Consider the following 288358-nt stretch of genomic DNA (forward strand, 5'->3'; position numbering starts at 1 on the left):
ATGACACAACAATAATTGGTCTTATCACCAACAATAACGAACATCACTATCGTGAACAGGTTGCCCAAGCAGTCACTTGGTGCCAAAATAACAATTTACAGCTTAACATATTAAAAACTCAGGAACTCATAGTTGATTTTTCTCGCACACCTACAAAATACCCATCTCTATTTTTTCGCAACCCATTATCATCACTGATTCATTCAAATTTCTGGGAACCCATATCAGCAACACACTTAAATGGAAACTACACTCACACCAACTCTACAAAAAAGCCAACAAAAGGCTATTCTTTCTCAGACAACTAAAAAAATTCAGAGTTAGGAAAAATATCCTTCTTCAGTTTTACACTGCCATCATTCAAAGCATACTCACCTCATCCATAACAGTGTGGTATGGGAATTTGGATACCCATTCACGCAAAAAACTGCAAAGTATAGTAGATAAATCATCAAAAATCACAGGGCACATCCTCCCATCCATTGACACTTTATATTACAGACGCATCACACAACGAGCAATAAAAATCACCTCAGACCCCTCCCATCCTGCATATCATCTATTTACACTTATGCCTTCTGGAAGACGTTACAGGTCACTGTCAACCAAATCTGTCAGATTTAAAAATAGTTTTTTCCCAACTGCTGTACGTTTACTAAACCAGGTTTAACTGTTTATGTATGTATTTGTCTATTCACTGTTATGTGTTGTTTGTTGTTTTGATACAGACAGAGATGTGAGCATGTTATGTTATGCTGTACCGTAAGTAAATTCCACCAACTTGTTGTGTGGTCATTAATAATAAATGAATGAAATGAATGAATGAATGAATGAATTAACACAGAGTACTGATTGTTACGGTAATGATAATTAGCATACAGAACTGTGTGGAATGTTACAGTAATTATAATTAACGTAGAGAGTACAGTATGGATTGTTACGGTAATGATCATTAGCATACAGAACTGTGTGGAATGTTACAGTAATTATAATTAACGTAGAGAGTTCTGTACAGATTGTTACGGTAATGATCATTAGCATACAGAACTGTGTGGAATGTTACAGTAGTGATAATTAACGTATAGGATAACCCACATATTGTTACAGTAATGACAGTAATGGTCTCTTCAGATGAGCAGGTTCTTACCCTGTGCTGTAGCAGCGACTGTCTGGTTGGTTACGGTGGTCACTGTGGTAGTGTTGGTGGTAGCCGTGGTTGTAGAGACGGCGAGGTCTTTTCCTCCGATCAGTCCGATATTCAGCGTCTCCAGATCCACCTTGTACTGCTGATCCACCCAGAACTGAACCTCTGTAGAATTCTCAAACAGCTTCAGATCAGGCAGATTCACCCCCAGGAGATCACGTACCGTCCCCACGCTCAGAGCCTGAAACACAGGGGTACACAGAGTTACTGCAAGTGTGGAACTGCAGCCGGAGGAACGCAGCTAACACAGGAACACAGGAACACAGAGACAAGTCCTGACTGTGCTTCAGCTGTAGTGCGGAACTGTGGGACTGTCTCGTACCGGGAGAACCGCAGGACTCAGGCTCCTGAAGGTGGCGATGTCCATGCTGATGTTCAGAGCGGAAAGAGCTCGTATATCCTCCACCGGAGCGCCACCTACAGACAGGTGCAGAAATACAGGTGTTCATATTTTTATTCAGGAACTTGTAAAACCCAGCCCTGATCATGTGAGAGAGGAGAATCAGGAGGGTCCAAACAGAAATATGAGGAGGGAGAGGGAGAGAGAAGAGGGGGCGTGCATGAGTCTGTGTGTGTGTGTGCGCGTGAGTGTAAGTCTGTGACATCATAAGCCCTTTCCGGACAGAATTAGTTTCTCAGGGGGTTCTGGGTAATTTTCTCTTTTATGGGGGTTTTTATCCTCTGTGATTTTATTCCCGTCCAGAACGATCATGTAGGTGTTTTTATCAGACGTCCTCTGAGAAAATTATAGGCTGAATTATCTACTGTTTTTCTCTGAACTCCGTGCTCCTCCGGTAATTTTAGTCCCGTCCGGACGCACATCTCTGAGTTTCGTCTCCTCACCTTTAATAAAATAGCTATTTGTCCACTGCCGCACACCGTAATTACACTTTGGGCGCGCCACGGTTTCCACGGAGATTCACGTTAAAAAAAACACAACAGAGAGTGGAAATGGAGGAGCTACTGCTAAAACCCTGCCTCCTGCTGCCAGCTGCTATGCTATTCAAAGTCTATGTGTATACTGTATATGTTTATGTTATTATCAGTACAGTGATGGCGGCACTCAGAGCTGAAGCTAATAGTGTTATAGGATGTAAACAGTGTTTTTAATAAGCTTCTTCTGCACTTTTTAAGTTATTAATGCCTGGTTTTAAATGTCAGGGCTCTCCAGATTCTAGTAAGGAGGTGTGGAGCTACTTTGAGCTGGATAACGGTGTAAAAAGTGATTTATCAGGGTAAATTATGCTCCGTATCTCCCAGTCTGAAGGGTGTTTGGGGATAAACTGTTAAAATTTCTGTATCTCTGAACGCTGTGGGAGAACGGAGGTGTGCTATTCATCAAAGATAAGAACTTTTTATCATGTTTTACTACAACAAAAGTCCATTTTACACCAGAGTTCAGTAAATCTGAAGTCCTGAGGTGTTCGTGAGTAAGAGGTATTTAATCAGCTGAAACCTGATGAGCTGTCGATGGGTGGATCTGTTTCTGAGTGAGGACGTTTGTACTGTGTAAAGAAAGCGTGAAGGGAGGGTGTTTACCCAGATAAGAGCTGCTGAGTTGATGTTTGGTGAAGGTTAGCTGAGGTGAGGGTGTACGTTACCTAGGTAAGGGCTGATGAGCAGGTAGAAGGTTGTGGGGACGCTGCGTTGGCTGCTGAAGGAGGAGTTGGCGATGCTGTACAGAGCTGATTTCTGATCTGCTGTACAGGAGGATACGGTCATAGAATTTGCTTTCCTGCATAAAGAAAAGAGAAAAGAAAAGCAGAAACTGAGTGGATAAATCTGAACAGATCAAGGGAAGCAACCTTCATCAAGATCCCAACACTGGCAACTTGTTAAAACTGAGCGTTAATAAAGAAAAAGCTTAATTTTAATTATAATAAGATTAGATATAAGAAGATTTCTCTGCGAAAACATCTACAAAACTGCCTGAGTTCAGCTGAAAACCGTAGATTATCGCTACTAAATCTCAATCAATCAATGAGTAATAAAAATATTGTCATTTAGAGCATTTATTTGCAGAAAATGAGAAATGGCTAAAATAACAACAAAAAAAAAAACGCAGAGTAATGCAAAGAAAATAAGTTTATATTCATAGAGTTCAGAAATCAATATTTGGTGGAATAATCCTGGTTGGTTTTTAATCACAGTTTTTTTCATGCATCTTGGCATCATGTTCTCCTCCACCAGTCTTACACACTGCTTTTGGATAACTTTATGCTGCTTTACTCCTGGTGTAAAAATTCAAGCAGTTCAGTTTGGTGGTTTGATGGTTTGTGATCATCCATCTTCCTCTTGATTATATTCCAGAGGTTTTTAATTTGGGAAAATAAAAGAAACTCATTATTTTTAAGTGCTCTCTTATTTTTTAGGACTAGAAATGCTGTAATTTGTGTGAATACGTTTGCTCTTATATATCCACTGTTAGAGGTGTATTGTTAATTGCTGGTTTTAAATTGAAAGTCTGGTGAAAATAAGGCTGCGGTAGAAATACCTTTTACTTTCAATTCCTGCGGAGTTGTTTATCATAGTTTAGTAAATGTCAAGAATGTAGTCCAGCGATTCGTGAGTATTCTGTCTGGCTGTCTGTATGTGAGAATTTGTTTTAAAACTGGAATGGTGAGTAGTGAGTGCCAGACTATCTGCTGGATTCATCTTGTCACCAGTGTTTTGTTTTTTTGCAGAGTAAGACTGAGAAAGTGTCTCATGCTGCCTGAGATCAGGTCTAAAATATATGGCTTGATTTTTTACTAACGCTCTTCCCAGGCAGGATTAGTATCTCAGGGGGTTCTGGGTAATTTTCTCTTTTATGTTTTTTTTTTATCCTCTGTGATTTTATTCCCGTCCAGAACGATCATGTAGGTGTTTTTCTCAGACGTCCTCTGAGAAAATTACAGGCTGAATTATCTACTGTTTTTCTCTGAACTCCGTGCTCCTCCGGTAATTTTAGTCCCGTCCGGACGCACATCTCTGAGTTTCATCTCCTCGCCTTTAATAAAATAGATATTTGTCCACTGCCGTGCACCGTAGTTACGCTTTGGACATGCCACGGTTTCAAAACATCAAATCAAATCTAATTTATTTGTATAGCGCTTTTTACAACTGGTGTTGGCACAAAGCAGCTTTACAGAAACATCCACGGAGATCTGCGTTAAAAACAAAACAGCGAGTGGAAATGGAGGAGCTACTGAACTCCGCAATGATGTCATGTGGCCGAGAAAAAAAAGCCTAAAAACGCACTGGTCCTCCTGTTTTTACAATTGCAGTCCGGATGCAGGAGTTTTATCACTAAAGAGTAGAAGTGTGAAATATTTCACACAGATATTTTTCTCAGTCCCCCTGAGAAAATAATAGGGCTAAAGTTGTACAGGTCGAGTCAAAATTCAAAGGACAACCTTTTATTTCAGAAATGAAAGGGATAATGACATATCTATTTTTTTTTACTTTGCAAGATGGCGGCGCGCAGTAGTGCAGGGGCTTCTCACGCTCCTAGTGAACACCCTATTTTGAGCTGTTTTTACGTCGGTTCTGAACCCAACTTTACGCGCCCCACGCATGTGAGTTACAGCAGAACCGAACTTCTGAGGATTAAGGACAGTTTGGTCAGTAAAACAGCAACTATGGACAACAATATCCGAGCTACGCTGGGCGAGCTGCAGCCCCTCCGCGCTCCGGCGTGGGGGAGCGGATCGCTGCAGACAAAGGGCAAGAGGAGGAGGCGGTGCGAGCGGCGTCAGAAGAGAGGAAAACGCACTGGGGTGCTAGCCAGGCTAAAGGCTAATGCTAACCGACCCCCGATTCCGTCGCTTTTCCTCTCTAACGTCCGCTCTTTGGATAACAAGCTGGACCTGCTGCGGCTGAGGATGAATGTTTCTGAGGAGATGAGGAACTGCGCTGTGATTTGTCTCACGGAAACCTGGCTGAACCAGACCATGCCTTCCAGCTCGCCGGCCGGCAGCTCTTCCGAGCGGACCGCAGCCAGCTATCCGGGAAAGCCCGGGGGGGGGGGCGGCTTGTGCGTCTACATAAACAAAGGTTGGTGCACAAACTGCGTGTTGGTTAACAGCCACTGCTCCGAGGCGACAGAACAGCTGACTGTGAAGTGTCGTCCTCACTATCTGCCTCGTGAGTTTTCGGCGGTGTTCGTGATTGCTGTTTACATAGCACCGGATGCTAATGCTAACAACGCGCTGAAGGAGCTTTATGACAACATCAGCTCGCTTCAGAACAAGCATCCGGACGCGTTCTACGTGGTAGCGGGGGATTTTAACCACGTAGAACTGAAGAACACGCTGCCGAGGTTTTACCAACACGTGAACATTCCAACGCGAGATAATAACACGCTGGACCGTGTTTACTCCTCTGTGAAAGACGCTTACAAAGCCTTCCCCCGCCCCACCTTGGGCTATCGGACCACATCTCTATCATGCTGGTCCCCGCATACCACCCCCCGCTGCGACGCTCAAAACCCACACAGAAAACCATCACGGTGTGGCCCAGTGACGGCGCCGCTGTGCTGCAGGACTGCTTCGGCTGCACAGACTGGCAGGTCTTCAGGGAGGCTGCTGAGTGTGAGGGGGAGCTGGATCTGGAGGAATACACATCTGCTGTTCTCGGGTACATCAGCAAGTGTGTGGAGGATGTCACTACTACCAAGACTGTGACTTGCTACCCGAACCAGAAGCCCTGGCTGAACGCAGAGGTGCGTTCCCTGCTGAAAGCCAGGGATGCTGCCTTCAGATCTGGAGACTCGGATGAACTCAGGAGGGCTAGAAGAGAGCTGACTGCTGGAGTTAAGAGGGCAAAAGCTGCATATGCTCAGAAAATCCAGGGACACTTTTCCTCCCAGGATCCACAGAGCATGTGGAGGGGCATCAAGTGCATCACGGACTACAAATCTAACGTTGCACAAAGCTCCAAAGACCCATCCCTGCCTGAGGCTCTCAACACGTTCTACGCCCGCTTTGAGAACCCTGACACACCCCCCAGCACCAGACTCCCACACTCACCAGGAGAGGAGCCCCTCAGCGTGACACCAGCAGAAGTAAGGAGGACGCTGAGGAGGATTAACCCCCGGAAAGCTGCCGGCCCGGACAACATCCCCGGACAGGTGCTAAAAGACCGCGCAGACCAGCTCTCGGACGTCCTGGCCGACATTTTCAACGCGTCCCTCATCCAGGCAGCTGTCCCCACTTGCCTGAAGACTGCCACCATCATCCCGGTCCCCAAGAGCTCCACAGTGACAGGTCTGAATGCCTACCGGCCAGTAGCCCTCACTCCGATAGTCACAAAGTGCTTTGAAAGACTGGTTCAGACCCACATCAAAGCCACCATCAACATCACTGTGGATCCACACCAGTACGCATACAGGAAGAACCAATCCACAGAGGATGCCATTTCCTCCGTGGTCCACACTGCCCTCACCCACCTGGAGCAGAAGGATTCCTACGTTCGGATGCTCTTTGTGGACTTCACATCTGCTTTCAACACCATGATTCCTCAGACACTGATAACCAAACTCTCCTCACTTGGACTGAGCTCTTCCCTGTGCAACTGGGTCCTAGACTTCCTGACCAACAGGCCGCAGTCTGTGAGGATTCACAACATCTCCTCCCCCTCCATAATCCTCAGCACTGGCTCCCCTCAGGGCTGTGTGCTGAGCCCCCTCCTGTTCACACTGCTCACATATGACTGCTCACCTCTCCATCCAGGCTGTCATATTGTGAAGTTTGCGGACGACACGGCAGTGGTTGGATGCATCACAAACAGAGATGAGTCCAGCTACAGGCAGGAGGTGGAACACCTGGAGGATTGATGCAGAGAAAACAACCTCTGCATCAATGTAAAAAAGACGAAGGAGATGATTGTGGACTTCAGAAGGGGCAAGCATGCCCACCTCCCCCTGCACATTGGAGGATCTGCGGTGGAAGTGGTCGACAGCTACAGGTACTTGGGTGTGCACCTGACCAGCAACCTCACCTGGAGCAACAACACTTCCACTCTGGTCAGGAAGGCACATCAGCGGCTCTACTTCCTCAGGAGGCTGAGACGAGCTGGACTCGGGAGCGCAGTCCTCACCTCCTTCTACAGATGTGTGGTGGAGAGCGTCGTGTGCTCCAGCATCAACGTGTGGCATGGAAGCTGCTCTGCTGCAGACAGGAAAGCACTGCAGAGGGTGGTGAAGGCTGCACAGAGGATTGTTGGAGTCAGCTTCCCCAGCACCACAGACATTTACACCTCCAGATGCAGGAAAAGGGCCACCTGCATCAGGAAGGATCCCACCCACCCAGCACACGCACTTTTTGTCCCACTCCCCTCAGGCCGGAGGCTGCGGAGCATTAAGTGCAAAACAACCAGACTCAGAAACAGCTTAATTCCGGAAGCTGTAAGACTCTTAAACTCCACTTAACAACACACTGCACTGACACCAAGGACAAATTACTGTTTACTGTTTACCAACATGGTCACTTTACTTGCACTGAGACACTTTATCTCCACTGCTCTAATTCACATTATCATGCTGCTATAGCACACTTGCACTCTGGACTTCATGTTGCTGAACCTTCTACTCTCTATTTATATTTTTTTTATTCTTGGGATATTTATCTATCTATTTTGTATATTCTATTTCTTTTATTGTATTCTTTTTTTATCTATATATCTATTAATAACAGCTCTTTGGGTGTAAAACTGGATCGTGAAATCACAATTTCGTTCCACCTCATGTACCACATGTGATGCGAATGACAATAAAATCTCCTTGAATCCTTGAATCCTAATCTAATATTTAGCTCTGTATGTAACAGAGACATCAGACCAAATATTTATGAGGTCTTTTAATTAGCTGTCCTTCATTTCACCTTGTTTTTTACATATATTCTTACGTACCACGTTAAAATAAGGCTCCTATATAAAGCATTTATAAATACAGTAGTTTATAAAGAGATTATTAATCGTTCTAATTAAGTTGTAAATACTTACAATTATACTTAATACATAAACAACAGTGACAATGGCTTTTTTAATGTATGCAATAAAATAATATACATATAGTTAAATGAATAAAGTCATTAACAGAAATCGACAGGTTACAAACCACAGACACCAGACAAGTTACAAACCACAGATACCATCGACAGGTTACAAACCACAGACACCATCGACAGGTTACAAACCACAGACACCATCGACAGGTTACAAACCACAGACACCATCGACAAGTTACAAACCACAGACACCATCGACAGGTTACAAACCACAGACACCATCGACAGGTTACAAACCACAGACACCATCGACAGGTTACAAACCATAGACACCATCGACAGGTTACAAACCACAGATACCATCGACAGGTTACAAACCACAGATACCATCGACAGGTTACAAACCACAGATACCATCGACAGGTTACAAACCACAGATACCATCGACAGGTTACAAACCACAAATACCAACGCAGGTTGCAAACCACAGATACCATCGACAGGTTACAAACCACAGACACCATCGACAGGTTACAAACCACAGACACCATCGACAGTTTACAAACCACAGACACCATCGACAGGTTACAAACCACAGATACCATCGACAAGTTACAAACCACAGATACCATCGATAGGTTACAAACCACAGACACCATCGACAGGTTACAAACCACAAATACCAACGCAGGTTACAAACCACAGACACCATCGACAGGTTACAAACCACAGACACCATCGACAGGTTACAAACCACAGACACCATCGACAGGTTACAAACCACAGATACCAACGACAGGTTACAAACCACAGATACCATCGACAGGTTACAAACCACAGATACCATCGACAGGTTACAAACCACAAATACCAACGCAGGTTGCAAACCACAGACACCATCGACAGGTTACAAACCACAGACACCATCGACAGGTTACAAACCACAGACACCATCGACAGGTTACAAACCACAGATACCATCGATAGGTTACAAACCACAGACACCATCGACAGGTTACAAACCACAGATACCATCGACAAGTTACAAACCACAGATACCATCGATAGGTTACAAACCACAGACACCATCGACAGGTTACAAACCACAAATACCAACGCAGGTTACAAACCACAGACACCATCGACAGGTTACAAACCACAGATACCATCGATAGGTTACAAACCACAGACACCATCGACAGGTTACAAACCACAGACACCATCGACAGGTTACAAACCACAGATACCATCGACAGGTTACAAACCACAGACACCATCGACAGGTTACAAACCACAGACACCATCGAAAGGTTACAAACCACAGACACCATCGACAGGTTACAAACCACAGACACCATCGACAGGTTACAAACCACAGACACCATCGACAAGTTACAAACCACAGATACCATCGACAGGTTACAAACCATAGACACCATCGACAGGTTACAAACCACAGACACAGACAAATACCAACGCAGGTTACAAACCACAGACACCATCGACAGGTTACAAACCACAGACACCATCGACAGGTTACAAACCACAGATACCATCGACAGGTTACAAACCACAGATACCATCGACAGGTTACAAACCACAGATACCAACGCAGGTTACAAACCACAGATACCATCGACAGGTTACAAACCACAGACACCATCGACAGGTTACAAACCACAAATACCATCGACAGGTTACAAACCACAGACACCATCGACAGGTTACAAACCACAGATACCATCGACAGGTTACAAACCACAAATACCAACGCAGGTTACAAACCACAGATACCATCGACAGGTTACAAACCACAGACACCATCGACAGGTTACAAACCACAGATACCATCGACAGGTTACAAACCACAGACACCATCGACAGGTTACAAACCACAAATACCAACGCAGGTTACAAACCACAAATACCAACGCAGGTTACAAACCACAGACACCATCGACAGGTTACAAACCACAGATACCATCGACAGGTTACAAACCACAAATACCAACGCAGGTTACAAACCACAGATACCATCGACAGGTTACAAACCACAGACACCATCGACAGGTTACAAACCACAGACACCATCGACAGGTTACAAACCACAGACACCATCGACAGGTTACAAACCACAGATACCATCGACAGGTTACAAACCACAGATACCATCGACAGGTTACAAACCACAGATACCAACGCAGGTTGCAAACCACAGACACCATCGACAGGTTACAAACCACAGACACCATCGACAGGTTACAAACCACAGACACCATCGACAGGTTACAAACCACAGATACCAACGCAGGTTGCAAACCACAGACACCATCGACAGGTTACAAACCACAGACACCATCGACAGGTTACAAACCACAGACACCATCGACAGGTTACAAACCACAGATACCATCGATAGGTTACAAACCACAGACACCATCGACAGGTTACAAACCACAGACACCATCGACAGGTTACAAACCACAGATACCATCGATAGGTTACAAACCATAGACACCATCGACAGGTTACAAACCACAGATACCATCGACAGGTTACAAACCACAGATACCATCGACAGGTTACAAACCACAGATACCATCGACAGGTTACAAACCACAGATACCATCGACAAGTTACAAACCACAGATACCATCGACAGTTTACAAACCACAGATACCATCGACAGGTTACAAACCACAAATACCAACGCAGGTTACAAACCACAAATACCAACGCAGGTTACAAACCACAGATACCATCGACAAGTTACAAACCACAGATACCATCGACAGTTTACAAACCACAGATACCATCGACAGGTTACAAACCACAAATACCAACGCAGGTTACAAACCACAAATACCAACGCAGGTTACAAACCACAGATACCATCGACAGGTTACAAACCACAGATACCATCGACAGGTTACAAACCACAAATACCAACGCAGGTTACAAACCACAAATACCAACGCAGGTTACAAACCATAGACACCATCGACAGGTTACAAACCACAGACACCATCGACAGGTTACAAACCACAGATACCATCGACAGGTTACAAACCACAGACACCATCGACAGGTTACAAACCACAGACACCATCGACAGGTTACAAACCACAGACACCTTACTACACAATTACTACTGAAAGAAGTCCTGAGACACGTCTTAATCTGTGGATCCAGGTATAAAGTTCATTTTGTGGAGGGAAGACTCTAATTCTGAAGCTGCAGTGGACGAGTCTGTCGGGTAAGACGTTAGCCTAAATGCTAACCCAAGAGTCTCGCTAACACTCGACACGTCCGTCTCACCGGAGCTTCAGAATCAAGACGTTACTCTGGGTCACATCTGTAACACTCTGTTATTTTTGTATCACTCCGATATGCTTGTCTTGTGTTCGTAACTCTCTGATCTTTTTGCGTTTTGTTCTTAACACTCTATTTTTGTTTTGTGTTTGTAACACTAAAATCTTTTGCGTTATGTTCTTAACAGTCAGATTTTTTGAGTTGTTTTTTTAAAAGACTTTCTGCATTATTTTCCGAACAGTCTGACTTTTTTGTGTTTTTTTCATAACACTCTGTTGTTTTTGTCTTATTGTTGGTAACACTGATATGTTTGTTTTGTTTTTGCAACACTCAAATCGTTTGTATGCTCGTTACAGTCAGATTAGTGTTGTTTTTTTGTAACACTGATCTTTTTGTGTTGTGTTTGCTACACTCTGTTATTTTTGTTTTTATTGTTGTAACACTGTGATCTTTTTTGTTTGTACTTCAATATTTAGTGTTATGCTCATAACAATGTGATATTTTTTGTTTTGTGTTTGTAACACTGATCTGTTTGTGTTACATTTGTAACACTGTTAATTAACTGTATGTTCGTAACACTCTCATCTTTTTGCGTTGTTTTCATAACACTTCAATTTTAGTGTTGTTTTTTGTAACACTGACCTTTTTGTGTTGCATTTGCAACACTGTTATTTTTGTTTTTACTGTTGGTAACAATCTCATCTTTTTGTTTTATGTTCGTAACACTGATCTTTTTTGTGTTGTTTTTGTAACTGTTATTTTAACTTTATGTTTGTAACACTTTGATATTTTGCGTTATGCTGGTAACACTGTGATCTTTTTGTTTTGTGTTTGTAACACTTATCTGTTTGTGTTACATTTGTAACACTGTATTATTTGAACTTTAGGTTCGTAACACTCTGATCTTTTATGTTGGTAACACGCCGATATTTAGTGTGATGTTCGTAACAATCTTGTTTTGAGTAACAAATTTGTTTTTTGTGTGAGTTTGTACCACTCTTGTAACACTCTTTTTGTGATATGTTTATAACACTTCAATATGTTATGCTCAGTACCCTCTGTGTTACACTGTGTTATTTTTACTGTGTTTGTAATACTCCGATATGTGTAAGGTGTAATTTGTAGGTGTCCCAAAACCTTCGTTTGTATGAACCATCGTAACGCGTCACTAATGTCAGTGCACTTAAAACAGACGCCTTCACGACCACTCAAGAAACCTTATTAACCACATTGAGTTAAAATGACTGGTGTTCAGTAACACAGACCTGGTTTAACTTGTTCAGGATGATGGTCTGGAAGCTGGTGTCCACCACTTTATCAGTGATGGACGCCAGGTTGTCCCTCAGGACAGCGATGTCCAGACATGCAGCAAACTGAGTGTAGTCGTAGCCGAAAGTAAATGATGGATCTGCAATCGTCGCCTCTGTGATGTTTCCTGTAGTGCAAACTGTCAGATAAAAAGAGGGAAAGAATTCAGTTACAACATTAACATATATAACTCCATTCATACGCTGGACACAAACTACCGTGATGTGGGACATTTGGGAAATAAACCCAAGCGCAGAGACAAAAACCTGTGAGAACGAGCCTGAAAATATATGTGACTCTATGCCAAAAAGAAATGAATATATATTTATATAGAAAATAATAATGTATATTGTAGCAGTAAGAGAAAAGGTGAAGAGTATCTGATAGAAAGGGGATTTCCTGAAGTGATTTTGAACCCTTAATAGTGCTAGTAGGAAAAAAGGCGGGAAATCAAACAAAGGAGACACAACATGTGGTGTGTCTCAAACTCAAAAGCTTTTCCCAAAAACTCAAACAACTGAAATAAACGTTTTCTTCTCACTATACAGGACACTATTCGAACCTCACCTGAATTATTGTAATATTATTTGGAGTAATACATTTCCCTATCACCTGAGGAAAACTGGTCATTTTACAGAAAAAAATGATCCTTGCTTTCTCATGGTCCAGTTTCGATGCCCCTTCTAATCCACTTTTTTGGCGATTGGATTTACTGAAAATAACTGAACTCAATATTCTGCAAAATGCTTGTACCTTTCATTCTGTTGTAAACAAGCTTAATGATAGACTTTGTTATCTAATTCAAGTCTATTTCCCCTCAGATGCTTATCAGACCAGGAAAAAGCATTATATCACAGGGAAATGTGCCAGTTTTAGTAGAGTTTGTAAAGGGTCACAGGTGTGGAATGATATTGATATTCACAGATTTACAAATGTCTCTAAATGTGCATGTTTTAGAAAGAGGTTAAAGAGGCATTTGCTGCTGAATTATGCTCAAACATGAATTAATGCTGTATTTAGTTGCATATTGTATTTGATTGGATGAGCTCCTGAAACATTTAACCCTCCTCTGTTCTGGGTCAATTTGACTTGCTTGAAAGTCTAAAGATCTGGCAAAAATAGTATTTAAAAAAAAAGTATTTTTAGAGTATAAAACTTCTTCTGCTTGCCTTAATTACTGTAATTAACATATAATATGAAAAATGGTTCATCTCACATATTTGCAACAACCACCCCCTGCAAAAATTACAAATAAAACTTGCAATGTTATGTTTCATCTATGTTAAGTAGAACTATTGTTTATATGTTGGTCTTTCAAAAGTAATAAAGTAGTAAAACATTAAAAAAGTTTGAACATGTATTTTTTTATTATGTAAAACGAGTGAATTATCCTAATTGAATTGTTACCTGTTAGAGGGGAGGAACACTATTGCACTAAATATTGATAGAATAATTAGTAATGGAGTTATCAAATAAAATATTTACACTGCTTGTAAGGATTTTCTTGGTTTTAAACGTCTTTTGGATAATTAATTAACCCGGGAACACCATTGCTGCTCCTGAAAAATGAACATAACAGGAGGGTTAAGCTCTAAGTAGCCTTTCTTTTCTTGCTGACTTGTGCAACCTGATCAGTCACCTCTCGAAAAAAAAGGTGTGACAAAGTTAAACAGGAAACTCAGCCTTAAAATACAGGAACCTGCAGGTGAAGCTGGTTGGCACTAATAACCCTTTTGCTAGTATTTACCCACGCCCTTGACTGGGCAGAGAAGGAGAGAGAGGGGGAGCGAACTCAGAGTATTTGGGATGGAGTTCGGGGCAGCTTCGCTGTAAAGCGTGAAGCCGAAGCCCCCCCTCTCATGAAGAGAAACATGAGAAGAGAATAAAATTAAAGAAGGAGGAAGATGGGGAGGAGGTGGGTGCGAGGTTTGTTCAATGAGTAGGTAGAGAGGAAGTGATGGTTTAAATAGAGATGGAAGTGGGAGGAGTGAGGGCGTGGATCACTCCCAAAACTTAGTTATGACACATAACTCCACTTTGCTAGTATTGACCCACGCCCTTGACTGGGCAGAGAAGGAGAAAGAGGGGGAGCGAACTCAGAGTATTTGGGATGGAGTTCGGGGCAGCTTCGCTGTAAAGCGTGAAGCCGAAGCCCCAAAAATTAAATCAGAACTTTCGACCACTGCTCGGATTTAAGAAGCAACTGAGTGTTGGAAGTCTGACCTTGTAGTCTTTGAGAAAGCCAGAGGATGAACCGATGCATGGGGAAGGCAGTGTGGAAGTCAAAGGAAAGAAAGGTAGGGAATAATTAAGTAAGGTATTTGAAGGTGCTGCCAGCCTATTCGAGTATAGGAATGTATGAGGTCCTTGGTGGCAGAAATCGGTTGAAGTGGAAAGGTAGTGTTGAGCGACTTAATGGAATGATGCACGTGTTGTACATATAGTTTAAAGGCCCCAAAAGCAGCCACCGACCCGCATGCGCAGCAGGAGCGACCTGGTAAGGTAGAAGGGGTGCTCCTGATGGTCCAACAGAAGCGAGTGGCGATGGAGTGGGAAGACGGTGTGGGAAGACGGGGCGATGGAGTGGGAACACGGAGTGGGAAGATGAGGCGATGGAGTGGGAACACGGTGTGGGAAGACGGGGCGATGGAGTGGGAACACGGAGTGGGAAGATGAGGCGATGGAGTGGGAACACGGAGTGGGAAGATGAGGCGATGGAGTGGAAGACGGGGCAATGTAGTTGGAAGACTGTGTGGGAAGACGGGGCGATTGAGTGGAAGACGGGGCGATGTAGTGGGAAGATGGAGTGGGAAGACGGAGTGGGAAGACGGGGCGATGGAGTGGGAAGACGGAGAGGGAAGACGGGGCGATGGCGTGGGAAGACGGAGTGGGAAGACCGAGGCGATGGAATGGGAAGAAGGAGTGGGAAGATGGCAGCAACGGGAGATGGAAAAAGAGTAGGGAGGACAGACAGAATGAGGACAGTTGGAATGGCAGTGGGAAGATGGAGGATGGGAAGGGAGGACAGATGGACTGGTGTTGGGATGATGGAGGATGGCAGGGAGGACAGACAGACTGGTGTAGCGAAGATGGGTAGGGAGGCGAAGACGAGGGTGGCGGTGACAAAGGTTAGTATGGTAAGGGTGATTGTTACAACGGCAACGAAAGATTGGAATGAAGAGGGCGAGATTATGTCCCAGATGGTGGCGATTATGCGGGCGGTGAAGGTGCAAGCTATGAAGTTGCGGCGATGATGGCGATGACATAGGAAGAGATGGTGGCAATGATGCCGATGGTGGTGAAGATGGCCAAAGTGAGGGCAAGATGATGCCCAAGACGATGGCGGCGAAGGCAAAGAAGATGAAGACGAAGGCGGGATGATTGCAGCGAAGATGGCGATGACAGACAGAGATGGAGACAATGAGGATGGCCATGAAAACTGTGGCAGAGGTGATGAAGGTGATGCAGGTAGAGATGGTGGCGATGATGACCATGGTGATGAAGATGGCCATAGCGAGGGCAAGGTGATGCCCAAGACGATGGCGACAAAGACGAGGAAGATGAAGACGAAGGCGAGAAGATCGCAGCGACGATGATGTCGATGACAGACAGAGACGACGACAATGAGGATGGCCATGACAACTGTGGCAGAGATGATGAAGGTGATGCAGGCAGAGATGGTGGCGATGGTGACCATGGTGGCGAAGATGGCCAAAGCGAGGGCAAGGTGATGCCCAAGACGATGGCGATGAAGATGAGGAAGATGAAGACGAAGGCGAGAAGATCACAGCGATGATAGAGATAAGGACAATGAGGATGGCCATGACAACAGTGGCAGAGACGAAGGTGATGCAGGCAGAGATGGTGGCGATGGTGACCATGGTGGCGAAGATGGCCATGGCGAGGGCAAGGTGATGCCCAAGACGATGGCAATGAAGACGAGGAAGATGAAGACGTAGGTGAGAAGATCGCGCTGATGGTGATGTAGGCAGAGATTGCAGCAATGATGAGGATGAAGATGGCTACTACAAGGACGATGATAGCCACGACGAAAACTATGGCAGCGACGATGAAGGCGATGCAGACAAATAAGGAGGCGGAGACGATTAAGGTGAAAATGGCCATGATAAGGATGAGACGATGCTCAGCATGGCGTTGATGAGAGCGAAGAAGGTGAAAGCAACGAATATGCAGGCCAGAAGATGGCGGCAACGGAGATGAAGGCGGTGATGTAGGCAGAGACAATAGCAATGGTGATGAAGACTATGGTGGCGATGAAGGCGATGCAGGCGGAGATGGTGGTGATGACGACGATGGCGGTAAAGAGGGCAATGACGAGAGCGAGATTACGCTCAAGACCATGGCGATGACGAAGGCAATGATGCAGGCGAAGCAGGTGAAAGTGATGAAGATGCCGGCGAGAAGATTGCGGCGATGATGGTGATGTGGGCAAAGATGGAGGTGATTATGACGGTGAAGACCGCCACGAAGATGATGACTACAGTGGTGATGATGGTGATGCAAAGATGGTGGTGATGATGACGATGGTGAAGATGGCCATGCGATGGTGATGGAGGTGAGTATGATGAGGGTGCCAAGGATCATGGTGACGACAATGGCACAATACAATAGACAGAGCAGCGATGGTGGCAGAGATATGGAGGCAACGACTACAAGGGTGAAGATGCTGATGGCAAAGATGAATACGATGGGAAGATAATTATAATGATGGCGAAAATGATTACGACCATGGTGAGGAGGGTTATGATGGAAGCAGGGAGCATATGCGACCCACGCACTCTGTCCAGCTCAAAGGATAGACACCACGTTGGATAATTGTCTTCAATCCCGAAATGAGGTCAGCATTCAAAGGAACGCCAGTTCCGGGCCGCCAGCAAGCCGGCCCACGGCAAGGATAGCACAGGCAGCTGGGGGTCTCCCGACATGCAGCCGTCTACACTGAAATTAGCAGCATGTGACCAGCAGGCCGCGCCAAATTAGCAGCAGGAATGTCACAGTGGCCATGCTCGAGTACCGCCCAGTGAGGCTGCAGGGAGGCGGAGCCACACCAAGCCAGCGGGTCAGGCGGAAAAGCATGTTGGAAGGGGAAACAGGAAAGGGCGGGCCACGGGAGCGGCACGGGCGCCGGCAGCGGCAGTGGTAACGGTGTGGGCGCCGGTAGAGGCAGAGAGAGAAAGAAGATGCTGAGAGAGAGAGAGAGAGAGAGAGAGGGGCGCTGAACTCATATGCAGGAATGTCACTGAACTGTTTTTTTTTTTTTTTTTTTGAAGCGACAACTACACACGCTCAGGAGAGAGAGAGAGGAGGCGTGGCTACGCTCTAGAACGGCCCAGTGAGGCTGTAGGAAGGCGGAGCCACACCCAGCCAGCAGGTCGGGCGGAAAAGAAACACGGGCCGGAAGGGGAAAAAGGAAGAGCGGGCCGCGGTAGCGGCACGGCATGGCCGCCGGTAGCGGCAGAGAGAGAGAGAGAGAGAGAGAGAGAGAGAGATAGAGAGAGAGAAGGGCGCTGAACACATCTGCAGAAATACCGCTGATCCATGGATATGAAGGCACTCCGACACTCGCTTAGGAGAGAGAGAGAGAAAGGAGGCGTGGCTACGCTCAAGAACGGCCCAGTGAGGCTGTAGGAAGGCGGAGCCATACCCGGCCAGCGGGTCGGGTGGAAAAGAAACGCAGGTCAGAGCGGGCCGCAGTAGCGGCAGAGAGAGAAAGAGAGGGCGCTAAACACATGTGCAGAAATACCGCCGGTCCATGGATATGAAGGCACGCCGACACTCGCACGGGAGAGAGAGAGAGAGAGGAGGCGTGTCCACGCTCGAAGCTCGAGTATCGCCCAGAGAGGCAGTAGTAGGAGGAAATGCAAAACAGACGGCTCCAAACAGTGCAGCGAGCCGCCGGAGGGGCGCGTGCAGCGCCGAAAAGGGTTGAAGAGGAGTCCAGCGAAGACGCGAGGAAGCCCTGCGAGTGTAGCAGGAGTGGTTCAGCGGAAGCGCTGAGAGAGAGAGAGAGAGAGAGAGAGAGAGAGAGACCGCCGCGGATCACAGGGTCGCGGGGAGGCCTCATGAAGGAAGCAGCAGCGGCGAAGAGAGAGGGAGAGAGACCGCCGAGGACGCGGAGATCGCGTGGAGGCCCCGCAGTGGCAGCAGGAGAGGATAAACAGCGGCAGCGTCGCTGGAGAGATGGCGGAAAAAGAGAGAACGCGGAGAACGCGCGGAGGCCCCGCAGGGGCAGGAGGAAGGGTTTAGCAGCAGCGGCAAGAGAGACCGCTCAAGGACCGAGGAGACCATACGGGAGCTGCCGGACCAGGTAGAGGAGACGACAGCCACAGCAGCCGAGACAAGATAAAACCACTACCAGGGAAGGCAGCCTGGAGCAGTGGCAGTGGAGGAGTCAGGGTGGACGGTAGCAGCTGGTCGCAGGAGACAGACAGGTGCAGAACCATCGTGTACCAGGTAAGGAGCGGTCGGCAACACCACATGCGAGGTTTGTTCAATGAGTAGGTAGAGAGGAAGTGACGGTTTAAATAGAGATGGAAGTGGGAGGAGTGAGGGCGTGGATCACTCCCAAAACTTAGTTATGACACATAACTCCACTTTGGAACTCTGGGGAACAGTGCCTCGCTGCTGCCGCCCTCTGCTGGCAGGTGGCGGTACAGGCTGAACCCTTTATCTACCAATATACAGTAAAATTAAACCCTAAATGACTTTAGGCCTGATTTTCCACTTGCAGAATGTTTTAGGAAATCACTGATAAAAGCCTGAAATCAGAAGCAAATCCTTGGTTGCTTTGTTTGATCTGCTGAAGGACACAATTTCAAAGCTCAAATACTAAATATCTATCAGATTTACTACCTGAACCGTTTTGTAACTATATCCTGTTGTGTGGAAATTGTTGTGACTAGAAGTTAGAGCATCAACCAGCGACAGCCAATTAGAGCGCAAGAAAAAGTCAAGTTCTCATGTGTGTTGCTAGGGTGTTGTTATTTTGTAGCTGTTTGTTGCCAAGGTGTTTCCAGGTGGCTGCTTAAGTTTAACTGATGGAGAAGAACAGTGTCGATATCTTTTAAACTTTGGGACTTTTGTTTCAATCTGCTAGACACTGGAACTCATTGCAAAAAATATTTAAAATGACTGCTTTTATTCCAAGGTATGCTTTTAAGAATGCTCTCACTGAAATTTGTAACTGCCGTAATTTAGACACCCAATAAATGTTTTTTTTCCCTCTCTCTCTCTCTCTCCCATGTTGTGTTGTATGTTTTTCAAGAGACAATAATAATTAATAAAGGTAAAATAAAGGTGAAATAAAGGTAAAATAAATAAATAAATAAAGAGTCATACGGCAAACATTCTTTATAAAACTTAGAAAAGGAGAAAAATACATTATATATATATATTATGTACTGATACCTGCTGCTGCGCGTCCGGTGATTTTTAAATTATAGCTGAACTCTGTGAAGAATTTCCTGAGCTTCACGATCGAGATCTTCTGCTTCTTCAACACTTGAATGAATGACTTCAGATACGTTCTCTTTGTGGTCTAAACAAAAAAAAAACACAATATTTTAAACAATTACAGAACACAGCCTGAATGATGAACCTTCACATCAAATATGCAGAGAAAACCTAAAAATAGGCAGAGGAGAAGCTCTGGACAGATTACAAATAAAGAACAACAGATAAGTAACTAATCAGATTTACATACAGAGCTAAAGATTTCCCAGAAGTCTCGTTTGAAGTAGAGGGGAAGGCTGCCCAGAGATTCCAGAGTCATGTTCAGAATGGTCTTTGACACCACTGGAGGAATGCTAGTCACGTTCATCTGGTAAATTGAATGAATGTTTTTAGTGAAGAACAAAATGTAATTCTACGATTCACATGTTTCAAAATTTTAACTGTTGCAAATCACAGTGATCCTCACCTGTCCTGCAATCTGGTTGAAGGTAGTAAAGAAGATATCCAGTTGACTCTGATCTGAAGACATGAGCACACTGTTGAAGACCTCTCTAACCACAGACTCATTTCCCATCAGTCCTGAACCCGACTGCAGGATCAGCTCTGCCTTCTGTTCACCACTTAGGAAGTTTAACACTGCCACCTACAGGATTTTTCCTCTACAAACTTTCCAGTTCTAGAAGTTGGGGACTGTCCCCAAACAGACGAAGAAGAAGCAGAAAATGTTAGGGAAATTATCAACACGCTTGTGCTGCCAAACTACCAAACCCTTCATATTTTACAATAAGTAACAACATGATTTATCAAGCAGCACAGATTCAGAGTAAGAAGGTTAAACAGCTATTTGTTCTCTTATAGAAACTTGCTGTGACTGAAATGGCTCCCTACTCCCTCATTAGTGTTGTGCTATATAGGGAGACACTGTTTAGTAAGTAATGGTGAAAACAGGAGTAAATTTGGACTCTACCTTTTTATTCACACGTGTGAGTGGTGAATGTGAATTAAAGTTGTTAGTGAAGCTCTGAGCTGATCTTGGAGTAATCTCTCTCTCTGACTGATACATTTACACTGATCACAAACCTAATCCTCACATTAATAATGAGCTACATGGAGAAACACCTGAAATTAACAGCGTACACCGGCTCGCACTTTTGCCAGATTGGGTGGATTGTTGAGTGGCACCCAAAATTGTCTTGAGGAAAAGCTGTGTCTTGACGGTTGGACAAAGCTACCAAGTGTTAAGACTTTTAACTCATCAGAGTTGTAGTTAGATAGATCACCTTGCAGAGACAGAGCTTTTAGTCCTGCTGATGGAAATTTGAATAAGCTGTGTTTATGTTCGTTATTATATATGAGTATTTATTTATTTTAATTGCTTGCAAGCTTATTTTTTTGTACTGTATTTACTTTTCTTTGGTTCATGTGTCCTTTCATACAATGCACAAATATGATAAAAAATATTTCAATATTGTTCTTTTTTTTGTAATTGGTGATATTTAAGATATTTAGAGTATTTTATTTAAGCTGTTTGGGTGGGTTTCTCTGCATTTTGGCGGATTTTAAACACGTTTTACCCAGTGACTTGGCTTTATCGGAACCCTGATGGCTCGCTGTCTGCTCCATTTGTTTGGCTGTCTGTTGCTGAGTAGCGACACTACCAAAGCATTCTGGGACATATTTAGCTCACATAGTAAACTGCGGTGTTTATTATAAATCATGATGCATTATGGGAGTTTATAGTGCCATCAAAAGCATGTTCCAATTCCCCTTATGATTTGGACACTGGAGAAAAATGGCCTACGCACTCAATAGTTCGCTAAATAGTATGTAGGGAACCATTTTGTTCACAGCCCTCTTCAGGGGGATAACAGTGTTGTTGTACTTTCCTGCAGTGACCTTCACTCGTTATCTGGGGGCCCCAGGCCAACTCTAGGCAAATGATTGGTTTGTTTGCCTTGTTGCAGCAGGCCTGGAGCCAGCCAAATGGCCTGCACTGTTACCAGCACATGGCTGACTTTCGAACCCGTTTGTAATTTCTGTTAGAAAGTCCTAGAAGTTCATTCTAGCATTGTTTGGGTGTTATATGTCAATGTGCAGTGTGTGCAGAGGTACAGTAATTACAGTAGTAAAGTGTAACAAATATCTACAGCAATAAAGCGACAGAACAGTGAAAACAATAGCATGTAGACTATAATATATGAATATGTGTTCCTCACCTCTCTTGCATTCTGGATGAAGACAAAATAGAAGCTGTCTAATTCCTTCTGATCTGAAGACATGAGCACACTGTTGAAGACCTCTCTAATCACTGACTCATTTCCCATCAGTCCCGACTGCAGGATCAGCTCTGCCTTCTGTTCACCACTTAGGACGTTTAACACTGCAATCTACTGAGGTGTATTTCTGTGCTATGGATGGCCACCACTTCTGGTTTGAGAGGCCTTTAGCCTAGAGAAGTTCATGTGTCCAGCTAAACTATTTTGAGAAGTCCATTTCTATACATGATTGGCATGTCACAAGTGGTTGCAGGTAAACAACATGCCGCTTCTCAAAAGGCCATATTTACATATATGGTAAAGCTGTAAATAGGGTGGTTGAAATCCTTAAGGCATGAGAGCTATTGGAGTGACTGTAAGGGACTATTTAAACGGGTTAGCCTGCAAGACTGGGGGAGAGAGAGAACACCTGGGACACCGAGAATTGACAAGCTCTCTCCCACACTTTGCTTCTGACTGAAATAAATATTTATTCCGGTTAAGAAGACAGTGTGTACTGAGTTTTATTTCAAGAAACAACAGCCTTCCAAGAACACCCAAAGAGGAGTCCACAAGAAACAAGAAGACACAACAAAAATGGCGCCCAACGTGGGGCTTGATTAAGACTTGATTGAGCCTTGATTGAGACATCAGTTGAGACTTCGGTTGGGACTTCAGCAGGACCTTGAGAACAGGGACTTCAGTTGCGGCTCCAGGCAAGAAAAAGATCCGGGGACCCCGAAGGGATCCAGTTGTGGCTCCGAGTGGTTTGACGTGGCAAGCTTTCGCTCTCACGCCGGCAAATAAAGGGTGAGCATTTTTCTCACAATATATTTGAGCGGGGGTTTACATGTAAAGCTGGGGAGTGTGCTATGGGGCTGCACTAAGAGAAAACTTGGGTGTGAGGTTGTGCTGTGTTCTTGAGATGAGATTCAGTTCTAAATTAGGGGCATATGTGGGTTGTGTCACCACTATGGGGGTAATAGGAGAAATAGAATAAATGGATGAGAATAGCTGGATAAATGGCCAAAGTGTGCAGCATGCAGATTTTCGGGGGCAGGGCCCGTTCTCCCGTTAGATCATAAGACATGAGCCTTTTGGGGTAATCCAGGTAGATGTTAGACAAAGAAGAATAGATAAATAAAAGAAAAGAAGAAAAGGAATTAAAGAGAAATAGGGGTATCAAGAAAAGAAACAAGAGAAAAGAGATAACAAAGAGATAAGGACAGCAATGAATAACTAGATATTGTATGGCGCGCATGAAATGTAAGTTACAAAATGAGGTAGGATTACAAAGGTTTTCTGTAAGACGTGTCCTTAACTGAGGCTTTAGCATGCATTATCTATGTGAAAGTTGGCTGAAAAATAGGTATTTATGTGGTTTAATAAAAAGAGGTTATAAAGCATGCAAAAGAGGAAAAAGTGTGAAAAGGCCTTAAAAGAGAATAGAGAAAAATAGGATTAAAAGTAGAAACAAAGAGTAAGGAAAAGAGAATAATGCGCAGAAGAAAATATGTTAAGAAAGAAATAGGAAACCTGCAGGAGAAAAGGGGGGTAAAAATAGTGACGGCCAGTGTGTGTGTGTGAGTGTGACAGGCCTGTATGAGAGAGTGTGTGTAAGGGGGGTCTGCCCTTTCTATGTTAGTTCTGTCTGAGGAAAAAACTTTGTGGGGAAGAGAAAAGGAAAGTAATTTGTACCTTTGTGGGGAGGTTAGTAATGATATAGAAATAAGGAGTACATGGTTTTTGATTGTTGTGTGTCTAGTTTGTACATTGGGAATAATAATAATAATGTATAACTGTATTCTTACACTACCTATGAGTAACTGTAAGCTTACACTAAATATAAGTAAATATTAATGGTCATAAAAAGTAGTTTTAAACTAATAGGGGTTTCTCGGGTATGAGTCGGAAATGAGGTATAGACAATATATGAGCCCTTTCGGATGTCTGAGTGGAGTTGTTTTAGCTCATAAGACATCAGAAAGGGAGATAGTTTAAGGTTAAAATTTATAAACCACAAAATCTGTCCATGAGCGGACCAGGTCATGTATGCAGCACTAGAATGCTGTTAAATAAGTCCTGAAGACCCTATGGATAGTGGAATGTGGGTTTTGTTTAAGGTGTAATTTCCGACATAATGCCAGAGAATTTCTAATATGGGGACGTATACGATTATGCATAACTCTATATAGGGAAAAAGAAACTTGAGAAATGGAGGGAGTGACGAAGGCTATGTTTAGGCATAGGAAAGTGGCTATAGGGTTGTAACCTGTTATGGGAAGAAGAAAAAAAAAAAAAACAGAGGTATATGAAGAGTATTTAATATTAATCTATTATCTATCTACTTATAATATTTTGTCTGTTTCTCAATCTGGTTTTCGGAAAAACATAGTACTATTACAGCTACCACCAAAGTACTTCATGGTGTAATTTGTGCTCTTGATTGTAGGGAATCTTGTGCTGCCCTATTCGTAGATCTATCAAAAGCATTTGATACAGTGAATCATGATGTACTCTTGTTCCGTCTATCTAGTATTGGATTGGCCGATAGTGCGGTTGGTTGGTTTAATAATTACTTAAGTAATAGATGTCAGCAGGTACTCTTTGAGGGGTTTCTTTCTGATAGAATGAATATCAGTGTTGGAGTGCCACAGGGTTCTATTTTAGGCCCCTTGTTGTTACTATATGGATAAATAATCTAAGTAGTAATATTTCTAATGCCAATATGCATTTTTATGCAGATGATACTATTATTTATAGTTGTACTTCATCACCAGTACAAGCATTTAAAAGTTACAGGAAGTATTAGTGACATTTCAGCATAATCTTAACGATTTACGATTAATCCTTAATGATCAGAAAAACAAAATATATGTTGTTTTCCAAAAATCTGATATATGACCTACATGTCCCTCAAATATGTACACTGTCTGGAAAGTCAATATAGTTAGTTTCATGATGCTAGATGATAAGCTCTCTTTTAAATCACATATTGAGTATATCACTAAAAAGCTAAAGTTGAAACTTGGATTTTATTTTAGGAACCGTTCTTGCTTCACTCAACAAGGCTAAGGAAAAATTAGTTGAAGCAACCTTTTTACATGTTTTAGATTATGGGGATATAAAATACAGATTTGCCCCAAAGACGACACTGCAATTGCTGGACTCTGTTTAATATTCTGCATTGAGATTTATAACCAGTGCCAATTTCTTAATGCATTATTGTAAACTGTATGTAATGACAGGTTGGGCTCCACTATCAGTAAGACGCCAAATACACTGGGCAGTTTTTGTGTATAAAGGAATTATTGGTCAGCTTCCCTCATACTTGTCTGAATTTTTGATAAGAAATGGTTCCTTGTATAATTTACGCTCTAGTAATTATATAACGCTGGATATTCCTGCTGTTCGGTCTGAATTTGGAAAGAAGTCTTTCAGTTAGGATGCGCCTTTAACCTGGAATGATCTTCAGACATATGTTAGATTAGATCAGTGTATTTCACTGAAGGAATTTAAATCATCTGTCTCAAATCTTTATACATATGCTCATTCTTGTTAAAGTATTCTGTTTGTATGCGTGTATTTACTTCTCTATGCTATGAGGGTGTAGATTAATTGATTTGTGGTTTTTGTGCTGCTGTCTTGGTCAGGGCACTTGTAAAAGAGATTGTTAATCTAAATGTGACTACCCTGGTTAAATAAAGGTAAATAATAAATAATAAATAAAAAATTAATTAATCTCATATGGGGTAAAGTTTATTAACCTTTGCTTTTCCTTCTTCTTTTCTCTTCCTGGGCTGAGATTGGAGACAGGAGACAGAGAGGAAGGAAAAGAGAGGGGTGGCTGACAAGCAACAGGGACAGAGTGTCACATGTACTGGCTGCTGTGTTGACGTCAACCATATCAGGCTAGTGATCATCCATACATTTCTTCCTTATAAACACCTGCATATACACATAGTGGCATTTACATTTATAACTATCGTAAATTAGGAATATTACTTTACTCTCATTGGTGATTTATACAGGGGTGTATGAGAATTGGAAAATAGATTAAGCAGGAAGTATTCTGGCCATAAGGAAATATACCAAGGGGGGTTAGAAGTTAAAATAAAAACACATAACTAAACAGATTGATTGATTGACTGGTTGGTTGATTGATTGACTGGTTGGTTGATAGATTGATTGGTTGGTTGATTAAGTGATTGATCGGTTTGAATGATCGATTACAGATGTTGATTAGCTCATTAGTTAAAGGTGTGAGAATCACAAATAGTGGTAAATTAAGTAAAAGTTTAGGACTGTAATTGGGAAGACATATTAACAGAGAATCTTTTGAAACTTTGGTTGGAAACTTTAGACTTTAGACTTGGGAATTGTTTTTCAGTGTTTAAGTTTTCTGGAGTTGGCAACCATTCAAGCTGAGTCATGTGGATAGCAATTAAAAAAATAAATAAATAAATAAATAAAAATAAATAAATACATAAAATTTTATTAATTTCTCTGTAATATTAAAGTAATCTTGGCAATTGGTATTTCTTCACATTAGAGGAACATAGAAAGGGTAGGAATATGTCAAATATGGGATTAAGTGGATCAAAAGGAATAACCCCAGTTGATGTGGTCAAGAAAAATAATCCTTTAATTAAAGGCATTAAAAAAATATCAGGGAAATGGAATAAAAGATGGCCTGATATTGAAAAGCCATGGCCAGTTGAAGGGACTCTTAACCCAGATGTGATTAAAGTGATACAGGTGCTGGTGACCACATACAAAGCAAATGAGAAGAAAGGGAAGAAAGGGGAAAAAAGGAAGGAAAAGAGAGAGATGGAGCTTGGTGTTCTTCAACTGTTTGAACAAGAAGGACAGAAGTTGCTCAAAGCCACCAAGGAAAGAAGAGAGAAGGGCCAAGAAGAAATGGAGAGGAATGCAAGAAAAATAGAAAAGCAGATGGCAGAAATTAATGCACCATTTTCACATGTAACTCCAGTAAAGGAACCTCCACCATATGAGAAAGAAGTGAAGTTTGAAGACATTTACCCCCAAGTCCCAGTGATAAGTCAAGAGGGAGAATATCAAATTACGGATGATGATAATCAAATAATGGAAGCAGGGAAAGCAGAGACAATCATAAAAATGATCCCACATACTAAAAGTAAAAGGACATCAAGATGGCTGCAAACCAAGGGGATCCTAAAGATTAGAAAGACAAAAAGAGGAGAAGATGAAGATCACAGTGATTGGGAAGAGGCTGCAGGAGGATATGATCCAGCTGTCAGGCGGTTGCTGGCAAAGGCAGAAAGGAAAGGAGATAAAACAAGGAAACTTGAAGACTTTGATGACAGAAGCTCTACCAGTGAAAACGAAGACAGTGATGATGAATGGGACAGCAGAAAGTCAGTGTCTTCAAGAGGATTTGTCCCTGCAACATCAAGCACAAGAACTGAAGAGGACTTGCAGAGGGATATGAAAGAAGTAGAAAGAAGCATAGACCGATGCATTTCATTCTTGGAAAAGACCACAAGTCAAGGAAGCCAAAGAGCTTTGGAGAAACAACTTAAGGAGTTGAAGACACAAAAGAAAGACTTAAAGAAAGAAGTGGAAAACAGATATTCGCTGCGTTCAAGAACTAGGATGCCACATGATAAAATGTGTCCAGTAATCGTCAGAGGACAAAATTTGGAATACAAGCCTTGGCAGAACACGGACATGTCAGATGTGCTGGAAAAGCTGCCAACTATTCAAGATGGAGCATATCCTTGGATCTCAAAGTTGGAGGAAATCATGGTGGGAACACAACCTGCCATGGGAGATATTAAACGACTGTTGGCTAATCTTCTGGGAGTTCCAGCCATGGAAGAAATACTACAAAAAGCAGGATTAGACCGCTATGTGGGAACAGCTGTGAATGATCCAGAATTATTTTCTGCAGTAAGAGGTCGAATGTGGAGAGCAGTGAGAGATACATTTCCAACAAATGTACATCCAGATAACATTCTTATTGATCCGTTGGGAGAAGAAGAGAATCCAAGGTCGTATGTGTCTAGGGCTCATCACGTGTGGAGGAATGTTACAGGAAATGATCCGGAGGTAAATCAAATGGAACAATCCATCCTGAGAGCCAAGATACAGAAGGGACTTCCTCTGTCTGTAAGAAACAAGCTGGCAGAAGTGGTTGGTCTAGGAAGTATGGCAACAGGGCTTTACACAGATCACATTGCCCATCAAGTGGAGCTGTACAGGAAGAAAGCAAGAGACCAGAAAGAGAATGACCAAGAGACCATCAGAAAGCTCACTCACATAAAATTGCTGGACAATACAAAGAAAGAAAAGAAGCAAGCAGTGGTAATGCAAGGTCAGATGCCACAAACTGAGCAAAACCAACCTTCACAACAAATACAACCAATTCAGGCTCAAGCTCAATTGACCCAACCATCATCTGTGAATCCAGTTGTTTCATGGTCACAGCCGCTTCTAGGTCAGACGCAGATTTGGAGAGGAAGAGATCAAGGGGCTATAGGAAGAGGACGTGGAGGAAGGTTTGATCCAACCTTTCAACAGTCCACTGAAGTATGCTACAACTGTGGATTAATAGGTCACTTTGCTCGAGAGTGTACCAGACCAGCAGGAAACTTCAGAGGAAACTTCAGAGGAGGATTCAGAGGCCACTTCAAGCCCTTTAGGGGACCGGTAAACCCGTTCAGGGGCCCGGAAAGAGGATTTTAGAGGTGCCCAGAGAACTCGAAAGGGGGGTGTCAGCTGGTAGCATCAGGGCCAGAACAAGAACCAACTATACAGGTGCAGGTAAATAAGCAACCATTAAATATGTTAGCTGATAGCGGAGCAGCCTTTACCTGTATCCAGCCTAAAGATGCTATACACCTCCCCATGTCTGATCAGTGGATTCGGACAGTCGGGTTTGAGGGAGTGAAACAGCTGATTCCTCTTACAAAACCAGTAGAGCTCTGCTACAAGAATATGAAGACAAAAATACCAATTCTGGTATCGGAACATACACCAGTAGCCTTAATGGGAAGAGATGCTTTGTGTAGGTTGAACTGCACAATAAAATGTACACCAGATGGATGCTTAGTGGAAGTGCCAACTGATGCGGCCCATCAATTATCAATGACGACAGAAGCAGAAGCTTCATTAGTTTTCTGGATTGGAAATCTCACTACAGACTTTTTGAAGTCAGCCAAGCTATGGGAGAAGTTTATTGAGGCTAACCTGCCTGATGCAAAACCTCCAGAGTATCTGCTGCATTGTACACTCAAGTACTTTAAAGATGCTTCCAAAGCAAATGCTGAAGAGTGGTTAAGTCACCAACCAAAGCAAGTTCAACTTTGTTCAAGTTGTATAATTGTGGGACAACAAGGAGCAGCTATGAGGGTGGATAGCAATGACTATTTGCTTAAGGAGTTTGCCATCCAAAAGAGTGTGCCACATGTGACACTGCTAGTGTCTGAGGATTATGAACAAAAACATGTAGGAGAAATGATGGCAGAAGCAGAGGAAGCTGTCTTTGTACCACTGAAAGAAAATAAAGGAATCTGGAGGAGCAAGGATCAGCGATTCATCAAGATCATGGTCTCTTCTCAAGGACATGGACAGCCACAAGCTATTCGGATGACACATGAGTCACTCATAAATCCAATGAGGAATTCTTTGAAAGAAGAAATGCTACAACAAGTGCCAGAATGTCTATGGTCAAGGCATAGCACGGACATTGGACTTGTGAAATCAGCTCAACCAGTGATAGTTGAACTTCAACCAGGAATTAAACTTCCATGGAAGAAACAGTATCCATTGACAGAAGAAGCCATTCGAGGGATAGAACCAGAAATTGAAGGACTATTAAAAGCAGATGTATTAAAGTTGACAAACACTCCTCAAAGCAATACACCTTTGTTGCCAGTAAAAAAGCCGGATAATTCTTATCGTCTGGTGCATGATTTAAGAGCAGTTAATGAGGTAGTAGCAGATTTCCCAGCAGAAGTACCAGATCCTCATACGTTATTGGCTCAAATTCCTCCTGAAGCATCACACTTCACAGTGTTAGATTTGTGTGGGGCTTATTTTAGTGTTCCACTTAATGTACAAAGCCAGGGCTTATTTGGGTTTACATACAAGGGACAGTCCTATGAGTACAAGAGACTTCCGCAAGGGTACAAACATAGTCCGCACATTTTTAATAAAATATTAAAAGAGGATTTGGATGGATTGGGGCAATTAGTGCAGAGTAAAGTGATACATTATGTCGATGATATAATTCTTTGTGCACCAGATGAGGAAACATGCCATAAGGACTCCATTAAATTACTACAAATATTGGCACATAAGGGGCATAAAGTTTCTCAGAAAAAGCTGCAGTATTGTCAGAAAAAGGTAGTTTATTTGGGACAGACAATAACAGAGGGACACAGAAGTATTTCAGAAAAGCAATTAGAAGCTATTCGGAAAGCTCCAAAACCTAGAACAGTTAGAGAAATGATGACATTTTTGGGCATAGTGGGGTACTCTTCTGCATGGATAGAGGACTATACTAGTCTGATGGGGCCTTTGAGGGCTATGGTTAAAGACACGGGGTGTACTCAACTCCACTGTAACCTTTCCTGGACACAAGATGGTCTGTTAGCTTTTGAAACCATTAAACAGAGATTGCAGGAGGCTCCAGCATTAGCGTTACCTGATTACTCTAAAGATTTCCTATTGTATGTGTCTACTTCTACGGGAGGTAAATATGCATGTGCAGTCCTCTGTCAACCTACAGGTACAGGACCAGGCCCGCAACCTATTGCTTATTATTCTATTGCATATTCAGAAGTAGAGTTGGGATTGCCATTATGTTACAGAGCAATGGTAGGGGTCTACTTAATGTATGAAAAGGCTTCAGCAATTACAATGGGGTATCCAGTAACAATTCTAACTCACCATAGCCTTAGAAATCTACTTAATCATGGCAAATATACTTTGACTATGTCTAGGCTTAGAGACTATTATAGGCTTCTGGAACAGGAAGATGTAACTCTAGTAAGGTGTGCCACAGTAAATCCAGCGGAAACCTTGCCAACTCCAGAAGATGGTGAACCACATGACTGTGTTCATGAAGCAGAAAAATATTCTAGACTTAGAGCGGATTTGCTAGCCATTCCCTTAAAGGAAGTGGACATTGAGTTTTGGACTGATGGGTCCTGTTATCGGATAGGTGACAAATTGAAAGCAGGCTACGCAGTGGTAAAAGCCCAAGGGGATGACTTTGTTGTTGAAAAAGCTGAACTAGTACCACAGCCAGCATCAGCCCAATTAGCAGAGCTTGTAGGCCTGACAGAAGCATGTTTATTGGCAGAAGGCAAGCGAGTAAACATTTATACTGATTCCTCTTACGCCCATAGCGTTTGTCATTTGTTCGGAGCAGTGTGGAAGAATCGAGGGTTTAAGAAAACAGATGGTTCTCCGATACAGCATCATGCCCAAATTATGAAGTTATTGTTGGCTATGATGAAACCTAAGGCGATAGCCATAACAAAATGTGCAGCACATAAAGTAGATATGTCTAGGGTCACGCAGGGGAATAAAGCAGCTGATGAAGCAGCAAAAGCAGTCATAGGTGCAAACAAAGTAGGGGAGGTTTTCTTAGTTACTCATGAAGTAGACATAGAAGATAACATTACACTTAGGGATGTCATTTTAATGCAGGCAGCTGTTCATGATGTGGAAAAACAGTTATGGCGAGACCGTGGGGCATCTCAAGATTCGGCTGGCCTCTGGAGAAATCATGAGGGGTTGATGGTAGCACCTCCTGACCTGTTGGGTCTGATGATACATGAGGCACATGGACTAGCCCATGTTGCAAGGGGGGAGGTAAGAAGGAAAATTACTAAGGAATATGGGTTTTGGGCACCATATTTACTTGAGCAGATTGATCATGTCATTGGTAGATGTACCATTTGCCTGAAAAACAATGTTCGAAGGGGGGTTATGGTTCCACCTGGATATATTCCAACTCCAAGGGGTCCTATGCGTGAGTTGGTTGTGGACTTTGTTGATATGATAAAACCAATTAATGGTAAAAGATATCTGCTAGTGGTGGTAGATAGGTTTTCAAGATGGCCTGAGGCCTGTCCAACTAAGAAAAAGGATGCTCAGTCGGTTGCAAAGTTTTTGTGTAGAGAAGTCGTTAGCAGGTGGGGACTTCCAGATCGAATATCCTCGGACAACGGTAAAGAATTTGTGGATAGGACAGTAAAATTGATTTTGCAAAAATTAGGAATTAAACAGCGACTTGGTAGTGTGTACCATCCTCAAAGTCAAGGCATCTGTGAGAAAATGAATGGGGTATTAAAGAACCGCATTGTGAAAATCTGTCAGCACACGGGGTTGAATTGGGTTGCAGCGCTTCCATTAGCACTGATGGTGTGTCGCTCAAGTGAACAGCGTGATTTGCACATGACACCACATGAGATGGTAACAGGCAGACAAAGGCCTACACCATGTTTGCGCACAAGTGGGAAAGGTCCAAGTTTGGCCATTCTAGAGGATGATATGAGAGCATATGTGACCTACATGGCTAATCTACATAAGAAAATATCTACATACGTTTCTGACAGGCAAAAGAAAGAAGAGGTGCAGGAGAGGCTGGAGGAGCAAAAGAGGAGTACAGTTCAACCAGGAGACAAGGTGTTCGTGAAGGTGTTTAGAAGAAAGTGGTATAACGAACGCCGTGAAGGACCTTTTGAGGTTGTGCGCTGTACAGGAACTGCAGTTCAGGTTAAAGGATCCCCAACGTGGTATCATTTGTCACATTGTGTTAAAGCACCTAGAGAAGAGACACCACAAGTGCAGAGAGATTTGGGAAATACACAGGGGGCAGAAGAAGATGGAAAAGAACAGGCAGAAGGAGAAAGGGAGAGAGGTTCCCAGGGTCAAACGCTGGACGAGGAGAATGGTCATGTGGGGGATGATGTTGTGCATTCTGTGGATATTGCAGGTACTACCAGAAATAGTGAACAAGGTAGAAGGTTTGAAGTCATTGAGTATGAAAATATTCCAGAGACAACAAAGCCAAGTTCAGGGGAGTGTGAAGGGACAAAGGGTACAAAGGGAACTGATTCCACTAGTAGGGAAGTCAGACACCCAGATAGACAGAGACGTCCTAGACCAGTTCGAAAAAAGGTTAAACCAAAGCGCTATGAGGATTAAAGAAGAAGGTCTTAAGGGTAATTTTACTTCAGAAGTAGCAAATGTTACAGATTTTGTAAATGTATCAAAAATATCAACACCATTGCCACAGATGAGTCTGACAACTGCGACCCCTGACATGGTACTTACTGTTAGTCTAGGTAAAACAGTTCATCTTCCTTGTAAATGTGGGAGGTATAACACAGGGAGTAATCATCCACCTCAGTGGAAAAACAGTCGTGGTGAAGAATTAATATGGGCAGGACCTGCTGTTGATGGGATACCATATGATCAGAGAAAGTATATTTTATATAATGATGTAAGGTGGTTTAAACTCCAACAAGATTGTTCACTAATTATGCGTAATGTTACATGGGAAGATCAAGGGGTGTACCAGTGTGTCTATTTTGAGCCAGAGTTCAAATTTGTGCCTAGAACAAATGTATGGAGAGAGGGGTACATAACACGTAAAATGATGGTTAAAATAAAAACTTCAAATCCAAAGAGAATCTTAGAGGCTACTACAAGGAACCAAGGGAAAATGTTTATAGCAACCACAATAGGGGTAAATAATACAGTTAAGCAGCTTAATACTGTAGCTACGACAGTAACTAAAAGTTTGACAGTGATAACTCAGGCTACTACTGTAGTCTCTAATTTGCAGGAAAGTGAGATGAGCACCATGAAATGGACAACCCCTGCGCTTGTCACTAAGGAAAATGGGGCTGGTAAACAGGAAAAAAACGTAACAGTAGTAAATGCTACAACGATACCAATAGCAGTAACAGAAGAAGAAAAAGCAGCTAATGTGACAGACATAATAATGAATAGGGAAGATGTAAATAGTGACTGGACACCAGATGACATGGATGACCATTATCGTGCACTACAGAAAAGAGAAACGAAATGGAAGGCATTTGGGTTTGATTCATCTGTATTACAAATCACTGACCAGTGGGCAGCCAGAAACTTATGGTTTCAACAGATAACTCATTCAGTAAGAGCTAGTATGAAATTGAAGGGACCTTGTGTGGTGAAAGTGCCAACGCCTGGCACTTGGCCATCTATTTTGGAAGCAGTACCGGAACCATTAATGGTTAAATGTCAGTCTTATGCATTATCATGGTTGCTATATAATCAGCAAGCATCAAAGGATGTGTGGATGGCACTCTCGGTATATTTGTTTAGACCAAAGTTCAATTGCACATGGTTGAAAGACTTACCCTATGTAAATATACTCGATAAATTTGAAAGTCAGGAACCTGTGATCCCCGATGCTTTGGATGTAACACCTGTACAGGCAGATGAGTGTTTTTGTTCAAATCAGACTCATAATGGGCCGGGAATGTTTATGGGTATATCAAAGTGTGATAAGTATATGCTAAATCTGAAGGAGGGAGCCTCGAAGACGTCGGATGACTTGTTCAAGGTAACTTTTAGGGGGATGAACCATAAGCATAGTACTGTGATGGCAAAACATCAAACATTGCCTGGAAATGTAACAATAGGAAATTTTAAAGATATTTGGTGGATTTGTGGAGAAAAAGCTTATATATTTTTACCAAATGGCTGGACAGGATGTTGTTACATGGCAAAATTGAAGCTACCATATGAGATTTATGCAGTACAAAAAGTTGGGTCACCGACTGAAACCAGTTCAGAAGATATATCAAGACATAGGCAGAAGAGAGAAATGGCACAGTTCCATAATTTGGAGGCGTACCATTGGAGGATTAGTATAGGAGAAAAATGGGGTATAGGTTTACTTCCGTGGTATGGGGTCACTTTCCTAGCAGACCATATTGATAACATTACCTACACATTACAAGGATTTGCTAACGAGACAATTAAAGGCTTTGACTATTTAACAAACACACAAAAAAGTCATAGACTTACGTTGTTAAAACATGATATGGCTCTTGATTATATTTTAGCGAAACAAGGTGGCCTATGTGTGGCTTTGAACTTAACTGGAGATGCCTGTTATACGCTGATTCCTGATAATACAGATAATATGACAAATGTCATAGAAGCTTTGAAACATATTAGGGAGGCTTTTGGTCCATCAAAAGGAGCTGGGTGGTCTGTGAATGCATGGTTATTGGACAAATTGGGTCCGATGGGAGCAATGTTGGCTCAGCTTTTTGGAGCAGCGATTCTATCGTTGTGTGTGATGCTTTGCTTTTGCACACTATTGCTAACTTGTGCAAAGGCTATGATTTTGAAATGGATAGGAGTTGTGATGCCTGGAAGTGAGGTTCAAATGCCATTACTATCAAGACGAGATTCAGACATTGATGAGGGTTTAATGGTAGAAAGCGCGTTGGTAGATACATACCCACTTTAGGACTCTTCAATAAATAACCCTATTTACCAAAGCTATGTAGAATATCCAATCATGTATCAGTATATTCATAAAGGTTATGTGTTAGTATTAACCTGATATTTAGAGGTGATTTAAGAATACTATTGTAGGATCAAGAGTGATAGCATGAAAAAAATAATAATAATAATAATAATAATAATAATAATAACAATAATAAGATAAAATGTTTGCTTGGTAATATTAATATAAAATATACCATTTGCTTAATTTGAGTGTACTGTTTGTTTGAAGAAAAGATACTGGGTGTGTCTTATCTTTTTCCTCCAGGACAATAGTGGGGATACCACAAGGGGGTGATTGATGTCCAGAGGTCCCAGTCTGTTGAGAAGTTTGGACACTGAAAGATATGAAAGTCTGGAGGCCTGGGGGACACTGAACAGGAATATAGGAAGCAACATCTGGGAACTCGCCACTTGTCATCAATACATCAGAGGACAATGTGCTAAGGAGTTACATCTTCACACTTTCTATGCTCAACATATATTCATATATATTGTAACAACCTTTTGTTTGTTGATTTTTATATTGTAACCTTTAAGTTTTGCTGTTTAATTACAAAATGATGTATGTTACTTGGGAGTAAGTACAGTGTGACCTCAGGGGTTTTGTTCTTTTCTCGAGGCTAGGGAAGTAATGTTAGGCAGGGCAAGGTGGACTGGAGGGTCCGATGGGTCGACCAGCCTGAAAGTACACATTTTGTTTGGTTTATGAGGTTTCATCTGTATGATACTCACTTGTACATATCCAGAAGTGTTATTCTCAATGGTAAGACATTTCTTCTTTATTGGTATTGGAGTACTGTTTTCAGTGATCGTCTAAGGCCAAGAGATCGTGAGAGAGTTTTTCCTGTCTTGAAGGATTGCTGGATATTATTGGTAAGATAGTGGCCTGGCAGGTTTTCGCTCTCACACTCCACTAAATTGGTAGTGAAATAACACTCATTGGAGGAATGGTTGTAAAACTGTACATGTAACAATGATAATGTACTTCTTTTAGTTCTTCGAGCCTCTAGGAAGCCTCGAAAGGGGGGCAATGAGGTGTATTTCTGTGCTATGGATGGCCACCACTTCTGGTTTGAGAGGCCTTTAGCCTAGAGAAGTTCATGTGTCCAGCTAAACTATTTTGAGAAGTCCATTTCTATACATGATTGGCATGTCACAAGTGGTTGCAGGTAAACAACATGCCGCTTCTCAAAAGGCCATATTTACATATATGGTAAAGCTGTAAATAGGGCGGTTGAAATCCTTAAGGCATGAGAGCTATTGGAGTGACTGTAAGGGACTATTTAAACGGGTTAGCCTGCAAGACTGGGGGAGAGAGAGAACACCTGGGACACCGAGAATTGACAAGCTCTCTCCCACACTTTGCTTCTGACTGAAATAAATATTTATTCCGGTTAAGAAGACAGTGTGTACTGAGTTTTATTTCAAGAAACAACAGCCTTCCAAGAACACCCAAAGAGGAGTCCACAAGAAACAAGAAGACACAACACTACAAGATAAAGAATGGAAATGACAGGTAGATCTGGGTTCTACACACAAATATCTGTCCATAAATCTGGACATATTACTGTTTCATACAATTATTTATCTTACACTGAATATGAAACAGGTCATGCCATGTTAGTACTAAAAGTCTAAATCTGTAATCAATTTATTTTACTTTCACTTTCACTCTGAATTTGTCAGTGAATCTCTAATACAAACGATTATCCTCTGTGAGGACAAACGGAGGACAAGACATCAGAAGGTGCTGAGGTAAATCTAGAGTAACTCACTCCATTGAAGTCCTTCTTCAGACTGATGAAATCAGAGAACGAGGCAAAACTCCTGAATCTCCTGAAGTTCTTCACCAGCCAATCAGAGTCACTGCTTACTGGTTAACAGGTGTGAGTGGATGTAGATCAGGAACCTACATTTCTCTGTAGGAGTCACAGCTGATGGTCCTGGGGATGACTGACAGGGTGTTTGAACCAATCCCAGGAAGGAAGAGGCAGAGATAGGTCTGGAACCACAGGGTAAAGTTCTGTGGACTGAAGGTCTGGAAGCGGGACACCAGAGATTCCAGGGTCATGTTCAGAATGGTCTCTGACACCACTGGAGGAACGCTAGTCACGTTCATCTGGAACAGAAAGGATTAGGAATTAACTTCTGGGAAAGACTTGGAATCTTGATACAGTCAAGAACATGATCACAGTGATCCTCACCTGTCCTGCAGTCTGGTTGAAGGTAGTAAAGAAGATACTCAGTTGGTTCTGTCCTGAAGACATGAGCACACTGTTGAAGACCTCTCTAACCACAGACTCATTTCCCATCAGTCCTGAACCCGACTGCAGGATCAGCTCCGCCTTCTGTTCACCGGTCAGTAAGTTTAACACTGCCACCTACAGGACAAAATAAGCACATCAGACAAGATTTTCAAAGGTGAGGCATTCAACCATGGTTTCTCACCAATAACTGAATTGAATATTAAACATGGTGGTGGTAGACACAGGCATTGGGACTGTTGTGCTGTGCAGAACATCCTGAAGACACATGTGTTGCTGTCCTACACAGTGCCCAGATTAATGACCAATCCTGCATTTATGGAACAGCTGGGACTTAGCTACCAGTGGTGAAATAAAAACCCAAAACCACCATAGGTTCCACAGAGTGAGGTTGTCATCATACTCGTTTTCATATATATATATATAAAGAGAGACAGATCGAAAAAGACAGAGATCTTACCCTTAAGCTAGTAGGTGTTATATTGCCAAAACTGCAGGTAACTTGAATTGTGGAATTGTTGGTGGTGGAATTGGTGGTTCTGTTTTAGTTAGGGAGAAAATTATAAATTATAAATTATATACAGTGGTGTGAAAAAGTCTTTGCCCTTTCATGATTTCTTTTTTTTTGTCATGAATGCAAGACACGGGTGAGACACAGGGCTACAGGACAAACCAAGCACAGGTGTAGCAAACAACAGTAAGGCATCATAAAATAACAACATACCAGAGTGTTTGAAGCAGAAGGTCATACACAGAGGATTAACAACATGGGAACAAAACCATGGGAAAGGCAGAGAGCAAGGTCCAAAAACAGGCAAGGGTCAAACCAGAACACAATCTGAAACAAAGTGGCTAAGCTAAAGCAGTAGTCAGTAAAGAAGCAAGCAGAGGTCTTACACGAAAGGTAGAGAAGATAAAGAGAACGTGAGGTAGAAGAGCTAGAGACTATGTTCAATACTGGGCACAAATAACAGAAAATGAGGGGTATTTATACAGGGAAGCACAGATGAGAACAATCAGATTAATTAATATGACGGAGAGTTTATGAGACACAGTGGCATGTGACAGGGAGATTCCGAGGGAGACAGCACAGGGGAATTCTCGGAAATGTAGTTTTTGTCCAGGGAAACAGAGTTTGTGGCAGGCAGACAGGAAGTGAATGAGCTAACATTTTTGCATGTTGCAGGTTCATGCTGGAATATCCTCCAATGTGTCTAAATTACAACAATTGTGTAAATAAGAGTGTTTCCACAGTGCTGTGAAAGACTCACTGCAAGTTACTGCAAACTGTTGATTACAACTGTTGCTGCTAAGAGTGAAATAACCAGTTATTAGGTTTAGGAGGGAAACACTTTTTCACACAGGGTAATGTAGGTTTAGATTTTTTCTCCCTTATTAATAAAAATCTTAAATTAAAATCTGCATTTTGTGTTTACGTCTGTCGTCTTTGACTAATATTTAAATTTGTTTAATGATCTGAAACATTTAAGAGACAAACATGCAAAAAGGGTGGCAATCACTTTTTTTACACCACTGTAAATATATAGTAACAGTCAAATGTTTGGACACCTATTCTCATTCAATGTTTTCTTTGCTTAATTTATTTTCTACTTTGTAGATTACTATTAATATACAATATAATATAATATATAATATCTAATATTAAAGAGAGGAAAATGACTAAGAGACACATATGGAATTACGTATTTTCCTTCAAGATGCTGAGAAAACTATTTCAGGTGACTCCCTCATGAAGACACTGAGATTAAAATACCAAGAGTCTGCAGATCTGAACTCAAACATACATCTGATACTTCAAGAATCTAAAGTATAAAACAGATTTTGGTTTATTATGAAAAATAATTCTGCATGTGTTCCTGTAGAGCTTTAATACAGTCTTCAATATTAAATTTACAATGTAAAAAATCATAAAAAGGGGTATCCAAACTTTTGACTGGTACTGTATATATGTATATGTATACAGCATTTGTTAATATTTCACATTTTTGTGAAAATTAAAAGGGTAAAGAATGTATACCCATTGTTCAGATTGCAAGGTTCTGTTGTTCCTGGGGGAGGGGAATAAGGGGTCATATTTCATTGATATTTTATTTATATATTATTTCTTACTAAATTCATTGGCTCATCATCAGCATAACACAGTGATGAACTACTCTTATCGTTGAGTTGAGTTGAATTGCACTGAAAGAAAATCAGCAGTAAAATGTGGTACATTTAATTATTCATAATTTGTACACTAGGTTGTTAAAAAAAGACATTGAAATTATATTTTATATGGTGTTCTTACCTGTGCACTGACCAAAGCTGTGCAGCATCCTAATCAGAACGATGACATCATCATTAGAAAGCTCTTTACAGGTAAGATCTCTTTAAATGACTTTAACCTGAATATGTGTTATGTGATGGAGTGTTGAGATATCTCACCTGCCCAGAGAACTGACAGGATGAGCGCTCTGTAGATCATGATGATTCCTCTCGTGATTTGGGTTTGTTTAGCAGATCGTTGTTCACGAATCCTGAAGGAAACAAATGTGTAAATCCTCAAGATTTAGTGGTGTAATGTCAGGCAGAAAATGGACAAAAATCCTGGCCTCTTAAGGAGTCAAATTATTAACAGTTAAATGGTTTAAGTTGACTTGCTTTACATTTAAATTGCATTAATGCAAACTTTTCATTTAAAAAAGATAATTATTCGTAATTAGATAATTCAGTTCCAGCAGTGACTGAGAAATTGAAGGTCAGTCTAAGCTGTAGACCTTTTTGTAGTACATCAGATTATTTCCGATGTTCTTACCCTGCAGGCACATAACAGTAACAGTTGCCTTGAGTCTTGTACATCAATGACACCAGCAGTTTACAGTGTGAACTCTTTAGTCCACGTCAAATGCAGGACTGGCTAAGCTCTAATACATAACATCCAAAGTTACACAACACACTGTTTTAAACTAATGATCTACTGCAAACACCAGGCTGTAAATGGTGCTTAACTACATTTTTCAGATTATCAAACAGACTTTAATAGCAAATAAATATAACCTGAGTAAATAATAAAAAGCACTTTTTTTAAATGATGATTTAATTTATTTAGCCAATCTTGCCCTGTGTGAAATAATATTTACTCCCATAAATTAACTGTTCAATTTCACTACTAACCACAACCAGGCCTGATTACTGCCAGACCTGTAGACTCAAGAAATCACTTAAATAGAACCTGTCTGAAAACATGAAGCAGATAAAAGATCTCAAAAAGCAGCACATTATTATTATTAAACCCCCATCTGAAGAAACTCAACAAAGTCACTGTTCATCTATCAGTCTGGAAAAGGTTATAAAGTCATTTCTAAAGCTTTGAGACTCCAGAGAACCACAGTGATTCACTATTATTCACTAATGGAGAAAAAACATGGAACACTGGTGAACCTTCCCAGGAGTGACCGGCCAACTGAAATTACTCCTAAAGGGCATGAAGAACTCATCCAGGAGATCCCAAAAGAACCCAGAACAACATTTAAAGAACTGCAGGATTTCACTAAAGCCTCAGATAAGATCAGTGTTAATGATTCAATAATAAGAAAGAGATAAAAAAAACACTGCTGACCAAAAACATCACATTTACCCACTAACATCCTGATGATCTCCAGAACTTAAAATATAAATATTCTTTGGACTGACGAGAAAAAGTAGAACTTCTTGGCATCTAGGCATCAGTGCATTGTATGACTCACTACATTCACAAGTGTTGGGGAAGTTGTCAGAACCTGTGATGCCAGTTTTATAGGTTTTCTATTTGCCAGATTTTAGTTAAGGAGTTCATTAGATCATGCTCTCATCACAAACACCTGCCAAAACAAACCACATCAAGAGTGAAAACTGAGACTCTTTCAGTAAAGATTTCCTGAAGTGATGATGAGCTCGCAGGTGACTCAGTTTTATACTTAATTATGTATGCAGCCAGTTTTCTAAAATAAAAGCATTGTATGAAAACGTCTATTGTAACAGAATGTTACATTTTCTCACAGTTGAAGTATTAGGATCCATAGCAGCTCATGTTTTTTTTTTATTTTACTTTATATAAATATTATTTTAGGGCTGTCAATGCTTAAGGGTGCTTAAGCAAATTCAGAAATCCTCACAAGCAAGCTAAGATGTTTACAATAAAGTAAAAAACGTTTCCTCTATACAATTTATTATGCATTCTTTATCCCACACTGGCCTTTTTGACACTTGAACATACAAGTACATGCCAATCCGTATCTGGACATATAGTAATGCACTGGTTCACCCACCAGGGCCAATTAGGGCAATTTAGAGTAAAAAAAGACCTAATGTTTTAAATTAGACACTGTACATAAACTCACACTTCAGTTCTTCACTCTCAAAACTGCTTTAACTGTTTAATATAACTGAAAATAGAACCTTCGCAAGATATTCTATACACTATATACGATAAAGTAAAAGTATTTGGATTCCTGCTCATTGAAGGTTATTAGAAAGAGTTGATCCTGCTTTTGTTGGAGTTACTGTCTCTATGGTCCAGGGAATTAAAGCTTCCTACTTGACTTTGAACTCTTACATTGTTGTGAGGATTTTATTGCGTTCAGCAACAAGTGTTCTCTTATACTGCCCAACAAACTAATAACAGCCAACACCTCATGACCAACAACTCTACCATAGCAACACCTTAACAAGCAATGTATGTTCCATTGCAACACCATAGCAACACCTTTTCTACCAAACAGCAACACCCCAGCAACCAAAAACTATACTGAACAAAAATTAAAATGCAACACTTTTGTTTGCTGAAATTTAAGATCTATGACTTTTCCAATAAATACAAAAGGCTTTTTTTCTCAAATTTTGTTTACAATTAGGTTTAGATCTGTGTAAGTGAGCACTTCACCTTTGCTGATATAAACCATCCACCAGTCACAGGTGTTGAATTTCCAGATTCTGATTAGACACAGTGATTATTATTATACAGGCGAACCCTGGGCCACAACTAAAGATCACTCTAAAATCTGCTTGCCACTGTGAAATTGTCTCATGCAATCTTTAATTATCAGCGATGCCTTAATGTACTCTCAGCCTGCACTATTGATGCACCATTGGCCTCGAAGCCCACACTATATGCCATGCATCATTGGGCTCGGAGCACATGCTATTTTTGATGCATTATTGGACTTGTATCTCGTGGTGCACTCTACAATGCTTTTATTGGCTCTAAGACCATGGGCTCTGCTATCAAAGTATGTACACTAAAAAACACTTACTTAATAGATGCATTTAATCATTGCACTGATGAAGCATGTATTTATGTAGCATGTCTTTCTGTGTCTTTTCAGAAAAAGGTAAAAGATTTCCTGGTGGTTAATTATTTCATATTTTTGGGGTTGCCTCTCAGCACCTGCCTTCTACATCTGGTAGGATCTGACAGGGTCCAGATGCTGCAGGCCTGGGCCAACGATAGAGCCTACGCCAAATAACTTTACATTATTTATTATCTAACATATTGTTAATCCTATCAAGCTGTTATTTTGCATGCTTGCTTCTAGAGTTTTCCTGATATAATTGAAAGACTTTCTATATCAAAAGTGTTTAAGTTGTAATTTCTGACAAAGCTGCTGTTAAAGACACTTTTAATTAAGATTGTTTATTGTAATGAAACCAGCTCACATGATTCTGCACTGACTCATCTTTACTGTCTCTACATTTGCCCTCTTTGACAGGAGTTTTTGGAATTAATGCTGCCAGGCAGAAACATACCTACTAAATTACAGTACCAGTCAAATATTTGGACACACCTACTCATTCAGTGTTTTTCTTTATTTCCTTATTTAATTAATTTCGACATTGTAGATTAATATTAAAGAGCTGAAAACGATTGCGGGACACATATAGAATTCTGGAGTAAAAAAGTGTTATTCCTCCACATTAATCTCCTGATCTAAAGCTGATGAACTGAGATTAAGGTGATTTGAGGTGATTTAATTGGGATGAGCTGGAGCTTCACAGCATGAAGGAAAAGCAGCAGCTGTTGTTCAGCACCTCCAGAAACTCCTTCCTTCAAGACGCTGAGAAGACTATTCCAGGAGACTCTCCCTCATGAAGATACTGAGATTAAAATCTTACCAAGAGTCTGCAGATCTGAACTCAAACATACATCTGATACTTATTTAAAAGAATCTGAAGAAGAAAACAGATTCTAGTTTGTTTGATACTTTTTCTTTACAGAATAATAATTCAGCATGTGTTCCTTTAAGGCTTTAATATAGTCTTCAACACTAAATTTACAATGAAAAAATCATAAAATGAAAATAAAAAGCACACTGAATGAGAGAGAAGAGCTACAAACTTTTGACTGTATGGTTTTATTTCATTTGAATTACAAAGCCTGAAAAAATACAGATTATCTATTAACACTAATTTATGAATTAAGGTAGCAATATGGTTCTGAGTGAAAACCTAATAAATTATATAAATAAACAGGTGGAATGTTTCTGATTGCATGCAACCTGAGACACCTGTACAGGAATGGCCCCCCCCAGTCCTGGAGTGTGTTCAGTCAGCTGTCATAGCAAAAAACAGCAGAGTGAGGACCTGACAGAACCTGTTCAGTTCCATTAATAATGCATAAACTCCACCCGTTTATTACAGCAGAACAGCAGCAGAAACCCTGCTGTTTTCAGAAACAAGGAGCTCAGTTTCATAAGGGTGTTTCACCACCTGCCGTTAGTTAAGAAGTTTGTTAATTTGGAATGTTTCCTTCCCTTGGTTTGGTTTGGTTTCACACAAGAAAAACTGCAAGTGCAACAAAATGCATTACAACAAACCACGTGACTAGCTAGACAGTAAATACAGGAAGAGGCAACACCACTGCAAATGAAGGTAATGGTGGCTGGCTGACAGGCAGCATAGATGGTGGGTAATCTGTCAAAACGGCCATCTTGCTTCTTGCTTAGTCCCATTATACTCCTGCTCTTAAAGTCTCTTAACTGGACAAAATATGTTCAAGTGCATTGTAGAGGCGTGTCTAGCAGGCGATTAATGCCCTCTTGTAGTAAGACCCAGTATCTAATCACACCATACCTGTAATCATTTATATATCTGCCTGAGACATAATTAAATGCCAATAAAAATTATTATCCACACTATTTAAATAGTTCATTGTTAGGTTTATGCTGACCAGGGATACTGAATATTTCTTGACTAGGCTCGTAGCCCAGCAAATGTGACTAACAGCAACACAAACTTTGGGGACAATTCCCGTACATAATCGGATTTGTAGCTCAGCGAATGTCTTCATGTGGGCGTGACCCGTTCTAACAGCAACGCATGTTTTGAGAGCGATCCTTACTGTTGCTCATTGTTGCACATCCACATTTAAATGTACCCTATTGTTACAGACCAAACCAGAGGAATAGAGAATCCAAGTGCAGGTTTATTGAAAAGCCGCAGGCAAAAATAACAGGCAAACAAGTCAGAAACAGGATAATCCAAAAATCGTATATATAAAAAATCAGGCAAGAGTTCAGTAACCAAATCAGAAGGTAAATAAAGAAATAACGCTCGGAAAGTTAGCAACAACAAGACCTCGCATAGATTTAACAGACCAGGTGGTTTAAATACACTAGACAATGAGCAGATCAACAACAGGTGTGCCTCAAAACTGAGGCGAGTGCGACCTCTTAAGACGGGGAGGGGTATTGCTCGGGTCGCTCCTGACACCTATACTGCTACCAGTGTTGGGAGTAACGGCGTTGAAATAAACGTTGCTAACGCTGTTACTTTTTTTCAGTAACGAGTAATCTAACTAATTACTATGGCTGTAACTATAACGCCGTTACCATTTCCGACACCCCGTTACTGCACGTTACTTTAGCTGCTCTATGAACTTTTTTTGTTTTACTTCGCTTGGCCCTGGTTAACCCCTCCTCTTTCCGGTGAACTTGAGCTTCTGGTCGCTGTGCCTGTAGGTTTACGTGGGTTGGCGTGGTGAAGTGAGGCACAGTTGTGACGATTTGCTGCTCTAATCAATTCAGTGATTGCCGTGGACAGCCCAAGTTCCGAATTAAGGATGTTAAGCTCTTTTTAGCTGCTCCGTTTTTTGTGGTGCTGCTGTTTTCTCTTTTGGGAAAGCTGTTTGATCCAGCTGTTAAACTGTTATATTAGTACCATTTTAATTAGTATCATTAGATTGTTGTTTTTGTCCATTCTTTTGTTTTGTTTATATATACATATTTCCTTGTGTGTGGCTTGGTTTCTTTGATTTCATCCCTAGATGCGTATTTCCATTTTTTTCCCATTTTTTTCAGTATTACAAGTTTTAGTAATTTTCTTTGGTTGTGTGGAGCATTTTTATATATTTTTTTAATCCGTTAGATTATATTTTTGTCAACATTTTGGGTTTATTTTTGTTTGTTATTGTTCTAGTAATAGTAGTAAATACATCATTGATTTTCTTTCTTTTTTTTTAGGGGGTGAATAACATAAGTGACATGATAGTTATTTTTACTGGTAACTAATTACTTTTATAGTGCAGTAACTCCATTAGTAACTCAGTTACTTTATTGGAGAAGTAATGAGTAACTATAACTAATTACTTTTTTCAAAGTAACGTGTCCAACACTGACTGCTACGCAAGCTGTTTAATCAGCTCATGACCAGCATAGTGTATGATGCCTTGACCATGTTTGGTCATGCTTGTCAACCTGATTAGTCACACTTGACTAATCTTGTCGATGTTGACAAGATGTTATGAAAGCTGTCCGAGATCCTGGAAGGTTGCAGACTCAGATGAAGGCAAATAAGAATGGCCTATCAATCCTCCAACCAAAAATAATCAGGAAAGAAACAGAGGGAACAAAGGTGCAGCACGCCACCTGAGAGGGTGTTCCATCCTGACATCCAGAGGCGAGTGGAAAATGAGGGCTGACTTGTACCAGTAGCTCCAGTTTCCTCATGTGGTCACCTGTGGTCAACCTAAAACAAATCATTTCTAATTGGAAGAAGAGGAGGAAGTGGCCTACAAGAGGAAAAAAGGAAGTTATTGTGATCTGGTTGCTGCACGTAATGAATCTGGGTGGATGATTTCCATCGGCTGATGTCTCTCCTATAGATCACTAAATTAGGTCCCACTGGCTCTTCAGATGCTGACTGAAGAAGGACTTTTGATTAGAAGTAAAGACCTGAGATGCTCCACCACCAGAAGATGAAGAAACATTTAAAAGGAGTGGCTGAAGATCCTGTAGATGGTCGAGGGCACCGGCGGATGTGCTACAGTTAAAAAAAGCCTTGTAAACAGAGATGTGATGATTGAAAAATAATTTCATGGGACTTTTTATGATGCATGTTAATTTTTATTGAGATGTAATAATCAATGATAAAGTGCATTACAATCAGAAATAAAAGTTTTTTTTAAAACATATTTTTAATATTAGCAATTAAATGAATTGAAGAATTAGTAGAGCTTTTATGGTCATCAAACATTGAAAAAAAACATAATGATTAAATAAATACACATATAACAAATTACAGATTATAAGTGTGTAAGTATTAGTAGCCAGTGTTGATTGTACAATTATTAACAGAGAACAGGGTAGTTCATTAAATTATGTAATGAGTAGAATTTATTTTAATTTTAATTACAGTGCATTTAAATCTGTATTAATACTTAAAGAACAGATACATTATGAGTTATTAAAATAATTATCCAGTATGAGTAATCATACTCGCACACTGTTTTTGTTTGTGTGTGTGTATAGTGTGTGTATAGTGTGTGTGTGTATAGTGTGTGTGTGTATAGTGTGTGTGTGTGTGTGTATGTGTGTGTGTGTATAGTGTGTGTGTGTGTATAGTGTGTGTGTATAGTGTGTGTGTATAGTGTGTGTGTGTGTATAGTGTGTGTGTGTATAGTGTGTGTGTGTGTGTATAGTGTGTGTGTGTGTGTGTGTGTGTGTGTGTGTGTGTGTGTGTGTGATGATTATGGTAGTATCTGCAGTGTGATGGTCAGCAGTGCTACACACAGAGTGATGAACCACGGTCCTGAACCACGATGAACAACAGCTGATCCTGAAACAGAGAAAAGTTACAGTGATGATAATTAACACAGAGTACGGATTGTTACGGTAATGATAATTAGCATACAGAACTGTGTAGAAAGTTACAGTAATGATAATTAACGTAGAGTACTGTACGGATTGTTACGGTAATGATCATTAGCATACAGAACTGTGTGGAATGTTACAGTAATGATAATTAACGTAGAGAGTACAGTACGGATTGTTACAGTAATGGTAATTAGCATACAGAACTGTGTGGAATGTTACAGTAATGATAATTAACGTAGAGTACTGTACGGATTGTTACGGTAATGATCATTAGCATACAGAACTGTGAAGAATGTTACAGTAATGATAATTAACGTAGAGAGTACTGTACGGATTGTTACGGTAATGATCATTAGCACAGAACTGTGTAGAATGTTACAGTAATGATAATTAACGTAGAGAGTACTGTACGGATTGTTACGGTAATGATCATTAGCATACACAACTGTGTGGAATGTTACAGTAATGATAATTAACGTAGAGAGTACAGTACGGATTGTTACAGTAATGGTAATTAGCATACAGAACTGTGTGGAATGTTACAGTAATGATAATTAACGTAGAGTACTGTACGGATTGTTACGGTAATGATCATTAGCATACAGAACTGTGAAGAATGTTACAGTAATGATAATTAACGTAGAGAGTACTGTACGGATTGTTACGGTAATGATCATTAGCACAGAACTGTGTAGAATGTTACAGTAATGATAATTAACGTAGAGAGTACTGTACGGATTGTTACGGTAATGATCATTAGCATACAGAACTGTATAGAATGTAACAGTAATGGTCTCTTCAGATGAGCAGGTTCTTACCCTGTGCTGTAGCAGCGACTGTCTGGTTGGTTACGGTGGTCACTGTGGTAGTGTTGGTGGTAGCCGTGGTTGTAGAGACGGCGAGGTCTTTTCCTCCGATCAGTCCGATATTCAGCGTCTCCAGATCCACCTTGTACTGCTGATCCACCCAGAACTGAACCTCTGTAGAATTCTCAAACAGCTTCAGATCAGGCAGATTCACCCCCAGGAGATCACGTACCGTCCCCACGCTCAGAGCCTGAAACACAGGGGTACACAGAGTTACTGCAAGTGTGGAACTGCAGGCGGAGGAACGCAGCTAACACAGGAACACAGGAACACAGAGACAAGTCCTGACTGTGCTTCAGCTGTAGTGCGGAACTGTGGGACTGTCTCGTACCGGGAGAACCGCAGGACTCAGGCTCTTGAAGGTGGCGATGTCCATGCTGATGTTCAGAGCGGAAAGAGCTCGTATATCCTCCACCGGAGCGCCACCTACAGACAGGTGCAGAAATATGACATATAACATTGCAAAGACTGTTATTATTGTAAAAATGACTTTATTTTCTATCTAGTTTCTAGTTTCTAACTGTTGTCCATCTCGCTGGTGTCTTATCAGTTCTCCCTGCCCACTCCTCCACTAGACTAACTAGATATTTTACCCAGATAAGAGCTGCTGAGTTGATGTTTGGTGAAGGTTAGCTGAGGTGAGGGTGTACGTTACCTAGGTAAGGGCTGATGAGCAGGTAGAAGGTTGTGGGGACGCTGCGTTGGCTGCTGAAGGAGGAGTTGGCGATGCTGTACAGAGCTGATTTCTGATCTGCTGTACAGGAGGATACTGTCATAGAATTTGCTTTCCTGCATAAAGAAAAGAGAAAAGAAAAGCAGAAACTGAGTGGATAAATCTGAACAGATCAAGGGAAGCAACCTTCATCAAGGCCCAAAAAAGATAAGAAGATTTCTATGTGAAAACGTCTACAAAACTGCCTGAGTTTAGCTGAAAACCATAGTTTATCATTGCTAAATCTCTATAAATCTCTTTGCAGAAGCCGATGTACGATATTTCAGTATATGTGTACTTATAAGTCTGTTGAATCTTGTAAAAGAGACCAAACAGGCCCGCTGCAACAAGGCAAGCAAACCAATCAAAAGCCTAGGGTCCAGAGCTGACCTGGGACCCCCAGACAACAACTGGTTATAAATTGAATGCTTCGACAAACTGTGTGAGCGCATCTTTAAATTCTATGATGGTCAATGCAGGAAAATACAACCACACTGTTATCAGACAGTAGTCTGACCGTTACTGTCTGACACTAGTTACTGACAGTAGCGCCAGCCTGGTTAATCATTCCTGCAGCGGCAAAATATGAACCTTCAGCAAAAGATAATTTACACTGGACAAATTTATATAAAAAATAAATTTAGCAGCATGTTGTTTAAACAGTCCTGCTTATGAATACCTTTGCTCTTATAACATTGTTACAAGTATTTTGTTACTTGTTGGTTTTGAGTTGAAGGTACAACAAAAACAAGGCTGTGGTAAGAATACCTTCGACTTTTTAATTCTTGTGGTTTAGTAAAGGTCAAGACTGTTCTCCAGTGAGTAATTTCTATTTAGTCTGGCTGTGTGTATAACAAGAATTTGCATAGTTATTAAATTAGCACTGTCAAACACTGGAAAGATGAGTAGTAAATGTCAGACTCTGCATTCTGCTCATATCGTCTGGTCTCCAGTTTTTTGCAGTGGATTAGTGGGAAAGTGGGGCATGCTGTCTGAGATCAGGTCTGAAAACTAAATTCAACCTTTAATTTGAGAAACGAAAGGGAAACAAAAGAAGTAATGAAATATCTAAATAAGTATTGAGTGAGGGGCCTTTCTTTAAGTCTATGTCGGGATCTTGGACACTTTCTTGGAAACTATTTTTCATTTCCTAAATAAAAGGGTGTCATGTGACTTTTGACTCAAACTGTTGTTCTTTCATTGTGACATCAGCTATACCCCCAGCCATGCCTGACCATGGCTACTGAGTTACAACACATGGTTCACCACCATCAAACTCTTTCTTTTAGTAGGGTACCCCTCTACATTCCCACAAAAACCAACAGAGATACGAGGCCACCTAAAGTTCAGCGACCTTGGACATTATAGTCTATTGAAACCTTATCAACACATTGGAACCAGTCTTTGTCGTCTTGTGGCACATGCCTGAACATAAGGTGATTTGAAAGTTTTAATTTTCAAAAATAAGGTATTAGGTAAAAGTGGCCCAACTCTATATCCGGCATTCATCTCAACAGTTCACGCTCCTAAACTGAAGCTTGCGCGCTAAAGGGCTGCGCTTTTCGTGAAGTTTAGTTTCATCTTCTACGGCATCACAGGAGCTATCTAGGAGTTTCATTTTTTGCAGCTGGGCTTATCACTATTTAACCCCATTTTTTGGCTGTGCTCACTTCTTCGGTTTGCATGCTTGTTTTATAATCTTCGCTAAAAAGCTTTTTATTTACCTTAGATGCTGTAGCATCGCCGCTTTAGAAACAGGACCTCTAATTTAGTTTAAACAGAGAAATCAGACCAAATATTTATGAGGTTTGTTATCTTGTTATCCCTCCCTCACTGCTTTCTTCCATTTTCCCCTCTTTTCACGTATATTTTTAATTCTGATCTTGATGTTCAGATGCATAGCCAAGTGTGTATACATTTCCTGCAGCTAGTAAATAGTGATGAGTGTGAGTTATGTAGAATTGTGTGAACTTACCTCAGACTATCAGCACTGATGGTTTTGAGGACTCCAGCATCCAGGGAACAGAGGTTACTTCCAATCGCATTTAGTTCAGCAGTTCCCAGAGTGTTATTAACCACACTGAGATACCTCATAATCACCGCTTTACTCTACAACACAAATACACAGAATTAATGCTCAGAACTAACTTTTCTTTGTCCCTAGTGCCAACTGGTGGCCGTCTTTCAGATCAGACACAGAGAGGTTAAGATATATTAACAACACACCCTCGTTATCCTCGTTAGAGACATTCCTACCTGTTCTGAAGTCCAGCCTCCGTTAACGGTGTTCATCAGTGAGGACAGCGTGTCGATCGTGGAGACGTTCCACTTGCTGATGTCGGAAACAGTGGCTGCGCGGGACGTGGAACCCAGAACCTGCACCACACTGTCTGAAAGACCTGATGGGTACAGCTGCAACACACAGATACCATCGACAGGTTACAAACCACAGACACCATCGACAGGTTACAAACCACAGACACCTTACTACACAATTACTACTGAAAGAAGTCCTGAGACACGTCTTAATCTGTGGATTCAGGTATAAAGTTCATTTTGTGGAGGGAAGACTCTAATTCTGAAGCTGCAGTAAAGTGGACGAGTCTGTCGGGTAAGACGTTAGCCTAAACGCTAACCCAAGAGTCTCGCTAACACTTGACAAGTCCGTCTCGTCGGAGCTACAGAATCAAGACGTTACTCTGGGTCAGGAGGTTCTGGTGTGATTCTGGCTTATTTCTCCTACACAGAATGGTAAGAGCAGACTTTGGATGTTTGGATGGGACATGGTGAAAGCTTCCATAGGCGCAAATGTATAGGTGTCCCAAAACTTTTGCTTGTACAAAAAATCGTAAATCACGACGAGTTAAAATGACTGGTGTTCAGTAACACAGACCTGGTTTAACTTGTTCAAGATGATGGCCTGGAAGCTGGTGTCCACCACTTTATCAGTGATGGACGCCAGGTTGTCCCTCAGGACAGTGATGTCCAGACATGCAGCAAACTGAGTGGAGTCGTAGCCAAAAGGAAATGATGGATCTGCAATCGTCGCCTCTGTGATGTTTCCTGTAGTGCAAACTGTCAGATAAAAAGAGGGACAGAATTCAGTTTCGACATTAACACATATAACTCCATTCATATGCTGGACACAAACTATTGTGATATGGTGAAAGCAAAGAGTAAATTGATATAAATTGGATAACAACATTCCACATTATGTACTGATACCTGCTGCTGCGCGTCCGGTGATTTTTAAATTATAGCTGAACTCTGTGAAGAATTTCCTGAGCTTCACGATCGAGATCTTCTGCTTCTTCAACACTTGAATGAATGACTTCAGATACGTTCTCTTTGTGGTCTAAACAAAAAAAAAAACACAATATTTTAAACAATTACAGAACACAGCCTGAATGATGAACCTTCACATCAAATATGCAGAGAAAACAACAGATAAGTAACTAATCATATTTACATACAGAGCTAAAGATTTCCCAGAAGTCTCGTTTGAAGTAGAGGGGAAGGCTGCCCAACTGGTTCAGAGTGTCCAGAGTCCATGTTGAGTGATTCCTAAAGAAGAACACCACATTAATGAGGTCATAGCTGGTCTGTTAATATCCTTCAACAAGTCCGTCACACGTCCAACGTCAAGTTCTACCTAAGCTTATAACCACATGTCCAATATCCATAAGATTTAATGTCTTTCTCACCCGTATGAAGTGTTTCCAGAGAATAGCAGTGTCTGTATGGCGGTGACCTGAGAGTCAGAAAGATCTCCACAGTTCTTCAGATTCTCCAGGATGAGTGGATCAGAGTTCTGGATGTAGGATGGGTTCAGTGTGCAGATCATATTACCCAGAACCCCCACCTGATCCCTGCTCAGCCTACCTCCAGATATACCCTACAGAAATACAGATCATATGAGAGTGAGACCGTTGGTTTGGATGTTTGCTGTTGCTGTTTGCTATTCAAGAGTCAAAAACAATGACCGATATCTAGCAGGTTTGATATCTGGACCAGTCGTCAACTCTAAATCCAGTAACATGAAAACTGCTGCCAAAAATAGTCCAAGAGTGGAAAATCGAGAGTTGTACAAAATCAAAAGGCCATATTCTTTAAATGGTATCTCTGGTGTGATTTCCTGATGATTTTGTGGTATGTTCCTCATGGTGAGAGATCATTTGTCGCTGAAAATACGCAAAGTTTGCTAACCATACTCTATTAATATATTCACGATTACAAGAACTACAATTGCATGGTGTGAAGAGTACAACCATCTGACCACTCCTGTAGTCCTGTAATATAAACCTGTCATCATTTAAAGGCTTGTCAGTGTGAGTGAATGTGTAAATGTGTCTGGTTTACCAGGCAGTTCTGAGCGTTGCTGAATAAGACGGATGGTTTGTTGAGAACGCTGGAAAGAACTGAGAAATCTGCTGAACCCAGAGCACTGAAGTACGACCTGCAGTTCACCGACTGAACCTTATCGTAGCTAAAACACACAGAAATATACATTACTGCATCTTCTTTACATGCTTATTTGTGAAGAATAACATTGTGCTTTAATTGATAGTAAAAAATTTCCTAATTTGTCTGTTGTTACACACCTGTAGTAGAGCAGCAGGTCAGAAGGTAGGTCAGTGAAGTTCAGAGTTATGTCCTCTTTCACATAGTTGTACATGCAGGTTAGCTACAACACACAACAGACTAAGTTAAAACATGTACAAAAGTTTTAAAACATCTCAAAAAGTATTAGTTCTTTTGAAATTACATCCATCCATCATCTACCACATATCCGGGGACCAGGTCGCAGGGGCAGCAGCCTAAGCAAAGAGGCCCAGAACTCTCTCTCCCCAGCTACATTTTTAGCCTTTCTAGGGACACCAAGGCATTCCCAGGCCAGCCCAGATATAATATCTCTAGTGTGTCCTGGGTCTCCTCCCAGTCAAACGTGCCCGCAACACCTTACCAAGAAAGCATTTAGGAAGCATCCTGACCAGATATCCGAACCGCCTCAGCTGGTTCCTCTTGACGTGGAGGAGCAGCAGGTCCTAGCATCTCCTGGGTAACTAAACTCCTCACCCTATCTCTAAAGGAGAATCCGGACACTCTGCAGAGGAAACTCATTTCCGTCGCTTGTATTCACATCTAATTTTTTCTGTCACTGCTCAAAGCTTGTGCCCGTAGGTAAGGGTTGGAACATAGATCGACCAGTAAACAGAGAGCCTTTTGGCTCAGCTCTCTCTGGAACACAGCAGATCAGATGATTAGCCTGTTGACCTTGCGTTCCATCCTTCCCGTACTAGTAAACAAGATCCCGAGATACTTGAACTTCTCTGCTTGGGGCAACAACTCATTCCCAACCCGGAAAAGGCACTAATTTTTCATCCTGGCTGCATCACACTCAGCTGCAAACTGGTCCAAGAAGAGCTGAAGGTCTTGGCTAGATAAAGCCAACAGGAATACATCATCTGCAAAAAGCAAATGTGAAATCCTGAGGTCACCAAACCGGACTCCGTCCACCACTTGGCTATGCCAAGGAATTCTGTCCATAAAGATTATGAACCAAATCGGTGACAAAGGGCAGCCCTGGTGGAGTCAAACCCCACTGAAAACCAATCTGACTTTTTGCTGGCCATGGAAACCAAGCTCCTACTCCATTTATACAGGGATTGAATGGCTCATAGCAACAAGCCTTGTAACCCATACTCCTGTATCACCCCCCACAGAATACCCCAAGGGACATGGTCGAATGCCTTCCCAAATCCACAAAACATGTGAACCAGTTGAGCAATCTTCCATGCCCCCTCCAGAACCCTTGCAAGGGTAAAGCGCTAGTCCAGTTTTTTTTTCACGACCAGGACAGAACCCGTATTGTTCCTCCTGTACCTGTCAGACTCTTATCTCCAGTACCCCTGCCTAGACCTTACCAGGGAGGCTGAGAAGTGTGCACCCCCTAAAGTTTTCTTAAAAAGAGGAAACCACCAAGAGCCCCCGATGTCTGCGCGTTGCAAAAATGTTGCAAAGATGTGTTAGCCAAGACAATCCTACAACATCCAGAGCCCTGAGAAATCAGTCCGGACCTCATCCACCTCCAGAGCTCAGACACCAAGGAGTTTTCTGACTACCTCAGTTATGTCAAGTGAAGTGAAGTGAAGGATGAGTCCTTGAGTGAAGTGAAGGATGAGTCTGTGGAAGATGTGCTGGCAGGGTTAAGAAGATTCTCAAAGCATTGCTTCCACCATACCCGGTCAAGGTCAACAGCTTCCCCCCTCCACCATATATAGTGTTAGTTGGGAACTGCTTTACCTTCCCTAATCGCCTGACAGTTTGTCAAAATCATTTTGGAGCTGACTAATAATAATTTGGCCGTACCAAACGAATCCCACACCCAAATTTTTGCGTCAACAATGACCAATGCTGCAACCTGCTTGGCTCTTCGAGACCCATCTGCCGCCTCCAGAGTCCCACAAGCCAACCAGGCCTTAAAGGACTCTTTCTTTAGCCTGACGGTCTCTCTTACCTGGGGTGTCCACCACCAGGTTCGAGGATTGTCACTACGACAGGCACCAACAAACTTGCCGCTTCAACAATGTCGTGCTTTCTACAGAGAAGACTTTCTACTAGATTTTTTGAAATCACATCATTGCTGTGAGAATTCGGTTGTATTCAGTCAGAAGAAACTCTTGGCCATCCTTGCTAACCTCAGAACCACTTTCAATACTAGCTTACCATTCATCAGGTAAAATGATGAGGATCTGTAGTAACTCCATGTAATCTTTCCTCTGGTGCTCCACAAGGCTCTGTTCTTGGCCCTCTTTTTTACCCATTGCCCTTGATCGAAATCCTTACAACCAAGCTAAGACATTTACAGTAAGTAAAAAAATGTTTCTTTAATCCAATTTATCATGCATTCTTTAGTCCAGCGCCCCACGTTGACTTTATCTCCCCTCAAACATACATGCATAATTATCCACTATAACAACTTTTAAAAGTTTAAACGTTTTAAAAAGAACATTTTAATCGATTGACACCACTAATAAAAACCTGACTGTCAGGTCTCTACAGGTTGGACCTATCAAATTAGAATGTTTGATATCTAATAATTACTTAGCTCATCCATAAAGGAACATTGGTAGTAAAACAACCCTTTCCTGGGTGTCCAAAAAAAGTCCTCAAGTCTGTAGAGTAAAGTTTGTAAAGTTTTATCTCTGCACTGAATAGACAGCAGAGCTCTTCTGTCCATCATTCTCAATCAGATCATACCATCAGTCGAGTAGGAGAGTGAATCTACCTGAGACTCTTTCAGGACGACCTTGTTCCTGCCTGTTCGTGGTCTACAGGCTTTCACCAGCTGTCTGATCTTCTTCTGTGATAAAGTCTGTACTGAGCTCCCGGTGAATCCCTGCAGTACTGACTCTGACAGCCTGCAGGGGGAGACAAAAACACACATTTATCACCAGGAATCTGTATTTCCAGCAGTAATTATGTAATAACATGCTTTAGATATATCAGTATATTAAATTAACTCACTCTTCTGTATTGTCACTGGCACTGGCGACCGGACCGAACAACACCAAAGCCTAATAAAACAAGCAAAGAAACAAAAAGGAGTCAAAGCATTTATTGGAATATTAAATTCTACCACTAAATCATGTTATACTCAGAAAGTAGAGCATGAGCGTAAGTTCTCTGTTACCTGCTCTTGTTTCCAGCTCTTCTTGTTGATGAGCGTCACGTTAACAGAGGTTGGAGACGACAGAAGCACAGGTGGGATAAATGATGCCAGAGCATCCGGAACATTCTCCACCACTTTGGTCTGATCTACAGAAATGATCTGGAAGGAAAAAGAGAAAATATCTGACTGAAGTTGGGTTCCCTTTAAGTAATCCTAAGGTAATCCTGTAACTGTTTCTGCTGTTACCTGCTGGACGTAGGTCTCCTGTAGAATCACTGGTGCTGACAGAATGTTGGTAATGAATGTTGGATTCTGGGATACAGTCAGAAGCTGAGTGGGTGGGATGCTGGAGATGGTTGTTGAGGGAACGCCTCCAATGAGGGTGCCCAGAGTCACCAGAGAGGAACCAGTGTCAATCTGTCAATCAGAATATCAAATCAGATTTAGAATCCGAAATATCAGCTTTAATGTATCGTCTTTAAGCACATGTGAGCAGCTGTGATGCTGATTGACTTTTATTCAAAGATCTGGTTAGGTGATGGTAGACCATGCTTAAGCAACAGTATTGTATTTTTTCAAAAGCCTTTGCTTCTTTTAATCCGATGCTCCTTATGTATGAATTGTACCAGTCAAGTATTAAGGAGCAGTAAAACTGAGTTATACAGGAGTTTCAGTTTAGTTTCTTTTTCAGCACCAAGGCTGGAGCAGTATTAGCATTAGCAACTGACCAGGCTATGCGCTATCTCTTTCGCCATTCAGAGGTGAGTATATCAGACTGTAGCCTGCACGTTTACCATGTTAAAACAAGCTACATGGGACAAAACTCTAGTTAAAATCGCCTTGGATTACAAGAACACTCAGGGTTCTTGTCGCTGTGGGGCAGCATTTACTAGTGCTGCTAAAGTAGTGGAAATTTAACCTTACTGGAACTTAATGGAAGGGCAGTTTTCAGGAGAGAAATCTGTGTAGATTAACATGCAGTGCTTGTTTGACATTTGACTTGAAGGATTACAGTTTTGTTTACTTGGGCCCCCAGCAGTGAGTTCTGCTGAATTAGGAGGGAAACGTTGCGACACCCCTGTTCCTTACTAGTGTCGCTTTAAATGCACCTTATAATTTTGTGCACCTTATAGTCCATAAAAAATTGGTAACTTACGTGTTTAGATAGATAAATAGATATAGTTTCATAGTTTAATTTGTTGGAGTTTCTCTTTTAAGCCATGTATCATGTTTGCATTTAAAATGGTTAACTACAATAATTTTGATATACTTGTCGTCACTTACTTTGTATCCTGCACCAGTGATGCTCTGGATGAGGGCATTGGCCTGACCCTGGTTCCAGCCAGGGACGATGCTGAGAGTGGGCAGAGTGCTGTTAATGATACTGGGGGAAACACTGGATATCTGACCCTGTGTCAGACCAACGCTCTGGTTTCCAAGTGTCTGGATGGTGGTTGTGGAAATAGTGGGGAAGTTTGCCACCAAAGCTGCTGTGACCTGAGAAAAGAAGAGGATTATGGGTATCTCACACTGTTACATTATGATAGCTGACTTGGTATGAGACTGGGCCAAGTGGTTGATTACCTCTGGATCAATTTCACTGCAGAATTCTGTGATCATGGACAGGATGTTCTGGCTATCTGAAGCTCCAAGAGAAACAAACGCAGATCCAGGAGCTCCACACAAGAGCACATCTTGCAAACTACTCACACAAAAAGAGCAATCAAACATATGAAGTGCAAAAATATAGATAAAAAATATATGCAGTACATAAATATGATCTGATGGGTCAATGGATGGATTGAAAATGTGTGTATAGTGTGTTACCTGAGTGGGTTGTAGGCAGGGTTCTGGGTGAATAACTGGGAGCTGTAGTATTGCGTCACATTGGCTGGAATTTTTGAATTGTTGAACAGCTGGATGTTCTCAGAGTTTTCCAGGAACACACCGATCTACAGAACACAATAAAACCTCAGTGTGTACAAATTACCCTGATCACGAACACATTTAAAGATAAGAGGGTGTGTGTTTGTTACCTTGCTGTCTGATACAAAGGACTGGAGGTCAGTGAGGGTGATGAAGGTGATGAAGAATCCAATGTTGTTAGAAAACCAGGCAGTGGAGTTCAGAAGGGGATCAGAGGAGTTATAACAGCGTGGAGATCCATCTACAAGATACAGATATGCTCACATACATAAACCACAGACACTCATTTATATATAAACTTAATAAATGTGTAGAGACTCCAGAGTACAGATGAACATACAGAGGGAGAGATAGAAAGAGATAAATGTAGCTGTGCTTACCACTGCTGTTCAGATAAGACTTTATAGAGCTGTAGACATCAGCTGGGGTGAAATCAGTGCCTGAGAAATTATAGTTGTTCCCCAGAAATGAAACCCTGATCAGAATAATAATAATATGTTATTTTTAGATCACAGAAAGATGTAATTCTTAACGATGATAGAATGATTTAACACCACACCAAACACAGACTCACAGTTTCCTGTAGGACAGGCAGGAGGCGCCGCTGAGCTGAGTGGAGTTGATGAGCTGAGAGGTGAGGAAGGGCAGGTACCGACCCAGTCTGACATTAAACCACTGATCCACCTCATCCTGAGACGACGCACTGAGAGCACGAGACCAAACACATGCCAACGTCTGCCTGCCCACAGCTGCAGATACAACCGGCTCCTGCACAGAGATCCAGAGGGAGGAAAGAAGAGATAGAGAGAGGAATGGAGAGAACAGAGAGCTTTAAATATGGATTACTGCATTAAATACATCTGAAAGAGTCAAACTGAGGGAGAAACAGCAGGACTGAATGAATGAAGAAGACTGAGAGTAAAGGTAGAGGGAGAAAGAGGGGATGAACACAGGTGTACCTTCTCCAGGTACTGGTCGATACTGTTGTAGTTGTTGAGGAACGTGCAGAGATCTGACACGTTACCGACTGTGTTCGTCCCATTCAGAAACTGGCTCAGTTCTCCTGGAGAGATGGAGTCCAACAGCTACAGAACAGAGAGAAGAAACACAGTTACTATAGAGAGAGAGATAAACCAGCACTACTGGACTGACTGGGTTACTCATGGACTGGTCAGTAACAGTGCTACTGGTCTGACTGGGTTACTCATGGACTGGTTAGTAACAGTGCTACTGGTCTGACTGGGTTACTCATGGACTGGTTAGTAACAGTGCTACTGGTCTGACTGGGTTACTCATGGACTGGCTGGCTGTTGGCTGTATTAAAGACTGGATCATTCACTGTGGTTCTGGCTGAATCTGAAACTTGCTTTTTCCTCTCAGGTTTAAAGTCAGCAGTACCTCTTTCTGTCGGTTGGCCGGGATGATGGACAGAACTCCACTCAGGTCAGGAAACCCAAAACTGAGGAAGAAGCTCTTGAGGAAGACAAAGAAGCTCCCGCCACTATAGCAACGCAGACCATTCGGACCTGTAGAAAAATAAGAGCAAATTACAGTTCGCAACTTGAATGGTTAACTGATTAATTGATGTATTAATTTTGAGTGTTGTACCAGTGAGAAGCTGCTGGATGCTGTTGAAGATCTGAACCTGTGTGTTGTCGTTGAAAGCTGATTTCAGAGAGTTTAACTTGCTGACTCTGTTAGAGGATAGGAAACAGGTTATCACAACTTAATTCAGATCAGTTTACACCTAAGAAATCTCTATTAGGAACACTAGTGTCTCTTACGCTGTCTGGCTGGTGTTGCAGGACCGGTTTCTGATAATGTTGAAGTACGGTGTCACATCTGCAGAGGAGAGGCTGGAGAGGAAGGGACTGAGCAGAACATTTACCCACTGCAGAACTTCTGAATCAGGCACTGCTGCAGAGGACAGTCCCCCTCTCTGCAGGATGTTCTGGAGGAATGCTTTCTTCACATCACTGGAGTACCGGGATTCATTTAGCTAAGAAAAAAGAAGATTTACGGTTTACCAAGGGATTTCGCAGCCTCTTCTAATTTTCTTGCCATGCTGTGGCACTCAATTTGATTGGTAATCCTGGATTACCGCTGGCAACTGAAGGACCTAAATGTACTGTGGATTTGCCTGGAAACCCTTGTTATGTGTGGGTATGAATTATCCTGCTGAACAGAGCCAGGTGGAAGCCCTACAATGAGAGGCAGCAACACATGTGTCTCCAGGAGGTTCTGCACATAGCGAAAAGCTAAGGGATGAGCAAATGTCGTATACAATGCTCCCCAGATTGTCAATCACACCAGCAGTTGGGGTAGTTTGTCGCTTCACAGCAATGTAGCATTAAACTGCTCACAATGTAAAAACTCCACTCTTATACCCTACTGTTGTCAGATCCCAGGCAACAGAGTTTGGCTGATGGATGGCCTAGATGCCAATCAAGTTGTTAAGAGTCCAATGATGGGCCAAAACAGAACACCTCCCACTGGAGATAGATGTTAGCCTCCAGGCTAGGGATCCAATGAAAGAGGGTTGTGAATCAGAGCAGAAGAGTTAACGACAAAGATTTAAGTTCAGTAATGTAGAGTTGACTCATGTCACCCAGTTTGTCCCTAAGCCGAGATCACAAGTGGTGGAGAATGCGGGAGGGCTCCCTAATAGTCCAGTAGCAGGGGGGAAACAAAAAGCACAGAACCAACGACGTCTTGTTTGTACCCGTACGGCATTTCTAAGCGTTTTTTTGCACTTTCTCTGTTTGTTCTGGATTACTGACCATTTTTATTGTTTGGATTTACCCGATTCAGTACCATTTTTGTAGGATAAACCTGCTATTGGTTCCTCTAATTTGTCTTGTGTGACACCCCAAATTTGATTATGTCGATTTGTTATTCCAGCAAGTTTATTTTTGTATAGTACCCTGTATAGTACTTATCCACAGTGGCAATTTAAAATATTTTAGAGACACAAAAAAATAATTAAAACATGAAAAAAGACATAAATCCCATCAGGACCATGCTGAGATCTAACACATCCACAAAATGCATCTACGACAATTATTAGGTTTGCCCTGAATGAGCAACATTTTTTGTATGATTGTTGCAGATCTATGAATGTATTAATGCAGAGAATTACCAGGATGTTGGGAGTGAGGATGTTGAAGAATGAGGTGAATTGGTTGGGGTCAATGGCCGCCATCACAGTGTTTACATCCTGTGGACCATGGAGTTGAGAGGGTTCGGAACAAACTTCTGCCAGCTGGGATGGAGTTAGATCCTCTGCTGCATTTACCTGTATTTGAAAAATAATTTTCAACAAAAATAAGACAGTTGAAAGTTTCTTATTCATTAAGCATTGCCTGAGGTAAATGTAAGGTAACTCACTCCATAGAAGTCCTTCTTCAGACTGATGAAATCAGAGAACGAGGCAAAACTCCTAAATCGACCAAAGTTCTTCACCAGCCAATCAGAATCATTGCTCACTGACTGCACACAGGACTGACCTGAAACACCAGAGTATGTTACACACTGTTAACTCATACATATAAACACAATAAAATATACAATTATACCCAGAAAAACAGCCCCACCTTGGCTGGACTGGTACACGAGGTAGTCCTTTGTGTAGCTGAAGACAGTCTTGGACTGCAGTGCAGAGAGATCACTGTACACATTATCAAACCCCTTCACTCTGCAAACCCAAACACACAGCAGAGAGTAAATAAATAAATGATCTAATGATTCATTAATGGATGAGAGAGTGACTCAGTGGAAAGGAGGAAGAATGAACTAATGAATAAATGTGTTCCTGTGGAGAACACTGTGCATGTGAACACAGGTGTGAGTGGATTTAGATCAGGAACCTACATTTCTCTGTAGGAGTCACAGTTGATGTTCCTGGGGATGACTGACAGGGTGTTTGGACCAATCCCAGGAAGGAAGAGGCGGAGATAGGTCTGGAACCACAGGGTAAAGTTCTGTGGACTGAAGGTCTGGAAGCGGGACACCAGAGACTCCAGAGTCATGTTTAGAATCGTCTGTGACACCACTGGAGGAACGCTGGTCACGTTTATCTGGAACAGACAGGATTATGAATTAGGTTCTGGAAAAAAACTTGGAATCTAGATACAGTAGAGAACATGATCACAGTGGTCCTCACCTGTCCTGCATTCTGGTTGAAGGTAGTAAAGAAGATATCCAGTTGCTTTGTATCTGAAGACCTGAGCACACTGTTGAAGACCTCTCTAACCACAGACTCATTTCCCATCAGTCCTGAACCCGACTGCAGGATCAGCTCCGCTTTCTGTTCACCAGTCAGTAAGTTTAACACTGCCACCTACAGGACAAAATATGGATATCACATCTTTTGTAGTTGTTGTGGGAAGATTCTTCAAATTTTCAAATTACAACAGGAATACTTAGGACATGAGTAGCAACTGAGTGAAAAAGAGGGATTTACCCCAGAAATGTTGAATTCTCTGAGCTGAAAGTTGGACAAGTAGTTGGAGAACTGGCCAAGGTTAACAGTGAGCCAGTCTGAATCTGTCTTGATGTTCTCTTTGCAGGCTGAATGAGATCAAAGCAGATTAACAAAGTGGAAAAGAGTAATGATATGCTTAATGTAGTGTTTTTTTATGATGTTCTAAGATACCTACCTGGTTGATTAAACTGTTGCAGAGATTTCTTAAGGTGGGCCACCAGAACATCCACAAGTTCCTGTTTTCTAGTTTCTGGCATTTTCACAGAAACACTGCTCAATCCCTCAACACTGGTAGGATAGAAGATAGAGAATTGAATTGGTTATCGGTTCAGGAACTTTCACAGCTTTCACAACAACTAAGAGCGATTGTTAATAAAACGTAACTATAACCTGTTTTCTGCATTGCAAGATACAATACAGGCTACAGGCCACCCAACTCCTGGTACAAGCAGTGGTCATCTCACACCTCGATCACTAAAATGCGATACTAAAATTCCTCCTGGCCTGTGTTGTAAACCCTTTTTTGCTGGTCCAGAACGCAGCAGAGTGCCCCAGTCTTCAACCAGCCAAAACCAATGGGCAAATATCACCCCACTGCTCTCTGAGCTCCACTGGCTACCGGTTTCTGCTCATATTAAATTCAAAGCTCTTACGATTGTCTACAAGGTTATGATGATGGAACAGTTCCTCCTACCCGCACTCACTCCGGAAGATCTATGGTACCTCCCAACCTCCAGTGAATGTTACCTACCTTTACCAAACTTTTACACAAAGCAATCCAGACTGTTCTCTTACAGAGTTGCCCAATGGAGAAACAAACTACCTTCTACTACCAGATCAGGAGTGTCCCTCTCTATCTTTAAGAAATTTCTAAAAGGCCATGCCATCATTATTTGAAATTCGCTTAGTCAAATGTAAGACTCCAATGCACTCACATCACTCGGTAGTTGGTGCAGTTAGTGTTGGTGATGGTGGTCACTAGCATCTCTGCAGTGAAACTGGGAAGGACAGGAATCAGCTTGATGTCAAACCACTTCATCCAGTCAGAGGTCTTAAACTGTGGGAATTCTGTGCTGATGATCTGGAAGGTTCTATTCATCATCACATCTCTCACAGCAGGAACTATTTGGTCGACCTGCAGAGAAACCACGCAAGAGGTGTGAATGGAATCTCAGGTCAAGTCACAGATGCCACCATGCTTACATATTTGGGATAGATTGGGCCTGCCACTTACCTTCAGATCAGAGAGCGCTGTTAAAAATTCATCCACGTTGTTGAAAGCATCTCCAGTCTCTAGTCTATTAAACACTCGGTCGATCTGACTTGTGCTGTTCAGTGCTCCAGAGGTCAGAGTGAGTTCAGCTGCTTGGCTTGGGGTCAGCAGATCCAAAGATCCAAACTGCAACATAACACAAAATAAGCCGTTAGAGCCTTTGCCTAATAGACAGCATCAAACCTTTAAAGAATTTTGAACTGATTCAAAGATATGATGTTACTGACGCTGGAGAAATTTTTATTTAAAATTTGAAGATCTTCCAATTTGGCAAAGCTGAAGAACTTGCCAAAGTTCTTTACTAGCCAGTCACTGCTTCCAGAAGTACTGGAAATGCACCCGGGATCTAAAATCACAATACAACAGTCGAGAATTGAATCAGAACATTCCATTGACACCATGGTTTATTAAACTGTGCAGATAGAAAGTTTTCATTGTACCTGAAAGATCAGATCTCGATAGGAAAGGAATGATGAAATCAGTAACGATTGAGCTTTTCTGATTCGTTTTCATCAGTGGTTCTTCTGTGCCAAATGCCTCCAACCTGAATTGTCGAAGTAAAGATCAGTTAAAAAATGGCACGCCCTAAATTTCACCTGTGCTTTTTAAAAATTCCTTCCGCCATACTTACACAACTCGGAAGGTCTGGCAGCTGAAGTTCTTGGAACTGAGAATGGTAAGGAATTGTGTGGACACTGTTGGCAAGAATGGTCTGAGTTTGACCTGGAACCATGTAGTGATGAACACAGTATCTGTAAGCTGTGCAGCACTGAAGTTGTTGACTATCACTTCTCCAATGGCGTCAAGAACATATGGATCAGGCTGACTGGTGTTGAGGGTCTATAGAAGAAAGCCGAAATTTAAGCGTACAATTCATATGAAATTTGAATAAAAATTCTTATTGAAGGAATAATCGACAATGATTACCATGCTAGAGTAGTAATCCAGAGCTTCGTCCAGAGATGTTGAAAACCTCTGAATGAAGAGCACCCAGACGCCCTTGGAGTAACTTTCGTTTTTAATCAGATTGCATTTCAGAAGTGTGGCCAGATCATTGGAGGAAAGTGCAGTAACCTTGAAAAACAGAAGACAAATAAATCAGAGACAGGACCAGTAGAGAGACAGATATTTTTTTTATTTGGGTCGTGGAGGACTCACTGATGAACAGGCAAAATCAGATATGGTGAAGTTGCAGAGCACTGTAGTCAAACCTCCAGATCCGACCTGATTTTCAAGCTGTTGACTGCTGAAAAAGATGAACACAGGTAAAATTAACACGTCTCTTACTTTCTTTAGAATTTACTTTTTTGTTTATGCCAAAACCAGAAACTCACCTGTTTACACCTTCACAAGGGTTCTCTGGTGTTGTGGGAACAGAGCTAATAACACCAGGCGTAGTGATGCTAGCTGCATTGATATTTGTGGAGGGGGTGATTGTGGAGGTAATGGAGGAGTTGATTGTGGAGGTAATGGAGGAGTTGATTGTGAGGGTAATGGAGGAGTTGATTGTGGGGGTAATGGAGGAGTTGATTGTGGAGGTAATGGAGGAGTTGATTGTGGGGGTAACAGAGGAGTTGATTGTGGGGGTAAAGGAGTTGATTGTGGGGGTAACAGAGGAGTTGATTGTGGGGGTAACAGAGGAGTTGATTGTGGGAGTAAAGGAAGAGTTGATTGTGGGGGTAAAGGAGGAGTTGATTGTGGGGGTAAAGGAAGAGGGGATTGTGGGGGTAATGGAGGAGTTGATTGTGGGGGTAACAGAGGAGTTGATTGTGGGGGTAACAGAGGAGTTGATTGTGGGGGTAAAGGAAGAGTTGATTGTGGGGGTAAAGGAGGAGTTGATTGTGGGGGTAAAGGAAGAGGGGATTGTGGGGGTAATGGAGGAGTTGATTGTGGAGGTAATGGAGGAGTTGATTGTGGGGGTAACAGAGGAGTTGATTGTGGGAGTAAAGGAATAGTTGATTGTGGGGGTAAAGGAGGAGTTGATTGTGGGGGTAAAGGAAGATGGGATTGTGGGGGTAAAGGAGGAGTTGATTGTGGGGGTAACAGAGGAGGGGATTGTGGAGGTAATGGAGGAGGGGTTTGTGGGGGTAACGGAGGAGGGGTTTGTGGGGGTAACGGAGGAGGGGACTGTAGGGGTAACGGTTGCAGCAGAACTGATTGTAGTGTTGACCAGACCAATATTCAGGGTATTCAAATCAGACTGTTTCTGCTGGGCTGCCCACTCCTGAACCACTGTCGAGTTCTCAAACAGCTTCAGATCAGCAATGTTCTCCCCCATCAGATTCTGCACTGTGCTCACACTCAGGGCCTGGAATCAACACATTTTTATAAACACAATTTTTAGTATCATAATACCATCTATTGTTCATTTTTTATCAGATTCACCCAAGTACAGCAAAGGTAATTAGCCCATCCACTCTCTAGAACTCTCTCCATACTTGGTAATGTGCTTGACACTAGGTGACTAAAGACAAGAGCATGCCTCCTGTGATATGTATGAATTCAGACTCCGCCTCTTTTCCAACTGCCACCAACTGGAGGAAAGCACCAGATTCCCAGCTCTGATACATAAGCTAGCAGACGCCAGTACCAAACAGCATCACAATGGGAGTGATGAGGAGAGAGCGCCACTTAATGTACCCACCCAGAGAAAAACAGCATGACCTACTGTACTCTCTCTCTCTCTCTCTTTCTCTCTCTCTCGGACTCCGGCTGCTGATAGAGAAGCAGCATGACCTACTGTACTCTCTTTCTCAGACTCCGGCTGCTGATGGAGGAGCCATCCTCGGGCCATACTGTCAGCATCTTAGTCTGCTGAGCCATTTGGAGTCCTATACATTTTTTACTTAGTAAAAAATATGTATATATTGCTTAAGCCATTTTACCATAATAACATCAGGGTTCAGGCTAGAGAAGGTGGTGATGTCCATGCTGATGTTCAGAGTAGAAAGAGTTTGTATGTCCTCCACAGGAGCTCCACCTACAAACACACAAATAAAGAATTTATACGCAAAATGTAAAGAAAATTGTGTACGTGGGTCTGTTTTTGTGTATCTTTTTGTTACCCAGGTAAGGGCTGATGAGGAAGTAGAACGTTGTGGGGTCACTGAGCAGGCTGTTGAATGAGTGTTTGGTGATGTTGTACAGAGCTGATTTCTGACCAATAGAGCATGAGGACACATCCAGTGTCAATGCATTCCTGCAAAAAGACAAAGAAAAGTAATGTGGAACAGATCTTATAAACGTAAGAATATTAAATATGAATTTCTATGAAAATACGGATGCGTTTTTTTACTTACTCCACATTCACAGCATTGATAGTTTGGAGGACGCTGACGTCCAAAGAACAGAGGTTGGAGCCGATCGCATTAAATTCATCAGTTCCCAGAGTGTTCCCCACTTTAAGATACTTCGTAATCACTGCTTTACTCTACAACACAGAGATTGAATCGTTCTGATAAATATTAACATCTTAGCACAGTTTCTCTATGTTGCAACATACCACCAACATACCTAGTGGTTGTTTAGGAAATCACAGCTATCAGTGGTCATAAACTGATACTGATAGCAATATTTTAATCAAGTAAATTCCTCTACAATCTCCACAAGGTGTGTTTGCCAACAATGCCTATATAATCTGCAAAGTAACAGTAATTTGGTCCACCCATCAGGTTCTGATTATCCCCTCAACAGGCCAAGATTTTTGTGAATTTTCTGCCTGACATTACACCCCTATATTTAGAGGATTTTTATTCAAACACATAAAAGCTTTAATGTTTGAAAAGAAACATTGCTGAAAATCATAATTGTTATTGTAATAGATAGTCAAAATCTAATAAATAAAATCATAAAATTGTTTCATTCCTGAACAGTTCATCTGTTATATGTCTATGATATGTCTAGATATGTCTATTTTCAAACCTGCAGAATTTGGCTTGATTCCTGTTACTGATCTGGAATAATTAAGTGGAGTAGAGAGATTTCAAACCCTCAAATTTTCAGAATGAAAATAAGTTAATTTACTGTATTTAATTGTGTCACCTACACCTGTAGCCCACATACAGGACAAGGCATGTTAATAGGTTAAGCAAGTTTTGACTTTAAGCTGTGTTGTGGGAGAGGTGGACTTTGGTAGGTAGATTATTGGATGATGGTTGGCATGGGTGGGATGAGAAAAGGATGTAGGTGTCCTTTTCAATGTGATGCATGCACAAAATATTGCAATTTTACCTGCAGTAGTGAAGGATTAGTGTTGTATTTTCAAGTCAAACATCAAACTTGATTTTTTTTGTTTGTTAAAAGAACTAGATGAGACATTAAAGCAGATAGGGTAAGACAGTAATGATGAGTATTAAACCAGAGCTAGATATAGTACCTGTTCTGAAGTCCAGTCTCCATTATCTGAGTTCATCAGTGAGGACAGGGTATCAATTGTGGTGATGTTCCACTTGCTGATGTCACTAACATTGGCTACACGGGAAGTGGAGCCCAGTAACTGTACTACACTCTCTGGAAGACCTGATGGGTAAAGCTGAAACACAAACCCACATATACAATCAATTAATACCCACAATCCAGACATTCTATAGATCATCTCCAATACCAGAACCTGATCCTGCAACACTGACCTGGTTCAGTTTGTCCAAAATGATCATCTGGTAACTTTCATCCACCACTTTCTCAGTAACGGATGCCAGGTTCTCATTTAGTACAGTAACATCCAGACACAAATCAAACTGGATGGAGTCGTAGCCGTAAGGGAACGAATCATCAGCAATCGTCACGGCCGTGATGTTTCCGACAGTACAGGCTGACAAAAACAGACAGACACATTTAGGAATTATATGTACTTTTACTCCAGGTACACACATCCATACACAACAGAGTTACAGGTAGTTCCTGATACCTGCAGAATGCTTGTAATCGGTAGCTGTGGATGATCTGAACAGTCGTCTCAGTTTCCACTTTGGAGTCTTGTTCTTCCTCAAGGACAGCATGAATGATCTGTAATACCTTTTCCTTACAGACTGAAACAACACACAAACACATTTTTAGAACTAAATTATACAACACATTACACTAGTGCATCTCAAAAGCATTAGAATTTCATTGATACTATACTTTATTTCAGTAATTCAGTTTAAAATGTGAAACTCATATATTATATACAGTAGATGTCATCTGCTGGTGTTGCTCCACTGTGTTTTATTATCAAGTCTAAAGTCAGTGCAGTTTTGTTTTCCCACAAAATCTTACAGCACTTCATGCTTCTCTCTGCTGGCAACTTTTAAGAAGATGCATTGATGATCTCATTTTCCAGCAGGACTTCGAGTACCAAAACCTCTTCTGAGACACCGACTTTTGGGTTTTCATTGGCTGTAAGCTTCATAATCCTCATCAATAAAATAAATAATCAGGTAAAATAGATCACTCTGTGTGTTATACATTTATATAATATATGAGTTTCACATTTTGAAACTAATTACTGAAATAAAGCAACTTTTCAATGATATTGTCTTCGTCTTATAATGGACTATGGAGTATGTATTTACTTATATAAAGTATATAAATGTATGTTTAGGAAAACTTAATTAACGTACAAAGCTAAACTTAGCCCAGAAGTCTTGTTTGAAATAGAGGGGGAGGATTCCCAGCTTTTGAAGGGTCTGCAGATTCCACGCTGATGGGTTACTGTGGAAAAACGTTCAGTGAGTCACCAGATGTCATCAAAACATTTTGACCGCTACATAAAAGGTCAAATCATATTATGGGATCTTTAAATGCTCAACCCTGAAAAATACAAAGTAAATTCTGACATCTTATTTTCAGTTACAAACCTCACTTATACCTCTGCATATATATATATATATATCCTTTGTGGTATTTTGAGTTATTGTTTTGCTCTTTTGTTCCTTTTGTTTTGTCTTACCTTGGAATGAATTTTGAAAGTGATTGTTCATTGCTAAAACATTACAGAAAACAGCATGACATGGACACAGCTGTATCTTGCCAGCTTAAAATATTATGATCAGAACACAACTTTTGGGGTCATGATAATCGAAATTAAGTCATGGTACTGTACTGCTTTGCACCTGCCACACCAGAACACTTGCCACTTCATACAGGAAGCATGGGTTTATTTTAAGCTGGACCTTAATAAAGACTCACGTTAAAGAAGGACACTAATTGGAGATTATAGGCCATTATGAGTGTGTCCGTATGCCATTCGGCTTATATAATGCTTCATCTTGATGCCAAGCTTTTTTTTGTTTGTTAGCATTATTTTTGACATGCAATACAAATCTAGATTGTTGATGTTAATATATGTAAATGTTTATGCCATACTTAAAGCAAGACTTGTTAAACAAAAACTTGAAAATGCTTTATACTCCAATATATCTCAATGCCATTATATTAAATGTCCTCCTCACCCATACTGAGTGTTTCCAGAGAATATCAGTGTCTGTATGGCGGTGACCTGAGCGTCAGAAAGATCTCCACAGTTCTTCAGATTCTCCAGGATGAGTGGATCAGAGTTCTGGATGTAGGATGGGTTCAGTGTGCAGATCATATTACCCAGAACCCCCACCTGATCCTTGCTCAGATTAAACCCAGATATACCCTGCAGGAACACAGATTGTATGAAAGTGAGACAGAGATAGAGAGTTAATGTATAGAGAGTGTTAGAAATAATATAATAATTATAGCTTGAATGCATGTCAATGAGAGTGAATCTGTAAATATGTAAAGATTTACCAGGCAGTTCTGAGCGTTGCTGAATAAGACGGACTGTTTGTTGAGAACGCTGGAAAGAACTGAGAAATCTGCTGAACCCAGAGCACTGAAGTACGACCTGCAGTTCACCTTTGGCACCTTATCATAACTATAATAAACAACATAAAAAATATGGCATAATGTAATTTACAGTTAATACAGATAATATTAAAATTAGCTGAGATTGCCTGTGGGATACACACCTGTAGTAGAGCAGCATGTCTGAAGGTACGTCAGTGAAGCTCAGAGTTGTGTCATATTTCACAGCGTTGTACATGCAGGTCAGCTACAACACACAACACCAACCATCACACCAATAAAAACTTAAGAATTTTTGCTCTAATCATCAAATAAGTAGTTGCCAAAATAGTTCCACCTAGAAGGAGATTTAACTTCACATTCATATTTACCTGGGACTCTTTCAGGACGACCTTTTTCCTGCCTGTCCGTGGTCTACAGGCTTTCACCAGTTGTTTGACCCTCCCAAGTGATAGAGTCTTAACTGAGCTACAGGTAAATCCTTGCAGTACAGACTCTGACAGCCTTCAGGGGGAGACACAAACATCATACAGAGACAATGACCAATAGTACACAAAATTATTGGATATAAGGTTTGAGAAAAGGCCATCCCATCCCCCATCAGTCCCAGAAAGAGTATTGTCAGCATATTTAATACAGGGAAATTATAGTTAGCTCAGGATTAAACTAATATACTAAATATCAGGTTAAGTATATATTCTGTAGACTATATCATCTGTTAAAAGGGAATCTAAAGGTGAGACAGAAATACCCAGATATTTTAGGTTAGCCAGGATTAGAGACAGTCAGGGATTGTATCAGCAGTCAAAGCCAGAGATAATGACGCTTCGGGACAATTATTTCAGTTCAGAGACATAGAAGGTAAACCAGGATTAGTAGAGATCAGGGGAACTGGAAAATGGTCAGGAATACTGAAGGGTTAGAGTTTATCTAGGTTATTCAGGAATAGTCAGAGACAGGGTCATTGGCAAGGCCAGAATGGGTCAGTATGAATAGAGTATCTTATATCTATGTTGTTATATCTATGTTATATCTGATTGTATTTAACTTACACTTCTGTATCAACTGTGGATTTAGAAACTGCTCCAAACAGCACAGTAGCCTGGTAAACAAACACAAACACAACAAACAGAATATAAACAGTCAGAGAGCTACATGATCAGGTAAATCAGGGATATTCAGAATCAGACTTGTGGTTTTTACAGGTTTAGTGGGCGGAGTGAACAGACAGATGAGTAATCTGTTACCTGCTGTTGACTCCAGCTCTTGTTATTGATCAGTGTAACATCAACAGATTTCAGGTTTGTCAGCAGCACTGGGGGAACATATGCTGCCAAAGCATCTGGAACATTCTGCACCACATTAGTCTTGTCCACAGAGATGATCTAGAACAATAAGGAGGAGAAGAACTAAAGGTTTAATTAACGTTTCCTTGTAATCAGGTTAATTAAGTTCTATCTAGGTAAAACATCTGCTGGTTTGAATATTAGACTATATGCTGTACCTTACGAAGAAAGTTTACTCACAAAGTGTACTGTGGCATATGAAAGCCTTTATTGGAAGCCCCAGTATTACATATAACACATAGGTATGTGCTAAAAAGTGAAGTTACATTCACAATGCAGCTGGTTGCCTAAATGACCACATGGCCGAACAGCAGGTATATCACTAGCCTTAGAGGAAGTCAATGGTTTGAACCTGGACTCTCCAGTACAGACATGATGTCAAGTCTTTCGGACTGCCCCCGCTCTCTGCACCTGTTGTTTCCAATTTCCAATTGTACCTTTTATTTGAGTTCGTGAATGTGTATGTGTCTACCTTGTATGTGAATATCGCTTGTAGTATCGCTGGTGTTGTCAGAATGTTGCTGATGAAGGTTGGATCTTGGGATGCAGTCAGAAGCTGATCGGCTGCAATGTTCTTGATGGTTGCAGAGGGAACGCCCCCGATAAGTGTTCCCAGAGTCAACAGAGAAGAGGTGCTGTTGATCTGTTAAGTAGTCAGAACAACATCCAATGATAAGTATCAGAATATATCAGAAATCACACTTATTACAATCTAAAGTGTAACAATGTAGGAAGATCAGTGGTGGTTTATAGCATATAGGTTATAGAATATCATCAATGCCATGTAAAAGTTGTGCATTTCCATTTTAGCCCTTTTTTGCCATCACCCATTTGCCTTCAACCAATCATGCTATGCTCCAACGCTCAGGGTCACCTGTGTTCTGAGGAAGTTATGGTTCACTATCATCTACATCCTGTATATAAGGCTGCAGTTTGTAAACAAATGTTGCAAGGTATTGTCGACTTTTCATTGCGTACTGAGCATTTATATATTGTATTTTCCTATTGGTCTCTCATTACAACCTAATTTTTCTGTTTATCGGTTTTGTCTTATGTCTTGCCCCTATTTGGATTTGATACATTGTTGGACTTTTGTTGGTCTTTTGGTAACGATCCTGGACTGTTTATACTACTACGGTTCCTGTAGCTGGTGAGAGTTTTGTTTGCCTGGCTTTTCTGGTTATTATATCTGGTTTTCTGCCTGTTAATAAACCAGTTTTTGCCTTTTACTTGGCTAGTGTCACTCCATCCAGTCTGGATTTACAAGTTAAGGGCATCTCCTTTCCTTCTCTTGTAAAGTTGATGGTTTAATGCAACAGTAACCTGTTCCTCCAAACAACAAGTACATTTTCAGATTAGGACAGACTCTATAAGCAGCATTTCCATGAAAGAATAATCTAATGATCAACTGGCAAACAGTGTAACTGCTGAATTATGTTCTTGAAGCAAATGTAAAGTTCTGGATGCTCAAGATAAGATACATTTACTTGATGTAAAGTATTAAAATAAATTAAAAATTACTCAAGTGTGCAGCAGTGTAAACTCACCTTGAATCCTGCATTAATGATGATTTTGATGAGGGCATTGGCCTGACCCTGGTTCCAGCCTGTGACGGTGCTGAGTGTAGGCAGAGTGCTGTTAATCACAGTGGGGGTCAGAGTGGATATCTGACCCTGTGTCAGACCAACACTCTGGTTTCCAAGTGTCTGGATGGTGGAGGTGGATATAGTGGGGAAGTTTGTGACTAGTGCTGCTGAGACCTGTGAGAAAAGAGAGAGAGGTAAGACAGAGAAAAAGACAAAAATATACTTATAAAAGTCATCTAATGGAATGACTAATGTATCTTTCTGGTTGACATTTCTTACAAAAGTTTATTACGTCTTTCTGAAGAGTTCAATTAAGTACCTCTGGATCAATTCCACTGCAGAACTTGTTGATGATCTCCAAAATGTTCTGACTGTTTATAGCTCCAAGAGACACAAAAGCTGATCCAGGAGCTCCACACAAAAGCCCAGCTGGCAACCTACCAAACGAAATACAGTAAATGGATGGTTAGAAGTATTAAAGATGTAGTGTGTTACCTGAGAGGGTTGAAAACAGGATTATGGATGTATAAAACAGAGCTGCAGTATTCAGTGTGTAGGTGTTTTACCTGAATAGGTCAATGGCGGGGTTCTGGATAAATAACTGGGAGCTGTAGTATTTGGTGACGTCGACTGAAATTGCTGAGTTGTTAAACAGCTGGAGATTCTGTGGGTTTTCCAGGAACACACCGATCTACAAAACACAATAAAACAACCTCAATGACCTGTGTGTTCATATTACCGCGATTACTAACACAAATAAAGATAAGAGGATGTGTGTTTGTTACCTTGTCCTCTGATACAAAGGACTGGAGGTCAGTGAGGGTGATGAAGGTGATGAAGAATCCAATGTTGTTAGAAAACCAGGCAGTGGAGTTCAGAAGGGGATCAGAGGGGTTATAACAGCGTGGAGATCCATCTACAAGATACAGATATGCTCACATACATAAACCACAGACACACGTTTATATATAAACTTAATAAATGTGTAGAGACTCCAGAGTACAGATGAACATACAGAGGGAGAGATAGAAAGAGATAAATGTAGCTGTGCTTACCACTGCTGTTCAGATAAGACTTTATAGAGCTGTAGACATCAGCTGGGGTGAAATCAGTGCCTGAGAAATTATAGTTGCTCCCCAGAACTGAAACCCTGATCAGAATAATAATAATAATATGTTATTTTTAGATCACAGAAAGATGTAATTCTTAACAATGATAGAATGATTTAACACCACACCAAACACAGACTCACAGTTTCCTGTAGGACAGGCAGGAGGCGCCGCTGAGTTGAGTGGAGTTGATGAGCTGAGAGGTGAGGAAGGGCAGGTACCGACCCAGTCTGACATTAAACCACTGATCCACCTCATCCTGAGACGAAGCACTGAGAGCACGAGACCAAACACATGCCAACGTCTGCCTGCCCACAGCTGCAGATACAACCGGCTCCTGCACAGAGATCCAGAGGGAGGAAAGAAGAGATAGAGAGAGGAATGGAGAGAACAGAGAGCTTTAAATATGGATTACTGCATTAAATACATCTGAAAGAGTCAAACTGAGGGAGAAACAGCAGGACAGAATGAAGGAAGAAGACTGAGAGTAAAGGTAGAGGGAGAAAGGGGGATGAACACAGGTGTACCTTCTCCAGGTACTGGTCAATACTGTTGTAGTTGTTGAGGAATGTGCAGAGATCTGACCCGTTACCCACTGTGTTCGTCCCATTCAGAAACTGGCTCAGTTCTCCTGGAGAGATGGATCCCAACAGCTACAGAACAGAGAGAAGAAACACAGTTACTATAGAGAGAGAGATAAACCAGCACTACTGGTCTGACTGGGTTACTCATGGACTGGTTAGTAACAGTACTACTGGTCTGACTGGGTTACTCATGGACTGGTTAGTAACAGTACTACTGGTCTGACTGGGTTACTCATGTACTGGATGGCTGTTGGCTGTATTAAAGACTGCATCATTGACTGTGTGACTGGCTTTAAGTCAGCAGGTTTAAAGTCAGCAGTACCTCTTTCTGTCGGTTGGCCGGGATGATGGACAGAACTCCACTCAGGTCAGGAAACCCAAAACTGAGGAAGAAGCTCTTGAGGAAGACAAAGAAGCTCCCGCCACTATAGCAACTCAGACCAAGTGATTCTATAGAGAGGAAAAAACAGGGAATTTTTTTTAGAAAACTCTAGAACTCATGTAGAGACAGCATTATTAAGTGAGGAAACAAGTCATTGGTTAAAAATTCTCGACAGGTTCATCATGGCATCTGTTTACTAATAAAGCTCCACCTTTCAACAATATGAACCAATCATCTTGCTGCTTCTGCCGCGAGTGGAGGAGGTTCAACATGCTAAAGGGGAACACCCTCCTCGATAAGGAAATCTGCACAAGTGCAGTACTTTTTGTGCATCATTGAAATCCAAATGCTACAAACTGTTCATACGGTTTTAACCAGATTTGTTCAGTGAATTAAAACTTGATTTGGAAACAGGAATTTGACCTTCAGTTTCCAGTATTTTGGTTTCTTCCTATTCAAAGAGATTAGAGGCTGGTCAAATGAAGCAATTCACTACATACAGTACACACTAACATACATCAAATGTAACCCAAAACACACACCTTTACCAGAGTTGTACTGAAGGTAGTCTTGTATGAAACTGAAGATCTGTCCAGACTGTGTGATTGAGAGGTCACTGTACACATTATTGAACCCTTTTACTCTGTAAGGAAATGAGAAAGCAGTAAGGGATTAGAAACATTACAGGAAATAACTGAACGATGAAACAAAACAAGTGTCTCACCAGGAGGGAAAGCATTAACCTAATTACTACAGTGCTTTAATAAATGTATAATGTTAGACTACCTGTTTCAACTATTTAGCTATTTAATGTATTTGCTTTTTCTTAGTGTTACCCTTTATATTAATCATAAGTCAAATAGTTCTTATAAAATATAACTATGTTTTAGTTACAATTTTGTACAACTAAAGTGTATTTTCCCATTACACAAAAAGTAAATAATCTAACATTAACATAATAATTAAACATATTAATGTCTGATTTAAATGTACATTCTTCACACCTACACATAATGCACATGTAAACACGTTATTCAAATATAATTTCAAATAACATCATTTTTAAAATGCATGTAGTTTGATCATCAATATATTGTATGCTAAAAAAAAAATTCTTAAGAATTATTAGCGTTAGCGTACCTTGCTAAAAATAATCCACATTAAATAGTGTAGCTAGTCACACATTTAATATAGAGGCTTTACTGTAATCATAAAATGACTTCAGAATTATTAATCCGGTATTTATCCCAGAAGCGCTGCTTTAATTATAATTTTATTATACATTCACCTAATAAAGTTATATTTTCCTCAGAAATGCACTCTAAAATAATCAAGCTAAAACCATGTTTTTAATATTTATTTTGTTTATAGTTTATATTTAATATTATAATATGTATCTACTTCATATTAGATCATCATATTTTCTTTCTTTGTGCTAAAATGAGTAAAACCTGTGATTTGAAGTGTGAGAGATTAAAAACAGCTCAGTCACTTTAGGAGCTGATTAGCGGGTTAACTTCTCTCCCTCAGTCTGAGGAGAAAGATAAAGAGAGAGGTATGTAGCTACAGCAGTGATATGTGATAATAAATACAGATTAAAACTTAAGTAATGTAAAGTGTTCATACAGAGCATCCTCTGCTTGTTAAAGTTATATTTCATCTTTTAAATCTGTGTATTTGGACTGTTTTAGGTAGCGCAGTTAGCCCACTCCTAGATTAGACTCCTTAGCTAGCTAGCTTGGCACATCATATTTACAGATATTAATTTTTTTTTTCTATATTATCTGAGGAATTTCTAAAATATAGCCAGCTAGCTCCATTTTCAAAGATTAAAGTTACCTTAAAATGCTTTATAGATAAACATTTAAAGACAATTGCTATAAACATGCTATTTATATCAAAAGATTACTTTACATTTATTAATCTAGTCACAATTTTTATCCCAGAAGCACTGATTTAATTATAATTGTATTATACATTCACCTCATAAAGTTATATTTTCCTCAGAAATGCAGAGTAATAGTACAACTCTGTTAGCTAGCTTAGCGTTAGCAAGCTCTTGCTAATATAGTCAAGCCAAGACATTGTTTTAATATTTATTTTATGTATGTTTTTGTATAATATATTATAAATCTGCTTCATATTAAATTATTATATATTCTTTCTTTGTGCTAAAACAAGTAAAACCATGAGATTAAAAACAGCTCAGTCACTTTAAGAGCTGATTAGCGGGATAGCTTCTCTCCCTCAGTCTGAGGAGAAAGCTAAAGAGAGAGGTATGTAGCTACAGCAGTGTTATGTGATATAAAATACAGATTAAGCCTTAAATAATATACAAAATGTTCATACAGAGCATCCCCTGCCTGTTAAAGTTATATTTTATCTTTTAAATCTATGTATTTGTACTGTTTGAGGCAGCGCAGTTGTAGAATAGACTCGTTAGCTAGCTAACTTGCTAGTTAGCTGAAGCTAGCTTGGTATAGCATATTTACAGATATCAAAATTTTTAAATAGTCTAGCTAGTCACACATTTACCTTAAATATACTGTTTTTATCTTAAAATTACTTCAGATTTATTAATTTAGTCACATGTTTGTCTCTGAAGTGCCGAATTAATCATACATTCACCTCATAAAGCTGTATTTTCTTCAGAAATGCAGAGTAATGGGTAATACAGCCCTGCTAACTAGCCTAGCATTAGTGAACTCTGTGCTAATACAGTCAAAACATAGTTTTTAATATTTATTTTATAATATATAAATCTGCTTCATGTTAAATTATTATATTTTCTTTTTTCTTAAAATGAGTAAAACTTGATGTGATTTGAAACATGAAATTAAAAACAGCTCAGTCACTTTAAGAGCTGATTAGCGGGTTAGCTTCTCTCCCTCAGTCTGATGAGAAAGCTAAAGAGAGAGGTATGTAGCTACAGCAGTGATATCTGATATAAAATACAGATAAAACCTTAAATAATGTAAAAAGTGTCCATATGGAGGATCCCCTGCCTGTTAAAGTTATATATTATTTTTGTGTATTTTAAATCTGTGTATTTGTACTGTTTTAGGTAGCAAAGTTAGCCCACTTGTACTTGCTACTTAGCTAAAGCTAGCTTGGAACAGCATATTTACAGATATTTAAAATATTTTCAAGGGATTTCTATAATATAGCTAGCTAGCTACCCTTTCAAAGATTAAAGTTACCTTAAAATGCTTCATAGATAAACATTTAAAGAAAATATTTGCTTATATTAACCCTGCTAAAGAAAAATCCACCTTAAATAGTCTAGCTTGTAACACATTTACCTTAAATATTCTAGTCTTATCATAAAGTTACTTCAGATTTATTAATCTAGTCACATGTTTGTCTATGAAGTGCCAATTGAATCATACATTTACCTCATAAAGCAATATTTTAATAATACAGCCCTGCTAACTAGCTTAGCGTTAGCGAATTTCTGTGGTAATACAGTCAAGCCAAGACATTGTTTTTAATATTAATTTTATAGAACATAAATGTGCTTTATATTAAATTATCATATATTCTGTCTTCATGATAAAACGAGTAAAATTTAATGTGATTTGAAACATGGGATTAAAAACAGCGCAGTCACTTTAAGAGCTGATTAGCAGGTTAGCTTTTCTAACCTGAGGAAAAAGCTAAAGAGAGAGGTACGTAGCTACAGCAGTAATATGTGATATAAATACAGATTAAGTGATAAATAACATTTTATTTTTTATTTTACATATTATCTATTTTAATACTGTGTGAGTCAGTCCAGTTAGTCAACATGTAGAACATGCTAGCTAACTAGCTAGCATGTTCACAGATTATACAGAGTATACAGATATTATTATTATTATTATTATTATTATTATTATTATTATTATTATTATTATTATTATTATTATACAATTATTTTGATTACTTTTTAAAATATTAAAGTCTCTGTAGATTTCTTCCTAAATGAACATTTACTAAAAATCCACATTCTAATTATAAATCTGTTTCAGAATCACTAGTTAAATCACATATTTATTCATGTATTTAATCAAGAGTTCATTCTCAGATCTCTTCAAGCCAGAGAGTGCATCATTGTATAACCATTGTGGAGGTTCTGGTAATTTTTGGATTTAAAAAAATTGTTTTAAATTGAAAATTCCTAAATGTATGCACTTATTGGAAATTCTTGGTATTAGTTTTGTGACTGAATATTTTCACTTTTTTTCATTCACATATGCACAGTAGCATAGCTGTACAATAGCTGTTTTGTCTAATTTAATTTATTGTCATTGCTTAGTAGTTTTTGCTGTAATTTCTGTAAAATAAAGAATCAGTGATGAGAAAATAAAGGATCAGTGATATATATATATCATAATTTGCATTTATCTTATTTAGCACTGACAATAATACAGCACTTGAACTTAGTTTTGGTTTGGGATGTGGTCCCTACTAATTCCTAATTCCTGAGTTATTGCAGATGTTTTATTGTTGTTATTATTATTACTCTAATGTTTTTTTTTCTGTTACTTTACTAAATAATCTAGATTTGGTAACAGAATAAAAAGTAATAATCATATTTATTTAGTTATTATGTTATTTAGTTATTTGTGTGGAGAATGCATTCTGAGAAAGTAATGATACAGCAATTTTACAATTTATATTATTATTAATTGGTATGCGGTTTAACTGATGTAAGATTAAATACAGATCAATGATGATTAAAGCAATACTGTGATTTTCAGGACTGGCTGGGTGAGACTGTTCTGAGTACTGGGAGAAAGCTGAAGCTATGGGTTCTGGAATGGGCTCAGCAGGACCCTGTGCAGTAGAGCTGAGAGTGCTGTAGGTAAGTACGCTACAGTGGGGGTTAATTATATGCTAATTCTGTCAGCTTGCGTTACAATGCTTATTCGTTTTTAAATTAACGTCTTAGAAATTCGTCTTATGGATGAATTATGTTTCAAATTTTAAAGATAGTGATATTGCAACATTGTGTCAACGTCTTTATGATCCTTATGAACATGATCTAAATTATAGATCATGTTCTCCTTTTGTTTTACATTCTACACTCTTAAAAAGTGGTTTTAAGTTGATGTTACTATATATTAAACCATCAACACTCAAAAATGAATCTGCAGCTAACCAGCTTCTTCAGATTCACGCACAGGTAAACAAATTCAAAGTCTGATCACAAACTTTACTTTCTAGTTTGTTGTTGTTTGTGTTGTTTAACACATATATTAAGATATTTAAAGGGGTCATATGATCAAAAATGTAACTATACAGTGGGGAAGTATTATGAAACGTTAAATAGAGTTGTGTTAATCCACACATAGGCCTATAACCCAAATTTTCTATAGAATTTCTCTAATAATCTCAATTACATATTACACCCATCTCAGTTTTAGCACTTGTTAACATGTTCAAGTTCGAAAAATATTGTGAATTCTTCCAAAATTTGAGCTCACATTTCTCGATAGGAGTCGCAGCTGATGTTCTTGGGGATGACTGAAAGGGTGTTTGTCCCAATCCTAGGAAGAAATATAAGGAGATAGCTCTGGAACCACAGGGTAAAGTCCTGTTGAGTGAAGGTCTGGAAGCGGGGCACCAGAGCATCCATTGTCAAATTCAGAATTGTATCTGACACTGCTTGAGGAAGGCTAGTAAGATTCATCTAAAACAAAAAAGAAATAAAAATAGATTAGAGGTGGATGTAGATATTGAGAAAATATATTCCAGTTATTATGAGCAATATGATTTTATTTTCTATTTATATGTGCAAGTTAAAGCTAAAAGAAACAATGCACCCATTATCAAAAAAAAATTGGCACCCAGAAGAAATCAAACAACTAGCATGGGTATAGGTAGGTTTGATACTTAAGACATGTAATTATTTTTTAAATCATTCTTTGCCGTAAATGAGATGTAAGCAAGGTGGGGCTGATCTCTGTACCTAACTGCATTTACTTGTATTAGTAACATCCTATGCATGTAAAGTATAAAGCCTCACAGACAAGTTTGAAAGAGTTTGAGAGGGGTGATACCGTAGGGTACTCCAGGAAATGGGATGGTCTTAGCGATATTCTGCACGCCATAACAGTTGTATAGATATTACTATAGGACATTATAGGAAATTATGTTGTCGGCTAGCAGTGGATAGAAGAAAGCACACATCATCAATATGAAGGATTTGGGAAAATCCCCTACACGAAGCAGAAAGAGCGATCCAACGAATTTACTGACAAGGAGGTAGTGATCCAACATCTAGGTTGTGGACATTTAGCAAACAGAAAGCTGCACGATGCAGGACTACATCGGCACAGACCACTGACCACCCTTAACTCCACATTAATGGCATTCCAGACTGTCATGGACGGATCTTTAGTTATGGGTTCTGCTTTTGTCTTGGTGGAGACAACCAACAAATCCATGTGTGGAGGAACCATGTTAAGCACCAAGATAAATAGTTTATTGTCACGCATCGACAGATTATGCAAAAGGCATGGTGTCATGATGTGGGGAGCAGTTTCATTTAATTTCTCAATTTCTTACGCAAAATTATCTTCTGACAACCCAAAGTTAATGAGGTCCTGCAAATAGTTTATTTTCTGACAGCACAATCAGATGCCTTAAAACAGCAAGATAATGCTCGACTGAAAACTTTTGCAATCTCAAAAGTTTGCATTGATGACACCGATGCTTTGGCAAGGTACATCACAAGAGCTATCTCTGACTGAAAATATATATGTGGTTCTATAAATATTGCCCATAGCAGTTTTTTGTAATTATTTATTGTTCCCAGTAAGCTGTAAGTTCCCTCCAAGTAGCCATGCAAGTTGACACTTAATTCTGGGTGAAACTATGTTTGACGATGAGTGTACTCATGCTAGAACATACAATTAGCAAAGCAAACCTTTACCTTTTTGGTGACGTTGACAAAAGTCTCAAAGAACATATCGAGCTGCTCCTCTCCTGACGATGACAAAACTTCAATCATCACCTCCGTTACCAACGTCTCATTCTCTAGAGCCCCACTGGTTGGATCAAGAATCAGCTCTGCTTTCTGTGCTGGAGAAAGGGATTCCAGAACTGCCACCTAGTAAAAACAATTGATTATTGTTATTATTTATTTATTTTGTTAAATACAAACATGTGGAAAAAAATTTAAACTACAATACCGAGGAAATGTTGAGTTCTTTAAGATCTGAGTAGTCTGCTATTGTAGAGAACGAACCCAAGTTGACAGTCAACCACTGAGAGTCATTGTGAATACTTCTTCTGCAAACTAAAAATTAACAATGGAAGAAAAGTGTTAAATCATCAGGTTAAAATATCTCAAAAATGTTGACTGAAAATCAATACAAATATGGTATGTACTTGGTGTGTTGAGCTTTTCAGCAAAATCCTTCAGGAAATTGAATAAAACTTTAGTTATTTCCTCCCTCCTGCTGGCAGTCATTTTAAAGAACACCTTGCTCATTCCTGAAACACTGCAAGAAATGTATCAAAGACATTGACTTGTGATTTTGTGACTTTTTAACGGATGGTCAAATTCATTCACATTTATATGTGCAATGTATTTAGTACATACATAGAAGAATGGATCAGAACAGAGAATTGCAGTTTTGGAACCATAAACTTACATTACTCGGTAGTTGGTGCAGTTGGTGTGGTTGATGGCCACCGCTAGCATCTCAGCAGTGAAACTGGGAAGGATAGGGACTAGCTTGACATCAAACCAGTCTATCCAGTCAGAGGTCTCAAACTCTGGGAATTCTGTGCTGATGATCTGGAAGGTTAGATTCATCATCACATCTCTCACAGCAGGAATTATTTGGTCGACCTGCAGAGAAACCACGCAAGAGGCCGGAATTGAATCTCAAGCCAGTGTCTTTCCTCAAATCACAGATACCACCCCACTGCAAGTGTAGTTGTGTAGGGATTTTATACAGTTTGAGCCTGTCACTTACCTTACGATCAGTGAGGGCTGTGAGAAACTCATCCAGGTTCCCGAAAGCATCGCCATTGTCTAGTCGGTTGAACACTTGGTCGATTTGACTTGTGCTGTTCAGTGCTCCAGAAGTCAGAGTGAGTTCAGCTGCTTGGCTAGGGGTCAGCAGATCCAAAGATTCGAACTGTAAAACGCCAGAATGACCAGCCGTTACTACCCGTGCCTGATAGGCGACATCATACCCCCAAAAAACGCACAACTGGTGCAAGTTTGATGTCACTTACGGTGGACAAATTTGCATATAGATCTGTGAGCTCTGTCAAAGTGGCATAGTTGAGGAACTCTCCAAAGTTCTTTTGTAACCAGTCTTTGCTGTCAGAAGCACTGGAAACACACCCAGGATCTACAATGAACGCAAAAAGCAAAGGGATTGAAAACAGAACTTTGGAAAGAGATCTTGTTTTATTGCATTTTGTTGTCAAGGAGGGCAAAATGTCTCTTTGTACCTGAAAGGTCATCTCTTGAGAGGAAGGGATAGATGAAATAATTAAAGACGGCCCATTTTTGATGCTCTTTCATGAGTTGATCTTGCCCGCTAAATGCCTTCACCCTAAGTTGGATAAGAAGAGATCAGATCTTAGTGTGGATTCTACGCTTTTTCTTAACAAACTGCATTCCATAAATCCCTGCTGTGCTGTCCTAAAATTCTGCTCTCCATACTTACACAACTTGGTAGGACCGACAGCTGAAGTTCTTAGAACTGAGACAGGAGAGGAAGTTTGTGGACACTGTTGACAAAAATGGTCTGAGCCTAATCTGGAACCACTTGTTGATGAAGGCAGCATCCGTAAGCTGTGCCTCACTGAAGTTGTTGAGTTTTACCTCACCGACGGCATCAAGAACATACGGTTGAGACAGACTGATGTTCAGATTCTGTAAGAGAAAGTGGACGTTGGAATATACAATTCCAAACCAATGTTACAGTTTTGTTAAGCTGCCACTAAGTGTTACCTACCATTTCGGAGAAAGTGTCTAGGGCTTCATCCAGAGATGCTTCAAACTTTTGGAAGAAAAGCTTCCAAACTGTCGTGTTGTAGTCCAATTTGCTGGCGAGCTGACATGTCAGCACTGTGACAAGGTCACTGGAGGACAGAGCTTCATCCTAAAAAAAACAAACAAACATAATTACTGGTTCAAAAAAGTCCATTTTAAATGGTTACGTAAATGACAACATGCTGCATAAGGAGAGGATTGCCAAGAGGCATTTTGCAACGGGTTCTTAGAGGCCTTACTGATGAACAGATGTATTGAGAGATGCTGATGTTGCAGAGTTTTTCAGAGACATTTCCAAAAGAGGCTTGAGTCTGTGGTGGAAGACTGTGGAGGATAAAATTCTATTATATCACCTGTAATACTTCTCAGAGTTCTACAATTTTAATTCGTTATAAGCACAAAGACTTACCCGCCTACTTCTTGACAAAAATTATCTGCGAAAAGAAAGGAAATTCATCATAAAAATGATCATCAGCCTACTCAAATGTATGTTTGCAACACGTGATCTGGAAGTTTAGAATTATTAAGAAAGCACATGCTTTATCTCTTACCATCTACAACTGTCTCCTTGCACTAAAGGAAAACAAGTGATGAGAAAGCATATTAGCCAGTGGTAATAGTTTTCATGTACATTCATAAAACAATGCAGTTCCTTACAGAGGACTACTTACCACTCCTACAGGGAAGGGAGCCGTGCAATCTAGAGAAGACGAAGGGAAAATTTTGCATTTATTCTACGGTAATGGGCAAGCTAAATCCACCATTGTGTGTTTTTGGAATTTGTGTCCCTTGCATACCTTGTGGCAAAGTTAGGCTCAGTAATTCTCTGCTCAATCTGAGTCCCTCTTCCAGGTCAAGTGGAAGAACTGCCAGACTCATGTCCATGCCCCTCAAACTGTGTAAAACAGAAAACATTCTGTTACCCCATTTTTATTCCCAATTCTATGAGCCAGTACATGTTCCATAAGTAATCCAAGTTAACTAAAGAGAATCAGTCACTCACATTGCCTTATAGGAATCACAGCTGAGGTTTCTGGGGATCAGGTTAAGCCAGCTGGGTTGGAAACTGGCCAGAAGAACTATGAGATACTCTTGGAACCACAACTTAAACTGACTTGGCTGGAAGACGTCAAATTCGGGAGCCAGAGCAGTCAAAGTCAGGTTCAGGATCGTGTCTCTCACAGCTTCGTTTTCAATGAAGTCGATTTGTTTCTAGAAAAGAAGAAAATAACAGGTTTAAATCTACTGTAGAAATTTTATTGCTCCACTGTAATTTCCACAAAGTTTGCTTTGTTGGGTGATGCCACATGTACTTTTTACAGAAGAACAGCTTACCTCTTCGGTGATGTTGACAAACATCTCAAAGAACACATTCAGCTGCTCCTCTGCCGAAGATGACAGCATTCCGATCATCACTTCCTTCACCAATGTCTCATTCTCTAGAGCCCCACCAGATGGGTCCAGTATCAGTTGTGCTTTCTGTTCTGGAGAAAGGGAGTCGATGACTGCCACCTAAGAGAAATAAAAAAGGAATTGGCTGTGAATATGAGTCGTATTCCTGCAGTTCCCCTGCTGTGATTGGACCTAAAACAGAAATCTAAATTGATGGACAATAGCTCTACGAGTCTTGAACGTTAGAACAGGAAACGATAGTGTTACCCCAGAGATGTTCAGGTCTTTGAGGTCGGAGTAGTTTGCCATTTTCCAGAACTGACCCAAGTTGGTTTTCAGCCATTCTGCATCACCGTGGATATCCTTGCTGCAAACTGTTTGAACACAGAACAGCAGAAAAAGAAAACGGTACAGGTCCCGTCATATTATGAGGCCGCTGTATCTGAGAAACAATGACTGCAAAACATGCTGCAAACACATGCCTGGAAGCAGCTGTGTACGAAGGGGCATGTACCTGGTGTGTTGACCTCTGCAGCAGAATCCTTCAGGAAACTGACTAAAACCTCTGTTATTTCCTCCCTCCTGCTGGCAGTCATTTCAAAGAAGACGTGGCTCATTCCTGAAACACTGCAAGAAGAGAACATTATATCTGATAAGAAATTGACTTGGTATTTGCCAATGGCAACAGTTGATTTCTAGGCTGCAAGGGCAGTAAGTTGGACAGCAACGGAGAATTGCAATTTTGCAACCATAAACTTACATTACTCGGTAGTTGGTGCAGTTGGTGTGGTTGATGGCCACCGCTAGCATCTCAGCAGTGAAACTGGGAAGGATAGGGACTAGCTTGACATCAAACCAGTCTATCCAGTCAGAGGTCTCAAACTCTGGGAATTCTGTGCTGATGATCTGGAAGGTTCGATTCATCATCACATCTCTCACAACAGGGATTATTTGGTCGACCTGCAGAGAAACCACGCAAGAGGCGGGAATTGAATCTCAAGCCAGTGTCTTTCCTCAAATCACAGATACCACCCCACTGCAAGTGTAGTTGTGTAGGGATTTTATACAGTTTGAGCCTGTCACTTACCTTACGATCAGTGAGGGCTGTGAGAAACTCATCCAGGTTCCCAAAAGCATCGCCATTGTCTAGTCGGTTGAACACTTGGTCGATTTGTCTTGTGCTGTTCAGTGCTCCAGAAGTCAGAGTGAGTTCAGCTGCTTGGCTAGGGGTCAGCAGATCCAAAGATTCGAACTGTAAAACACCAGAATGACCAGCCGTTACTACCCGTGCCTGATGGGCGACATCATACCCCCCAAAAAACGCACAACTGGTGCAAGTTTGATGTCACTTACGGTGGACAAATTTGCATATAGATCTGTGAGCTCTGTCAAGGTGGCATAGTTGAGGAACTCTCCAAAGTTCTTTTGTAACCAGTCTTTGCTGTCAGAAGCACTGGAAACACACCCAGGATCTACAATGAATGCAAAAAGCAAAGGGATTGAAAACAGAACTTTGGAAAGAGATCTTGTTTTATTGCATTTTGTTGTCAAGGAGGGCAAAATGTCTCTTTGTACCTGAAAGGTCATCTCTTGAGAGGAAGGGATAGATGAAATAATTAAAGACGGCCCATTTCTGATGCTCTTTCATGAGTTGATCTTGCCCGCTAAATGCCTTCACCCTAAGTTGGATAAGAAGAGATCAGACCTTACTGTGGATTCTACGCTTTTTCTTAACAAACTGCATTCCATAAATCCCTGCTGTGCTGTCCTAAAGTTCTGCTCTCCATACTTACACAACTTGGTAGGACCGACAGCTGAAGTTCTTAGAACTGAGACAGGAGAGGAAGTTTGTGGACACTGTTGACAAAAATGGTCTGAGCCTAATCTGGAACCACTTGTTGATGAAGGCAGCATCCGTAAGCTGTGCCTCACTGAAGTTGTTGAGTTTTACCTCACTGACGGCATCAAGAACATACGGTTGAGACAGACTGATGTTCAGATTCTGTAAGAGAAAGTGGACGTTGGAATATACAATTCCAAACCAATGTTACAGTTTTGTTAAGCTGCCACTAAGTGTTACCTACCATTTCGGAGAAAGTGTCTAGGGCTTCATCCAGAGATGCTTCAAACTTTTGGAAGAAAAGCTTCCAAACTGTCGTGTTGTAGTCCAATTTGCTGGCGAGCTGACATGTCAGCACTGTGACAAGGTCACTGGAGGACAGAGCTTCATCCTAAAAAAACAAACAAACATAATTACCGGTTCAAAAAAGTCCATTTTAAATGGTTACGTAAATGACAACATGCAGCATAAGGAGAGGATTGCCAAGAGGAATTTTGCAACGGGTTCTTAGAGGCCTTACTGATGAACAGATGTATTGAGAGATGCTGATGTTGCAGAGTTTTTCAGAGACATTTCCAAAAGAGGCTTGAGTCTGTGGTGGAAGACTGTGGAGGATAAAATTCTATTATATCACCTGTAATACTTCTCAGAGTTCTACAATTTTAATTCGTTATAAGCACAAAGACTTACCCGCCTACTTCTTGACAAAAATTATCTGCGAAAAGAAAGGAAATTCATCATAAAAATGATCATCAGCCTACTCAAATGTATGTTTGCAACACGTGATCTGGAAGTTTAGAATTATTAAGAAAGCACATGCTTTATCTCTTACCATCTACAACTGTCTCCTTGCACTAAAGGAAAACAAGTGATGAGAAAGCATGTTAGCCAGTGGTAATAGTTTTCATGTACATTCATAAAACAATGCAGTTCCTTACAGAGGACTACTTACCACTCGTACGGGGAAGGGAGCCGTGCAATCTAGAGAAGACGAAGGGAAAATTTTGCATTTATTCTACGGTAATGGGCAAGCTAAATCCACCATTGTGTGTTTTTGGAATTTGTGTCCCTTGCATACCTTGTGGCAAAATTAGTCTCAGTAATTCTCTGCTCAATCTGAGTCCCTCTTCCAGGTCAAGTGGAAGAACTGCGAGACTCATGTCCATGCCCCTCAAACTGTGTAAAACAGAAAACATTCTGTTACCCCATTTTTATTCCCAATTCTATGAGCCAGTACATGTTCCATAAGTAATCCAAGTTAACTAAACAGAATCAGTCACTCACATTGCCTTATAGGAATCACAGCTGAGGTTTCTGGGGATCAGGTCAAGCCAGCTGGGTTGGAAACTGGCCAGAAGAACTACGAGATACTCTTGGAACCACAACATAAACTGACTTGGCTGGAAGACGTCAAATTCGGGAGCCAGAGCAGTCAAAGTCAGGTTCAGGATCGTGTCTCTCACAGCTTCGTTTTCAATGAAGTCGATTTGTTTCTAGAAAAGAAGAAAATAACAGGTTTAAATCTACTGTAAAAATTGTATTGCTCCACTGCAATTTCCACAAAGTTTGCTTTGTTGGGTGATGCCACATGTACTTTTTACAGAAGAACAGCTTACTTCTTCGGTGATGTTGACAAACATCTCAAAGAACACATTCAGCTGCTCCTCTGCCGAAGATGACAGCATTCCGATCATCACTTCCTTCACCAATGTCTCATTCTCTAGAGCCCCACCAGATGGGTCCAGTATCAGTTGTGCTTTCTGTTCTGGAGAAAGGGAGTCGATGACTGCCACCTAAGAGAAATAAAAAAGGAATTGGCTGTGAATATGAGTCGTATTCCTGCAGTTTCCCTGCTGTGATTGGAACTAAAACAGAAATCTAAATTGATGGACAATAGCTCTACGAGTCTTGAACGTTAGAACAAGAAACGATAGTGTTACCCCAGAGATGTTCAGGTCTTTGAGGTCGGAGTAGTGTGCCATTTTCCAGAACTGACCCAAGTTGGTTTTCAGCCATTCTGCATCACCGTGGATATCCTTGCTGCAAACTGTTTGAACACAGAACAGCAGAAAAAGAAAACGGTACAGGTCCCGTCATATTATGAGGCCGCTGTATCTGAGAAACAATGACTGCAAAACATGCTGCAAACACATGCCTGGAAGCAGCTGTGTACGAAGGGGCATGTACCTGGTGTGTTGACCTCTGCAGCAGAATCCTTCAGGAAACTGACTAAAACCTCTGTTATTTCCTCCCTCCTGCTGGCAGTCATTTCAAAGAAGACGTGGCTCATTCCTGAAACACTGCAAGAAGAGAACATTATATCTGATAAGAAATTGACTTGGTATTTGCCAATGGCAACAGTTGATTTCTAGGCTGCAAGGGCAGTAAGTTGGACAGCAACGGAGAATTGCAGTTTTGCAACCATAAACTTACATTACTCGGTAGTTGGTGCAGTTGGTGTGGTTGATGGCCACCGCTAGCATCTCAGCAGTGAAACTGGGAAGGATAGGGACTAGCTTGACATCAAACCAGTCTATCCAGTCAGAGGTCTCAAACTCTGGGAATTCTGTGCTGATGATCTGGAAGGTTCGATTCATCATCACATCTCTCACAACAGGGATTATTTGGTCGACCTGCAGAGAAACCACGCAAGAGGCCGGAATTGAATCTCAAGCCAGTGTCTTTCCTCAAATCACAGATACCACCCCACTGCAAGTGTAGTTGTGTAGGGATTTTATACAGTTTGAGCCTGTCACTTACCTTACGATCAGTGAGGGCTGTGAGAAACTCATCCAGGTTCCCAAAAGCATCGCCATTGTCTAGTCGGTTGAACACTTGGTCGATTTGTCTTGTGCTGTTCAGTGCTCCAGAAGTCAGAGTGAGTTCAGCTGCTTGGCTAGGGGTCAGCAGATCCAAAGATTCGAACTGTAAAACACCAGAATGACCAGCCGTTACTACCCGTGCCTGATGGGCGACATCATACCCCCCAAAAAACGCACAACTGGTGCAAGTTTGATGTCACTTACGGTGGACAAATTTGCATATAGATCTGTGAGCTCTGTCAAGGTGGCATAGTTGAGGAACTCTCCAAAGTTCTTTTGTAACCAGTCTTTGCTGTCAGAAGCACTGGAAACACACCCAGGATCTACAATGAATGCAAAAAGCAAAGGGATTGAAAACAGAACTTTGGAAAGAGATCTTGTTTTATTGCATTTTGTTGTCAAGGAGGGCAAAATGTCTCTTTGTACCTGAAAGGTCATCTCTTGAGAGGAAGGGATAGATGAAATAATTAAAGACGGCCCATTTCTGATGCTCTTTCATGAGTTGATCTTGCCCGCTAAATGCCTTCACCCTAAGTTGGATAAGAAGAGATCAGACCTTACTGTGGATTCTACGCTTTTTCTTAACAAACTGCATTCCATAAATCCCTGCTGTGCTGTCCTAAAGTTCTGCTCTCCATACTTACACAACTTGGTAGGACCGACAGCTGAAGTTCTTAGAACTGAGACAGGAGAGGAGGTTTGTGGACACTGTTGACAAAAATGGTCTGAGCCTAATCTGGAACCACTTGTTGATGAAGGCAGCATCCGTAAGCTGTGCCTCACTGAAGTTGTTGAGTTTTACCTCACCGACGGCATCAAGAACATACGGTTGAGACAGACTGATGTTCAGAGTCTGTAAGAGAAAGTGGACGTTGGAATATACAATTCCAAACCAATGTTACAGTTTTGTTAAGCTGCCACTAAGTGTTACCTACCATTTCGGAGAAAGTGTCTAGGGCTTCATCCAGAGATGCTTCAAACTTTTGGAAGAAAAGCTTCCAAACTGTCGTGTTGTAGTCCAATTTGCTGGCGAGCTGACATGTCAGCACTGTGACAAGGTCACTGGAGGACAGAGCTTCATCCTAAAAAAAACAAACAAACTTAATTACCGGTTCAAAAAAGTCAATTTTAAATGGTTACGTAAATGACAACATGCTGCATAAGGAGAGGATTGCCAAGAGGAATTTTGCAACGGGTTCTTAGAGGCCTTACTGATGAACAGATGTATTGAGAGATGCTGATGTTGCAGAGTTTTTCAGAGACATTTCCAAAAGAGGCTTCAGTCTGTGGTGGAAGACTGTGGAGGATAAAATTCTATTATATCACCTGTAATACTTCTCAGAGTTCTACAATTTTAATTCTTTATCAGCACAAAGACTTACCCGCCTACTTCTTGACAAAAATTATCTGCGAAAAGAAAGGAAATTTATCATAAAAATGATCATCAGCCTACTCAAATGTATGTTTGCAACACGTGATCTGGAAGTTTAGAATTATTAAGAAAGCACATGCTTCATCTCTTACCATATACAACTGTCTCCTTGCACTAAAGGAAAACAAGTGATAAGAAAGCATGTTAGCCAGTGGTAATAGTTTTCATGTACATTCATAAAACAATGCAGTTCCTTACAGAGGACTACTTACCACTCCTACGGGGAAGGGAGCCGTGCAATCTAGAGAAGACGAAAGGAAAATTTTGCGTTTATTCTATGGTAATGGGCAAGCTAAATCCACCATTGTGTGTTTTTGGAATTTGTGTCCCTTGCATACCTTGTGGCAAAATTAGGCTCAGTAATTCTCTGCTCAATCTGAGTCCCTCTTCCAGGTCAAGTGGAAGAACTGCCAGACTCATGTCCATGCCCCTCAAACTGTGTAAAACAGAAAACATTCTGTTACCCCATTTTTATTCCCAATTCTATGAGCCAGTACATGTTCCATAAGTAATCCAAGTTAACTAAACAGAATCAGTCACTCACATTGCCTTATAGGAATCACAGCTGAGGTTTCTGGGGATCAGGTCAAGCCAGCTGGGTTGGAAACTGGCCAGAAGAACTACGAGATACTCTTGGAACCACAACTTAAACTGACTTGGCTGGAAGACGTCAAATTCGGGAGCCAGAGCAGTCAAAGTCAGGTTCAGGATCGTGTCTCTCACAGCTTCGTTTTCAATGAAGTCGATTTGTTTCTAGAAAAGAAGAAAATAACAGGTTTAAATCTACTGTAGAAATTGTATTGCTCCACTGTAATTTCCACAAAGTTTGCTTTGTTGGGTGATGCCACATGTACTTTTTACAGAAGAACAGCTTACCTCTTCGGTGATGTTGACAAACATCTCAAAGAACACATTCAGCTGCTCCTCTGCCGAAGATGACAGCATTCCGATCATCACTTCCTTCACCAATGTCTCATTCTCTAGAGCCCCACCAGATGGGTCCAGTATCAGTTGTGCTTTCTGTTCTGGAGAAAGGGAGTCGATGACTGCCACCTAAGAGAAATAAAAAAGGAATTAGCTGTGAATATGAGTCGTATTCCTGCAGTTTCCCTGCTGTGATTGGACCTAAAACAGAAATCTAAATTGATGGACAATAGCTCTACGAGTCTTGAACGTTAGAACAAGAAACGATAGTGTTACCCCAGAGATGTTCAGGTCTTTGAGGTCGGAGTAGTTTGCCATTTTCCAGAACTGACCCAAGTTGGTTTTCAGCCATTCTGCATCACCGTGGATATCCTTGCTGCAAACTGTTTGAACACAGAACAGCAGAAAAAGAAAACGGTACAGGTCCCGTCATATTATGAGGCCGCTGTATCTGAGAAACAATGACTGCAAAACATGCTGCAAACACATGCCTGGAAGCAGCTGTGTACGAAGGGGCATGTACCTGGTGTGTTGACCTCTGCAGCAGAATCCTTCAGGAAACTGACTAAAACCTCTGTTATTTCCTCCCTCCTGCTGGCAGTCATTTCAAAGAAGACGTGGCTCATTCCTGAAACACTGCAAGAAGAGAACATTATATCTGATAAGAAATTGACTTGGTATTTGCCAATGGCAACAGTTGATTTCTAGGCTGCAAGGGCAGTAAGTTGGACAGCAACGGAGAATTGCAATTTTGGAACCATAAACTTACATTACTCGGTAGTTGGTGCAGTTGGTGTGGTTGATGGCCACCGCTAGCATCTCAGCAGTGAAACTGGGAAGGATAGGGACTAGCTTGACATCAAACCAGTCTATCCAGTCAGAGGTCTCAAACTCTTGGAATTCTGTGCTGATGATCTGGAAGGTTCGATTCATCATCACATCTCTCACAGCAGGAATTATTTGGTCGACCTGCAGAGAAACCACGCAAGAGGCCGGAATTGAATCTCAAGCCAGTGTCTTTCCTCAAATCACAGATACCACCCCACTGCAAGTGTAGTTGTGTAGGGATTTTATACAGTTTGAGCCTGTCACTTACCTTACGATCAGTGAGGGCTGTGAGAAACTCATCCAGGTTCTCAAAAGCATCGCCATTGTCTAGTCGGTTGAACACTTGGTCGATTTGTCTTGTGCTGTTCAGTGCTCCAGAAGTCAGAGTGAGTTCAGCTGCTTGGCTAGGGGTCAGCAGATCCAAAGATTCGAACTGTAAAACACCAGAATGACCAGCCGTTACTACCCGTGCCTGATGGGCGACATCATACCCCCCAAAAAACGCACAACTGGTGCAAGTTTGATGTCACTTACGGTGGACAAATTTGCATATAGATCTGTGAGCTCTGTCAAGGTGGCATAGTTGAGGAACTCTCCAAAGTTCTTTTGTAACCAGTCTTTGCTGTCAGAAGCACTGGAAACACACCCAGGATCTACAATGAATGCAAAAAGCAAAGGGATTGAAAACAGAACTTTGGAAAGAGATCTTGTTTTATTGCATTTTGTTGTCAAGGAGGGCAAAATGTCTCTTTGTACCTGAAAGGTCATCTCTTGAGAGGAAGGGATAGATGAAATAATTAAAGACGGCCCATTTCTGATGCTCTTTCATGAGTTGATCTTGCCCGCTAAATGCCTTCACCCTAAGTTGGATAAGAAGAGATCAGACCTTACTGTGGATTCTACGCTTTTTCTTAACAGACTGCATTACAGAAATCCCTGCTGTGCTGTCCTAAAGTTCTGCTCTCCATACTTACACAACTTGGTAGGACCGACAGCTGAAGTTCTTAGAACTGAGACAGGAGAGGAAGTTTGTGGACACTGTTGACAAAAATGGTCTGAGCCTAATCTGGAACCACTTGTTGATGAAGGCAGCATCCGTAAGCTGTGCCTCACTGAAGTTGTTGAGTTTTACCTCACTGACGGCATCAAGAACATACGGTTGAGACAGACTGATGTTCAGAGTCTGTAAGAGAAAGTGGACGTTGGAATATACAATTCCAAACCAATGTTACAGTTTTGCTAAGCTGCCACTAAGTGTTACCTACCATTTCGGAGAAAGTGTCTAGGGCTTCATCCAGAGATGCTTCAAACTTTTGGAAGAAAAGCTTCCAAACTGTCGTGTTGTAGTCCAATTTGCTGGCGAGCTGACATGTCAGCACTGTGACAAGGTCACTGGAGGACAGAGCTTCATCCTAAAAAAAACAAACATAATTACCGGTTCAAAAAAGTGAATTTTAAATGGTTACGTAAATGACAACATGCTGCATAAGGAGAGGATTGCCAAGAGGAATTTTGCAACGGGTTCTTAGAGGCCTTACTGATGAACAGATGTATTGAGAGATGCTGATGTTGCAGAGTTTTTCAGAGACATTTCCAAAAGAGGCTTGAGTCTGTGGTGGAAGACTGTGGAGGATAAAATTCTATTATATCACCTGTAATACTTCTCAGAGTTCTACGATTTTAATTCGTTATAAGCACAAAGACTTACCCGCCTACTTCTTGACAAAAATTATCTGCGAAAAGAAAGAAAATTCATCATAAAAATGATCATCAGCCTACTCAAATGTATGCTTGCAACACGTGATCTGGAAGTTTAGAATTATTAAGAAAGCACATGCTTTATCTCTTACCGTCTACAACTGTCTCCTTGCACTAAAGGAAAACAAGTGATGAGAAAGCATGTTAGCCAGTGGTAATAGTTTTCATGTACATTCATAAAACAATGCAGTTCCTTACAGAGGACTACTTACCACTCCTACGGGGAAGGGAGCCGTGCAATCTAGAGAAGACGAAGGGAAAATTTTGCATTTATTCTACGGTAATGGGCAAGCTAAATCCACCATTGTGTGTTTTTGGAATTTGTGTCCCTTGCATACCTTGTGGCAAAGTTAGGCTCAGTAATTCTCTGCTCAATCTGAGTCCCTCTTCCAGGTCAAGTGGAAGAACTGCCAGACTCATGTCCATGCCCCTCAAACTGTGTAAAACAGAAAACATTCTGTTACCCCATTTTTATTCCCAATTCTATGAGCCAGTACATGTTCCATAAGTAATCCAAGTTAACTAAACAGAATCAGTCACTCACATTGCCTTATAGGAATCACAGCTGAGGTTTCTGGGGATCAGGTTAAGCCAGCTGGGTTGGAAACTGGCCAGAAGAACTACGAGATACTCTTGGAACCACAACTTAAACTGACTTGGCTGGAAGACGTCAAATTCGGGAGCCAGAGCAGTCAAAGTCAGGTTCAGGATCGTGTCTCTCACAGCTTCGTTTTCAATGAAGTCGATTTGTTTCTAGAAAAGAAGAAAATAACAGGTTTAAATCTACTGTAGAAATTTTATTGCTCCACTGTAATTTCCACAAAGTTTGCTTTGTTGGGTGATGCCACATGTACTTTTTACAGAAGAACAGCTTACCTCTTCGGTGATGTTGACAAACATCTCAAAGAACACATTCAGCTGCTCCTCTGCCGAAGATGACAGCATTCCGATCATCACTTCCTTCACCAATGTCTCATTCTCTAGAGCCCCACCAGATGGGTCCAGTATCAGTTGTGCTTTCTGTTCTGGAGAAAGGGAGTCGATGACTGCCACCTAAGAGAAATAAAAAAGGAATTGGCTGTGAATATGAGTCGTATTCCTGCAGTTCCCCTGCTGTGATTGGACCTAAAACAGAAATCTAAATTGATGGACAATAGCTCTACGAGTCTTGAACGTTAGAACAGGAAACGATAGTGTTACCCCAGAGATGTTCAGGTCTTTGAGGTCGGAGTAGTTTGCCATTTTCCAGAACTGACCCAAGTTGGTTTTCAGCCATTCTGCATCACCGTGGATATCCTTGCTGCAAACTGTTTGAACACAGAACAGCAGAAAAAGAAAACGGTACAGGTCCCGTCATATTATGAGGCCGCTGTATCTGAGAAACAATGACTGCAAAACATGCTGCAAACACATGCCTGGAAGCAGCTGTGTACGAAGGGGCATGTACCTGGTGTGTTGACCTCTGCAGCAGAATCCTTCAGGAAACTGACTAAAACCTCTGTTATTTCCTCCCTCCTGCTGGCAGTCATTTCAAAGAAGACGTGGCTCATTCCTGAAACACTGCAAGAAGAGAACATTATATCTGATAAGAAATTGACTTGGTATTTGCCAATGGCAACAGTTGATTTCTAGGCTGCAAGGGCAGTAAGTTGGACAGCAACGGAGAATTGCAGTTTTGCAACCATAAACTTACATTACTCGGTAGTTGGTGCAGTTGGTGTGGTTGATGGCCACCGCTAGCATCTCAGCAGTGAAACTGGGAAGGATAGGGACTAGCTTGACATCAAACCAGTCTATCCAGTCAGAGGTCTCAAACTCTGGGAATTCTGTGCTGATGATCTGGAAGGTTCGATTCATCATCACATCTCTCACAACAGGGATTATTTGGTCGACCTGCAGAGAAACCACGCAAGAGGCGGGAATTGAATCTCAAGCCAGTGTCTTTCCTCAAATCACAGATACCACCCCACTGCAAGTGTAGTTGTGTAGGGATTTTATACAGTTTGAGCCTGTCACTTACCTTACGATCAGTGAGGGCTGTGAGAAACTCATCCAGGTTCCCAAAAGCATCGCCATTGTCTAGTCGGTTGAACACTTGGTCGATTTGTCTTGTGCTGTTCAGTGCTCCAGAAGTCAGAGTGAGTTCAGCTGCTTGGCTAGGGGTCAGCAGATCCAAAGATTCGAACTGTAAAACACCAGAATGACCAGCCGTTACTACCCGTGCCTGATGGGCGACATCATACCCCCCAAAAAACACACAACTGGTGCAAGTTTGATGTCACTTACGGTGGACAAATTTGCATATAGATCTGTGAGCTCTGTCAAGGTGGCATAGTTGAGGAACTCTCCAAAGTTCTTTTGTAACCAGTCTTTGCTGTCAGAAGCACTGGAAACACACCCAGGATCTACAATGAATGCAAAAAGCAAAGGGATTGAAAACAGAACTTTGGAAAGAGATCTTGTTTTATTGCATTTTGTTGTCAAGGAGGGCAAAATGTCTCTTTGTACCTGAAAGGTCATCTCTTGAGAGGAAGGGATAGATGAAATAATTAAAGACGGCCCATTTCTGATGCTCTTTCATGAGTTGATCTTGCCCGCTAAATGCCTTCACCCTAAGTTGGATAAGAAGAGATCAGACCTTACTGTGGATTCTACGCTTTTTCTTAACAAACTGCATTACATAAATCCCTGCTGTGCTGTCCTAAAGTTCTGCTCTCCATACTTACACAACTTGGTAGGACCGACAGCTGAAGTTCTTAGAACTGAGACAGGAGAGGAAGTTTGTGGACACTGTTGACAAAAATGGTCTGAGCCTAATCTGGAACCACTTGTTGATGAAGGCAGCATCCGTAAGCTGTGCCTCACTGAAGTTGTTGAGTTTTACCTCACCGACGGCATCAAGAACATACGGTTGAGACAGACTGATGTTCAGAGTCTGTAAGAGAAAGTGGACGTTGGAATATACAATTCCAAACCAATGTTACAGTTTTGTTAAGCTGCCACTAAGTGTTACCTACCATTTCGGAGAAAGTGTCTAGGGCTTCATCCAGAGATGCTTCAAACTTTTGGAAGAAAAGCTTCCAAACTGTCGTGTTGTAGTCCAATTTGCTGGCGAGCTGACATGTCAGCACTGTGACAAGGTCACTGGAGGACAGAGCTTCATCCTAAAAAAACAAACAATCATAATTACCGGTTCAAAAAAGTCAATTTTAAATGGTTACGTAAATGACAACATGCTGCATAAGGAGAGGATTGCCAAGAGGAATTTTGCAACGGGTTCTTAGAGGCCTTACTGATGAACAGATGTATTGAGAGATGCTGATGTTGCAGAGTTTTTCAGAGACATTTCCAAAAGAGGCTTGAGTCTGTGGTGGAAGACTGTGGAGGATAAAATTCTATTATATCACCTGTAATACTTCTCAGAGTTCTACAATTTTAATTCGTTATAAGCACAAAGACTTACCCGCCTACTTCTTGACAAAAATTATCTGCGAAAAGAAAGGAAATTCATCATAAAAATGATCATCAGCCTACTCAAATGTATGTTTGCAACACGTGATCTGGAAGTTTAGAATTATTAAGAAAGCACATGCTTTATCTCTTACCATCTACAACTGTCTCCTTGCACTAAAGGAAAACAAGTGATGAGAAAGCATGTTAGCCAGTGGTAATAGTTTTCATGTACATTCATAAAACAATGCAGTTCCTTACAGAGGACTACTTACCACTCCTACGGGGAAGGGAGCCGTGCAATCTAGAGAAGACGAAGGGAAAATTTTGCATTTATTCTACGGTAATGGGCAAGCTAAATCCACCATTGTGTGTTTTTGGAATTTGTGTCCCCTGCATACCTTGTGGCAAAATTAGGCTCAGTAATTCTCTGCTCAATCTGAGTCCCTCTTCCAGGTCAAGTGGAAGAACTGCCAGACTCATGTCCATGCCCCTCAAACTGTGTAAAACAGAAAACATTCTGTTACCCCATTTTTATTCCCAATTCTATGAGCCAGTACATGTTCCATAAGTAATCCAAGTTAACTAAACAGAATCAGTCACTCACATTGCCTTATAGGAATCACAGCTGAGGTTTCTGGGGATCAAGTCAAGCCAGCTGGGTTGGAAACTGGCCAGAAGAACTACGAGATACTCTTGGAACCACAACTTAAACTGACTTGGCTGGAAGACGTCAAATTCGGGAGCCAGAGCAGTCAAAGTCAGGTTCAGGATCGTGTCTCTCACAGCTTCGTTTTCAATGAAGTCGATTTGTTTCTAGAAAAGAAGAAAATAACAGGTTTAAATCTACTGTAAAAATTGTATTGCTCCACTGCAATTTCCACAAAGTTTGCTTTGTTGGGTGATGCCACATGTACTTTTTACAGAAGAACAGCTTACTTCTTCGGTGATATTGACAAACATCTCAAAGAACACATTCAGCTGCTCCTCTGCCGAAGATGACAGCATTCCGATCATCACTTCCTTCACCAATGTCTCATTCTCTAGAGCCCCACCAGATGGGTCCAGTATCAGTTGTGCTTTCTGTTCTGGAGAAAGGGAGTCGATGACTGCCACCTAAGAGAAATAAAAAAGGAATTGGCTGTGAATATGAGTCGTATTCCTGCAGTTTCCCTGCTGTGATTGGAACTAAAACAGAAATCTAAATTGATGGACAATAGCTCTACGAGTCTTGAACGTTAGAACAAGAAACGATAGTGTTACCCCAGAGATGTTCAGGTCTTTGAGGTCGGAGTAGTGTGCCATTTTCCAGAACTGACCCAAGTTGGTTTTCAGCCATTCTGCATCACCGTGGATATCCTTGCTGCAAACTGTTTGAACACAGAACAGCAGAAAAAGAAAACGGTACAGGTCCCGTCATATTATGAGGCCGCTGTATCTGAGAAACAATGACTGCAAAACATGCTGCAAACACATACGTGGAAGCAGCTGTGTACGAAGGGGCATGTACCTGGTGTGTTGACCTCTGCAGCAGAATCCTTCAGGAAACTGACTAAAACCTCTGTTATTTCCTCCCTCCTGCTGGCAGTCATTTCAAAGAAGACGTGGCTCATTCCTGAAACACTGCAAGAAGAGAACATTATATCTGATAAGAAATTGACTTGGTATTTGCCAATGGCAACAGTTGATTTCTAGGCTGCAAGGGCAGTAAGTTGGACAGCAACGGAGAATTGCAGTTTTGCAACCATAAACTTACATTACTCGGTAGTTGGTGCAGTTGGTGTGGTTGATGGCCACCGCTAGCATCTCAGCAGTGAAACTGGGAAGGATAGGGACTAGCTTGACATCAAACCAGTCTATCCAGTCAGAGGTCTCAAACTCTGGGAATTCTGTGCTGATGATCTGGAAGGTTCGATTCATCATCACATCTCTCACAGCAGGAATTATTTGGTCGACCTGCAGAGAAACCACGCAAGAGGCCGGAATTGAATCTCAAGCCAGTGTCTTTCCTCAAATCACAGATACCACCCCACTGCAAGTGTAGTTGTGTAGGGATTTTATACAGTTTGAGCCTGTCACTTACCTTACGATCAGTGAGGGCTGTGAGAAACTCATCCAGGTTCCCAAAAGCATCGCCATTGTCTAGTCGGTTGAACACTTGGTCGATTTGACTTGTGCTGTTCAGTGCTCCAGAAGTCAGAGTGAGTTCAGCTGCTTGGCTAGGGGTCAGCAGATCCAAAGATTCGAACTGTAAAACGCCAGAAAGACCAGCCGTTACTACCCGTGCCTGATAGGCGACATCATACCCCCAAAAAACGCACAACTGGTGCAAGTTTGATGTCACTTACGGTGGACAAATTTGCATATAGATCTGTGAGCTCTGTCAAAGTGGCATAGTTGAGGAACTCTCCAAAGTTCTTTTGTAACCAGTCTTTGCTGTCAGAAGCACTGGAAACACACCCAGGATCTACAATGAACGCAAAAAGCAAAGGGATTGAAAACAGAACTTTGGAAAGAGATCTTGTTTTATTGCATTTTGTTGTCAAGGAGGGCAAAATGTCTCTTTGTACCTGAAAGGTCATCTCTTGAGAGGAAGGGATAGATGAAATAATTAAAGACGGCCCATTTTTGATGCTCTTTCATGAGTTGATCTTGCCCGCTAAATGCCTTCACCCTAAGTTGGATAAGAAGAGATCAGACCTTACTGTGGATTCTAAGCTTTTTCTTAACAAACTGCATTCCATAAATCCCTGCTGTGCTGTCCTTAAATTCTGCTCTCCATACTTACACAACTTGGTAGGACCGACAGCTGAAGTTCTTAGAACTGAGACAGGAGAGGAAGTTTGTGGACACTGTTGACAAAAATGGTCTGAGCCTAATCTGGAACCACTTGTTGATGAAGGCAGCATCCGTAAGCTGTGCCTCACTGAAGTTGTTGAGTTTTACCTCACTGACGGCATCAAGAACATACGGTTGAGACAGACTGATGTTCAGATTCTGTAAGAGAAAGTGGACGTTGGAATATACAGTTCCAAACCAATGTTACAGTTTTGTTAAGCTGCCACTAAGTGTTACCTACCATTTCGGAGAAAGTGTCTAGGGCTTCATCCAGAGATGCTTCAAACTTTTGGAAGAAAAGCTTCCAAACTGTCGTGTTGTAGTCCAATTTGCTGGCGAGCTGACATGTCAGCACTGTGACAAGGTCACTGGAGGACAGAGCTTCATCCTAAAAAAACAAACAATCATAATTACCGGTTCAAAAAAGTCCATTTTAAATGGTTACGTAAATGACAACATGCTTCATAAGGAGAGGATTGCCAAGAGGCATTTTGCAACGGGTTCTTAGAGGCCTTACTGATGAACAGATGTATTGAGAGATGCTGATGTTGCAGAGTTTTTCAGAGACATTTCCAAAAGAGGCTTGAGTCTGTGGTGGAAGACTGTGGAGGATAAAATTCTATTATATCACCTGTAATACTTCTCAGAGTTCTACAATTTTAATTCGTTATAAGCACAAAGACTTACCCGCCTACTTCTTGACAAAAATTATCTGCAAAAAGAATGGAAATTCATCATAAAAATGATCATCAGCCTACTCAAATGTATGTTTGCAACATGTGATCTGGAAGTTTAGAATTATTAAGAAAGCACATGCTTTATCTCTTACCATCTACAACTGTCTCCTTGCACTAAAGGAAAACAAGTGATGAGAAAGCATGTTAGCCAGTGGTAATAGTTTTTTTATGTACATTCATAAAACAATGCAGTTCCTTACAGAGGACTACTTACCACTCCTACGGGGAAGGGAGCCGTGCAATCTAGAGAAGACGAAGGGAAAATTTTGCGTTTATTCTACGGTAATGGGCAAGCTAAATCCACCATTGTGTGTTTTTGGAATTTGTGTCCCTTGCATACCTTGTGGCAAAGTTAGGCTCAGTAATTCTCTGCTCAATCTGAGTCCCTCTTCCAGGTCAAGTGGAAGAACTGCCAGACTCATGTCCATGCCCCTCAAACTGTGTAAAACAGAAAACATTCTGTTACCCCATTTTTATTCCCAATTCTATGAGCCAGTACATGTTCCATAAGTAATCCAAGTTAACTAAACAGAATCAGTCACTCACATTGCCTTATAGGAATCACAGCTGAGGTTTCTGGGGATCAGGTCAAGCCAGCTGGGTTGGAAACTGGCCAGAAGAACTACGAGATACTCTTGGAACCACAACTTAAACTGACTTGGCTGGAAGACGTCAAATTCGGGAGCCAGAGCAGTCAAAGTCAGGTTCAGGATCGTGTCTCTCACAGCTTCGTTTTCAATGAAGTCGATTTGTTTCTAGAAAAGAAGAAAATAACAGGTTTAAATCTACTGTAGAAATTGTATTGCTCCACTGCAATTTCCACAAAGTTTGCTTTGTTGGGTGATGCCACATGTACTTTTTACAGAAGAACAGCTTACCTCTTCTGTGATGTTGACAAACATCTCAAAGAACACATTCAGCTGCTCCTCTGCCGAAGATGACAGCATTCCGATCATCACTTCCTTCACCAATGTCTCATTCTCTAGAGCCCCACCAGATGGGTCCAGTATCAGTTGTGCTTTCTGTTCTGGAGAAAGGGAGTCGATGACTGCCACCTAAGGGAAATAAAAAAGGAATTGGCTGTGAATATGAGTCGTATTCCTGCAGTTTCCCTGCTGTGATTGGACCTAAAACAGAAATCTAAATTGATGGACAATAGCTCTACGAGTCTTGAACGTTAGAACAAGAAACGATAGTGTTACCCCAGAGATGTTCAGGTCTTTGAGGTCGGAGTAGTTTGCCATTTTCCAGAACTGACCCAAGTTGGTTTTCAGCCATTCTGCATCACCGTGGATATCCTTGCTGCAAACTGTTTGAACACAGAACAGCAGAAAAAGAAAACGGTACAGGTCCCGTCATATTATGAGGCCGCTGTATCTGAGAAACAATGACTGCAAAACATGCTGCAAACACATGCCTGGAAGCAGCTGTGTACGAAGGGGCATGTACCTGGTGTGTTGACCTCTGCAGCAGAATCCTTCAGGAAACTGACTAAAACCTCTGTTATTTCCTCCCTCCTGCTGGCAGTCATTTCAAAGAAGACGTGGCTCATTCCTGAAACACTGCAAGAAGAGAACATTATATCTGATAAGAAATTGACTTGGTATTTGCCAATGGCAACAGTTGATTTCTAGGCTGCAAGGGCAGTAAGTTGGACAGCAACGGAGAATTGCAATTTTGGAACCATAAACTTACATTACTCGGTAGTTGGTGCAGTTGGTGTGGTTGATGGCCACTGCTAGCATCTCAGCAGTGAAACTGGGAAGGATAGGGACTAGCTTGACATCAAACCAGTCTATCCAGTCAGAGGTCTCAAACTCTGGGAATTCTGTGCTGATGATCTGGAAGGTTCGATTCATCATCACATCTCTCACAGCAGGAATTATTTGGTCGACCTGCAGAGAAACCACGCAAGAGGCCGGAATTGAATCTCAAGCCAGTGTCTTTCCTCAAATCACAGATACCACCCCACTGCAAGTGTAGTTGTGTAGGGATTTTATACAGTTTGAGCCTGTCACTTACCTTACGATCAGTGAGGGCTGTGAGAAACTCATCCAGGTTCCCGAAAGCATCGCCATTGTCTAGTCGGTTGAACACTTGGTCGATTTGACTTGTGCTGTTCAGTGCTCCAGAAGTCAGAGTGAGTTCAGCTGCTTGGCTAGGGGTCAGCAGATCCAAAGATTCGAACTGTAAAACGCCAGAAAGACCAGCCGTTACTACCCGTGCCTGATAGGCGACATCATACCCCCAAAAAACGCACAACTGGTGCAAGTTTGATGTCACTTACGGTGGACAAATTTGCATATAGATCTGTGAGCTCTGTCAAGGTGGCATAGTTGAGGAACTCTCCAAAGTTCTTTTGTAACCAGTCTTTGCTGTCAGAAGCACTGGAAACACACCCAGGATCTACAATGAAAGCAAAAAGCAAAGGGATTGAAAATAGAACTTTGTAAAGAGATCTTGTTTTATTGCATTTTGTTGTCAAGGAGGGCAAAATGTCTCTTTGTACCTGAAAGGTCATCTCTTGAGAGGAAGGGATAGATGAAATAATTAAAGACGGCCCATTTCTGATGCTCTTTCATGAGTTGATCTTGCCCGCTAAATGCCTTCACCCTAAGTTGGATAAGAAGAGTTCAGATCTTAGTGTGGATTCTATGCTTTTTCTTAACAAACTGCATTACATAAATCCCTGCTGTGCTGTCCTAAAATTCTGCTCTCCATACTTACACAACTTGGTAGGACCGACAGCTGAAGTTCTTAGAACTGAGACAGGAGAGGAAGTTTGTGGACACTGTTGACAAAAATGGTCTGAGCCTAATCTGGAACCACTTGTTGATGAAGGCAGCATCCGTAAGCTGTGCCTCACTGAAGTTGTTGAGTTTTACCTCACTGACGGCATCAAGAACATACGGTTGAGACAGACTGATGTTCAGATTCTGTAAGAGAAAGTGGACGTTGGAATATACAGTTCCAAACCAATGTTACAGTTTTGTTAAGCTGCCACTAAGTGTTACCTACCATTTCGGAGAAAGTGTCTAGGGCTTCATCCAGAGATGCTTCAAACTTTTGGAAGAAAAGCTTCCAAACTGTCGTGTTGTAGTCCAATTTGCTGGCGAGCTGACATGTCAGCACTGTGACAAGGTCACTGGAGGACAGAGCTTCATCCTAAAAAAACAAACAATCATAATTACCGGTTCAAAAAAGTCCATTTTAAATGGTTACGTAAATGACAACATGCTTCATAAGGAGAGGATTGCCAAGAGGCATTTTGCAACGGGTTCTTAGAGGCCTTACTGATGAACAGATGTATTGAGAGATGCTGATGTTGCAGAGTTTTTCAGAGACATTTCCAAAAGAGGCTTGAGTCTGTGGTGGAAGACTGTGGAGGATAAAATTCTATTATATCACCTGTAATACTTCTCAGAGTTCTACAATTTTAATTCGTTATAAGCACAAAGACTTACCCGCCTACTTCTTGACAAAAATTATCTGCAAAAAGAATGGAAATTCATCATAAAAATGATCATCAGCCTACTCAAATGTATGTTTGCAACATGTGATCTGGAAGTTTAGAATTATTAAGAAAGCACATGCTTTATCTCTTACCATCTACAACTGTCTCCTTGCACTAAAGGAAAACAAGTGATGAGAAAGCATGTTAGCCAGTGGTAATAGTTTTTTTATGTACATTCATAAAACAATGCAGTTCCTTACAGAGGACTACTTACCACTCCTACGGGGAAGGGAGCCGTGCAATCTAGAGAAGACGAAGGGAAAATTTTGCGTTTATTCTACGGTAATGGGCAAGCTAAATCCACCATTGTGTGTTTTTGGAATTTGTGTCCCTTGCATACCTTGTGGCAAAGTTAGGCTCAGTAATTCTCTGCTCAATCTGAGTCCCTCTTCCAGGTCAAGTGGAAGAACTGCCAGACTCATGTCCATGCCCCTCAAACTGTGTAAAACAGAAAACATTCTGTTACCCCATTTTTATTCCCAATTCTATGAGCCAGTACATGTTCCATAAGTAATCCAAATTAACTAAACAGAATCAGTCACTCACATTGCCTTATAGGAATCACAGCTGAGGTTTCTGGGGATCAGGTCAAGCCAGCTGGGTTGGAAACTGGCCAGAAGAACTACGAGATACTCTTGGAACCACAACTTAAACTGACTTGGCTGGAAGACGTCAAATTCGGGAGCCAGAGCAGTCAAAGTCAGGTTCAGGATCGTGTCTCTCACAGCTTCGTTTTCAATGAAGTCGATTTGTTTCTAGAAAAGAAGAAAATAACAGGTTTAAATCTACTGTAGAAATTGTATTGCTCCACTGTAATTTCCACAAAGTTTGCTTTGTTGGGTGATGCCACATGTACTTTTTACAGAAGAACAGCTTACCTCTTCGGTGATGTTGACAAACATCTCAAAGAACACATTCAGCTGCTCCTCTGCCGAAGATGACAGCATTCCGATCATCACTTCCTTCACCAATGTCTCATTCTCTAGAGCCCCACCAGATGGGTCCAGTATCAGTTGTGCTTTCTGTTCTGGAGAAAGGGAGTCGATGACTGCCACCTAAGAGAAATAAAAAAGGAATTGGCTGTGAATATGAGTCGTATTCCTGCAGTTTCCCTGCTGTGATTGGACCTAAAACAGAAATCTAAATTGATGGACAATAGCTCTACGAGTCTTGAACGTTAGAACAGGAAACGATAGTGTTACCCCAGAGATGTTCAGGTCTTTGAGGTCGGAGTAGTTTGCCATTTTCCAGAACTGACCCAAGTTGGTTTTCAGCCATTCTGCATCACCGTGGATATCCTTGCTGCAAACTGTTTGAACACAGAAGAGCAGAAAAAGAAAACGGTACAGGTCCCGTCATATTATGAGGCCGCTGTATCTGAGAAACAATGACTGCAAAACATGCTGCAAACACATGCCTGGAAGCAGCTGTGTACGAAGGGGCATGTACCTGGTGTGTTGACCTCTGCAGCAGAATCCTTCAGGAAACTGACTAAAACCTCTGTTATTTCCTCCCTCCTGCTGGCAGTCATTTCAAAGAAGACGTGGCTCATTCCTGAAACACTGCAAGAAGAGAACATTATATCTGATAAGAAATTGACTTGGTATTTGCCAATGGCAACAGTTGATTTCTAGGCTGCAAGGGCAGTAAGTTGGACAACAACGGAGAATTGCAATTTTGGAACCATAAACTTACATTACTCGGTAGTTGGTGCAGTTGGTGTGGTTGATGGCCACCGCTAGCATCTCAGCAGTGAAACTGGGAAGGATAGGGACTAGCTTGACATCAAACCAGTCTATCCAGTCAGAGGTCTCAAACTCTGGGAATTCTGTGCTGATGATCTGGAAGGTTCGATTCATCATCACATCTCTCACAGCAGGAATTATTTGGTCGACCTGCAGAGAAACCACGCAAGAGGCGGGAATTGAATCTCAAGCCAGTGTCTTTCCTCAAATCACAGATACCACCCCACTGCAAGTGTAGTTGTGTAGGGATTTTATACAGTTTGAGCCTGTCACTTACCTTACGATCAGTGAGGGCTGTGAGAAACTCATCCAGGTTCTCAAAAGCATCGCCATTGTCTAGTCGGTTGAACACTTGGTCGATTTGTCTTGTGCTGTTCAGTGCTCCAGAAGTCAGAGTGAGTTCAGCTGCTTGGCTAGGGGTCAGCAGATCCAAAGATTCGAACTGTAAAACACCAGAATGACCAGCCGTTACTACCCGTGCCTGATGGGCGACATCATACCCCCCAAAAAACGCACAACTGGTGCAAGTTTGATGTCACTTACGGTGGACAAATTTGCATATAGATCTGTGAGCTCTGTCAAGGTGGCATAGTTGAGGAACTCTCCAAAGTTCTTTTGTAACCAGTCTTTGCTGTCAGAAGCACTGGAAACACACCCAGGATCTACAGTGAATGCAAAAAGCAAAGGGATTGAAAACAGAACTTTGGAAAGAGATCTTGTTTTATTGCATTTTGTTGTCAAGGAGGGCAAAATGTCTCTTTGTACCTGAAAGGTCATCTCTTGAGAGGAAGGGATAGATGAAATAATTAAAGATGGCCCATTTCTGATGCTCTTTCATGAGTTGATCTTGCCCGCTAAATGCCTTCACCCTAAGTTGGATAAGAAGAGATCAGACCTTACTGTGGATTCTACGCTTTTTCTTAACAAACTGCATTACATAAATCCCTGCTGTGCTGTCCTAAAGTTCTGCTCTCCATACTTACACAACTTGGTAGGACCGACAGCTGAAGTTCTTAGAACTGAGACAGGAGAGGAAGTTTGTGGACACTGTTGACAAAAATGGTCTGAGCCTAATCTGGAACCACTTGTTGATGAAGGCAGCATCCGTAAGCTGTGCCTCACTGAAGTTGTTGAGTTTTACCTCACCGACGGCATCAAGAACATACGGTTGAGACAGACTGATGTTCAGAGTCTGTAAGAGAAAGTGGACGTTGGAATATACAATTCCAAACCAATGTTACAGTTTTGTTAAGCTGCCACTAAGTGTTACCTACCATTTCGGAGAAAGTGTCTAGGGCTTCATCCAGAGATGCTTCAAACTTTTGGAAGAAAAGCTTCCAAACTGTCGTGTTGTAGTCCAATTTGCTGGCGAGCTGACATGTCAGCACTGTGACAAGGTCACTGGAGGACAGAGCTTCATCCTAAAAAAAACAAACAAACATAATTACCGGTTCAAAAAAGTCCATTTTAAATGGTTACGTAAATGACAACATGCTGCATAAGGAGAGGATTGCCAAGAGGAATTTTGCAACGGGTTCTTAGAGGCCTTACTGATGAACAGATGTATTGAGAGATGCTGATGTTGCAGAGTTTTTCAGAGACATTTCCAAAAGAGGCTTGAGTCTGTGGTGGAAGACTGTGGAGGATAAAATTCTATTATATCACCTGTAATACTTCTCAGAGTTCTACAATTTTAATTCGTTATAAGCACAAAGACTTACCCGCCTACTTCTTGACAAAAATTATCTGCGAAAAGAAAGAAAATTCATCATAAAAATGATCATCAGCCTACTCAAATGTATGCTTGCAACACGTGATCTGGAAGTTTAGAATTATTAAGAAAGCACATGCTTTATCTCTTACCGTCTACAACTGTCTCCTTGCACTAAAGGAAAACAAGTGATGAGAAAGCATGTTAGCCAGTGGTAATAGTTTTCATGTACATTCATAAAACAATGCAGTTCCTTACAGAGGACTACTTACCACTCCTACGGGGAAGGGAGCCGTGCAATCTAGAGAAGACGAAGGGAAAATTTTGCGTTTATTCTACGGTAATGGGCAAGCTAAATCCACCATTGTGTGTTTTTGGAATTTGTGTCCCTTGCATACCTTGTGGCAAAGTTAGGCTCAGTAATTCTCTGCTCAATCTGAGTCCCTCTTCCAGGTCAAGTGGAAGAACTGCCAGACTCATGTCCATGCCCCTCAAACTGTGTAAAACAGAAAACATTCTGTTACCCCATTTTTATTCCCAATTCTATGAGCCAGTACATGTTCCATAAGTAATCCAAGTTAACTAAACAGAATCAGTCACTCACATTGCCTTATAGGAATCACAGCTGAGGTTTCTGGGGATCAGGTTAAGCCAGCTGGGTTGGAAACTGGCCAGAAGAACTACGAGATACTCTTGGAACCACAACTTAAACTGACTTGGCTGGAAGACGTCAAATTCGGGAGCCAGAGCAGTCAAAGTCAGGTTCAGGATCGTGTCTCTCACAGCTTCGTTTTCAATGAAGTCGATTTGTTTCTAGAAAAGAAGAAAATAACAGGTTTAAATCTACTGTAGAAATTTTATTGCTCCACTGTAATTTCCACAAAGTTTGCTTTGTTGGGTGATGCCACATGTACTTTTTACAGAAGAACAGCTTACCTCTTCTGTGATGTTGACAAACATCTCAAAGAACACATTCAGCTGCTCCTCTGCCGAAGATGACAGCATTCCGATCATCACTTCCTTCACCAATGTCTCATTCTCTAGAGCCCCACCAGATGGGTCCAGTATCAGTTGTGCTTTCTGTTCTGGAGAAAGGGAGTCGATGACTGCCACCTAAGAGAAATAAAAAAGGAATTGGCTGTGAATATGAGTCGTATTCCTGCAGTTCCCCTGCTGTGATTGGACCTAAAACAGAAATCTAAATTGATGGACAATAGCTCTACGAGTCTTGAACGTTAGAACAGGAAACGATAGTGTTACCCCAGAGATGTTCAGGTCTTTGAGGTCGGAGTAGTTTGCCATTTTCCAGAACTGACCCAAGTTGGTTTTCAGCCATTCTGCATCACCGTGGATATCCTTGCTGCAAACTGTTTGAACACAGAACAGCAGAAAAAGAAAACGGTACAGGTCCCGTCATATTATGAGGCCGCTGTATCTAAGAAACAATGACTGCAAAACATGCTGCAAACACATGCCTGGAAGCAGCTGTGTACGAAGGGGCATGTACCTGGTGTGTTGACCTCTGCAGCAGAATCCTTCAGGAAACTGACTAAAACCTCTGTTATTTCCTCCCTCCTGCTGGCAGTCATTTCAAAGAAGACGTGGCTCATTCCTGAAACACTGCAAGAAGAGAACATTATATCTGATAAGAAATTGACTTGGTATTTGCCAATGGCAACAGTTGATTTCTAGGCTGCAAGGGCAGTAAGTTGGACCGCAACGGAGAATTGCAGTTTTGCAACCATAAACTTACATTACTCGGTAGTTGGTGCAGTTGGTGTGGTTGATGGCCACCGCTAGCATCTCAGCAGTGAAACTGGGAAGGATAGGGACTAGCTTGACATCAAACCAGTCTATCCAGTCAGAGGTCTCAAACTCTGGGAATTCTGTGCTGATGATCTGGAAGGTTCGATTCATCATCACATCTCTCACAGCAGGAATTATTTGGTCGACCTGCAGAGAAACCACGCAAGAGGCCGGAATTGAATCTCAAGCCAGTGTCTTTCCTCAAATCACAGATACCACCCCACTGCAAGTGTAGTTGTGTAGGGATTTTATACAGTTTGAGCCTGTCACTTACCTTACGATCAGTGAGGGCTGTGAGAAACTCATCCAGGTTCCCGAAAGCATCGCCATTGTCTAGTCGGTTGAACACTTGGTCGATTTGACTTGTGCTGTTCAGTGCTCCAGAAGTCAGAGTGAGTTCAGCTGCTTGGCTAGGGGTCAGCAGATCCAAAGATTCGAACTGTAAAACGCCAGAAAGACCAGCCGTTACTACCCGTGCCTGATAGGCGACATCATACCCCCAAAAAACGCACAACTGGTGCAAGTTTGATGTCACTTACGGTGGACAAATTTGCATATACAGTTGTGGTCAAAAGTTTACATACACTTGTAAAAAAACATAATGTTATGGCTGTCTTGAGTTTTCAATAAGTTCTACAACTCTTATTTTTCTGTGATAGAGTGATCGGAACACATACATGTTTGTCACAAAAAACAGTCATAAAATTTGGTTCTTTCATAAATTTATTATGGGTCTGCTGAAAATGTCACCAAATCTGCTGGGTCAAAAATATACATACAGCAACAAAATTTGTCAATTTTGGTGATGTAGCGAGTTGTGTCAATCAAATTAGCTTCATGTCATGGCCTCTTCACTTCTTGTAAGTGATTCTGATTGACTACAGCTGTTGACTTCTCATGAGCCCATTTAAATAGGGCTCATTTGACCCAGTGATTAGACTCAGCTACAAAAGCTACAATGGGAAAGTCAAAGGAACTCAGTGTGGATCTGAAAAAGCGAATTATTGACTTGAACAAGTCAGGGAAGTCACTTGGAGCCATTTCAAAGCAGCTACAGGTCCCAAGAGCAACTGTGCAGACAATTATACGCAAGTATAAAGTGCATGGAACAGTTGTGTCACTGCCACGATCAGGAAGAAAACGCAAGCTATCACATGCTGCCGAGAGGAGATTGGTCAGGATGGTCAAGAGTCAACCAAGAATCACCAAGAAGCAGGTCTGCAAGGATTTGGAAGCTGATGGAACACAGGTGTCAGTCTCCACAGTCAAGCGTGTTTTACATCGCCATGGACTGAGAGGCTGCCGTGCAAGAAAGAAGCCCTTGCTCCAGAAAAGGCACCTTAAGACTCGGCTGAAGTTTGCTGCTGATCACATGGACAAAGATAAAACCTTCTGGAGGAAAGTTCTCTGGTCAGACGAAACAAAAATTGAGCTGTTTGGCCACAACACCCAGCAATATGTTTGGAGGAGAAAAGGTGAGGCCTTTAATCCCAGGAACACCATGCCTACTGTCAAGCATGGTGGTGGTAGTATTATGCTCTGGGGATGTTTTGCTGCCAGTGGAACTGGTTCTTTGCAGAAAGTAAATGGGATAATGAAGAAGGAGGATTACCTCCAAATTCTGCAGGAAAACTTAAAACCATCAGCCCGAAGGTTGGGTCTTGGGCGCAGTTGGGTGTTCCAACAAGACAATGACCCAAAACACACATCAAAAGTGGTAAAGGAATGGCTAAACCAGGCTAGAATTAAGGTTTTAGAATGGCCTTCCCAAAGTCCTGACTTAAACCCCATTGAGAACATGTGGACAGTGCTAAAGAAACGGGTTCATGCAAGAAAACCATCACATTTAGCTGAACTGCACCAATTCTGTCAAGAAGAGTGGTCAAACATTCGACCTGAAGCTTGCCAGGAGCTTGTGGATGGCTACCAAAAGCGCCTAGTTGCCGTGAAAATGGCCAAGGGACATGTAACCAAATACTAATGTTGCTGTATGTATATTTTTGACCCAGCAGATTTGGTGACATTTTCAGCAGACCCATAATAAATTTATGAAAGAACCAAATTTTATGACTGTTTTTTGTGACAAACATGTATGTGTTCCGATCACTCTATCACAGAAAAATAAGAGTTGTAGAACTTATTGAAAACTCAAGACAGCCATAACATTATGTTTTTTTACAAGTGTATGTAAACTTTTGACCACAACTGTAGATCTGTGAGCTCTGTCAAGGTGGCATAGTTGAGGAACTCTCCAAAGTTCTTTTGTAACCAGTCTTTGCTGTCAGAAGCACTGGAAACACACCCAGGATCTACAATGAAAGCAAAAAGCAAAGGGATTGAAAATAGAACTTTGTAAAGAGATCTTGTTTTATTGCATTTAGTTGTCAAGGAGGGCAAAATGTCTCTTTGTACCTGAAAGGTCATCTCTTGAGAGGAAGGGATAGATGAAATAATTAAAGACGGCCCATTTCTGATGCTCTTTCATGAGTTGATCTTGCCCGCTAAATGCCTTCACCCTAAGTTGGATAAGAAGAGTTCAGATCTTAGTGTGGATTCTATGCTTTTTCTTAACAAACTGCATTCCATAATTCCCTGCTGTGCTGTCCTAAAATTCTGCTCTCCATACTTACACAACTTGGTAGGACCGACAGCTGAAGTTCTTAGAACTGAGACAGGAGAGGAAGTTTGTGGACACTGTTGACAAAAATGGTCTGAGCCTAATCTGGAACCACTTGTTGATGAAGGCAGCATCCGTAAGCTGTGCCTCACTGAAGTTGTTGAGTTTTACCTCACTGACGGCATCAAGAACATACGGTTGAGACAGACTGATGTTCAGATTCTGTAAGAGAAAGTGGACGTTGGAATATACAATTCCAAACCAATGTTACAGTTTTGTTAAGCTGCCACTAAGTGTTACCTACCATTTCGGAGAAAGTGTCTAGGGCTTCATCCAGAGATGCTTCAAACTTTTGGAAGAAAAGCTTCCAAACTGTCGTGTTGTAGTCCAATTTGCTGGCGAGCTGACATGTCAGCACTGTGACAAGGTCACTGGAGGACAGAGCTTCATCCTAAAAAAACAAACAATCATAATTACCGGTTCAAAAAAGTCAATTTTAAATGGTTACGTAAATGACAACATGCTGCATAAGGAGAGGATTGCCAAGAGGCATTTTGCAACGGGTTCTTAGAGGCCTTACTGATGAACAGATGTATTGAGAGATGCTGATGTTGCAGAGTTTTTCAGAGACATTTCCAAAAGAGGCTTGAGTCTGTGGTGGAAGACTGTGGAGGATAAAATTCTATTATATCACCTGTAATACTTCTCAGAGTTCTACAATTTTAATTCGTTATAAGCACAAAGACTTACCCGCCTACTTCTTGACAAAAATTATCTGCGAAAAGAATGGAAATTCATCATAAAAATGATCATCAGCCTACTCAAATGTATGTTTGCAACACGTGATCTGGAAGTTTAGAATTATTAAGAAAGCACATGCTTTATCTCTTACCATCTACAACTGTCTCCTTGCACTAAAGGAAAACAAGTGATGAGAAAGCATGTTAGCCAGTGGTAATAGTTTTTTATGTTCATTCATAAAACAATGCAGTTCCTTACAGAGGACTACTTACCACTCCTACGGGGAAGGGAGCCGTGCAATCTAGAGAAGACGAAGGGAAAATTTTGCGTTTATTCTACGATAACGGGCAAGCTAAATCCACCATTGTGTGTTTTTGTAATTTGTGTCCCTTGCATACCTTGTGGCAAAGTTAGGCTCAGTAATTCTCTGCTCAATCTGAGTCCCTCTTCCAGGTCAAGTGGAAGAACTGCCAGACTCATGTCCATGCCCCTCAAACTGTGTAAAACAGAAAACATTCTGTTACCCCATTTTTATTCCCAATTCTATGAGCCAGTACATGTTCCATAAGTAATCCAAGTTAACTAAACAGAATCAGTCACTCACATTGCCTTATAGGAATCACAGCTGAGGTTTCTGGGGATCAGGTCAAGCCAGCTGGGTTGGAAACTGGCCAGAAGAACTACGAGATACTCTTGGAACCACAACTTAAACTGACTTGGCTGGAAGACGTCAAATTCGGGAGCCAGAGCAGTCAAAGTCAGGTTCAGGATCGTGTCTCTCACAGCTTCGTTTTCAATGAAGTCGATTTGTTTCTAGAAAAGAAGAAAATAACAGGTTTAAATCTACTGTAGAAATTGTATTGCTCCACTGCAATTTCCACAAAGTTTGCTTTGTTGGGTGATGCCACATGTACTTTTTACAGAAGAACAGCTTACCTCTTCGGTGATGTTGACAAACATCTCAAAGAACACATTCAGCTGCTCCTCTGCCGAAGATGACAGCATTCCGATCATCACTTCCTTCACCAATGTCTCATTCTCTAGAGCCCCACCAGATGGGTCCAGTATCAGTTGTGCTTTCTGTTCTGGAGAAAGGGAGTCGATGACTGCCACCTAAGAGAAATAAAAAAGGAATTGGCTGTGAATATGAGTCGTATTCCTGCAGTTTCCCTGCTGTGATTGGACCTAAAACAGAAATCTAAATTGATGGACAATAGCTCTACGAGTCTTGAACGTTAGAACAAGAAACGATAGTGTTACCCCAGAGATGTTCAGGTCTTTGAGGTCGGAGTAGTTTGCCATTTTCCAGAACTGACCCAAGTTGGTTTTCAGCCATTCTGCATCACCGTGGATATCCTTGCTGCAAACTGATTGAACACAGAACAGCAGAAAAAGAAAACGGTACAGGTCCCGTCATATTATGAGGCCGCTGTATCTGAGAAACAATGACTGCAAAACATGCTGCAAACACATGCCTGGAAGCAGCTGTGTACGAAGGGGCATGTACCTGGTGTGTTGACCTCTGCAGCAGAATCCTTCAGGAAACTGACTAAAACCTCTGTTATTTCCTCCCTCCTGCTGGCAGTCATTTCAAAGAAGACGTGGCTCATTCCTGAAACACTGCAAGAAGAGAACATTATATCTGATAAGAAATTGACTTGGTATTTGCCAATGGCAACAGTTGATTTCTAGGCTGCAAGGGCAGTAAGTTGGACAGCAACGGAGAATTGCAATTTTGGAACCATAAACTTACATTACTCGGTAGTTGGTGCAGTTGGTGTGGTTGATGGCCACTGCTAGCATCTCAGCAGTGAAACTGGGAAGGATAGGGACTAGCTTGACATCAAACCAGTCTATCCAGTCAGAGGTCTCAAACTCTGGGAATTCTGTGCTGATGATCTGGAAGGTTCGATTCATCATCACATCTCTCACAGCAGGAATTATTTGGTCGACCTGCAGAGAAACCACGCAAGAGGCCGGAATTGAATCTCAAGCCAGTGTCTTTCCTCAAATCACAGATACCACCCCACTGCAAGTGTAGTTGTGTACACTCTAAGAAATATAAGTACAGATTTGTACTTAAAAGAGTACAAAGCTTGTCGCTGGGGCTGTACCTTATATTAAGGTTCAAAAAAGTACCTTTCAGTGAAAGTACTTTTTTGTACCCATGGTTTTTGTGCCAGTATAGATTATAAAGATTATAAACATTGTCATCAACTAAAAATGGCTCAAAAACTTGATGATACAAAATTGTCTGGCTTTCAAATAAAAAATGTGCAATTTAAATATATACTGTTCATTAGTACAGTGATGCAGAATACTGAATGTACCTTTTGGCTGGTTAAATGGTACAAATCTGTACTTATTGCTGTTAGAAATGACTTTGTACTTCAGAGGGAACAAATCTGACCCTGTAAAGACCAATATTGTATCTTTGAGGGGACAATTATAAAGAATGTACCTTCGAGTACAAAAAAGTACTCATATCGTACCTCTGTTTTTTAGAGTGTAGGGATTTTATACAGTTTGAGCCTGTCACTTACCTTACGATCAGTGAGGGCTGTGAGAAACTCATCCAGGTTCCCGAAAGCATCGCCATTGTCTAGTCGGTTGAACACTTGGTCGATTTGACTTGTGCTGTTCAGTGCTCCAGAAGTCAGAGTGAGTTCAGCTGCTTGGCTAGGGGTCAGCAGATCCAAAGATTCGAACTGTAAAACGCCAGATAGACCAGCCGTTACTACCCGTGCCTGATGGGCGACATCATACCCCCCAAAAAACGCACAACTGGTGCAAGTTTGATGTCACTTACGGTGGACAAATTTGCATATAGATCTGTGAGCTCTGTCAAGGTGGCATAGTTGAGGAACTCTCCAAAGTTCTTTTGTAACCAGTCTTTGCTGTCAGAAGCACTGGAAACACACCCAGGATCTACAATGAATGCAAAAAGCAAAGGGATTGAAAACAGAACTTTGGAAAGAGATCTTGTTTTATTGCATTTTGTTGTCAAGGAGGGCAAAATGTCTCTTTGTACCTGAAAGGTCATCTCTTGAGAGGAAGGGATAGATGAAATAATTAAAGACGGCCCATTTCTGATGCTCTTTCATGAGTTGATCTTGCCCGCTAAATGCCTTCACCCTAAGTTGGATAAGAAGAGATCAGACCTTACTGTGGATTCTACGCTTTTTCTTAACAAACTGCATTACATAAATCCCTGCTGTGCTGTCCTAAAGTTCTGCTCTCCATACTTACACAACTTGGTAGGACCGACAGCTGAAGTTCTTAGAACTGAGACAGGAGAGGAAGTTTGTGGACACTGTTGACAAAAATGGTCTGAGCCTAATCTGGAACCACTTGTTGATGAAGGCAGCATCCGTAAGCTGTGCCTCACTGAAGTTGTTGAGTTTTACCTCACCGACGGCATCAAGAACATACGGTTGAGACAGACTGATGTTCAGAGTCTGTAAGAGAAAGTGGACGTTGGAATATACAATTCCAAACCAATGTTACAGTTTTGTTAAGCTGCCACTAAGTGTTACCTACCATTTCGGAGAAAGTGTCTAGGGCTTCATCCAGAGATGCTTCAAACTTTTGGAAGAAAAGCTTCCAAACTGTCGTGTTGTAGTCCAATTTGCTGGCGAGCTGACATGTCAGCACTGTGACAAGGTCACTGGAGGACAGAGCTTCATCCTAAAAAAAACAAACAAACATAATTACCGGTTCAAAAAAGTGAATTTTAAATGGTTACGTAAATGACAACATGCTGCATAAGGAGAGGATTGCCAAGAGGAATTTTGCAACGGGTTCTTAGAGGCCTTACTGATGAACAGATGTATTGAGAGATGCTGATGTTGCAGAGTTTTTCAGAGACATTTCCAAAAGAGGCTTGAGTCTGTGGTGGAAGACTGTGGAGGATAAAATTCTATTATATCACCTGTAATACTTCTCAGAGTTCTACAATTTTAATTCGTTATAAGCACAAAGACTTACCCGCCTACTTCTTGACAAAAATTATCTGCGAAAAGAAAGAAAATTCATCATAAAAATGATCATCAGCCTACTCAAATGTATGCTTGCAACACGTGATCTGGAAGTTTAGAATTATTAAGAAAGCACATGCTTTATCTCTTACCGTCTACAACTGTCTCCTTGCACTAAAGGAAAACAAGTGATGAGAAAGCATGTTAGCCAGTGGTAATAGTTTTCATGTACATTCATAAAACAATGCAGTTCCTTACAGAGGACTACTTACCACTCCTACGGGGAAGGGAGCCGTGCAATCTAGAGAAGACGAAGGGAAAATTTTGCGTTTATTCTACGGTAATGGGCAAGCTAAATCCACCATTGTGTGTTTTTGGAATTTGTGTCCCTTGCATACCTTGTGGCAAAGTTAGGCTCAGTAATTCTCTGCTCAATCTGAGTCCCTCTTCCAGGTCAAGTGGAAGAACTGCCAGACTCATGTCCATGCCCCTCAAACTGTGTAAAACAGAAAACATTCTGTTACCCCATTTTTATTCCCAATTCTATGAGCCAGTACATGTTCCATAAGTAATCCAAGTTAACTAAACAGAATCAGTCACTCACATTGCCTTATAGGAATCACAGCTGAGGTTTCTGGGGATCAGGTTAAGCCAGCTGGGTTGGAAACTGGCCAGAAGAACTACGAGATACTCTTGGAACCACAACTTAAACTGACTTGGCTGGAAGACGTCAAATTCGGGAGCCAGAGCAGTCAAAGTCAGGTTCAGGATCGTGTCTCTCACAGCTTCGTTTTCAATGAAGTCGATTTGTTTCTAGAAAAGAAGAAAATAACAGGTTTAAATCTACTGTAGAAATTGTATTGCTCCACTGTAATTTCCACAAAGTTTGCTTTGTTGGGTGATGCCACATGTACTTTTTACAGAAGAACAGCTTACCTCTTCTGTGATGTTGACAAACATCTCAAAGAACACATTCAGCTGCTCCTCTGCCGAAGATGACAGCATTCCGATCATCACTTCCTTCACCAATGTCTCATTCTCTAGAGCCCCACCAGATGGGTCCAGTATCAGTTGTGCTTTCTGTTCTGGAGAAAGGGAGTCGATGACTGCCACCTAAGAGAAATAAAAAAGGAATTGGCTGTGAATATGAGTCGTATTCCTGCAGTTCCCCTGCTGTGATTGGACCTAAAACAGAAATCTAAATTGATGGACAATAGCTCTACGAGTCTTGAACGTTAGAACAGGAAACGATAGTGTTACCCCAGAGATGTTCAGGTCTTTGAGGTCGGAGTAGTTTGCCATTTTCCAGAACTGACCCAAGTTGGTTTTCAGCCATTCTGCATCACCGTGGATATCCTTGCTGCAAACTGTTTGAACACAGAACAGCAGAAAAAGAAAACGGTACAGGTCCCGTCATATTATGAGGCCGCTGTATCTAAGAAACAATGACTGCAAAACATGCTGCAAACACATGCCTGGAAGCAGCTGTGTACGAAGGGGCATGTACCTGGTGTGTTGACCTCTGCAGCAGAATCCTTCAGGAAACTGACTAAAACCTCTGTTATTTCCTCCCTCCTGCTGGCAGTCATTTCAAAGAAGACGTGGCTCATTCCTGAAACACTGCAAGAAGAGAACATTATATCTGATAAGAAATTGACTTGGTATTTGCCAATGGCAACAGTTGATTTCTAGGCTGCAAGGGCAGTAAGTTGGACCGCAACGGAGAATTGCAGTTTTGCAACCATAAACTTACATTACTCGGTAGTTGGTGCAGTTGGTGTGGTTGATGGCCACCGCTAGCATCTCAGCAGTGAAACTGGGAAGGATAGGGACTAGCTTGACATCAAACCAGTCTATCCAGTCAGAGGTCTCAAACTCTGGGAATTCTGTGCTGATGATCTGGAAGGTTCGATTCATCATCACATCTCTCACAGCAGGAATTATTTGGTCGACCTGCAGAGAAACCACGCAAGAGGCCGGAATTGAATCTCAAGCCAGTGTCTTTCCTCAAATCACAGATACCACCCCACTGCAAGTGTAGTTGTGTAGGGATTTTATACAGTTTGAGCCTGTCACTTACCTTACGATCAGTGAGGGCTGTGAGAAACTCATCCAGGTTCCCAAAAGCATCGCCATTGTCTAGTCGGTTGAACACTTGGTCGATTTGTCTTGTGCTGTTCAGTGCTCCAGAAGTCAGAGTGAGTTCAGCTGCTTGGCTAGGGGTCAGCAGATCCAAAGATTCGAACTGTAAAACGCCAGAATGACCAGCCGTTACTACCCGTGCCTGATAGTCGACATCATACCCCCAAAAAACGCACAACTGGTGCAAGTTTGATGTCACTTACGGTGGACAAATTTGCATATAGATCTGTGAGCTCTGTCAAAGTGGCATAGTTGAGGAACTCTCCAAAGTTCTTTTGTAACCAGTCTTTGCTGTCAGAAGCACTGGAAACACACCCAGGATCTACAGTGAAAGCAAAAAGCAAAGGGATTGAAAATAGAACTTTGTAAAGAGATCTTGTTTTATTGCATTTTGTTGTCAAGGAGGGCAAAATGTCTCTTTGTACCTGAAAGGTCATCTCTTGAGAGGAAGGGATAGATGAAATAATTAAAGACGGCCCATTTCTGATGCTCTTTCATGAGTTGATCTTGCCCGCTAAATGCCTTCACCCTAAGTTGGATAAGAAGAGATCAGATCTTAGTGTGGATTCTATGCTTTTTCTTAACAAACTGCATTACATAAATCCCTGCTGTGCTGTCCTAAAGTTCTGCTCTCCATACTTACACAACTTGGTAGGACCGACAGCTGAAGTTCTTAGAACTGAGACAGGAGAGGAAGTTTGTGGACACTGTTGACAAAAATGGTCTGAGCCTAATCTGGAACCACTTGTTGATGAAGGCAGCATCCGTAAGCTGTGCCTCACTGAAGTTGTTGAGTTTTACCTCACCGACGGCATCAAGAACATACGGTTGAGACAGACTGATGTTCAGAGTCTGTAAGAGAAAGTGGACGTTGGAATATACAATTCCAAACCAATGTTACAGTTTTGTTAAGCTGCCACTAAGTGTTACCTACCATTTCGGAGAAAGTGTCTAGGGCTTCATCCAGAGATGCTTCAAACTTTTGGAAGAAAAGCTTCCAAACTGTCGTGTTGTAGTCCAATTTGCTGGCGAGCTGACATGTCAGCACTGTGACAAGGTCACTGGAGGACAGAGCTTCATCCTAAAAAAAACAAACAAACATAAATAAATAAATAAACCGGTTAAAAAAAGTGAATTTTAAATGGTTACGTAAATGACAACATGCTGCATAAGGAGAGGATTGCCAAGAGGAATTTTGCAACGGGTTCTTAGAGGCCTTACTGATGAACAGATGTATTGAGAGATGCTGATGTTGCAGAGTTTTTCAGAGACATTTCCAAAAGAGGCTTGAGTCTGTGGTGGAAGACTGTGGAGGATAAAATTCTATTATATCACCTGTAATACTTCTCAGAGTTCTACAATTTTAATTCGTTATAAGCACAAAGACTTACCCGCCTACTTCTTGACAAAAATTATCTGCGAAAAGAAAGAAAATTCATCATAAAAATGATCATCAGCCTACTCAAATGTATGCTTGCAACACGTGATCTGGAAGTTTAGAATTATTAAGAAAGCACATGCTTTATCTCTTACCGTCTACAACTGTCTCCTTGCACTAAAGGAAAACAAGTGATGAGAAAGCATGTTAGCCAGTGGTAATAGTTTTCATGTACATTCATAAAACAATGCAGTTCCTTACAGAGGACTACTTACCACTCCTACGGGGAAGGGAGCCGTGCAATCTAGAGAAGAAGAAGGGAAAATTTTGCGTTTATTCTACGGTAATGGGCAAGCTAAATCCACCATTATGTGTTTTTGGAATTTGTGTCCCTTGCATACCTTGTGGCAAAGTTAGGCTCAGTAATTCTCTGCTCAATCTGAGTCCCTCTTCCAGGTCAAGTGGAAGAACTGCCAGACTCATGTCCATGCCCCTCAAACTGTGTAAAACAGAAAACATTCTGTTACCCCATTTTTATTCCCAATTCTATGAGCCAGTACATGTTCCATAAGTAATCCAAGTTAACTAAACAGAATCAGTCACTCACATTGCCTTATAGGAATCACAGCTGAGGTTTCTGGGGATCAGGTCAAGCCAGCTGGGTTGGAAACTGGCCAGAAGAACTACGAGATACTCTTGGAACCACAACTTAAACTGACTTGGCTGGAAGACGTCAAATTCGGGAGCCAGAGCAGTCAAAGTCAGGTTCAGGATCGTGTCTCTCACAGCTTCGTTTTCAATGAAGTCGATTTGTTTCTAGAAAAGAAGAAAATAACAGGTTTAAATCTACTGTAGAAATTGTATTGCTCCACTGTAATTTCCACAAAGTTTGCTTTGTTGGGTGATGCCACATGTACTTTTTACAGAAGAACAGCTTACCTCTTCGGTGATGTTGACAAACATCTCAAAGAACACATTCAGCTGCTCCTCTGCCGAAGATGACAGCATTCCGATCATCACTTCCTTCACCAATGTCTCATTCTCTAGAGCCCCACCAGATGGGTCCAGTATCAGTTGTGCTTTCTGTTCTGGAGAAAGGGAGTCGATGACTGCCACCTAAGAGAAATAAAAAAGGAATTGGCTGTGAATATGAGTCGTATTCCTGCAGTTCCCCTGCTGTGATTGGACCTAAAACAGAAATCTAAATTGATGGACAATAGCTCTACGAGTCTTGAACGTTAGAACAGGAAACGATAGTGTTACCCCAGAGATGTTCAGGTCTTTGAGGTCGGAGTAGTTTGCCATTTTCCAGAACTGACCCAAGTTGGTTTTCAGCCATTCTGCATCACCGTGGATATCCTTGCTGCAAACTGTTTGAACACAGAACAGCAGAAAAAGAAAACGGTACAGGTCCCGTCATATTATGAGGCCGCTGTATCTAAGAAACAATGACTGCAAAACATGCTGCAAACACATGCCTGGAAGCAGCTGTGTACGAAGGGGCATGTACCTGGTGTGTTGACCTCTGCAGCAGAATCCTTCAGGAAACTGACTAAAACCTCTGTTATTTCCTCCCTCCTGCTGGCAGTCATTTCAAAGAAGACGTGGCTCATTCCTGAAACACTGCAAGAAGAGAACATTATATCTGATAAGAAATTGACTTGGTATTTGCCAATGGCAACAGTTGATTTCTAGGCTGCAAGGGCAGTAAGTTGGACCGCAACGGAGAATTGCAGTTTTGCAACCATAAACTTACATTACTCGGTAGTTGGTGCAGTTGGTGTGGTTGATGGCCACCGCTAGCATCTCAGCAGTGAAACTGGGAAGGATAGGGACTAGCTTGACATCAAACCAGTCTATCCAGTCAGAGGTCTCAAACTCTGGGAATTCTGTGCTGATGATCTGGAAGGTTCGATTCATCATCACATCTCTCACAGCAGGAATTATTTGGTCGACCTGCAGAGAAACCACGCAAGAGGCCGGAATTGAATCTCAAGCCAGTGTCTTTCCTCAAATCACAGATACCACCCCACTGCAAGTGTAGTTGTGTAGGGATTTTATACAGTTTGAGCCTGTCACTTACCTTACGATCAGTGAGGGCTGTGAGAAACTCATCCAGGTTCCCGAAAGCATCGCCATTGTCTAGTCGGTTGAACACTTGGTCGATTTGACTTGTGCTGTTCAGTGCTCCAGAAGTCAGAGTGAGTTCAGCTGCTTGGCTAGGGGTCAGCAGATCCAAAGATTCGAACTGTAAAACGCCAGAAAGACCAGCCGTTACTACCCGTGCCTGATGGGCGACATCATACCCCCCAAAAAACGCACAACTGGTGCAAGTTTGATGTCACTTACGGTGGACAAATTTGCATATAGATCTGTGAGCTCTGTCAAGGTGGCATAGTTGAGGAACTCTCCAAAGTTCTTTTGTAACCAGTCTTTGCTGTCAGAAGCACTGGAAACACACCCAAAATCTACAATGAATGCAAAAAGCAAAGGGATTGAAAACAGAACTTTGGAAAGAGATCTTGTTTTATTGCATTTTGTTGTCAAGGAGGGCAAAATGTCTCTTTGTACCTGAAAGGTCATCTCTTGAGAGGAAGGGATAGATGAAATAATTAAAGACGGCCCATTTCTGATGCTCTTTCATGAGTTGATCTTGCCCGCTAAATGCCTTCACCCTAAGTTGGATAAGAAGAGATCAGATCTTAGTGTGGATTCTATGCTTTTTCTTAACAAACTGCATTACATAAATCCCTGCTGTGCTGTCCTAAAGTTCTGCTCTCCATACTTACACAACTTGGTAGGACCGACAGCTGAAGTTCTTAGAACTGAGACAGGAGAGGAAGTTTGTGGACACTGTTGACAAAAATGGTCTGAGCCTAATCTGGAACCACTTGTTGATGAAGGCAGCATCCGTAAGCTGTGCCTCACTGAAGTTGTTGAGTTTTACCTCACCGACGGCATCAAGAACATACGGTTGAGACAGACTGATGTTCAGAGTCTGTAAGAGAAAGTGGACGTTGGAATATACAATTCCAAACCAATGTTACAGTTTTGTTAAGCTGCCACTAAGTGTTACCTACCATTTCGGAGAAAGTGTCTAGGGCTTCATCCAGAGATGCTTCAAACTTTTGGAAGAAAAGCTTCCAAACTGTCGTGTTGTAGTCCAATTTGCTGGCGAGCTGACATGTCAGCACTGTGACAAGGTCACTGGAGGACAGAGCTTCATCCTAAAAAAAACAAACAAACATAATTACCGGTTCAAAAAAGTGAATTTTAAATGGTTACGTAAATGACAACATGCTGCATAAGGAGAGGATTGCCAAGAGGAATTTTGCAACGGGTTCTTAGAGGCCTTACTGATGAACAGATGTATTGAGAGATGCTGATGTTGCAGAGTTTTTCAGAGACATTTCCAAAAGAGGCTTGAGTCTGTGGTGGAAGACTGTGGAGGATAAAATTCTATTATATCACCTGTAATACTTCTCAGAGTTCTACAATTTTAATTCGTTATAAGCACAAAGACTTACCCGCCTACTTCTTGACAAAAATTATCTGCGAAAAGAAAGAAAATTCATCATAAAAATGATCATCAGCCTACTCAAATGTATGCTTGCAACACGTGATCTGGAAGTTTAGAATTATTAAGAAAGCACATGCTTTATCTCTTACCGTCTACAACTGTCTCCTTGCACTAAAGGAAAACAAGTGATGAGAAAGCATGTTAGCCAGTGGTAATAGTTTTCATGTACATTCATAAAACAATGCAGTTCCTTACAGAGGACTACTTACCACTCCTACGGGGAAGGGAGCCGTGCAATCTAGAGAAGACGAAGGGAAAATTTTGCGTTTATTCTACGGTAATGGGCAAGCTAAATCCACCATTGTGTGTTTTTGGAATTTGTGTCCCTTGCATACCTTGTGGCAAAGTTAGGCTCAGTAATTCTCTGCTCAATCTGAGTCCCTCTTCCAGGTCAAGTGGAAGAACTGCCAGACTCATGTCCATGCCCCTCAAACTGTGTAAAACAGAAAACATTCTGTTACCCCATTTTTATTCCCAATTCTATGAGCCAGTACATGTTCCATAAGTAATCCAAGTTAACTAAACAGAATTAGTCACTCACATTGCCTTATAGGAATCACAGCTGAGGTTTCTGGGGATCAGGTTAAGCCAGCTGGGTTGGAAACTGGCCAGAAGAACTACGAGATACTCTTGGAACCACAACTTAAACTGACTTGGCTGGAAGACGTCAAATTCGGGAGCCAGAGCAGTCAAAGTCAGGTTCAGGATCGTGTCTCTCACAGCTTCGTTTTCAATGAAGTCGATTTGTTTCTAGAAAAGAAGAAAATAACAGGTTTAAATCTACTGTAGAAATTGTATTGCTCCACTGTAATTTCCACAAAGTTTGCTTTGTTGGGTGATGCCACATGTACTTTTTACAGAAGAACAGCTTACCTCTTCGGTGATGTTGACAAACATCTCAAAGAACACATTCAGCTGCTCCTCTGCCGAAGATGACAGCATTCCGATCATCACTTCCTTCACCAATGTCTCATTCTCTAGAGCCCCACCAGATGGGTCCAGTATCAGTTGTGCTTTCTGTTCTGGAGAAAGGGAGTCGATGACTGCCACCTAAGAGAAATAAAAAAGGAATTGGCTGTGAATATGAGTCGTATTCCTGCAGTTCCCCTGCTGTGATTGGACCTAAAACAGAAATCTAAATTGATGGACAATAGCTCTACGAGTCTTGAACGTTAGAACAGGAAACGATAGTGTTACCCCAGAGATGTTCAGGTCTTTGAGGTCGGAGTAGTTTGCCATTTTCCAGAACTGACCCAAGTTGGTTTTCAGCCATTCTGCATCACCGTGGATATCCTTGCTGCAAACTGTTTGAACACAGAACAGCAGAAAAAGAAAACGGTACAGGTCCCGTCATATTATGAGGCCGCTGTATCTAAGAAACAATGACTGCAAAACATGCTGCAAACACATGCCTGGAAGCAGCTGTGTACGAAGGGGCATGTACCTGGTGTGTTGACCTCTGCAGCAGAATCCTTCAGGAAACTGACTAAAACCTCTGTTATTTCCTCCCTCCTGCTGGCAGTCATTTCAAAGAAGACGTGGCTCATTCCTGAAACACTGCAAGAAGAGAACATTATATCTGATAAGAAATTGACTTGGTATTTGCCAATGGCAACAGTTGATTTCTAGGCTGCAAGGGCAGTAAGTTGGACCGCAACGGAGAATTGCAGTTTTGCAACCATAAACTTACATTACTCGGTAGTTGGTGCAGTTGGTGTGGTTGATGGCCACCGCTAGCATCTCAGCAGTGAAACTGGGAAGGATAGGGACTAGCTTGACATCAAACCAGTCTATCCAGTCAGAGGTCTCAAACTCTGGGAATTCTGTGCTGATGATCTGGAAGGTTCGATTCATCATCACATCTCTCACAGCAGGAATTATTTGGTCGACCTGCAGAGAAACCACGCAAGAGGCCGGAATTGAATCTCAAGCCAGTGTCTTTCCTCAAATCACAGATACCACCCCACTGCAAGTGTAGTTGTGTAGGGATTTTATACAGTTTGAGCCTGTCACTTACCTTACGATCAGTGAGGGCTGTGAGAAACTCATCCAGGTTCCCAAAAGCATCGCCATTGTCTAGTCGGTTGAACACTTGGTCGATTTGTCTTGTGCTGTTCAGTGCTCCAGAAGTCAGAGTGAGTTCAGCTGCTTGGCTAGGGGTCAGCAGATCCAAAGATTCGAACTGTAAAACGCCAGAATGACCAGCCGTTACTACCCGTGCCTGATAGTCGACATCATACCCCCAAAAAACGCACAACTGGTGCAAGTTTGATGTCACTTACGGTGGACAAATTTGCATATAGATCTGTGAGCTCTGTCAAAGTGGCATAGTTGAGGAACTCTCCAAAGTTCTTTTGTAACCAGTCTTTGCTGTCAGAAGCACTGGAAACACACCCAGGATCTACAGTGAAAGCAAAAAGCAAAGGGATTGAAAATAGAACTTTGTAAAGAGATCTTGTTTTATTGCATTTTGTTGTCAAGGAGGGCAAAATGTCTCTTTGTACCTGAAAGGTCATCTCTTGAGAGGAAGGGATAGATGAAATAATTAAAGACGGCCCATTTCTGATGCTCTTTCATGAGTTGATCTTGCCCGCTAAATGCCTTCACCCTAAGTTGGATAAGAAGAGATCAGATCTTAGTGTGGATTCTATGCTTTTTCTTAACAAACTGCATTACATAAATCCCTGCTGTGCTGTCCTAAAGTTCTGCTCTCCATACTTACACAACTTGGTAGGACCGACAGCTGAAGTTCTTAGAACTGAGACAGGAGAGGAAGTTTGTGGACACTGTTGACAAAAATGGTCTGAGCCTAATCTGGAACCACTTGTTGATGAAGGCAGCATCCGTAAGCTGTGCCTCACTGAAGTTGTTGAGTTTTACCTCACCGACGGCATCAAGAACATACGGTTGAGACAGACTGATGTTCAGAGTCTGTAAGAGAAAGTGGACATTGGAATATACAATTCCAAACCAATGTTACAGTTTTGTTAAGCTGCCACTAAGTGTTACCTACCATTTCGGAGAAAGTGTCTAGGGCTTCATCCAGAGATGCTTCAAACTTTTGGAAGAAAAGCTTCCAAACTGTCGTGTTGTAGTCCAATTTGCTGGCGAGCTGACATGTCAGCACTGTGACAAGGTCACTGGAGGACAGAGCTTCATCCTAAAAAAAACAAACAAACATAAATAAATAAATAAACCGGTTCAAAAAAGTGAATTTTAAATGGTTACGTAAATGACAACATGCTGCATAAGGAGAGGATTGCCAAGAGGAATTTTGCAACGGGTTCTTAGAGGCCTTACTGATGAACAGATGTATTGAGAGATGCTGATGTTGCAGAGTTTTTCAGAGACATTTCCAAAAGAGGCTTGAGTCTGTGGTGGAAGACTGTGGAGGATAAAATTCTATTATATCACCTGTAATACTTCTCAGAGTTCTACAATTTTAATTCGTTATAAGCACAAAGACTTACCCGCCTACTTCTTGACAAAAATTATCTGCGAAAAGAAAGAAAATTCATCATAAAAATGATCATCAGCCTACTCAAATGTATGCTTGCAACACGTGATCTGGAAGTTTAGAATTATTAAGAAAGCACATGCTTTATCTCTTACCGTCTACAACTGTCTCCTTGCACTAAAGGAAAACAAGTGATGAGAAAGCATGTTAGCCAGTGGTAATAGTTTTCATGTACATTCATAAAACAATGCAGTTCCTTACAGAGGACTACTTACCACTCCTACGGGGAAGGGAGCCGTGCAATCTAGAGAAGAAGAAGGGAAAATTTTGCGTTTATTCTACGGTAATGGGCAAGCTAAATCCACCATTATGTGTTTTTGGAATTTGTGTCCCTTGCATACCTTGTGGCAAAGTTAGGCTCAGTAATTCTCTGCTCAATCTGAGTCCCTCTTCCAGGTCAAGTGGAAGAACTGCCAGACTCATGTCCATGCCCCTCAAACTGTGTAAAACAGAAAACATTCTGTTACCCCATTTTTATTCCCAATTCTATGAGCCAGTACATGTTCCATAAGTAATCCAAGTTAACTAAACAGAATCAGTCACTCACATTGCCTTATAGGAATCACAGCTGAGGTTTCTGGGGATCAGGTCAAGCCAGCTGGGTTGGAAACTGGCCAGAAGAACTATGAGATACTCTTGGAACCACAACTTAAACTGACTTGGCTGGAAGACGTCAAATTCGGGAGCCAGAGCAGTCAAAGTCAGGTTCAAGATCGTGTCTCTCACAGCTTCGTTTTCAATGAAGTCGATTTGTTTCTAGAAAAGAAGAAAATAACAGGTTTAAATCTACTGTAGAAATTGTATTGCTCCACTGTAATTTCCACAAAGTTTGCTTTGTTGGGTGATGCCACATGTACTTTTTACAGAAGAACAGCTTACCTCTTCGGTGATGTTGACAAACATCTCAAAGAACACATTCAGCTGCTCCTCTGCCGAAGATGACAGCATTCCGATCATCACTTCCTTCACCAATGTCTCATTCTCTAGAGCCCCACCAGATGGGTCCAGTATCAGTTGTGCTTTCTGTTCTGGAGAAAGGGAGTCGATGACTGCCACCTAAGAGAAATAAAAAAGGAATTGGCTGTGAATATGAGTCGTATTCCTGCAGTTCCCCTGCTGTGATTGGACCTAAAACAGAAATCTAAATTGATGGACAATAGCTCTACGAGTCTTGAACGTTAGAACAGGAAACGATAGTGTTACCCCAGAGATGTTCAGGTCTTTGAGGTCGGAGTAGTTTGCCATTTTCCAGAACTGACCCAAGTTGGTTTTCAGCCATTCTGCATCACCGTGGATATCCTTGCTGCAAACTGTTTGAACACAGAACAGCAGAAAAAGAAAACGGTACAGGTCCCGTCATATTATGAGGCCGCTGTATCTGAGAAACAATGACTGCAAAACATGCTGCAAACACATGCCTGGAAGCAGCTGTGTACGAAGGGGCATGTACCTGGTGTGTTGACCTCTGCAGCAGAATCCTTCAGGAAACTGACTAAAACCTCTGTTATTTCCTCCCTCCTGCTGGCAGTCATTTCAAAGAAGACGTGGCTCATTCCTGAAACACTGCAAGAAGAGAACATTATATCTGATAAGAAATTGACTTGGTATTTGCCAATGGCAACAGTTGATTTCTAGGCTGCAAGGGCAGTAAGTTGGACCGCAACGGAGAATTGCAGTTTTGCAACCATAAACTTACATTACTCGGTAGTTGGTGCAGTTGGTGTGGTTGATGGCCACCGCTAGCATCTCAGCAGTGAAACTGGGAAGGATAGGGACTAGCTTGACATCAAACCAGTCTATCCAGTCAGAGGTCTCAAACTCTGGGAATTCTGTGCTGATGATCTGGAAGGTTCGATTCATCATCACATCTCTCACAGCAGGAATTATTTGGTCGACCTGCAGAGAAACCACGCAAGAGGCCGGAATTGAATCTCAAGCCAGTGTCTTTCCTCAAATCACAGATACCACCCCACTGCAAGTGTAGTTGTGTAGGGATTTTATACAGTTTGAGCCTGTCACTTACCTTACGATCAGTGAGGGCTGTGAGAAACTCATCCAGGTTCCCAAAAGCATCGCCATTGTCTAGTCGGTTGAACACTTGGTCGATTTGTCTTGTGCTGTTCAGTGCTCCAGAAGTCAGAGTGAGTTCAGCTGCTTGGCTAGGGGTCAGCAGATCCAAAGATTCGAACTGTAAAACGCCAGAATGACCAGCCGTTACTACCCGTGCCTGATAGTCGACATCATACCCCCAAAAAACGCACAACTGGTGCAAGTTTGATGTCACTTACGGTGGACAAATTTGCATATAGATCTGTGAGCTCTGTCAAAGTGGCATAGTTGAGGAACTCTCCAAAGTTCTTTTGTAACCAGTCTTTGCTGTCAGAAGCACTGGAAACACACCCAGGATCTACAGTGAAAGCAAAAAGCAAAGGGATTGAAAATAGAACTTTGTAAAGAGATCTTGTTTTATTGCATTTTGTTGTCAAGGAGGGCAAAATGTCTCTTTGTACCTGAAAGGTCATCTCTTGAGAGGAAGGGATAGATGAAATAATTAAAGACGGCCCATTTCTGATGCTCTTTCATGAGTTGATCTTGCCCGCTAAATGCCTTCACCCTAAGTTGGATAAGAAGAGATCAGATCTTAGTGTGGATTCTATGCTTTTTCTTAACAAACTGCATTACATAAATCCCTGCTGTGCTGTCCTAAAGTTCTGCTCTCCATACTTACACAACTTGGTAGGACCGACAGCTGAAGTTCTTAGAACTGAGACAGGAGAGGAAGTTTGTGGACACTGTTGACAAAAATGGTCTGAGCCTAATCTGGAACCACTTGTTGATGAAGGCAGCATCCGTAAGCTGTGCCTCACTGAAGTTGTTGAGTTTTACCTCACCGACGGCATCAAGAACATACGGTTGAGACAGACTGATGTTCAGAGTCTGTAAGAGAAAGTGGACGTTGGAATATACAATTCCAAACCAATGTTACAGTTTTGTTAAGCTGCCACTAAGTGTTACCTACCATTTCGGAGAAAGTGTCTAGGGCTTCATCCAGAGATGCTTCAAACTTTTGGAAGAAAAGCTTCCAAACTGTCGTGTTGTAGTCCAATTTGCTGGCGAGCTGACATGTCAGCACTGTGACAAGGTCACTGGAGGACAGAGCTTCATCCTAAAAAAAACAAACAAACATAAATAAATAAATAAACCGGTTCAAAAAAGTCCATTTTAAATGGTTACGTAAATGACAACATGCTGCATAAGGAGAGGATTGCCAAGAGGAATTTTGCAACGGGTTCTTAGAGGCCTTACTGATGAACAGATGTATTGAGAGATGCTGATGTTGCAGAGTTTTTCAGAGACATTTCCAAAAGAGGCTTGAGTCTGTGGTGGAAGACTGTGGAGGATAAAATTCTATTATATCACCTGTAATACTTCTCAGAGTTCTACAATTTTAATTCGTTATAAGCACAAAGACTTACCCGCCTACTTCTTGACAAAAATTATCTGCGAAAAGAAAGAAAATTCATCATAAAAATGATCATCAGCCTACTCAAATGTATGCTTGCAACACGTGATCTGGAAGTTTAGAATTATTAAGAAAGCACATGCTTTATCTCTTACCGTCTACAACTGTCTCCTTGCACTAAAGGAAAACAAGTGATGAGAAAGCATGTTAGCCAGTGGTAATAGTTTTCATGTACATTCATAAAACAATGCAGTTCCTTACAGAGGACTACTTACCACTCCTACGGGGAAGGGAGCCGTGCAATCTAGAGAAGACGAAGGGAAAATTTTGCGTTTATTCTACGGTAATGGGCAAGCTAAATCCACCATTGTGTGTTTTTGGAATTTGTGTCCCTTGCATACCTTGTGGCAAAGTTAGGCTCAGTAATTCTCTGCTCAATCTGAGTCCCTCTTCCAGGTCAAGTGGAAGAACTGCCAGACTCATGTCCATGCCCCTCAAACTGTGTAAAACAGAAAACATTCTGTTACCCCATTTTTATTCCCAATTTTATGAGCCAGTACATGTTCCATAAGTAATCCAAGTTAACTAAACAGAATCAGTCACTCACATTGCCTTATAGGAATCACAGCTGAGGTTTCTGGGGATCAGGTCAAGCCAGCTGGGTTGGAAACTGGCCAGAAGAACTATGAGATACTCTTGGAACCACAACTTAAACTGACTTGGCTGGAAGACGTCAAATTCGGGAGCCAGAGCAGTCAAAGTCAGGTTCAAGATCGTGTCTCTCACAGCTTCGTTTTCAATGAAGTCGATTTGTTTCTAGAAAAGAAGAAAATAACAGGTTTAAATCTACTGTAGAAATTGTATTGCTCCACTGTAATTTCCACAAAGTTTGCTTTGTTGGGTGATGCCACATGTACTTTTTACAGAAGAACAGCTTACCTCTTCGGTGATGTTGACAAACATCTCAAAGAACACATTCAGCTGCTCCTCTGCCGAAGATGACAGCATTCCGATCATCACTTCCTTCACCAATGTCTCATTCTCTAGAGCCCCACCAGATGGGTCCAGTATCAGTTGTGCTTTCTGTTCTGGAGAAAGAGAGTCGATGACTGCCACCTAAGAGAAATAAAAAAGGAATTGGCTGTGAATATGAGTCGTATTCCTGCAGTTCCCCTGCTGTGATTGGACCTAAAACAGAAATCTAAATTGATGGACAATAGCTCTACGAGTCTTGAACGTTAGAACAGGAAACGATAGTGTTACCCCAGAGATGTTCAGGTCTTTGAGGTCGGAGTAGTTTGCCATTTTCCAGAACTGACCCAAGTTGGTTTTCAGCCATTCTGCATCACCGTGGATATCCTTGCTGCAAACTGATTGAACACAGAACAGCAGAAAAAGAAAACGGTACAGGTCCCGTCATATTATGAGGCCGCTGTATCTGAGAAACAATGACTGCAAAACATGCTGCAAACACATGCCTGGAAGCAGCTGTGTACGAAGGGGCATGTACCTGGTGTGTTGACCTCTGCAGCAGAATCCTTCAGGAAACTGACTAAAACCTCTGTTATTTCCTCCCTCCTGCTGGCAGTCATTTCAAAGAAGACATGGCTCATTCCTGAAACACTGCAAGAAGAGAACATTATATCTGATAAGAAATTGACTTGGCATTTGCCAATGGCAACAGTTGATTTCTAGGCTGCAAGGGCAGTAAGTTGGACAGCAACGGAGAATTGCAGTTTTGCAACCATAAACTTACATTACTCGGTAGTTGGTGCAGTTGGTGTGGTTGATGGCCACCGCTAGCATCTCAGCAGTGAAACTGGGAAGGATAGGGACTAGCTTGACATCAAACCAGTCTATCCAGTCAGAGGTCTCAAACTCTGGCAATTCTTTGCTGATGATCTGGAAGGTTCGATTCATCATCACATCTCTCACAGCAGGAATTATTTGGTCGACCTGCAGAGAAACCACGCAAGAGGCGGGAATTGAATCTCAAGCCAGTGTCTTTCCTCAAATCACAGATACCACCCCACTGCAAGTGTAGTTGTGTAGGGATTTTATACAGTTTGAGCCTGTCACTTACCTTACGATCAGTGAGGGCTGTGAGAAACTCATCCAGGTTCCCAAAAGCATCGCCATTGTCTAGTCGGTTGAACACTTGGTCGATTTGTCTTGTGCTGTTCAGTGCTCCAGAAGTCAGAGTGAGTTCAGCTGCTTGGCTAGGGGTCAGCAGATCCAAAGATTCGAACTGTAAAACGCCAGAATGACCAGCCGTTACTACCCGTGCCTGATAGTCGACATCATACCCCCAAAAAACGCACAACTGGTGCAAGTTTGATGTCACTTACGGTGGACAAATTTGCATATAGATCTGTGAGCTCTGTCAAAGTGGCATAGTTGAGGAACTCTCCAAAGTTCTTTTGTAACCAGTCTTTGCTGTCAGAAGCACTGGAAACACACCCAGGATCTACAGTGAAAGCAAAAAGCAAAGGGATTGAAAATAGAACTTTGTAAAGAGATCTTGTTTTATTGCATTTAGTTGTCAAGGAGGGCAAAATGTCTCTTTGTACCTGAAAGGTCATCTCTTGAGAGGAAGGGATAGATGAAATAATTAAAGACGGCCCATTTCTGATGCTCTTTCATGAGTTGATCTTGCCCGCTAAATGCCTTCACCCTAAGTTGGATAAGAAGAGATCAGACCTTACTGTGGATTCTACGCTTTTTCTTAACAAACTGCATTACATAAATCCCTGCTGTGCTGTCCTAAAATTCTGCTCTCCATACTTACACAACTTGGTAGGACCGACAGCTGAAGTTCTTAGAACTGAGACAGGAGAGGAAGTTTGTGGACACTGTTGACAAAAATGGTCTGAGCCTAATCTGGAACCACTTGTTGATGAAGGCAGCATCCGTAAGCTGTGCCTCACTGAAGTTGTTGAGTTTTACCTCACCGACGGCATCAAGAACATACGGTTGAGACAGACTGATGTTCAGAGTCTGTAAGAGAAAGTGGACGTTGGAATATACAATTCCAAACCAATGTTACAGTTTTGTTAAGCTGCCACTAAGTGTTACCTACCATTTCGGAGAAAGTGTCTAGGGCTTCATCCAGAGATGCTTCAAACTTTTGGAAGAAAAGCTTCCAAACTGTCGTGTTGTAGTCCAATTTGCTGGCGAGCTGACATGTCAGCACTGTGACAAGGTCACTGGAGGACAGAGCTTCATCCTAAAAAAAACAAACAAACATAATTACCGGTTCAAAAAAGTCCATTTTAAATGGTTACGTAAATGACAACATGCTGCATAAGGAGAGGATTGCCAAGAGGAATTTTGCAACGGGTTCTTAGAGGCCTTACTGATGAACAGATGTATTGAGAGATGCTGATGTTGCAGAGTTTTTCAGAGATATTTCCAAAAGAGGCTTGAGTCTGTGGTGGAAGACTGTGGAGGATAAAATTCTATTATATCACCTGTAATACTTCTCAGAGTTCTACAATTTTAATTCGTTATAAGCACAAAGACTTACCCGCCTACTTCTTGACAAAAATTATCTGCGAAAAGAAAGAAAATTCATCATAAAAATGATCATCAGCCTACTCAAATGTATGCTTGCAACACGTGATCTGGAAGTTTAGAATTATTAAGAAAGCACATGCTTTATCTCTTACCATCTACAACTGTCTCCTTGCACTAAAGGAAAACAAGTGATGAGAAAGCATGTTAGCCAGTGGTAATAGTTTTCATGTACATTCATAAAACAATGCAGTTCCTTACAGAGGACTACTTACCACTCCTACGGGGAAGGGAGCCGTGCAATCTAGAGAAGACGAAGGGAAAATTTTGCGTTTATTCTATGGTAATGGGCAAGCTAAATCCACCATTGTGTGTTTTTGTAATTTGTGTCCCTTGCATACCTTGTGGCAAAATTAGGCTCAGTAATTCTCTGCTCAATCTGAGTCCCTCTTCCAGGTCAAGTGGAAGAACTGCCAGACTCATGTCCATGCCCCTCAAACTGTGTAAAACAGAAAACATTCTGTTACCCCATTTTTATTCCCAATTCTATGAGCCAGTACATGTTCCATAAGTTATCCAAGTTAACTAAACAGAATCAGTCACTCACATTGCCTTATAGGAATCACAGCTGAGGTTTCTGGGGATCAGGTCAAGCCAGCTGGGTTGGAAACTGGCCAGAAGAACTACGAGATACTCTTGGAACCACAACTTAAACTGACTTGGCTGGAAGACGTCAAATTCGGGAGCCAGAGCAGTCAAAGTCAGGTTCAGGATCGTGTCTCTCACAGCTTCGTTTTCAATGAAGTCGATTTGTTTCTAGAAAAGAAGAAAATAACAGGTTTAAATCTACTGTAGAAATTGTATTGCTCCACTGCAATTTCCACAAAGTTTGCTTTGTTGGGTGATGCCACATGTACTTTTTACAGAAGAACAGCTTACCTCTTCGGTGATGTTGACAAACATCTCAAAGAACACATTCAGCTGCTCCTCTGCCGAAGATGACAGCATTCCGATCATCACTTCCTTCACCAATGTCTCATTCTCTAGAGCCCCACCAGATGGGTCCAGTATCAGTTGTGCTTTCTGTTCTGGAGAAAGGGAGTCGATGACTGCCACCTAAGAGAAATAAAAAAGGAATTGGCTGTGAATATGAGTCGTATTCCTGCAGTTTCCCTGCTGTGATTGGACCTAAAACAGAAATCTAAATTGATGGACAATAGCTCTACGAGTCTTGAACGTTAGAACAGGAAACAATGGTGTTACCCCAGAGATTTATGTATGTAGGATGTAGGAAAATAATTTGTCATTTAATTTTATATTGCCATTTTTTATTTCTGTTAAATAAATAAAAAAATCACTTACCACTGAGACATTTCCATTAAGAGTTATGATGTCCTCCCAAGATGCAAAACCTGAGAAACTGCCCAAATTGTCTCTCAGCCAGTTTTTAAAAGATTTGTTTCCAGAGACACACCCTGAGAATTTAAGCAAAAATATTCATATTTACAATAAAAGCCTTCAGCTCATGTCAGTGTGTTTTTCATTGCACGTAAAATATAATTGCTTCTAAAGTTTTTAATTGTTGCGTGTTCATTATTTCATGTCACCTGAGCTTCGGTTGAGGAAAGGGAAAATGAAATGTGTGTAGATTGATATTTGCTGCTCCATGTCCGTTATATTGGTCTGCTGGGTTAGAAATTTGACACTGCAGAAAAGAAATACAAAAGTCAAACTGTACTTTTCTCATACATCACACCTTTTCATGTGTCATACTATAATGTACAGTGAATCACTGCTAGGGTTGTCTATTTAGATAGTAGCATACAGTGCATTGCAGTGTGTAGCCTTATTACTGATTTTTGTGTTTTTGCACACAGACTATAAGCTTAATATAAAAAAATTGTTTGTTTAGAAATTAATTGATATTATTCAACCATTTTAAATCATATTAGATTAGAGAAAATTCATTCATTTATACATAATTTACCGATGTTTAGGCCTTTGGATCAACGTTCGCATTGTTGGTGTTTCAATCTTTAATCGGAGATCCGATCTTAATAATCGTTTTTTTTATTAAATAATAGGTCTATGCTTTTTCAGTGTTGCAATGTTAATTAACATCATTCTGAACAGATTTCACTCATTCAAACAGCCTCCAAATTTATAAAGCTCCGACTCATAATGACAGTGTATGGGGCGGAGCGGGGCGGGGTGGGGCGGGGTGGGGCGGGGCGGTTCGGGCTGGATATTTTGGGCCCGATCTGGTTCATTGGTTGGGGTTTGGGGAGATTCAATTTTTAGATTGTTAAATTAGGAGGAGGGACTTCCAACTAAAAAAAATAATTAATATTTCAACTAATATTTTTACAGGTGTCAGGGGAAGATTAGAAATGTGCACACAATACATAGAACTTTAAAAACATAGAAACAATATTAGGTCTGATTAGTTCAGTACTGGAACCCAAATTAACCCATGGTTCAAACCCCAACCCTTTAAAAGATAGCAAAACATGAGTCTGTGTGTTTTAGCACTTACATTTCCTGGTAACTCTCACAGCTGAAATTCTTCTTGTTCATTTCTGACATGAAGTTGTCATCAATGATTGGCAGGAGTGGGAGGAGCCAAGCGCACACCCATGTCTGAATGAACTCCACATTCTTCAGATTTTCTGAACTCAGAGAGCCCAAAGCTTCAGTCATGAAAGCCAGACCTGCAGACGAATTTACACCCTGAAACAGAATTAAATTAATTTGATTATTTTTGTTATTACGTTGTTGTTACACCAAACAACTTTCAGGTGTTTTCACCATCACAGACAACACTTCCATGCTGGAATTAAAGCAGATGAGCCTTGCTTGAGTTGCAGCACTCCTGTCCTCTTGATTGTTTGGTGTAAGGTGGTCATTATGAGTCTTTTTCTTGTTGTTTTTGTATTTAATAGAGTTTCTGATATAATGTTTAAATTATAAATAAAGTATGTCTTGGCTAATGCAAATGTAATGTGGGCCCTTGTGAATAATTACCAGCTGAGTTCTCTCCAGGACTAGTAAAGAATCAGCCGAAGATCATTTACATTTGTGGTGCATTGTTTTACATTTGTTTTTAACACCGTCACATCTGTTAACTTTTTAACATTTTCTGTTTCACCAAGAGTCTCAGCCTTTGGAAAATCTATAATTTGTCTAAGGTTTATTTTTATGTCACATAGGTCTTATACATAACATAAAACATATACAAAATATAAGTACAATACAGAATACTTTCTTAATAACATATACTATAAAAACATCTACATACCACTGCAGTGTTTATATATATAAGCTATTATATGCAATGACTTATAAAACAAAAGATGTTGAATGTTGTTTTTATTTTTTTTTATAACTAATAACAGTACTTCTTTCTGGAAGGTTGATTTTTTTAAATTGATATGTGTGAAAAAGAAACACTGGGGAAAAAGCAGTGCTTGATGTCTTACCCATAGTCCATCAGATGTTACATTGCCACTACTGCAAGAAACCTGAGTGGAATTAGTGGTGGAATTGATGGGGATAGCATCTATGGTGGTGGAATTGGTGGTGGAATTGATGGGGATAGCATCTATGGTGGTGGAATTAGTGGTGGAATTGATGGGGATAGCATCTATGGTGGTGGAATTGGTGGTGGAATTGATGATGTTGGTTCTGTTTGAAGAAGAGAAAAGTTATTCAATTATATGTGTCTAATATGTCAAGGATATTGCACATATATTTATGTCCATTTACAGTTTATATATGGCTGACATGGTTGTTTTTTACCCAGACAGAGAACAAGCCTAACCCTAGACTAAATTTTCTTTTCAACGGCCCATCTTCCTTCAGTAGTTGGGTTTAAACATTTTATATAAGTTTGCATTGAGTCAATGTGACACAAAAACCTGAAGTTTACAACAGTCCAAAAAACAGTAACATGAGAAGATTAATAACTTACTCTATGTTCAGGCTGCATGGTGATCCTGTTGTTGGGGTTTTTGGAATGAGGGTTAATAATGTGTAGCAGAGTGACATTAAGTAAAATATTAAGAATGGCATTATAAAGCATTACTGAACACACTGTGTACAAGTTAAAAGAACATTATCAGTGTGATAGAATGATGAATCACTCTTACCGTTGAGTTGAGTTGAATTGCACTAAAAGAAAATCAGCAGAAAAACGTGTTACTGGTAAACTTTACCTTACTTTAACTCAGTTATTTTCTCCATTATATATATAATGCTATATCGTAAAAAAAAAATAACATAAGAAAAAGGACATTGAAACAATTTTCCATTTTGGATGAAAATGACAGGTAAAAAAAAATGTCTTAAACAGATTGAAAATACGCTTGTCAGGGTTCGTACAGTCATGCAAAAACCTGGAAAAGTCATGGAATTTGAAAATAGCCATTTCCATGCCTGGATAAGTTTTGGAAAATAAAAATACCCAGAAAGTTTTGAAAAGTTGTGGAAATTTGGTCTACAATTCTTTATGTTGCTGTTTATCGATGGAGAAAATCAGTTTTGAGATACAAATACATCAGCTGGATTATAATAAACAATTTTGATCATAGTTTTAGTAGATTTTTGGTTTTACTGTCCATGTCTGCACTTTTTTTTATCGTATGGTCATGAAAATTTGAAGGCATGGACAAGTGATGAAATAATCATTGGAATGTATTGGTTAAAAAGTGTATGAACCCTGGTTTGTGTAAAGACGTATCTTTTCATCGTTTACTTTCAACCAAAATAAAAAGTAATTTAAACAAAACGTATTTTTAATGATACAGTGCTGGTGGTCTCCAGGTGATCTTACCTGTACAGTGATCAGAGCTGTGCAGCATCCTAATCAAAACAATGACATCATCATTAGCTGGTGTTTCACATGTGGGAGAAACCTAGTCTAATGAGGTTCTGAAAATTCACCAGTGCGTCAAATTCATTGTTTCTCGATGTTTCTGTCAGTATAGTTGAGATAATGGTGTTTAAAGTATCTAACTGGTGTATTTATGTGTTCATTATCTGCCTTATCTGTAATTGGTGGATTTGTGTGTTTTTGTCTTTGTTTTATGTGTTATATTGGCCAATGGCCATTTGGGAAATTAGTAGCTTATTTCATTGTAGAACTGTAGAATGACTTTAAATGCAGCGTCTTTAGAGAGGCAGAAATGGAAATCTCAATCATTTGTCATAACCTTGTAACTCCAGATTTGAGTTTTGTACGATGTTGCACTAAGATGTAATCTAAAGCACCGGATCTACAGATTCAGGGTCTGTTTAAACCATATTCCTACCTAAAAAAAGACATCAAGCCACGTCTAATTTGATGCACCGGTAAGTTTTGAACCCCCAAAAGGCCCCAGAAGATCTGATTCTGGTAAAAGTGTTGAGATAATCTCACCTGTCCAGAGAAAAGACAGGATGAGCGCTCTGTAGATCATGGTGTTTTCTCTCATTGTGGTTTGGGTTCGTTCACCAGCTCATCGTTCACTGATCCTGAAGGAAACGTTGGAGGAGATTCAACACAAGAAGATCAACAGAACCTAAACATCTGCAGAACATAAACGAGATCCAAAACTTAGATCTTAGACCTTTAGTCTGATTCCACTAGTAGAACATGATGTTCTCCACTGGAAGTTTGTGAAAATCATGCAAACAAATTTTGTTAAAATATTTCTGGTGCCCCTTTCAATAATTGCTGCACTCAACTACTTTAAGTTGCACACAGACAGCTTGTCTAGCCCCCGCAGAGGAAGTACTGTACTGTAAAATGTAGCGATGTTTAATAATGTCTTAATTAGTGACAATTAGAAGCTAGTTGAGACATGACTTAGCCTTTTGATCGTGTTTATTACTGCTGTAAGTATTAATGATGTACCCTTATTGTAAAATTATACCACAGTTAGTTCCGACCCTGCAATGTGATTGGCTGAGAGTCGTTCTATGAGTGCCATTATCAGCTGGTAATGCACTGTAACCGAAGCTCTTCACGTATTACTTAGCCACATACAGGTAACCTAGCAACAATGCAGTGCCATGTCATTATACACCACTGGGGGGCGCTGGCAAAGACGTGTTCTCACAAATAAATAAATAAAATAAATAAATAAGCCCAGCGATTCGAAAATACTCATTATTATACACATTATCAGCCACTAATATCAGGTTAGAAGTTGTTATTATTAAAATAAAAGCTTAAGTATATATATATATATATATATTACAGTTAACATCAGGTATTTTAAGCTGAATGTAAGGTGGACGAAAATAGGGGACCCTTGTAATTCCACAGGTCTCGCCGCTGGGTGGCGCTGAAGTAAACAAAACTTTAATTCTTAAAAAAAAACATTTGCTTGTAAAGTCAAACGAGTGCCGGATTTTAATCTACACAGATTTCTCTCCTGAAAACTGTTTAATTTATGTGTATAGGTATACAGGTTATAAAACACTATGGGTTGAACATTAAGCGTTTGTTAGGTGTGAGATGTTACATAGTTCCCATATTTCACATCATCTGAGTTCTAATTATGGATCAGACTCGCCCTGTAATTATCAAATGCAACCAACTCTACCATATAAATTGCTTCAGGTGTGATGGGAGGGTATATATAAAAAGATCAGCGACTAAATTCTAGTTTTTCTCTGTTATATATGTGTAATGTCTCTTATTGTGTTTGAAACCATCACTGTATCCATGCTTGTGATTAAAATCTACTCTATTTAAAATCTACAATCTTGGATAAATCTGTTATTATTATTATTATTATTATTATTGTTGTGTAAGAATATCGTAAAGCATATTCTTTTTCTTCTTCTGTTTTTCTGGTAGATATTTACAGTGTAATGTTCTCCTTAAGATTAAATACAGTGGAAAATCACAGGTTCATTAACTGTACTTCTGTTCACCCAATACACAAAATTTAAGACCCAGTTAACAGAGAATGCTGTAAGAAAGTTTAGCAATGTTTTGAAAAGGTTAGCCCGTAACGTTACAGAAATAATGACATGATACTGGTTTGTATTAGAATTAATCTCACACAACGTTCCCAGCTACTATCATCAAAGAAATGTTAAAAGTAACATTCCCAAAACTAACAATTAAAACAATGATACGAGAGATGCTGTAAAGATGTTAACACAATGTTTAAAATCGTCAAATAAAAAACACACAAAAACATCCAAAGAATTGACAGATTGAACGTTCTAAAAAAAGGTAACTGTAACATTCAGAAAGCTATTCTATTGTTCTGTTAACCAAACACTGTTATCTGGGAATACTGCTAGGACTTTTTGACCTGCACTCATTTATTTGTCATTTTTCATCCCTCATTCCTCCCATTTATTTCCAAAAATGTCTAGGTGACCATTTGAAAGACATGTGGAACCACTCAGTAAACATCCAGTATATCATGGCAACCTCCTAGCAACACCGTAGTAACACCCCATTATTATATAGAATAAGTGCAGGTGCAGTGCTTACCTGTGTGATGGTACAGGTGTGTATGAGGCAGGTAGCAGGTAGTGGATGTGATGCTGCTGCACTTGAACAGTATCAGTGGGCGGGGCCTGCAGGACCTGCTTACCCTCAGGGCTTTCTTTTCAGCACTCGTTTAACAGCACCGTTCAGTCCGATGTTCCAGCTGTTCTTCGCCCTGCAGCACATTTTACTACATTTTACTACATTTTACTACATTAGTTGATGAAAGTGCTGCACAAATACAAATATTAAACAGAATTAGTTACAGAAATTGTAGGGAGTTTTCACACCTGTAGTTGTGAAAGTTTCTATGATGTGGATCAGGTGATGAATTTGTTTATTTGTAGCTTCAGTTTCTCCCCCTGTTTGGTTTGTTTTCACACAGGAATAAAAACCTAAACGCAGAAAAATGTGCACCAATAAACCAATAAACTTTGCAAGCACGTTGACTCCTCTGATTGGTCAGAGCTGTCTGGTGTGGGAGTGAGAAAGTAAATATAGTGAGAAGATTTCAGTGCGTATATCTGTATGTCTGTACAGTGTGAAGCTGATTTAACACAGAACAGTGTTTTCAACAGGACATGCAGCGCAGATGTACACATAGATAGATAGATAGATAGATAGATAGATAGATAGATAGATAGATAGATAGATAGTAACAGGGATGATATAGTAAGTAAGAAATTTAAAACTATTATAAGATATATACAAGGATATATAAATACAAAAACTATACAAAGTATAAAGGTAATCTGACTATAGTATACATATATATATATATATATATATATATATATATATATATATATATATATATATATATATATGTATACTATCATTAGTGCAGTAATACAAAATGAGCAGTTATCAGCGTATACAACTATACAGAAAAAATATAAACCTGTGCAGGTAATGTATTGTATTTAGTAGAATGTAAAAGAATCCAGAAGTGCAAATGTACAGGATGTACAGTAAATTTACAATAAAGATTTATCTATCAGACCTGAGCCTTACACACTAAAAACAAATTTTAAAACTGTATTCTAAAAACTACTGGGAGCCACATGTTCTTTATAGGATGTATGTGCCCAGTGCTACAGTGTTGCTCTACATTACAGTACAACATTATTATGATTCGTATCTGAATTGCTTAGAATCTCGTAAAAATCACAATATAATGAATGTATGACTCTGATCTAAACACTAAAAATCAGCTGGACTTGGTTCAGGGTTCTGAGAGTTTAGTGGTATTGCTCTTTACACCATTGTTATAAAATTGCATTAATTCTGAATTTCTGAAAAAAAAAAAGATTTTTTTAAGCACATCAGAATTTTTTAATTGCAAAAATATAGTAAATATGAATTGTTTCCCAAATTCTGGTTGTGGTGAGGGGTGGGTATAAGTAAACAGGTTTTAATGTAATGTTTTTGCGAAAGGTGTCAAAATAACTCAAACCTTGTTTCTCAACCTGAAACATGAGAGGCTTTAAGAACTTGATCCAACAGGTGGGAACACCCATTCAACTTTAGATATGAAATGTTCTTCTGCATTTCTATCGTGCTAATCTCCTCAGTCAGGAGCTCTCACATGTTCTCACAGGGCTTCAGGTTACACCGGGTCACACCCTCTTCTCTGATGCTTCCAGATGCACCGAACAACCTGTGAAATACCGAACATAATCCACAGATTATCCCTCATACGTCACTCCGGCCTGAGTTAAATCAGCTGCTTAATTCTGCCAACCAGCAGTGATTTCTGCCACCTATAACCTGACTGACATGTTATACATGCTGTACGACATCTGTCAGCACAATCTGTTTAATTACATTATAAACAAAACAAGAACAACACAGAATATCATGTATCTGCAGCCACAACCCTGTTACTATATTCACTAATACTACTAACAAATCTACTGTACACAAGCCTTATGTTCACCATGATCAGAAGCTCCGCCCACTTTTCTTCTAGACTATTCTCTAAGGAATTTGGGATCATCATCCATCACACAGTGGAAACACAGTGTATTGTGGTCAGACGAATCAGTATTACAGATCTTTGTGAAAGAATTGAATGACGACCAAAAACCACAACTGTTAAACTTTTCTCCGCTTGCAACCAACCAGAACAAGTTCTGTAGGGTTTTTTATTTCACCCAATTAAAACTGATCTCGAGGAACTGTCTCTCAAAAGCAACAGTGCAGGTTTTTTACCTGAGAACTTTAGTCTGCACTCTTTCAGTTTCATCTGACATGTTTCAGAACAGGTTGTAAAACAATAGCAGAAAACCCGACCCATTCCTGCTGTTTTATCTTCAGCCCTGCAGCTGTTTAGAGATGATGCTCTGACTGAAGGGACTGTCAAAGTTAATTGTGTTGTAACTTCCAACAGTTTTAAAGTTTAGACATTTTGTAAACCCAGAATCAAACCTGCAGGGCCTTATTTTCAGCTTGATTTAGGGCGCGTCGGTGTGTCTTTGCTATTGTAATGACTTAAAAAAAAAGTTGTGCGGCTCAAAACTCGCAAAAGCAAGTACTTATTCTCTAAATTAATCATGGGTGTGGTTAGATTTGGACGTAATGTGACATAAACCAATCAGAGTGTCTCTTCCTCATCATTCTCTTTAAGAGTAGATCAGGTGAGCTCTGTCTTTGGTGGATTGCTATTTTAACGGTGCAGCTACCTGGACGTGTTCAACAAACTCTTCTCAGCAGAGGAAACTGAGCTGCTGGTTGACGCTGTGAAGGAGCTCCAGCAGCTCATTTACGGGAACAGAAATGTTATTTGTGTTTTCCGTTACTAAAAAAGCAATACAACAGAAATTTACCTGAACAAACATAGATACAGTTGCAAAAAAAAGTATGTGAACTCTTTGGGATTAGTTTTGTATTTCTGCATAAATTGGTGATTAAATGTGTTCTGATCTTCATCTACATCACAACAATAGACAAACACAGTCTGATTAAACTAAAACCACACACATATGTTTGCATGATTTTATTGAACACAATATGTTAATATTCACAGTGAGGGGGAAAAAGTAAGTGAACCTCTAGACTAATGACTTGTCTAAGAGCTAATTGATTTCAGGATGTGATGAGATGTGATTGGATGAGTTGGTTAAAGCTGTCCTGTCCTATAAAAAACACAGCAGTTTTGAGTTTGCTGTTCTTAAGAAGCATTGTTTGATGTGAATCACGCCTCACACAATAAAGATCAAGCTCTCAGAAGACCTACGATCAACAATTGTTGACTTGCATGAAGCTGGAAAGGGTTACAAAAGTATCTCTAAAAGTCTTGATGTTCATGTGTCCACGGTAAGACAGACGCTCTACAAATGGAGAAAGTTCAGCACTGTTGCTGCTAATCTCCCTACATGTGGTAAAGTCCTGTAAAGATGACTGTAAGAGCACAGCACATGCAGAATGATCAATGAGGTGAGGAAGAATCCTAGAGTGTCAGCTGGAGACTGAATACAGAAATCTTTGCCACATGATAACATTTTTGTTGATAAATCTACAATAAGAAAAACATTAAACAAAAATGAAGTTGATGGGACCATCTGTCCTCCAACTGAAGCTCAACAGAGGATGGATGATGCAACAGGACAACGACCCAAAACATAGAAATAAATCAACAACTGAACGACTTCAACAGAAGAAAATAAATAAATCCTCCTTCTGGAGAGTCCTGACCTCCTGAACCCAACTGAGATGCTGCAGCATCATGACCTCAAGAGAGAGATTCACACCAGATATCCCATAATATTATAGCTGAACTGAAACAGTTTAGTGAAGAGGAATGATCCAGAATTCCTCCTGACCGTTCTGCAGGTCTGATCTGCAGCTACAGGAAACCATTGGTTGAGGTTTTTGCTGCTAAAGGAGGATCAACCAGTTATTAAATACAAAGATTCACATACTTTTATTTACTCTCACTGTAAATATTAACATGTTGTGTTCAATAAAATCATGCAAATATATATAATTATGTGTGTGGTTTTAGTTTAATCAGACTGTGTTTGTCTATTGTTGTGATGTAGATGAAGAGCAGAACACATTTAATCACTAATTTATGCAGAAATACAAGTATAATCCCAAAGAGTTCACATACTTTTTCCTGCAACTGTATATTCAGAAGCACTGTTGCTATTTAAACGAAGCAGGAGTGTCTGTTTGTTGTGTTTAAGATAGCAATGAGCATCACTGTGCAACATGAACAAAGTGTAAGCTAGAGACCACAATATTTAAAATTCACTGTGGCTCAACTGAAGGAAAGCAGCCACTTATAATCAGTGGGGTCCTTTTCCTTTTCTGACCAAACCAGAACCTGAACAGTTTCCCCCTGAGCATTTACACTTTCCTTACTGCCACATTACTGCCATTCCACCAGCGTCTCACCACTGTGCAACGGTTCACTAAAATATCAGTGCAGAGAATCAATAAGGTTTTTATAAAATAGGAGTCTAAATATCTATATATATATTTACTTATATTTAGTTCCATTTAGTTTATTTAAGAACTAGTTATATTTAATTATATTTTATAAAGTTGCATTTAGTTTTTTAAAAACTAGTAATATTTACTTATGTTTTCTGAAGTTTCATTTAGTTTATTTAAACATTATTTATATTTCTGAAGTTTTATTTAGTTTATTTAAAAACTAGTTATATTTACCTTTAATTTCTGAAGATTTATTTTGTTTATTTATTTTCTGTTCAGCTTGTTATAAAGTTATGGAATGTCAGGTTGTATGTAAACACTGAGTGCAGTGAGTTATACAGCAGACTGAACCGGTTCTTTATGAGCTTCTGACTGGTGGAGAAATGCTGCTCATCAGGGTTAAATTAGCCCCGCCCAAACAGCTGGTTCTGCACTGACTCACTCTCACTCTCATGCCACCAGAATACAATTAAACCAGCAGGAAAATACCCTCTACCTTTACCTGTACCTCTACCTCTACCTTTACCTGTACCTTTATCTGTACCTCTACCTTTACCTGTACCTGTACCTCTACCTTTACCTGTACCTTTACCTCTACCTTTACCTCTACCTTTACCTGTACCTTTACCTGTACCTTTACCTTTACCTGTACCTTTACCTCTACCTTTACCTTTACCTCTACCTTTACCTGTACCTTTACCTCTACCTTTACCTGTACCTTTACCTCTACCTTTACCTGTACCTTTACCTCTACCTTTACCTGTACCTTTACCTCTACCTTTACCTCTACCTGTACCTTTACCTGTACCTTTACCTCTACCTTTACCTGTACCTTTACCTGTACCTTTACCTCTACCTTTACCTACCTGTACTTTTACCTCTACCTTTACCTGTACCTTTACCTGTACTTTTACCTCTACCTTTACCTGTACCTTTACCTGTACCTTTACCTCTACCTTTACCTGTACTTTTACCTCTACCTTTACCTCTACCTTTACCTGTACTTTTACCTCTACCTTTACCTGTGCTTTTACCTGTACTTTTACCTCTACCTGTACCTCTACCTTTACCTGTACCTTTACCTGTACTTTTACCTCTACCTGTACCTCTACCTTTACCTGTACCTTTACCTGTACCTCTACCTTTACCTGTACCTTTACCTCTACCTGTACCTCTACCTTTACCTGTACCTTTACCTCTACCTGTACCTCTACCTTTACCTGTACCTTTACCTCTACCTGTACCTCTATCTTTACATCTACCTTTACCTGTACCTCTATCTTTACCTCTACCTTTACCTCTACCTCTAACAAATTAATCACCATCTATCACCACTCAATCATCAGATTAAATCAGTCTAATTTTAACACCACATATATTTACATAGTCCCTTAAAATACAAGATAGATCTGTCTGTCTGTCTGTCTGTCCATTTTTTTGTTTTCACACATCTTGGCATCATGTTCTCCTCCACCAGTCTTACACACTGCTTTTGGATAACTTTATGCTGCTTTACTCCTGGTGTAAAAATTCAAGCAGTTCAGTTTGGTGGTTTGATGGTTTGTGATCATCCATCTTCCTCTTGATTTTATTCCAGAGGTTTTTAATTTGGTAAAATCAAAGAAACTCATCATTTTTAAGTGCTCTCTTATTTTTTATATATATGGACATTCTTATTATGTATACAGTGTGTCAGTATCTCCCTTGGTGGGTTTTTTCCAAAATATTTTTTTTCTTCTGCAAGGTCGGGTCAGAAAGTAAAGAAGTTAGATAACAGTGTCTTATAGTCTCTGAACATGGCCGTGGTGGATCCTGGTGTGTTCAGATCTGCTGAGAGTGGCGTGAGGTTATAAAGATTAAGCTGTATGTAAATGTGGGCGAGTGTACTCTAGTGGATTGTGTTGTATTTGGTTTAATCTTTATCTTGGGCCCTCTTCGGAATTGCCACTGGAAATCTGTAAGTAGAACTTATTATAACTGGAAATTCCATATACTGTGCTTATGACAGTAATACTTCTAAATCTTGATTTGCATTTGTTATATATACAGTATTATATGTAATTGCTGGTTAGACACCCACACTACCTAAAGCCATTTCCATACAAACTAAAAATACAAAACCATTAAACACAACACTCAACTGCAACAAAAAATCTGCATTATTAAATGTGTAACAATGGCTCCCTCTCCTGGTCTCAACTGTACATATCCATGTATTTAGAATAAGCTCCGCCCCACACCTGTGTGCACTTAACAACCTCACCTGAAATTCCTGCTTGGACTTAATGAAGACTCTTTATTTTTTGTTTATCTCTCTCTCTTTTTTGTGGGGGCCGCCACTACCACCATCACCCCCCCCCCCCCTTTCTGAAGGACCAATTAATCTTTATTAGGTTTAATATAGAGTTATATTAGATATGTAATAATATAAGCTAATTAACAGGCAAAAGACAAGGGAAGGGGTAGGGAAAAAATAAATACACAAAAAAACTAACAAAAAAAGTGGGAGAAAAAAAGATTAAATATAGCAAGAAAAGCTAGATAATAATTAAGGAACAACAACAAAGCAAGCAGAACAGCTACAAAAAATAGCAACAGAAAAAAAGAAAAAAATAGATTTTATTTCTCTCGTCATTAACATAACCAGGATTCTTTATCCAGAAGAAAATGTTAAAAACTGGGTTTTCACCAGTCTTCACATTGAAAAGCATTTTTGTAAAGTTTCTATTTTAGTGGACAAAAACAGCAATGCTTTGTTTTAAAAGATCAAAATCTGGATATTTGTGGGTGGGGCTTAAGTCTAGGTGAGTTCTGCTGAATGTGAATGGTTGAATGTGTCTCTGGTTCTGTACCCTTGCTTTGTTTTCATATTGTAACGAATGCATAATTCAGCTACTTTTTTTAAAAAGTTGCACCTCTTGCTGATACAGATGGGGAAGTGCTCACGCATAGCTTGTCTAGAACCTGTAGAGAAGTTCTGCCAAAACAGACGAATAAATATGAAGCTGTTGGCACCGTAACCCACCCGCCGTGGGCTATAGAGGGGTATTAATGACCCAGTATTGAGCTGTGGAGCAGTGGAACTGTGTTCTCTGGAATGATAAAGTTGAGGATGATGAGTTTATCCAACATCCTGATAAGTAATAATAATAAATGTGAAGAACAGCACAGTTTACCTTTAAACTGGGTTATGAACGGAATATAGAATCTGTTCAGGGTCGGCTGGTAGAGCAAATTCTAGTTTACCTTCTGCATTTCTTACAAATCTACAGTCTGCATTATTATCTCCAGACTCTCAATTACTTTCTCCTCATCATTAATACCATTTATTCCCCAACTTCCTGCATTCTTCTCTCAGAGCTTCTCAGGCTGTGGGTAAATTCCACAGAGTGTGGTCCAGTTCCTGTGGTAAGGTAGTGTAGGATAGAGAAGGGTTTGTAATAAGTGGGAATGGGATGGGATAAGTAGGAAAGAGGTTGGATAAGTAGTAAAGGGCTTGGGTTAAGTAGAGAAACGGTTGTTGTATGTGGGAATGGGATGGGAAAAGTAGGAAAGGGGTTGGGATAAGTGGGAATGGGTTGGGATAAGTAGGAAATGGGTTGGGATAGGTAGGAAAGGGGTTGGGATAGGTAGGAAAGGGGTTGGGATAGGTAGGAAAGGGGTTGGGATAAGTAGGAAAGGGGTTGGGATAGGTAGGAAAGGGGTTGGGATAAGTAGGAAAGGGGTTGGGATAAGTAGGAAAGGGGTTGGGATAAGTAGGGAATGAGTTGGGATAAGTAGAGAAGGGGTTGGGATAAGTAGGAAATGGGTTGGGATAAGCAGAGAAAGGGTTGGGATAAGTAGAGAACAGGTTGAGATATGTAGGAAAGGGGTTGGGATAAGTAGAGAAGGGGTTGGGATAGGTAGAGAATGAGTTGTGATAAATAGAAAAGGGTTTGGGATAAATAGGAAATGGGTTGGGATAAATAGAAAAGGGGTTGGGATAGGTTTGAAAGGGGTTGGGATAAGTAGGAAATTGGTTGGGATAAGTAGGAAAGGAGTTGGGATAAGAAGGAAAGGGGTTGGGATAAGTAGGAAAGGGCTTGGGTTAAGTAGAGAAGGGGTTTGAATAAGTAGGAAAGGGGTTGGGATAGGTTTAAAAGGGGTTGGGATAAGTAGGAAATGGGTTGGGATAAGTAGGAAAGGGGTTGGGATAGGTTTGAAAGGGGTTGGGATAGGTAGGAAAGAGGTTGGGATAAGTAGGAAATGGGTTGGGATAAATAGAAAAGGGGTTGGGATAAGTAGAAAAGGGGTTGGGATGAGTAGGAAATTGGTTGGGATAAATAGAAAAGGGGTTGGGATAGGTTAGAAAGGAGCTGTAATATGTAGGGAAGGGGTTGGGATAAAAAGAAAAGGGGTTGGGATAAGTAGGAAATGAGTTGGGATAAGTAGGAAAGGGGTTGGGATAGGTAGGAAAGGGGTTGGGATAAGTAGGAAATGGGTTGGGATAGGTTGGAAAAGGGTTGGGATAAGTAGGAAATGGGTTGGGATATATAGAAAAGGTGTTGGGATAAGTAGGAAAGGGGTTGGGATAAGTAGGAAAGGGGCTGGGATTGGTAGGAAATTGGTTGGGATAAGTAGGGAATGAGTTGGGATAAGTAGAGAAGGGTTGGGATAAGTAGGGAATGAGTTGTGATAAGTAGAGAAGGGGTTGGGATAAGTAGAGAACAGGTTGAGATATGTAGGAAAGGGGTTGGGATAAGTAGAGAAGGGGTTGGGATAGGTAGAGAATGAGTTGTGATAAATAGAAAAGGGTTTGGGATAAATAGGAAATGGGTTGGGATAAATAGAAAAGGGGTTGGGATAAGTAGGAAATTGGTTGGGATAAGTAGGAAAGGAGTTGGGATAAGAAGGAAAGGGTTTAGGATAAGTAGGAAATGGGTTGTGATAAGTAGAAAAGGGGTTGGGATAAGTAGGAAAGGGCTTGGGTTAAGTAGAGAATGGGTTTGAATAAGTAGGAAAGGGGTTGGGATAGGTTTAAAAGGGGTTGGGATAAGTAGGAAATGGGTTGGGATAAGTAGGAAAGGGGTTGGGATAGGTTTGAAAGGGGTTGGGATAAGTAGGAAATGGGTTGGGATAAGTAGGAAAGGGGTTGGGATAAGTAGGAAAGGGGTTGGGATAAGAAGGAAAGGGGCTGGGATAAGTAGGAAAGGGGTTGGGATAAGTAGGAAATGGGTTGGGATAAATAGAAAAGGGGTTGGGATAAGTAGAAAAGGGGTTGGGATGAGTAGGAAATGGGTTGGGATAAATAGAAAAGGGGTTGGGATAGGTTAGAAAGGAGCTGTAATATGTAGGGAAGGGGTTGGGATAAAAAGAAAAGGGGTTGGGATAAGTAGGGAATGGTTTGGGATAAGTAGGAAAGGGGTTGGGATAGGTAGGAAAGGGGTTGGGATAAGTAGGAAACGGGTTGTGATAGGTTGGAAAGGGGTTGGGATAGGTAGGAAAGGGGTTGGGATAAGAAGGAAAGGGGCTGGGATAAGTAGGAAAGGGGTTGGGATAAGTAGGAAATGGGTTGGGATAAATAGAAAAGGGGTTGGGATAAGTAGAAAAGGGGTTGGGATGAGTAGGAAATGGGTTGGGATAAATAGAAAAGGGGTTGGGATAGGTAGGAAAGGGGTTGGGATAAGTAGAGAACGGGTTGGGATAAGTAGAGAACAGGTTGGGATATGTAGGAAAGGGGTTGGGATAAGTAGGAAAGGAGCTGTAATATGTAGGGAAGGGGTTAGGATAAAAAGAAAAGGGGTTGGGATAAGTAGGGAATGGTTTGGGATAAGTAGGAAAGAGATTGGGATAGGTAGGAAAGGGGTTGGGATAAGTAGAGAACGGGTTGGGATAAGTAGAGAACAGGTTGGGATATGTAGGAAAGGGGTTGGGATAAGTAGGAAAGGAGCTGTAATATGTAGGGAAGGGGTTGGGATAAATAGAAAATGGATTGGGATAAGTAGGAAAGGGGTTGAATTAAGTAGGAAAGGGGTTGGAAAAGGTAGAGAAGGGGTTGTAATAAGTGGAAATGGGATGGGAAAAGTAGGAAAGAGGTTGGGATAAATAGAAAAGGGGTTGGGATAAGTAGGAATTGAGTTGGGATAAGTAGGAAAGGGGTTGGGATAGGTAGGAAAGGGGTTGGGATAAGTAGGAAATGGGTTGGGATAGGTTGGAAAAGGGTTGGGATAAGTAGAAAATGGGTTGGGACAAATAGAAAAGGTGTTGGGATAAGTAGGAAAGGGGTTGGGATAAGTAGGAAAGGAGCTGTAATATGTAGGGAAGGGGTTGGGATAAATAGAAAATGGATTGGGATAAGTAGGAAAGGGGTTGAATTAAGTAGGAAAGGGGTTGGAAAAGGTAGAGAAGGGGTTGTAATAAGTGGAAATGGGATGGGAAAAGTAGGAAAGAGGTTGGGATAAATAGAAAAGGGGTTGGGATAAGTAGGAATTGAGTTGGGATAAGTAGGAAAGGGGTTGGGATAGGTAGGAAAGGGGTTGGGATAAGTAGGAAATGGGTTGGGATAGGTTGGAAAAGGGTTGGGATAAGTAGAAAATGGGTTGGGACAAATAGAAAAGGTGTTGGGATAAGTAGGAAACGGGTTGGGATAAGTAGGAAAGGGGCTGGGATAGGTAGGAAAGGGGTTGGGATAAGAAGGAAAGGGGCTGGGATTGGTAGGAAATTGGTTGGGATAAATAGAAAAGGGGTTGGGATAAGTAGAAAATGGGTTGGGATAAGTAGGAAAGGGGTTGGGATAGGTTGGAAAGGGTTTGGGATAGGTTGGAAAGGGCTTGGGATAAGTAGGAAATGGGTTGGGATAGGTTGGAAAGTGGTTGGGATAAGTAGGAAATGGGTTGGGATAAGTAGGAAAGGGGTTGGGATAGGTTGGAAAGTGGTTGGGATAAGTAGGGAATGGGTTGTGATGAATAGAAAAGGAATTGGGATAAATAGAAAATGGGTTGGGATAAGTAGGACATGGGTTGGGATAAGTAGGGAATAAGTTGTGATAAGTAGGGAATATGTTGTGATAAGTAGAGAAGGGGGTGGCATGAGTAGAGAAGCACAAAGTAATAAATACTCTGAGAAAGTAATTGAATAATGATTTTATTGAGATTTATTATTGATTTAATATTAAAAGTGAAGATTAATAATTAAGTGTACATTCCTCTGGATAAAACATGTCATCATTGGTATTTAATAATTACATTCATTTAATATATTTTTATTGATTAATTGATTGAATGAATTATTGCTGAGAGTCCCGCTACAGAATTCATAATCAATACAGAAATTTCCTACAGTACTTAAATATTAATAAACACTAAGATCAAATACAGATAATATATAAATATTTCTAGTCACTGTTGATTGCATGATTATAAACAACAGAGATTAGGAGCAGAGATTAACATAATTAAATAATCTAATGAGTGGAAAATTGATTTTAAATTAAATTAAGGTGCAATGCATTAATAATACTTAACAAACAGAGATGCATTATGAGTAAATATAATATTCATGAGTTTACAGCGTTCAGTATGAGTAATCATAACACACACTGGTCCTGTACTGAGTGTGTGTGTGTGTGTGTATATTGTGTGTGTGTATAGTGTGTGTGTGTGTATATATTGTGTGTGTGTATAGTGTGTGTGTGTGTGTGTGTGTGTGTGTGTATAGTGTGTGTGTGTATAGTGTGTGTGTGTGTGTGTATAGTGTGCGTGTGTGTGTATAGTGTGTGTGTGTGTGTGTATAGTGTGCGTGTGTGTGTATAGTGTGTGTGTGTGTGTGTGTGTGTGTGTGTGTGTGTGTATAGTGTGTGTGTGTGATGATTATGGTAGTATCTGCAGTGTGATGGTCAGCAGTGCTACACACAGAGTGATGAACCACGGTCCTGAACCACGATGAACAACAGCTGATCCTGTAACAGAGAAAAGTTACAGTAATGATAATTAACACAGAGTACGGATTGTTACGGTAATGATAATTAGCATACAGAACTGTGTAGAATGTTACAGTAATGATAATTAATGTAGAGTACTGTACGTATTGTTACGGTAATGATAATTAACATAGAGTGTACTGTACATATTGTTATGGTTATGATAATTAACGTAGAGTACTGTACGGGTTGTTACAGTAATGATAATTAACGTAGAGTACTGTGTGGAATGTTACTGTAATGATAATTAACGTAGAGAGTTCTGTACGGATTGTTACGGTAATGATCATTAGCATACAGAACTGTGTAGAATGTTATAGTAATGATAATTAATGTAGAGAGTACGGTAATGATAATTGGCTTACAGAACTGTGTGGAATGTTACAGTAATGATAATTAGCGTAGAGTACTGTATGTATTGTTTCGGTAATGATAATTAACATAGAGTGTACTGTACGGGTTGTTACAGTAATGATAATTAACGTAGAGTACTGTGTGGAATGTTACTGTAAGGATAATTAACATAGAGAGTTCTGTACGGATTGTTACGGTAATGATAATTAACGTAGAGAGTTCTGTACGGATTGTTACGGTAATGATAATTAGCATACAGAACTGTGTAGAATGTAACGGTAATGATAATTAATGTAGAGAGTACTGTATGGATTGTTTCGGTAATGATCATTAGCATACAGAACTGTATAGAATGTAACAGTAATGGTCTCTTCAGATGAGCAGGTTCTTACCCTGTGCTGTAGCAGCGACTGTCTGGTTGGTTACGGTGGTCACTGTGGTAGTGTTGGTGGTAGCCGTGGTTGTAGAGACGGCGAGGTCTTTTCCTCCGATCAGTCCGATATTCAGCGTCTCCAGATCCACCTTGTACTGCTGATCCACCCAGAACTGAACCTCTGTAGAATTCTCAAACAGCTTCAGATCAGGCAGATTCACCCCCAGGAGATCACGTACCGTCCCCACGCTCAGAGCCTGAAACACAGATTGAGTTTGATACAAGAATCAAAATCTTGGTGCTCATCCTTTATAGGCTCAGAATCATCAGCTCTGCACGGCAGTGACTTGCATCCGACCTTAAGGGCAGTGTTTATAAGTCGTTAATGTACACTGACATATGTAGCTCTATAGCATTTGGCAGACTCTGTTAACCAGAGTAATTTTACCCTTCACTGTGCAAATTCCCTTGTAATAAAGTCAGGTTTTGGCTGGTCTTCCTTTTTAGGGTCTTTAGCTGATCCAATAGGTCATGGCTGGATTTAAGAATCCAACTCCAGATTGGAGTATCTTTCACAATCTTTCTTTTGTTAAACATCAGATTTAAAGCTCAGACTCTGGCCCACAATCCCTATCTCTCAACCTGTAACATGTGCCTAAAGAGCCAAACATGGATCTACCCTTCCATTCCTGAGTCATATCAAAAACATATTTAAGATCCAAGTACCCACCATCCTTCAAGATGTTTGGAAAACATGCATCTCGTTTTTTTTTTTAATTTCTCTGTTCTAGAGTTAAAGTTATGGAATCAACTTCTCCTGAGTGTTTAAAAAGCTGCTGACTGTTTTTGAGGAGCAGGAATAAAAACAACAGGTTGGAGGCATATCAGTGTTCACACAGCGCTGACTCCATCACTGTGCTGACTCCATCTTAGAGCTTGAACAGTGATCACTTATGCTTTGCAAACCCTTGACCAATATCTAGTAGGACTTGCAGCTGATGCTCAATCTGGTAGTTTGAATAATTTGGGCTTGGGTTAAGTAGGAAAGGGGTTGAGATGAGTAGGAAAGGGGTAGGGATAAGAAGAGAAAGGGTTGTACTAAGTGGGAATTGGATGGGAAAAGTAGGGAAGGCAGTGGGTTAAGTAGGGAATTGATTGGGATAAGTAGAGAAAGAATTGGAATAAGTAGGGAAGGGGTTGGGATAAGAAGGGAAGGAGCTATAACAAGTAGAGAATGGGCCGGGATAAGTGGGGAATTGGTTGGGATAAATAGGGAATAAGCTGTAATAAGTAGGGAAGGGGTTGGGATAAGTAGGGGATTGGTTGGGATAAGTAGGGAATAAGCTGTAATAAGTAGGGAAGGGGTTGGGATAAGTAGGGGATTGGTTGGGATAAGTAGGGAATAAGCTGTAATAAGTAGGGAAGGGGTTGGGATAAGTAGGGGATTGGTTGGGATAAGTAGGGAATAAGCTGTAATAAGTAGGGAAGGGGTTGGGATAAGTGGGGAATTGGTTGGGATAAATAGGGAATAAGCTGTAATAAGTAGGGAAGGGGTTGGGATAAGTAGGGAATAAGCTGTAATAAGTAGGGAAGGGGTTGGGATAAGTAGAAAAGAGTCTGAGAGCTTGAACAGTGATCACTTATGCCTTGCAAACCCTTGACCAATATCTAGCAGGACCTGCAGGTGACGCTCAATCTGGTAGTTTGAAAGGTTTTGGAAATGACTTGAACTTTTGTAACAACTAGATGCAGCCAATAATAAATAACTCAAGACACGAGGTGAGCAGAACGTCCAGGGTTGAGCTTGTTTGTTTTTAGCTACTTTTCTAAGTATCTTTATCTTTTTGTATCTGTACTGACTTACGCAGATCATCAGTTGTGTGTCTACACCACAGAATTAATTCCTAATCTTCTTCTTTGTGGTTAAAGAATTGACCCAGGCTAAAGTACAACATACCAACACTGGGAGATTTGTTGTAAGCAGTGGTAAGAATGATTGTTACTGAATCCCCAGTTAGGCAAGAAGTGATGCCCTTTCCTGGTTTACCCAAGTTGGTTTATCAACAGTTTATTAAAGTGGCTCTGAGTTTATTATTGACTCCAGTGTTTTTATTTTCTTGACTTTGAGAGAAAAGTTAAAGTTAACTATAGCAGTGTTTCATACCGAGAGAACAGCCGGGTTCAGACTCCTGAAGGTGGTGATGTCCAGGCTGATGTTCTGAGTTGAAAGTGCTTGTACATCATTCACAGGAGCTCCACCTAAACACAGAAGCACAGATACAGTGTATATTGTGACATTAACTACGTTCATGTATATGGGTATTTATATGTTTTTAGGGCAGAATTAATAGAAAAGTGACTTTATTATAAACAAAATGAACAAGCCATGGTTTTCTGTGCTACTATCGCTGCATTTGGTGCAGAATAACAGTTTATGGAATGTTAAGAACAATGCAAGAGATTTGCACTTAGAATGAGATCTTAAATGAGGTCTTGAGCATTGCTATTTTTACTCTAAGAACATCTAAGTGTTCTTCTAAGCTTTACCTACTTCTTAAACTTTAGCACACAAATCCCAAGGGTTGAATAACAGCCCCAATGTTCAAAGTACGATTTTAGTCAGTTATTGGCAAGAACTTTGTTACTCTTTCTCACTTAGGGTGCAGGATATGACATCCTAGACTTTGTTTAAAGTTAGCTAGAACAGGTATCATATAGAGTCTTTATGTCTTAATAGCTTTTTGTTGTTTATTTACTTGCTGAATTGTTACCATGTATGAAATATGCTACACAGGTAAGTTTTTTTACCTTGCCTTAATGTACTGAAACTTGACCTTTACTAAAGCCCTTGTTTTGTGTTATAGCGATATTGCCAAGCAAAAAACCTTTTTAACATTTAAGTACAGTGTACGTGTTGTTTTTACCCAGGTAAGAGCCGATTAGCTGGAAGTATGTTGTGGGGTCACTGCGTTGGCTGCTGAATGAGGAGTTTGCGATGCTGTACAGAGCTGATTTCTGATCCATAGAGCACAACGATATATTCAAAAAGTTCGCTTTCCTGTGAAAAAGGAAGGAAAATGAAAACTTAGTGTGCTTCACTAGGCAAAAAACAATGCAAAAATCAGGCAAGTTTGAATAATTGAATAACAGAGCAGTGTTTGTGGTTAATCTTAGCGTGCTAACTTCCCAGAAAGAGACTCAACATTACTGATGTTATTAGAGTAAATAATGCAAAAACCAGTAGTGATTAGATTATTACTAAGTTGTGTTACTTGGATCTCTGCACTTACTTCAGGCTGTTCGCAGTGATGGTCTTGAGGACGTTGACGTCCAAAGAACAGAGGTTTGAGGCGATTGCATTTAGTTCAGCAGTTCCCAGAGTGTTCCCCTCCATGCTGAGGTACTTCATAATCACTGCTTTACTCTACAAAACACAAACATTCTTACTATTAATTTGACTTTTACTTGAACCACTTAAATGAAAGAGCAGATTTGGGCGATACAGGCTTGTTAAGACAGTTTCTCTGTGTTCTGTGAGCCGTGAAGTAAAGCCAGGAGTAATCACTGGCTCCTACACAATACCTGTTCTGAAGTCCAGTCTCCATTTATCGGGTCCATCAGGGAGGACAGTGTGTCAATAGTGGTGATGTTCCACTTGCTGATGTCACTAGCAGTGGCCATGCGAGATGTTGAGCCCAGTAGCTGCACCATATTGTTTGGAAGTCCTGACGGGAACAACTAAAACACAAACAAAAATCATATCAAACTCTACGGCACAGTTTAGAGTTTTGACTCTAATACACAATAAAACGACTTCATTCAGCCTACACTGTTAATATAGACATTACTCAGTAAAACTGACCTCATTCAACTTGTTCAGGATGATGGTCTGGAAGCTGGTGTCCACCACTTTATCAGTGATGGCGGCGATGTTGTCCCTGAGGACAGCGATGTCCAGACAAGCATCAAACTGAGTGGAGTCGTAGCCGAAAGGAAATGATGGATCTGCAATAGTTGCCTCTGTGATGTTGCCTGTAGTGCACGCTGTCAGAAACAGAAACAGGACAGAAGTTTACTTACAGAAGTGAAATAAACCCTTTTGAAATACACAGTTTTATTGATTCTGTTCTTCTTCTGACTTTGGGCTTTCTACTCCTTTGTGTTTTGACCATGAGCTTCACCAGAAATGCCTTAGGTAACCAACAGTAGGTAAAATATGAAGTGGCTATGAAGAGACATTTAGGGCTCAACACACAAATACCCAACACCTGTGCTTCTATCCATTAAAATAAGACTTGACTGATTCTTCTCAAGTTCAAAACCAAGGATCAATCACTCCGTATTCTGGAGAATCAACCTGAGAGAATCAACCTCAACAAAAACTGGGCTTGGCCAAAAAAATCAGTAGATTTAGTAGACCTGTAGAAGTTAAACAAAAAGTACAACCCTGGAAAAAAATAAGAGAGCATTTAAAAATGATGAGTTTCTTTGATTTTAGCAAATTAAAAACCTCTGGAATATAATCAAGAGGAAGATGGATGATCACAAACCATCAAAGTTATCCAAAAGCAGTGTGTAAGACTGGTGGAGGAGAACATGATGCCGAGATGCATGAATTAAAACTGTGATTAAAAACCAGGATTATTCCACCAAATATTGATTATTTCTGAACTCTTAAAACTTTATGAATATGAACTTGTTTTCTTTGTATTATTTGAGGTCTGAAAGCTCTGTATCTTTTTTGTTATTTCAGTCATTTCTCATTTTCTGTAAATAAATGCTCTAAATGAGAATATTTTTATTTGGAATTTGGGAGAAATGTTGTCTGTAGTTTATAGAATAAAACAACAATGTTCATTTTACTCAAACATAAACATATGAAGTGGTCTCTTAATTTTCTTCCTAAACCTTAAAATTAAGGTTAACGATCATTTACCCACTTCAGCTCTTGGCTATTGTATTCAGATTACTCCAACATTCTGCCATCTTTATTGAACTGTAAGTATCCTGTACTTACTGCATAGACTGGTTTTTAAGAGCTAGAATCACAGGCCTACCGGATATTATGAATATATAGTACTTCCATTTGGGTAACGAATGCTGAATTATGGTTATTGTTCTTTAACCACAGAGAAGCACCTATTCTTTGTTTACACTGATGACATCCTAATTTTTCAGCGAGCATGTTCAGCATTGTACACTGTAAAACATGGAGAATTGTTGGATGGATCTTGTGAAAACACACGAGGGTAAACCTAGTACCTAGTGGAGTGAGAGTGATATTGCCAAAGGAGCAGTCATGGGTCCTGCTCAGGCCTGGATACCAACCTATTAAATGACTGATGTCAAGTAAGGAGCTCAAATGCAAAATCTGGTTGGCCAGCAGAGAACATTATTGGATAGTTTCCTGTAGCCGTTCAAGAAACTTGGATTTTATCCCTTTTTTGGAACATCAGTCAAACAGTAAGTACTTTAATATTCACACTTCATCAAACAGTGTTTGTACCTGTTATTGCACGTCTTCTTTTTATGAAACTAACGTTGATTTCTGTAAAGAATTTCCTTAATTTCATTATCTCCATCTTCTGCGTCTTCAAGACTGTAACGAAGGACTTCAGAAACGTGGCCTTTGTGGTCTACAGAACACAAACACAGGAAATACTCAAAACAGATAAGCAGGACTGGACTGGACATACCCAATAAACAAAAACAATTAGAAAAGAAACCATATGTAAAATAATTTAATTTACGTACAGAGCTGAAGTAGGCCCAGAAGTCTCGTTTCATGTAGAGGGGAAGCATGCCCATCTGTCCCAGAGTGTGGAGATTCCATGAGGAGTGATTACTAAAGAAAACAATAAGAAAAAAAACAACAAAAATGTTTTTATTAGACTATATAACTATATATATAAATCATACAGCTCTGGAAAAAATGAAGAGAGAACTTCAGTTTCTGAATCAGTTTCTCTGATTCTGCTATTTATAGGTTTATGTTTGAGTAAAATGAACATTGTTGTTTTATTCTATAAACTACAGACAACATTTCTCCCAAATTACAAATAAAAATATTCTCATTTAGAGCATTTATTTACAGAAAATGAGAAATGACTGAAATAACAAAAAAGATGCAGAGCTTTCAGACCTCAAATAATGCAAAGAAAACAAGTTCATAATCATAAAGATTTAAGAGTTCAGAAATAATCAATATTTGGTGGAATAACCCTGGTTGGTTTTTAATCACAGTTTAAATTTCATGCATCTTGGCATCATGTTCTCCTCCACCAGTCTTACACACTGCTTTTGGATAACTTTATGCTGCTTTACTCCTGGTGCAAAAATTCAAGCAGTTCAGTTTGGTGGTTTGATGGTTTGTGATCATCCATCTTCCTCTTGATTATATTCCAGAGGTTTTTAATTTGGTAAAATCTAAGAAACTCATCATTTTTAAGTTTTTTCCAGAGCTGTATACTTACACATTTAAAATCATGCATCATATTGTAAAACCTACTTCTTGTTTCTACAGCTACATATCATAAGTACCAAATACAGTATCCAGTAACTTTCTCACCCGTATGGAGTGTTTCCAGAGAATAGCAGTGTCTGTATGGCGGTGACCTGAGTGTCAGAAAGATCTCCACAGTTCTTCAGATTCTCCAGGATGAGTGGATCAGAGTTCTGGATGTAGGATGGGTTCAGAGTGCAGATCATATTACCCAGAACCCCCACCTGATCCCTGCTCAGCTTAAACCCAGATATACCCTACAAGAAAACATCACATTACAATATGTAATATATTCATGTGCTTATATCTAGATTATGTAGATCACATATAATTTCATCCATAACTGTTCTTTCTCTTGTGTTTATGTATTTAAATTAACTTTAACTTGACTATTGTAAGTCGCTTTGGACAAAAGCGTCTGCCAAATGTAATGTAATGTTTGCTTTACCAGACAGTCCTGAGCGCTCTTGAACAGGGTGGACGGAAGGTTGAGGACGCTGGACGGAATGGAGAAATCAGCTGCACTCAGAGCACTGAAGAATGACGTACACTTCTCCTTCGGCACCTTATCATAACTAAAAAACATATCAATATTAATATAGAGATAGTAGAACTTCAGCCAGTGCTAGGCTGTAAGTTACTAGCTTTGAACTCATTGTTTATGTACAGGTTTCATACACACCTGTAGTAGAGCAGCATGTTGGAAGGTAAATCGGTGAAGTTTAGAGTCGAGTCCTCCTTCACATAGTTGTACATGCAGGTCAGCTGCAACCAATAAAACATGACAAGAAACGGTTAAGAGACCAGTTAGCAGAGCTTCCAGAAGAGCTTCAAACTTCTGCACCGTAGCAGTGCTGAATCACTCCTTAGTCCTACGTTTTTTAACGCTATTCACGACTTTGTTGTTAGATACTTTTTTTTTGGTTCGCATGTTCGCAACATCTGACCTGATAGCATCAGTCAGCTCTCTCATGTAGCACAGTGTTAGCACTTCAAAGCTAGTGCTATCATCTTTCGACCTGGTATTGCCTCTGGAAGATGTCTTGCTGACCATCTTCATAGACGAGATTCCCCCAGATGTCCACTGTTGTAGGTACTACTATGAGGGTTTAACAGTTAGACTACCTCAAATTAAACAGGATAAACCATGCAGGGATGTCTTCACTCCGCCATTGCTAAGCTCCACCCCCCACACTAGACGACTCTGAAAGGAGTCTGACACCCTCTCACATCTAAAGACAAGTCACAGACTTTTAACTCACAGGCTAAGATTTTGCAAAGACTGGGTATCTTGCAGGGTCACTATTTGCAAGACTAAATTTTATTTATTTTATTTATTGATAAAAGATTAATATAATTTCCACTCTGTTATGGTATAAATGGTGAAGATCAAAGAGACACTCTTGCTCACTCCACAGCTCCACCAGTTTTTACTCTTTTTTTACACTTCAGGAGAACCGTGGTTTACGTTCCCACGCTCGCCTCGCGGCTTCCCGTAGCTCTTCTCCTATTGGTTGTTGGCATTTTTTTCGTCGCTATTTGACTGAACAAGGCTTTAGTTAATATTGACCATGGTTGATTTTATCTGAACGATAGGAATTAAACCTTCAATTCTAACCACCTTGCATTGAACCATGGAGATGACACCACTGCAACTCCACTCTAGCAAGACTCACGATTTTATTCCCACACTAGAAATTTATCTGCAACAGTGAAATCCTTAAAATAAAATTGGTGTAGTGTCAACCGTCAGAACTTTAGAACATCTACAATGTAATACTTATCTAATCACTCATCTCAACTAAAATATTTTGCCGACCTGGATGTGCAAGCTCACGATGTGGATGCAGAAACCTGAATCAAGTCAAGTCAAAAAGTTGAGTAGAACGCTGAATAAGTTGATCAGATTTCGGGACAGTACAACTCTGTATAATGTCCAGGTCTAAAGACCGTATTTTACTTATCTCAACATATGCTGCATGAATGATGATGCAACGATTGAACATTCCTAACAACCAAAACATAATTAACGTACTGTGTTCCTGTATTTCCTAGTTTCTGCTACCTGTCTCTCTTGAAAAGTCTGTATTTCTTGCTTGGCGTCCGCATCCACACCGTCGCATTGTAAGAAGAAATTCCATGTATGCATATCGGTGAACAACCAAGGCAAAGAGCTTTTGTATGAGCCAGGTCTGTATGTGTGATGTGCATTTATATTATTAACAGAGCACCTCTTAACCTGGTTAGTGCCAGTGATATTACTAATTTCAAATTTCAGATTTTAGTATGTCATAGTTTTTCTACCTGAGACTCTTTCAGGGTGATCCTGTTCCTGCCTGTTCGTGGTCTACAGGCTTTCACCAGCTGTCTGATCTTCTGCACCGATAGAGTCTGTACTGAGCTGCATGTGAATCCTTGCAGTACTGACTCTGACAGCCTGCAGGGGGAGACAAACACAAACATTTAACCGCTGTTTCCAAAACACTATATCAAGAATGCATAGGGTGCAACCTAAAATAACATAATATTTTAATTACAATTAAAATTGTACAATTACAAGTAAAGGATGTTGAAATAATTGTTCTGCTCAGAGACCAGTTGAAGATGTTGGTTAGAACTACTGGCAGCTGTCTGGCACATCCTCTGTGGCAGGTATGTTGTCTATTACAGCAGCCTTAACTGACTTTATGCAAAGGCCTCAGTAGAAGGCCAATGGTTGGGCAAGGTACCTAGACATTTGGAAGAGTCATTGTCTTTCTCACCATCACTTTGATGTGTGCTTTAAATCAAGTGTGAAGCAAGGCTGTGCAGCACATCTGGGAGATGAGCACCACTATCTCAAGCAGTTGGATGATTCAGTATGGCCTGGAGTCACTGTCATATCTGCCATGTGTCAGCAGTGTCCTCAAAGGCTGGTCATGAATTGTCTTTGCCTAGGCATTCTGATGGTCGGTAAGAAGATGTCTCTTGTCTCAGGCTGTCTTTATTCCTTGATTTTAAGTAATTAACTATGCTTTACTGCAGCATAGGCACTTTTTCAGGCAACCATGGTTTCTGGCTGGGATGTGTTGTGATAGAACTAAAACATTGCCTCAGGTTGATGAGATCATTTTGCATGTTACAAAATGAATATGTCTAAGTGTGGGTGTGACAACATTTGGAAAGCCATTAAACTGTGTGTAAGACAGTGTATTTGTAACTCACTCTTCGGTATCACTACTGGCACTGGCGACTGGACCGAACAACACCAGAGCCTAGGAAAAGCAAAATGTTAACGATTATTTAAACCTTTAATGGACATGTATTTTGTATACTTTAACCTGATAATACCCAGCATTAACATTTACTGCATGTGTTCTGTTACCTGCTCTTGTCTCCAGCTCTTCTTGTTGATGAGCGTGACATTAACAGATGTCGGAGATGACAGGATTACAGGTGGGATGTACGACGCCAGAGCATCCGGAACATTCTCCACCACTTTGGTCTGATCTACAGAAACAATCTGTAAGAAAGAAGAGGATGAAGCCATTTTAGCCTCTTTGCCTCTACAATCAACTCACATTTTGAATTTCATGGCAAATTGTCTACAGGGATAGGCCTAGTTTGCAACCCATGGCAAAATAATCCTGTAACTGTATCTATATGATTACCTGCTGAACGTAGGTCTCTTTCAGAATCACTGGTGCTGACAGAATGTTGGTGATGAATGTTGGATTGTAGGATGCGTTCAGAAGCTGAGTGGGTGGGATGCTGGAGAGGGTTGATGATGAAACACCTCCAATCAGTGTGCCCAGAGTCACCAGGGAGGAACCGCTGTCGATCTGTCAGTAAATCAATTTAGAATCAACGTTTAATATCTGGTGTTAGAATTTGGACATTAGATAAACAGTTGCAATTGTTTTGTATTTAGAGGTACACTTACTTTGTATCCTGCACTAGTGAGGCTCTGGATGAGGGCTTTGGCCTGACCCTGGTTCCAGCCGGTGACGATGCTGAGTGTAGGCAGAGTGGTATTAATGATACTGGGGGTAGCAGCAGTTATCTGACCCTCAGTCAGTCCAACACTCTGGTTTCCAAGTGATGTGATGGTTGTTGTGGATATAGTGGGTAAGTTTGCCACCAGAGCTGCTCTTGCCTGAAAGAAAAGAAAACATGTGGTTACCCACCACCAATTAAATCACTCAAACAGTAGAAGTGCACCCATTGGTTAATTACCTCAGGACTAATTTGCGGGCAGAATTGGTTGATGATGGCTAGGATCTTCTGGCTTTCTGTTTCTCCAAGGGAGACAAACGCAGATCCAGGAACTCCGCACAATAGAACACCTGGCAAACTGCACAGACACAAACGAGCAATCAAACATCTATTCAGTGTACATTCAAAACAACCACTGCAGAACCTTCCAGGCCTTTGTCTAAAACTAAACTTTGTTGAGGTATAATTAGGATAATTGTCCTGTGGTCCAATGTTTGCAAAGTTTCCTAAGCCTAAGGGTTTCTCCTAGACTTTTCTAATGCTTGAAAGCACCTTGCCCCGCACACACAATGCCTCACTATAGGTAGGTACTACTGTTCCATAGATTTATGAAGATCCAGTTTTGTTTTATTGCTCCACAGAACAAAACCCCAAACAGGGCAAACAAGACAATAACCCCAAGCATAACTCAGAGTCCACCATGGGTTGTTTTCAGTATAATTTTTGTAAGGTTTTGAGCTATTTAAAAATGGTTTATTAAAAACAGCTGAAAGTATGATGAGTGGTCAATTTGCGACTGGGGGAACAACTGGGCACAATTGCAGCTGTGATTGTGAGTTATAGTATTTAGTATGTAGTGTGCTACCTAATAAGATCAAATGCAGTATAATGTTTAATATGCCTGTATAACTGGGAGCTGCAGTATTCCGTGTGTAGGTGTTACCTGAGGGGGTTTAATGCAGGGTTTTGGATGAATAACTGGGAGCTGCAGTGTTTAGTGTGTAGGTGTTACCTGAGGGGGTTTAATGTAGGGTTCTGGATGTATAACTGGGAGCTGTAGTATTCAGTGTGTAGGTGTTACCTGAGGGGGTTTAATGCAGGGTTCTGGATGAATAACTGGGAGCTGTAGTATTTGGTGACGTCGGCTGAAATTGCTGAGTTGTTAAACAGCTGGAGATTCTGACGGTTTTCCAGGAACACACCGATCTACAGAACACAATAAAATCAGCATGAGATCAGTATGTAGGTTTACATACTACCTGGATAAGTACCTGTGTATGTATGTGTGTATGAGTGTTACCTTGCTGTCTGATACAAAGGACTGGAGGTCAGTGAGGGTGATGAAGGTGATGAAGAATCCAATGTTGTTAGAAAACCAGGCAGTGGAGTTCAGAATGGGATCAGAGGAGTTATAACAGCGTGGAGATCCATCTACAAGATACAGATATGCTCACATACATAAACCACAGACACACGTTTATATATAAACTTAATAAATGTGTAGAGACTCCAGAGTACAGACGAACATACAGAGGGAGAGATAGAAAGAGATAAATGTAGCTGTGCTTACCACTGCTTTTCAGATAAGACTTTATAGAGCTGTAGACATCAGCTGGGGTGAAATCAGTGCCTGAGAAATTATAGTTGTTCCCCAGAACTGAAACCCTGATCAGAATAATAATAATATGTTATTTTTAGATCACAGAAAGATGTAATTCTTAACAATGATAGCATGATTTAACACCACACCAAACACAGACTCACAGTTTCCTGTAGGACAGGCAGGAGGCGCCGCTGAGCTGAGTGGAGTTGATGAGCTGAGAGCTGAGGAAGGGCAGGTACCGACCTAGTCTGACATTAAACCACTGATCCACCTCATCCTGAGACGACGCACTGAGAGCACGAGACCAAACACATGCCAACGTCTGCCTGCCCACAGCTGCAGATACAACCGGCTCCTGCACAGAGATCCAGAGGGAGGAAAGAAGAGATAGAGAGAGGAATGGAGAGAACAGAGAGCTTTAAATATGGATTACTGCATTAAATACATCTGAAAGAGTCAAACTGAGGGAGAAACAGCAGGACTGAATGAATGAAGAAGACTGAGAGTAAAGGTAGAGGGAGAAAGAGGGGATGAACACAGGTGTACCTTCTCCAGGTACTGGTCAATACTGTTGTAGTTGTTGAGGAATGTGCAGAAATCTGATGTGGTGGTGCTGCCAATAGCAGTGGTGGTGGTTTCAGCAGTTGTGGTAGTGGGACTAGCAGTAGTGGCCATGGTAACACTGCTGATGATGTCAGATGCCTTTGTGGTGGTTGTACTAGCACCGGTGGTCGTGTCAACAGCAGTTTTGGTGGTTGAGCTAGCTGAGCTGGTGGTGTCACTAGTGCTGGTTGTGGTTGTGTCGGTGGCCATTTTGGTGGTTTCTCTGGTAATGACAGTGGTTTCAACCGCAGTTTTGGTGTGGTCATTAGAACTAGTGGTGGTGTCAACAGGAGTGGTGGTGCTCTGACTAACAGTGGTGGTGGTGTCTCCAGTAGTTGTGATGGTGTCAACAGACTTTTTGGTAGTGGGACTAGCTGCAGTTGAGGCAGGAACACTACTAATGCTGTCAAAAGCTGTTGTGGTGGTTGTACTTGCACTGGTGGTTGTGTCAACAGCAATTTTGGTGGACTCAACTGTGGTGTCACCAGCACTTGTAGTATCACTAATGGTGGAGGTTGTGTCAACAGCATTTGTGGAGGTAGCAACTATGATGCTTTGGCTAGAGCTGGTGGTGGTGTCACCAGCGGTTTTGGTTGTGTCAATGGGAATGGTGGTGCTGTGACTAACAATGGTGGTGGTGGTGTCTTCAGAAGGTTTGATGGTGTCAATAGAAATTGTGGTAGTGGGATTACCAGTAGTGCTCATGATGTTAGCTGCAGTTGTGGCAGTGTCAGTAGCATTGTTGGTGGTGTCAAATGTCCTTGTGGTGGCTGTGTCAACAGCAGTTTTGGTGGAATCAATAACAACAGTGGTGGTGTCAACAGCACTTGAGGTGTTAGTAGCAACTATGATGGTTTTGCTAGCACTGGTGGTGGTGTCAACAGCTGAGGTGGTGTTATCCATAGCTCTGGTGGTGGTGTGACCAGCAGCTGTGGAGATACCACTATTGCTGGTAGTGGTGGTGTCAGTTGCTGTATTGGTGGTTTCTCTAGTACTGACCGTAGTGTCAACAGCAGTCTCGGTGTGGTCACTAGATCTGGTGGTGGTGTCAATAGCACTGTTGGTTGTGTCAACAGGTGTGGTGCTGCTATGACTAGCAGTGGTGGCGTGTCCAGTAATTGTGGTGGAATCACTCACACTGCTGGTGGTGTTAACAGCAGTGATGGTGATGTCAGCAGGATTTGTGGCAGTGTGACTAGCTGTTGTGTTGGTGGTCTCACTAGCACTTGTGATGGTTTTAACAGCATTAGTGGTGCTGTGACTAGCAGTTATGGTGATATCAACAGTAGTTGGGGGTGTTTCACTAACACTGGTTGCCATCTGACTAGTAGTAGTGGTTGCGTCAACAGCAGTTGTGGTAGTGTCTTTAGCACTGTTGGTGGTGTCACCAGCAATTGAGGTGGTCTGACTAGACGTTGTGGTTATGTCAATAGCACTGGCTGTGGTGTGACTAGCAGTGGCGGTGGTGTCAACAGCTATTTTGGTGGTTTCAGCAGCAGATTTTGTTGTATCTATAGCACTGGTGATGGTGTCAGAAAGAGTAGTGGTGCTGTGACTAGTAGTGATGGTGTCTCCAGTGGTTGTGGTGGAGTCACTCACCCTGCTTGTGGTGTCAGGAGCAGTGGTGGTGCTGTGACTAGTAGTCATGGTGATGTCAGCAGGATTTGTGGCAGTTGTGATGGTTTCAAAACCATTAGTAGTGCTGTGACTAGCAGTTGTTGTGATATCAACAGCAATTGTAGAGGTGTCATCAGCAGTCATGGAGGTGTCACTGGCACTGGCTGTGGTGTGAATAGTAGTGGTGTCAACCGCATTTTTGGTAGATTCGGTAACGCTTATTGTGGTTTCAACAGCAGGTTTTGTGGTATCTGTTGCACTGGTGGTGGTGCTGACACTAAAAGTGGTTGAGGTGTCAACAGCAGTTGTTGTGGTGTCAGAAGCAACCATGGTGGTTTCACTTGCACTATTAGTGGTGTCAACAGCAGAGGTGGTGCTGTGTCCAGCACTGGTGGAGGTGTTGGCAGCAGTTGCAGCGCCACTAACCGAAATGCTGGTGGTGTCAATAGCAGTAGCGGTTGTGGTGCTATCAATATAATTTGTGTTGGTATTGACAGCGGTATTGATGGTGGTGGTGTCTTTAGCGGTAGTAGTGGTGGTTTCAGTAGCAGTGGTGGTGGTTTCAGTAGCAGTGGTGGTTGTTTCAGTAGCAGTGGTGGTGGTTTCAGCAGCAGTGGTGATGGTTTCAGCAGCAGCAGTGGTGATGGTTTCAGCAGCAGCAGTGGTGGTTGTTTCAGCAGCAGTGGTGGTGGTGGTTTCAGCAGCAGTGGTGATGGTTTCAGCAGCTGTAGTGGTGGTGATTTCAGCAGCAGTAGTGGTGGTTTCAGCAGTAGTAGTGGTGGTTTCAGCAGCAGTGGTGGTGGTTTCAGCAGCAGTGGTGGTGGTTTCAGCAGCAGTGGTGGTGGTTTCAGCAGCTGTGGTGGTGGTTTCAGCAGCAGTAGTGGTGGTTTCAGCAGTAGTAGTGGTGGTTTCAGCAGCAGTGGTGGTGGTTTCAGCAGCAGTGGTGGTGGTTTCAGCAGCAGTGGTGGTGGTTTCAGCAGCTGTGGTGGTGGTTTCAGCAGCAGTGGTGGTGGTTTCTGCAGCAGTGGTGGTGGTTTCAGCAGCAGCAGTGGTGGTGGTTTCAGCAGCAGCAGTGGTGGTTTCAGCAGTAGTAGTGGTGGTTTCACCAGTATTGGTGGTTTCAGCAGCAGTGGTGGTGGTTTCAGCAGCTGTGGTGGTGGTTTCAGCAGCAGTGGTGGTGGTTTCAGCAGCAGTGGTGGTGGTTTCAGTAGAGATGGTGGTGGTTTCACTGTCAGTTATGGAAGTACTGGTAACTGGAGCAGATGTAGAGGTGTTGATATCATCTATACCCCCCTGCAGGTCAATATTCAGGGTGTTTAATTCAGACTGTTTCTGCTGAGCCACCCAGGCCTGAATTACTGAAGATTCCTCAAACGTCTTCAGATCAGCAATGTTCACCCCCATCAGATCCTGCACCGTGCTTACACTCAGGTCCTGTAACACACACCCATTTCCTTTCAGTTCAAAACTCACATATCAGTAGATTCTGTTCTGCCTCTTACTTTCAGATTGAATTGTAGCAAAAATAGATTCAGTTCTTTTTCTGTTTCTTACCATAATTACAGCAGGGTTCAGACTGAGGAAGGTGCTGATGTCCATGCTGATGTTCTGAGTAGAAAGAGCTCTTATATCTTCCACTGGAGCTCCACCTACAAACACATAAATCCAGTCATGTGAACAGATTAGGTTTCAAAACTGTAAGAGGAACTCTGTTAGACTAAAATAATTATATATACAGTGTGTATAGAAGTGTGAATTACCCAGGTAGGGGCTGATGAGCTGGTAAAACATTGAGGAGTCGTTGGTTTGGCTGCTGAAGGAGGAGTTTGCAATGCTGTACAGAACTGATTTCTGATCAATAGAGCAAGAAGATATATCCAATTCAACTGCAGTCCTGCAAAAGACAAACAGAAAGGCTACATCCTGGTGTTTCTTTGTCTATAAAACACACGCACACCCTTTGATGTGAGACAGAATCGTGGTCAGTAAAAAAAAATAGTTTTTTAACAAAACCTAGTCTCAAAGTAATGGAAATCGCTGGCTCTGCTGTGGAATTGTGCTTGGTGTTCACACTACAAAGAACCTCATCTGGTCCCTCAAATCCAGCTACTTTAGAAAACCGAGATATAGATCCTATGATCTGATCCCTGTTTCAAATTCCGTTTATGCCGCTTGCCATCAGCTGCCGGAGCCCTGAGAGCACAGTTGGCCTTGCTCCCTCTGGGTGGGTAGATGGCGCTCTTTCCCCTCATCATGAAGCTTTTCGGCAGTTCAAAAAGAGGTGGAGTCTAACTTCACATGTATCGGAGGAGGCGTGTGCTAGTCTTAACCCTCCTGGTGTTGGAGCATTACTAGTGATAGAGGGGGACCTAATGAGTGGGTTGGGTAATTGGCCGTGTGAATTGGGGAGAAAATGGGATAAAAAAGAAAGAAAACTGAGATCTACATGGGAACTGTGAAGTCTTAGAAAGCATAGATAGCTATGTCAGTTAGTGACGATAAGAGTCTTTCTGCTCCATCATAAACCTTTACACAATTGTGGCATTGCCACCCAACCTTCACACAGACTTAGAGTCATTAATGCCAGACTCTGCAACAGCTTTTACCCCCAGGACTTCAGACTTAAACAGAGGTGGGCTTTTTCAAGAGCTTCCCCGCAGTAACACTTCACGATCAGTTTACAAACGTCTAGCACTTTTTTAAAATAAAAAAACAAGGAACACATCAAAGAACACTTTCAAAAGTCACTGTATATCTGCATTTGTCTGTATGTGAGAATGTTTTTCTGTACTTACCCCAGACTATCAGCAGTGATGGTCTTGAGGACGCTGACGTCCAAAGAACAAAGATTTGAGCCAATAGAATTTAGTTCATCCATTCCCAGAGTGTTCCCCTCCACACTGAGATACTTCATAATCACTGCTTTACTCTACAAAACACAAACATTCACTGATGATACAAACTTCTGAGAAACACAGTTTCTGAGAAACACAGACTTCAGACAGTTCCTCCATGTTACTATCTCACCACCTTGTGGTCTTCTGCGCAATTACAGCTAGCAGTAACCATACCTGATCTGAAGTCCAGTCTCCATTATCTGGGTTCATCAGTGAGGACAGGGTATCAATTGTGGTAATGCTCCACTTGCTGATGTCACTAACATTGGCTACACGGGATGTGGAGCTCAGTAACTGTACTACACTCTCTGGAAGACCTGATGGGTAAAGCTGAAACACAAACCCACATATACAATCAATTAATACCCACAATCCAGACATTCTATAGATCATCTCCAATACCAGAACCTGATCCTGAAACACTGACCTGGTTCAGTTTGTCCAGAATGATCATCTCTAAGCTTTCGTCCACCACTTTCTCAGTAACGGCTGCCAGGTTATCGTTTAGTACAGTAGCGTCCAGACACAAATCAAACTGGGTGGAGTCGTAGCCGTAAGGGAACAATTCATCTGCAATCGTCACGGCTGTGATGTTTCCAAAAGTACAGTCTGTTGAAAAACACAAAGACACGTATGAATTACACGCACCTGTAAACCAGGTACAGACTCTCATACACACTGTTGAGTTACGCAGGTACTTCTAGATACCTGCTGAACGTTTATAAGTGCCAGCCATGGATGCTCTGATCAGTCTTCCCAGCTTCCATTTCAGGGTTTTCCTCTTTCTCAGCATTGGCAGGAATGATCTGAAATATCTTTTCTTCAGAGTCTAAAACAACACACACAAACACAAAAATACATTTTACAACAAAGTCTAACCTCACGTTAGACACATCAGACTATACAACAATGTATAACAGTGCATATACTGTATTTCTCTAGGAATATTTAAACATAGCCAACATACAAAGCCAAATTTGTCCCAGAAGTCTTGTTTGAAGTAGAGGGGTAGAATGTCCAGCTGCTGCAGGGTCCTCAGATTCCATGCTGTTGGATTACTGAGAAAGAACATGTGTGTTTTAGGACACTAAACCAACCACACTGCTATTCACAGTACACAATTATACTCAATTATAGTACCGGTTGTCTGGTCTTTCCCTGGAACCCTTTTTTAAGTACTGACCTCTGCATACACAGAAAACCCTACAAGACCTGTTTGATGTCCTGACCCTAATGTCTAATACAGTGCCTGGCCAAAAAAAAGTCTGGATTTAAATAAGCGATATTCCATCAATGGATTTGTTCTTCCCTGATGGCTCGGGCATATTCCAATATGAACAGTATCAGGATTCATTTTGCTGGAATTGTGAAAGAGTGATTCAGGGATCATGAGATCATTATTTTCACACATGGATAAAGTCCAGATCTTAACCTCATTGAGAATCTTTGGGATGTGCTGGATGGAGAAGAGCTGCTTTGTGCAGCGGTTGGTCAGACTCTACCATCATCAATGCTGATGCAAGATCTTGGTGAAAATGCAGCACTGAATTGAAAGAAATCTTGTGACGTTGTAGAAGCTTATTGAAACAATGCCACAGTGAATGCAGCTCCACGCAATCAAAGATAAAGGCGGTCTAACCAAATATTAGAGTGCGAGACCTTTTTTGGTGGTTACTCGTTTTTACTTTCGACTTGCTAAACTGTCTCTGATTCTCACGCTTGCCCATTTTTCCTGCTTCAACACAACAACAGACTGTTTTACTTGCTGCCTAAAATATCCAGCCTTTCCCAGGTAAAGCCACTGTAGGTGAAGATATCCATGTTAATTTGTCAGTGATGCTAATGTTATAATTGATTTGTGCTGATTTCTTACCCATACTGAGTGTTTCCAGAGAATAGCAGTGTCTGTATGGCGGTGACCTGAGTGTCAGAAAGATCTCCACAGTTCTTCAGATTCTCCAGGATGAGTGGATCAGAGTTCTGGATGTAGGATGGGTTCAGTGTGCAGATCATATTACCCAGAACCCCCACCTGATCCTTGCTCAGATTAAACCCAGATATACCCTACAGGAACAAAGACCATGTTAGAGTAAGTTAGTGGTTGTATAGAGTTTTAGAGAGAATTTGATAGTTATTTGAATCTGTAAATGTGTGATTTACCAGGCAGTTTTGAGCGTTGCTGAATAAAACAGATGGTTTGTTGAAACCCCGGGAAAGAACCGAGAAATCTGCTGCACCCAGAGCACTGAAGTACGACCTGCAGTTCACCGTCTGAACCTTCTTGTAGCTGAAATACACAGAATAATGTGCAATCCTCTGGTTTACAGTGAACTTCAGTAAAAGTCTAAACAGAAACACCAGTGAAATTAGTAGCACTGCTTAGATGGCTGGGTGTTCTTTGATAGTGTCCGACTCCACCTGCCAGCATCTCAGAAAAAGTCTCAGGACATCTTTAGGTTCTTTAGTTTAGCTAAAGACGTGTTTCCTTGTCACTGCCCTGCCCATTATAGTGTTTCCCCGCTTCAATAAAACTGTCCAATTAATGTGTAAAATCACACAACAAATAAGCTAAAGGCTGAAACCTGTTCACTCTCTAGGGTTGCTGTGAAGGTGGTGCGAGAGGAGGCAGAAGCAAGTAAGCCAAACAAATATGTTCATGCTATGCTAATAGCTGTGGTGATCTAATGTGGCTAATGCAAATGTGGTCAATAACGCGGCCCTTTACTGAGGTGATGCAAGATTTTAAAGAAGAAAATGCTTTTTAGAAACGCTGAGCTAAAGCAGCAGTATGTAACAGCAGTCCTGGAAGGTATTAGCTAATGTTTCGGGTAGCATCATTTTGTCCCATTTTTTTCGCATCCCTATTAGGCACACTTAAAATCCTTTAATTTTCCCAAAAGTCATCAGTGACCACACGGCTAGTGCTACTTCTAACCGCACTGTTGAAAATATTGGAAATTTAAGCTTATTGTAAATAAACAACATTATAATCCGGTCTTTTGTATGAAAATAGACGTTCATTGATAGTGTGCCTTATAACCGGTGTGCCTTATAGTACATAAAATACGGTAATATGACCCTCAAACGATTGCATCTCAGATTAGCGGGCATTCCTCCAGAAACTTGAAGAAGCGTGGAAAAAGGAGGCGGGCTAAAAGGCCATTGGTTTTCTCCGAAAGGCTTGAAAGGTTGTGTATGTGTGAGTGTTGTAGGTACACACCTGTAGTAGAGCAGCATGTCTGAAGGTACGTCAGTAAAGCTCAGTGATGAGTCCTGTTTTACGTAGTTGTTCATGCAGGACAGCTAAAACACAGAACATCCACCATTACACCAGTGTTACACCATCTTTCCTCTTTAATTACTTAATAATAATGCAGGATGTCTGATCCATTATCAATAATCAATTACCCCCTGATTAACAATAGCTGAATATCAGGACTGTGTTTACCTGAGACTCTTTCAGGACGACCTTGTTCCTGCCTGCACGTGGTCTACAGGCTGTTACCAGCTGTCTGATCTTCTGTAGTGAAAGAGTCTTCACTGAGTTACAGGTGAATCCCTGCAGTACTGACTCTGACAGCCTGTAGGGGGAGACAAACACATACTGTAAAATAATACCAAAACATTTTTTATCATAACACAACGCGATTAATTCGTTCCAGAGTCAAGGATGCATCATCTCATGTGGGGTTGTTTAAGTATAACAATAAATTCAAATAAATAGCTACTTTTTTATTCACTTTTATACCTTTTAACAGTTAACTAACCCGATAACCGCCTAGCGCTAGCAAGCAAAGTTAACTTTAATAGGCTAGCACTAGCGGGCAAACGCTAACAAGCTAGCGCTAGCGATCAAGGCTAACATTAATAAGCTAGCGCTAGCAAGCTAACGCTAACAGGCTAGCGCAAGCTAAGCTAACGCTGATAGGCTATAGTTAATAGGTTAGCGCTAGTGAGCAAAGCTAGCATTAATAGACTAGCGCTACCGAACTGACACCAACATGCTAGCGTTAGCGAGCTAAAGTTAATAGGCTAGCGCTAACGAACTAACGCTAACAGGCTAGCGCTAGCGAGCTAAGCTAACGCTCATAGGCTATAGGCTATAGTTAATAGGCTAGCGCTAGCGAGCTAACTCTAGTAGGCTAGCTAACCCCATATAATGGGTAGATAGCTAACAGGCTAGCTCTCTGAGGGGGAAATACTGCAAGGCTAAGTTTCAGTCAGACACATTTTACCAAAATCTACTAAAGAGCTAAAGCTACACGGCCAGTGCAGACCTGGAGAGCTCAGTTATCACTGGTAAGTTATATATTTAGTAATTAATATAATTAATATTATATTTTGTAATGTATGTAGTTATATAAGGCCGATGTTACTCTCTGAGTGCTTGATCTATCAAGTTTAGTTCAGTTTTTGATAATAAAACCTGAGGTAAACTATTATCCACCCAAGCTAATTATTAGCTAACTTCATGAGCTAGATGGCTAGCTATTAAAGGTAGTAAACTATTGCATCTTGTTGTGTATTTAGCTTAGTTAGCTCTTTATTAGTCCTCAGAAATAACCCGGCAGCTTCATAATAAATTTCAGAAGTTTGTATGAAGTGTTATGCCAACATATATGGGCAGTTTAGTGTTTTGCATTAGCTAGGTTAGCTAAGTTAGCTATCTGATGCTGTGTTTTTTCAGGTTTTAGGTTTTCTAGTCAGTGCTAATTTAGAATATTTTTGGACTTTTGACAGAACGGATTATTACCTGGATGTCACAGATATGATCTTATTTACAGTCTCGTAACGTTACGTGAATATTACAGATATTATCTTGTTAATTTAGGATCCATGTTATGTAGTTTATACTAGTAGAATCTCACAGATATCAGATATGAATTTGATATTACTAATAATATCAGCTGTACAGATCTATAAATAATTGCATGACAGCACCACATAGCCTTACTGTAATTCTGACGATGCATATGAATTTTAAGTCTCTTATTTATAATTTATTGTCAGTAAATAAAAAAAAAACATCAGTTACAGACAGATATATATATATATATATATAGAGATCTATACTTATTCATAATAGACAGATATATATTAACTAGTAATAATATGAATTTAGAAAATATAGCTGTTTTAGATCTCTGTAAAATATTTTTAGGTATATCAAAAATGCAAGTTAAGTAATAGTATTTATTGATATCCAAAAGTTTTTACTAGGGCTGTCACGTTAATAAATTAATTTTGAATAATTTCGATTAATTAAATTGACTTGGTATTGAATCATGAGATGACCCTGTGATTCCCTCCCTTAGTGTACATACTGTATATATCTGATTATTTGTAACTCACTGTTCTGTATCAACTGTGGATTTAGAAACTTCTCCAAACATCACAGCAGCCTGTTAAACAAATTAAAAACACAGATAATCAGAATATAAACAGTCAGAGGGAAACATAATCAGGTAAATCAGGGATAGTTAGGAAAAGACTTGTGAATTTGACAGGTTTAGTAATCTGTTACCTGTTGTTGACTCCAGCTCTTCTTATTGATCAGTGTAACAGTGATAAATCTCAGGTTTGTCAGCAGCACTCGGGGGACATATGCTGCCAAAGCATCTGGAACATTCTGCACCACTCTTGTCTTGTCCACAGAGACGATCTAGAACAAAAAGAAGAAGAATTTTATTTAGAGAACTAATATTTAAGAGAAAAATAGATTAAAACCAGAGTGTGTATAATGTTTATATACTTATCATCAGAAAATTAGTTTTATCCAAAAGGAATCAATTGACAGGAATAAACCTTGGTGAGTAATCGTGAAGGTCACGGAGTGATAATGTTGTTGATGAGTTATTGAGTCCTGCAACCAGTGTCCCTACATTTTTTGAACAAACACTCCAGTGCTCTATTGGATGCACTAATGCATTACACACTAGTTGTGTTATAATTTATTGTTCCTCACAACCTTTCTTTCTTCTGAATCCTACACCTCCTTCTGGCTGTAACTATATTTTAACCTGTAGTGTATGATGTGTATGATATAAATTATAATGTCAGTTGTGTGTGTGTTTGCAGGATTACCTTCTGGACATATTTACGTTGTAGAACCACCGGTGCTGAGAGAACATTGCTGATGAATGTTGGATTCTGGGACACATTAAGAAGCTGAGTGGATGGGATGCTGCTGATGGTTGCAGAGGGAACGCCTGCGATGAGAGTTCCCAGACTCACCAGAGAAGATGCGCTGTTGATCTATCAGTCAACCAATGAAAATGCAGATATGGTAAGTAGGGATGGGCGATATGAACAAACATTAATAAAAAAAAAAATCAATATCACAGCACTAAAACAAAATGAATACATTCTCGCATATGATATGATCTGGCACACCACTAATTGAGGTTTTCACCAGATTTTATGAGACTAATAATGCTTTCTATATATATCCAGGACTAAAGTAAAATTAACAAAAATGGACAGATACTCTTTCTCTATCTGTGAATTTTATTTTTGCTAAAAATGTTGGCTCATATGGCCCTAAAACAGTATCACAATATTTGCAATTACATTTATGGAATTTGGCCGTCGCTCTTATCCAGAGTGATTTAGAAGGTAGTTCCTATTACAGACTTGGGAAAATGTAGTGTTAGGAGTCTTGCCCAAGAACTCCTATTGGTGTATCACAGTATAGTCAGCCAATTTGAAATTGAACCCCAGTCTCCCACAATATATGGTAGCTCATAAGCAGGCGGTGGTGTTATCCACTGCAACACCAACCACTAATTAAATTTAATTTAAAAACAAAGTTATTAAACCTTTAAATTCTACCCTAATTGTAAGCATGTAAACTACCCGCTTGAAAGCATGTCTACTGGCTGTCAAATGTGTAACGCAATTTAGCAGCAAATATAAATGACAGTCCAGATTACATTTTTAAACTAATGACACAATGAAGTGACGTTCTAAATAACTGTCTCCAGCTAATTTCAGTTTTATATACAGCTCTGGGAAAAATAAGAGAGCATTTCAGTTCCTGAATCAGTTTCTCTGATTTTGCTATTTATAGGTTTATGTTTGAGTAAAATGAACATTGTTGTTTTATTCTATAAACTACAGACAACATTTCTCCCAAATTCCAAATAAAAATATTCTCATTTAGAGCATTTATTTACAGAAAATGAGAAATGACTGAAATAACAAAAAAGATGCAGAGCTTTCAGACCTCAAATAATGCAAAGAAAACAAGTTCATATTCATAAAGTTTTAAGAGTTCAGAAATCATCAATATTTGGTGGAATAACCCTGGTTTTAAATCACAGTTTTTTTCATGCATCTTGGCATCATGTTCTCCTCCACCAGTCTTACACACTGCTTTTGGATAACTTTATGCTGCTTTACTCCTGGTGTAAAAATTAAGCAGTTCAGTTTGGTGGTTTGATGGTTTGTGATCATCCATCTTCCTCTTGATTATATTCCAGAGGATTTACATTTGTTAAAATCAAAGAAACTCATTTTTATTTTTTTCCAGAGCTGTATAATGCTATAATATATTTACACATATACAGGCAGAGTTCAAGAGAAAAAAACCTGGGGTGATGTGAGCAAGTTGATGCTTGCATGTAAACACCGGACTAGTTATAATGTACAGAATAATGTTCTGCAAGGTTTTACTGCAAACAATTCTTACCAATATAAGTTTTATTAAGTAATCTTTTGTATTATAAACGTAGCAATAATTCTGCTGCTCAGACCAGTAACTTCTCACCCAGGTGATCTGTGTGCAGTGTAAACTCACAGTGAATCCTGCACTAGTGATGCTCTTGATGAGGGCGTTGGCCTGACCCTGGTTCCAGCCTGTGACGGTGCTGAGTGTAGGCAGAGTGCTGTTAATCACAGTGGGGGTCAGAGTGGATATCTGACCCTGTGTCAGACCAACGCTCTGGTTTCCAAGTGTCTGGATGGTGGAGGTGGATATAGTGGGGAAGTTTCTGACTAGTGCAGTTGAGATCTGTGAGAAAAGGAAGATGGTAAATGATTTTTTGCTCTTACAGCTTACAGTACATTTGGGCAGATTATTGCTTATAAAACGTACTGATTACTTAATAGAACACTTGATCTGCGAATTACCTCTGGATTAATTCCACTGCAGAATTTATTGACACTCTCCAAGATGGTCTTTGTGCTTTTATCTCCAAGAGACAGAAATACAAAGCCAGGAGCTCCACACAAAAGCACACCTGGCAACCTGCACATATTCATGAACACAGAAATAACAAAATTAACAATAGGTGGAGAAAGACGATTATGAATTATGCCTGTGCGATGAATATGATATTAGGGTTTATTGGTGACATTGTGGCAGTAAAACAGTACAAAGGCACTGGTAGTTTTGGACTATTTATTCTAATTGGGGCTTTGCATCATTCTACTTTTTAAGAATTTCAACTTTTAACAAAATCTAAGAAGAGAAACGGTTGGTGCTAGCACAAGTGAGGACTCCATTACTATGGTAGCTAATAGGCATACCTTTATCTTAGTGCGCCAGATTTGATTGCAACTTATCTAACTGAGCAACAGGTCCTCTATCCTGGAAAACCATAAGAACTCTAACCAATCCTTTCTTTCTTGTACACCTGCTGACTAAACAGTCAGAACTAGAATGGTCCCAGCATAGACAATGCATTCAGTGACAGCATTTAAATCTCTGGATGTGTTTTACCTGAGTAGGTCGATGGCAGGGTTCTGGATGAATAACTGGGAGCTGTAGTATTGAGTGACATTGGATGTAATTGCTGTGTTGTTAAACAGCTGGAGATTCTGAGGGTTTTCCAGAAACACACCGATCTACAGAACACAATAAAATCAGCATGAGATCAGTATGTAGGTTTACATACTACCTGGATAAGTACCTGTGTATGTATATGTGTATGAGTGTTACCTTGTCCTCTGGTACAAAGGACTGGAGGTCAGTGAGGGTGATGAAGGTGATGAAGAATCCAATGTTGTTAGAAAACCAGGCAGTGGAGTTCAGAAGGGGATCAGAGGAGTTATAACAGCGTGGAGATCCATCTACAAGATACAGATATGCTCACATACATAAACCACAGACACACGTTTATATATAAACTTAATAAATGTGTAGAGACTCCAGAGTACAGATGAACATACAGAGGGAGAGATAGAAAGAGATAAATGTAGCTGTGCTTACCACTGCTTTTCAGATAAGACTTTATAGAGCTGTAGACATCAGCTGGGGTGAAATCAGTGCCTGAGAAATTATAGTTGTTCCCCAGAAATGAAACCCTGATCAGAATAATAATAATATGTTATTTTTAGATCACAGAAAGATGTAATTCTTAACAATGATAGCATGATTTAACACCACACCAAACACAGACTCACAGTTTCCTGTAGGACAGGCAGGAGGCGCCGCTGAGCTGAGTGGAGTTGATGAGCTGAGAGCTGAGGAAGGGCAGGTACCGACCCAGTCTGACATTAAACCACTGATCCACCTCATCCTGAGACGACGCACTGAGAGCACGAGACCAAACACATGCCAACGTCTGCCTGCCCACAGCTGCAGATACAACCGGCTCCTGCACAGAGATCCAGAGGAGGAAAGAAGAGATAGAGAGAGGAATGGAGAGAACAGAGAGCTTTAAATATGGATTACTGCATTAAATACATCTGAAAGAGTCAAACTGAGGGAGAAACAGCAGGACTGAATGAATGAAGAAGACTGAGAGTAAAGGTAGAGGGAGAAAGAGGGAATGAACACAGGTGTACCTTCTCCAGGTACTGGCCGATACTGTTGTAGTTGTTGAGGAACGTGCAGAAATCTGACCCGTTACCCACTGTGTTCGTCCCATTCAGAAACTGGCTCAGTTCTCCTGGAGAGATGGATCCCAACAGCTACAGAACAGAGAGAAGAAACACAGTTACTATAGAGAGAGAGATAAACCAGCACTACTGGACTGACTGGGTTACTCATGAACTGGTCAGTAACAGCACTACTGGTCTGACTGGGTTTCTCATGGACTGGTCAGTAACAGTACTACTGGACTGACTGGTTTACTCATGGACTGGTCAGTATCAGTGCTACTGGTCTGACTGGGTTACTCATGGACTGGTCAGTATCAGTGCTACTGGACTGACTGGGTTACTCATGGACTGGTTAGTAACAGTGCTACTGGTCTGACTGGGTTACTCATGGACTGGTTAGTAACAGTGCTACTGGTCTGACTGGGTTACTCATGGACTGGTTAGTAACAGTGCTACTGGACTGACTGGGTTACTCATGGACTGGTTAGTAACAGTGCTACTGGTCTGACTGGGTTACTCATGGACTGGTCAGTAAAAGTACTACTGGACTGACTGGGTTACTCATGGACTGGTCAGTATCAGTGCTACTGGACTGACTGGGTTACTCATGGACTGGTTAGTAACAGTGCTACTGGACTGACTGGGTTACTCATGGACTGGTCAGTAACAGTGCTACTGGACTGACTGGGTTACTCATGGACTGGTCAGTAACAGTGCTACTGGACTGACTGGGTTACTCATGGACTGGTCAGTAACAGTGCTACTGGTCTGACTGGGTTACTCATGGACTGGTCAGTATCAGTGCTACTGGTCTGACTGGGTTACTCATGGACTGGTCAGTAACAGTGCTACTGGAAGGCTGTTGGCTGTATTAAAGGCTGGATAATTGAATGTGGTTCTGGCTGAATTTGAAACTTGCTTTTTCCTCTCAGGTTTAAAGTGGACATAAAACACTTTTAGTTTAATTCACAATATGTATTTTCACTCTAACAAATCTGATATGTTTAACAGCTGTCAGTAAAGCTGAATTAAAATAATAAGTAATCTAAATGTCATTTTTTAAGTAAGGGCAGCGCCATCTTGTCCCAGCGCTGAAAGTGACGTCACGAGGTTGGTTCTCGAACGCCTCACTACTATAATCTATGAGTCTACCGTAACTTAATTCCTCAATAGCTAATAAAATCCAAACCAAAACTCAATGCAGAGCGGGGGGCACTTTTGTATTGCCCCTGGGTGTAGTAATACTGGGAGTAGTGAAATTTAATAGGGTGAGGAATGGAAAATATTTACTTTCACTTTCATACCTCGCCTCGGACAGCTGTTCTTCAGCGGGGCTCGCAGCGCTGAAGCGTGAGAATCCTCCGGTTAGCTGCAATGCTAGGGGTTAGGAGCGAGCACTTTCTAGACCAGGACTATGTGAAGGAGAGGGGTTTGAGTCAGTAGCATTAGCGCCGGATAAATAAGCTGCAGTCCGAGGCTTTTTTCCTCCGTTTTTTATTTTTCCTCTGATCAGCTGGGATGAACAGACCATCCGACTGAGGGTAACGTTACTATGAGAGCTGCAGCTGTGAGCCGAACGGAACGAGCCAAACAACACGCTCACCCAGCAGAGCAGCGAGAGGTACCGTTACCGAAAGTCTAGATAAACTGACAATTTAAAGATAACTTAGCTAGCGTTAGCTACTTTTCTAGCTATCTTACCATAGCTAGCCAACGCTAGCTAACTAACTAACACTAACAAGATGAAGCTACCCAGTAAGCTTTCTAACTTCTAAACTGAACGGTTTATCAACCAAACAGCGCCTTGATGTTTCAATATCCACTTAAATCATGTTCGTTTCATTCAGTCTTAATAGACTCTGGACTTTACATGTTAAATAGCTAAATGTATATAAACTAGCTGGTTAACTGGATGGTGGTACCTGCTGTTGACGTGCTGCAGAGTTTCTGCACGGCTCCACGTAGAGAGAGAATAAACACTCCCAAAACGTCTCGCTCTCAGAAAAGCATCTGAAAAGTCCTGCTCAGGTTTATACAGGAAAGATCTCTGAGTAAATGCTCCATGTTAGCCTAGTTCAGCTTCATCTTCATCCATAACCTCCACAAACAATAAGCTCTTTTCCTCTAGCTATATGCCTGGGATCTTAAACCAACCAACCTCGTGACGTCACCAGTGCTGCACGGGCAACATGGCGGCGCCCTAGCTCATACGTAACAAACGTAAATATATTATAATTTAGTGTGTAAACATTTTATATAAAAAATTCCCCCCAAATAAATTCCATTATATTTAATCCCTTAGAAAACTTGTACAAACTGAAATGTTTCATGTCCCCTTTAAAGTCAGCAGTACCTCTTTCTGTCGGTTGGCCGGGATGATGGACAGAACGCCACTCAGGTCAGGAAACCCAAAACTGAGGAAGAAGCTCTTGAGGAAGACAAAGAAGCTCCCGCCGCTATAGCAACTCAGACCATTCGGTTCTGTAGAGGAAAAATATAAACAGTCTAATGCAGTCTATAACATATAACACACATTAACATACAAAATGTGTAACCCAAAACACACACCTTGACTGGATTTGTACTGAAGGTAGTCTTGTATGAAACTGAAGATCTGTCCAGACTGTGAGATTGAGAGGTCGCTGTACACAATGTTAAACCCTTTCACTCTGTAAAGGAAGAAAAGTACTGGGAGATTAGAAACATTATGGCTTTTATGTTTTTCTTCCTAATTTTGCTGTGCCGATTACTCAACCCACTTTGCTGAATTCCATCTATCACTAGTAATGCCCTAATACCAGGAGGGTTAAGTGTAGCACTGGGTAAAAACAAGCCCCCACCTTTTTACGAACTGCTGCTGAAGTATGCATCACAATTAATTAATGTATGTTTTATTTAGCTACATCCAGGATATTCCCAGTCTATGATCCATTTAGATTATATTTAACATTTCTCATTCCTCACATTTCTCTGTAGGAGTCACAGCTGATGTTCCTGGGGATGACTGACAGGGTGTTTGAACCAATCCCAGGAAGGAAGAGGCGGAGATAGGTCTGGAACCACAGGGTAAAGTCCTGTGGACTGAAGGTCTGGAAGCGGGACACCAGAGACTCCAGAGTCATGTTCAGAATGGTCTTTGACACCACTGCAGGAATGCTAGTCACGTTCATCTGGAACAGACAGGATTATTCTACATCACTCAGGTGGGACATTTAAAAACAGATTTTAGCTAAACATAATTATTTACTGTGTCTGATGCTGCTGTCGGTCCCAGCAGTGACTATTTAAACTTAGAAGTAGAGAAATTAAGTGGAACAGTAAATATCAAAATATATTTTATCATTAACATTAATTATTTAGGTAGGATATGTATCTTATATTTGATGTTTTCAGCAGGTTTTTGTCTGTCAAATTGTTTAAAAAAAGATTAACAAAGAATTCCTTTGATGAATTCTGGAGGAACTGAGGTTTTATATTGGTTTTACATTTATTTATGAAATTACACAGTAAAATCTAAGATATTACATGGTTCCCAGATGTTTATAACAAATTTTATACAATTATTTCACGTAAAAAGAATCTTTAGGAAAGTAAAAACACTGTTAAAAAACAATAACACACAATCTTAAATGTTACAAAAATACATTACTTAATTTTGTTAAAGTTATTGATGGACAATGTTTAGATTTTGATGCTGGAAATGATTATTCCATATAGTGCTTTGTATTCTAATTACTGCCCTTGGCTTGACTTGACTTGACTTGTAGAACAGTTCTATATTAATAAGTAAATGAAATAGGAAAGTATGTTTGTAAAATGTAAATGTAAAAAGACTTATGGATACACAATGGCAAACAAGTACAAGAAAAATACAAAGCAGGAACATGAAGTGACAAACCTTTTTGGTGACGTTGATAAAACTCTCAAAGAACATATAGATCTGCTCCTCTACTGATGATGATAGAATTCCAGTCATCACTTCCTTTACCAACATCTCATTCTTTAGAACCTCGCTGGTTGGATCTACAATCAGCTTTGAAAGGGATTCCAGAACTGCCACCTAAGGGGAATCGAGAAAGGAAATTGCACTGAAGGGATTTTGTATCCCTCTAATTGCGGTGCAGTCCTTTGCACAAAACCACCACCCTCAAAGCTTGGATGAAAGCTCTACAAATGTTGCAGGCTATATCAAGTTTTTATGAAGCTGAAAAGGAGCGCCTTACCCTAGAGATGTTGAAGTCTTTGAGGACAGAGTAGGGTGTCGTTGTCAAGAACAGACCCAAGTTGGTAGTCAGCCAGTCAGCATCACTGTGGACATCCTTCCGGCAAACTGTTGGAACACGGAACAACAACAAATAAAAAGAAAAGCACATGTCTGGGTCATAATATGAGGCCCTTACATCCGAGATAAGACTGTTGCGAGGCAAACTGCAAAATGTGCAAAGGGGCATCTACCTGGTGTCTTTAGCTGTGCAGCAAATTCCTTCAGGAAATTGACTAAAACCTCTGTTATTTCCTCCCTCCTGCTGGCACTCATCTCGGAGAACACCTTGCTCATTCCTGAAACACTGCAAGATAGGAACATTGTGTTTGATGAGAAACTGACTTGTCGATGGCACGGAAACTTGCGGGAAACGATTGAGAATCTACAGACTCACATCACTTGGTAGTCAGTGCAGGTTATATTGGTGATTGTGATCTGTAGCATCTCTGCAGTGAAACTGGGAAGGACAGGGATCAGCTTGAGGTCAAACCACTCCATCCAGTCTGAGGTCTTAAACTGTGAAAACTTGATGCTGATGATCTGGAAGGTTCTATTCATCATCACATCTCTCACAGCTGGGACAATGCTTAGGTCAGCCTGAAGAAAAGCAATGCAACAGGTGGGAATGATATCTCAGGTCTCAAGTCATGGATGCCGCCTCATTGCAAGGGTTGTTGAGCAACAAATTTGAGGTAGTTTAAGCGTGCCACTTACCTTCAGATCAGAGAGCGTTGTTAAAAATTCATCCACGTTGTTGAAAGCATCTCCAGTCTTTAGTCGGTCAAACACTCGGTCGATCTGACTTGTGCTGTTCAGTGGTCCAGAGGTCAGAGTGAGTTCAGCTGCTTGGCTTGGGGTCAGCAGATCCAAAGAATCAAACTGAAACATAACACAAAATAAGCCGTTAGAGCCTGTGGCCTAAAGACAGGGTCAAACCTTGGAGCAGTGTATAATCGGTGCAAGGCTGCTGTTACTCACACTGGAGAAATCTGCATTTAGAATGTCCAGCTCTTCCAAAGTTGCATACTTGGAGAACTTGCCAAAGTTCTTCAATAGCCAGTTCCTACTTCCAGAAGTACTGGACACGCACCCGGCATCTAAAATCACAACACAACAGCCAGGAAGGAAATCAGAACTTTAGTGCAGCCAACTGTCTTTTTTTGCAACTGTAAGCAATATTTCTATAAAGGTACAACTGGTAGACTGTTTTAGGTACCTGACAGGTCAGCTCTTGACAGGAAAGGAATGATGAAATCGGTAATGACCGAAAGTTTCTGCTGGTTCTTCATTAGAGGTTCTTGAGAACTGAAAGCCTCCACACTGATTTAGAATGGAACAGGTTATAAGTTGTGGAATTTTATAAAACATGTAATATCATATATTTAATTTTCCATACTTACACAACTTGGTAGCTCAGACAGTTAAATTGCTTGGAACTGAGATGAGAAAGGAAATCCTTTGATGCTGTGGATAAAAATGGTCTGAGCCTGATCTGGAACCACTCGTTGATAAAAACAGCATCCGCAAGCTGTTCCTCGGTGAAGTTGTTGACTTTCACCTCACCGATGGCATCGAGAACATGCGGGTCGGTCAGACTGGCGATGAGGGTCTGCAAGAGGAAGTGTAGGTTTTAAATGTTCAGCTCAAACCAAATATTGATGGGTTATTACACTATTACTCAGAGTTACCTACCATGTTGGAGTACGCATCCAGAGCTTCATCCAGCTGTGCTGAAAATCTTTGGAAGAAAATCGTCCACATTTCTTTGGAGTATTTCACAGAGCTTGATAGTTTGCATGTTAGAAGTGTGGTCAGATTTTTGAAAGAAAGAACAACAGCCTTGAAAAAAAAGGAAAATACAAAGTTTAACACAACCAAAATAAACCCTACCACACAGATCTTTTGAATCTGGCATATGAAAGACTTACTGAAGAACAGGCATAGTCAGGGATAGTGAAGCTGCAGAGCACTTCTGATGCATCTCCAGACTGGAGCTGAGTCTCAAGTGGACGACTGTGGAAAAAAATATGAAGTCACACATCTCGACATTTTTTGATGGTAATTATTTAAATTCTAACGACCAAAGCTCACCTGTCTACCCCTTGGCAAGAGATGATGAGTGCTGAGGTAACACTGTTGATGGTACTATTACTGACAATGACATTCTCTGAAGAGGTAATTCCAGAAGAGGTGCTTTCCGTAGTGGTGGTGTTACTAGAATTGATGCTCACATCATTGGTGTTGGAATAAACAGAAGTGACGGTGGTGGTTTCAAAACCACTGGGAGGGCTGTCACTTTCAGTCGTGGTGGTGTCAGTAGCAGTAATGGAAGCAGGGGTGGTGGCAATGTCAACATCAGCAACTGTTGTGTGAGTTGCTGTAATAGAGGCAGGAGTGGTAGTGTTAACATCAGCAATTTTTGTGTCAGTTGCAGAAACAGAAGCAAGGGTGGTGGTAGTGTCAACATCAGCAATTGTGGTGTCAGTTGCTGAAATAGAAGTAGGGGTGGTGTTAGTGTTGACATAAGCAATTGATGTGTCAGTTGCTGAAATAGAAGTGGAGGTAGAGGTAGTGTCAACATCAGCAATTGTGGTGTCAGTTGCTGAAATAGAATCGGAGGTGGTGGTAGTGCCAACATCAGCATTTGTTCTGTCAGTTGCAGTAATAGAAGCAGGGGTGTTGGTAGTGTCAACATCAGCAATAGTGGTGTCAGTTGCAGAAATAAAAGTAAGGGTGGTGGTAGTGTCAAAATCAGCATTTGTTGTGTCAGTTGCAGAAATAGAATTAGGGGTGGTGGTAGTGTCAAAATCATCAATTTTCGTGTCAGTTGCTGAAACAGAATCAGGGTTGGTTGTTGTGTCAACATCAGCGATTGTGGTGTCAGTTGCTGAAACAGAATCAGGGGTGGTGGTAGTGTCAACATCAGCAATTGTGGTGTCAGTTGCTGAAATAGAAGCAAGGGTGGTGGTAGTGTCAACATCAGCAATTTTGGTGTCAGTTGCTGAAATAGAAGCAAGGGTGGTGGTAGTGTCAACATCAGCAATTGCGGTGTCAGTTGCAGAAATAGTTCCAGGTGGGGTGGTTGTAGTGTCAACATCAGCAACTGTTGTGTGAGTTGCTGTAATAGAGGCAGGAGTGGTAGTGTTAACATCAGCAATTTTTGTGTCAGTTGCAGAAACAGAAGCAAGGGTGGTGGTAGTGTCCACATCAGCAATTGTGGTGTCAGTTGCTGAAATAGAAGCAGGGGTGGTGTTAGTGTTGACATAAGCAATTGATGTGTCAGTTGCTGAAATAGAAGCAGGGGTGGTGTTAGTGTCAACATCAGCAATTGTGGTGTCAGTTGCTGAAATAGAAGCGGAGATGGTGGTAGTGTCAACATCAGCAATTGTGGTGTCAGTTGCTGAAAGAAAAGCAGTGGTGGTGGTAGTCTCAACATCAGCAATTGTTGTGTCAGTTGCTGAAATAGAAAAAGGGGTGGTGGTAGTGTTAACATCAGCAATTGTGGTGTCAGTTGCAGAAATAGAATCGGAGGTGGTGGTAGTGTCAACATCAGCAATAGTGGTGTCAGTTGCAGAAATGGAATTAGGGGTGGTGGTAATGTCAAAATCAGCAATTTTCGTGTCAGTTGCTGAAACGGAATCAGGGTTGGTTGTTGTGTCAACATCAGCAATTGTGGTGTCAGTTGCTGTAATAGAAGAAAAGGTGGAGGTAGTGTCAACATCAGCAATTGTGGTGTCAGTTGCAGAATTAGACGTTGGGGTGGTGGTAGTGTCAACATCAGCAATTGTGGTGTAAGTTGCTGAAATAGAAGCAGGGGTGGTGGTAGTGTCAACATCAGCAATTGTTGTGTCAGTTGCTGAAATAGAAGCAGGGATGGTCTTAGTGTTGACATCAGAAATTGTGGTGTCAGTTGCAGAAACAGAAGCAAGGGTGGTGGTAGTGTCAACATCAGCAATTGTGGTGTCAGTTGCTGAAATAGAAGCGGAGATGGTGGTAGTCTCAACATCAGCAATTGTGGTGTCAGTTGCAGAAATATATCCAGGTGGGGTGGTGGTAGTGTCAACATCAGCAATTGTTGTGTCAGTTGCTGAAATAGGAGCAAGGGTGGTGGTAGTGTCGATATCAGCAATTGTGTCAGTTGCTGAAATAGAAGCAGGGGTGGTGGTAGTGTCAACTTGAGCAATTGTGGTGTCAGTTGCTGTAACAGAAGCAGGGGTGGTGGTAGTGTCAACATCAGCAATTGTGGTGTCAGTTGCTGAAATAGAAGCGGAGATGGTGGTAGTGTCAACATGAGCAATTGTGGTGTCAGTTGCAGAAATAGAAGCAGGGGTGGAGGTAGTGTCAACATCAACACTTGTGTCAGTTGCTGAAACAGAAACAGGGGTGGTGGTAGTGTCAACATAAGCAATTGTAGTTTCAGTTGCTGAAATGGAAGCGGGGGTGGTGATAGTGTCAACATCAGCAATTGTGTCAGTTGCAGAAATAGTTCCAGGTGGGGTGGTTGTAGTGTCAATATCAGCAATTGTGTCAGATGCAGAAATAGAAGTTGGGGTGGTGGTAGTGTCAACTTCAGCAATTGTGGTGTCAGTTGCAGAAAAAGAAGTTGGAATGGTGGTAGTGTCAACATCAGCTATTTTTGTGTCAGTTGCTGAAATAGAAGCAGGGGTGGTGGTAGTCTCAACATCAGCAATTGATGTGTCAGTTGCTGAAATAGAAGTGGAGGTAGAGGTAGTGTCAACATCAGCAATTGTGGTGTCAGTTGCTGAAATAGAAGCGGAGATGGTGGTAGTGTCAACATCAGCAATTGTGGTGTCAGTTGCTGAAAGAAAAGCAGTGGTGGTGGTAGTCTCAACATCAGCAATTGTTGTGTCAGTTGCTGAAATAGAAAAAGGGGTGGTGGTAGTGTCAACATCAGCAATTGTGGTGTCAGTTGCAGAAATAGAATCGGAGGTGGTGGTAGTGTCAACATCAGCAATAGTGGTGTCAGTTGCAGAAATGGAATTAGGGGTGGTGGTAATGTCAAAATCAGCAATTTTCGTGTCAGTTGCTGAAACGGAATCAGGGTTGGTTGTTGTGTCAACATCAGCAATTGTGGTGTCAGTTGCTGTAATAGAAGAAAAGGTGGAGGTAGTGTCAACATCAGCAATTGTGGTGTCAGTTGCAGAATTAGACGTTGGGGTGGTGGTAGTGTCAACATCAGCAATTGTGGTGTAAGTTGCTGAAATAGAAGCAGGGGTGGTGGTAGTGTCAACATCAGCAATTGTTGTGTCAGTTGCTGAAATAGAAGCAGGGATGGTCTTAGTGTTGACATCAGAAATTGTGGTGTCAGTTGCAGAAACAGAAGCAAGGGTGGTGGTAGTGTCAACATCAGCAATTGTGGTGTCAGTTGCTGAAATAGAAGCGGAGATGGTGGTAGTCTCAACATCAGCAATTGTGGTGTCAGTTGCAGAAATATATCCAGGTGGGGTGGTGGTAGTGTCAACATCAGCAATTGTTGTGTCAGTTGCTGAAATAGGAGCAAGGGTGGTGGTAGTGTCAATATCAGCAATTGTGTCAGTTGCTGAAATAGAAGCAGGGGTGGTGGTAGTGTCAACTTGAGCAATTGTGGTGTCAGTTGCTGTAACAGAAGCAGGGGTGGTGGTAGTGTCAACATCAGCAATTGTGGTGTCAGTTGCTGAAATAGAAGCGGAGATGGTGGTAGTGTCAACATGAGCAATTGTGGTGTCAGTTGCAGAAATAGAAGCAGGGGTGGAGGTAGTGTCAACATCAACAATTGTGTCAGTTGCTGAAACAGAAACAGGGGTGGTGGTAGTGTCAACATAAGCAATTGTAGTTTCAGTTGCTGAAATGGAAGCGGGGGTGGTGATAGTGTCAACATCAGCAATTGTGTCAGTTGCAGAAATAGTTCCAGGTGGGGTGGTTGTAGTGTCAATATCAGCAATTGTGTCAGTTGCAGAAATAGAAGTTGGGGTGGTGGTAGTGTCAACTTCAGCAATTGTGGTGTCAGTTGCAGAAATAGAGGAAGGGGTGGTGGTAGTGCCAACATCAGCATTTGTGGTGTCAGTTGCAGAAACAGAAACTGGGGTGGTGGTAGTGTCAACATCAGCAATTGTGGTGTCAGTTGCTGAAATCGAAGCGGAGAAGGTGGTAGTGCCAACATGAGCAATTTTGGTGTCAGTTGCTGTAACAGAATCAGAGGCGGTGGTATTGTCAACATCAGCAATTTTGGTGTCAGTTGCAGGAATAGAACCAGAGGTGGTGGTAGTGTCAACATCAGCAAATGTTGTGTCAGTTGCAGAAATAGAAACTGGGGTGGTGGTAGTGTCAACATCAGCAATTGTGGTGTCAGTTGCTGAAATAGAAGCGGAGAAGGTAGTAGTGCCAACATGAGCAATTTTGGTGTCAGTTGCTGTAACAGAAGCAGGGTTGGTGGTATTGTCAACATCAGCAATTGTGGTGTCAGTTGCAGAAATAGAAGTTGGGGTGGTGGTAGTGTCAACATCAGCAATTGTGGTGTCAGTTGCTGAATTAGAATCAGGGGTGGTGGTAGTGTCAACATCAGCAACTGTGTCAGTTGCTGAAATAGAAGCAGGGGTGGTGGTAGTGTCAACATCAGCAATTGTGGTGTCAGTTGCGGAAATAGAAGCAAGGGTGTTGGTAGTGTCAACATCAGCAATTGTGGTGTCAGTTGCTGAATTAGAATCAGGGGTGGTGGTAGTGTCAACATCAGCAACTGTGTCAGTTGCTGAAATAGAAGCAGGGGTGGTGGTAGTGTCAACATCAGCAATTGTGGTGTCAGTTGCAGTAACAGAAGCAAGGTTGATGGTAGTGTCAACATCAGCGATTGTTGTGTCAGTTGCAGAAATAGAAGCAGGGGTGGTGGTAGTGTCAACATCAGCAATTGTAGCGTCAGTTGCAGTAATAGAATTAGGGGTGGTGGTAGTGTCAACATCAGCAATTGTGATGTCAGTTGCTGTAACAAAAGCAGGGGTGGTGGTAGTGTCAACATCAGCAATTGTGGTGTCAGTTGCTGAAATAGAAGCGGAGAAGGTGGTAGTGCCAACATGAGCAGGTTTGGTGTCAGTTGCTGTAACAGAAGCAGGGTTGGTGGTAGTGTCAACATCAGCAATTGTGGTGTCAGTTGCTGAAATAGAAGCGGAGAAGGTGGTAGTGCCAACATGAGCAATTTTGGTGTCAGTTGCTGTAACAGAAGCAGGGGTGGTGGTAGTGTCAACATTAGAAATTTTGGTGTCAGTTGCAGGAATAGAAGTTGGGGTGGTGGTAGTGTCAACATCAGCAATTGTGGTGTCAGTTGCAGAAATAGATCCATATGGGGTGGTGGTGGTGCCAACATCAGCAATTGTGGTGTCAGTTGCTGAATTAGAATCAAGGGTGGTGGTAGTGTCAACATCAGCAATTGTGTCAGTTGCAGAAATAGAAGCAGGGGTGGTGGTAGTGTCAACATCAGCAATTTTCGTGTCAGTTGCAGAAATAGAAGTTGCGGTGGTGGTAGTGTCAACATCAGCAATTGTGGTGTCAGTTGCATAAATAGAAACTGGGGTGGTGGTAGTGTCAACATCAGCAATTGTGGTGTCAGTTGCATAAATAGAAACTGGGGTGGTGGTAGTGTCAACATCAGCAGTTGTGGTGTCAGTTGCAGAAATAGATGTTGGGGTGGTGGTGGTAGTGTCAACATCAGCAATTGTAGTGTCAGTTGCTGTAACAGAAGCAAGGTTGGTGGTAGTGTCAACATCAGCGATTGTTGTGTCAGTTGCAAAAACTGACGCAAGGGTGGTGGTCGTGTCAACATCAGCAATTGTTGTGTCAGTTGCAAAAATAGATCCATGTGGGGTGGTGGTAGTGCCAACCTCAGCAATTGTTGTGTCAGTTGCTGTAATAGAAGCAAAGATGGTGGTAGTGTCAATAGTAGCAATTGTGTCAGTTGTAGAAATAGAAGCAGGGGTGGTTGTAGTGTCAACATTAGCATTTTTTGTGTCAGTTGCTGAAGTAAAAGCAGGGGTGGTGGTAGTGTCAACATCAGCAAGTGTGACAGTTGCAGAAATAGAAGCAGGGGTGGTTGTAGTGTCAACATCAGCAATTATAGTGTCAGTTGCAGTAATAGAATTAGGGGTGGTGGTAGTGTCAACATCAGCAATTGTGTCAGTTGCAGAAATAGAAGCAGGGGTGGTGGTAGTGTCAACATCAGCAATTGTTGTGTCAGTTGCTGAAACAGAAACAGGGGTGGTGGTAGTGTCAACATCAGCAATTGTTGTGTCAGTTGCAGAAATAGAATTAGGGGTGGTGGTAGTGTCAAAATCATCAATTTTCGTGTCAGTTGCTGAAACAGAATCAGGGTTGGTTGTTGTGTCAACATCAGCGATTGTGGTGTCAGTTGCTGAAACAGAATCAGGGGTGGTGGTAGTGTCAACATCAGCAATTGTGGTGTCAGTTGCTGAAATAGAAGCAAGGGTGGTGGTAGTGTCAACATCAGCAATTTTGGTGTCAGTTGCTGAAATAGAAGCAAGGGTGGTGGTAGTGTCAACATCAGCAATTGCGGTGTCAGTTGCAGAAATAGTTCCAGGTGGGGTGGTTGTAGTGTCAACATCAGCAACTGTTGTGTGAGTTGCTGTAATAGAGGCAGGAGTGGTAGTGTTAACATCAGCAATTTTTGTGTCAGTTGCAGAAACAGAAGCAAGGGTGGTGGTAGTGTCAACATCAGCAATTGTGGTGTCAGTTGCTGAAATAGAAGCAAGGGTGGTGGTAGTGTCCACATCAGCAATTGTGGTGTCAGTTGCTGAAATAGAAGCAGGGGTGGTGTTAGTGTTGACATAAACAATTGATGTGTCAGTTGCTGAAATAGAAGCAGGGGTGGTGTTAGTGTCAACATCAGCAATTGTGGTGTCAGTTGCTGAAATAGAAGCGGAGATGGTGGTAGTGTCAACATCAGCAATTGTGGTGTCAGTTGCTGAAAGAAAAGCAGTGGTGGTGGTAGTCTCAACATCAGCAATTGTTGTGTCAGTTGCTGAAATAGAAAAAGGGGTGGTGGTAGTGTTAACATCAGCAATTGTGGTGTCAGTTGCAGAAATAGAATCGGAGGTGGTGGTAGTGTCAACATCAGCAATAGTGGTGTCAGTTGCAGAAATGGAATTAGGGGTGGTGGTAATGTCAAAATCAGCAATTTTCGTGTCAGTTGCTGAAACGGAATCAGGGTTGGTTGTTGTGTCAACATCAGCAATTGTGGTGTCAGTTGCTGTAATAGAAGAAAAGGTGGAGGTAGTGTCAACATCAGCAATTGTGGTGTCAGTTGCAGAATTAGACGTTGGGGTGGTGGTAGTGTCAACATCAGCAATTGTGGTGTAAGTTGCTGAAATAGAAGCAGGGGTGGTGGTAGTGTCAACATCAGCAATTGTTGTGTCAGTTGCTGAAATAGAAGCAGGGATGGTCTTAGTGTTGACATCAGAAATTGTGGTGTCAGTTGCAGAAACAGAAGCAAGGGTGGTGGTAGTGTCAACATCAGCAATTGTGGTGTCAGTTGCTGAAATAGAAGCGGAGATGGTGGTAGTCTCAACATCAGCAATTGTGGTGTCAGTTGCAGAAATATATCCAGGTGGGGTGGTGGTAGTGTCAACATCAGCAATTGTTGTGTCAGTTGCTGAAATAGGAGCAAGGGTGGTGGTAGTGTCGATATCAGCAATTGTGTCAGTTGCTGAAATAGAAGCAGGGGTGGTGGTAGTGTCAACTTGAGCAATTGTGGTGTCAGTTGCTGTAACAGAAGCAGGGGTGGTGGTAGTGTCAACATCAGCAATTGTGGTGTCAGTTGCTGAAATAGAAGCGGAGATGGTGGTAGTGTCAACATGAGCAATTGTGGTGTCAGTTGCAGAAATAGAAGCAGGGGTGGAGGTAGTGTCAACATCAACAATTGTGTCAGTTGCTGAAACAGAAACAGGGGTGGTGGTAGTGTCAACATAAGCAATTGTAGTTTCAGTTGCTGAAATGGAAGCGGGGGTGGTGATATTGTCAACATCAGCAATTGTGTCAGTTGCAGAAATAGTTCCAGGTGGGGTGGTTGTAGTGTCAATATCAGCAATTGTGTCAGATGCAGAAATAGAAGTTGGGTTGGTGGTAGTGTCAACTTCAGCAATTGTGGTGTCAGTTGCAGAAAAAGAAGTTGGAATGGTGGTAGTGTCAACATCAGCTATTTTTGTGTCAGTTGCTGAAATAGAAGCAGGGGTGGTGGTAGTCTCAACATCAGCAATTGATGTGTCAGTTGCTGAAATAGAAGTGGAGGTAGAGGTAGTGTCAACATCAGCAATTGTGGTGTCAGTTGCTGAAATAGAAGCGGAGATGGTGGTAGTGTCAACATCAGCAATTGTGGTGTCAGTTGCTGAAAGAAAAGCAGTGGTGGTGGTAGTCTCAACATCAGCAATTGTTGTGTCAGTTGCTGAAATAGAAAAAGGGGTGGTGGTAGTGTCAACATCAGCAATTGTGGTGTCAGTTGCAGAAATAGAATCGGAGGTGGTGGTAGTGTCAACATCAGCAATAGTGGTGTCAGTTGCAGAAATGGAATTAGGGGTGGTGGTAATGTCAAAATCAGCAATTTTCGTGTCAGTTGCTGAAACGGAATCAGGGTTGGTTGTTGTGTCAACATCAGCAATTGTGGTGTCAGTTGCTGTAATAGAAGAAAAGGTGGAGGTAGTGTCAACATCAGCAATTGTGGTGTCAGTTGCAGAATTAGACGTTGGGGTGGTGGTAGTGTCAACATCAGCAATTGTGGTGTAAGTTGCTGAAATAGAAGCAGGGGTGGTGGTAGTGTCAACATCAGCAATTGTTGTGTCAGTTGCTGAAATAGAAGCAGGGATGGTCTTAGTGTTGACATCAGAAATTGTGGTGTCAGTTGCAGAAACAGAAGCAAGGGTGGTGGTAGTGTCAACATCAGCAATTGTGGTGTCAGTTGCTGAAATAGAAGCGGAGATGGTGGTAGTCTCAACATCAGCAATTGTGGTGTCAGTTGCAGAAATATATCCAGGTGGGGTGGTGGTAGTGTCAACATCAGCAATTGTTGTGTCAGTTGCTGAAATAGGAGCAAGGGTGGTGGTAGTGTCAATATCAGCAATTGTGTCAGTTGCTGAAATAGAAGCAGGGGTGGTGGTAGTGTCAACTTGAGCAATTGTGGTGTCAGTTGCTGTAACAGAAGCAGGGGTGGTGGTAGTGTCAACATCAGCAATTGTGGTGTCAGTTGCTGAAATAGAAGCGGAGATGGTGGTAGTGTCAACATGAGCAATTGTGGTGTCAGTTGCAGAAATAGAAGCAGGGGTGGAGGTAGTGTCAACATCAACAATTGTGTCAGTTGCTGAAACAGAAACAGGGGTGGTGGTAGTGTCAACATAAGCAATTGTAGTTTCAGTTGCTGAAATGGAAGCGGGGGTGGTGATAGTGTCAACATCAGCAATTGTGTCAGTTGCAGAAATAGTTCCAGGTGGGGTGGTTGTAGTGTCAATATCAGCAATTGTGTCAGTTGCAGAAATAGAAGTTGGGGTGGTGGTAATGTCAACTTCAGCAATTGTGGTGTCAGTTGCAGAAATAGAGGAAGGGGTGGTGGTAGTGCCAACATCAGCATTTGTGGTGTCAGTTGCAGAAACAGAAACTGGGGTGGTGGTAGTGTCAACATCAGCAATTGTGGTGTCAGTTGCTGAAATCGAAGCGGAGAAGGTGGTATTGCCAACATGAGCAATTTTGGTGTCAGTTGCTGTAACAGAATCAGAGGCGGTGGTATTGTCAACATCAGCAATTTTGGTGTCAGTTGCAGGAATAGAACCAGAGGTGATGGTAGTGTCAACATCAGCAAATGTTGTGTCAGTTGCAGAAATAGAAACTGGGGTGGTGGTAGTGTCAACATCAGCAATTGTGGTGTCAGTTGCTGAAATAGAAGCGGAGAAGGTAGTAGTGCCAACATGAGCAATTTTGGTGTCAGTTGCTGTAACAGAAGCAGGGTTGGTGGTATTGTCAACATCAGCAATTGTGGTGTCAGTTGCAGAAATAGAAGTTGGGGTGGTGGTAGTGTCAACATCAGCAATTGTGGTGTCAGTTGCTGAATTAGAATCAGGGGTGGTGGTAGTGTCAACATCAGCAACTGTGTCAGTTGCTGAAATAGAAGCAGGGGTGGTGGTAGTGTCAACATCAGCAATTGTGGTGTCAGTTGCGGAAATAGAAGCAAGGGTGTTGGTAGTGTCAACATCAGCAATTGTGGTGTCAGTTGCTGAATTAGAATCAGGGGTGGTGGTAGTGTCAACATCAGCAACTGTGTCAGTTGCTGAAATAGAAGCAGGGGTGGTGGTAGTGTCAACATCAGCAATTGTGGTGTCAGTTGCAGTAACAGAAGCAAGGTTGATGGTAGTGTCAACATCAGCGATTGTTGTGTCAGTTGCAGAAATAGAAGCAGGGGTGGTGGTAGTGTCAACATCAGCAATTGTAGTGTCAGTTGCAGTAATAGAATTAGGGGTGGTGGTAGTGTCAACATCAGCAATTGTGATGTCAGTTGCTGTAACAAAAGCAGGGGTGGTGGTAGTGTCAACATCAGCAATTGTGGTGTCAGTTGCTGAAATAGAAGCGGAGAAGGTGGTAGTGCGAACATGAGCAGGTTTGGTGTCAGTTGCTGTAACAGAAGCAGGGTTGGTGGTAGTGTCAACATCAGCAATTGTGGTGTCAGTTGCTGAAATAGAAGCGGAGAAGGTGGTAGTGCCAACATGAGCAATTTTGGTGTCAGTTGCTGTAACAGAAGCAGGGGTGGTGGTATTGTCAACATTAGAAATTTTGGTGTCAGTTGCAGGAATAGAAGTTGGGGTGGTGGTAGTGTCAACATCAGCAATTGTGGTGTCAGTTGCAGAAATAGATCCATATGGGGTGGTGGTGGTGCCAACATCAGCAATTGTGGTGTCAGTTGCTGAATTAGAATCAAGGGTGGTGGTAGTGTCAACATCAGCAATTGTGTCAGTTGCAGAAATAGAAGCAGGGGTGGTGGTAGTGTCAACATCAGCAATTTTCGTGTCAGTTGCAGAAATAGAAGTTGCGGTGGTGGTAGTGTCAACATCAGCAATTGTGGTGTCAGTTGCATAAATAGAAACTGGGGTGGTGGTAGTGTCAACATCAGCAATTGTGGTGTCAGTTGCATAAATAGAAACTGGGGTGGTGGTAGTGTCAACATCAGCAGTTGTGGTGTCAGTTGCAGAAATAGATGTTGGGGTGGTGGTGGTAGTGTCAACATCAGCAATTGTAGTGTCAGTTGCTGTAACAGAAGCAAGGTTGGTGGTAGTGTCAACATCAGCGATTGTTGTGTCAGTTGCAAAAACTGACGCAAGGGTGGTGGTCGTGTCAACATCAGCAATTGTTGTGTCAGTTGCAAAAATAGATCCATGTGGGGTGGTGGTAGTGCCAACCTCAGCAATTGTTGTGTCAGTTGCTGTAATAGAAGCAAAGATGGTGGTAGTGTCAATAGTAGCAATTGTGTCAGTTGTAGAAATAGAAGCAGGGGTGGTTGTAGTGTCAACATTAGCATTTTTTGTGTCAGTTGCTGAAGTAAAAGCAGGGGTGGTGGTAGTGTCAACATCAGCAAGTGTGACAGTTGCAGAAATAGAAGCAGGGGTGGTTGTAGTGTCAACATCAGCAATTATAGTGTCAGTTGCAGTAATAGAATTAGGGGTGGTGGTAGTGTCAACATCAGCAACTGTGTCAGTTGCAGAAATAGAAGCAGGGGTGGTGGTAGTGTCACCATCAGCAATTGTTGTGTCAGTTGCTGAAACAGAAACAGGGGTGGTGGTAGTGTCAACATCAGCAATTGTTGTGTCAGTTGCAGAAATAGAAGCAGGGGTGGTGGTAGTGTCAACATCAGCAATTGTGGTGTCAGTTGCAGGAATAGAAGTTGGGGTGGTGGTAGTGTCAACATCAGCAATTGTGTCAGTTGCAGATATAGAAGTTGGGGGGGTGGTAGTGTCAATATCAGCAATTGTGTCAGTTGCAGAAATAGGAGTTGGGGTGGTGGTAGTGTCAATATCAGCAATTGTGGTGTCAGTTGCAGAAATAGTTCCAGGTGGGGTGGTGGTAGTGTCAACATCAGCAATTTTCATGTCAGTTGCTGTAATAGAAGCAAAGGTGGAAGTAGTGTCAATATCAGCAATTGTGTCAGTTGCAGAAATAGAAGTTGGGGTGGTTGTAGTGTCAACATCAGCAATTGTGGTGTCAGTTGCTGTAACAGAAGCAGAGGCGGTGGTATTGTCAACATTAGCAATTTTGGTGTCAGTTGCTGTAATAGAAACAGAGGCGGTGGTATTGTCAACATCAGCAATTTTGGTGTCAGTTGCAGGAATAGAACCAGAGGTGGTGGTAGTGTCAACATCAGCAAATGTTGTGTCAGTTGCAGAAATAGAAACTGGGGTGGTGGTAGTGTCAACATCAGCAATTGTGGTGTCAGTTGCTGAAATAGAAGCGGAGAAGGTGGTAGTGCCAATATGAGCAATTTTGGTGTCAGTTGCTGTAACAGAAGCAGGGTTGGTGGTAGTGTCAACATCAGCAATTGTGGTGTCAGTTGCAGAAATAGAAGCAGGGGTGGTGGTAGTGTCAACATCAGCAATTGTGGTGTCAGTTTCTGAAGTAGAAGCTGCGGTGGTGGTAGTGTCACCATCAGCAATTGTGGTGTCAGTTGCTGAAATAGAAGAAGGGGTGGTGGTGGTGTCACCATCAGCAATTGTGGTGTCAGTTGCAGAAATAGAAGCAGGGGTGGTGGTAGTGTCCACATCAGCAATTGTGGTGTCAGTTGCTGATATAGAAGCAGGGGTGGTGTTAGTGTTGACATAAGCAATTGATGTGTCAGTTGCTGAAATAGAAGCAGGGGTGGTGTTATTGTCAACATCAGCAATTGTGGTGTCAGTTGCAGAAACAGAAGCAGGGGTGGTGTTAGTGTTGACATAAGCAATTGATGTGTCAGTTGCTGAAATAGAAGTTGAGGTAGAGGTAGTGTCAACTTGAGCAATTGTGGTGTCAGTTGCTGTAACAGAAGCAGGGGTGGTGGTAGTGTCAACATCAGCAATTGTGGTGTCAGTTGCTGAAATGGAAGCGGGGGTGGTGATAGTGTCAACATCAGCAATTGTGTCAGTTGCAGAAATAGTTCCAGGTGGGGTGGTTGTAGTGTCAATATCAGCAATTGTGTCAGTTGCAGAAATAGAAGTTGGGGTGGTGGTAGTGTCAACATCAGCAATTGTGGTGTCAGTTGCAGAAATAGAGGAAGGGGTGGTGGTAGTGCCAACATCAGCATTTGTGGTGTCAGTTGCAGAAATAGAAGTTGGGGTGGTGGTATTGTCAACATCAGCAATTGTGGTGTCAGTTGCAGAAATAGAGGAAGGGGTGGTGGTAGTGCCAACATCAGCATTTGTGGTGTCAGTTGCAGAAATAGAGGAAGGGGTGGTGGTAGTGTCAACATCAGCAATTGTGGTGTCAGTTGCTGAAATAGAAGCGGAGAAGGTGGTAGTACCAACATGAGCAATTTTGGTGTCAGTTGCTGTAACAGAATCAGAGGCGGTGGTATTGTCAACATCAGCAATTTTGGTGTCAGTTGCAGGAATAGAACCAGAGGTGGTGGTAGTGTCAACATCAGCAAATGTTGTGTCAGTTGCAGAAATAGAAACTGGGGTGGTGGTAGTGTCAACATCAGCAATTGTGGTGTCAGTTGCTGAATTAGAATCGGGGGTGGTGGTAGTGTCAACATCAGCAACTGTGTCAGTTGCTGAAATAGAAGCAGGGGTGGTGGTAGTGTCAACATCAGCAATTGTGGTGTTAGTTGCGGAAATAGAAGCAAGGGTGTTGGTAGTGTCAACATCAGCAATTGTGGTGTCAGTTGCTGAAATAGAAGCGGAGAAGGTGGTAGTGCCAACATGAGCAGGTTTGGTTTCAGTTGCTGTAACAGAAGCAGGGTTGGTGGTAGTGTCAACATCAGCAATTGTGGTGTCAGTTGCTGAAATAGAAGCGGAGAAGGTGGTAGTGCCAACATGAGCAGGTTTGGTTTCAGTTGCTGTAACAGAAGCAGGGGTGGTGGTAGTGCCAACATGAGCAATTTTGGTGTCAGTTGCTGTAACAGAAGCAGGGGTGGTGGTAGTGTCAACATTAGTAATTTTGGTGTCAGTTGCAGAAATAGATCCATATGGGGTGGTGGTGGTGCCAACATCAGCAATTGTGGTGTCAGTTGCTGAATTAGAATCAAGGGTGGTGGTAGTGTCAACATCAGCAATTTTCGTGTCAGTTGCAGAAATAGAAGTTGCGGTGGTGGTAGTGTCAACATCAGCAATTGTGGTGTCAGTTGCAGAAATAGAAACTGGGGTGGTGGTAGTGTCAACATCAGCAATTGTGGTGTCAGTTGCAGAAATAGATGTTGGGGTGGTGGTGGTAGTGTCAACATCAGCAATTTTGGTGTCAGTTGCAGAAATAGAAGCAGGGATGGTGGTAGTGTCAACATCAGCAATTGTGGTGTCAGTTGCAGAAATAGATGTTGGGGTGGTGGTGGTAGTGTCAACATCAGCAATTGTAGTGTCAGTTGCTGTAACAGAAGCAAGGTTGGTGGTAGTGTCAACATCAGCGATTGTTGTGTCAGTTGCAAAAACTGACGCAAGGGTGGTGGTCGTGTCAACATCAGCAATTGTTGTGTCAGTTGCAAAAATAGATTCATATGGGGTGGTGGTAGTGCCAACCTCAGCAATTGTTGTGTCAGTTGCTGTAATAGAAGCAAAGATGGTGGTAGTGTCAATAGTAGCAATTGTGTCAGTTGCAGAAATAGAAGCAGGGGTGGTTGTAGTGTCAACATTAGCATTTTTTGTGTCAGTTGCTGAAGTAAAAGCAGGGGTGGTTGTAGTGTCAACATCAGCAATTATAGTGTCAGTTGCAGTAATAGAATTAGGGGTGGTGGTAGTGTCAACATCAGCAATTGTGGTGTCAGTTGCAGAAATAGTTCCAGGTGGGGTGGTGGTAGTGTCAACATCAGCAATCGTGTCAGTTGCAGAAATAGAAGCAGGGGTGGTGGTAGTGTCAACATCAGCAATTGTTGTGTCAGTTGCTGAAACAGAAACAGGGGTGGTGGTAGTGTCAACATCAGCAATTGTTGTGTCAGTTGCAGAAATAGAAGCAGGGGTGGTGGTAGTGTCAACATCAGCAATTGTGGTGTCAGTTGCTGAAACAGAATCAGGGGTGGTGGTAGTGTCAACATCAGCAATTGTGCTGTCAGTTGCAGAAATAGTTCCAGGTGGGGTGGTTGTAGTGTCAACATCAGCAATTTTGGTGTCAGTTGCTGAAATAGATCCATATGGGGTGGTGGTGGTGCCAACATCAGCAATTGTGGTGTCAGTTGCTGAATTAGAATCAAGGGTGGTGGTAGTGTCAACATCAGCAATTGTGTCAGTTGCAGAAATAGAAGCAGGGTTGGTGGTAGTGTCAACATCAGCAATTTTCGTGTCAGTTGCAGAAATAGAAGTTGCGGTGGTGGTAGTGTCAACATCAGCAATTGTGGTGTCAGTTGCAGAAATAGAAACTGGGGTGGTGGTAGTGTCAACATCAGCAATTGTGGTGTCAGTTGCAGAAATAGATGTTGGGGTGGTGGTGGTAGTGTCAACATCAGCAATTGTAGTGTCAGTTGCTGTAACAGAAGCAAGGTTGGTGGTAGTGTCAACATCAGCGATTGTTGTGTCAGTTGCAAAAACTGACGCAAGGGTGGTGGTCGTGTCAACATCAGCAATTGTTGTGTCAGTTGCAAAAATAGATTCATATGGGGTGGTGGTAGTGCCAACCTCAGCAATTGTTGTGTCAGTTGCTGTAATAGAAGCAAAGATGGTGGTAGTGTCAATAGTAGCAATTGTGTCAGTTGCAGAAATAGAAGCAGGGGTGGTTGAAGTGTCAACATTAGCATTTTTTGTGTCAGTTGCTGAAGTAAAAGCAGGGGTGGTTGTAGTGTCAACATCAGCAATTATAGTGTCAGTTGCAGTAATAGAATTAGCGGTGGTGGTAGTGTCAACATCAGCAATTGTGGTGTCAGTTGCAGAAATAGTTCCAGGTGCGGTGGTGGTAGTGTCAACATCAGCAATCGTGTCAGTTGCAGAAATAGAAGCAGGGGTGGTGGTAGTGTCAACATCAGCAATTGTTGTGTCAGTTGCTGAAACAGAAACAGGGGTGGTGGTAGTGTCAACATCAGCAATTGTTGTGTCAGTTGCAGAAATAGAAGCAGGGGTGGTGGTAGTGTCAACATCAGCAATTGTGGTGTCAGTTGCTGAAACAGAATCAGGGGTGGTGGTAGTGTCAACATCAGCAATTGTGCTGTCAGTTGCAGAAATAGTTCCAGGTGGGGTGGTGGTAGTGTCAACATCAGCAATTTTGGTGTCAGTTGCTGAAATAGAAGCTGGAGTGGTGGTAGTGTCAACATCAGCAATTGTGGTGTCAGTTGCTGAAATAGAAGCAGGGGTGGTGGTAGTGTCAACATCAGCAATTGTGGTGTCAGTTGCTGAAATAGAAGCAGGGGTGGTGGTAGTGTCAACATCAGCAATTGTGCTGTCAGTTGCAGAATTAGAAGTTGGGGTGGTGGTAGTGTCAACATCAGCAATTGTTGTGTCAGTTGCTGAAATAGAAGCAGGGATGGTCTTAGTGTTGACATCAGAAATTGTGGTGTCAGTTGCAGAAACAGAAGCAAGGGTGGTGGTAGTGTCAACATCAGCAATTGTGGTGTCAGTTGCTGAAATAGGAGCAAGGGTGGTGGTAGTGTCAATATCAGCAATTGTGTCAGTTGCTGAAATAGAAGCAGGGGTGGTGGTAGTGTCAACTTGAGCAATTGTGGTGTCAGTTGCTGTAACAGAAGCAGGGGTGGTGGTAGTGTCAACATCAGCAATTGTTGTGTCAGTTGCTGAAATAGGAGCAAGGGTGGTGGTAGTGTCAATATCAGCAATTGTGTCAGTTGCTGAAATAGAAGCAGGGGTGGTGGTATTGTCAACTTGAGCAATTGTGGTGTCAGTTGCTGTAACAGAAGCAGGGGTGGTGGTAGTGTCAACATCAGCAATTGTGGTGTCAGTTGCTGAAATAGAAGCGGAGATGGTGGTAGTGTCAACATGAGCAATTGTAGTGTCAGTTGCTGAAATGGAAGCGGGGGTGGTGATAGTGTCAACATCAGCAATTGTGTCAGTTGCAGAAGTAGTTCCAGGTGGGGTGGTTGTAGTGTCAATATCAGCAATTGTGTCAGTTGCAGAAATAGAAGTTGGGGTGGTGGTAGTGTCAACATCAGCAATTGTGGTGTCAGTTGCAGAAATAGAGGAAGGGGTGGTGGTAGTGCCAACATCAGCATTTGTGGTGTCAGTTACAGAAATAGAGGAAGGGGTGGTGGTAGTGCCAACATGAGCAATTTTGGTGTCAGTTGCTGTAACAGAATCAGAGGCGGTGGTATTGTCAACATCAGCAATTTTGGTGTCAGTTGCAGGAATAGAACCAGAGGTGGTGGTAGTGTCAACATCAGCAAATGTTGTGTCAGTTGCAGAAATAGAAACTGGGGTGGTGGTAGTGTCAACATCAGCAATTGTGGTGTCAGTTGCTGAAATAGAAGTTGTGGTGGTGGTAGTGTCAACATCAGCAATTGTGGTGTCAGTTGCTGAATTAGAATCAGGGGTGGTGGTAGTGTCAACATCAGCAACTGTGTCAGTTGCTGAAATAGAAGCAGGGGTGGTGGTAGTGTCAACATCAGCAATTGTGGTGTTAGTTGCGGAAATAGAAGCAAGGGTGTTGGTAGTGTCAACATCAGCAATTGTGGTGTCAGTTGCTGAAATAGAAGCGGAGAAGGTGGTAGTGCCAACATGAGCAGGTTTGGTTTCAGTTGCTGTAACAGAAGCAGGGTTGGTGGTAGTGTCAACATCAGCAATTGTGGTGTCAGTTGCTGAAATAGAAGCGGAGAAGGTGGTTGTGCCAAAATGAGCAATTTTGGTGTCAGTTGCTGTAACAGAAGCAAGGGTGGTGGTAGTGTCAACATTAGTAATTTTGGTGTCAGTTGCAGAAATAGATCCATATGGGGTGGTGGTGGTGCCAACATCAGCAATTGTGGTGTCAGTTGCTGAATTAGAATCAAGGGTGGTGGTAGTGTCAACATCAGCAATTGTGTCAGTTGCAGAAATAGAAGCAGGGTTGGTGGTAGTGTCAACATCAGCAATTGTGGTGTCAGTTGCAGAAATAGAAACTGGGGTGGTGGTAGTGTCAACATCAGCAATTTTGGTGTCAGTTGCAGAAATAGAAGCAGGGATGGTGGTAGTGTCAACATCAGCAATTGTGGTGTCAGTTGCAGAAATAGATGTTGGGGTGGTGGTGGTAGTGTCAACATCAGCAATTGTAGTGTCAGTTGCTGTAACAGAAGCAAGGTTGGTGGTAGTGTCAACATCAGCGATTGTTGTGTCAGTTGCAAAAACTGACGCAAGGGTGGTGGTCGTGTCAACATCAGCAATTGTTGTGTCAGTTGCAAAAATAGATCCATATGGGGTGGTGGTAGTGCCAACCTCAGCAATTGTTGTGTCAGTTGCTGTAATAGAAGCAAAGATGGTGGTAGTGTCAATAGTAGCAATTGTGTCAGTTGCAGAAATAGAAGCAGGGGTGGTTGTAGTGTCAACATTAGCATTTTTTGTGTCAGTTGATGAAGTAAAAGCAGGGGTGGTTGTAGTGTCAACATCAGCAATTATAGTGTCAGTTGCAGTAATAGAATTAGGGGTGGTGGTAGAGTCAACATCAGCAATTGTGGTGTCAGTTGCAGAAATAGTTCCAGGTGGGGTGGTGGTAGTGTCAACATCAGCAATCGTGTCAGTTGCAGAAATAGAAGCAGGGGTGGTGGTAGTGTCAACATCAGCAATTGTTGTGTCAGTTGCAGAAACAGAAGCAGGGGTGGTGGTAGTGTCAACATCAGCAATTGTGGTGTCAGTTGCTGAAACAGAATCAGGGGTGGTGGTAGTGTCAACATCAGCAATTGTGCTGTCAGTTGCAGAAATAGTTCCAGGTGGGGTGGTTGTAGTGTCAACATCAGCAATTTTGGTGTCAGTTGCTGAAATAGAAGCTGGGGTGGTGGTAGTGTCAACATCAGCAATTGTGGTGTCAGTTGCTGAAATAGAAGCAGGGATGGTGGTATTGTCAACATCAGCAATTGTGGTGTCAGTTGCTGAAATAGAAGCAGGGGTGGTGGTAGTGTCAACATCAGCAATTGTGCTGTCAGTTGCAGAAATAGTTCCAGGTGTGGTGGTTGTAGTATCAACATCAGCAATTGTGGTGTCAGTTGCTGAAATAGAAGCTGGGGTGGTGGTAGTGTCAACATCAGCAATTGTGGTGTCAGTTGCTGAAATAGAAGCAGGGGTGGTGGTAGTCTCCACATCAGCAATTGTGGTGTCAGTTGCAGAAACAGAAGCAAGGGTGGTGGTAGTGTCAACATCAGCAATTGTGGTGTCAGTTGCTGAAATAGAAGCAGGGGTGGTGTTATTGTCATCATCAGCAATTGTGGTATCAGTTGCTGAAATAGAAGCAGGGGTGGTGGTAGTCTCAACATCAGCAATTGTGGTGTCAGTTGCTGAAATAGAAGCAGGGGTGGTGGTAGTCTCCACATCAGCAATTGTGGTGTCAGTTGCAGAAACAGAAGCAAGGGTGGTGGTAGTGTCAACATCAGCAATTGTGGTGTCAGTTGCTGAAATAGAAGCAGGGGTGGTGTTATTGTCATCATCAGCAATTGTGGTGTCAGTTGCTGAAATAGAAGCAGGGGTGGTGGTAGTCTCAACATCAGCAATTGTGGTGTCAGTTGCTGAAATAGAAGCAGGGGTGGTGGTAGCCTCAACATCAGCAATTGTGGTGTCAGTTGCAGAAACAGAAGCAAGGGTGGTGGTAGTGTCAACATTAGCAATTGTGGTGTCAGTTGCTGAAATAGAAGCTGGGGTGGTGTTATTGTCATCATCAGCAATTGTGGTGTCAGTTGCTGAAATAGAAGCAGGGGTGGTGGTAGTCTCAACATCAGCAATTGTGGTGTCAGTTGCTGAAATAGAAGTTGGAATGGTGTTAGTGTCAACATCAGCAATTGTGGTGTCAGTTGCTGAAATAGAAGCGGAGAAGGTGGTAGTGCCAACATGAGCAATTTTGGTGTCAGTTGCTGTAACAGAAGCAGGGTTGGTGGTATTGTCAACATCAGCAATTGTAATGTCAGTTGCTGAAGTTGAATCAGGGGTGGTGGTAGTGTCAACATCAGCAACTGTGTCAGTTGCAGAAAAAGAAGCAGGGGTGGTGGTAGTGTCAACATCAGCAATTGTAGTGTCAGTTGCTGTAACAGAAGCAAGGTTGATGGTAGTGTCAACATCAGCGATTGTTGTGTCAGTTGCAAAAACTGACGCAAGGGTGGTGGTAGTGTCAACATCAGCAATTGTGGTGTCAGTTGCAGAAATAGAAGCAGGGGTGGTAGTAGTGTCAACATCAGCAATTGTAGTGTCAGTTGCAGTAATAGAATTAGGGGTGGTGGTAGTGTCAACATCAGCAATTGTGATGTCAGTTGCTGTAACAAAAGCAGGGGTGGTGGTAGTGTCAACATCAGCAATTGTGGTGTCAGTTGCAGTAATTGAATTAGGGGTGGTGGTAGTGTCAACATCAGCAATTGTGATGTCAGTTGCTGTAACAAAAGCAGGGGTGGTGGTAGTGTCAACATCAGCAATTGTGGTGTCAGTTGCTGAAATAGAAGCGGAGAAGGTGGTAGTGCCAACATGAGCAAGTTTGGTGTCAGTTGCTGTAACAGAAGCAGGGTTGGTGGTAGTGTCAACATCAGCAATTGTGGTGTCAGTTGCTGAAATAGAAGCGGAGAAGGTGGTAGTGCCAACATGAGCAATTTTGGTGTCAGTTGCTGTAACAGAAGCAGGGGTGGTGGTAGTGTCAACATTAGTAATTTTGGTGTCAGTTGCAGGAATAGAAGTTCGGGTGGTTGTAGTGCCAACATCAGCAATTGTGGTGTCAGTTGCAGAAATAGAAGCAGGGGTGGTGGTAGTGTCAACATCAGCAATTGTGGTGTCAGTTGCTGAATTAGAATCAAGGGTGGTGGTAGTGTCAACATCAGCAATTGTGTCAGTTGCAGAAATAGAAGCAGGGGTGGTGGTAGTGTCAACATCAGCAATTTTCGTGTCAGTTGCTGAAATAGAAGCAAGGGTGGTGGTAGTGTCAACATCAGCAATTGTGGTGTCAGTTGCTGAAATAGAAACTGGGGTGGTGGTAGTGTCAACATCAGCATTTTTGGTGTCAGTTGCAGAAATAGAAGCAGGGTTGGTGGTAGTGTCAACATCAGCAATTGTGGTGTCAGTTGCAGAAATAGATGTTGGGGTGGTGGTGGTGGTGTCAACATCAGCAATTGTAATGTCAGTTGCTGTAACAGAAGCAAGGTTGGTGGTAGTGTCAACATCAGCGATTGTTGTGTCAGTTGCAAAAACTGATGCAAGGGTGGTGGTCGTGTCAACATCAGCAATTGTTGTGTCAGTTGCAAAAATAGATCCATATGGGGTGGTGGTAGTGCCAACCTCAGCAATTGTTGTGTCAGTTGCTGTAATAGAAGCAAAGTTGGTGGTAGTGTCAATAGTAGCAATTGTGTCAGTTGCAGAAATAGAAGCAGGGGTGGTTGTAGTGTCAACATTAGCGTTTTTTGTGTCAGTTGCTGAAGTAAAAGCAGGGGTGGTTGTAGTGTCAACATCAGCAATTGTGGTGTCAGTTGCAGAAATAGTTCCAGGTGGGGTGGTGGTAGTGTCAACATCAGCAATTGTTGTGTCAGTTGCTGAAACAGAAACAGGGGTGGTGGTAGTGTCAACATCAGCAATTGTGGTGTCAGTTGCAGAAATAGTTCCAGGTGGGGTGGTGGTAGTGTCAACATCAGCAATTGTGTCAGTTGCAGAAATAGAAGCAGGGGTGGTGGTAGTGTCAACATCAGCAATTGTGGTGTCAGTTGCAGCAATAGAAGTTGGGGTGGTGGTAGTGTCAACATCAGCAATTGTGTCAGTTGCAGAAATAGAAGTTGGGGTGGTGGTAGTGTCAATATCAGCAATTGTGTCAGTTGCAGAAATAGAAGTTGGGGTGGTGGTAGTGTCAATATCAGCAATTATGGTGTCAGTTGCAGAAGTAGTTCCAGGTGGGGTGGTGGTAGTGTCAACATCAGCAATTTTGGTGTCAGTTGCTGTAATAGAAACAGAGGCGGTGGTAGTGTCAACATCAGCAATTTTGGTGTCAGTTGCAGGAATAGAACCAGAGGTGGTGGTAGTGTCAACATCAGCAAATGTTGTGTCAGTTGCAGAAATAGAAACTGGGGTGGTGGTAGTGTCACCATCAGCAATTGTGGTGTCAGTTGCTGAAATAGAAGCGGAGAAGGTGGTAGTGCCAACATGAGCAATTTTGGTGTCAGTTGCTGTAACAGAAGCAGGGTTGGTGGTAGTGTCACCATCAGCAATTGTTCTGTCAGTTGCAGAAATAGAAGCAAGGGTGGTGGTAGTCTCAACATCAGGAATTGTGGTGTCAGTTGCAGAAATAGAAGAATGGGTGGTGGTAGTCTCAACATCATTAATTGTGGTGTCAGTTGCTAAAGTAGAAGCAGGGGTGGTGGTAGTGCCAACATCATCAATTTTGGTGTCAGTTGCTGTAATAGAAGCGGAGGTGGGGGTAGTGTCAACATCAGCAATTGTTGTGTCAGTTGCAGAAATAGAAAAAGGGGTGGTGGTGGTGTCACCATCAGCAATTGTGGTGTCCGTTGCAGAAATAGAAGCAGGGGTGGTTTTAGTGTTAAAATCAGCAATTGTGGTGTCAGTTGCTGTAATAGAAGCGGAGGTGGTGGTAGTATCAACATCAGCAATTGTGGTGTCAGTTGAAGAAATAGAAGCAGGTGTGGTAGTAGTATCAACATCAGCAGTTGCGGTGTCAGTTGCAGAAACAGAATCAGGGGTGGTGGTAGTGTCATCATCAGCAAAAGTGGTGTCAGTTGCAGAAATAGAAGCAGGGGTGGTTTTAGTGTTAAAATCAGCAATTGTGGTGTCAGTTGCATAAATAGAAGTAAGGGTGGTGGTAGTGTTAAAATCAGCAATTGTGGTGTCAGTTGCAGAAATAGAAACTGGGGTGGTGGTAGTGTCAACATCAGCAATTGTTGTGTCAGTTGCTGTAATAGAAGCAGGGGTGGTGGTAGTGTCAACATCAGCAATTGTGGTGTCAGTACCGATTGTGGTGGTAGCACTTGTGGTTGTGGTCGTGTCAATAACACTGGTGGAAATATTAAGTTCTGCCAGCTGAGAGTAGGACATGTAGTTGGAGAACTGGCCCAGGTTAACAGTGAGCCAGTCTGAAACCGTCTGGATGTTCTCTCTGCAACCTGAATTAGATCAAAGCAGATTAACAAAGTGGAAAAAAATAATGAATTTAGAATTATACAGTGTTTTCATAAGAGACTGTTTTGAACATACGTGGTTGATTAAATTGTTGCAACGATTTCCTCAAGTGTGCAACAAGAACATCCACAAGTTCCTGTTTTCTGGTCTTTGGCATATTAACAGAATCACTGCTCAGTCCCCCAACACTGGTAAGATAAAAGAGAGAAATATGAATTTTCACAACATGTGAGAGCAGAGGATTACTCGTTAAGTTAGTCAAATTAAAGACTCCAGTGCACTTACATCACTTGGTAGTCAGTGCAGGTTATATTGGTGATTGTGATCTGTAGCATCTCTGCAGTGAAACTGGGAAGGACAGGGATCAGCTTGAGGTCAAACCACTCCATCCAGTCAGAGGTCTCAAACTGTGAAAACTTGATGCTGATGATCTGGAAGGTTCTATTCATCATCACATCTCTCACAGCTGGGACAATGCTTAGGTCAGCCTGAAGAAAAGCAATGCAACAGGTGGGAATGATATCTCAGGTCAAGTCATGGATGCCGCCTCATTGCAAGGGTTGTTGAGCAACAAATTTGAGGTAGTTTAAGCGTGCCACTTACCTTCAGATCAGAGAGCGTTGTTAAAAATTCATCCACGTTGTTGAAAGCATCTCCAGTCTTTAGTCTGTCAAACACTTGGTCGATCTGACTTGTGCTGTTCAGTGGTCCAGAGGTCAGAGTGAGTTCAGCTGCTTGGCTTGGGGTCAGCAGATCCAAAGAATCAAACTAAAACATAACAGAAAATAAGCCGTTAGAGCCTGTGGCCTAAAGACAGAGTCAAACCTTCGAGCAGTGTATAATCGGTGCAAGGCTGCTGTTACTCACAGTGGAGAAATCTGCGTTTAGAATGTCCAGCTCTTCCAAAGTTGCATACTTGGAGAACTTGCCAAAGTTCTTCAATAGCCAGTTCCTACTTCCAGAAGTACTGGACACGCACCCGGCATCTAAAATCACAACACAACAGCCAGGAAGGAAATCAGAACATTCCATTGAAATCATGGTTTATTGAATGCAGTTGACCAGCAGTTGAAGTGTTGAAGTCACAAGGAGATAAAAGATGGTGCAGATGGGAGCGCAGTGTTCATGTGTTGAAGCAGAATTTCTCTAAGTACCTGACAGGTCATTTCTTGTGATGAAAGGATAGATGAAATAACTAAAGATGGACCATTTCTGCTCTTCTTCCATGAGCTTATCTTGACTGCTAAGAGCCTCCACCCTAAATTGGATGAGAAGAGATCAGGCGTTGTTATGGGTCTATGGTTATTGTCCCCAAACTTCATTCCATACGTCCCAACTGTGTAGTCTCAAAATTCTACTTTCCATACTTACACAACTTGGAAGGTCTGACAGCTGAATTTCTTGGAACTTAGACAGGAGAGGAAGTCAGAGGAAACTGTTGACAAGAATGGTCTGAGCCTGATCTGGAACCACTCGTTGATGAAAACAGCATCCGCAAGCTGTTCCTCAGTGAAGTTGTTGACTTTCACCTCTCCGATGGCATCGAGAACATGCGGGTCGGTCAGACTGACGATGAGGGTCTGCAAGAGGAAGTGGATGTTTCAAAGCATGGTTCCAAACTAATATTTCCCCGTCATTGCATTACAACTCTTAATTACTTACCATGTTGGAGAACGCATCCAAGGCTTCCTCCAGAGGTGCTTCAAACTTTTGGAAGAAAAGCTTCCAAGTGACCCTGCTGTAGTTCTTGCCGCTTGCCAGATTACATGTCATTATAGTGACCAGGTCATTGGAGGTCAGAGCTTCAACCTTCAAACACAACAACAGCAACAGTTAAGCAATGGCAAAAAGAGGCGTTTATTCAGTTGCACAACTGACCACATGCTGCGTAACAGATGAACACTAAGAGACGTTTTACAACTTATTCACAGAGTCCTTACTGATGAACAGGCGTATTCATAGATGCTGAAGTTGCAGAGCTGTGCAGAGTCATTTCCAAAGGAGGCTTGAGTCTGAGGTAGGTGACTGTGGAGAAAATAATTCCATTACATCACCTGTAACGCTTTTCCGAAATCTACAATTTTCATAGTTATAAACACAAAGACTTACCTGCCTACACCTTGACAAACATGTTCTGCAGAAAGAAAATAAATGAATGAAAAAAGACAATATTTGACTGCTCAATTGCATTTTTTGTCTTTTTCAACACATGATCTGCAAGGTCAGAAATATTAAGAAGACAAACATTTCCTAACTTACCATCTACCACTGTCCTCTTGCACTGAGGAAAATAAGAGCGATAAAGCATGTTAGCAAGCATGAATTCTTTTTTTTTTTGCTTTAGTCATGTACAGTCATAAGACAGTGCAGTTCTTTAAAGAGGATTACTTACCACACCAACAGGGAAGGGAGCTCTGCAATCTACAGAGGAGAAAAGAAAATGCATCACTAAGTTGAAGAGAGGACAAAGATAAAAAACTGTCAACTCTTCATGTAATTTCAGATCCCCACATACCTTTTGGCAAAGCATGGCTCATCATTTCTCTGCTTGATCTGAGTTCCTCTTCAAGGTCCAGTGGAAGAACATTCAGACTCATATCCAGACCCTTCAAACTGTGGTAAAGAGACAACATCCAGTTTCTCTACTTTTATCTTTCAAAAAATGTTCCAAGTATGGGTACAGGAATCAGTCACTTACATTGCCTTATAGGAGTCACAGCTGAGGTTCTTAGGAATCAGGACCAGGTACGATGGTTGGAAACTGGCCAGTAGAACAAAAAGATACTCTTGGAACCACAACTCAAACTGACTTTTTTGGAAGACGACAAAATTGGGTGCAAGAGCAGTCAACGTCTCGTCCAGGATCGTGTCTCTCACAGCTGTGTTTTTGATGAAGTCAATATTTTTCTACAGTGGGAACAATTATCAAATGAATAATCATTCTAGAAACTTTAATGCTCAATTGACGGCTACGCAGTTTTGAAGAGCTGGCTGATACCAAATTCATTTTTCAAAAAGGAGAAAAAGCTAACCTTTTTGGTGACGTTGGCAAAAGTCTCAAAGAACATATAGAGCTGCTCCTCTCCTGACGATGACAGGATTCTAATCATCACCTCTGTTACCAACGTCTCATTCTCTAGAGCCCCACTGTTTGGATCAAGAATCAGCTCTGCTTTCTGTGCTGGAGAAAGGGATTCCAGAACTGCCACCTAAGGGGAATCGAGAAAGGAAATTGCACTGAAGGGATTTTGTATCCCTCTAATTTCGGTGCAGTCTTTTGCACAAAACCACCACCCTCAAAGCTTGGATGAAAGCTCTACAAATGTTGCAGGCTATATCAAGTTTTTATGAAGCTGAAAAGGAGCGCCTTACCCTAGAGATGTTGAAGTCTTTGAGGACAGAGTAGGGTGTCGTTGTCAAGAACAGACCCAAGTTGGTAGTCAGCCAGTCAGCATCACTGTGGATATCCTTCCGGCAAACTGTTGGAACACGGAACAACAACAAATAAAAAGAAAAGCACATGTCTGGGTCATAATATGAGGCCCTTACATCCGAGATAAGACTGTTGTGAGGCAAACTGCAAAGTGTGCAAAGGGGCATCTACCTGGTGTCTTTAGCTGTGCAGCAAATTCCTTCAGGAAATTGACTAAAACCTCTGTTATTTCCTCCCTCCTGCTGGCACTCATCTTGGAAAACACCTTGCTCATTCCTGAAACACTGCAAGATAAGAACATTGTGTTTGATGAGAAACTGACTTGTCGATGGCACGGAAACTTACCGGAAACGATTGAGAATCTACAGACTCACATCACTTGGTAGTCAGTGCAGGTTATATTGGTGATTGTGATCTGTAGCATCTCTGCAGTGAAACTGGGAAGGACAGGGATCAGCTTGAGGTCAAACCACTCCATCCAGTCAGAGGTCTCAAACTGTGGAAACTTGATGCTGATGATCTGGAAGGTTCTATTCATCATCACATCTCTCACAGCTGGGACAATGCTTAGGTCAGCCTGAAGAAAAGCAATGCAACAGGTGGGAATGATATCTCAGGTCAAGTCATGGATGCCGCCTCATTGCAAGGGTTGTTGAGCAACAAATTTTGAGGTAGTTTAAGCGTGCCACTTACCTTCAGATCAGAGAGCGTTGTTAAAAATTCATCCACGTTGTTGAAAGCATCTCCAGTCTTTAGTCTGTCAAACACTCGGTCGATCTGACTTGTGCTGTTCAGTGGTCCAGAGGTCAGAGTGAGTTCAGCTGCTTGGCTTGGGGTCAGCAGATCCAAAGAATCAAACTGAAACATAACACAAAATAGGCCGTTAGAGCCTGTGGCTTAAAGACAGAGTCAATCCTTCGAGCAGTGTATAATCGGTGCAAGGCTGCTGTTACTCACACTGGAGAAATCTGCATTTAGAATGTCCAGCTCTTCCAAAGTTGCATACTTGGAGAACTTGCCAAAGTTCTTCAATAGCCAGTTCCTACTTCCAGAAGTACTGGACACGCACCCGGCATCTAAAATCACAACACAACAGCCAGGAAGGAAATCAGAACATTCCATTGAAATCATGTTTTTTTTTAATGCAGTTGACCAACAGTTGAAGTGTTGAAGTCACAAGGAGATAAAAGATGCTGCAGATGGGAGCGCAGTGTTCATGTGTTGAAGCAGAATTTCTCTAAGTACCTGACAGGTCATTTCTTGTGATGAAAGGATAGATGAAATAACTAAAGATGGACCATTTCTCCTCTTCTTCCATGAGCTTATCTTGACTGCTAAGAGCCTCCACCCTAAATTGGATGAGAAGAGATCAGGCGTTGTTATGGGTCTATGGTTATTGTCCCCAAACTTCATGCCATACGTCCCAACTGTGTAGTCTCAAAATTCTACTTTCCATACTTACACAACTTGGAAGGTCTGACAGCTGAATTTCTTGGAACTTAGACAGGAGAGGAAGTCAGAGGAAACTGTTGATAAGAATGGTCTGAGCCTGATCTGGAACCACTCGTTGATGAAAACAGCCTCCGCAAGCTGTTCCTCTGTGAAGTTGTTGACTTTCACCTCACCGATGGCATCGAGAACATGCGGGTCGGTCAGACTGACGATGAGGGTCTGCAAGAGGAAGTGGATGTTTCAAAGCATGGTTCCAAACTAATATTTCCCCGTCATTGCACTACAACTCTTAATTACTTACCATGTTGGAGAACGCATCCAAGGCTTCCTCCAGAGGTGCTTCAAACTTTTGGAAGAAAAGCTTCCAAGTGATCCTGCTGTAGTCCTTGCCGCTCGCCAGATTACATGTCATTATAGTGACCAGGTCATTGGAGGTCAGAGCTTCAACCTTCAAACACAACAACAGCAACAGTTAAGCAATGGCAAAAAGAGGCGTTTGATCGGTTGCACAACTGACCACATGCTGCGTAACAGATGAACACTAAGAGACGTTTTACAACTTATTCACAGAGTCCTTACTGATGAACAGGCGTATTCATAGATGCTGAAGTTGCAGAGCTGTGCAGAGTCATTTCCAAAGGAGGCTTGAGTCTGAGGTAGGTGACTGTGGAGAAAATAATTCCATTATATCAACTGTAATGCTTTTCAGAAATCTACAATTTTCATAGTTATAAACACAAAGACTTACCTGCCTACACCTTGACAAACATGTTCTGCAGAAAGAAAATAAATGAATGAAAAAAGACAATATTTGACTGCTCAATTGCATTTTTTGTCTTTTTCAACACATGATCTGCAAGGTCAGAAATATTAAGAAGACAAACATTTCCTAACTTACCATCTACCACTGTCCTCTTGCACTGAGGAAAATAAGAGCGATAAAGCATGTTAGCAAACATGAATTCTTTTTGTTGCTTTAGTCATGTACAGTCATAAGACAGTGCAGTTCTTTAAAGAGGATTACTTACCACACCAACAGGGAAGGGAGCTCTGCAATCTACAGAGGAGAAAAGAAAATGCATCACTTAGTTGAAGAGAGGACAAAGATAAAAAACTGTCAACTCTTCATGGAATTTCAGATCCCCACATACCTTTTGGCAAAGCCTGGCTCATCATTTCTCTGCTTGATCTGAGTTCCTCTTCAAGGTCCAGTGGAAGAACATTCAGACTCATATCCAGACCCTTCAAACTGTGGTAAAGAGACAACATCCAGTTTCTCTACTTTTATCTTTCAAAAAATGTTCCAAGTATGGGTACAGGAATCAGTCACTTACATTTCCTTATAGGAGTCACAGCTGAGGTTCTTAGGAATCAGGACCAGGTACGATGGTTGGAAACTGGCCAGTAGAACAAAAAGATACTCTTGGAACCACAACTCAAACTGACTTTTTTGGAAGACGACAAAATTGGGTGCAAGAGCAGTCAACGTCTCGTCCAGGATCGTGTCTCTCACAGCTGTGTTTTTGATGAAGTCAATATTTTTCTACAGTGGGAACAATTATCAAATGAATAATCATTCTAGAAACTTTAATGCTCAATTGACGGCTACGCAGTTTTGAAGAGCTGGCTCATACCAAATTCATTTTTCAAAAAGGAGAAAAAGCTAACCTTTTTGGTGACGTTGGCGAAAGTCTCAAAGAACATATAGAGCTGCTCCTCTCCTGACGATGACAGGATTCTAATCATTACCTCCGTTACCAACGTCTCATTCTCTAGAGCCCCACTGATTGGATCAAGAATCAGCTCTGCTTTCTGTGCTGGAGAAAGGGATTCCAGAACTGCCACCTAAGGGGAATCGAGAAAGGAAATTGCGCTGAAGGGATTTTGTATCCCTCTAATTGCGGTGCAGTCCTTTGCACAAAACCACCACCCTCAAAGCTTGGATGAAAGCTCTACAAATGTTGCAGACTATATCAAGTTTTTATGAAGCTGAAAAGGAGCGCCTTACCCCAGAGATGTTGAAGTCTTTGAGGACAGAGTAGGGTGTCGTTGTCAAGAACAGACCCAAGTTGGTAGTCAGCCAGTCAGCATCACTGTGGATATCCTTCCGGCAAACTGTTGGAACACGGAACAACAACAAATAAAAAGAAAAGCACATGTCTGGGTCATAATATGATGCCCTTTCATTCGAGATAAGACTGTTGCGAGGCAAACTGCAAAGTGTGCAAAGGGGCATCTACCTGGTGTCTTTAGCTGTGCAGCAAATTCCTTCAGGAAATTGACTAAAACCTCTGTTATTTCCTCCCTCCTGCTGGCACTCATCTTGGAGAACACCTTGCTCATTCCTGAAACACTGCAAGATAGGAACATTGTGTTTGATGAGAAACTGACTTGTCGATGGCACAGAAACTTGCGGAAAACGATTGAGAATCTACAGACTCACATCACTTGGTAGTCAGTGCAGGTTATATTGGTGATTGTGATCTGTAGCATCTCTGCAGTGAAACTGGGAAGGACGGGGATCAGCTTGAGGTCAAACCACTCCATCCAGTCAGAGGTCTCAAACTGTGAAAACTTGATGCTGATGATCTGGAAGGTTCTATTCATCATCACATCTCTCACAGCTGGGACAATGCTTAGGTCAGCCTGAAGAAAAGCAATGCAACAGGTGGGAATGATATCTCAGGTCAAGTCATGGATGCCGCCTCATTGCAAGGGTTGTTGAGCAACAAATTTTGAGGTAGTTTAAGCGTGCCACTTACCTTCAGATTAGAGAGCGTTGTTAAAAATTCATCCACGTTGTTGAAGGCATCTCCAGTCTTTAGTCGGTCAAACACTCGGTCGATCTGACTTGTGCTGTTCAGTGGTCCAGAGGTCAGAGTGAGTTCAGCTGCTTGGCTTGGGGTCAGCAGATCCAAAGAATCAAACTGAAACATAACACAAAATAAGCCGTTAGAGCCTGTGGCCTAAAGACGGAGTCAAACCTTCGAGCAGTGTATAATCGGTGCAAGGCTGCTGTTACTCACACTGGAGAAATCTGCATTTAGAATGTCCAGCTCTTCCAAAGTTGCATACTTGGAGAACTTGCCAAAGTTCTTCAATAGCCAATTCCTACTTCCAGAAGTACTGGACACGCACCCGACATCTAAAATCACAACACAACAGCCAGGAAGGAAATCAGAACGTTCCATTGAAATCATGGTTTATTGAATGCAGTTGACCAGCAGTTGAAGTGTTGAAGTCACAAGGAGATAAAAGATGCTGCAGATGGGAGCGCAGTGTTCATGTGTTGAAGCAGAATTTCTCTAAGTACCTGACAGGTCATTTCTTGTGATGAAAGGATAGATGAAATAACTAAAGATGGACCATTTCTGCTCTTCTTCCATGATCTTATCTTGACTGCTAAGAGCCTCCACCCTAAATTGGATGAGAAGAGATCAGGCGTTGTTATGGGTCTATGGTTATTATCCCCAAACTTCATGCCATACGTCCCAACTGTACTTTCCATACTTACACAACTTGGAAGGTCTGACAGCTGAATTTCTTGGAACTTAGACAGGAGAGGAAGTCAGAGGAAACTGTTGACAAGAATGGTCTGAGCCTGATCTGGAACCACTCGTTGATGAAAACAGCCTCCGCAAGCTGTTCCTCAGTGAAGTTGTTGACTTTCACCTCTCCGATGGCATCGAGAACATGCGGGTCGGTCAGACTGACGATGAGGGTCTGCAAGAGGAAGTGGATGTTTCAAAGCATGGTTCCAAACTAATATTTCCCTGTCATTGCACTACAACTCTTAATTACTTACCATGTTGGAGAACGCATCCAAGGCTTCCTCCAGAGGTGCTTCAAACTTTTGGAAGAAAAGCTTCCAAGTGACCCTGCTGTAGTTCTTGCCGCTTGCCAGATTACATGTCATTATAGTGACCAGGTCATTGGAGGTCAGAGCTTCAACCTTCAAACACAACAACAGCAACAGTTAAGCAATGGCAAAAAGAGGCGTTTACTCGGTTGCACAACTGACCACATGCTGCGTAACAGATGAACACTAAGAGACGTTTTACAACTTATTCACAGAGTCCTTACTGATGAACAGGCGTATTCATAGATGCTGAAGTTGCAGAGCTGTGCAGAGTCATTTCCAAAGGAGGCTTGAGTCTGAGGTAGGTGACTGTGGAGAAAATAATTCCATTACATCACCTGTAATGCTTTTCCGAAATCTACAATTTTCATAGTTATAAACACAAAGACTTACCTGCCTACACCTTGACAAACATGTTCTGCAGAAAGAAAATAAATGAATGAAAAAAGACAATATTTGACTGCTCAATTGCATTTTTTGTCTTTTTCAACACATGATCTGCAAGGTCAGAAATATTAAGAAGACAAACATTTCCTAACTTACCATCTACCACTGTCCTCTTGCACTGAGGAAAATAAGAGCGATAAAGCATGTTAGCAAACATGAATTTTTTTTTGTTGCTTTAGTCATGTACAGTCATAAGACAGTGCAGTTCTTTAAAGAGGATTACTTACCACACCAACAGGGAAGGGAGCTCTGCAATCTACAGAGGAGAAAAGAAAATGCATCACTTAGTTGAAGAGAGGACAAAGATAAAAAACTGTCAACTCTTCATGGAATTTCAGATCCCCACATACCTTTTGGCAAAGCATGGCTCATCATTTCTCTGCTTGATCTGAGTTCCTCTTCAAGGTCCAGTGGAAGAACATTCAGACTCATATCCAGACCCTTCAAACTGTGGTAAAGAGACAACATCCAGTTTCTCTACTTTTATCTTTCAAAAAATGTTCCAAGTATGGGTACAGGAATCAGTCACTTACATTGCCTTATAGGAGTCACAGCTGAGGTTCTTAGGAATCAGGACCAGGTACGATGGTTGGAAACTGGCCAGTAGAACAAAAAGATACTTTTGGAACCACAACTCAAACTGACTTTTTTGGAAGACGACAAAATTGGGTGCAAGAGCAGTCAACGTCTCGTCCAGGATCGTGTCTCTCACAGCTGTGTTTTTGATGAAGTCAATATTTTTCTACAGTGGGAACAATTATCAAATGAATAATCATTCTAGAAACTTTAATGCTCAATTGACGGCTACGCAGTTTTGAAGAGCTGGCTCATACCAAATTCATTTTTCAAAAAGGAGAAAAAGCTAACCTTTTTGGTGACGTTGGCAAAAGTCTCAAAGAACATATAGAGCTGCTCTTCTCCTGACGATGACAGGATTCTAATCATCACCTCCGTTACCAACGTGTCATTCTCTAGAGCCCCACTGGTTGGATCAAGAATCAGCTCTGCTTTCTGTGCTGGAGAAAGGGATTCCAGAACTGCCACCTAAGGGGAATCGAGAAAGGAAATTGCACTGAAGGGATTTTGTATCCCTCTAATTGCGGTGCAGTCCTTTGCACAAAACCACCACCCTCAAAGCTTGGATGAAAGCTCTACAAATGTTGCAGGCTATATCAAGTTTTTATGAAGCTGAAAAGGAGCGCCTTACCCTAGAGATGTTGAAGTCTTTGAGGACAGAGTAGGGTGTCGTTGTCAAGAACAGACCCAAGTTGGTAGTCAACCAGTCAGCATCACTGTGGATATCCTTCCGGCAAACTGTTGGAACAGGGAACAACAACAAATAAAAAGAAAAGCACATGTCTGGGTCATAATATGATGCCCCTTCATTCGAGATAAGACTGTTGCGAGGCAAACTGCAAAGTGTGCAAAGGGGCATCTACCTGGTGTCTTTAGCTGTGCAGCAAATTCCTTCAGGAAATTGACTAAAACCTCTGTTATTTCCTCCCTCCTGCTGGCACTCATCTTGGAGAACACCTTGCTCATTCCTGAAACACTGCAAGATAAGAACATTGTGTTAGATGAGAAACTGACTTGTCGATGGCACAGAAACTTGCGGGAAACGATTGAGAATCTACAGACTCACATCACTTGGTAGTCAGTGCAGGTTATATTGGTGATTGTGATCTGTAGCATCTCTGCAGTGAAACTGGGAAGGACAGGGATCAGCTTGAGGTCAAACCACTCCATCCAGTCAGAGGTCTCAAACTGTGAAAACTTGATGCTGATGATCTGGAAGGTTCTATTCATCATCACATCTCTCACAGCTGGGACAATGCTTAGGTCAGCCTGAAGAAAAGCAATGCAACAGGTGGGAATGATATCTCAGGTCAAGTCATGGATGACGCCTCATTGCAAGGGTTGTTGAGCAACAAATTTGAGGTAGTTTAAGCGTGCCACTTACCTTCAGATCAGAGAGCGTTGTTAAAAAATCATCCACGTTGTTGAAAGCATCTCCAGTCTTTAGTCTGTCAAACACTCGGTCGATCTGACTTGTGCTGTTCAGTGGTCCAGAGGTCAGAGTGAGTTCAGCTGCTTGGCTTGGGGTCAGCAGATCCAAAGAATCAAACTGAAACATAACACAAAATAAGCCGTTAGAGCCTGTGGCCTAAAGACGGAGTCAAACCTTCGAGCAGTGTATAATCGGTGCAAGGCTGCTGTTACTCACACTGGAGAAATCTGCATTTAGAATGTCCAGCTCTTCCAAAGTTGCATACTTGGAGAACTTGCCAAAGTTCTTCAATAGCCAGTTCCTACTTCCAGAAGTACTGGACACGCACGCGGCATCTAAAATCACAACACAACAGCCAGGAAGGAAATCAGAACATTCCATTGAAATCATGGTTTATTGAATGCAGTTGACCAGCAGTTGAAGTGTTGAAGTCACAAGGAGATAAAAGATGGTGCAGATGGGAGCGCAGTGTTCATGTGTTGAAGCAGAATTTCTCTAAGTACCTGACAGGTCATTTCTTGTGATGAAAGGATAGATGAAATAACTAAAGATGGACCATTTCTGCTCTTCTTCCATGAGCTTTTCTTGACTGCTAAGAGCCTCCACCCTAAATTGGATGAGAAGAGATCAGGCGTTGTTATGGGTCTATGGCTATTGTCCCCAAACTTCATGCCATACGTCCCAACTGTGTAGTCTCAAAATTCTACTTTCCATACTTACACAACTTGGAAGGTCTGACAGCTGAATTTCTTGGAACTTAGACAGGAGAGGAAGTCAGAGGAAACTGTTGACAAGAATGGTCTGAGCCTGATCTGGAACCACTCGTTGATGAAAACAGCATCCGCAAGCTGTTCCTCAGTGAAGTTGTTGACTTTCACCTCTCCGATGGCATCGAGAACATGCGGGTCGGTCAGACTGACGATGAGGGTCTGGAAGAGGAAGTGGATGTTTCAAAGCATGGTTCCAAACTAATATTTCCCCGTCATTGCACTACAACTCTTAATTACTTACCATGTTGGAGAACGCATCCAAGGCTTCCTCCAGAGGTGCTTCAAACTTTTGGAAGAAAAGCTTCCAAGTGACCCTGCTGTAGTCCTTGCCGCTCGCCAGATTACATGTCATTATAGTGACCAGGTCATTGGAGGTCAGAGCTTCAACCTTCAAACACAACAACAGCAACAGTTAAGCAATGGCAAAAAGAGGCGTTTACTCGGTTGCACAACTGACCACATGCTGCGTAACAGATGAACACTAAGAGACGTTTTACAACTTATTCACAGAGTCCTTACTGATGAACAGGCGTATTCATAGATGCTGAAGTTGCAGAGCTGTGCAGAGTCATTTCCAAAGGAGGCTTGAGTCTGAGGTAGGTGACTGTGGAGAAAATAATTCCATTACATCACCTGTAATGCTTTTCAGAAATCTACAATTTTCATAGTTATAAACACAAAGACTTACCTGCCTACACCTTGACAAACATGTTCTGCAGAAAGAAAATAAATGAATGAAAAAAGACAATATTTGACTGCTCAATTGCATTTTTTGTCTTTTTCAACACATGATCTGCAAGGTCAGAAATATTAAGAAGACAAACATTTCCTAACTTACCATCTACCACTGTCCTCTTGCACTGAGGAAAATAAGAGCGATAAAGCATGTTAGCAAACATGAATTTTTTTTTGTTGCTTTAGTCATGTACAGTCATAAGACAGTGCAGTTCTTTAAAGAGGATTACTTACCACACCAACAGGGAAGGGAGCTCTGCAATCTACAGAGGAGAAAAGAAAATGCATCACTTAGTTGAAGAGAGGACAAAGATAAAAAACTGTCAACTCTTCATGTAATTTCAGATCCCCACATACCTTTTGGCAAAGCCTGGCTCATCATTTCTCTGCTTGATCTGAGTTCCTCTTCAAGGTCCAGTGGAAGAACATTCAGACTCATATCCAGACCCTTCAAACTGTGGTAAAGAGACAACATCCAGTTTCTCTACTTTTATCTTTCAAAAAATGTTCCAAGTATGGGTACAGGAATCAGTCACTTACATTGCCTTATAGGAGTCACAGCTGAGGTTCTTAGGAATCAGGACCAGGTACGATGGTTGGAAACTGGCCAGTAGAACAAAAAGATACTCTTGGAACCACAACTCAAACTGACTTTTTTGGAAGACGACAAAATTGGGTGCAAGAGCAGTCAACGTCTCGTCCAGGATCGTGTCTCTCACAGCTGTGTTTTTGATGAAGTCAATATTTTTCTACAGTGGGAACAATTATCAAATGAATAATCATTCTAGAAACTTTAATGCTCAATTGACGGCTACGCAGTTTTGAAGAGCTGGCTCATACCAAATTCATTTTTCAAAAAGGAGAAAAAGCTAACCTTTTTGGTGACGTTGGCAAAAGTCTCAAAGAACATATAGAGCTGCTCCTCTCCTGACGATGACAGGATTCTAATCATCACCTCCGTTACCAACGTGTCATTCTCTAGAGCCCCACTGGTTGGATCAAGAATCAGCTCTGCTTTCTGTGCTGGAGAAAGGGATTCCAGAACTGCCACCTAAGGGGAATCGAGAAAGGAAATTGCACTGAAGGGATTTTGTATCCCTCTAATTGCGGTGCAGTCCTTTGCACAAAACCACCACCCTCAAAGCTTGGATGAAAGCTCTACAAATGTTGCAGGCTATATCAAGTTTTTATGAAGCTGAAAAGGAGCGCCTTACCCCAGAGATGTTGAAGTCTTTGAGGACAGAGTAGGGTGTCGTTGTCAAGAACAGACCCAAGTTGGTAGTCAGCCAGTCAGCATCACTGTGGATATCCTTCCGGCAAACTGTTGGAACACGGAACAACAACAAATAAAAAGAAAAGCACATGTCTGGGTCATAATATGATGCCCCTTCATTCGAGATAAGACTGTTGCGAGGCAAACTGCAAAGTGTGCAAAGGGGCATCTACCTGGTGTCTTTAGCTGTGCAGCAAATTCCTTCAGGAAATTGACTAAAACCTCTGTTATTTCCTCCCTCCTGCTGGCACTCATCTTGGAGAACACCTTGCTCATTCCTGAAACACTGCAAGATAAGAACATTGTGTTTGATGAGAAACTGACTTGTCGATGGCACGGAAACTTGCGGGAAACGATTGAGAATCTACAGACTCACATCACTTGGTAGTCAGTGCAGGTTATATTGGTGATTGTGATCTGTAGCATCTCTGCAGTGAAACTGGGAAGGACAGGGATCAGCTTGAGGTCAAACCACTCCATCCAGTCAGAGGTCTCAAACTGTGAAAACTTGATGCTGATGATCTGGAAGGTTCTATTCATCATCACATCTCTCACAGCTGGGACAATGCTTAGGTCAGCCTGAAGAAAAGCAATGCAACAGGTGGGAATGATATCTCAGGTCAAGTCATGGATGCCGCCTCATTGCAAGGGTTGTTGAGCAACAAATTTTGAGGTAGTTTAAGCGTGCCACTTACCTTCAGATCAGAGAGCGTTGTTAAAAATTCATCCACGTTGTTGAAAGCATCTCCAGTCTTTAGTCTGTCAAACACTCGGTCGATCTGACTTGTGCTGTTCAGTGGTCCAGAGGTCAGAGTGAGTTCAGCTGCTTGGCTTGGGGTCAGCAGATCCAAAGAATCAAACTGAAACATAACACAAAATAAGCCGTTAGAGCCTGTGGCCTAAAGACAGGGTCAAACCTTCGAGCAGTGTATAATCGGTGCAAGGCTGCTGTTACTCACAGTGGAGAAATCTGCATTTAGAATGTCCAGCTCTTCCAAAGTTGCATACTTGGAGAACTTGCCAAAGTTCTTCAATAGCCAGTTCCTACTTCCAGAAGTACTGGACACGCACCCGGCATCTAAAATCACAACACAAAAGCCAGGAAGGAAATCAGAACATTCCATTGAAATCATGGTTTATTGAATGCAGTTGACCAGCAGTTGAAGTGTTGAAGTCACAAGGAGATAAAAGATGGTGCAGATGGGAGCGCAGTGTTCATGTGTTGAAGCAGAATTTCTCTAAGTACCTGACAGGTTATTTCTTGTGATGAAAGGATAGATGAAATAACTAAAGATGGACCATTTCTGCTCTTCTTCCATGAGCTTATCTTGACTGCTAAGAGCCTCCACCCTAAATTGGATGAGAAGAGATCAGGCGTTGTTATGGGTCTATGGTTATTGTCCCCAAACTTCATGCCATACTTCCCAACTGTGTAGTCTCAAAATTCTACTTTCCATACTTACACAACTTGGAAGGCCTGACAGCTGAATTTCTTGGAACTTAGACAGGAGAGGAAGGCAGAGGAAACTGTTGACAAGAATGGTCTCAGCCTGATCTGGAACCACTCGTTGATAAAAACAGCATCCGCAAGCTGTTCCTCGGTGAAGTTGTTGACTTTCACCTCAACGATGGCATCGAGAACATGCGGGTCGGTCAGACTGGCGATGAGGGTCTGCAAGAGGAAGTGGATGTTTCAAAGCATGGTTCCAAACTAATATTTCCCCGTCATTGCATTACAACTCTTAATTACTTACCATGTTGGAGAACGCATCCAAGGCTTCCTCCAGAGGTGCTTCAAACTTTTGGAAGAAAAGCTTCCAAGTGACCCTGCTGTAGTCCTTGCCACTCGCCAGATTACATGTCATTATAGTGACCAGGTCATTGGAGGTCAGAGCTTCAACCTTCAAACACAACAACAGCAACAGTTAAGCAATGGCAAAAAGAGGCGTTTACTCGGTTGCACAACTGACCACATGCTGCGTAACAGATGAACACTAAGAGACGTTTTACAACTTATTCACAGAGTCCTTACTGATGAACAGGCGTATTCATAGATGCTGAAGTTGCAGAGCTGTGCAGAGTCATTTCCAAAGGAGGCTTGAGTCTGAGGTAGGTGACTGTGGAGAAAATAATTCCATTACATCACCTGTAATGCTTTTCAGAAATCTACAATTTTCATAGTTATAAACACAAAGACTTACCTGCCTACACCTTGACAAACATGTTCTGCAGAAAGAAAATAAATGAATGAAAAAAGACAATATTTGACTGCTCAATTGCATTTTTTGTCTTTTTCAACACATGATCTGCAAGGTCAGAAATATTAAGAAGACAAACATTTCCTAACTTACCATCTACCACTGTCCTCTTGCACTGAGGAAAATAAGAGCGATAAAGCATGTTAGCAAACATGAATTCTTTTTTTGTTGCTTTAGTCATGTACAGTCATAAGACAGTGCAGTTCTTTAAAGAGGATTACTTACCACACCAACAGGGAAGGGAGCTCTGCAATCTACAGAGGAGAAAAGAAAATGCATCACTTAGTTGAAGAGAGGACAAAGATAAAAAACTGTCAACTCTTCATGTAATTTCAGATCCCCACATACCTTTTGGCAAAGCCTGGCTCATCATTTCTCTGCTTGATCTGAGTTCCTCTTCAAGGTCCAGTGGAAGAACATTCAGACTCATATCCAGACCCTTCAAACTGTGGTAAAGAGACAACATCCAGTTTTTCTACTTTTATCTTTCAAAAAATGTTCCAAGTATGGGTATAGGAATTAGTCACTTACATTGCCTTATAGGAGTCACAGCTGAGGTTCTTAGGAATCAGGACCAGGTACGATGGTTGGAAACTGGCCAGTAGAACAAAAAGATACTCTTGGAACCACAACTCAAACTGACTTTTTTGGAAGACGACAAAATTGGGTGCAAGAGCAGTCAACGTCTCGTCCAGGATCGTGTCTCTCACAGCTGTGTTTTTGATGAAGTCAATATTTTTCTACAGTGGGAACAATTATCAAATGAATAATCATTCTAGAAACTTTAATGCTCAATTGACGGCTACGCAGTTTTGAAGAGCTGGCTCATACCAAATTCATTTTTCAAAAAGGAGAAAAAGCTAACCTTTTTGGTGACGTTGGCAAAAGTCTCAAAGAACATATAGAGCTGCTCCTCTACTGACGATGACAGGATTCTAATCATCACCTCCGTTACCAACGTGTCATTCTCTAGAGCCCCACTGGTTGGATCAAGAATCAGCTCTGCTTTCTGTGCTGGAGAAAGGGATTCCAGAACTGCCACCTAAGGGGAATCGAGAAAGGAAATTGCACTGAAGGGATTTTGTATCCCTCTAATTGCGGTGCAGTCCTTTGCACAAAACCACCACCCTCAAAGCTTGGATGAAAGCTCTACAAATGTTGCAGGCTATATCAAGTTTTTATGAAGCTGAAAAGGAGCGCCTTACCCCAGAGATGTTGAAGTCTTTGAGGACAGAGTAGGGTGTCGTTGTCAAGAACAGACCCAAGTTGGTAGTCAGCCAGTCAGCATCACTGTGGATATCCTTCCGGCAAACTGTTGGAACACGGAACAACAACAAATAAAAAGAAAAGCACATGTCTGGGTCATAATATGATGCCCCTTCATTCGAGATAAGACTGTTGCGAGGCAAACTGCAAAGTGTGCAAAGGGGCATCTACCTGGTGTCTTTAGCTGTGCAGCAAATTCCTTCAGGAAATTGACTAAAACCTCTGTTATTTCCTCCCTCCTGCTGGCACTCATCTTGGAGAACACCTTGCTCATTCCTGAAACACTGCAAGATAAGAACATTGTGTTTGATGAGAAACTGACTTGTCGATGGCACGGAAACTTGCGGGAAACGATTGAGAATCTACAGACTCACATCACTTGGTAGTCAGTGCAGGTTATATTGGTGATTGTGATCTGTAGCATCTCTGCAGTGAAACTGGGAAGGACAGGGATCAGCTTGAGGTCAAACCACTCCATCCAGTCAGAGGTCTCAAACTGTGAAAACTTGATGCTGATGATCTGGAAGGTTCTATTCATCATCACATCTCTCACAGCTGGGACAATGCTTAGGTCAGCCTGAAGAAAAGCAATGCAACAGGTGGGAATGATATCTCAGGTCAAGTCATGGATGCCGCCTCATTGCAAGGGTTGTTGAGCAACAAATTTTGAGGTAGTTTAAGCGTGCCACTTACCTTCAGATCAGAGAGCGTTGTTAAAAATTCATCCACGTTGTTGAAAGCATCTCCAGTCTTTAGTCTGTCAAACACTCGGTCGATCTGACTTGTGCTGTTCAGTGGTCCAGAGGTCAGAGTGAGTTCAGCTGCTTGGCTTGGGGTCAGCAGATCCAAAGAATCAAACTGAAACATAACACAAAATAAGCCGTTAGAGCCTGTGGCCTAAAGACAGGGTCAAACCTTCGAGCAGTGTATAATCGGTGCAAGGCTGCTGTTACTCACACTGGAGAAATCTGCATTTAGAATGTCCAGCTCTTCCAAAGTTGCATACTTGGAGAACTTGCCAAAGTTCTTCAATAGCCAGTTCCTACTTCCAGAAGTACTGGACACGCACCCGGCATCTAAAATCACAACACAACAGCCAGGAAGGAAATCAGAACATTCCATTGAAATCATGGTTTATTGAATGCAGTTGACCAGCAGTTGAAGTGTTGAAGTCACAAGGAGATAAAAGATGGTGCAGATGGGAGCGCAGTGTTCATGTGTTGAAGCAGAATTTCTCTAAGTACCTGACAGGTCATTTCTTGTGATGAAAGGATAGATGAAATAACTAAAGATGGACCATTTCTGCTCTTCTTCCATGAGCTTATCTTGACTGCTAAGAGCCTCCACCCTAAATTGGATGAAAAGAGATCAGGCGTTGTTATGGGTCTATGGTTATTGTCCCCAAACTTCATGCCATACGTCCCAACTGTGTAGTCTCAAAATTCTACTTTCCATACTTACACAACTTGGAAGGTCTGACAGCTGAATTTCTTGGAACTTAGACAGGAGAGGAAGTCAGAGGAAACTGTTGACAAGAATGGTCTGAGCCTGATCTGGAACCACTCGTTGATGAAAACAGCATCCGCAAGCTGTTCCTCAGTGAAGTTGTTGACTTTCACCTCTCCGATGGCATCGAGAACATGCGGGTCGGTCAGACTGACGATGAGGGTCTGCAAGAGGAAGTGGATGTTTCAAAGCATGGTTCCAAACTAATATTTCCCCGTCATTGCATTACAACTCTTAATTACTTACCATGTTGGAGAACGCATCCAAGGCTTCCTCCAGAGGTGCTTCAAACTTTTGGAAGAAAAGCTTCCAAGTGACCCTGCTGTAGTTCTTGCCGCTTGCCAGATTACATGTCATTATAGTGACCAGGTCATTGGAGGTCAGAGCTTCAACCTTCAAACACAACAACAGCAACAGTTAAGCAATGGCAAAAAGAGGCGTTTATTCAGTTGCACAACTGACCACATGCTGCGTAACAGATGAACACTAAGAGACGTTTTACAACTTATTCACAGAGTCCTTACTGATGAACAGGCGTATTCATAGATGCTGAAGTTGCAGAGCTGTGCAGAGTCATTTCCAAAGGAGGCTTGAGTCTGAGGTAGGTGACTGTGGAGAAAATAATTCCATTACATCACCTGTAATGCTTTTCCGAAATCTACAATTTTCATAGTTATAAACACAAAGACTTACCTGCCTACACCTTGACAAACATGTTCTGCAGAAAGAAAATAAATGAATGAAAAAAGACAATATTTGACTGCTCAATTGCATTTTTTGTCTTTTTCAACACATGATCTGCAAGGTCAGAAATATTAAGAAGACAAACATTTCCTAACTTACCATCTACCACTGTCCTCTTGCACTGAGGAAAATAAGAGCGATAAAGCATGTTAGCAAGCATGAATTCTTTTTTTTTTGCTTTAGTCATGTACAGTCATAAGACAGTGCAGTTCTTTAAAGAGGATTACTTACCACACCAACAGGGAAGCGAGCTCTGCAATCTACAGAGGAGAAAAGAAAATGCATCACTAAGTTGAAGAGAGGACAAAGATAAAAAACTGTCAACTCTTCATGTAATTTCAGATCCCCACATACCTTTTGGCAAAGCATGGCTCATCATTTCTCTGCTTGATCTGAGTTCCTCTTCAAGGTCCAGTGGAAGAACATTCAGACTCATATCCAGACCCTTCAAACTGTGGTAAAGAGACAACATCCAGTTTCTCTACTTTTATCTTTCAAAAAATGTTCCAAGTATGGGTATAGGAATTAGTCACTTACATTGCCTTATAGGAGTCACAGCTGAGGTTCTTAGGAATCAGGACCAGGTACGATGGTTGGAAACTGGCCAGTAGAACAAAAAGATACTCTTGGAACCACAACTCAAACTGACTTTTTTGGAAGACGACAAAATTGGGTGCAAGAGCAGTCAACGTCTCGTCCAGGATCGTGTCTCTCACAGCTGTGTTTTTGATGAAGTCAATATTTTTCTACAGTGGGAACAATTATCAAATGAATAATCATTCTAGAAACTTTAATGCTCAATTGACGGCTACGCAGTTTTGAAGAGCTGGCTGATACCAAATTCATTTTTCAAAAAGGAGAAAAAGCTAACCTTTTTGGTGACGTTGGCAAAAGTCTCAAAGAACATATAGAGCTGCTCTTCTCCTGACAATGACAGGATTCTAATCATCACCTCCGTTACCAACGTCTCATTCTCTAGAGCCCCACTGGTTGGATCAAGAATCAGCTCTGCTTTCTGTGCTGGAGAAAGGGATTCCAGAACTGCCACCTAAGGGGAATCGAGAAAGGAAATTGCACTGAAGGGATTTTGTATCCCTCTAATTGCGGTGCAGTCCTTTGCACAAAACCACCACCCTCAAAGCTTGGATGAAAGCTCTACAAATGTTGCAGGCTATATCAAGTTTTTATGAAGCTGAAAAGGAGCACCTTACCCCAGAGATGTTGAAGTCTTTGAGGACAGAGTAGGGTGTCGTTGTCAAGAACAGACCCAAGTTGGTAGTCAGCAAGTCAGCATCACTGTGGATATCCTTCCGGCAAACTGTTGGAACACAGAACAACAACAAATAAAAAGAAAAGCACATTTCTGGGTCATATTATGAGGCCCTTTCATTCGAGATAAGACTGTTGCGAGGCAAACTGCAAAGTGTGCAAAGGGGCATCTACCTGGTGTCTTTAGCTGTGCAGCAAATTCCTTCAGGAAATTGACTAAAACCTCTGTTATTTCCTCCCTCCTGCTGGCACTCATCTTGGAGAACACCTTGCTCATTCCTGAAACACTGCAAGATAAGAACATTGTGTTTGATGAGAAACTGACTTGTCGATGGCACGGAAACTTGCGGGAAACGATTGAGAATCTACAGACTCACATCACTTGGTAGTCAGTGCAGGTTATATTGGTGATTGTGATCTGTAGCATCTCTGCAGTGAAACTGGGAAGGACAGGGATCAGCTTGAGGTCAAACCACTCCATCCAGTCAGAGGTCTCAAACTGTGAAAACTTGATGCTGATGATCTGGAAGGTTCTATTCATCATCACATCTCTCACAGCTGGGACAATGCTTAGGTCAGCCTGAAGAAAAGCAATGCAACAGGTGGGAATGATATCTCAGGTCAAGTCATGGATGCCGCCTCATTGCATGGGTTGTTGAGCAACAAATTTGAGGTAGTTTAAGCGTGCCACGTACCTTCAGATCAGAGAGCGTTGTTAAAAATTCATCCACGTTGTTGAAAGCATCTCCAGTCTTTAGTCGGTCAAACACTCGGTCGATCTGACTTGTGCTGTTCAGTGGTCCAGAGGTCAGAGTGAGTTCAGCTGCTTGGCTTGGGGTCAGCAGATCCAAAGAATCAAACTGAAACATAACACAAAATAAGCCGTTAGAGCCTGTGGCCTAAAGACAGGGTCAAACCTTCGAGCAGTGTATAATCGGTGCAAGGCTGCTGTTACTCACACTGGAGAAATCTACATTTAGAATGTCCAGCTCTTCCAAAGTTGCATACTTGGAGAACTTGCCAAAGTTCTTCAATAGCCAGTTCCTACTTCCAGAAGTACTGGACACGCACCCGGCATCTAAAATCACAACACAACAGCCAGGAAGGAAATCAGAACATTCCATTGAAATCATGTTTTTTTTTAATGCAGTTGACCAACAGTTGAAGTGTTGAAGTCACAAGGAGATAAAAGATGCTGCAGATGGGAGCGCAGTGTTCATGTGTTGAAGCAGAATTTCTCTAAGTACCTGACAGGTCATTTCTTGTGATGAAAGGATAGATGAAATAACTAAAGATGGACCATTTCTGCTCTTCTTCCATGAGCTTATCTTGACTGCTAAGAGCCTCCACCCTAAATTGGATGGGAAGAGATCAGGCCTTGTTATGGGTCTATGTTTATTGTCCCCAAACTTCATGCCATACGTCCCAACTGTGTAGTCTCAAAATTCTACTTTCCATACTTACACAACTTGGAAGGTCTGACAGCTGAATTTCTTGGAACTGAGACAGGAGAGGAAGTCAGAGGAAACTGTTGACAAGAATGGTCTGAACCTGATCTGGAACCACTCGTTGATGAAAACAGCGTCCGCAAGCTGTTCCTCGGTGAAGTTGTTGACTTTCACCTCACCGATGGCATCGAGAACATGCGGGTCGGTCAGACTGGCGATGAGGGTCTGCAAGAGGAAGTGGATGTTTCAAAGCATGGTTCCAAACTAATATTTCCCCGTCATTGCATTACAACTCTTAATTACTTACCATGTTGGAGAACGCATCCAAGGCTTCCTCCAGAGGTGCTTCAAACTTTTGGAAGAAAAGCTTCCAAGTGACCCTGCTGTAGTCCTTGCCGCTCGCCAGATTACATGTCATTATAGTGACCAGGTCATTGGAGGTCAGAGCTTCAACCTTCAAACACAACAACAGCAACAGTTAAGCAATGGCAAAAAGAGGCGTTTGATCAGTTGCACAACTGACCACATGCTGCGTAACAGATGAACACTAAGAGACGTTTTACAACTTATTCACAGAGTCCTTACTGATGAACAGGCGTATTCATAGATGCTGAAGTTGCAGAGCTGTGCAGAGTCATTTCCAAAGGAGGCTTGAGTCTGAGGTAGGTGACTGTGGAGAAAATAATTCCATTATATCACCTGTAATGCTTTTCCGAAATCTACAATTTTCATAGTTATAAACACAAAGACTTACCTGCCTACACCTTGACAAACATGTTCTGCAGAAAGAAAATAAATGAATGAAAAAAGACAATATTTGACTGCTCAATTGCATTTTTTGTCTTTTTCAACACATGATCTGCAAGGTCAGAAATATTACGAAGACAAACATTTCCTAACTTACCATCAACCACTGTCCTCTTGCACTGAGGAAAATAAGAGCGATAAAGCATGTTAGCAAACATGATTTTTTTTTGTTGCTTTAGTCATGTACAGTCATAAGACAGTGCAGTTCTTTAAAGAGGATTACTTACCACACCAACAGGGAAGGGAGCTCTGCAATCTACAGAGGAGAAAAGAAAATGCATCACTTAGTTGAAGAGAGGACAAAGATAAAAAAACTGTCAACTCTTCATGGAATTTCAGATCCCCACATACCTTTTGGCAAAGCCTGGCTCATCATTTCTCTGCTTGATCTGAGTTCCTCTTCAAGGTCCAGTGGAAGAACATTCAGACTCATATCCAGACCCTTCAAACTGTGGTAAAGAGACAACATCCAGTTTCTCTACTTTTATCTTTCAAAAAATGTTCCAAGTATGGGTACAGGAATCAGTCACTTACATTGCCTTATAGGAGTCACAGCTGAGGTTCTTAGGAATCAGGACCAGGTACGATGGTTGGAAACTGGCCAGTAGAACAAAAAGATACTCTTGGAACCACAACTCAAACTGACTTTTTTGGAAGACGACAAAATTGGGTGCAAGAGCAGTCAACGTCTCGTCCAGGATCGTGTCTCTCACAGCTGTGTTTTTGATGAAGTCAATATTTTTCTACAGTGGGAACAATTATCAAATGAATAATCATTCTAGAAACTTTAATGCTCAATTGACGGCTACGCAGTTTTGAAGAGCTGGCTCATACCAAATTCATTTTTCAAAAAGGAGAAAAAGCTAACCTTTTTGGTGACGTTGGCAAAAGTCTCAAAGAACATATAGAGCTGCTCCTCTCCTGACGATGACAGGATTCTAATCATCACCTCCGTTACCAACGTCTCATTCTCTAGAGCCCCACTGGTTGGATCAAGAATCAGCTCTGCTTTCTGTGCTGGAGAAAGGGATTCCAGAACTGCCACCTAAGGGGAATCGAGAAAGGAATTGCACTGAAGGGATTTTGTTTCCCTCTAATTGCGGTGCAGTCCTTTGCACAAAACCACCACCCTCAAAGCTTGGATGAAAGCTCTACAAATGTTGCAGGCTATATCAAGTTTTTATGAAGCTGAAAAGGAGCACCTTACCCCAGAGATGTTGAAGTCTTTGAGGACAGAGTAGGGTGTCGTTGTCAAGAACAGACCCAAGTTGGTAGTCAACCAGTCAGCATCACTGTGGATATCCTTCCGGCAAACTGTTGGAACACAGAACAACAACAAATAAAAAGAAAAGCACATGTCTGGGTCATAATATGAGGCCCTTTCATCCGAGATATGACTGTTGCGAGGCAAACTGCAAAGTGTGCAAAGGGGCATCTACCTGATGTCTTTAGCTGTGCAGCAAATTCCTTCAGGAAATTGACTAAAACCTCTGTTATTTCCTCCCTCCTGCTGGCACTCATCTCGGAGAACACCTTGCTCATTCCTGAAACACTGCAAGATAGGAACATTGTGTTTGATGAGAAACTGACTTGTCGATGGCACGGAAACTTGCGGAAAACGATTGAGAATCTACAGACTCACATCACTTGGTAGTCAGTGCAGGTTATATTGGTGATTGTGATCTGTAGCATCTCTGCAGTGAAACTGGGAAGGACAGGGATCAGCTTGAGGTCAAACCACTCCATCCAGTCAGAGGTCTCAAACTGTGAAAACTTGATGCTGATGATCTGGAAGGTTCTATTCATCATCACATCTCTCACAGCTGGGACAATGCTTAGGTCAGCCTGAAGAAAAGCAATGCAACAGGTGGGAATGATATCTCAGGTCAAGTCATGGATGCCGCCTCATTGCAAGGGTTGTTGAGCAACAAATTTGAGGTAGTTTAAGCGTGCCACTTACCTTCAGATCAGAGAGCGTTGTTAAAAATTCATCCACGTTGTTGAAAGCATCTCCAGTCTTTAGTCTGTCAAACACTCGGTCGATCTGACTTGTGCTGTTCAGTGGTCCAGAGGTCAGAGTGAGTTCAGCTGCTTGGCTTGGGGTCAGCAGATCCAAAGAATCAAACTGAAACATAACACAAAATAAGCCGTTAGAGCCTGTGGCCTAAAGACAGGGTCAAACCTTCGAGCAGTGTATAATCGGTGCAAGGCTGCTGTTACTCACACTGGAGAAATCTGCATTTAGAATGTCCAGCTCTTCCAAAGTTGCATACTTGGAGAACTTGCCAAAGTTCTTCAATAGCCAGTTCCTACTTCCAGAAGTACTGGACACGCACCCGGCATCTAAAATCACAACACAACAGCCAGGAAGGAAATCAGAACATTCCATTGAAATCATGGTTTATTGAATGCAGTTGACCAGCAGTTGAAGTTTTGAAGTCACAAGGAGATAAAAGATGCTGCAGATGGGAGCGCAGTGTTCATGTGTTGAAGCAGAATTTCTCTAAGTACCTGACAGGTCATTTCTTGTGATGAAAGGATAGATGAAATAACTAAAGATGGACCATTTCTGCTCTTCTTCCATGAGCTTATCTTGACTGCTAAGAGCCTCCACCCTAAATTGGATGAGAAGAGATCAGGCCTTGTTATGGGTCTATGGTTATTGTCCCCAAACTTCATGCCATACGTCCCAACTGTGTAGTCTCAAAATTCTACTTTCCATACTTACACAACTTGGAAGGTCTGACAGCTGAATTTCTTGGAACTGAGACAGGAGAGGAAGTCAGAGGAAACTGTTGACAAGAATGGTCTGAGCCTGATCTGGAACCACTCGTTGATGAAAACAGCGTCCGCAAGCTGTTCCTTAGTGAAGTTGTTGACTTTCACCTCTCCGATGGCATCGAGAACATGCGGGTCGGTCAGACTGGCGATGAGGGTCTGCAAGAGGAAGTGGATGTTTCAAAGCATGGTTCCAAACTAATATTTCCCCGTCATTGCACTACAACTCTTAATTACTTACCATGTTGGAGAACGCATCCAAGGCTTCCTCCAGAGGTGCTTCAAACTTTTGGAAGAAAAGCTTCCAAGTGATCCTGCTGTAGTTCTTGCCGCTCGCCAGATTACATGTCATTATAGTGACCAGGTCATTGGAGGTTAGAGCTTCAACCTTCAAACACAACAACAGCAACAGTTAAGCAATGGCAAAAAGAGGCGTTTATTCAGTTGCACAACTGACCACATGCTGCGTAACAGATGAACACTAAGAGACGTTTTACAACTTATTCACAGAGTCCTTACTGATGAACAGGCGTATTCATAGATGCTGAAGTTGCAGAGCTGTGCAGAGTCATTTCCAAAGGAGGCTTGAGTCTGAGGTAGGCGACTGTGGAGAAAATAATTCCATTACATCACCTGTAATGCTTTTCCGAAATCTACAATTTTCATAGTTATAAACACAAAGACTAACCTGCCTACACCTTGACAAACATGTTCTGCAGAAAGAAAATAAATGAATGAAAAAAGACAATATTTGACTGCTCAATTGCATTTTTTGTCTTTTTCAACACATGATCTGCAAGGTCAGAAATATTAAGAAGACAAACATTTCCTAACTTACCATCTACCACTGTCCTCTTGCACTGAGGAAAATAAGAGCGATAAAGCATGTTAGCAAGCATGAATTCTTTTTTTTTTGCTTTAGTCATGTACAGTCATAAGACAGTGCAGTTCTTTAAAGAGGATTACTTACCACACCAACAGGGAAGGGAGCTCTGCAATCTACAGAGGAGAAAAGAAAATGCATCACTAAGTTGAAGAGAGGACAAAGATAAAAAACTGTCAACTCTTCATGTAATTTCAGATCCCCACATACCTTTTGGCAAAGCATGGCTCATCATTTCTCTGCTTGATCTGAGTTCCTCTTCAAGGTCCAGTGGAAGAACATTCAGACTCATATCCAGACCCTTCAAACTGTGGTAAAGAGACAACATCCAGTTTCTCTACTTTTATCTTTCAAAAAATGTTCCAAGTATGGGTACAGGAATCAGTCACTTACATTGCCTTATAGGAGTCACAGCTGAGGTTCTTAGGAATCAGGACCAGGTACGATGGTTGGAAACTGGCCAGTAGAACAAAAAGATACTCTTGGAACCACAACTCAAACTGACTTTTTTGGAAGACGACAAAATTGGGTGCAAGAGCAGTCAACGTCTCGTCCAGGATCGTGTCTCTCACAGCTGTGTTTTTGATGAAGTCAATATTTTTCTACAGTGGGAACAATTATCAAATGAATAATCATTCTAGAAACTTTAATGCTCAATTGACGGCTACGCAGTTTTGAAGAGCTGGCTCATACCAAATTCATTTTTCAAAAAGGAGAAAAAGCTAACCTTTTTGGTGACGTTGGCAAAAGTCTCAAAAAACATATAGAGCTGCTCCTCTCCTGACGATGACAGGATTCTAATCATCACCTCCGTTACCAACGTCTCATTCTCTAGAGCTCCACTGGTTGGATCAAGAATCAGCTCTGCTTTCTGTGCTGGAGAAAGGGATTCCAGAACTGCCACCTAAGGGGAATCGAGAAAGGAAATTGCACTGAAGGGATTTTGTATCCCTCTAATTGCGGTGCAGTCCTTTGCACAAAACCACCACCCTCAAAGCTTGGATGAAAGCTCTACAAATGTTGCAGGCTATATCAAGTTTTTATGAAGCTGAAAAGGAGCACCTTACCCCAGAGATGTTGAAGTCTTTGAGGACAGAGTAGGGTGTCGTTGTCAAGAACAGACCCAAGTTGGTAGTCAGCAAGTCAGCATCACTGTGGATATCCTTCCGGCAAACTGTTGGAACACAGAACAACAACAAATAAAAAGAAAAGCACATGTCTGGGTCATATTATGAGGCCCTTTCATTCGAGATAAGACTGTTGCGAGGCAAACTGCAAAGTGTGCAAAGGGGCATCTACCTGGTGTCTTTAGCTGTGCAGCAAATTCCTTCAGGAAATTGACTAAAACCTCTGTTATTTCCTCCCTCCTGCTGGCACTCATCTCGGAGAACACCTTGCTCATTCCTGAAACACTGCAAGATAAGAACATTGTGTTTGATGAGAAACTGACTTGTCGATGGCACGGAAACTTGCGGGAAACGATTGAGAATCTACAGACTCACATCACTTGGTAGTCAGTGCAGGTTATATTGGTGATTGTGATCTGTAGCATCTCTGCAGTGAAACTGGGAAGGACAGGGATCAGCTTGAGGTCAAACCACTCCATCCAGTCAGAGGTCTCAAACTGTGGAAACTTGATGCTGATGATCTGGAAGGTTCTATTCATCATCACATCTCTCACATCTGGGACAATGCTTAGGTCAGCCTGAAGAAAAGCAATGCAACAGGTGGGAATGATATCTCAGGTCAAGTCATGGATGCCGCCTCATTGCATGGGTTGTTGAGCAACAAATTTGAGGTAGTTTAAGCGTGCCACGTACCTTCAGATCAGAGAGCGTTGTTAAAAATTCATCCACGTTGTTGAAAGCATCTCCAGTCTTTAGTCGGTCAAACACTCGGTCGATCTGACTTGTGCTGTTCAGTGGTCCAGAGGTCAGAGTGAGTTCAGCTGCTTGGCTTGGGGTCAGCAGATCCAAAGAATCAAACTGAAACATAACACAAAATAGGCCGTTAGAGCCTGTGGCCTAAAGACAGGGTCAAACCTTCGAGCAGTGTATAATCGGTGCAAGGCTGCTGTTACTCACACTGGAGAAATCTACATTTAGAATGTCCAGCTCTTCCAAAGTTGCATACTTGGAGAACTTGCCAAAGTTCTTCAATAGCCAGTTCCTACTTCCAGAAGTACTGGACACGCACCCGGCATCTAAAATCACAACACAACAGCCAGGAAGGAAATCAGAACATTCCATTGAAATCATGGTTTATTGAATGCAGTTGACCAGCAGTTGAAGTTTTGAAGTCACAAGGAGATAAAAGATGCTGCAGATGGGAGCCGGTGTTCATGTGTTGAAGCAGAATTTCTCTAAGTACCTGACAGGTCATTTCTTGTGATGAAAGGATAGATGAAATAACTAAAGATGGACCATTTCTGCTCTTCTTCCATGAGCTTATCTTGACTGCTAAGAGCCTCCACCCTAAATTGGATGAGAAGAGATCAGGCCTTGTTATGGGTCTATGGTTATTGTCCCCAAACTTCATGCCATACGTCCCAACTGTGTAGTCTCAAAATTCTACTTTCCATACTTACACAACTTGGAAGGTCTGACAGCTGAATTTCTTGGAACTGAGACAGGAGAGGAAGTCAGAGGAAACTGTTGACAAGAATGGTCTGAGCCTGATCTGGAACCACTCGTTGATGAAAACAGCGTCCGCAAGCTGTTCCTTAGTGAAGTTGTTGACTTTCACCTCTCCGATGGCATCGAGAACATGCGGGTCGGTCAGACTGGCGATGAGGGTCTGCAAGAGGAAGTGGATGTTTCAAAGCATGGTTCCAAACTAATATTTCCCCGTCATTGCATTACAACTCTTAATTACTCACCATGTTGGAGAACGCATCCAAGGCTTCCTCCAGAGGTGCTTCAAACTTTTGGAAGAAAAGCTTCCAAGTGATCCTGCTGTAGTCCTTGCCGCTTGCCAGATTACATGTCATTATAGTGACCAGGTCATTGGGGGTTAGAGCTTCAACCTTCAAACACAACAACAGCAACAGTTAAGCAATGGCAAAAAGAGGCGTTTATTCAGTTGCACAACTGACCACATGCTGCGTAACAGATGAACACTAAGAGACGTTTTACAACTTATTCACAAAGTCCTTACTGATGAACAGGCGTATTCATAGATGCTGAAGTTGCAGAGCTGTGCAGAGTCATTTCCAAAGGAGGCTTGAGTCTGAGGTAGGCGACTGTGGAGAAAATAATTCCATTACATCACCTGTAATGCTTTTCCGAAATCTACAATTTTCATAGTTATAAACACAAAGACTTACCTGCCTACACCTTGACAAACATGTTCTGCAGAAAGAAAATAAATGAATGAAAAAAGACAATATTTGACTGCTCAATTGCATTTTTTGTCTTTTTCAACACATGATCTGCAAGGTCAGAAATATTAAGAAGACAAACATTTCCTAACTTACCATCTACCACTGTCCTCTTGCACTGAGGAAAATAAGAGCGATAAAGCATGTTAGCAAGCATGAATTCTTTTTTTTTTGCTTTAGTCATGTACAGTCATAAGACAGTGCAGTTCTTTAAAGAGGATTACTTACCACACCAACAGGGAAGGGAGCTCTGCAATCTACAGAGGAGAAAAGAAAATGCATCACTAAGTTGAAGAGAGGACAAAGATAAAAAACTGTCAACTCTTCATGTAATTTCAGATCCCCACATACCTTTTGGCAAAGCATGGCTCATCATTTCTCTGCTTGATCTGAGTTCCTCTTCAAGGTCCAGTGGAAGAACATTCAGACTCATATCCAGACCCTTCAAACTGTGGTAAAGAGACAACATCCAGTTTCTCTACTTTTATCTTTCAAAAAATGTTCCAAGTATGGGTACAGGAATCAGTCACTTACATTGCCTTATAGGAGTCACAGCTGAGGTTCTTAGGAATCAGGACCAGGTACGATGGTTGGAAACTTGCCAGTAGAACAAAAAGATACTCTTGGAACCACAACTCAAACTGACTTTTTTGGAAGACGACAAAATTGGGTGCAAGAGCAGTCAACGTCTCGTCCAGGATCGTGTCTCTCACAGCTGTGTTTTTGATGAAGTCAATATTTTTCTACAGTGGGAACAATTATCAAATGAATAATCATTCTAGAAACTTTAATGCTCAATTGACGGCTACGCAGTTTTGAAGAGCTGGCTCATACCAAATTCATTTTTCAAAAAGGAGAAAAAGCTAACCTTTTTGGTGACGTTGGCAAAAGTCTCAAAAAACATATAGAGCTGCTCCTCTCCTGACGATGACAGGATTCTAATCATCACCTCCGTTACCAACGTCTCATTCTCTAGAGCTCCACTGGTTGGATCAAGAATCAGCTCTGCTTTCTGTGCTGGAGAAAGGGATTCCAGAACTGCCACCTAAGGGGAATCGAGAAAGGAAATTGCACTGAAGGGATTTTGTATCCCTCTAATTGCGGTGCAGTCCTTTGCACAAAACCACCACCCTCAAAGCTTGGATGAAAGCTCTACAAATGTTGCAGGCTATATCAAGTTTTTATGAAGCTGAAAAGGAGCACCTTACCCCAGAGATGTTGAAGTCTTTGAGGACAGAGTAGGGTGTCGTTGTCAAGAACAGACCCAAGTTGGTAGTCAGCAAGTCAGCATCACTGTGGATATCCTTCCGGCAAACTGTTGGAACACAGAACAACAACAAATAAAAAGAAAAGCACATGTCTGGGTAATATTATGAGGCCCTTTCATTCGAGATAAGACTGTTGCGAGGCAAACTGCAAAGTGTGCAAAGGGGCATCTACCTGGTGTCTTTAGCTGTGCAGCAAATTCCTTCAGGAAATTGACTAAAACCTCTGTTATTTCCTCCCTCCTGCTGGCACTCATCTCGGAGAACACCTTGCTCATTCCTGAAACACTGCAAGATAAGAACATTGTGTTTGATGAGAAACTGACTTGTCGATGGCACGGAAACTTGCGGGAAACGATTGAGAATCTACAGACTCACATCACTTGGTAGTCAGTGCAGGTTATATTGGTGATTGTGATCTGTAGCATCTCTGCAGTGAAACTGGGAAGGACAGGGATCAGCTTGAGGTCAAACCACTCCATCCAGTCAGAGGTCTCAAACTGTGGAAACTTGATGCTGATGATCTGGAAGGTTCTATTCATCATCACATCTCTCACATCTGGGACAATGCTTAGGTCAGCCTGAAGAAAAGCAATGCAACAGGTGGGAATGATATCTCAGGTCAAGTCATGGATGCCGCCTCATTGCAAGGGTTGTTGAGCAACAAATTTGAGGTAGTTTAAGCGTGCCACGTACCTTCAGATCAGAGAGCGTTGTTAAAAATTCATCCACGTTGTTGAAAGCATCTCCAGTCTTTAGTCGGTCAAACACTCGGTCGATCTGACTTGTGCTGTTCAGTGGTCCAGAGGTCAGAGTGAGTTCAGCTGCTTGGCTTGGGGTCAGCAGATCCAAAGAATCAAACTGAAACATAACACAAAATAAGCCGTTAGAGCCTGTGGCCTAAAGACAGGGTCAAACCTTCGAGCAGTGTATAATCGGTGCAAGGCTGCTGTTACTCACACTGGAGAAATCTACATTTAGAATGTCCAGCTCTTCCAAAGTTGCATACTTGGAGAACTTGCCAAAGTTCTTCAATAGCCAGTTCCTACTTCCAGAAGTACTGGACACGCACCCGACATCTAAAATCACAACACAACAGCCAGGAAGGAAATCAGAACATTCCATTGAAATCATGTTTTTTTTTAATGCAGTTGACCAACAGTTGAAGTGTTGAAGTCACAAGGAGATAAAAGATGCTGCAGATGGGAGCGCAGTGTTCATGTGTTGAAGCAGAATTTCTCTAAGTACCTGACAGGTCATTTCTTGTGATGAAAGGATAGATGAAATAACTAAAGATGGACCATTTCTGCTCTTCTTCCATGAGCTTATCTTGACTGCTAAGAGCCTCCACCCTAAATTGGATGGGAAGAGATCAGGCGTTGTTATGGGTCTATGTTTATTGTCCCCAAACTTCATGCCATACGTCCCAACTGTGTAGTCTCAAAATTCTACTTTCCATACTTACACAACTTGGAAGGTCTGACAGCTGAATTTCTTGGAACTGAGACAGGAGAGGAAGTCAGAGGAAACTGTTGATAAGAATGGTCTGAACCTGATCTGGAACCACTCGTTGATGAAAACAGCGTCCGCAAGCTGTTCCTCGGTGAAGTTGTTGACTTTCACCTCACCGATGGCATCGAGAACATGCGGGTCGGTCAGACTGGCGATGAGGGTCTGCAAGAGGAAGTGGATGTTTCAAAGCATGGTTCCAAACTAATATTTCCCCGTCATTGCACTACAACTCTTAATTACTTACCATGTTGGAGAACGCATCCAAGGCTTCCTCCAGAGGTGCTTCAAACTTTTGGAAGAAAAGCTTCCAAGTGACCCTGCTGTAGTCCTTGCCGCTCGCCAGATTACATGTCATTATAGTGACCAGGTCATTGGAGGTCAGAGCTTCAACCTTCAAACACAACAACAGCAACAGTTAAGCAATGGCAAAAAGAGGCGTTTATTCAGTTGCACAACTGACCACATGCTGCGTAACAGATGAACACTAAGAGACGTTTTACAACTTATTCACAGAGTCCTTACTGATGAACAGGCGTATTCATAGATGCTGAAGTTGCAGAGCTGTGCAGAGTCATTTCCAAAGGAGGCTTGAGTCTGAGGTAGGTGACTGTGGAGAAAATAATTCCATTATATCACCTGTAATGCTTTTCAGAAATCTACAATTTTCATAGTTATAAACACAAAGACTTACCTGCCTACACCTTGACAAACATGTTCTGCAGAAAGAAAATAAATGAATGAAAAAAGACAATATTTGACTGCTCAATTGCATTTTTTGTCTTTTTCAACACATGATCTGCAAGGTCAGAAATATTAAGAAGATAAACATTTCCTAACTTACCATCAACCACTGTCCTCTTGCACTGAGGAAAATAAGAGCGATAAAGCATGTTAGCAAACATGAATTCTTTTTTTGTTGCTTTAGTCATGTACAGTCATAAGACAGTGCAGTTCTTTAAAGAGGATTACTTACCACACCAACAGGGAAGGGAGCTCTGCAATCTACAGAGGAGAAAAGAAAATGCATCACTTAGTTGAAGAGAGGACAAAGATAAAAAAACTGTCAACTCTTCATGGAATTTCAGATCCCCACATACCTTTTGGCAAAGCCTGGCTCATCATTTCTCTGCTTGATCTGAGTTCCTCTTCAAGGTCCAGTGGAAGAACATTCAGACTCATATCCAGACCCTTCAAACTGTGGTAAAGAGACAACATCCAGTTTCTCTACTTTTATCTTTCAAAAAATGTTCCAAGTATGGGTACAGGAATCAGTCACTTACATTGCCTTATAGGAGTCACAGCTGAGGTTCTTAGGAATCAGGACCAGGTACGATGGTTGGAAACTGGCCAGTAGAACAAAAAGATACTCTTGGAACCACAACTCAAACTGACTTTTTTGGAAGACGACAAAATTGGGTGCAAGAGCAGTCAACGTCTCGTCCAGGATCGTGTCTCTCACAGCTGTGTTTTTGATGAAGTCAATATTTTTCTACAGTGGGAACAATTATCAAATGAATAATCATTCTAGAAACTTTAATGCTCAATTGACGGCTACGCAGTTTTGAAGAGCTGGCTCATACCAAATTCATTTTTCAAAAAGGAGAAAAAGCTAACCTTTTTGGTGACGTTGGCAAAAGTCTCAAAGAACATATAGAGCTGCTCCTCTCCTGACGATGACAGGATTCTAATCATTACCTCCGTTACCAACGTCTCATTCTCTAGAGCCCCACTGATTGGATCAAGAATCAGCTCTGCTTTCTGTGCTGGAGAAAGGGATTCCAGAACTGCCACCTAAGGGGAATCGAGAAAGGAATTGCACTGAAGGGATTTTGTTTCCCTCTAATTGCGGTGCAGTCCTTTGCACAAAACCACCACCCTCAAAGCTTGGATGAAAGCTCTACAAATGTTGCAGGCTATATCAAGTTTTTATGAAGCTGAAAAGGAGCGCCTTACCCCAGAGATGTTGAAGTCTTTGAGGACAGAGTAGGGTGTCGTTGTCAAGAACAGACCCAAGTTGGTAGTCAGCCAGTCAGCATCACTGTGGATATCCTTCCGGCAAACTGTTGGAACACGGAACAACAACAAATAAAAAGAAAAGCACATGTCTGGGTCATAATATGATGCCCCTTCATTCGAGATAAGACTGTTGCGAGGCAAACTGCAAAGTGTGCAAAGGGGCATCTACCTGGTGTCTTTAGCTGTGCAGCAAATTCCTTCAGGAAATTGACTAAAACCTCTGTTATTTCCTCCCTCCTGCTGGCACTCATCTCGGAGAACACCTTGCTCATTCCTGAAACACTGCAAGATAAGAACATTGTGTTTGATGAGAAACTGACTTGTCGATGGCACGGAAACTTGCGGGAAACGATTGAGAATCTACAGACTCACATCACTTGGTAGTCAGTGCAGGTTATATTGGTGATTGTGATCTGTAGCATCTCTGCAGTGAAACTGGGAAGGACAGGGATCAGCTTGAGGTCAAACCACTCCATCCAGTCAGAGGTCTCAAACTGTGAAAACTTGATGCTGATGATCTGGAAGGTTCTATTCATCATCACATCTCTCACAGCTGGGACAATGCTTAGGTCAGCCTGAAGAAAAGCAATGCAACAGGTGGGAATGATATCTCAGGTCTCAAGTCATGGATGCCGCCTCATTGCAAGGGTTGTTGAGCAACAAATTTTGAGGTAGTTTAAGCGTGCCACTTACCTTCAGATCAGAGAGCGTTGTTAAAAATTCATCCATGTTGTTGAGAGCATCTCCAGTCTTTAGTCTGTCAAACACTCGGTCAATCTGACTTGTGCTGTTCAGTGGTCCAGAGGTCAGAGTGAGTTCAGCTGCTTGGCTTGGGGTCAGCAGATCCAAAGAATCAAACTGAAACATAACACAAAATAAGCCGTTAGAGCCTGTGGCCTAAAGACGGAGTCAAACCTTGGAGCAGTGTATAATCGGTGCAAGGCTGCTGTTACTCACACTGGAGAAATCTGCATTTAGAATGTCCAGCTCTTCCAAAGTTGCATACTTGGAGAACTTGCCAAAGTTCTTCAATAGCCAGTTCCTACTTCCAGAAGTACTGGACACGCACCCGGCATCTAAAATCACAACACAACAGCCAGGAAGGAAATCAGAACATTCCATTGAAATCATGGTTTATTGAATGCAGTTGACCAGCAGTTGAAGTGTTGAAGTCACAAGGAGATAAAAGATGGTGCAGATGGGAGCGCAGTGTTCATGTGTTGAAGCAGAATTTCTCTAAGTACCTGACAGGTCATTTCTTGTGATGAAAGGATAGATGAAATAACTAAAGATGGACCATTTCTGCTCTTCTTCCATGAGCTTATCTTGACTGCTAAGAGCCTCCACCCTAAATTGGATGAGAAGAGATCAGGCGTTGTTATGGGTCTATGGTTATTGTCCCCAAACTTCATGCCATACGTCCCAACTGTGTAGTCTCAAAATTCTACTTTCCATACTTACACAACTTGGAAGGTCTGACAGCTGAATTTCTTGGAACTTAGACAGGAGAGGAAGTCAGAGGAAACTGTTGACAAAAATGGTCTGAGCCTGATGTGGAACCACTCGTTGATGAAAACAGCATCCGCAAGCTGTTCCTCGGTGAAGTTGTTGACTTTCACCTCACCGATGGCATCGAGAACATGCGGGTCGGTCAGACTGGCGATGAGGGTCTGCAAGAGGAAGTGGATGTTTCAAAGCATGGTTCCAAACTAATATTTCCCCGTCATTGCACTACAACTCTTAATTACTTACCATGTTGGAGAACGCATCCAAGGCTTCCTCCAGAGGTGCTTCAAACTTTTGGAAGAAAAGCTTCCAAGTGACCCTGCTGTAGTTCTTGCCGCTTGCCAGATTACATGTCATTATAGTGACCAGGTCATTGGAGGTCAGAGCTTCAACCTTCAAACACAACAACAGCAACAGTTAAGCAATGGCAAAAAGAGGCGTTTACTCGGTTGCACAACTGACCACATGCTGCGTAACAGATGAACACTAAGAGACGTTTTACAACTTATTCACAGAGTCCTTACTGATGAACAGGCGTATTCATAGATGCTGAAGTTGCAGAGCTGTGCAGAGTCATTTCCAAAGGAGGCTTGAGTCTGAGGTAGGTGACTGTGGAGAAAATAATTCCATTACATCACCTGTAATGCTTTTCCGAAATCTACAATTTTCATAGTTATAAACACAAAGACTTACCTGCCTACACCTTGACAAACATGTTCTGCAGAAAGAAAATAAATGAATGAAAAAAGACAATATTTGACTGCTCAATTGCATTTTTTGTCTTTTTCAACACATGATCTGCAAGGTCAGAAATATTAAGAAGACAAACATTTCCTAACTTACCATCTACCACTGTCCTCTTGCACTGAGGAAAATAAGAGCGATAAAGCATGTTAGCAAACATGATTTTTTTTTGTTGCTTTAGTCATGTACAGTCATAAGACAGTGCAGTTCTTTAAAGAGGATTACTTACCACACCAACAGGGAAGGAAGCTCTGCAATCTACAGAGGAGAAAAGAAAGTGCATCACTTAGTTGAAGAGAGGACAAAGATAAAAAACTGTCAACTCTTCATGGAATTTCAGATCCCCACATACCTTTTGGCAAAGCATGGCTCATCATTTCTCTGCTTGATCTGAGTTCCTTTTCAAGGTCCAGTGGAAGAACATTCAGACTCATATCCAGACCCTTTAAACTGTGGTAAAGAGACAACATCCAGTTTTTCTACTTTTATCTTTCAAAAAATGTTCCAAGTATGGGTATAGGAATTAGTCACTTACATTGCCTTATAGGAGTCACAGCTGAGGTTCTTAGGAATCAGGACCAGGTACGATGGTTGGAAACTGGCCAGTAGAACAAAAAGATACTCTTGGAACCACAACTCAAACTGACTTTTTTGGAAGACGACAAAATTGGGTGCAAGAGCAGTCAACGTCTCGTCCAGGATCGTGTCTCTCACAGCTGTGTTTTTGATGAAGTCAATATTTTTCTACAGTGGGAACAATTATCAAATGAATAATCATTCTAGAAACTTTAATGCTCAATTGACGGCTACGCAGTTTTGAAGAGCTGGCTCATACCAAATTCATTTTTCAAAAAGGAGAAAAAGCTAACCTTTTTGGTGACGTTGGCAAAAGTCTCAAAGAACATATAGAGCTGCTCCTCTCCTGACGATGACAGGATTCTAATCATCACCTCCGTTACCAACGTGTCATTCTCTAGAGCCCCACTGGTTGGATCAAGAATCAGCTCTGCTTTCTGTGCTGGAGAAAGGGATTCCAGAACTGCCACCTAAGGGGAATCGAGAAAGGAAATTGCACTGAAGGGATTTTGTATCCCTCTAATTGCGGTGCAGTCCTTTGCACAAAACCACCACCCTCAAAGCTTGGATGAAAGCTCTACAAATGTTGCAGGCTATATCAAGTTTTTATGAAGCTGAAAAGGAGCGCCTTACCCTAGAGATGTTGAAGTCTTTGAGGACAGAGTAGGGTGTCGTTGTCAAGAACAGACCCAAGTTGGTAGTCAGCCAGTCAGCATCACTGTGGATATCCTTCCGGCAAACTGTTGGAACACGGAACAACAACAAATAAAAAGAAAAGCACATGTCTGGGTCATAATATGATGCCCCTTCATTCGAGATAAGACTGTTGCGAGGCAAACTGCAAAGTGTGCAAAGGGGCATCTACCTGGTGTCTTTAGCTGTGCAGCAAATTCCTTCAGGAAATTGACTAAAACCTCTGTTATTTCCTCCCTCCTGCTGGCACTCATCTTGGAGAACACCTTGCTCATTCCTGAAACACTGCAAGATAAGAACATTGTGTTTGATGAGAAACTGACTTGTCGATGGCACGGAAACTTGCGGGAAACGATTGAGAATCTACAGACTCACATCACTTGGTAGTCAGTGCAGGTTATATTGGTGATTGTGATCTGTAGCATCTCTGCAGTGAAACTGGGAAGGACAGGGATCAGCTTGAGGTCAAACCACTCCATCCAGTCAGAGGTCCCAAACTGTGAAAACTTGATGCTGATGATCTGGAAGGTTCTATTCATCATCACATCTCTCACAGCTGGGACAATGCTTAGGTCAGCCTGAAGAAAAGCAATGCAACAGGTGGGAATTATATCTCAGGTGAAGTCATGGATGCCGCCTCATTGCATGGGTTGTTGAGCAACAAATTTGAGGTAGTTTAAGCGTGCCACTTACCTTCAGATCAGAGAGCGTTGTTAAAAATTCATCCACGTTGTTGAAAGCATCTCCAGTCTTTAGTCTGTCAAACACTCGGTCGATCTGACTTGTGCTGTTCAGTGGTCCAGAGGTCAGAGTGAGTTCAGCTGCTTGGCTTGGGGTCAGCAGATCCAAAGAATCAAACTGAAACATAACACAAAATAAGCCGTTAGAACCTGTGGCCTAAAGACAGGGTCAAACCTTCGAGCAGTGTATAATCGGTGCAAGGCTGCTGTTACTCACACTGGAGAAATCTGCATTTAGAATGTCCAGCTCTTCCAAAGTTGCATACTTGGAGAACTTGCCAAAGTTCTTCAATAGCCAGTTCCTACTTCCAGAAGTACTGGACACGCACCCGGCATCTAAAATCACAACACAACAGCCAGGAAGGAAATCAGAACATTCCATTGAAATCATGTTTTTTTTTAATGCAGTTGACCAACAGTTGAAGTGTTGAAGTCACAAGAAGATAAAAGATGCTGCAGATGGGAGCGCAGTGTTCATGTGTTGAAGCAGAATTTCTCTAAGTACCTGACAGGTCATTTCTTGTGATGAAAGGATAGATGAAATAACTAAAGATGGACCATTTCTGCTCTTCTTCCATTAGCTTATCTTGACTGCTAAGAGCCTCCACCCTAAATTGGATGAGAAGAGATCAGGCGTTGTTATGGGTCTATGGTTATTGTCCCCAAACTTCATGCCATACGTCCCAACTGTGTAGTCTCAAAATTCTACTTTCCATACTTACACAACTTGGAAGGTCTGACAGCTGAATTTCTTGGAACTGAGACAGGAGAGGAAGTCAGAGGAAACTGTTGACAAGAATGGTCTGAGCCTGATCTGGAACCACTCGTTGATAAAAACAGCATCCGCAAGCTGTTCCTCGGTGAAGTTGTTGACTTTCACCTCAACGATGGCATCGAGAACATGCGGGTCGGTCAGACTGGCGATGAGGGTCTGCAAGAGGAAGTGGATGTTTCAAAGCATGGTTCCAAACTAATATTTCCCCGTCATTGCATTACAACTCTTAATTACTTACCATGTTGGAGAACGCATCCAAGGCTTCCTCCAGAGGTGCTTCAAACTTTTGGAAGAAAAGCTTCCAAGTGACCCTGCTGTAGTCCTTGCCACTCGCCAGATTACATGTCATTATAGTGACCAGGTCATTGGAGGTCAGAGCTTCAACCTTGAAACACAACAACAGCAACAGTTAAGCAATGGCAAAAAGAGGCGTTTGATCGGTTGCACAACTGACCACATGCTGCGTAACAGATGAACACTAAGAGACGTTTTACAACTTATTCACAGAGTCCTTACTGATGAACAGGCGTATTCATAGATGCTGAAGTTGCAGAGCTGTGCAGAGTCATTTCCAAAGGAGGCTTGAGTCTGAGGTAGGTGACTGTGGAGAAAATAATTCCATTACATCACCTGTAATGCTTTTCCGAAATCTACAATTTTCATAGTTATAAACACAAAGACTTACCTGCCTACACCTTGACAAACATGTTCTGCAGAAAGAAAATAAATGAATGAAAAAAGACAATATTTGACAGCTCAATTGCATTTTTTGTCTTTTTCAACACATGATCTGCAAGGTCAGAAATATTAAGAAGACAAACATTTCCTAACTTACCATCTACCACTGTCCTCTTGCACTGAGGAAAATAAGAGCGATAAAGCATGTTAGCAAACATGAATTCTTTTTTTGTTGCTTTAGTCATGTACAGTCATAAGACAGTGCAGTTCTTTAAAGAGGATTACTTACCACACCAACAGGGAAGGGAGCTCTGCAATCTACAGAGGAGAAAAGAAAATGCATCACTTAGTTGAAGAGAGGACAAAGATAAAAAACTGTCAACTCTTCATGGAATTTCAGATCCCCTCATACCTTTTGGCAAAGCCTGGCTCATCATTTCTCTGCTTGATCTGAGTTCCTCTTCAAGGTCCAGTGGAAGAACATTCAGACTCATATCCAGACCCTTCAAACTGTGGTAAAGAGACAACATCCAGTTTTTCTACTTTTATCTTTCAAAAAATGTTCCAAGTATGGGTATAGGAATTAGTCACTTACATTGCCTTATAGGAGTCACAGCTGAGGTTCTTAGGAATCAGGACCAGGTACGATGGTTGGAAACTGGCCAGTAGAACAAAAAGATACTCTTGGAACCACAACTCAAACTGACTTTTTTGGAAGACGACAAAATTGGGTGCAAGAGCAGTCAACGTCTCGTCCAGGATCGTGTCTCTCACAGCTGTGTTTTTGATGAAGTCAATATTTTTCTACAGTGGGAACAATTATCAAATGAATAATCATTCTAGAAACTTTAATGCTCAATTGACGGCTACGCAGTTTCGAAGAGCTGGCTCATACCAAATTCATTTTTCAAAAAGAAGAAAAAGCTAACCTTTTTGGAGACGTTGGCGAAAGTCTCAAAGAACATATAGAGCTGCTCCTCTCCTGACGATGACAGGATTCTAATCATTACCTCCGTTACCAACGTCTCATTCTCTAGAGCCCCACTGGTTGGATCAAGAATCAGCTCTGCTTTCTGTGCTGGAGAAAGGGATTCCAGAACTGCCACCTAAGGGGAATCGAGAAAGGAAATTGCACTGAAGGGATTTTGTATCCCTCTAATTGCGGTGCAGTCCTTTGCACAAAACCACCACCCTCAAAGCTTGGATGAAAGCTCTACAAATGTTGCAGGCTATATCAAGTTTTTATGAAGCTGAAAAGGAGCGTCTTACCCCAGAGATGTTGAAGTCTTTGAGGACAGAGTAGGGTGTCGTTGTCAAGAACAGACCCAAGTTGGTAGTCAGCCAGTCAGCATCACTGTGGATATCCTTCCGGCAAACTGTTGGAACACGGAACAACAACAAATAAAAAGAAAAGCACATGTCTGGGTCATAATATGAGGCCCTTACATCCGAGATATGACTGTTGCGAGGCAAACTGCAAAGTGTGCAAAGGGGCATCTACCTGGTGTCTTTAGCTGTGCAGCAAATTCCTTCAGGAAATTGACTAAAACCTCTGTTATTTCCTCCCTCCTGCTGGCACTCATCTCGGAGAACACCTTGCTCATTCCTGAAACACTGCAAGATAGGAACATTGTGTTTGATGAGAAACTGACTTGTCGATGGCACGGAAACTTGCGGGAAACGATTGAGAATCTACAGACTCACATCACTTGGTAGTCAGTGCAGGTTATATTGGTGATTGTGATCTGTAGCATCTCTGCAGTGAAACTGGGAAGGACAGGGATCAGCTTGAGGTCAAACCACTCCATCCAGTCAGAGGTCTCAAACTGTGAAAACTTGATGCTGATGATCTGGAAGGTTCTATTCATCATCACATCTCTCACAGCTGGGACAATGCTTAGGTCAGCCTGAAGAAAAGCAATGCAACAGGTGGGAATGATATCTCAGGTCTCAAGTCATGGATGCCGCCTCATTGCATGGGTTGTTGAGCAACAAATTTTGAGGTAGTTTAAGCGTGCCACTTACCTTCAGATCAGAGAGCGTTGTTAAAAATTCATCCACGTTGTTGAAAGCATCTCCAGTCTTTAGTCGGTCAAACACTCGGTGGATCTGACTTGTGCTGTTCAGTGGTCCAGAGGTCAGAGTGAGTTCAGCTGCTTGGCTTGGGGTCAGCAGATCCAAAGAATCAAACTGAAACATAACACAAAATAGGCCGTTAGAGCCTGTGGCCTAAAGACAGGGTCAAACCTTCGAGCAGTGTATAATCGGTGCAAGGCTGCTGTTACTCACACTGGAGAAATCTGCATTTAGAATGTCCAGCTCTTCCAAAGTTGCATACTTGGAGAACTTGCCAAAGTTCTTCAATAGCCAGTTCCTACTTCCAGAAGTACTGGACACGCACCCGGCATCTAAAATCACAACACAACAGCCAGGAAGGAAATCAGAACATTCCATTGAAATCATGGTTTATTGAATGCAGTTGACCAGCAGTTGAAGTGTTGAAGTCACAAGGAGATAAAAGATGCTGCAGATGGGAGCGCAGTGTTCATGTGTTGAAGCAGAATTTCTCTAAGTACCTGACAGGTCATTTCTTGTGATGAAAGGATAGATGAAATAACTAAAGATGGACCATTTCTGCTCCTCTTCCATGAGCTTATCTTGACTGCTAAGAGCCTCCACCCTAAATTGGATGAGAAGAGATCAGGCGTTGTTATGGGTCTATGGTTATTGTCCCCAAACTTCATGCCATACATCCCAACTGTGTAGTCTCAAAATTCTACTTTCCATACTTACACAACTTGGAAGGTCTGACAGCTGAATTTCTTGGAACTGAGACAGGAGAGGAAGTCAGAGGAAACTGTTGACAAGAATGGTCTGAGCCTGATCTGGAACCACTCGTTGATGAAAACAGCGTCCGCAAGCTGTTCCTCGGTGAAGTTGTTGACTTTCACCTCAACAATGGCATCGAGAACATGCGGGTCGGTCAGACTGGCGATGAGGGTCTGCAAGAGGAAGTGGATGTTTCAAAGCATGGTTCCAAACTAATATTTCCCCGTCATTGCACTACAACTCTTAATTACTTACCATGTTGGAGAACGCATTCAAGGCTTCCTCCAGAGGTGCTTCAAACTTTTGGAAGAAAACCTTCCAAGTGATCCTGCTGTAGTCCTTGCCGCTCGCCAGATTACATGTCATTATAGTGACCAGGTCATTGGAGGTCATAGCTTCAACCTTCAAACACAACAACAGCAACAGTTAAGCAATGGCAAAAAGAGGCGTTTATTCGGTTGCACAACTGACCACATGCTGCGTAACAGATGAACACTAAGAGACGTTTTACAACTTATTCACAGAGTCCTTACTGATGAACAGGCGTATTCATAGATGCTGAAGTTGCAGAGCTGTGCAGAGTCATTTCCAAAGGAGGCTTGAGTCTGAGGTAGGTGACTGTGGAGAAAATAATTCCATTACATCACCTGTAATGCTTTTCAGAAATCTACAATTTTCATAGTTATAAACACAAAGACTTACCTGCCTACACCTTGACAAACATGTTCTGCAGAAAGAAAATAAATGAATGAAAAAAGACAATATTTGACTGCTCAATTGCATTTTTTGTCTTTTTCAACACATGATCTGCAAGGTCAGAAATATTAAGAAGACAAACATTTCCTAACTTACCATCTACCACTGTCCTCTTGCACTGAGGAAAATAAGAGCGATAAAGCATGTTAGCAAACATGATTTTTTTTGTTGCTTTAGTCATGTACAGTCATAAGACAGTGCAGTTCTTTAAAGAGGATTACTTACCACACCAACAGGGAAGGGAGCTCTGCAATCTACAGAGGAGAAAAGAAAATGCATCACTTAGTTGAAGAGAGGACAAAGATAAAAAACTGTCAACTCTTCATGGAATTTCAGATCCCCACATACCTTTTGGCAAAGCATGGCTCATCATTTCTCTGCTTGATCTGAGTTCCTCTTCAAGGTCCAGTGGAAGAACATTCAGACTCATATCCAGACCCTTCAAACTGTGGTAAAGAGACAACATCCAGTTTCTCTACTTTTATCTTTCAAAAAATGTTCCAAGTATGGGTACAGGAATCAGTCACTTACATTGCCTTATAGGAGTCACAGCTGAGGTTCTTAGGAATCAGGACCAGGTACGATGGTTGGAAACTGGCCAGTAGAACAAAAAGATACTCTTGGAACCACAACTCAAACTGACTTTTTTGGAAGACGACAAAATTGGGTGCAAGAGCAGTCAACGTCTCGTCCAGGATCGTGTCTCTCACAGCTGTGTTTTTGATGAAGTCAATATTTTTCTACAGTGGGAACAATTATCAAATGAATAATCATTCTAGAAACTTTAATGCTCAATTGACGGCTACGCAGTTTTGAAGAGCTGGCTCATACCAAATTCATTTTTCAAAAAGGAGAAAAAGCTAACCTTTTTGGTGACGTTGGCGAAAGTCTCAAAGAACATATATAGCTGCTCCTCTCCTGACGATGACAGGATTCTAATCATCACCTCCGTTACCAACGTCTCATTCTCTAGAGCCCCACTGGTTGGATCAAGAATCAGCTCTGCTTTCTGTGCTGGAGAAAGGGATTCCAGAACTGCCACCTAAGGGGAATCGAGAGAGGAATTGCACTGAAGGGATTTTGTATCCCTATAATTGCGGTGCAGTCCTTTGCACAAAACCACCACCCTCAAAGCTTGGATGAAAGCTCTACAAATGTTGCAGGCTATATCAAGTTTGTATGAAGCTGAAAAGGAGCGCCTTACCCCAGAGATGTTGAAGTCTTTGAGGACAGAGTAGGGTGTCGTTGTCAAGAACAGACCCAAGTTGGTAGTCAGCCAGTCAGCATCACTGTGGATATCCTTCCGGCAAACTGTTGGAACACGGAACAACAACAAATAAAAAGAAAAGCACATGTCTGGGTCATAATATGAGGCCCTTTCATTCGAGATAAGACTGTTGCGAGGCAAACTGCAAAGTGTGCAAAGGGGCATCTACCTGGTGTCTTTAGCTGTGCAGCAAATTCCTTCAGGAAATTGACTAAAACCTCTGTTATTTCCTCCCTCCTGCTGGCACTCATCTCGGAGAACACCTTGCTCATTCCTGAAACACTGCAAGATAAGAACATTGTGTTTGATGAGAAACTGACTTGTCGATGGCACGGAAACTTGCGGGAAACGATTGAGAATCTACAGACTCACATCACTTGGTAGTCAGTGCAGGTTATATTGGTGATTGTGATCTGTAGCATCTCTGCAGTGAAACTGGGAAGGACAGGGATCAGCTTGAGGTCAAACCACTCCATCCAGTCAGAGGTCTCAAACTGTGAAAACTTGATGCTGATGATCTGGAAGGTTCTATTCATCATCACATCTCTCACAGCTGGGACAATGCTTAGGTCAGCCTGAAGAAAAGCAATGCAACAGGTGGGAATGATATCTCAGGTCAAGTCATGGATGCCGCCTCATTGCAAGGCTTGTTGAGCAACAAATTTGAGGTAGTTTAAGCGTGCCACTTACCTTCAGATCAGAGAGCGTTGTTAAAAATTCATCCACGTTGTTGAAAGCATCTCCAGTCTTTAGTCGGTCAAACACTCGGTCGATCTGACTTGAGCTGTTCAGTGGTCCAGAGGTCAGAGTGAGTTCAGCTGCTTGGCTTGGGGTCAGCAGATCCAAAGAATCAAACTGAAACATAACACAAAATAAGCCGTTAGAGCCTGTGGCCTAAAGACAGGGTCAAACCATCGAGCAGTGTATAATCGGTGCAAGGCTGCTGTTACTCACACTGGAGAAATCTGCATTTAGAATGTCCAGCTCTTCCAAAGTTGCATACTTGGAGAACTTGCCAAAGTTCTTCAATAGCCAGTTCCTACTTCCAGAAGTACTGGACACGCACCCGGCATCTAAAATCACAACACAACAGCCAGGAAGGAAATCAGAACATTCTATTGAAATCATGGTTTATTAAATGCAGTTGACCAGCAGTTGAAGTGTTGAAGTCACAAGGAGATAAAAGATGCTGCAGATGGGAGCGCAGTGTTCATGTGTTGAAGCAGAATTTCTCTAACTACCTGACAGGTCATTTCTTGTGATGAAAGGATAGATGAAATAACTAAAGATGGACCATTTCTGCTCTTCTTCCATGAGCTTATCTTGACTGCTAAGAGCCTCCACCCTAAATTGGATGAGAAGAGATCAGGCGTTGTTATGGGTCTATGGTTATTGTCCCCAAACTTCATGCCATACGTCCCAACTGTGTAGTCTCAAAATTCTACTTTCCATACTTACACAACTTGGAAGGTCTGACAGCTGAATTTCTTGGAACTGAGACAGGAGAGGAAGTCAGAGGAAACTGTTGACAAGAATGGTCTGAGCCTGATCTGGAACCACTCGTTGATGAAAACAGCCTCCGCAAGCTGTTCCTCGGTGAAGTTGTTGACTTTCACCTCACCGATGGCATCGAGAACATGCGAGTCGGTCAGACTGGCGTTGAGGGTCTGCAAGAGGAAGTGGATGTTTCAAAGCATGGTTCCAAATAAATATTTCCCCGTCATTTCACTACAACTCTTAATTACTCACCATGTTGGAGAACGCATCCAAGGCTTCCTCCAGTGGTGCTTCAAACTTTTGGAAGAAAAGCTTCCAAGTGATCCTGCTGTAGTCCTTGCCGCTCGCCAGATTACATGTCATTATAGTGACCAGGTCATTGGAGGTCAGAGCTTCAACCTTCAAACACAACAACAGCAACAGTTAAGCAATGGCAAAAAGAGGCGTTTACTCTGTTGCACAACTGACCACATGCTGCGTAACAGATGAACACTAAGAGACGTTTTACAACTTATTCACAGAGTCCTTACTGATGAACAGGCGTATTCATAGATGCTGAAGTTGCAGAGCTGTGCAGAGTCATTTCCAAAGGAGGCTTGAGTCTGAGGTAGGTGACTGTGGAGAAAATAATTCCATTACATCACCTGTAATGCTTTTCAGAAATCTACAATTTTCATAGTTATAAACACAAAGACTTACCTGCCTACACCTTGACAAACATGTTCTGCAGAAAGAAAATAAATGAATGAAAAAAGACAATATTTGACTGCTCAATTGCATTTTTTGTCTTTTTCAACACATGATCTGCAAGGTCAGAAATATTAAGAAGACAAACATTTCCCAACTTACCATCTACCACTGTCCTCTTGCACTGAGGAAAATAAGAGCGATAAAGCATGTTAGCAAACATGATTTTTTTTTGTTGCTTTAGTCATGTACAGTCATAAGACAGTGCAGTTCTTTAAAGAGGATTACTTACCACACCAACAGGGAAGGAAGCTCTGCAATCTACAGAGGAGAAAAGAAAATGCATCACTTAGTTAAAGAGAGGACAAAGATAAAAAACTGTCAACTCTTCATGTAATTTCAGATCCCCACATACCTTTTGGCAAAGCATGGCTCATCATTTCTCTGCTTGATCTGAGTTCCTCTTCAAGGTCCAGTGGAAGAACATTCAGACTCATATCCAGACCCTTCAAACTGTGGTAAAGAGACAACATCCAGTTTTTCTACTTTCATCTTTCAAAAAATGTTCCAAGTATGGGTATAGGAATCAGTCACTTACATTGCCTTATAGGAGTCACAGCTGAGGTTCTTAGGAATCAGGACCAGGTACGATGGTTGGAAACTGGCCAGTAGAACAAAAAGATACTCTTGGAACCACAACTCAAACTGACTTTTTTGGAAGACGACAAAATTGGGTGCAAGAGCAGTCAACGTCTCGTCCAGGATCGTGTCTCTCACAGCTGTGTTTTTGATGAAGTCAATATTTTTCTACAGTGGGAACAATTATCAAATGAATAATCATTCTAGAAACTTTAATGCTCAATTGACGGCTACGCAGTTTTGAAGAGCTGGCTCATACCAAATTCATTTTTCAAAAAGGAGAAAAAGCTAACCTTTTTGGTGACGTTGGCAAAAGTCTCAAAGAACATATATAGCTGCTCCTCTCCTGACGATGACAGGATTCTAATCATCACCTCCGTTACCAACGTCTCATTCTCTAGAGCCCCACTGGTTGGATCAAGAATCAGCTCTGCTTTCTGTGCTGGAGAAAGGGATTCCAGAACTGCCACCTAAGGGGAATCGAGAAAGGAAATTGCACTGAAGGGATTTTGTATCCCTCTAATTGCGGTGCAGTCCTTTGCACAAAACCACCACCCTCAAAGCTTGGATGAAAGCTCTACAAATGTTGCAGGCTATATCAAGTTTTTATGAAGCTGAAAAGGAGCGCCTTACCCCAGAGATGTTGAAGTCTTTGAGGACAGAGTAGGGTGTCGTTGTCAAGAACAGACCCAAGTTGGTAGTCAGCCAGTCAGCATCACTGTGGATATCCTTCCGGCAAACTGTTGGAACACGGAACAACAACAAATAAAAAAAAAGCACATGTCTGGGTCATAATATGAGGCCCTTACATTCGAGATAAGACTGTTGCGAGGCAAACTGCAAAGTGTGCAAAGGGGCATCTACCTGGTGTCTTTAGCTGTGCAGCAAATTCCTTCAGGAAATTGACTAAAACCTCTGTTATGTCCTCCCTCCTGCTGGCACTCATCTGGGAGAACACCTTGCTCATTCCTGAAACACTGCAAGATAGGAACATTGTGTTTGATGAGAAACTGACTTGTCGATGGCACGGAAACTTGCGGGAAACGATTGAGAATCTACAGACTCACATCACTTGGTAGTCAGTGCAGGTTATATTGGTGATTGTGATCTGTAGCATCTCTGCAGTGAAACTGGGAAGGACAGGGATCAGCTTGAGGTCAAACCACTCCATCCAGTCAGAGGTCTCAAACTGTGAAAACTTGATGCTGATGATCTGGAAGGTTCTATTCATCATCACATCTCTCACAGCTGGGACAATGCTTAGGTCAGCCTGAAGAAAAGCAATGCAACAGGTGGGAATGATATCTCAGGTCTTAAGTCATGGATGCCGCCTCATTGCAAGGGTTGTTGAGCAACAAATTTTGAGGTAGTTTAAGCGTGCCACTTACCTTCAGATCAGAGAGCGTTGTTAAAAATTCATCCACGTTGTTGAAAGCATCTCCAGTCTTTAGTCTGTCAAACACTCGGTCGATCTGACTTGTGCTGTTCAGTGGTCCAGAGGTCAGAGTGAGTTCAGCTGCTTGGCTTGGGGTCAGCAGATCCAAAGAATCAAACTGAAACATAACACAAAATAAGCCGTTAGAGCCTGTGGCCTAAAGACAGGGTCAAACCTTCGAGCAGTGTATAATCGGTGCAAGGCTGCTGTTACTCACACTGGAGAAATCTGCATTTAGAATGTCCAGCTCTTCCAAAGTTGCATACTTGGAGAACTTGCCAAAGTTCTTCAATAGCCAGTTCCTACTTCCAGAAGTACTGGACACGCACCCGGCATCTAAAATCACAACACAACAGCCAGGAAGGAAATCAGAACATTCCATTGAAATCATGGTTTATTGAATGCAGTTGACCAGCAGTTGAAGTGTTGAAGTCACAAGGAGATAAAATATGGTGCAGATGGGAGTGCAGTGTTCATGTGTTGAAGCAGAATTTCTCTAAGTACCTGACAGGTCATTTCTTGTGATGAAAGGATAGATGAAATAACTAAAGATGGACCATTTCTGCTCTTCTTCCATGAGCTTATCTTGACTGCTAAGAGCCTCCACCCTAAATTGGATGAGAAGAGATCAGGCGTTGTTATGGGTCTATGGCTATTGTCCCCAAACTTCATGCCATACGTCCCAACTGTGTAGTCTCAAAATTCTACTTTCCATACTTACACAACTTGGAAGGTCTGACAGCTGAATTTCTTGGAACTGAGACAGGAGAGGAAGTCAGAGGAAACTGTTGACAAGAATGGTCTGAGCCTGATCTGGAACCACTCGTTGATGAAAACAGCATCCGCAAGCTGTTCCTCAGTGAAGTTGTTGACTTTCACCTCTCCGATGGCATCGAGAACATGCGGGTCGGTCAGACTGACGATGAGGGTCTGCAAGAGGAAGTGGATGTTTCAAAGCATGGTTCCAAACTAATATTTCCCCGTCATTGCATTACAACTCTTAATTACTTACCATGTTGGAGAACGCATCCAAGGCTTCCTCCAGAGGTGCTTCAAACTTTTGGAAGAAAAGCTTCCAAGTGACCCTGCTGTAGTTCTTGCCGCTTGCCAGATTACATGTCATTATAGTGACCAGGTCATTGGAGGTCAGAGCTTCAACCTTCAAACACAACAACAGCAACAGTTAAGCAATGGCAAAAAGAGGCGTTTACTCGGTTGCACAACTGACCACATGCTGCATAACAGATGAACACTAAGAGACGTTTTACAACTTATTCACAGAGTCCTTACTGATGAACAGGCGTATTCATAGATGCTGAAGTTGCAGAGCTGTGCAGAGTCATTTCCAAAGGAGGCTTGAGTCTGAGGTAGGTGACTGTGGAGAAAATAATTCCATTACATCACCTGTAATGCTTTTCAGAAATCTACAATTTTCATAGTTATAAACACAAAGACTTACCTGCCTACACCTTGACAAACATGTTCTGCAGAAAGAAAATAAATGAATGAAAAAAGACAATATTTGACTGCTCAATTGCATTTTTTGTCTTTTTCAACACATGATCTGCAAGGTCAGAAATATTAAGAAGACAAACATTTCCTAACTTACCATCTACCACTGTCCTCTTGCACTGAGGAAAATAAGAGCGATAAAGCATGTTAGCAAACATGATTTTTTTTTGTTGCTTTAGTCATGTACAGTCATAAGACAGTGCAGTTCTTTAAAGAGGATTACTTACCACACCAACAGGGAAGGAAGCTCTGCAATCTACAGAGGAGAAAAGAAAATGCATCACTTAGTTGAAGAGAGGACAAAGATAAAAAACGGTCAACTCTTCATGGAATTTCAGATCCCCACATACCTTTTGGCAAAGCCTGGCTCATCATTTCTCTGCTTGATCTGAGTTCCTCTTCAAGGTCCAGTGGAAGAACATTCAGACTCATATCCAGACCCTTCAAACTGTGGTAAAGAGACAACATCCAGTTTCTCTACTTTTATCTTTCAAAAAATGTTCCAAGTATGGATACAGGAATCAGTCACTTACATTGCCTTATAGGAGTCACAGCTGAGGTTCTTAGGAATCAGGACCAGGTACGATGGTTGGAAACTGGCCAGTAGAACAAAAAGATACTCTTGGAACCACAACTCAAACTGACTTTTTTGGAAGACGACAAAATTGGGTTCAAGAGCAGTCAACGTCTCGTCCAGGATCGTGTCTCTCACAGCTGTGTTTTTGATGAAGTCAATATTTTTCTACAGTGGGAACAATTATCAAATGAATAATCATTCTAGAAGCTTTAATGCTCAATTGACGGCTACGCAGTTTTGAAGAGCTGGCTCATACCAAATTCATTTTTCAAAAAGGAGAAAAAGCTAACCTTTTTGGTGACGTTGGCAAAAGTCTCAAAGAACATATAGAGCTGCTCCTCTCCTGACGATGACAGGATTCTAATCATCACCTCCGTTACCAACGTCTCATTCTCTAGAGCCCCACTGGTTGGATCAAGAATCAGCTCTGCTTTCTGTGCTGGAGAAAGGGATTCCAGAACTGCCACCTAAGGGGAATCGAGAAAGGAAATTGCACTGAAGGGATTTTGTATCCCTCTAATTGCAGTGCAGTCCTTTGCACAAAACCACCACCCTCAAAGCTTGGATGAAAGCTCTACAAATGTTGCAGGCTATATCAAGTTTTTATGAAGCTGAAAAGGAGCGCCCTACCCCAGAGATGTTGAAGTCTTTGAGGACAGAGTAGGGTGTCGTTGTCAAGAACAGACCCAAGTTGGTAGTCAGCCAGTCAGCATCACTGTGGATATCCTTCCGGCAAACTGTTGGAACACGGAACAACAACAAATAAAAAGAAAAGCACATGTCTGGGTCATAATATGATGCCCCTTCATTCGAGATAAGACTGTTGCGAGGCAAACTGCAAAGTGTGCAAAGGGGCATCTACCTGGTGTCTTTAGCTGTGCAGCAAATTCCTTCAGGAAATTGACTAAAACCTCTGTTATTTCCTCCCTCCTGCTGGCACTCATCTTGGAGAACACCTTGCTCATTCCTGAAACACTGCAAGATAGGAACATTGTGTTTGATGAGAAACTGACTTGTCGATGGCACGGAAACTTGCGGGAAACGATTGAGAATCTACAGACTCACATCACTTGGTAGTCAGTGCAGGTTATATTGGTGATTGTGATCTGTAGCATCTCTGCAGTGAAACTGGGAAGGACAGGGATCAGCTTGAGGTCAAACCACTCCATCCAGTCAGAGGTCTCAAACTGTGAAAACTTGATGCTGATGATCTGGAAGGTTCTATTCATCATCACATCTCTCACAGCTGGGACAATGCTTAGGTCAGCCTGAAGAAAAGCAATGCAACAGGTGGGAATGATATCTCAGGTCAAGTCATGGATGCCGCCTCATTGCATGGGTTGTTGAGCAACAAATTTGAGGTAGTTTAAGCGTGCCACTTACCTTCAGATCAGAGAGCGTTGTTAAAAATTCATCCACGTTGTTGAAAGCATCTCCAGTCTTTAGTCTGTCAAACACTCGGTCGATCTGACTTGTGCTGTTCAGTGGTCCAGAGGTCAGAGTGAGTTCAGCTGCTTGGCTTGGGGTCAGCAGATCCAAAGAATCAAACTGAAACATAACACAAAATAAGCCGTTAGAGCCTGTGGCCTAAAGACAGGGTCAAACCTTGGAGCAGTGTATAATCGGTGCAAGGCTGCTGTTACTCACACTGGAGAAATCTGCATTTAGAATGTCCAGCTCTTCCAAAGTTGCATACTTGGAGAACTTGCCAAAGTTCTTCAATAGCCAGTTCCTACTTCCAGAAGTACTGGACACGCACCCGGCATCTAAAATCACAACACAACAGCCAGGAAGGAAATCAGAACATTCCATTGAAATCATGGTTTATTGAATGCAGTTGACCAACAGTTGAAGTGTTGAAGTCACAAGGAGATAAAAGATGCTGCAGATGGGAGCGCAGTGTTCATGTGTTGAAGCAGAATTTCTCTAAGTACCTGACAGGTCATTTCTTGTGATGAAAGGAAAGATGAAATAACTAAAGATGGACCATTTCTGCTCTTCTTCCATGAGCTTATCTTGACTGCTAAGAGCCTCCACCCTAAATTGGATGAGAAGAGATCAGGCGTTGTTATGGGTCTATGGTTATTGTCCCCAAACTTCATGCCATACGTCCCAACTGTGTAGTCTCAAAATTCTACTTTCCATACTTACACAACTTGGAAGGTCTGACAGCTGAATTTCTTGGAACTGAGACAGGAGAGGAAGTCAGAGGAAACTGTTGACAAGAATGGTCTGAGCCTGATGTGGAACCACTCGTTGATGAAAACAGCGTCCGCAAGCTGTTCCTCGGTGAAGTTGTTGACTTTCACCTCTCCGATGGCATCGAGAACATGCGGGTCGGTCAGACTGGCGATGAGGGTCTGCAAGAGGAAGTGGATGTTTCAAAGCATGGTTCCAAACTAATATTTCCCTGTCATTGCATTACAACTCTTAATTACTTACCATGTTGGAGAACGCATCCAAGGCTTCCTCCAGAGGTGCTTCAAACTTTTGGAAGAAAAGCTTCCAAGTGACCCTGCTGTAGTCCTTGCCGCTCGCCAGATTACATGTCATTATAGTGACCAGGTCATTGGAGGTCAGAGCTTCAACCTTCAAACACAACAACAGCAACAGTTAAGCAATGGCAAAAAGAGGCGTTTGATCGGTTGCACAACTGACCACATGCTGCGTAACAGATGAACACTAAGAGACGTTTTACAACTTATTCACAGAGTCCTTACTGATGAACAGGCGTATTCATAGATGCTGAAGTTGCAGAGCTGTGCAGAGTCATTTCCAAAGGAGGCTTGAGTCTGAGGTAGGTGACTGTGGAGAAAATAATTCCATTATATCACCTGTAATGCTTTTCAGAAATCTACAATTTTCATAGTTAAAAACACAAAGACTTACCTGCCTACACCTTGACAAACATGTTCTGCAGAAAGAAAATAAATGAATGAGAAAAGACAATATTTGACTGCTCAATTGCATTTTTTGTCTTTTTCAACACATGATCTGCAAGGTCAGAAATATTAAGAAGACAAACATTTCCTAACTTACCATCTACCACTGTCCTCTTGCACTGAGGAAAATAAGAGCGATAAAGCATGTTAGCAAACATGAATTCTTTTTTTGTTGCTTTAGTCATGTACAGTCATAAGACAGTGCAGTTCTTTAAAGAGGATTACTTACCACACCAACAGGGAAGGGAGCTCTGCAATCTACAGAGGAGAAAAGAAAATGCATCACTTAGTTGAAGAGAGGACAAAGATAAAAAACTGTCAACTCTTCATGTAATTTCAGATCCCCACATACCTTTTGGCAAAGCCTGGCTCATCATTTCTCTGCTTGATCTGAGTTCCTCTTCAAGGTCCAGTGGAAGAACATTCAGACTCATATCCAGACCCTTCAAACTGTGGTAAAGAGACAACATCCAGTTTTTCTACTTTTATCTTTCAAAAAATGTTCCAAGTATGGGTACAGGAATTAGTCACTTACATTGCCTTATAGGAGTCACAGCTGAGGTTCTTAGGAATCAGGACCAGGTACGATGGTTGGAAACTTGCCAGTAGAACAAAAAGATACTCTTGGAACCACAACTCAAACTGACTTTTTTGGAAGACGACAAAATTGGGTGCAAGAGCAGTCAACGTCTCGTCCAGGATCGTGTCTCTCACAGCTGTGTTTTTGATGAAGTCAATATTTTTCTACAGTGGGAACAATTATCAAATGAATAATCATTCTAGAAACTTTAATGCTCAATTGACGGCTACGCAGTTTTGAAGAGCTGGCTCATACCAAATTCATTTTTCAAAAAGGAGAAAAAGCTAACCTTTTTGGTGACGTTGGCGAAAGTCTCAAAGAACATATAGAGCTGCTCCTCTCCTGACGATGACAGGATTCTAATCATTACCTCCGTTACCAACGTCTCATTCTCTAGAGCCCCACTGGTTGGATCAAGAATCAGCTCTGCTTTCTGTGCTGGAGAAAGGGATTCCAGAACTGCCACCTAAGGGGAATCGATAAAGGAAATTGCACTGAAGGGATTTTGTATCCCTCTAATTGCAGTGCAGTCCTTTGCACAAAACCACCACCCTCAAAGCTTGGATGAAAGCTCTACAAATGTTGCAGGCTATATCAAGTTTTTATGAAGCTGAAAAGGAGCGCCTTACCCTAGAGATGTTGAAGTCTTTGAGGACAGAGTAGGGTGTCGTTGTCAAGAACAGACCCAAGTTGGTAGTCAGCCAGTCAGCATCACTGTGGATATCCTTCCGGCAAACTGTTGGAACACGGAACAACAACAAATAAAAAGAAAAGCACATGTCTGGGTCATAATATGATGCCCCTTCATTCGAGATAAGACTGTTGCGAGGCAAACTGCAAAGTGTGCAAAGGGGCATCTACCTGGTGTCTTTAGCTGTGCAGCAAAATCCTTCAGGAAATTGACTAAAACCTCTGTTATTTCCTCCCTCCTGCTGGCACTCATCTTGGAGAACACCTTGCTCATTCCTGAAACACTACAAGATAGGAACATTGTGTTTGATGAGAAACTGACTTGTCGATGGCACGGAAACTTGCGGGAAACGATTGAGAATCTACAGACTCACATCACTTGGTAGTCAGTGCAGGTTATATTGGTGATTGTGATCTGTAGCATCTCTGCAGTGAAACTGGGAAGGACAGGGATCAGCTTGAGGTCAAACCACTCCATCCAGTCAGAGGTCTCAAACTGTGAAAACTTGATGCTGATGATCTGGAAGGTTCTATTCATCATCACATCTCTCACAGCTGGGAAAATGCTTAGGTCAGCCTGAAGAAAAGCAATGCAACAGGTGGGAATGATATCTCAGGTCAAGTCATGGATGCCGCCTCATTGCAAGGGTTGTTGAGCAACAAATTTTGAGGTAGTTTAAGCGTGCCACTTACCTTCAGATCAGAGAGCGTTGTTAAAAATTCATCCACGTTGTTGAAAGCATCTCCAGTCTTTAGTCTGTCAAACACTCGGTCGATCTGACTTGTGCTGTTCAGTGGTCCAGAGGTCAGAGTGAGTTCAGCTGCTTGGCTTGGGGTCAGCAGATCCAAAGAATCAAACTGAAACATAACACAAAATAAGCCGTTAGAGCCTGTGGCCTAAAGACGGAGTCAAACCATCGAGCAGTGTATAATCGGTGCAAGGCTGCTGTTACTCACACTGGAGAAATCTGCATTTAGAATGTCCAGCTCTTCCAAAGTTGCATACTTGGAGAACTTGCCAAAGTTCTTCAATAGCCAGTTCCTACTTCCAGAAGTACTGGACACGCACCCGGCATCTAAAATCACAACACAAAAGCCAGGAAGGAAATCAGAACATTCCATTGAAATCATGGTTTATTGAATGCAGTTGACCAGCAGTTGAAGTGTTGAAGTCACAAGGAGATAAAAGATGCTGCAGATGGGAGCGCAGTGTTCATGTGTTGAAGCAGAATTTCTCTAAGTACCTGACAGGTCATTTCTTGTGATGAAAGGATAGATGAAATAACTAAAGATGGACCATTTCTGCTCTTCTTCCATGAGCTTATCTTGACTGCTAAGAGCCTCCACCCTAAATTGGATGAGAAGAGATCAGGCGTTGTTATGGGTCTATGGTTATTGTCCCCAAACTTCATGCCATACGTCCCAACTGTGTAGTCTCAAAATTCTACTTTCCATACTTACACAACTTGGAAGGTCTGACAGCTGAATTTCTTGGAACTGAGACAGGAGAGGAAGTCAGAGGAAACTGTTGACAAGAATGGTCTGAGCCTGATCTGGAACCACTCGTTGATGAAAACAGCATCCGCAAGCTGTTCCTCGGTGAAGTTGTTGACTTTCACCTCACCGATGGCATCGAGAACATGCGGGTCGGTCAGACTGACGATGAGGGTCTGCAAGAGGAAGTGGATGTTTCAAAGCATGGTTCCAAACTAATATTTCCCCGTGATTGCACTACAACTCTTAATTACTTACCATGTTGGAGAACGCATCCAAGGCTTCCTCCAGAGGTGCTTCAAACTTTTGGAAGAAAAGCTTCCAAGTGACCCTGCTGTAGTTCTTGCCGCTTGCCAGATTACATGTCATTATAGTGACCAGGTCATTGGAGGTCAGAGCTTCAACCTTCAAACACAACAACAGCAACAGTTAAGCAATGGCAAAAAGAGGCGTTTACTCGGTTGCACAACTGACCACATGCTGCGTAACAGATGAACACTAAGAGACGTTTTACAACTTATTCACAGAGTCCTTACTGATGAACAGGCGTATTCATAGATGCTGAAGTTGCAGAGCTGTGCAGAGTCATTTCCAAAGGAGGCTTGAGTCTGAGGTAGGTGACTGTGGAGAAAATAATTCCATTACATCACCTGTAATGCTTTTCCGAAATCTACAATTTTCATAGTTATAAACACAAAGACTTACCTGCCTACACCTTGACAAACATGTTCTGCAGAAAGAAAATAAATGAATGAAAAAAGACAATATTTGACTGCTCAATTGCATTTTTTGTCTTTTTCAACACATGATCTGCAAGGTCAGAAATATTAAGAAGACAAACATTTCCTAACTTACCATCTACCACTGTCCTCTTGCACTGAGGAAAATAAGAGCGATAAAGCATGTTAGCAAACATGATTTTTTTTTTGTTGCTTTAGTGATGTACAGTCATAAGACAGTGCAGTTCTTTAAAGAGGATTACTTACCACACCAACAGGGAAGGAAGCTCTGCAATCTACAGAGGAGAAAAGAAAATGCATCACTTAGTTGAAGAGAGGACAAAGATAAAAAACTGTCAACTCTTCATGGAATTTCAGATCCCCACATACCTTTTGGCAAAGCCTGGCTCATCATTTCTCTGCTTGATCTGAGTTCCTCTTCAAGGTCCAGTGGAAGAACATTCAGACTCATATCCAGACCCTTCAAACTGTGGTAAAGAGACAACATCCAGTTTTTCTACTTTTATCTTTCAAAAAATGTTCCAAGTATGGGTACAGGAATCAGTCACTTACATTGCCTTATAGGAGTCACAGCTGAGGTTCTTAGGAATCAGGACCAGGTACGATGGTTGGAAACTGGCCAGTAGAACAAAAAGATACTCTTGGAACCACAACTCAAACTGACTTTTTTGGAAGACGACAAAATTGGGTGCAAGAGCAGTCAACGTCTCGTCCAGGATCGTGTCTCTCACAGCTGTGTTTTTGATGAAGTCAATATTTTTCTACAGTGGGAACAATTATCAAATGAATAATCATTCTAGAAACTTTAATGCTCAATTGACGGCTACGCAGTTTTGAAGAGCTGGCTCATACCAAATTCATTTTTCAAAAGGAGAAAAAGCTAACCTTTTTGGTGACGTTGGCGAAAGTCTCAAAGAACATATATAGCTGCTCCTCTCCTGACGATGACAGGATTCTAATCATCACCTCCGTTACCAACGTCTCATTCTCTAGAGCCCCACTGGTTGGATCAAGAATCAGCTCTGCTTTCTGTGCTGGAGAAAGGGATTCCAGAACTGCCACCTAAGGGGAATCGAGAAAGGAAATTGCACTGAAGGGATTTTGTATCCCTCTTATTGCGGTGCAGTCCTTTGCACAAAACCACCACCCTCAAAGCTTGGATGAAAGCTCTACAAATGTTGCAGGCTATATCAAGTTTTTATGAAGCTGAAAAGGAGCGCCTTACCCCAGAGATGTTGAAGTCTTTGAGGACAGAGTAGGGTGTCGTTGTCAAGAACAGACCCAAGTTGGTAGTCAGCCAGTCAGCATCACTGTGGATATCCTTCCGGCAAACTGTTGGAACACGGAACAACAAGAAATAAAAACAAAAGCACATGTCTGGGTCATAATATGATGCCCTTTCATCCGAGATAAGACTGTTGTGAGGCAAACTGCAAAGTGTGCAAAGGGGCATCTACCTGGTGTCTTTAGCTGTGCAGCAAAATCCTTCAGGAAATTGACTAAAACCTCAGTTATTTCCTCCCTCCTGCTGGCACTCATCTTGGAGAACACCTTGCTCATTCCTGAAACACTACAAGATAGGAACATTGTGTTTGATGAGAAACTGACTTGTCGATGGCACGGAAACTTGCGGGAAACGATTGAGAATCTACAGACTCACATCACTTGGTAGTCAGTGCAGGTTATATTGGTGATTGTGATCTGTAGCATCTCTGCAGTGAAACTGGGAAGGACAGGGATCAGCTTGAGGTCAAACCACTCCATCCAGTCAGAGGTCTCAAACTGTGGAAACTTGATGCTGATGATCTGGAAGGTTCTATTCATCATCACATCTCTCACAGCTGGGACAGTGCTCAGGTCAGCCTGAAGAAAAGCAATGCAACAGGTGGGAATGATATCTCAGGTCAAGTCATGGATGCCGCCTCATTGCAAGGCTTGTTGAGCAACAAATTTTGAGGTAGTTTAAGCGTGCCACTTACCTTCAGATCAGAGAGCGTTGTTAAAAATTCATCCACGTTGTTGAAAGCATCTCCAGTCTTTAGTCTGTCAAACACTCGGTCGATCTGACTTGTGCTGTTCAGTGGTCCAGAGGTCAGAGTGAGTTCAGCTGCTTGGCTTGGGGTCAGCAGATCCAAAGAATCAAACTGAAACATAACACAAAATAAGCCGTTAGAGCCTGTGGCCTAAAGACGGAGTCAAACCTTCGAGCAGTGTATAATCGGTGCAAGGCTGCTGTTACTCACACTGGAGAAATCTGCATTTAGAATGTCCAGCTCTTCCAAAGTTGCATACTTGGAGAACTTGCCAAAGTTCTTCAATAGCCAGTTCCTACTTCCAGAAGTACTGGACACGCACCCGGCATCTAAAATCACAACACAACAGCCAGGAAGGAAATCAGAACATTCCATTGAAATCATGGTTTATTGAATGCAGTTGACCAGCAGTTGAAGTGTTGAAGTCACAAGGAGATAAAAGATGCTGCAGATGGGAGTGCAGTGTTCATGTGTTGAAGCAGAATTTCTCTAAGTACCTGACAGGTCATTTCTTGTGATGAAAGGATAGATGAAATAACTAAAGATGGACCATTTCTGCTCTTCTTCCATGAGCTTATCTTGACTGCTAAGAGCCGCCACCCTAAATTGGATGAGAAGAGATCAGGCGTTGTTATGGGTCTATGGTTATTGTCCCCAAACTTCATGCCATACGTCCCAACTGTGTAGTCTCAAAATTCTACTTTCCATACTTACACAACTTGGAAGGTCTGACAGCTGAATTTCTTGGAACTTAGACAGGAGAGGAAGTCAGAGGAAACTGTTGACAAGAATGGTCTGAGCCTGATCTGGAACCACTCGTTGATGAAAACAGCATCCGCAAGCTGTTCCTCAGTGAAGTTGTTGACTTTCTCCTCTCCGATGGCATCGAGAACATGCGGGTCGGTCAGACTGACGATGAGGGTCTGCAAGAGGAAGTGGATGTTTCAAAGCATGGTTCCAAACTAATATTTCCCCGTCATTGCACTACAACTCTTAATTACTTACCATGTTGGAGAACGCATCCAAGGCTTCCTCCAGAGGTGCTTCAAACTTTTGGAAGAAAAGCTTCCAAGTGACCCTGCTGTAGTTCTTGCCGCTCGCCAGATTACATGTCATTATAGTGACCAGGTCATTGGAGGTCAGAGCTTCAACCTTCAAACATAACAACAGCAACAGTTAAGCAATGGCAGAAAGAGGCGTTTACTCGGTTGCACAACTGACCACATGCTGCATAACAGATGAACACTAAGAGACGTTTTACAACTTATTCACAGAGTCCTTACTGATGAACAGGCGTATTCATAGATGCTGAAGTTGCAGAGCTGTGCAGAGTCATTTCCAAAGGAGGCTTGAGTCTGAGGTAGGTGACTGTGGAGAAAATAATTCCATTACATCACCTGTAATGCTTTTCCGAAATCTACAATTTTCATAGTTATAAACACAAAGACTTACCTGCCTACACCTTGACAAACATGTTCTGCAGAAAGAAAATAAATGAATGAAAAAAGACAATATTTGACTGCTCAATTGCATTTTTTGTCTTTTTCAACACATGATCTGCAAGGTCAGAAATATTCAGAAGACAAACATTTCCTAACTTACCATCTACCACTGTCCTCTTGCACTGAGGAAAATAAGAGCGATAAAGCATGTTAGCAAACATAATTTTTTTTTGTTGCTTTAGTCATGTACAGTCATAAGACAGTGCAGTTCTTTAAAGAGGATTACTTACCACACCAACAGGGAAGGAAGCTCTGCAATCTACAGAGGAGAAAAGAAAATGCATCACTTAGTTGAAGAGAGGACAAAGATAAAAAACTGTCAACTCTTCATGGAATTTCAGATCCCCACATACCTTTTGGCAAAGCATGGCTCATCATTTCTCTGCTTGATCTGAGTTCCTCTTCAAGGTCCAGTGGAAGAACATTCAGACTCATATCCAGACCCTTCAAACTGTGGTAAAGAGACAACATCCAGTTTTTCTACTTTTATCTTTCAAAAAATGTTCCAAGTATGGGTACAGGAATCAGTCACTTACATTGCCTTATAGGAGTCACAGCTGAGGTTCTTAGGAATCAGGACCAGGTACGATGGTTGGAAACTGGCCAGTAGAACAAAAAGATACTCTTGGAACCACAACTCAAACTGACTTTTTTGGAAGACGACAAAATTGGGTGCAAGAGCAGTCAACGTCTCGTCCAGGATCGTGTCTCTCACAGCTGTGTTTTTGATGAAGTCAATATTTTTCTACAGTGGGAACAATTAACAAATGAATAATCATTCTAGAAACTTTAATGCTCAATTGACGGCTACGCAGTTTTGAAGAGCTGGCTCATACCAAATTCATTTTTCAAAAAGGAGAAAAAGCTAACCTTTTTGGTGACGTTGGCAAAAGTCTCAAAGAACATATAGAGCTGCTCCTCTCCTGACGATGACAGGATTCTAATCATCACCTCCGTTACCAACGTCTCATTCTCTAGAGCCCCACTGGTTGGATCAAGAATCAGCTCTGCTTTCTGTGCTGGAGAAAGGGATTCCAGAACTGCCACCTAAGGGGAATCGATAAAGGAAATTGCACTGAAGGGATTTTGTATCCCTCTAATTGCGGTGCAGTCCTTTGCACAAAACCACCACCCTCAAAGCTTGGATGAAAGCTCTACAAATGTTGCAGGCTATATCAAGTTTTTATGAAGCTGAAAAGGAGCGCCTTACCCTAGAGATGTTGAAGTCTTTGAGGACAGAGTAGGGTGTCGTTGTCAAGAACAGACCCAAGTTGGTAGTCAGCCAGTCAGCATCACTGTGGATATCCTTCCGGCAAACTGTTGGAACACGGAACAACAACAAATAAAAAGAAAAGCACATGTCTGGGTCATAATATGATGCCCCTTCATTCGAGATAAGACTGTTGCGAGGCAAACTGCAAAGTGTGCAAAGGGGCATCTACCTGGTGTCTTTAGCTGTGCAGCAAATTCCTTCAGGAAATTGACTAAAACCTCTGTTATTTCCTCCCTCCTGCTGGCACTCATCTTGGAGAACACCTTGCTCATTCCTGAAACACTGCAAGATAAGAACATTGTGTTTGATGAGAAACTGACTTGTCGATGGCACGGAAACTTGCGGGAAACGATTGAGAATCTACAGACTCACATCACTTGGTAGTCAGTGCAGGTTATATTGGTGATTGTGATCTGTAGCATCTCTGCAGTGAAACTGGGAAGGACGGGGATCAGCTTGAGGTCAAACCACTCCATCCAGTCAGAGGTCTCAAACTGTGAAAACTTGATGCTGATGATCTGGAAGGTTCTATTCATCATCACATCTCTCACAGCTGGGACAATGCTTAGGTCAGCCTGAAGAAAAGCAATGCAACAGGTGGGAATGATATCTCAGGTCAAGTCATGGATGCCGCCTCATTGCCAGGGTTGTTGAGCAACAAATTTTGAGGTAGTTTAAGCGTGCCACTTACCTTCAGATCAGAGAGCGTTGTTAAAAATTCATCCACGTTGTTGAAAGCATCTCCAGTCTTTAGTCTGTCAAACACTCGGTCGATCTGACTTGTGCTGTTCAGTGGTCCAGAGGTCAGAGTGAGTTCAGCTGCTTGGCTTGGGGTCAGCAGATCCAAAGAATCAAACTGAAACATAACACAAAATAAGCCGTTAGAGCCTGTGGCCTAAAGACGGAGTCAAACCTTCGAGCAGTGTATAATCGGTGCAAGGCTGCTGTTACTCACACTGGAGAAATCTGCATTTAGAATGTCCAGCTCTTCCAAAGTTGCATACTTGGAGAACTTGCCAAAGTTCTTCAATAGCCAGTTCCTACTTCCAGAAGTACTGGACACGCACCCGGCATCTAAAATCACAACACAAAAGCCAGGAAGGAAATCAGAACATTCCATTGAAATCATGGTTTATTGAATGCAGTTGACCAGCAGTTGAAGTGTTGAAGTCACAAGGAGATAAAAGATGCTGCAGATGGGAGTGCAGTGTTCATGTGTTGAAGCAGAATTTCTCTAAGTACCTGACAGGTCATTTCTTGTGATGAAAGGATAGATGAAATAACTAAAGATGGACCATTTCTGCTCTTCTTCCATGAGCTTATCTTGACTGCTAAGAGCCTCCACCCTAAATTGGATGAGAAGAGATCAGGCGTTGTTATGGGTCTATGGTTATTGTCCCCAAACTTCATGCCATACGTCCCAACTGTGTAGTCTCAAAATTCTACTTTCCATACTTACACAACTTGGAAGGTCTGACAGCTGAATTTCTTGGAACTTAGACAGGAGAGGAAGTCAGAGGAAACTGTTGACAAGAATGGTCTGAGCCTGATCTGGAACCACTCGTTGATGAAAACAGCATCCGCAAGCTGTTCCTCAGTGAAGTTGTTGACTTTCACCTCTCCGATGGCATCGAGAACATGCGGGTCGGTCAGACTGACGATGAGGGTCTGCAAGAGGAAGTGGATGTTTCAAAGCATGGTTCCAAACTAATATTTCCCCGTCATTGCACTACAACTCTTAATTACTTACCATGTTGGAGAACGCATCCAAGGCTTCCTCCAGAGGTGCTTCAAACTTTTGGAAGAAAAGCTTCCAAGTGACCCTGCTGTAGTTCTTGCCGCTTGCCAGATTACATGTCATTATAGTGACCAGGTCATTGGAGGTCAGAGCTTCAACCTTCAAACATAACAACAGCAACAGTTAAGCAATGGCAGAAAGAGGCGTTTACTCGGTTGCACAACTGACCACATGCTGCATAACAGATGAACACTAAGAGACGTTTTACAACTTATTCACAGAGTCCTTACTGATGAACAGGCGTATTCATAGATGCTGAAGTTGCAGAGCTGTGCAGAGTCATTTCCAAAGGAGGCTTGAGTCTGAGGTAGGTGACTGTGGAGAAAATAATTCCATTACATCACCTGTAATGCTTTTCAGAAATCTACAATTTTCATAGTTATAAACACAAAGACTTACCTGCCTACACCTTGACAAACATGTTCTGCAGAAAGAAAATAAATGAATGAAAAAAGACAATATTTGACTGCTCAATTGCATTTTTTGTCTTTTTCAACACATGATCTGCAAGGTCAGAAATATTCAGAAGACAAACATTTCCTAACTTACCATCTACCACTGTCCTCTTGCACTGAGGAAAATAAGAGCGATAAAGCATGTTAGCAAACATAATTTTTTTTTGTTGCTTTAGTCATGTACAGTCATAAGACAGTGCAGTTCTTTAAAGAGGATTACTTACCACACCAACAGGGAAGGAAGCTCTGCAATCTACAGAGGAGAAAAGAAAATGCATCACTTAGTTGAAGAGAGGACAAAGATAAAAAACTGTCAACTCTTCATGGAATTTCAGATCCCCACATACCTTTTGGCAAAGCATGGCTCATCATTTCTCTGCTTGATCTGAGTTCCTCTTCAAGGTCCAGTGGAAGAACATTCAGACTCATATCCAGACCCTTCAAACTGTGGTAAAGAGACAACATCCAGTTTTTCTACTTTTATCTTTCAAAAAATGTTCCAAGTATGGGTACAGGAATCAGTCACTTACATTGCCTTATAGGAGTCACAGCTGAGGTTCTTAGGAATCAGGACCAGGTACGATGGTTGGAAACTGGCCAGTAGAACAAAAAGATACTCTTGGAACCACAACTCAAACTGACTTTTTTGGAAGACGACAAAATTGGGTGCAAGAGCAGTCAACGTCTCGTCCAGGATCGTGTCTCTCACAGCTGTGTTTTTGATGAAGTCAATATTTTTCTACAGTGGGAACAATTAACAAATGAATAATCATTCTAGAAACTTTAATGCTCAATTGACGGCTACGCAGTTTTGAAGAGCTGGCTCATACCAAATTCATTTTTCAAAAAGGAGAAAAAGCTAACCTTTTTGGTGACGTTGGCAAAAGTCTCAAAGAACATATAGAGCTGCTCCTCTCCTGACGATGACAGGATTCTAATCATCACCTCCGTTACCAACGTCTCATTCTCTAGAGCCCCACTGGTTGGATCAAGAATCAGCTCTGCTTTCTGTGCTGGAGAAAGGGATTCCAGAACTGCCACCTAAGGGGAATCGATAAAGGAAATTGCACTGAAGGGATTTTGTATCCCTCTAATTGCGGTGCAGTCCTTTGCACAAAACCACCACCCTCAAAGCTTGGATGAAAGCTCTACAAATGTTGCAGGCTATATCAAGTTTTTATGAAGCTGAAAAGGAGCGCCTTACCCCAGAGATGTTGAAGTCTTTGAGGACAGAGTAGGGTGTCGTTGTCAAGAATAGACCCAAGTTGGTAGTCAGCCAGTCAGCATCACTGTGGATATCCTTCCGGCAAACTGTTGGAACATGGAACAACAACAAATGAAAACAAAAGCACATGTCTGGGTCATAATATGATGCCCCTTCATTCGAGATAAGACTGTTGCGAGGCAAACTGCAAAGTGTGCAAAGGGGCATCTACCTGGTGTCTTTAGCTGTGCAGCAAATTCCTTCAGGAAATTGACTAAAACCTCTGTTATTTCCTCCCTCCTGCTGGCACTCATCTTGGAGAACACCTTGCTCATTCCTGAAACACTGCAAGATAAGAACATTGTGTTTGATGAGAAACTGACTTGTCGATGGCACGGAAACTTGCGGGAAACGATTGAGAATCTACAGACTCACATCACTTGGTAGTCAGTGCAGGTTATATTGGTGATTGTGATCTGTAGCATCTCTGCAGTGAAACTGGGAAGGACAGGGATCAGCTTGAGGTCAAACCACTCCATCCAGTCAGAGGTCTCAAACTGTGAAAACTTGATGCTGATGATCTGGAAGGTTCTATTCATCATCACATCTCTCACAGCTGGGACAATGCTTAGGTCAGCCTGAAGAAAAGCAATGCAACAGGTGGGAATGATATCTCAGGTCAAGTCATGGATGCCGCCTCATTGCAAGGGTTGTTGAGCAACAAATTTTGAGGTAGTTTAAGCGTGCCACTTACCTTCAGATCAGAGAGCGTTGTTAAAAATTCATCCACGTTGTTGAAAGCATCTCCAGTCTTTAGTCTGTCAAACACTCGGTCGATCTGACTTGTGCTGTTCAGTGGTCCAGAGGTCAGAGTGAGTTCAGCTGCTTGGCTTGGGGTCAGCAGATCCAAAGAATCAAACTGAAACATAACACAAAATAAGCCGTTAGAGCCTGTGGCCTAAAGACGGAGTCAAACCTTCGAGCAGTGTATAATCGGTGCAAGGCTGCTGTTACTCACACTGGAGAAATCTGCATTTAGAATGTCCAGCTCTTCCAAAGTTGCATACTTGGAGAACTTGCCAAAGTACTTCAATAGCCAGCTCCTACTTCCAGAAGTACTGGACACGCACCCGGCATCTAAAATCACAACACAACAGCCAGGAAGGAAATCAGAACATTCCATTGAAATCATGGTTTATTGAATGCAGTTGACCAGCAGTTGAAGTGTTGAAGTCACAAGGAGATAAAAGATGCTGCAGATGGGAGCGCAGTGTTCATGTGTTGAAGCAGAATTTCTCTAAGTACCTGACAGGTCATTTCTTGTGATGAAAGGATAGATGAAATAACTAAAGATGGACCATTTCTGCTCTTCTTCCATGAGCTTATCTTGACTGCTAAGAGCCGCCACCCTAAATTGGATGAGAAGAGATCAGGCGTTGTTATGGGTCTAAGGTTATTGTCCCCAAACTTCATGCCATACGTCCCAACTGTGTAGTCTCAAAATTCTACTTTCCATACTTACACAACTTGGAAGGTCTGACAGCTGAATTTCTTGGAACTGAGACAGGAGAGGAAGTCAGAGGAAACTGTTGACAAGAATGGTCTGAGCCTGATCTGGAACCACTCGTTGATGAAAACAGCCTCCGCAAGCTGTTCCTCGGTGAAGTTGTTGACTTTCACCTCACCAATGGCATCGAGAACATGCGGGTCGGTCAGACTGGCGATGAGGGTCTGCAAGAGGAAGTGGATGTTTCAAAGCATGGTTCCAAACTAATATTTCCCTGTCATTGCACTACAACTCTTAATTACTTACCATGTTGGAGAACGCATTCAAGGCTTCCTCCAGAGGTGCTTCAAACTTTTGGAAGAAAAGCTTCCAAGTGACCCTGCTGTAGTCCTTGCCGCTCGCCAGATTACATGTCATTATAGTGACCAGGTCATTGGAGGTCAGAGCTTCAACCTTCAAACACAACAACAGCAACAGTTAAGCAATGGCAAAAAGAGGCGTTTACTCGGTTGCACAACTGACCACATGCTGCGTAACAGATGAACACTAAGAGACGTTTTACAACTTATTCACAGAGTCCTTACTGATGAACAGGCGTATTCATAGATGCTGAAGTTGCAGAGCTGTGCAGAGACATTTCCAAAGGAGGCTTGAGTCTGAGGTAGGTGACTGTGGAGAAAATAATTCCATTACATCACCTGTAATGCTTTTCAGAAATCTACAATTTTCATAGTTATAAACACAAAGACTTACCTGCCTACACCTTGACAAACATGTTCTGCAGAAAGAAAATAAATGAATGAAAAAAGACAATATTTGACTGCTCAATTGCATTTTTTGTCTTTTTCAACACATGATCTGCAAGGTCAGAAATATTAAGAAGACAAACATTTCCTAACTTACCATCTACCACTGTCCTCTTGCACTGAGGAAAATAAGAGCGATAAAGCATGTTAGCAAACATGATTTGTTTTTGTTGCTTTAGTCATGTACAGTCATAAGACAGTGCAGTTCTTTAAAGAGGATTACTTACCACACCAACAGGGAAGGGAGCTCTGCAATCTACAGAGGAGAAAAGAAAATGCATCACTTAGTTGAAGAGAGGACAAAGATAAAAAACTGTCAACTCTTCATGGAATTTCAGATCCCCACATACCTTTTGGCAAAGCCTGGCTCATCATTTCTCTGCTTGATCTGAGTTCCTCTTCAAGGTCCGGTGGAAGAACATTCAGACTCATATCCAGACCCTTCAAACTGTGGTAAAGAGGCAACATCCAGTTTCTCTACTTTTATCTTTCAAAAAATGTTCCAAGTATGGGTACAGGAATCAGTCACTTACATTGCCTTATAGGAGTCACAGCTGAGGTTCTTAGGAATCAGGACCAGGTACGATGGTTGGAAACTGGCCAGTAGAACAAAAAGATACTCTTGGAACCACAACTCAAACTGACTTTTTTGGAAGACGACAAAATTGGGTGCAAGAGCAGTCAACGTCTCGTCCAGGATCGTGTCTCTCACAGCTGTGTTTTTGATGAAGTCAATATTTTTCTACAGTGGGAACAATTATCAAATGAATAATCATTCTAGAAACTTTAATTCTCAATTGACGGCTACGCAGTTTTGAAGAGCTGGCTCATACCAAATTCATTTTTCAAAAAGGAGAAAAAGCTAACCTTTTTGGTGACGTTGGCGAAAGTCTCAAAGAACATATATAGCTGCTCCTCTCCTGACGATGACAGGATTCTAATCATGACCTCCGTTACCAACGTCTCATTCTCTAGAGCCCCACTGGATGGATCAAGAATCAGCTCTGCTTTCTGTGCTGGAGAAAGGGATTCCAGAACTGCCACCTAAGGGGAATCGAGAAAGGAAATTGCACTGAAGGGATTTTGTATCCCTCTAATTGCGGTGCAGTCCTTTGCACAAAACCACCACCCTCAAAGCTTGGATGAAAGCTCTACAAATGTTGCAGGCTATATCAAGTTTTTATGAAGCTGAAAAGGAGCGCCTTACCCCAGAGATGTTGAAGTCTTTGAGGACAGAGTAGGGTGTCGTTGTCAAGAACAGACCCAAGTTGGTAGTCAGCCAGTCAGCATCACTGTGGATATCCTTCCGGCAAACTGTTGGAACACGGAACAACAACAAATAAAAACAAAAGCACATGTCTGGGTCATAATATGAGGCCCTTACATCCGAGATATGACTGTTGCGAGGCAAACTGCAAAGTGTGCAAAGGGGCATCTACCTGGTGTCTTTAGCTGTGCAGCAAAATCCTTCAGGAAATTGACTAAAACCTCTGTTATTTCCTCCCTCCTGCTGGCACTCATCTCGGAGAACACCTTGCTCATTCCTGAAACACTGCAAGATAAGAACATTGTGTTTGATGAGAAACTGACTTGTCGATGGCACGGAAACTTGCGGGAAACGATTGAGAATCTACAGACTCACATCACTTGGTAGTCAGTGCAGGTTATATTGGTGATTGTGATCTGTAGCATCTCTGCAGTGAAACTGGGAAGGACGGGGATCAGCTTGAGGTCAAACCACTCCATCCAGTCAGAGGTCTCAAACTGTGGAAACTTGATGCTGATGATCTGGAAGGTTCTATTCATCATCACATCTCTCACAGTTGGGACAATGCTTAGGTCAGCCTGAAGAAAAGCAATGCAACAGGTGGGAATTATATCTCAGGTCTCAAGTCATGGATGCCACCTCATTGCATGGGTTGTTGAGCAACAAATTTTGAGGTAGTTTAAGCGTGCCACTTACCTTCAGATCAGAGAGCGTTGTTAAAAATTCATCCACGTTGTTGAAAGCATCTCCAGTCTTTAGTCGGTCAAACACTCGGTCGATCTGACTTGTGCTGTTCAGTGGTCCAGAGGTCAGAGTGAGTTCAGCTGCTTGGCTTGGGGTCAGCAGATCCAAAGAATCAAACTGAAACATAACACAAAATAAGCCGTTAGAGCCTGTGGCCTAAAGACAGGGTCAAACCTTCGAGCAGTGTATAATCGGTGCAAGGCTGCTGTTACTCACACTGGAGAAATCTGCATTTAGAATGTCCAGCTCTTCCAAAGTTGCATACTTGGAGAACTTGCCAAAGTTCTTCAATAGCCAGTTCCTACTTCCAGAAGTACTGGACACGCACCCGGCATCTAAAATCACAACACAACAGCCAGGAAGGAAATCAGAACATTCTATTGAAATCATGGTTTATTGAATGCAGTTGACCAGCAGTTGAAGTGTTGAAGTCACAAGGAGATAAAAGATGCTGCAGATGGGAGCGCAGTGTTCATGTGTTGAAGCAGAATTTCTCTAAGTACCTGACAGGTCATTTCTTGTGATGAAAGGATAGATGAAATAACTAAAGATGGACCATTTCTGCTCTTCTTCCATGAGCTTATCTTGACTGCTAAGAGCCTCCACCCTAAATTGGATGAGAAGAGATCAGGCGTTGTTATGGGTCTATGGCTATTGTCCCCAAACTTCATGCCATACGTCCCAACTGTGTAGTCTCAAAATTCTACTTTCCATACTTACACAACTTGGAAGGTCTGACAGCTGAATTTCTTGGAACTGAGACAGGAGAGGAAGTCAGAGGAAACTGTTGACAAGAATGGTCTGAGCCTGATCTGGAACCACTCGTTGATGAAAACAGCCTCCGCAAGCTGTTCCTCGGTGAAGTTGTTGACTTTCACCTCACCAATGGCATCGAGAACATGCGGGTCGGTCAGACTGGCGATGAGGGTCTGCAAGAGGAAGTGGATGTTTCAAAGCATGGTTCCAAACTAATATTTCCCTGTCATTGCACTACAACTCTTAATTACTTACCATGTTGGAGAACGCATTCAAGGCTTCCTCCAGAGGTGCTTCAAACTTTTGGAAGAAAAGCTTCCAAGTGACCCTGCTGTAGTTCTTGCCGCTCGCCAGATTACATGTCATTATAGTGACCAGGTCATTGGAGGTCAGAGCTTCAACCTTCAAACACAACAACAGCAACAGTTAAGCAATGGCAAAAAGAGGCGTTTACTCGGTTGCACAACTGACCACATGCTGCGTAACAGATGAACACTAAGAGACGTTTTACAACTTATTCACAGAGTCCTTACTGATGAACAGGCGTATTCATAGATGCTGAAGTTGCAGAGCTGTGCAGAGACATTTCCAAAGGAGGCTTGAGTCTGAGGTAGGTGACTGTGGAGAAAATAATTCCATTACATCACCTGTAATGCTTTTCAGAAATCTACAATTTTCATAGTTATAAACACAAAGACTTACCTGCCTACACCTTGACAAACATGTTCTGCAGAAAGAAAATAAATGAATGAAAAAAGACAATATTTGACTGCTCAATTGCATTTTTTGTCTTTTTCAACACATGATCTGCAAGGTCAGAAATATTAAGAAGACAAACATTTCCTAACTTACCATCTACCACTGTCCTCTTGCACTGAGGAAAATAAGAGCGATAAAGCATGTTAGCAAACATGATTTTTTTTTGTTGCTTTAGTCATGTACAGTCATAAGACAGTGCAGCTCTTTAAAGAGGATTACTTACCACACCAACAGGGAAGGGAGCTCTGCAATCTACAGAGGAGAAAAGAAAATGCATCACTTAGTTGAAGAGAGGACAAAGATAAAAAACTGTCAACTCTTCATGGAATTTCAGATCCCCACATACCTTTTGGCAAAGCATGGCTCATCATTTCTCTGCTTGATCTGAGTTCCTCTTCAAGGTCCAGTGGAAGAACATTCAGACTCATATCCAGACCCTTCAAACTGTGGTAAAGAGACAACATCCAGTTTCTCTACTTTTATCTTT

The 288358-nt window shown here is 41.7% G+C and overlaps 6 protein-coding genes and 2 long non-coding RNA genes across 11 annotated transcripts; 2 read left to right on the top strand and 6 right to left on the bottom strand.

Annotated features, from left to right (window-relative positions):
* Window positions 1–12722: 12722 nt before the first annotated feature.
* Window positions 12723–40859, bottom strand: LOC125785626 (mesothelin-like protein). The gene is made up of 6 exons (XM_049469559.1): window positions 40820–40859; window positions 40683–40711; window positions 38315–38491; window positions 20534–20650; window positions 20239–20368; window positions 12723–12949 (listed from the first exon to the last, which is right to left on the bottom strand). The coding sequence occupies exons 1-6, from the start codon at window positions 40857–40859 to the stop codon at window positions 12738–12740; spliced, it is 705 nt and encodes a 234-aa protein (XP_049325516.1). The 3' UTR covers window positions 12723–12737.
* On the top strand, window positions 22675–30798 carry LOC125785770 (uncharacterized). Its single transcript, XM_049469926.1, has 2 exons — window positions 22675–23348; window positions 26344–30798. The coding sequence occupies exon 2, from the start codon at window positions 27114–27116 to the stop codon at window positions 29265–29267; it is 2154 nt and encodes a 717-aa protein (XP_049325883.1). The 5' UTR covers window positions 22675–23348; window positions 26344–27113; the 3' UTR covers window positions 29268–30798.
* Window positions 40860–47729: 6870 nt separating the features above from the next.
* LOC103031902 (uncharacterized) lies at window positions 47730–106680 on the bottom strand. The gene is made up of 71 exons (XM_049469925.1): window positions 106566–106680; window positions 106301–106465; window positions 98947–99146; window positions 84631–84743; window positions 84432–84538; window positions 84173–84349; window positions 82722–82927; window positions 77796–77896; window positions 77194–77321; window positions 76815–76940; window positions 76431–76624; window positions 76234–76328; window positions 75964–76094; window positions 75745–75869; window positions 75498–75615; window positions 75140–75352; window positions 74065–74235; window positions 73494–73631; window positions 73299–73348; window positions 72618–72750; window positions 72411–72493; window positions 72190–72316; window positions 71865–72055; window positions 71034–71124; window positions 70340–70460; window positions 70062–70243; window positions 69809–69964; window positions 68733–68863; window positions 68499–68632; window positions 68319–68413; window positions 66768–67741; window positions 66592–66679; window positions 66361–66507; window positions 66065–66273; window positions 65874–65977; window positions 65661–65779; window positions 65395–65559; window positions 65096–65295; window positions 64336–64448; window positions 64140–64246; window positions 63840–64016; window positions 63548–63753; window positions 63271–63371; window positions 63065–63183; window positions 62817–62972; window positions 61462–61676; window positions 61286–61371; window positions 61076–61203; window positions 60637–60762; window positions 60252–60445; window positions 60058–60152; window positions 59788–59918; window positions 59579–59703; window positions 59336–59453; window positions 59036–59248; window positions 57998–58168; window positions 57773–57910; window positions 57607–57656; window positions 57368–57500; window positions 54681–54763; window positions 54439–54565; window positions 53784–53974; window positions 53553–53643; window positions 53305–53434; window positions 52973–53154; window positions 52336–52491; window positions 52055–52188; window positions 50023–50156; window positions 49699–49793; window positions 49320–49557; window positions 47730–48463 (listed from the first exon to the last, which is right to left on the bottom strand). Exons 3-71 carry the CDS (start codon window positions 99111–99113, stop codon window positions 48375–48377), a joined length of 10362 nt encoding a protein of 3453 aa, XP_049325882.1. The 5' UTR covers window positions 99114–99146; window positions 106301–106465; window positions 106566–106680; the 3' UTR covers window positions 47730–48374.
* LOC125785773 (uncharacterized) lies at window positions 93435–93858 on the bottom strand. The gene is made up of 3 exons (XR_007428127.1): window positions 93836–93858; window positions 93694–93718; window positions 93435–93608 (listed from the first exon to the last, which is right to left on the bottom strand). It is a non-coding gene; the product is annotated as an uncharacterized LOC125785773 (long non-coding RNA).
* A 2780-nt stretch (window positions 106681–109460) lies between the features above and the next one.
* Window positions 109461–110314, bottom strand: LOC125785627 (uncharacterized). The gene is made up of 3 exons (XM_049469560.1): window positions 110081–110314; window positions 109815–109979; window positions 109461–109687 (listed from the first exon to the last, which is right to left on the bottom strand). Exons 1-3 carry the CDS (start codon window positions 110312–110314, stop codon window positions 109484–109486), a joined length of 603 nt encoding a protein of 200 aa, XP_049325517.1. The 3' UTR covers window positions 109461–109483.
* A 202-nt stretch (window positions 110315–110516) lies between these two features.
* LOC111190109 (uncharacterized) lies at window positions 110517–143643 on the bottom strand. Its single transcript, XM_049469561.1, has 26 exons — window positions 143399–143643; window positions 142814–142842; window positions 142131–142152; window positions 141953–141977; window positions 141462–141666; window positions 140519–140712; window positions 139590–139687; window positions 139345–139457; window positions 138922–139098; window positions 124517–124725; window positions 120788–120885; window positions 120662–120690; window positions 119953–120099; window positions 119662–119870; window positions 119444–119547; window positions 119222–119340; window positions 118956–119120; window positions 118166–118365; window positions 112756–112868; window positions 112509–112615; window positions 112185–112361; window positions 111853–112061; window positions 111647–111744; window positions 111521–111549; window positions 110812–110958; window positions 110517–110729 (listed from the first exon to the last, which is right to left on the bottom strand). The coding sequence occupies exons 1-26, from the start codon at window positions 143451–143453 to the stop codon at window positions 110517–110519; spliced, it is 3291 nt and encodes a 1096-aa protein (XP_049325518.1). The 5' UTR covers window positions 143454–143643.
* A 13383-nt stretch (window positions 143644–157026) lies between these two features.
* LOC111196156 (uncharacterized) lies at window positions 157027–228855 on the bottom strand. The gene is made up of 103 exons (XM_049469562.1): window positions 228847–228855; window positions 228547–228755; window positions 228364–228461; window positions 228241–228269; window positions 228110–228131; window positions 227960–227984; window positions 227791–227875; window positions 227513–227659; window positions 227222–227430; window positions 227005–227108; window positions 226718–226836; window positions 226454–226618; window positions 226136–226338; window positions 225933–226045; window positions 225701–225807; window positions 225361–225537; window positions 225027–225235; window positions 224844–224941; window positions 224721–224749; window positions 224590–224611; window positions 224440–224464; window positions 224271–224355; window positions 223993–224139; window positions 223702–223910; window positions 223501–223604; window positions 223214–223332; window positions 222950–223114; window positions 222631–222833; window positions 222428–222540; window positions 222196–222302; window positions 221856–222032; window positions 221522–221730; window positions 221339–221436; window positions 221216–221244; window positions 221086–221107; window positions 220936–220960; window positions 220767–220851; window positions 220489–220635; window positions 220198–220406; window positions 219981–220084; window positions 219693–219811; window positions 219429–219593; window positions 219110–219312; window positions 215378–215490; window positions 215134–215286; window positions 191979–192264; window positions 191816–191900; window positions 191580–191726; window positions 191288–191496; window positions 191104–191207; window positions 190866–190984; window positions 190602–190766; window positions 190282–190484; window positions 190079–190191; window positions 189847–189953; window positions 189522–189683; window positions 188588–188793; window positions 188192–188292; window positions 187977–188104; window positions 185588–185713; window positions 185204–185397; window positions 185010–185104; window positions 184740–184870; window positions 184521–184645; window positions 183929–184046; window positions 183597–183809; window positions 181883–182053; window positions 181323–181460; window positions 181151–181200; window positions 179247–179379; window positions 179019–179101; window positions 177959–178085; window positions 177672–177862; window positions 176766–176856; window positions 176507–176627; window positions 176226–176407; window positions 175973–176128; window positions 175697–175830; window positions 174662–174795; window positions 174456–174550; window positions 171228–174335; window positions 170843–171036; window positions 170649–170743; window positions 170379–170509; window positions 170160–170284; window positions 169319–169436; window positions 169026–169238; window positions 168754–168924; window positions 168468–168605; window positions 168308–168357; window positions 167408–167540; window positions 165786–165868; window positions 165552–165678; window positions 165170–165360; window positions 164356–164446; window positions 164108–164237; window positions 162464–162645; window positions 162184–162339; window positions 161892–162025; window positions 161526–161659; window positions 160766–160860; window positions 158621–158858; window positions 157027–157853 (listed from the first exon to the last, which is right to left on the bottom strand). The coding sequence occupies exons 1-103, from the start codon at window positions 228853–228855 to the stop codon at window positions 157765–157767; spliced, it is 16383 nt and encodes a 5460-aa protein (XP_049325519.1). The 3' UTR covers window positions 157027–157764.
* LOC125785772 (uncharacterized) lies at window positions 196611–214345 on the top strand. Of its 4 annotated transcripts, none has more exons than XR_007428122.1 (4): window positions 196611–197051; window positions 201597–201707; window positions 204258–204374; window positions 214299–214338. It is a non-coding gene; the product is annotated as an uncharacterized LOC125785772 (long non-coding RNA). The 4 variants fall into 4 exon arrangements; XR_007428124.1 differs by lacking the exon at window positions 214299–214338 and adding an exon at window positions 212022–212057; XR_007428126.1 differs by lacking the exon at window positions 204258–204374 and having other exon boundaries at window positions 214182–214345.
* Window positions 228856–288358: the final 59503 nt, after the last annotated feature.

Source organism: Astyanax mexicanus, chromosome 21, assembly GCF_023375975.1.
Source record: "Astyanax mexicanus isolate ESR-SI-001 chromosome 21, AstMex3_surface, whole genome shotgun sequence".
Classification (NCBI taxonomy): Eukaryota; Metazoa; Chordata; class Actinopteri; order Characiformes; family Acestrorhamphidae; genus Astyanax; species Astyanax mexicanus.

Excerpts from the sequence above, each read along its gene's own strand:
- LOC125785770 (XM_049469926.1), top strand. The coding sequence starts at position 27,114 with ATGTCAAATATGGGATTAAGTGGATCAAAAGGAATAACCCCAGTTGAT.
- LOC125785626 (XM_049469559.1), bottom strand. The coding sequence starts at position 40,859 with ATGATCTACAGAGCGCTCATCCTGTCAGTTCTCTGGGCAG. Across the intron at positions 40,712-40,819 it reads CCTGTCAGTTCTCTGGGCAG|GATGCTGCACAGCTTTGGTC; the intron begins GTGAGATATCTC and ends CGTTCTGATTAG. Across the intron at positions 20,651-38,314 it reads TCAACCAGACTGCAGGACAG|ATGAACGTGACTAGCATTCC; the intron begins GTGAGGATCACT and ends TCAATTTACCAG.
- LOC103031902 (XM_049469925.1), bottom strand. The coding sequence starts at position 99,113 with ATGATGAATCGAACCTTCCAGATCATCAGCACAGAATTCCCAGAGTTT. Across the intron at positions 82,928-84,172 it reads TTGTCAACGTCACCAAAAAG|ATGAATCTTACTAGCCTTCC; the intron begins GTAAAGGTTTGC and ends TTTTTGTTTTAG. Across the intron at positions 75,353-75,497 it reads GCAGTGGAATTGATCCAGAG|GTCTCAGCAGCACTAGTCAC; the intron begins GTACTTAATTGA and ends CTTTTCTCACAG.
- LOC125785627 (XM_049469560.1), bottom strand. The coding sequence starts at position 110,314 with ATGACCTTTCAGGTACAAAGAGACATTTTGCCCTCCTTGACAACAAAA. Across the intron at positions 109,980-110,080 it reads TATATGCAAATTTGTCCACC|TTCGAATCTTTGGATCTGCT; the intron begins GTAAGTGACATC and ends GGTGTTTTACAG. Across the intron at positions 109,688-109,814 it reads CAGCCCTCACTGATCGTAAG|GTCGACCAAATAATTCCTGC; the intron begins GTAAGTGACAGG and ends GTTTCTCTGCAG.
- LOC111190109 (XM_049469561.1), bottom strand. The coding sequence starts at position 143,453 with ATGAGAGAAAACACCATGATCTACAGAGCGCTCATCCTGTCTTTTCTC. Across the intron at positions 142,153-142,813 it reads CAGCTCTGATCACTGTACAG|TGCAATTCAACTCAACTCAA; the intron begins GTAAGATCACCT and ends ATTTTCTTTTAG. Across the intron at positions 110,959-111,520 it reads CTCCCTTCCCCGTAGGAGTG|GATGAAGCTCTGTCCTCCAG; the intron begins GTAAGTAGTCCT and ends TGTTTTTTTTAG.
- LOC111196156 (XM_049469562.1), bottom strand. Across the intron at positions 227,985-228,109 it reads CAAGAGGACAGTGGTAGATG|AACATGTTTGTCAAGGTGTA; the intron begins GTAAGTTAGGAA and ends TTCTTTCTGCAG. Across the intron at positions 168,606-168,753 it reads AAGAGACCTACGTTCAGCAG|ATTGTTTCTGTAGATCAGAC; the intron begins GTAATCATATAG and ends TCTTTCTTACAG.